Source organism: Equus caballus, chromosome 2 (genome assembly GCF_041296265.1).
Source record: "Equus caballus isolate H_3958 breed thoroughbred chromosome 2, TB-T2T, whole genome shotgun sequence".
Lineage (NCBI taxonomy): Eukaryota > Metazoa > Chordata > Mammalia > Perissodactyla > Equidae > Equus > Equus caballus.
Window position 1 is genome coordinate 4757804 of NC_091685.1, and position 279983 is coordinate 5037786.

General features: G+C 52.1%; 7 protein-coding genes and 2 long non-coding RNA genes across 25 annotated transcripts; 5 read left to right on the forward strand and 4 right to left on the reverse strand.

Annotated features, from left to right (window-relative positions):
• Positions 1-3033: 3033 nt before the first annotated feature.
• Positions 3034-36080, reverse strand: CIMAP2 (ciliary microtubule associated protein 2). Its single transcript, XM_023629222.2, has 10 exons — positions 35427-36080; positions 34509-34596; positions 33844-34008; positions 33552-33674; positions 28464-28601; positions 28164-28307; positions 26451-26612; positions 25254-25379; positions 23388-23521; positions 3034-4417 (listed from the first exon to the last, which is right to left on the reverse strand). The coding sequence occupies exons 1-10, from the start codon at positions 35474-35476 to the stop codon at positions 4345-4347; spliced, it is 1203 nt and encodes a 400-aa protein (XP_023484990.1). The 5' UTR covers positions 35477-36080; the 3' UTR covers positions 3034-4344.
• A 3984-nt stretch (positions 36081-40064) lies between these two features.
• Positions 40065-62004, forward strand: TTC22 (tetratricopeptide repeat domain 22). The gene is made up of 7 exons (XM_023629232.2): positions 40065-40876; positions 54271-54326; positions 54550-54665; positions 55353-55471; positions 56799-56960; positions 59588-59740; positions 60249-62004. Exons 1-7 carry the CDS (start codon positions 40310-40312, stop codon positions 60777-60779), a joined length of 1704 nt encoding a protein of 567 aa, XP_023485000.1. The 5' UTR covers positions 40065-40309; the 3' UTR covers positions 60780-62004.
• Positions 62005-73926: 11922 nt separating this feature from the next.
• On the forward strand, positions 73927-83247 carry PARS2 (prolyl-tRNA synthetase 2, mitochondrial). Of its 2 annotated transcripts, XM_005607007.4 has the most exons (2): positions 73927-74132; positions 78584-83247. In XM_005607007.4, the coding sequence occupies exon 2, from the start codon at positions 78613-78615 to the stop codon at positions 80029-80031; it is 1419 nt and encodes a 472-aa protein (XP_005607064.1). In that variant the 5' UTR covers positions 73927-74132; positions 78584-78612; the 3' UTR covers positions 80032-83247. The 2 variants fall into 2 exon arrangements, with proteins under 2 accessions (XP_005607064.1, NP_001244032.1); NM_001257103.1 differs by lacking the exon at positions 73927-74132 and having other exon boundaries at positions 78613-80031.
• Positions 83248-87667: 4420 nt separating this feature from the next.
• On the reverse strand, positions 87668-109709 carry TTC4 (tetratricopeptide repeat domain 4). 6 transcript variants are annotated; one of them, XM_014737438.3, is made up of 11 exons: positions 109273-109709; positions 108753-108870; positions 107702-107863; positions 104359-104436; positions 102780-102904; positions 96782-96868; positions 94718-94935; positions 94025-94106; positions 90987-91069; positions 88833-88926; positions 87668-88710 (listed from the first exon to the last, which is right to left on the reverse strand). In XM_014737438.3, exons 1-11 carry the CDS (start codon positions 109381-109383, stop codon positions 88675-88677), a joined length of 1194 nt encoding a protein of 397 aa, XP_014592924.2. In that variant the 5' UTR covers positions 109384-109709; the 3' UTR covers positions 87668-88674. The 6 variants fall into 6 exon arrangements, 5 of the variants coding, with proteins under 5 accessions (XP_014592924.2, XP_023485019.1, XP_070103957.1 ...); XM_023629251.2 differs by having other exon boundaries at positions 108701-108870; positions 109273-109495; XR_011431071.1 differs by lacking the exon at positions 94025-94106.
• Positions 94934-98902, forward strand: LOC138920233 (uncharacterized). Its single transcript, XR_011431073.1, has 2 exons — positions 94934-95237; positions 98544-98902. It is a non-coding gene; the product is annotated as an uncharacterized lncRNA (long non-coding RNA).
• Positions 109710-113558: 3849 nt separating the features above from the next.
• Positions 113559-161468, reverse strand: MROH7 (maestro heat like repeat family member 7). 7 transcript variants are annotated; one of them, XM_023629281.2, is made up of 24 exons: positions 161240-161468; positions 153200-153234; positions 151104-152409; positions 143400-143473; positions 141147-141230; positions 140154-140233; positions 139684-139813; positions 137723-137818; positions 137126-137230; positions 136779-136914; positions 134136-134248; positions 133546-133725; positions 133002-133156; positions 130640-130778; positions 129827-130017; positions 127499-127636; positions 125654-125768; positions 121587-121727; positions 120738-120917; positions 120030-120185; positions 119630-119752; positions 116568-116670; positions 114417-114479; positions 113559-113883 (listed from the first exon to the last, which is right to left on the reverse strand). In XM_023629281.2, exons 3-24 carry the CDS (start codon positions 152332-152334, stop codon positions 113639-113641), a joined length of 3978 nt encoding a protein of 1325 aa, XP_023485049.1. In that variant the 5' UTR covers positions 152335-152409; positions 153200-153234; positions 161240-161468; the 3' UTR covers positions 113559-113638. The 7 variants fall into 7 exon arrangements, with proteins under 7 accessions (XP_023485049.1, XP_070103898.1, XP_005607082.2 ...); XM_070247797.1 differs by having other exon boundaries at positions 141060-141230; positions 161240-161275; XM_005607025.4 differs by having other exon boundaries at positions 161148-161269.
• Positions 131551-143986, forward strand: LOC138920223 (uncharacterized). Its single transcript, XR_011431050.1, has 3 exons — positions 131551-132048; positions 141192-141374; positions 142608-143986. It is a non-coding gene; the product is annotated as an uncharacterized lncRNA (long non-coding RNA).
• FAM151A (family with sequence similarity 151 member A) lies at positions 161314-176711 on the forward strand. The gene is made up of 8 exons (XM_001488518.7): positions 161314-164038; positions 165122-165265; positions 170678-170830; positions 171893-172052; positions 173462-173686; positions 174441-174580; positions 175369-175512; positions 175951-176711. Exons 1-8 carry the CDS (start codon positions 163912-163914, stop codon positions 176622-176624), a joined length of 1767 nt encoding a protein of 588 aa, XP_001488568.4. The 5' UTR covers positions 161314-163911; the 3' UTR covers positions 176625-176711.
• ACOT11 (acyl-CoA thioesterase 11) lies at positions 170275-229591 on the reverse strand. 5 transcript variants are annotated; one of them, XM_070247814.1, is made up of 18 exons: positions 229328-229591; positions 199128-199254; positions 195345-195746; positions 194971-195181; positions 193989-194058; positions 190329-190389; positions 189649-189747; positions 189047-189182; positions 186934-187090; positions 185595-185714; positions 184140-184284; positions 182869-182924; positions 182028-182094; positions 181596-181679; positions 180806-180939; positions 178605-178736; positions 177791-177917; positions 170275-176935 (listed from the first exon to the last, which is right to left on the reverse strand). In XM_070247814.1, the coding sequence occupies exons 3-18, from the start codon at positions 195372-195374 to the stop codon at positions 176780-176782; spliced, it is 1785 nt and encodes a 594-aa protein (XP_070103915.1). In that variant the 5' UTR covers positions 195375-195746; positions 199128-199254; positions 229328-229591; the 3' UTR covers positions 170275-176779. The 5 variants fall into 5 exon arrangements, with proteins under 5 accessions (XP_070103915.1, XP_070103902.1, XP_023485105.1 ...); XM_070247801.1 differs by lacking the exons at positions 195345-195746; positions 199128-199254; positions 229328-229591 and adding exons at positions 222469-222666; positions 223852-224015; XM_023629337.2 differs by lacking the exons at positions 195345-195746; positions 199128-199254 and having other exon boundaries at positions 229328-229567.
• Between the last annotated feature and the right edge of the window lie 50392 nt (positions 229592-279983).

A 279983-nucleotide genomic window follows, 5' to 3' on the forward strand; every position in this document is an offset into this window, starting at 1 on the left:
CCGTCAGACCTTACCTTACCGTCAGAACCTGGGGCTTGGGAGGGAAGGTCTTGGGATGGCACCAGCCTCCGGTTCGTGTTCTGCTCCAGTAATATCTTGCCTGGAAAGTGGCAGCCTTCCAAGCATGGTGGGCCGAGTTACCGGCCTTTTCTTGTGGCTGGTCCCATCACTGTCCATCCACTTGGTGGTTTGGCTGGAGTTATGCATGGCACTAGGGTGGTGAGGGAGCAGCGTGTGTGCAAAGTGAAAGAGTAGGCCTCTTCCCCCTAGAGACCCGTTTCTTGGCTGTGTGGAGGTTTCCGTCAAATGAGGATTGTAGCCAGCTGCTTCGGCTGGAAGGATGCATAATTTAATTGGATCTTACTGAAAGGGAAGGGAGGGGTGGGGATAGGTGTGGCCGTGTATCCTGTGTGATTTTTATATTTTTCCTTGATCATGCGGACCAAGAGAAAGGCATGAGTGTCCGCTAGCAGGCTCTTATAGCCGCAGGCGTGCCTACTGTCCAGAACACTTCATGTCCCTTTGGCTGTGTGGCCACTACTTCTGTGAAAATAAAAGTGTGACCTGGAAACTAGCCTTTGTCATTTCTTGCTCTGGGGACCACAAAGTGAGGTCAGACCTGGCTCAAGTGCAGGCTGTGCCACTCACCGGCTCAGTTTCCCTCTCTGACCTGCACCCCCCGGGGCAGGCTGAGACAACATGGAGGAAGTGACAAGTTTCTTAGGGCGGTTGGGTTTGGGTGGTTTTCTTCCCTGGTTTTCGATCTGTCATTGTCACAATGTGATGTGGCATGGTGTTAATAGGATGCCCCATCTGCACGGTGGAGAACAGACTGCAGGGGAAGGTGGAGGCCACGAGGCCCGGGAGCAGAGTCCGAGTGAGAGGCCACGGCGGCTCAGACCAGGGTGGCGGCCGCGCTTTTTAAGGCACCAGACACGGTTGTCAGGAGCTCCAGGCTGCAGTCTCCGCCTCCTCACTTGGTTGTGACCTAACAAATAACGGCAAGTTAATGAATCCTGTTGAGACTACTTCACCTACCAACGGTGGAGACCGCAGCTGCCCACTAAAACTCCTTCCTCCAGCTGCAGCCCAGCGCCCTCCTGGACCACACTGCCCAGGCTCCCCTGCAGTCAGGCGCGTCCTCGTGTCGGAGTTGGGTTGTGAACAGAAGTGATAAGAAGCTCCCATGAGAGGCTCTGCTGGCTCTTCCCCTCCTGTTAGCTGGGCGCAAACGACAACCAGGCCACAGGCCGGGGCAGAGCCGCAGTGCGAGGGAGCCCACCTGAGCCCTGGCCTGGGCTGTGATGGAGCAGGAAGGGAGCCTTGACGGAAGCTGGGTCGCTGCGGATTTGGGACGATTGGTTGGAGCAGCTTAGCTCGCCCTGGTTGTTACAGAGTTGCCAGCTTAAAGGGGCAGAGATGCGCGAGCTGAGTTCAGTGCAGTGAAGTTTGATGAAAATGTGCAGTAGCCACAGTGGACATTTTCTTATTTTGTGTGACGTGGGGATCGCATCCTACAGTTATCTGAGAGAAGCCCTTTAGGAAATTCCTTTTCCTATTGTTCAGCTTCTCAGATCTGGATTTTGTGAATTCTCCTTAAAGGAGAAAAAATCTGTAATGTTCCATAGAACACATTTTGCAGTTTAAGCCTCAAATATCACCTTGCATTTGAGTAGCACACAACATAGAATATCTTATTTAGTCCTCACAGTCATGTAACCAAGGCAGGTCCCTTTGTATTCCCATTTTACAGATGAGGAAAGCGAAGCTCAAGAAAGGTCAAGTGAGTTCCCTGAGGGCACAGCGAAGCTCTCTCTGAGTTGAGCGGAGGCAGACGCATCTCTAGTCTACGGCACTATGTGCTCAAAGATCCTCTTAAGCAACCACAGAAATGCCAGAACCTGAGGTTACTTTCATAAGATTTAAATGCCAAAGGGCTCAACCCAGTCTTCTGCAGATTCTGGCAAGAGACTGAACTAGAATTGGTAGTGGTTAGACTCCCCACCACTGCCACTCCCCGGCCCCATGGAACTCTTTTTTTCCAAACAAAAGCTTTTAGGAAAAGTCCAACATATAAAAAACATGGAGCTACTGTGGTTCAAGCTGGGTGGGACCAGGAGCCCAGCCATTATGGCCAGCCCTCCTGACTTCCTTCCCTGAAGGTTGCTGGAGGCCTCAGCAGAGCCAAGTTAACCAACCTCGGGTCTCCATGTCCTCTCATGGCCCAACCCAGGCAAAAGGGCAAAGGTCACAAGGAGTCAGATTTCAGCTCAACATCCAAAGGATGCTTTTACAATCCTGGCTGCCCTGCCCTGGGAGGGGCCGGCGTGGGGGTGGGTGTGCAAGGAGAGGCTAGACAGACAGACGGAGTTACTGTCGTGGAGTAGAGCAGTGGTCTCAAAAGTGAGATGCCCAAACCAGGGGTCTGGCAAGGTGAACCACAGGGATGCTGGAGAAAATATTAGCGCTCGTTTTGATTTGGATTTCCCCAGAAGCAGACGCCGAGACAAGGATTTGAGCGCAAGGAGCTTATTTGGGAGGTGAAGAAAACACCAGTAGGAGGATGAAGAAGGGGTGACAGCATTATCAACAGGTCACCACTGTGGGCAAGTGGATTTCCTGCACTGCGAGACTCAAAGTGGTGTGGAACACACCCGTTGAAGTCGTACCCCACAAGGGGTGAGGCAGCTGGGTGTTTATACTCCAGCATCCCCGATTCAGAGCTTGAGGGTGGCTCCTGAGGGGTGTGAAGTCCGTGGCCCTTCCATGGCGGCCAGAGAAGCTGTCACTCCACTGTTGCCGGATGTCCCTTCTCAGCACTTGTGACTTTTGTAACACAGAGAAGTTCATTGGTACCTCATGGCAAAGTACTTACAAGAATTGCCTGATTTAAAGTTGTTACACAGGTTTGTCTTACAGAAAGGCCAGCATTCCAAATTTGCTGACCTTCTCTATGGTGACAGTGACTGTCAGAAATATGACAGCTAACATATATATTGGGGAAAAATGTACTTATTCTATAAGGCAAAGCGATCTTTTTAAAAAAGTTTTATTGCACGTAGTTTTTAACTTTCTATTTGGAATTAATTTTTGACTTACAGAAAAGTTGCAATGCTAGTACAGAGAGTTCCCTACTCCCCACCCCCAGCTTCCTCCAACATTAACATCTTCTACACAGCCACACTGAAATGATCAAAACCAAGAAATTAACATGGGCATAATAATATTGACTAAAACACAGACTTTACTTGAATTTCACCAATTTTAACACTATGTACAAAAAAATCTTACTGAATCCCCAGAAAAGCTGATGAATCAACTTTTGATTCTATTATAAAACGCACTTTAAATTTTCAATTTTTGATTGTTTATTGCTAGTATACAGAAAGAGTTGATGTTGATATATTGATCTTATTTCCTAAGACCTTGCTAAACTGACTTATTAGATCTAGTTTGCATCTAGTTTGGGTCATCAGCTTTTCTGAGGATTCAGTAAGATTTTTTGTACATAGATGCCGTCTGTGGATAAAGACAGTCCTATTTATCCCAAAGCCGTCATTTCGACGTGAGTGAGAAAGTAATGGCTTTCTGTAAGGCACTCATGCTCTGAAGAGCATTTGAAGTATTTTTTATCATTATGTGAGTTTTGTGACTGAGGCTGTGGGGTGCCAGTGTCCTTTTCTCTAGAGACAACAGACTCCTGCCAACCCACCCAATGTCTCACTGACAAAAACAGTGAGGGAAGGAGCTCAGGATCAGGTGACCACCCCCCACAGACCCGCTCTGGGCTAGACTGCATGCCCATGAGGCTGACCTGGGCGTGGAGTTGATTGTTCCCTATGGCCACACACTGCCTGGAGGTCAGCAGCCTCCTCATAGCATGAGACCCTGCCAAACTCCCAGAAGCATCCGGGACAGAGATGGAGTACTCCTGGAGGGGGCCTGCAGCTGCTAATGACATATGCGACACTCTCCTGCCCCTCTTTGGATTTTAATGAAAAGAGAGTCAAGCACTTTGGCTTTAGAATAGAAGGGTTCCAGGAGTGTCAACCACAGTCCACTCCTTTAGTGCATCATGTTCACGTCATTGGCCGATTTGAATTCTCAGGATGATTGATCTCTCATGTCAAAATACATCTGGTCCCAGCTGTCACAGCAGACATCATGACCCCCAGGCAGACGGCTCCAGCAAAAGTGATCCCGCCACATCTCCCCCCTCTTCCAGGCCTTCCCATGTGTCCTTTCTCCAAGATCCCCCATTCCCACTCCTACCCTCCCATCCCCAGATTTGTCTTCAGGCCTCTGGGCCCCCCGGTCACGGCATGCTGTCCTTCACGTGTGGCTTTAAGGAGTAGGATCTGAGTTGTAATCCACAGTTGGAGGGCACTTTCCCTTAGTAAAAGGCGTGATCCTTTCCCTGTAAAAAGACAGAAAGAAAGAGAAAATGGAACTAGTCCCTTGGAAGGGAGTGAGCCCCCATCCCTGGAGGGGCGCCCACAGGGGATCCTACATTGGGTGAGGCCAAAATTGATGACCTTCAGAGCATTTCCAATGAAACAGACTGGTTATAAGGAGGAGAATCCTCTACTTTGTACTTGGTCTAGCTCATCAGAGCCCCCAGGTTGGTTTGTAAGAACTTCACATACAAAACCCCAGCACTTGAAAGATCATCCAGCCCAACCCTGAAAGGGAGAGTGTGGGCCAGAACTCCAGCCCAGAGCCCCTGACCTCAGTCTAGTGTCCCCCCATTGCTCTGATTCTTTCTCAGAGTGGAACCCCTGAAGGCTCTGGTTGCCACTGGGGAGCCATTGGAAGATGGTGTTTCAATAAGAAGACTTTGCTTTGTGTGTCGAACACCATCAACCAGCCCTTACGTTACACACATTTATGCGTCTGTCTTCCCCACTGAGATGGAAACTCCATGAAGACAGGACTTCGATTTCCTTATTGCTATTTCCCCTCTGCCTAGACCATGCCCTGGTGCTCGGTAGGTGCTCCACAAACATTGGTCCAAGGAAGGGAAGTCGGAGGGAGGGAGGACTGGCCAGGACTTACTGCCATCCGGCAGGTCTCCACACCTCTGGCTCTTCACCCCTCCCCATCCACTGCCCATGTCCTGGCTCAGAGCCTTAGCTCTCACCTCACCATTAAGATGGCCTCCTTGTCCCTCCTCAACCCCAACTCCCCCACCCTACCATGCCACAGAGCATGCCTCTAAAACTCAAGTGTCACTTCCCATTAAAACCTTCTGAGTATCTGGGAGAAAATATTTGCAAAACATATATCTGATAAAGGATGTATGCTGAGAATATAAAAAGAACTCTCAAAACTTAATAGAAGAAAATGAACTACCATTTTTTTTTAAATGTGCAAAAGAAGATACATGGAGGAAGCACATGAAAAGATGCTCAACATCTTGTCATGGGAGAAATGCTGATTCAAGCCGGAAGGAAATACACCTATTAGGATGGCTAAAATAAGGAATTAGACTCCACCTGCATTGCTGGAGGGAATATGGAACAGCACAGTCACTTCAGAAAACAGTTTGGCAGTTTTTTATAAAGTTACACATACACTTACCAAGTGACATAGAAATTCTACTCTAGATATTTACCAAAGAGAAATAAAAACATATGTCTATACAAAGACTTGTACGAGACTGTTTATAGCAGCTTTATTCAAAATTGCTCAAACTGGAAGCAACTCAAATGTCCTTCACCTTGGAAATAAACAGTGGTCTGTCCATTCAACGGAGTACAACTCAGCATTAAACAGCAACAAACTACTCATATACACAATAGAACGGCTGAATCTCAAGAGTGTTATGGGAAAGAAAAGACACAAAATTCTATATATGGCATGATGTCATTCACAGGACATTCTGGAAAAGGCAAAGCTATAGGGATGGTGGGAAGAGTAGTTGCGAGGGGCTGGGGGAGGGGAGGAAACTGACTACAAATGGCACATGGGAACTTTTGGGGGCGATGGTACCATCCTATATTTTGCTTGTTTTGGTGATTACCTGACCACACGCATTTGTCAAAACTCATAGAACTGTATTCTTTCAAAGGGTGAATTTTACTGGACATGGTCATGCTCTTAGAGATCTGCTTAAGAAAAACCCTTCTGCGGCATCTCCCAGGCAGGATGAAGTCAAGGCAGCTTAGCTTTGTGTTCAGATTCTCCAAGGACTGACCCAGCCGGCGCCACCTGCCTTCCTCTCTGCTATTTATACATACACAAGATCCAAAATGAACCATCTAGTGTTTTCCAGACTTTTCCCGAGCTTTTTGCCCCCTTGCCTTTGCTTGTGCAGTTCCCTCTGTCCTAAATGTCTCCTCGCCCCTGGAAGAAGTGAACCCCACAGCTCGGAGCCTTCACACCAGGGAGGCAGCCCTGCTCTGCGACTGTAGTAGACACAAGGCAGAAATGGCCCAAGTCTCCCCTTCTCCTGGTCTCCGTGCCCCTAGCAATGTGACTCTGCAGCTTCTCCTGCCCCTTCCCCTCCCCTTGAATCTGAGCCGGCCTTGTAACTTGCTCTGGCCAATAGAATGTGTAGAAGTAACGGTGTGCCATTCTGAGCCTCGGCTGCAGAAGGCCTTGCACAATTCCTCTCTCAAACCTCTCCCTCCTCCATGAGAACAAGCCTGGGCTGGACTGCGGAAGGATGAGAGGCCATGTAGAAGAGTCTGGTTGTCCTACCCAAGACCATCCCAGACGAGCCAGACCCAAGCCAACCCACAGACTCGTGAATAATAAGAAATAGATACTGTTTTTTAAGCCACTGAGTTTGGGGGTGGTTTGTTACGCTGCAATAGCTAACTGACACAGTCAGTAACTCGCTGTGGTTCTGAGAAAATTACTCAACGTCCTCATCTGTATACTAAAGATAACAGTATAGGCCTCACAGGGCTTTGTGGGGCCCATAAAAGAAGATGTTTCTATAGAGTTGAGGACAGTGCCTGGCACATGTCAACCTTTGATTACATTTGTCATTGCCTTTTCAAACGCAACGCTTACCCAACTTTTGAGAGCCACCCGCTTCTTCCAAGCAGCCCTCCTGACTCTTGAAATTGGATATAATCTTTCCCTCCTCTGAATTTCCATAGCACTTTCTCTACCTTCCTCCAATGCACTATATCTTCAACTGTAAGCGCTCTGGAAACATAGCCACGGCCTTGAACACAGGTGTCCATCCAGTACCGACACAGACTCAGAGTCAGAGAAAGATTAAATGATTTGTACAGACCTGGGACAGGAAATCTGTTTTCCTGCCTCCCAGGCCACTGTTCCTGCCACCATTACACATAAGTTCTTTCAAGGGTGATCCCAGCATCCTTCCTTGCCTGTAGTTGGCACTCAGTAAACATATCCTTAATTGAATCGGCAGCAATGAAAACGTGCAGGGGCATTTGGAGGCTGTCACAAACACTGGGTGGCCACTGCTGGCAACCACTGGGCAGGTACGAGGGGTGCCACACATCCCACCATGGGCAGGAGTGTCTGGCTCTCTGAACAAGTGCCCTCCAAAGGCTGAGGGCGCCCTGCTGAGAAATGCTAGGCTGCAGGAAAGGAGGAGGGTGACAAGTCCTTCTTCTAAGGGGACCCCGTCCTGCGAGACAGACTCATTACCCCTATTCTGCAGCTGAGAAGAGAGAGGCCTGCTTAGGGGCCCAGGGTCACCAGGTAGGAGATGGCAGAGCAGTTTAACCTGCATCTTATCGCGCAGCCCACAGACTTGTCAGAGCCGCAAACAGGTCCCATCAGGTTGGGAAGTTAGGCTGCTCTGAACAAGGCCAGGGAGCAGAGTCCAGGCCACCCGCTGGGACAGGGGCTGTCAATGCTGAGGTCACATGGGGACACGCTGTGCCTCGGGAAGCTCAGGTGACTTGTCAAGGCACACAGCTTGTACGCACAGAGCCCCAGTCTCCTCCCCCAGGCAGGGCTCACATTTTCCGGTCTCCTGTAGAGTCGCATGACCCCCTAAGGGTTTCAGGCTTGAGCAAGTGGTAATTCAGACAAGAGGAGGCAAAGTCCAGTCCCACCCCGATGTTACATCTTCCACGTGGCCCTGCCAAAGATCAGCTGCACCCTGAGGAAAGCTTGTTGGCTACTTGATTTGCAGGTGTTTGTGTGCAAAAAGGCCAAACTCCTACATCAAGACTGCGACCCGCCCCCAACCCCCGCCGTGTGACTCTTCACCCCGCCAGCCTGGTCGTCTTGCTGCAACTCTTGCCACATCCTTTCCCATGCCCCACCCTCCAGACGCTCCGCCGCCCCCAAACAGCCGGGCTTGTTCCCCCCTCAGCACCCACGCTGGTCACTGGGACACCCTCCATCTCTCTGTGCCACCTTCCCAGGTAGACTCGGGCACTTCTCCCCCTGCGCTCCACACTCCGCAGCATCTTGCCGAGCCCTCTGTCAGGAACCTGATTCTAGATCAGTCCCTCCTGTCCGCCCCACTTGCCTGTGACCTTCTGCGCCAGGACCCCTGGCCCCAAGCCAATGTTGACTCAATTTAATTGAATCACCAAGCTTTCTGCCTCCCCCGCCCCCTGCCCTCATCCAAGGTCAATCTTTCTCTGTGCTGGGGTGACCACCCCTCCGGCCCATGGAAGGAGCAGGCTCCATCACCCCACAACTGAATCGCTTACTTCTTCCCTGCTGATCAGCCCAGAAATACGCTCAAGTCTCTATGTCCACCCACTCCCACCAGAAATAAAGGAAAGAAGACAGAAGAAAAGCAGGAAGGGAGGAGGGAAGGAAGGAAGGAAAGTAAAACCATGGCCTTCTCTCCACTCCATTTCCCTTGGAGCTGAGGCCCCATCCTTCCCGGGCACCATGTTGTCTCTACAGCAATCGCCAGGCTTCTGTGCTGCACAGTAAACAGCAGTGGGGGGTTGTAGGGAGAGGGGGACAGAACTTCCAGGGGTCCCCCTTTCCTGCCCAAACTTCCAAACCTCCCACCAAAGCAGCATGAACAAAAGCCCAGGAGGTAAAGGAAAGTGGACAGGTGAGGGCAGGTGGGGAGAGGATGGGGAGACAGCCGTGGGGAGGCGCTCTCTGCCTGAGCCTTCCCGGTTCAGAGAGCCTCCCTCCTGGCCCATCCTCCAGGAACCTGTGGGGAAGAGTGGGGAGGGCGTTCTGGACGCAGAGAGGTCCCGGGCCCCACTTGCCCTCATCCTTCTTCTCAGGCTACCCTGTAGCTGTAGATAGCGGGCGGGGGGGGGGGGGGCTTCCCCGTGAAGCGGGGGCCCTCTGGGGTAGAACTGCCGTCTGGTTCCCCGCAGCGATGTCCCCGCGGCCAGGATGTGCGTGGCACGTTCTAAGTGTTGGATGGACGTTTGAAGCCTGCACGCACGGCCGCCACTGACCAGCAGTGACTTCAGGAAATCACTTTTTCTGAATCTCAGTTGCCTCGACTGAAAAACATTGAGAGTAATATCTACCTTTTAAAGTTACTGCATACAGTAAATATATACAAAATCCCTTTGTACATTATAAATAAACTCCAAGAATATAAGAATTGATTATTATTATTATTACAAAGAACGGATGTTTATGATTTCAATTGCAGATTTCTAGACAAGGAATATGGCTTTAGTTTAAAATGCTAAAAAGGTGGTAGGCATACTGAAGTATAAGTATTTAGGAGGAAATGTATTGATGTCTGCCATTTGCTCTGAAATATATCAAATTATAAGATGAGCAATAGATGGATAGAAGGATGGATAGGTAGAAAATATGTCACAAAGTAAGAAGAGTAAAATATTAATGATATAATCTAAGTGCCGGGTATACTGGTATACACTTTCCATTTTTCTGTTAAGTTTGAAAATTTTCATAATAAAATGTCAGGCAAGAAAACTTAAAAGGAAAAATAAATTCCTGCCAAATCAGACTGGAAGTTCCCCACGTGCTCCTTTCCTGGAGGCACCCAGACATCAATTAATGCTCTGAGTCATCCTTTAACAAATATCCACTGAGCTTCGTCGATGCATGGCAACTGGCCACTGCAGCTGGAGAGTAGAGAAGGTCTCTTTAGTACGGACCAAGGGCACAGGAAAAAACAATCACAACGTGATGGGAAAAGGGCTTCAATGCGGGAACACACAGGAGGCTGAGAATAAAGAGACACTGTCTGGAAAAATCATGGAAGGCTTCCTATTTAAGTAGGGTGGTGGAGGCTGACTAGGAGTTTTCCAGACAGAAACTAGGAGAAGAATGTTCCAAGAACAGATCACAGCGTGGCCAAACGCCCAACGGACTAAAGAGCAAGAGATTGGTGCCAAGTGTGGCCTGGTTGGAACAGAGCGCTCATGTCCACACGGCCACAAGGTGGGCCAGATGGAGTAAAAAGACCTGGTAGAAAGAGCCATGAAGGAGGCCAGGTGGAAACCCTGGTCCGTTGGTCGGTCAACCGGATTTATGAAGCACCTGCTGCATATTCAGCTCTAAAGAATGAAAAGAAGGCTCCCTGCCCACGCAGGAGTTCAGTCTCAGGCTGCCTGACTGGAGGCCTAGGACACTGCAGCTTGGCAGGAAGAAGCAGGTGAGGCTTGGGGGTGAAAGGTGAGAAAGATTAGCTGTACCTAGACATTCCAGGAAGAGACTTCACAACACTGTCACGCACACTCTCCCTCACCTGGAACCAAAACAGCAACCTGTTCAAAGACCTGTTGTGTCCTGCCAGTCCTGGCCTCCTACACACCTGGCCGAGGAGGAGAGGCTGAAGCTCAGGGTGGGAGTCAGAGCTATGACTCCTAGTCCCTGCCCTGCCTCTGTTCGGCTGCGGGCCTCCGGGCCAGCGGCATCACCCAAGCTCTCCAAGCACGCTAACTCGTGTGTGGGACGGGGAAGACAGCCCCGGCAGCCGCCTTCCTGCAGCAGCTCCGCGGCACTCTCTGCGCTCTCACATCCCCAGGCACACTGGACCGTGACCGCTGCCCTGGGGCCAAAGGCAGGCAGTGACGACCGCACGTCCCCACCGAGGAGGTGAGAGGACCCACTGAGGACGCCTCTGTCTTTCCAGCCTCCACTCGTTTCCCTTAGTTCTTTATCCCCCTTTATTTTTAATGTTTTGATTTTGTCTAACTTCTAAAGTTGAACGATTGCTCTTTCGGTTTCAGTATTTCTTGTTTAATATTAAAAGCAGTTAAAGCTATGAATTTTGCTCTAACGGGCATCGACAATATTACATGGGTTTTAATATAGTGTTTTCACTGTAATTAATTTCTAAACAGTCTGTAATTTCAAACTTGATTCTCCCCTGAGTTATTTAGAAGAGCTTTCTGATTTCCAAGGACCTGGCTTGGGGGTTGTCCTTTTACTGTTCACGTCTTGTTTCATTGTACGATGTTTAGAAAAAGAGACCTAAAATTTTCTATGTAGGGAGTTTTTAATTTAGACATTTTCAATGAAATTTTCTTAGAGGATCAACTTTCGTAATGCTCCACGAGTATCTGAAATTAATGTGGAGTAAAATACACCTATTCAGGGGCTGGCCCAGTGGTGCAGCGGTTAAGTGTGCACGTTCTGCTTCAGCAGCCCCGGGTTTGCCAGTTCAGATCCCGGGTGCGGACATGGCACCGCTTGGCAAGCCATGCTGTGGTAGGCATCCCACATATAAAGTAGAGGAAGATGGGCATGGATGTTAGCTCAGGGCCAGTCTTCCTCAAAAAGAAAAAAAAATACACCTATTCAAATCCTCCAAATAATTACTCACATATTCTTATGTGTCAAATTTTCAGATGGGTCTATTAAGAATTCCATTATGATTCTGAGAGTTTGTCACTGTTACTTTGGGTGTGTAAGGGTTCATGGTTATTATAACTTCTTCACGGATTTTATTGTTTATCACAATTAAATACTCATCTTTGTCCCATTGAATATTTTTGCCTTGAATTCTACTTTTCTGGGCATCTGTAAACCGCTTTCTCTTTGTTATTGGTTACATTTATCTGGTATCTCATAGCCAGACATATTCTAACATACTATGTCTTCCCCCTTCTTGAGCTCTCCACACTAATTCATTTTTTATTTGATTGGAGTATATCCCCCAGTAGTATTTTCAGAAAAGATACATTTGTTATACATCTTGAATCCTTGCGATCTCTATTTGCCTTGCACATGAATGACAGGTAGGCTACATAGATAATTCTGCAGTCTTGCGTTTTTTTCTTCAGAATTCTATAAACAATGTTTTCTATCATTCATGTTTCAGAAGAGAAGGCCACAACATGTCTGATAGTCTTGTATTTAGATTAGAGGTTATTTGTCTTTTTAGATGTGATACTTGTAAGATTTTTGTTTTACCTTTGAAACTAGAGATTTCACCACACTTTTAGTGGATTGAATGCGTACATTAACCTCTCTCCCTCCCGAAATCCTACTGAAACAAGAGTAAAGGAATAAAAATCTAAAAGCACACGCCCAAGATGACAGAAAGAACAGAAGCAGCAGAAGTAAGAAGAAATATTTTGGAAGTCGGAAAGCAGAAGGAAGAATGGTAACGATCTTAGCAGACCCAAGAGAGCTAAACCCTAAGCCAACAGACGATAAAGCCAAGAATTTCTTCACTCCAAGAGACTGAGGAATTGGCAGCACCAGATACTTCTGGAAGATTGAAGGTAGAACCGAAAACGGGGATATTGACTGAAGGTCTCTGAAGTACCGGTTTCCCTCCCCGCTCTCTGAGCCAGGTGAGCACCCCTCACGACTGATGATTGAAGAGCTTATTCTCTGGAGATAGACAGGCTCTCCGTGCAGGGTGACACCAGGCACAGGTGACACCATGAGCACCATATTCAAACCAGGGAAGTAAACAGAAGTTCAGTCATGACATATCAAGACCTCCAGGCTCTTATCCTCCACTCAGAGCTCTGGCAGCCAGGCTTATATCTCCCAGAAGAGCTTTCTCAGCCAAGGCCAAGAGAAAAGTCTAACCACACTGACAGTGAAGTTCCCAGCCTGATGATCCTGTGGTGAAGTCTAGGATCAACAAGTGCCCCAGAGCCTTCAGGAGGATTTTGAATTGGACATGAGTGCACAGCCAAGGATCACCCAACACTGGAGAAAAACCTCTGATACAGAAGACTGAGGTCTCAACAAACATACAGAAAGAAAAGGGGTTTGATAAAAGGAGACAATGTCAGGCAAACTTGTCTTCATCAAAAATATCTTCAAAGGATGAGAAAGCATAGTATCTGTGAAATAAGAGCATGTGGTTACTAAGAAGAACACTCAGAAACCAAAAAATAACTCTTGAAATTAAAATATGAAACCAGAAATGAAAAACTCAGTGAGTGAACAAGAGAATATGTCTGGTCACCTGAAATCAGACGTCAGCTCAGAAGTGCCCAGGACAGAACCAGGCACAGAGTAGGCTTTTCAAATGCATCAGTCAACGAAAGAGCATCTAAGGGAATCCTTCTTCCCACCTTATGACCCACTTTCTGTGCCTTGTGGCACAGTCCTGATCTAAGAGTCCAAACGGGTCAGGGCTTGATGAGCAATGCCGAACCCGAGCCCCAGGGAGAATCATGCATCAGCCTGACGACCAGACACCCCGGGAGCCACTGGTTGGCTTCCATTCAGCAGCATTCACAAGCCTTAACTAAGCCTGACCACGTCTCTGTAGGGTGCAAATTATCCTCCTTTTACAGACGGGAAAACTGAGGTCTAGAAAACAAAAGGTGACTCTTGGCCGGAGATGGCTCTAAAAGGAGGACCATAACTTGTGTAGTCTACTCAAGAGCTCTTGTCCTTTTACTATTTATCCTTTTCCTGATTATAAAAATAATATATGTTTATTTTGAAAAATTCAAATATTTCAGAAATAAAACAAATAAGGTAGAAGGCAAAAGACCCTGGTGACCCTCCAGAGGCAACCATGGCAACAGATAGGGCCTGGTCCTCCACAGTGCGCTGTCCATGCACGTGGCAATGCATTTTCTCATGGGATCATTATTCTTCTATTTTTAAATATTTATATGCATTTACTCTTTTACATGAAGTTTATAATTAATTTATCCAGTTCCCCCTACCAATCCCCTCAGGATTTGATAAAAATGGCATTAAATGTGTACATCAATGGGGAGAAGTATTATTTTTCCAATATCAAGTATTTTCATCCATGAACACGGCATTTTCTCAAATTATTCAGGCCTTCTTTAGCACCTTTTAGGGGAGGTTTATACTTTTCTTCATTTATGTCTTCAATATACCTTATTAAGCTTATCCCAATGCATCTATCATTTGCGTTACTAGTAAGAATGAGATTCTTGTCTTTTTCTCAGTTTTCCATCGGTCGCAGCTGCAGCATCAGAGGAAACGCTTCATGTACACGCTTTACTGCACTGGCCTCCTTAGCTTTACAGCTTTCAAATGAACTCTCCTGGATTTTTTTTAGGTAAACACGTATCATCATAAATTGTAATGATTTTGCTCTTCTTTACCAATATTTATATTTATTATTGATTTTTCTCATCTTACTACATTTGCTAGGACCTCCAGGACAATGCTGAATAATGCCAGCGATACAAGCATTCCAGTCTTGCTCTTGCCTTCATGAGAAGCCTTTAGTATTTTACTGTCCTATTTGACGTTTTTGGCCTCCTCTTTCAAAGTCGCCCGTCCTCCAGGGCTCAAACACCCTCCTATTTCTCTCACTGTCTCTGTCAAATCTCCGTCTTAATAGAGGCTTTTTTTGGGTCTTTGACAACAGAGGGTGAGTTAAGCCGCTGTAGTTTCTTTCCCTGGATGACGTGCATTTTAAGCCTCTGTAAAGAACTTACCCATTATATTAAGATGCAGAAATCTGCTGAGGCAAAGCAGCTGCTAAGGGACAAGGACATATCCACAAGACCGCAGCCACAGGGCAGAGCACAATTACACGCATAATCTTCTGCAGTCCTCAGAGCAGATTCCACAGGTGGTTATTTTGTTTAATTTATCAGATGAAAGTCTGTCTCCAAGTACCTTGTCCCAGTCACACAGCTAAGTGGTGACACAGAATTCTAAGCCAGGTTACAGGGAACTCCTATAACTCTCAGAGGGCTGAGTGCTGGATGCCATAACAGTGGTAAAAGGAGAAGTTTGGACTCGAGGGGGAGGCAGATGCTCAGGGGGAGAAAACTGAGGGTCCAGTGGGCATGGGGCATCCTTTCCTCCCCAAGAGCCCTTTGCTGAGCAAATAGTATGTAAGATGCGGTTTCGATAAGACGGTGGCTGGGGAGGGTGGCCCTGCAGGAGTCAGGGTATGACACTCTTCCTAGCACACCCAAATCCTCACGTGGGCCCTGCCCTAGGAAGAGAAGGACTGGATTCTAGTCCCAGCTCTACCACTGACCAGCAGTGTGACTTTGGCAAGTTGCTCCCCTCTCTGGTCCTGTTTGAAGACCAGGAATAATAATAATAAAATAAGGCAAACCACCTCAGCGAGAAAGGGAAGAAAATGCTTTTGCACACTAAAAGTCTTCCATAGGACTTTCAACTGGACAAGGCAGATGAGTACAGGCGTTTATCTCTACTCCTTCTGCTCCCTCCTGCAATCCACTAAAAGAACTATAAAGGAATTTTTAAAATATAGACAAACGAAAAAGAGAGAGGAGCTATCAAGGGACAGGGGTGTTAACATGTTTTGGGGAAATGGAAAGTGCAGGAAGGCATTAGCAGAGCTGAGAGGGCCCAAGAGCAAGCCACCTGCAGTAGGGGAGCCAATGAGCTTGCCAACTCCTGCCACAAACCCCAGTGAGGTGCAGGAATTGGAGGCACCAGTATTTCACAAAAGCAGGTGCAAGACTGACAGCCGAAAACAACAGGAAAGTTAGACACACTCCCCTTAACTCTTCACTCACCCATATGGAGAGGCTCCAGAGAAGGGAGGCTGGCACAGTGGAAGGTAGCAGACAGGCACCATCATGAGAATAGAGAAGGTAGGTGGATCCATATACTGATTGAGACCCTCAGCCTCCTTCCCTAAATGCCAGCAAACACACTTGCCCCCAACCCAGGATGCAAGATCTTTTTCTTGAAAAGCCAAATCGTCCCAGAGAAAACACCCAGAAATACTAACATTGAGGGTCTCCCAGCAGAATGACCAGACCCCTATCCAATCCTCCCAGTGAAACCAATTGACAAGCCCCCCTCCCCCACAGACTCACAGCATTTTTAGTGCTTTCTTTCTATAAATATGAACAAGACAAGTGAAAGGAGAAAAGGAACTTGGAAGAAGTGGGATCACGCAGAGAGTGCAAAGAAACTGGAGGAAAACTGTCATCACTATCTTTAGACAAAAGAACATGCTACATACGTGACACAGATCTGGATGCTGGTAAAAACAAAAAAAAGAAGCATCCACAACACAGAGGGCTCTTGGAAGCTAGAAAAGGTGAGAAACAACATTTCAAAAGTCAATAGTTGCATTCAAAGGTGAGGACAAGGAGAATTTACCAGAGAGGAGGACAGCAAAGGCAGAGATGGGAAATAAGAAAAGAAGATAAAACCAGAGCATTAAGCCAGGACATCCAGCACTCATCAGAGAGAGAGGAGAGAAAACAGAGGGGAGGAAACCACCAAAGACAAAGATGCAAAAATCTTCCCAGAACAGAGGTGACATCAGCATCATGGCAAAGTGAGCTCTCCCCGTAAACTCTCCCCTCTGAGATACAATGAAAAGGACATTCCTATTCCAACAGAGGACATCCACACAACACAAAAGACATCTGAGAGACCCACACAGCCCACGTCAGAAGGTGGAGGTGCTAGAGCCCACCCCCCCCCCACCCCCCACCGCCGAGGAAGTGGAATGAGTTAGGAGAGTGCTTCTCTTCTTCCCAAAGGGCAGCGACCCAGGGACTGTGTGTGGCTCTAAGAGGAAAGTGGGGAGGGGCAGCCCTCCATGGGAACACTATTGCTTTCTGAGGTCCCTTACAGCCCGGGGCAAAGCCCCACACAGAGGTGAATGACTATTGCAGGAGTGTCTTCATCAAGCTAACACCCAGAGAGCAGATACTGAGGGCAGAGCAAGAAGCCCCCCAAGATTGTACATGAAAAAGAAAGCACCCCTCCCCCCTGCCCAGCATCCCAGTTCAGCAGGTCCAGAAAAGCAGTGGCTGGAGCTGAGCCGTAGATAATGGCAGGCTCTGAATACGCAGCTCCTGACCCCCACCCAGTGGCGGCAGGTGGAAGCAGCAATCAAATACTACCACTACGCAGAACCATACATCCATGCCATCAAGCAGTTTGAAAAAATTTATTAAATCTCCAGACCAGAAGGAAAAGGACAAGTATGCAGAAATCAGTCCTGAAGGCACAGAAATCTATAATCTAAATGACAGAGAATTCAAAATAACTATCATAAAGAAACTCAGAGTTACAAGAAAATGCAGATAGACAGGTCAAAGAATTCAGGAGCTTCTTCACAAAAGAGATTGAAACTATAAAGACAAGTCAATTAGAAATATTGCAGATGAAGAATGCAATGGATGAGATGAAGAAGAATATGTATTCTGAACAATAGAGCTGATATTATGGAGGAACAAATCAGCAATATTGAGGATAGAAATATAGAAATGCTTCAGATGGAGAAGAGAAGGACAAAGACTAAAAAGAAATGAAGAAACTCTATGAGAAACATCCAACTCAATTAGGAAATGCAACATAAGGATTATAAGTATTCCAGAGGGCGAAGAGAAGGAGAATGGAGCAGAAAGCTTGTTCAAAGAAATAATAACAGAGAACTTCCCAAACCTGAGGCAAGAGATGGACATGCAAGTGAATGAAGCCAATAGATCTCCTAACTATACCAATGTAAGAAGACCTCCAAGGCATATGGCATACAGTAATGAAGCCAACAAAAGTCAATGATAAAGAAAAAATATTAACGGCAGTAAGGCAGAAGAAAACAACTTACAAAGGAATGCCTTTCAGGCTTTCAGCAGATTTCTCAGCAGAAACCTTACAGGCTAGGAAAGAGTGGACTGATATATTCAAAACTCTGAAAGACAAAAACTTTAAGCCAAGCATACTCTATGCAGTGAAAATATCCTTCAGATATGATGCAGGAATAAAAACTTTCCCAGATAAACAAGAGCTAAGGGAGTTCATTGCCACAAGACCCTCCCCCCCACACAAGAAATGCTCAAGAAGGCCCTTTACCTGAAAAAAAAGAAAGAGATTACAAAGCCCTGAGTAAGGAGATAAATAGGTAGACAAAATCAGAAAATTGTAGCTATCCATCAGAACAGGTTAGCAAATACTAAAGTATAACATTAACGATAAAGGGAAGGAAAACACCAAAAATAAATATAATCTTGTCATTTTCACCACAAACTCACAACACAAGATGGAATAAGATGTGAAAAAAACAACTTAGGAGAGGAAGAGGGAAGAGATGGCATCAGCTTAGTCTAAGGAAATAAGAGGTTATTAGAAAATGGACTGTCTCATATATGAGATGTTTCATACAAACCAAAAGGTAACCACTAAACAAATAAGTAGAACAGAGACACAAGTAATGAATAAGGAGAAGACTAAGAAAACAAGCATAGAAAACTACCTAACCGAATTGGTAATCCAAAATACACGGGATGAGAAACAAAAGGAAATGTAGAAGAACCAGAAAAAAGTGATAAAATGGCATCATCAAGCCCTCCTATATCAATAATCACTCTAAATGTAAATGGATTGAATTCTCCAATCAAAAGACACGGAATGGAGGGATGGATTAAAAAACAAGACCCAACAATATACTGCCTCCAGGCAACACACCTCAGCTCCAACAACCAACACAGGCTCAGAGTGAACGGGATAGAAGACGATACTTCAAGCTAATGGCAAACAAAAGAAAGCAGGTGTTGCCATACTTATATCAGACAAAGTAGACATCAAGATAAAACAAGTAAAGAGAGACAATGTTAAAAGGGACATTCACCAAGAAGATGTTACACTTATAAATATCTAGGCATCCAACACAGGAGCACCAAAGTACATACAGCAACTACTAACAAACCTAAAAGGAAATATTAACAACACCACAATATCAGTAGGGGACCTCAACACTTCATTCACATCAATGGACAGATCATCCAGACAGAAAGTCAACAAGGAAACAGAGGAATAAATGAAAAACTAGACCAGATGGACTTAACAGGTATATATAGAACACTCCACCGAAAAACAGCAGAATACGCATTCCTCTTGAGTACACATGGAACATTCTCAAAAATAGACCATACGTTGGGAAACACGGCAAGACTCAATAAATTTAAGAAAATTGAAATAGCATCTTTTCCAACCATAATGCTATGAAACTAGAAATTATAAGAAAAAAGCTGAGAAAGGGACAAAGATGTGGAGATTAAACAACGTGCTATTGAACAAGCAATGGATAACTGAAGAAATTAAAGGAGAAATAAAAAAATATCTGGAGATAAATGAAAATGAAAATATACCCTACCAACTCATATGGGATGCAGCAAAAGCCATATAAGGAGGGACATTCATCACAATACAGGCACACCTTAACAAACAAGAAAAATCCCAAATAAGCAACCTCAAATTACACCTGACTGAATTAGAAAAAGAAGAACAAACAAAGGCCAAAGTCAGCAGAAGGACAGAAATAATAAAAATTAGAGCAGAAATGCTATTGAAACAAAAAAAGGCAGTAGAAAGGATCAATGAAACAAAAACCTGGTTCTTTGAGAAGATAAATAAAATTGACAACCCCCTAGCCAGACTTACAAAGAAGAAAAGAGAGAAAGCTCAGATAAACAAAATTAGAAATGAAAGAGGAGAAATAACAACGGATACCACAGAAATACAATGGATCATAAGAGAATACTACAAAAACTACATGCCAACAAAATGGATAATCTAGAGGAAATGGATAAATTCTTAGACTCTTACAACCTCCCTAAGCTGAATCAAGAAGAAACAGATCATCTGAATAGACCAACCACAAGGAAAGAGAGTGAAACAGTAATCAAAAGCATCCTAAAGAATAAAACCCCAGGATCAGATGGCTTTCCTGGGGAATTTTACCAAATTTCAGAGAGGATTTAATACCTATCCTTCTCAAGCTATTCCAAAAAATTAGGGAAGATGGAACATTTCCTAACACATTCTACAAAGCCAACATCCTGATACCAAAGCCTGACAAGGACAGTATGAAAAAGGAGAACTACAGGCCAATATCACTGATGAACACAGATGCAAAAATCCTCAACAAAATATTGGCAACCCAAATACAGCCACACATCAAAAGGATCATACATCATGATCACGTGGGATTCATACCAGGGACACAGGGGTGGTTCAACATCCGCAAATCAATCAATGTGATACACCACATCAACAAATTGAGGAATAAAAACCACATGATCATCTCAATAGATAAAGAGAAAGCATTTGACAAGATCCAACAGCTATTTATGATAAAAAAAAAAAAAAACTCAACAAAATGGGGATAGAAGGAAATTATCTCCACATAATAAAGGCCATATATGACAAACCCACAGCCAACACCATACTCAATGGGCAAAAACTGAATTCCATCCCTCTGAGAAAAGGAACAAGACAAGGATGCCCACTCTCACCACTCTTATTCAACATAGTACTGGAGGTTTTGTCCAGAGCAATTAGATAAGAGAAAGGAATGAAAGGAATCCAAACAGAGAGTGAAGAAGTGAAACTCTTGTTTTTTGAAGATGACATGGTCTTATATATAGAAAACCCTAAAGAATCAATTGGAAAACTATTAGAAATAATTAACAACTACAGTGAAGTTGCAGGGTATAAAATCAACTTATAAAAATCAGTTGCATTTCTATAGTCATGAGACTATAGAACTTACAGAAAGAGAATTCAAGAACACAATTCCACTTAACAATCGCAACTAAAAGAATAAAGTACCTAGGAATAAATTTAACCAGAGAGGTGAAGGACTTATACAATGAAAACTATAAGACATTACTGAAAGAAATCGATAATGACATAAAGAGATGCAAAGAGGTTCCAAGCACATGGATTGGAAGAGTAAACATAGTTAAAATGTCTGTACTACCCAAAGCAATCTACAGATTCCATGCAATCCCAATCAGAATCCCAATGACATTCTTCACAGAAACAGAACAAAGAATCCTAAAATTCATATGGGGCAATCAAAGACCCCGAATAGCTAACGCAATCCTGAGAAAAAACAACACAGCTGGAGGCATCACAATCCCTGACTTCAAAATGTACTACAAAGCTACAGTAATCAAAACAGCATGGTACTGGCACAAAAACAGGCGCACAGATCAATGGAACCGAACTGAAAGCCCAGAAATAAAACCACACCTCTACGGACAGCTAATCTTTGACAAAGGAGCCAAGAACATACAATGGAGAAAAGACAGTCTCTTCAATAAATGGTGTTGGGAAAACTAGACAGTCAGAATGAAAGTAGACCATTATCTCATGCCATACCCCAAAATAAACTCAAAATGGATCAAAGACTTGAAGATAAGTCCTGAAACCATAAAACTCCTGGAAGAGAATATAAGTAGTACACTCTTTGACATGAAACTTAAAAGGATCTTTTTGAACACCATGTCTTCTCTGCCAAGGGAAAGAAAAGAAAAAATAAACAAGTGGGAATTCATCAGACTAAAGAGCTTCTGCAAGGCAAAAGAAGCTAGGATCAAAACAAAGAGACACCCCACCAACTGGGAGAAAATATTGCAAATCATATATTTGACAAGGAGTTAATCTCCATAATATATAAAGCAGTCACACAACTGAACAATAAAAAAAAAAAAGCCTAATCAAAAATGGGCAGAGGATATGAACAGACGTTTTTCCAAAGAAGATATACAGATGGCCAATGAACACATGAAAAGATGTTCAACATCACTAATCATCAGGGAAATACAAATCAAAACTACACTAAGATACCACCTTACACATGTTAAAATGGCTATAACACCAAGACTAAAAACAACTGTTGGAGAGGGTGTGGAGAAAAGGAACCCTCATACACTGCTGGTGGGAATGCAAACTGGTGCAGCCACTATGGAAAGCAGTATGGAGATTCCTCAAAAAACTGAAAATAGAACTGCCACACGATCCAGCTATCCCACTACTGGGTATCCACCCAAACAACTTGAAATCAACAATCCAAAGTAACACGTGCAGCCCTATGTTCATTGCAGCACTATTCACAATAGCCAAGACATGGCAACAACCCAAGTGCCTATGGACTGATGACTGGATGAAGAAGATGTGATATATATATACAGTGGAATACTACTCAGCCATAAAAATGACAAATTCATCCCATTTGCAGCAACATGGATGGACCTGGAGGGAATTATGCTCAGCGAAATAAGCCAGACTGAGAAAGACAAACATCAGACGATTTCACGCATATGTGGAATTTAAACAAACACATGGACAAAGAAAACAGTTCAGTGGTTCCCAGGGGAAGGGGGCTTGGGGGTGGGCACAGGGGCTCAAGGGGAGCACTTATGTGGTGACAGTCAAGAAATAATGTACAACTGAAATTTCACATTGATGTAAACAATTATGAACTCGATTGAAAGAAATTTTTTTTCAGACATGCAGTCTATCAAAAATGTTACCCCCATTACCCTCTGTGAGGAAGCCACCGAAACAGGGAGTAAGTCAAGAAGGAGGAAGACACAACAGGATTACTTTGAGAAATATAAGCATTTAAAAGTTGGTTTTCTCTGAGCAATCTGATCCCCAGAATCTGGTCCTCACGCCCTCACCGCATTTTCTAATATCAACACAATGAGCTCTAAAGTGCATGTTTATCCACATTTTAACACTTCTGAAGTTCAGACTGCATTGCAACTGATGGCGTCTTAGGTCAATAAAATACGGCAGCGGCTAACATTTGCAGGCTGTTTTACAGTTAGCCAAGGTATTTCATGTACCCTTTTTCGTTAGGCTCCGCAATGACGTGCTGAGACAAGTTTTACCAACTGAGTCATGAACACAAGAAACCGAGGTTCTGCGTGGAGAGCCCCCAAGGCAGCGCCTCGACTGTGTGGCCGTGAGGAGGAGTTAGTGTTTATTGAGTTCCTTTTCCTTGTACCAGGAGCTCTAGAGAGAGCATCTCATTTGGGCTGCCACCGTCCTCTGCTTATCTGACAGCTGACAAGTGGGGCTCAGAGAGGTTAAGTGATGCGCCCCACCTCACACAGTCAGCAAGCAGCAGAGCCAGGATCTGAACTCTCTCCACTGCCATGGCTGTTTGGCTGGCACTAGGAGCAGCAACTGTGTTCCCACAGGAACCTTGCACAAGGGGGAAAGCCCCAGCCCCCCCACAGGAAGCCCCCGTGCCCTTGCCCCGCTGCTGGAGCTCCAGCGGCACTCACTGCAAGAGCCTGTCCCAGGCCGGGTTGGAGGGATAGCGCTTGGACCCACTCAGGTACAGGGACCGATAGCGCTGCCGTCGGTCCTTTGTCTCCATCAGCCAGGGGTTGAGGTAGCGGCCCACACCTACCGGGTTCTGCACAGGAGAGGACGGCAGGACATTAGCAAGCCAGACACCTGGCTTAGAGACCTGCTCTCAGGCGTCTCCCCTCCCCCAGGCTCCTCCCTACTCCATCTGTTATGGGTTGAATTGAGTCCCCAGAAGATACACAGAAGTCCTAACCCCAGTACATCAGAGTATGATCTTACTCGGAAATAGCTGCAGCTGCAATTAGTTAAGATGAGGCCACACTGGAGTAGGGTGGGCCCTGAATCCTATGTGACTGGTGTCTTAGAAGAGGCACGCGGGGGAAGACAGGCGCATGACGGAGGCAGAGACTGGAGTGATGCATTTACAAGCCGGGGAATCCCAAGGATTGCCGGCCACACCAGAAGCTGGAGAGAAGCCAGGAAGGACTCTCTCCTCCAGCTTTCAGAGGGAGCACGGCCCTACCCACACCCGGACTCCAGACTTCCAGACTCCAGACCGTGAAAGGATAAATTTCTGTTGTTTTAAAGCACCTAGTTTGTGGTACTTAGTTATGGCAGCTTTAGGAAATTAATACACGATGCCACCCAGAAACCAGGGTCATAGATACGAGAGGTGGCAGCAGACAAGTTCAGTGAGGAGATGCCGCCTGCACAGGGTGACTAGTGAGGGCAGGAGCACCACAGGACAGACACCCCACCTTCTGCCGAGAAGTGGAGCCAAGGGTGGGCAGCGAGAAGTTAGGAGTCAGACATTAGTTCAGGGTGAAGCAGGACTTGCTTCTGACCAGGGAAAGGGCAGTCTCATGGGGGCAGGCTCCCGGGCCAGGGGGTGCAGGCAGAGGGGCTTCCTGCCCTGGGGCAGGGTGAGCTCAACCTCTGGAAGCCTGACCTCACACCAGCCCCTCCCACGGTGGAGTGGCCGGCCACGGGGCAGCAGCATGGACATTTGGCTCTTGTCTAAAGATCTTATTTGAGGTCCCTGAGTGAAGACCCTCTTCCCTGCAGGGGGTGCGGGCTGGAGGTGAGACAAAAAAGGATGCTGGGGATGGAGAAGCTGGTCCTCACGAGGACCAGGCAGCGCAGGGGATGTGAGCACACTGGGGCCAAGCCATCACTGGGGAAGGTGGGGGGGGGGTGCAGGAGGGAGGGCTGAGGTGTGGGCTGCGGGATGGGGCAGTGGAAGCATAATGGGAAGGCAGGTAAGTTACAAGCAAGACGTTCCCAGGGACACCAGGAGAGAGATTAAAAATACACAGCTATTCATACCCAGGCAGAAGTAACCTGTGCTCCTGGAAGCCAGGACACGAGCTACCTGATGGGGAGGGAGGTGATGGGGGGTCCTGGGGTGCAGGAAACATGCTGTTCCTCGCCCTGGGGTGTGGTTACCCAGGTGAGTCTATTTTGTGACAAGTCATGGAGCTGTTCACTTAGGATTCATGCACCTTTCTATAAAATTATTAGACCCCAATAAAAGCGCGCCTAAAAACTGAAGGTCGGGAAGGAGGTTGAAGCCCAGCGCCATTTGTGTAAATCAAGAAGGCAGGCAAAACCCAAGAACACTGACCAAAAGAGAATGGAGGGAGCATTTCCCCAGAAAATGAGAGCATGGGATGGCTCTGAGGTGGTGTCCCTTAGTGCACTGGTTCTCAACGTGCGGTTTCTGGACCCGCAGCATCTGCCTCACCCGGGAACTTGTGGGAAATGCACATTCCCAGGCCTGCAGCGGCAGGGGAGGCTTCCCGCCCATCACCGTGTGCCCCCAACCCAGACCCACTCACCCAGCTTCCCACAAGCATCTGGTAGGCCTTCATGCCCATCCTCTTGGAGGACAGCAGGAACGGTGGCTGGTTGACCTGTCTGCACTCCTTCTCTGAAGGAAGCCACATCCCGGGACCAGACGTGGCCTAGGGGTAAGAAATGAAGGCTGAAAGCTGGAGAGGTCTGGGGTGCTCAGCCTGGGGCCAGGGCAGGTGAGGGCTCCTGGGGCTGACCTCACTCACCTGGCGGCCCTGGACCTTGAGCCCAGGATGGTGGGAGGTACCCAGCCACCTCCCAACTCACCAGGAGCCCATCTCTGGAGGTGAAGGGACCCTGCAGTGCCTCATGACCCATGCTACCCATGCTAACCCCCTCCCATGAGCCTGACACCTCTCTCCAGGTTCCCAAGGGTCCTCGTGGCCTGGCAGGGTCCATAGAGATGTTCCGGACCCCAGCCTGGGGAGCGAAGCTACACAGACTTTGGAGCTAGATGAGCTGGGTTCCAATCCCGGCTCCTTCTTGCCCTTGTTGGGGGAGCCTGAGCAAATCCCTTCCCATCTCTGGGCCTCAGTTTCCTTTTGTGAAATGCAAATGATGATCCCTCCCTGGGAGTGGAGGGGGCTGGCAGGTGCCTGGCCCAGAGCAGGCATTTGGGAAACGTTAGCACCCTTTTTCCTTCCTCCAGACTCCAGTCCTTCCAAAGCCCTCAGCTGTTCTCTCCCCCGGGGGGCAGGCTCTGCTTAGGGGGCCCCAGCTAGAATCCAGGCCTGTCCAGACCACTGGCTGCCGCCCCCCCAGGGAGAAGCCCACCTGTCCCTTGGACGGAGCAGGTGTGCAGTCCCTCTGTGGAGGTAGACCCCTTATTCACACACTGCCCTGCCCTAGGTTTTGCCCTATTCCCTCTGGGGGGAGTGGGTGGAGCTCAACACTGGCCGGCACTTCCTGGGGACAAGGCTCCATGCTGTGGGCTCTGGTCCGCAACTCCTGCAATTCGCACAGCCACCTGGTTACACTCAGGCGTGTGAACCGAGGCCCAGAGAATGAGGCAGACTGACCCCATGTGACTGGTAACTGCAAGACCAGGACTGGGAACCAGGCAAGTCTGATAGCCACGGCTGAGCTTTCCCCCTGAAACAGCCACCCCACCCCACCCCGGCCCGCACCGAGAGCCACCTTCCAAGAGAGGACGGAAGGAAGGCCACGGGGGGGACACTGACTAGTTTTCGGGGGCACTGGCTAAGGGTGGTCCAGTAAATTCTCTCTGGAGGGGTTTTTGGGTTGCGGGGAACTTTCGAAAAAACCCCACGCTTCTGATTGTGACGTGAGTTAAGTTCTTCCACAAAACTCTTGAAATTCATCAGTTCCCTGCAGGTTTTTCCCTAAGAAACAGAGAGGAAAAAAAAGATACCTGTTAAGCAAGGAAAATCAAGACCACCTTTCTGGACCCTCGCCAGCAATCAGAGAAAAGCAGGCAGCACACGATGTGGCCTTACTCCCCACCCTGCCTGCCCATGTCCCAAGACCAGGCCGACCCCGAGGCCCAGCCGGACCTGGGCAGTTCAGACACTGGCCCCCGCCAGGGCTGGGTTAGTCCGACTGAGCCTCCCGCACCCCCACCTCCGTGCCACACCCCACCCCCAGCTTGCATCTGTCCATTCCTCCCTCCCTCACTCATTTCATGGACCCTTACTGAGCCAGGCACTGTTGTAAGCACGAGCGACAGTCCAAATATTTAGAATCCAGTGTGATGGGGGAACACAGAGGGTCTTCAGAGCAGTTAAACCACTCTGTGTGATCCCATAACGGCGGACACTCATTACACGTTTGTCCAAACCCACAGAGTGCACAGCATCAAGAGTGAACCCTGATGAAACCATGGGCTTTGGGTGATAGCGATATGTCAATATAGCTTCATCAGCTATAACAAATGTACCCGTCTGGGAGGCATGCTGGCAGTGGGGGAGGCTGTGCGTGTAGCCGGGCACAGAGGGTACACAGGAACTCTGTGCTTTCTGTTCAGTTTTGCTATGAACCTAAAACTGCTCTAAAAAGTCAAGTCAAGTATTTTTTAGATAATAAAAAATACTATTATGTGGCCTGGGCACTGGCCAATCTGGATGGGCATTGGCTGTAGGGCCTGAGGAGGGTCACGAGGCCCCTGCTGTGCTGGGCAGGACCACCTTAGTTGCTGGTCATGGGGAGGTCTGGGGGCCCCAGCGAGGAGCCAGGTTGGAGGGTTCATTCAGTGGCTATTTACCAACTGGTCCAAAAGTATGTCGACATTTCACCACCACCACCCCCTTCCTAGCGCTCCCGATGCCCCTGGCACTCACCACCTGCCGACACTCTACATGGTTTGTATTAGACAAACACGTGAGTCCATTGCTATGAGCATGAAGAAAACAAAGCGCTACGGATCGCACAGCAGGAACTCGATGGTGCAGGAAAGGGGGGCGTCAAGCTACGGTTCTACCTCAGTTTCCCCTCCCGGCTGCCCAGTGCTCTGCCTTGTTAACACTGCCACTAACCCAGCCAGCCTAGCTGAGTCTGTGATGCCTGGGAAGTGTTTCCAAAACAGCAGGACACCCAGACCTTCACTGTCAAGGTCCCTCAGGCCTGTGGCCAGGCTCTCATCCAGCCCTGGCCTTTGTTCCTGCGCACCTCCCCTGCAGTTCACGCCAGCACAGAGGAAGGAGAACTCGGGGCGAAATGAGACAGACATACAGGGGTTCGATCCCCAGCTCTGCCCCTTACCAGCTGAGTGGCCAGCCTTGGTCTCCATATTTAACACAGCGAGCCCTCCCCTCCCTTGCTGTGATGGGGAGGTGAGCAGCTACAGGGAGGGCCCTGCGCAGCACCTGGCACACAGCGGGGTGTCCTGGTGTCGATACATTACTCGGGAATGCACCCCCACACCCCCGGCTACACACCTGCACAGAGTAATGTCCGTAAGGCTGGGGCTTGCTTCGGTCACCAGAGAAAGTGTCATAGGGGCCGCGGGTACCCATGGATTGCGCCAAGTATGTTTCGATGCCACTTTTGATGGTGTAGGTGCCCGGTGCCAAACCACTCCCCTAGAACAGAGCACTGGTGACAATCCCTGCAGGAGAGGTGCTGAAGCCAGCCCATGGTCCCTCCGGGGTCTCAGTTTCCCCATCTGCTCCAGGAGTCTCCCCCGGGACTGTGCAGGAAGGCAGGCAAGGCCCCCCCGCCTCCGGTGAGGGGAATACCTGATGGGCCAAGGGGGGTGGCTTGTTGGTCATCCTGCACATGAGGCCCTCTGAATGAGACCGGTTCCAGGAGCTCTCCTCCAGCTTCGTGTATGGGTTGCCCTTCTCCCCATAATTTCCAGGGCCTGGATAGTAGTTCTGTGGGGGGTGAGGGGGCATAAAGGCCATCAATCCCCCTCCTTGCACTGAGTGCATCTGAGGAAGAGACGCCCCCAGGAGGGGAACGGATGTTCAGGCCTCTGCGTGTTAGCTGCCCCCAGCGCACAACACTGTGGGCCTGGGAGCCTCCACCTCTGCTAGCCTTCGGTTCCAGCGCCCCACTGGCTTGTCCGACTCACCCCTTACCACTCGCATCCTACAGCCCACGCTTCAGCCCAAGGGGGCCCCTGCAGTCCCCAAACACATGCCATTCTGCCACCCTCCTGCCTTTGTGCTGTTAGCGCCACCTGAGATACCCTTCCTGCCTTCTTTGCCTTGGAAAATTGTACCAATCCTGCAAAGCCAGCTCAAAGGTCATCTCTTCGGGGAATGAAGCCTTCCTTTCCCTGGTACCCCAGACAGTTGCTTGCTTTGGTGGTCTCGGAAGTCCCACCCGTTACACCCCTGTGTCAAAGCCCTGCATTTGCATGAGTGCGCTTCTCACCGTGCTGTGAACAGCACTGTGACTCGGAAGGATGTAGAGTCCTGGGTTCAAGTCCTGCTTCTGCTGCCTCCTGGCTGAGGGGCCTTGGGCATACCACTCATCCTCTGAACCTCATGGTCCACATTTGTAACACGGGGATGGGAAGACTTTTTTCCAGGGTAACGGGGATGAAACTAAATAATGTCTACAAAGCCTCCTGCACAGTGACCAGCCCACCGTGGGCACCAACACATGATGAGTCAGGGTGGAGTGGCTGTCTTGGGGGGCAGAAGAAGGTAGGAGAGGTTGAGAATTGTGGCTAGAATGAGCATCTGGGGCCTCGATTGCCAGGGTCAGAAGTAGGGTCTTCGTAGGTGGAGCCAGGAGAGCCGCCCTGCTGGGGGGGGTCGATGGGGGAGGTGTCCGTGGGTCGAGACCTAGCAGGATGCTTGCTGCCGCTTTGCATCTTTTAGCCACGAGGGGTCACTGCTGCTCCACGGATGACTTAGCCCTGCCCACCTCTGGCCCCTGGAACTGGCCCCCAGGAGGCAGCCCAGAATGGGGCGGACAGGGCAGAGGAGGCAGGGAGCTCTGCTGGGGAAGCCAGGCTGCTGCGGACACCAGATGTGCTCGCCTTCAGGGGAAGCAGACTACCCACTGCCTCCTTCCAGAGCCCAGAGGTTCCAGGTGTGTTCAGGAGAAAGCCCCCAGGTAGGAGACTGGGTCCCTGCACCATGAGTTAGCTGCTTCTCAAGCCTAACATCATGGTCCTGGAGGTGACCCGATGAAATAAAATCAGTGCCATCCATGATTAACAGATGGGGAAACTGAGTCTCAGAGAGGCGAACCTCGTTTCCAAGGTCCCATCTCAGGGGCTGCACTACGGCTCCAACGCCAAAATCCACTATCCTTCGGAGCCTCTGCTGTTTGCCCAGCACACTGGGGGCACCGGGGTGGGCAGGCAATGAGCACCACAACGTCCCCAGGCCTCAGCAGGGAGGGTCAGGACAAGGGGCCCCAGCAGGTGGCTCCCGGAGCTCAGGACCACGCTGCGCTGCGGGCAGAGGCTCATCTCCTTCAAACCTTCGGGTTCAGGGTGTACGACACACCGGGGCTGATGTGAAAGATTGTGAGTTTATCTGGAATGTCACATTGTCAGTGCTTCTGGGACCCAGGCAAGAGTGATTAACTCTGGGGTTGGTGGCGGGGGTGGGGGAAATGCAGGAATCATAACTTAAGATTTTTTTAGCTGGACCTTGAAGAAGAAGAAGAACCCCAGAAGACAGTAGGGGAGGAGGCAGGTCCTCCAGGCGGGTCCCCCAGGCCGGTGGGCAAAGGCAAGGAGGCCAGTTGGGAGAGGTTTGCTGGGAAGAGGGTAGGTAGGGCCCTGCAGGCTGTGAGGTGTTGAGACCCGACCCTGAGGCGTGAGGCGCTTCAGAAGGGGCCTCTGGCCATGGCAGGAGACCAGGAACTCCATGGAGAGACCACAAGGGGATGCTGCGGGGTGGTGGCTGGGCCAGGGGCCATACCGTGGGGACGAGAAGAGGACCAGGCAAAGCACAGACCCCAGTGACTGCGGGGAATCAGGTGCCGCGGCTGGGTTTCCCGCTCTGGCGGCTGGGTGGCGCCATTCCTCCACAAGAGATGCTGAGTTGTGGGCGGGCGGAGGGTGCAGAGTTTGAAGTATCTGGGGGACCTGGGGGTGGGAATCTGCAGACATCACATGGAGCCCGCGGGGCGAGGGAGATCACCCCAAAGAGGAAGGTGGGGAGGGCAGGGGCTGGGAAAGCGGTGCCGGGGAGGGAGGCTGGCAGAGGAACTCCAGGGCTAGGGAGCCCAGTGTCCTCGAAACCAAGAGAGGGGAGGGTGCATTGAGGGAGGGGGCGGTGGGCCATGCCCAGGGCCGGTGGGGGATGGAGCTGGGAAACCAGAGGAAGCATCGCCTTTGTAGGGGCTGTGGTCAGACAGCCCCTGCCCTCTGGGGAAGGACTCAGGGGACCAAGGCAGGCACCCTGCACAGGTAGCGTTTGTAGACCTGCAGTAGTGCAGGGGCAAATGGAGGCAACAGAGACTAGTAAAGGCCATCAGGGTCCCAGCCCAGGTCTCATAGTGAGACGATGATGGAGAAAAGCAGGCCCTGGACGTGAGTCTCCCCCAGGGAGTGCCTTCTGCACCCACCGGGCACCATCACCTCCTTGAACTTATTGTCTAGCCCTGAGCCCAGGAGGGAGCCTGCGGGGCCCAGCCAAGGTTCCTGCAGAAGCAGATATGGGGACCGGGGGAGGAGAGGCAGCCAGAAAGGAGGGACAGGCCATGGCCCCTTTACCCTGTCCCGCCAGCACTCACAGATGCCCTGGTGCTGGGGGCTGGGGACACGGGACGGAAACAGACAGCATCAGCTTTGCTCCCCCACTGCTCTGCCATCAGCTGGCTGGGCTCTGACATGAGAGCCTGGGCTCCACAGACAGTCAAGGAACAAAACCCTCGTGAGAACGCCTACATGGAAAGCGCAGGTGACACGTGGACACCTTGGATTCCAATCCTGCCTCTGCCGCTTGGTAGCTTTGTGACCCTGGGCTCTGCACGCCCAGCACCTGCTTCACAGTATAGTGCCTACTTCTCAGGGTTGTTGTGAGGATTAAATTAATTAGCACACTCAGGGGCTCAGCACAGTGCCTGGCCCACGGTAAGTGCTGTGTTAAGTGTCAGCTATTATTACTTTACACTTGAAGGTAAGGACTCATTTTTTAATGCCTCGAGGCATCCCGTCTCCCTACGTTGCATTTACAGCTTCTGCACTTGAAGATGCACGTGCCCGTCCCCTGAACATGGCAGAGCAACTTCCAGTCTTCACAGAGGTTTCACAGTGGAGAGGTGTAGGGAGAGGCCCTGGCTCTGGGGGTGGACATGCCCCAGCTTGGTTCCCAGCTGCCTCACTTGCAGCTGTGCAGCCTGGAGCAAGTTGCTTACTCTCTCTGAGCCTCCAGGGCGTCATCAGGAATGACTATAAAACATTAGAATGTTTTAGAGCACAGGGTCCTTAGGAGGCAAGCATATACTTATTTAATCCATAAACACTTATTGCATGCCTACTATGTGCCAGGCACTGCTGGGACCAGGAAATTCTGCAGTGAACAAACTAGGCAGATGTGGTGCACCCTCAGGGGCTGATGTCCAGTGAGGCAGAGACACTAAATAAACAATCACAATAGGGACTTCTAGGAAAGTGAGATGTCACCTAGTGGGGGTCAGGTCAGACCTTGGAGCTGAGGGGTGAGGGGCGGCTGCAGGGAGAAGGGCATTGCTGGCAGAGGGAACAGCAGGAGCAAAGCCCCAGCTGAAAGAGCACGGTGCGCTTGAGGAGCTCGGAGGACAAGAGCGTCCAGCGCAGAGGGCGCCAGGGCCAGGGGAGGCCGGGCGCTTAGTGCCCAGCACCTGCTCGGCACGGCGCGGCTCTTGCTTCTCCCTCACAACTCTACTGAGCTTGAACCCCACTCAGTGTCCCCCCACAGGGATGATCACCCACCCACAGCGATGCCACTGCCACCCTCTTGTCACCCCACCTCTCACGGATGCCTGCTGCCACCCCACGAGTGGGGTTCGCCTCCAAAAACGTAAGTCAGGGCCCTCCCCCATCAAAACCCCCCACCGTCCTCCCACAGCACTTGGAAACAAACCCGAAACCCCCACCTTGCTGAAAGGTCCTCATGGCCTGGCCCTCACTCCTCTGTGCTCTTACCTCCTCCCGCCTTCACCCACTCCCTCCAGCCACACTGGCCTCCTGCCTGCCAGTCTAAATCGCCAAGCATGTCCCCATCCCAGGGCCTCTGCCTCTGCTGTTCCTGCTGCCTGGAAGGGTATTCTGTAGATACTGTGAGTCTCCATGGCTCACATCCTGCAGGTTTTGCTCAGATGTCACCTCCTCCCAGAGGTCTGCCCTGACTACCCTGTAAACTGCGCCTCCATCACTCTATCCTTTCCCTGTCTCATTTTTCCTCACAGGCTTGATTATATATGATTTGCTTCTTTGCACGGTTGTTTCTACTACAAGGACACCAGCGCCATGCGGGCAGGGACCTTGTCTTCATCATTGCTGGGTCCCCAGGGCCTAGAACGGTCCACGGCACTTTTTGGGGGCTCAATCATTATTTGCTGGCTGGCTGGCTAGATACCTAAATGGATGAGTTTGTTGAGCAGCTAACGTATGCCAGGATCTCTACTGGGGACTCAGAGATGAACCAGACCCGCCTCTGCCAGCAGGAACTCCCCACCTGGTGGGAGAGACAGGTGAGGAATGGATAGACGACAGCCGGTGGGCTCGAGGCTGTGGCACTGGAAAACAGAGGGGCTGTGGAGACCCATAGGAGAGCCTGGCCCAGCCTGGGGAGGAGACACGTGGGAGGAAGGGCACGTCCAGCACCTTCTGGGCTGCACGCTCTGCAGACAGAGAGCGGAAGGACACCTACCCCAATGAGTCCTCGGAAGCGAACCTCCCCGGAGCTGAGCAGCCCCCGCGTGCTGCACGGTTTCTGCTGCAGCTGTTCCAAGAAGTCTTTGAAGTTGTAGGAGCCAGGCCCCAGCTTTTCCTTCTGCCCCAAGAGAAGAGAGCAGAAGGTGAAAACTTTAAACTTGGGAATGCCCACATGGGAAGGAGCCCCGGGGGTAGAATGGGATGAGCTCTAAAGGATGAGCTCTACCCGGGCCTGGGGGACACTGAGGCCACCAGGCAGTGGGGAGCGGCGAGGCCCCGGGCCTCACCTGCAGCTTCTTCTCCCTCAGGATGGCCTGGTACTGGAAGTGGGGCAGCTGGGTGAGCCGGGTGGCTTCCTGGGCCTTTGCCCAGCCTGTGCCCACCTCCTTCTTTAGCTTCTTCTTGCTGAAGCAGGTCTCCTTGCTGCCATAGGTCCCAGGTCCTATGTGGGACTGAGGCAGCACACAGTCAGAGCCAGGCCAGCCACACCCAGCCAGTCCACCCACAGAGCAAGTCTTCACCAAGCCGCCACTCTGACCTGGGGGTGGCCAGGCAATGCCCCTCTGTGGCCCACACCCCCAGCACCGAGCCTGGTACCTGGGGCATGGCACTCAAGGGACAGTCAACACACTGGCCCCCACACTTTGGAGAAGTGCAGTGACTCGTTCAAGAGCCCACAGCCAGTCAAGGCAAGAGCTGGGCACGGAGCCCAGGGCTCTGCGCCCGCCCCCCCCCCCCCCCCCCCCCCCCCCCCCGTCTTCACTGCACCCCTGCGTTTATCAAACACGTCTGAGGCCCAGCTCTGAGCCAAGCTCTGCGCTGAGGTCTGAGGGCATGGAGAGGTGTAAGGCACAGCCCTCACACAGCTCAGCTCACCGGCCGGCCACGGCCGGGGACTCGGAGGGGCAGGGCCAGACCACGCAGGAGAGCCAGGGAAGCTGAGCAAACTCACCACGTCCACGGAATGCTGCCTGGAGTACGGGGCTTCCGTGAAGGTGCTGAGCTTCTTCTGGTTGGGATAAATGGCGGAGACGTCAAACCTAGGGAGGGACAGAGGCAGGGTGAGAGCCCAGTGCCTGGCACCCAGCCCTGGCAAGGGCAGTTCTGGGGGCTGGGGGAGTGGCCTCCCAGGGGAGGTGACTTTGGGGCTGGTTCATGAAGGATGAGCAGGGCTGCTCCCACCTCGGGGTCTTCCTCCTTCCTGGTTCCCTCTCCCTGGATACCATTCTTGCCTGGTCCCCGCACCCCTGTGGCGGTCTTTACTCAAAAGCACCTTCTCAGTGCAAGCCCCAGCCCATTCCTCAGCACTTGCCAGCTCCTTCTCCCAGCTCTCTTTTTCTCCATAGCCCTTATCACTATCCAACATTTTACATACTTTTCTGGTTTGTTTATTATCCTCTCCAACCACCCCTCCCCCGGAAGAATGCAAACTCTTTGAGTCCCGGGTTTTGCTATTTGTTCACTGCTGTATCCCCAGATGCTAGAACTGTGCCCGGCCCAGAGTAGGTGACAGATAGATATCACAGGTGACATATATATAGACAGATATCTCCTATGTAAATACGAATGAAAAAGACACCTGGGCTGAGATCCTGACCACGACTTTTGAGCTGATTGACCTACAATGGGCCAAGTCACTTGGCCTCTGTGAGCCTGGCACATGGTAGGTGCTCTTGAGATGGTTGTAAATGACTTAAGAAGGATGGTGAAAGGACTCTGGGCAGGGAAGCGCAGCAGGTATGAAGAGGAGAGAGACTACGGCCCCCTCCCCTCACTCCAGCCCCCTCCCCTCACTCCAGCCCCCCTCGTATCCCCCTCCCCCAGGCTCCAGAGCCCCAGGCCAAGTCGCCCCGCCCTGGCCCCGCAGCACCTGTGGCTCTGCACCCCGAAGGGCGCTCCGCTGAACCACTTGGTGGCCATGGCGCTGGCCTGCCCCCCGCAGTGAGGTCCTCAGAGACCCTCCGCGGGACCCTGCCGCTGGCTGGCCCCGCCGCTGCCACGGCAACCGGGCTTTGTGATTCGAGTCACCGAGGTCGGTGCGCGCGTCTTTGCCACGTGGCGCCCCGCCCCGCAGCCGCTGTGTCGCGGACTCTTTGATTCCGCTTCGCGCATTTTCACCGCTTCCCTGTCAGAGGTCCCTCCTTGAGCCCTGCAGATTTAATGGACTCTCCTGGTGGTTAATATGGATGCCATTTGGGCCACTTTAGAGTCATTTGTCGAGGAACTGGTTCTGATTTCTTGCTTTATCCCAGCGCCTGGCAGCGGGCCCGCTGGGGCGCGGCGTTCGCTGTGTGCTCATGGGACACCGAGGCCCACAGAGAGGGCCCGACCTGGGCAGAGAGGGCATCTCTGTTCCCTCCACTTTGGGAAGGGAAGGGAGGAGAAAGGGCGAACCAGCAAGGGGAGGCAGAGCTGAAGGGGGGGAGGAAGGATGCTGAGCTGGACGGAAGAGTTACAGAGATGGAGTCAGGACTCAACGTGCCCGGACACCCAACACCCACTCTGGGCAGGCACTGTGCAGGGTGCCTAGGACCCAGATGTGGTCTCTGCCTCAAGAGTCTAGTGGGGGAAACAGTGACCACACAATGTGCCCAGGCCTATATGAGAGGGAGGCCTCTGCCACAGTCTATGTGTGGGTAGGTCAGGGAAGACTTCCTGGAAGAGGAGAATTCCAAACTCAACATTGAAGTGTGTGTACGATCTGCTAGGTAAAGAAAGGAGTTGAGGGTATGTGCCCCAACAGGGCCTGGTCAGCTCTCTTCCCTCTGCCTCCTTTATCCCCCCCGCAGTGCGCCATGGTCAACCACGAGATTGTCTAACATGATCTCCCATGATCACCTTTGATCCTCCCAAGGCCCTAGGCTAAGGCAGGGCAAAGAGCCACATTCCGTTTGATGATGACAAGACTGAAGCCAGAGATAAACAGGACTTTCCCAGGGTCCTACATGCCGCCAGTGGTGGAATTGGCCTAAAGGGACAGTGGGTTTCCTTCCAGGCCCCAGCCAAAGCCCTTTTCACATCCCAGTGTAGCATTTAAATAGGAGGGTCTGACCTCGGCTCAGCCGGGAGCTGGACTCTCAGGCCAAGGCCGGGCAGGCATGTGGCCAGGGCTGCCTAGTTGGTGGTGAGAGTGTGCAGCCTCAGGAACACACAGCAGGCACCCCAGTCACACCAGCACAGTGCCACCTCTTCCCAACTGCGCAGCCTCCGGGATTCCCTGCCTTTTCTGATTCTCGACGTTCTTAACCATAACACGAAGCTAATAATCTATGTCGTCAGATGGCTGTGAGGATTAAATGAACCACTTTAGGTGCGCTCCTGGCACACAGCAGAAGCTCAATAGGAGGTCATTCTCAGCCCTTAGAAAGGGACCTTCTAGAAGGTCCAGGCAGAGACCACCTCATTCACTCCTGGGGCTGTACCTGGCCCACAGTAAATGCTCCGGAAACACTTGTGGAATGACAAGTGAACGGAAAAACGAGTCTAGTTCAATTCCCAGTAATGCATAAATCCTCGAAGAGACTCATGTTTGAATCCTGGCCCTCCTGCCTCTAGCTGGGGCCTCGGGCAAGTTACTCTGGCCAAACTTCAATTTCCTTGTCTGTGACATGGACACCTGACCACAGCCTCCTGGTGGCACTGTTTTGAGGTGTCGGTGCAGTGTGGCTGTGTGCACTGCCAAGGCCTGTGCACTGGGGGCCCTGCAGCCAGCCCTGGGTCGGCTCAGGTTCTCAGGGTGGCCCGGGCCTGCCTGGGGCTGGTTTGTTTCTTCTCTCCCAGCCTCAGCCCCTTTGCTCCTGGACTCATGGAGGAGTGGCCACAAGATATAGGCCAAGGTCCCCTGGGCTGGGAGTCCTGGCTGCCAGACAGGCCAGAGCAGGCCAGGTGAGTCAGCTGTCTGCAGCAAGGCACCTGCCCTAGTCAGCCCAAAGCCTCCCCATCACAGCCACTTACTGACCATAGCAACTAAGTCATTCTCCCCTGTAGGTACCGTTGCAAAAACCCTCCCACCCCCATTATACAGAAGAGGAAACTAAGGCTCAGACAGGGAGAGTAACTTGCCCTGGTCACATCCGCTGAGGTGTAGGGTCACACAGCAGATACTGGGCTCCTAGCTAGGTTTGGGAGCTCCCTGGCTGCAAGAGTTCTAACCCATCCAGACTCTGGAGTCATCTGTTGTGCCAATGGCATCAAGTCAAGCTTCTCAGGCAGGATTCAGGCCTCTACAATGGGGCTGTAGCCCCCGCCTTCGGTCCGCGCCCCTGCCATCTCTTCCCCATGCTCTGGAAGCTTCAGCCGCATGGGGCTGCTCTGTCCCCAGCACACCCTGCACAGCAAACCTCTGGCCTTCTCATATGCCTTTCCTGCTGCTGAAGTGCAGCCGTGACCTACCCTCCCCGTCCCACTCCTACTCATCTTCTCAGAGTCACATGGAAAGCCAGGCCCACCCAGGAGGATGGTCATTATAAGAACAAAACAAAAGAAAAAAGAACAAGTGTTGGTGAAGATGTAGAGACATTGGAACATTTGTGCATTGTTGGTGGGAATGTAAAATGGTGCCGCTCCTGTGGAAAACAGTATAGCAGTCCTTCAAAAAATTAAACATAGAATTACCATATCACCCAGCAATTCCACTTCTGGGTATATAAGAAAAGAATTGAGAGCAGGGACTCAAACAGATATTTGTACACCCATGTTCACAGCAGCATTGTTCCCAAGAGCCAAAAGGTGGGAACAACCCAAATATCCATTGATGGATGAATGGATAAAATATGGTGTATACATACAAGGAAGATCATTCGGCCTTAAAAAGCAAGGAAATGTTGACACAAGTTACAACATGGATGAATCTTGACATTGTGCTGAGTGAAATAAGCCAGACACAGAGGACAAATACTGTATGATCGCACTCATATGAGGCACCTGGAGTAGTCAGCTCATGGAGACAGAAAGCAGGGGGGTGGCTGCCGGTGCGGGGCAGGAGGGAAGGGCGGTTAGCATGCAATGGTGCAGAGTCTCAGTCCGGGTAGATGAAAGTTCTGGAGATGGATGGTGGTGACGGTTGCACAACAATGGGAATATACTTCATGCTACTGAACTGTACATTTAAAAATGAATAAAATGGTAAATTTTTTGTTAAGTGTATGTTACCACAATAAAAAGAAAAATAAAAGCCAGACACTCTGGGAATCCATCCCTGATCCTCCCAAGCCAGTCTGAGCCCACATTCCATCCCATGATCACCAGCAATTCATAGTCACAATTATTTATTAAAATTATTAAATGTTATATTATTACAGGTGAAGGGGCTGGCCTAGTGGCATAGTGGTTAAGTTCATGAGCTCTGCTTTGGCCGCCTGGGGTTCACCAGTCCAGAGCTCGGGCACAAACATACACACTGCACACCAAGCCATGCTGTGGTGGCGTCCCACATACAAAACAGAGGAAGATTGGCACAGATGTTAGCTCAGTGACAATCTTCCTCAGCAAAAAGAAGATTGGCAACAGATGTTAGCTCAGGGCCACTCTTTCTCACCAAAAAAAAAAAAAAGTTACAGGTGAAAAACAGTTGTTTTAATTTATCTTTTTATTGCTCAAGTAAATATTTTTTTCCAGGTTTACTAATTGGCTCTATTTCCTCTTTTGAAAATGCTGGTCTGTTTTTCAAGAAGATAAAGCACCAGGGTCCCAGGAGCCCAGCCCAGGTGGAATGAGGGGCAGGAAGGACTCGGAGTTCAGGCCTGCTACAAAAGCCAAGCCCTGGGGGACTAGCAGCCTTGCAGCAGAGAGCACACCCGGCCTTCTAGAGGGTAAGGGACCCACCAGACTGACAAGAGCAAGAAAATGGGGCCACAGGTGGAGCGCAGGACGGGATGGGAACCAAGGGGGACGAGTGGGAGCTGACAGTTATCCAGAGTGACGTGAGTGGCCAGGTTTACCCATGATATCCCCCTGCCCCTGGGGGAGGGAAAGTCACGTCACATCACAGATGAGAAAAGTCTGAAGTGTGAAATTAGGAAGGGACTCATTCAAGGACACACAGTATCGGGATGGAGCCCCATAATCTTTCCACAGGGGCCCACTGCAGGGCAGAGAGGAGGCAGAGAAATCCCAGCTGGGGAAGCCTGATAACTAATGGCCAAAGGAAGAGTGGAGAGAGGTGTCGGAGGAAGGAGAACACTGAAGAACTGGGGAGAGGATGGGACAGAGTGAGGGTGGCTTCTGCGCACAGCTGGAAGGGCCAGTCCTGACTCTCCCAGTCAGATAGCTCACGCAGAGAGGCTGGAGCAGCGCCCATGGAGGAAGGGCCTGAGTGGGGTTCAGCAAACTGGGTACCAGGTCTGCTTGGGCACGTCCCAGGTCTGTGAGCTGGGGAAGTCCTTTCCTCCTCTGAGCCTCAGTTCCCTCCTCTGCTGAGCAAAGAAGAGTAAAAACACGCCTTTTGCCTTGCACCAGTGTTTGCACATCCTGCATCTGACAATCACCTGTTTTTCTGGCACACCTGGTTGTGCAATGCGGGCGCCTAAAGGCTGCTGAGCAGCGAAAGCGGAAACACCCACAGGGCGCTCCCCAAGCCGACTCTCGGACCCACCCACCGGCGGGAGGCGCCCCGGCACCGGCAGGTGGCTGCGCCCTGAGCCTCCGCGCACCGACCCTCGCCTCTGGCGGCGGGCTCACTCGCGGGGAGCCCGCGTCCACTGCCCTTCGCAGCCTCCGGAGCAAGGGCGAGGCCCGGGGAGCAGCGGGACAGCCATGGCGGAGCCGGAGGCCGCGGCCGAGGACCTGGACGCCCTCATTGATGACCTGGACTACCTCCCGGGCCACTTCCACCTGGAGATGCAGCTGAACTTCGAGCCGCGCTCGCCGGCCTCGCTCCGTGCCCGGGACCTGAAGCTGCAGCGGGACGGCCTGCGGCAGGAGCTCGAGCTAGCGGCCGCCCCGCAGCGCCCCGCCGTCCACCACCTCCTGGGCGCCTTCGCCTTCTACCTGGAGGAGCTGGACGAGGCCCGCGAGCACTTCCTCAAGGTGGCCCAGGAGGACCCGGGCAACCTCAACGCCTGGGCCAATCTGGCGCACGTGTACGGCCGGCTGGGGCAGGAGGAAGAGGAGGAGGCGTGCGCCGGGCAGCTGGCCGGCCTGATGGGCCTGGCGACCGACCCCGAGGCCGCGGAGGGCCCCCAGCTCCGCGCCGCGCGCTGCCTGGCGGAGCAGGGCTACGCGCACGGCTTCGACGTGGGCTGCGCCAGCCCGGAGGAGCGCGCGCGGGTGCTGGCCGCTGGCATCGCGCTCTACGACAAGGCGCTGAGCTACGCGCAGCAGGTGGGTGACCCCTCCCCAGGCTGGGGCGTGGTGGGGGGGTAGGGGTTGTGGACCCTAACGTCATCAGGGATGCTCTGGCACCCCAGACTCTCCCAAAACCCTGGCCCTTTGGCTTTCAGAATACCCTTCCGGTGTGCCTCTCTTCCCCATGGGGCCCAGACCAGGCCTGTAGCTTTTCTCTGCTGGGCTAGGAGCGGGACCTGCTTCCTAACGGGACAGCCTGCCTAGGTCTCTCTTCCGGCCACACACAAACTCAACATGGCCAGCTCATCCCTCTTGCCTTGCTCCTCCCAGCGGGCACCTGTCCGTGTGCCTGTGCACACCCACCTAAGTAAAAGGTACAACCTGACATCCTGCCAGAAACTTGGCAGCATTCTTACTTCCTCTCTCCCCCTCACCCCACCATCCCCATCTGCTCAGACCCCAAATCCTGTCCGTTCTGCCGCCTCATATCTCTAAGGCCTATCCATGCCTCTCCGGCCTCCCATGCCAGCCCAGCCTTCATCCTTTCCTGCCTGGACCAGTGTAGTTGCCATCGTCCTGCCTGGGTTCCTGCCTCGTCCTCCACTCTGCTGCCAGTGTCGCGTTGCCCAATCTTACTGGCCGTGTCCCTCAGCTGCTCATATGCACCCCCACCTGTGACTCCCCCCCCCCCCCCGGAGATAAGTCCAAGGCTCTCGGGTGAGCACTGGAGACCCTCTGGGATCTTCCTCTCTGCCTCCCTCTGTCACGTTCCCCCTTCCAGCCAGGCTTTTGCCACTGTCTCCTTTTCCCCTTGTTCCCCCGTGGGCCAGGTCTCCGTACAGCCCGCCTTGCCACTCTCTCGGCCTCTTTCTGAGGTGTCCTTTGCTCCACCTTTGCCTGGAAGGTTCTCCTTAGTCTTGGGTTTGTCTCAGACATCCCCTCTGCTAGGAAGCCTCCACTGACCTCTCCAGGCTGGCCCCGCTGCCTCCCCTGGGCTCCCATGGCACTACTCGCACTGTCCGTTTAAAGTCTGAATCCCCAACTGAACCTTGAGGTCTTTGAAAGCGTGGACAACATCTGTCTGGTTTACCACCATAAAGCCAATACCTGGCACGATGCCTCGTACACAGTGGCACTTAATAAATCTATCTTGAATGAGTGTATGTGCAGCATAGGGCCTGGCACAAAATAGACAAATACTAGGTATGTTAGTTACCTATGGCTGCATAACAAATACCCGTTGAAATTTAGCAGCTTAAAACAACAAGCATTTATTATCTCGGAGGTTTTGTGGGTCAAGAATCTGGGCACAGCTTGGCTGAGTGCCTCTGGGCTGCAGTCTCATCTGAAGGCTCGCTCAGCGGAGCCGGATCTGCTTCTAGGCTCCCTCACTGGCTGTTGGCCAGAGGTCTCCCTCAGGTTCTCGCCACACGGGCCTCCCACTACTTTTGCTACGTTCTGTTCATCAGAAGGGAACCTCTAGCTCTAGCCCACAGGCAAGGGGAGAGGACCACACAAGGGTGCGAGCTCCAGGAGATCACTGGCCATCTCAGAGGCCACGAGCATTGGATGACAGACGAATGATGTAGAGCGCATTGTCCTCCTGTTATAGAAGAGGAAACCACAGTTCAGAGAGGTACCCTGACTCTCCCATGAAGGCACAGCACCGGCCAGGTTGCACTGATAATGATGACGTTTTATAATGGTTTAGACTTATGATCTATGAAGATTTATATCTGTGAAGCCATAATGCCTTCATGGGTAGCGTGGCTCCATTCACAAAGCCTCTGCATACCCCCTTGGAGCCTTTTCCACCAAAGCTTCCGTGAGAGGAAACAGGGAGTCCAGGCCTCAGCAAGCGCGGGGCAGAGGGCTCGGACTAGACTGAAGAGGAGCAGTGCAGGGCGGAGGTTAAGACTGTAGACTGAGACAGCCAGTCCAGGTCCGCGACCCAGCTCCCTCATGCTCTCTCACCTCCGGTCGGTCCTCAGCATCGCTGAGCTTCCATCGGCTTCTCTGTAAAATGGGGATGATAATGGTACTGATGACCTGGCCTCCTCACCTGCGAAACAGGGACATCCTCATTTGGCTGATGTCGTCACTAAGAGCTGACAGTTAGAGAGCGCCTAGCATAGAGCCTGCAGAGAGACAGCAGGATCCCGGGTGACTCCTGCCTCTCGGGCCTGGGAGAGTCACCTCCTCCCCAGGCTGGCTGTGGCTATACCCATGATGGGGCCAACAGGGACTCAGGTCTCCTGTTTTAAAGGCTGACCCGAGGCTCTGAACGCAGCGGCCCTCGGTAGAAGGCATGGCCTGTGTTGTGTGTGGCGACTGTAGTCGCAGCAGCAGAGTGGGCCCTAAAGGGCCCTGCACCGGGGCCGGGAGGCCTGCCATGGGTCTCCTCCTGTCCAGGCTGCAGTTTCCCCATCTGTGAAAGGGGGCAGGTACCGGGGACTGGATGGTCTCCAAGGTCCCTCCATGCTCTCGGGAGGGGGGCTTCCTGGGGGAGGGCTTCCTGGAGGAGGTGAGCAGTGAGGCAGAGGTTTGGGTGTGGAGATGCAACAGAGGCCGGCTCCTCCCTGTCTGCCGCCAGTCAGCCCAGCCATAGTGGGGGCCACCCGCCCAGCGAGTGACTGCCCAGAGGAGAGTGTCAGGCAGGGCCCTGCCCGGTGATCCAGGAAGAGAGCTCATTGCTGGGCAGGAGGTGGCCGCCAGGCTTTGTGCTGCGTCCTTGGACCTGGCCTCGGGGCTGCTCCCCACGTCTGCACAGAGTGGCTGTGGTCAGTGCCTCTGACAAACCCCAGGAGAAAGCGGGGGATTTGGAGCCCCCCATTTTGTCACCTGAGAATTAGAAGAGATCGTGCTTCTGAAGTACCTGGCACAGGGGAGGTGCTCAGGAAATAGTCACAGTCCAAATGACAGTGATGGCTCTGTACAGTTAGATCCCAGAGCCTTGGGTCCCAGCACCCAGCTCTCTTCTTCTTTTGCTGTGTGGCTTTGGACAAGTCACTTTTCATCTCTGGCCTCAGTGTCTGCTTCATAAACATTAAACAGTAGTGATCTCTGCCTCAGTTTGCTGTGGTTATCCAGTCAGCTCGTGGGGTGGCAGTGCCCGTAGGCAATAGATTCTGGCGTGTTGGGAGACACCGCTCAGCACCTTCACAGTCGGTGGGCGCCTGCTGTGAGCCCTGTCTGCGAGCCTGTGACACAGGCAGGACAAACGCTGGCTCCTTCGTCGACTGGTCTTCCCGAGCCTCTCTCCTGGCAGCGGGAGCCAGAGGATGAGTCAGAGAGGTGCCCACGACGGGCTGAGGTCACAGGCAGTCGTGACATGGCCCATGCCATGTGACAGTCATCTCTGAGTGCTGTACACCAGACACCATACTTTCTGAATCGAAAACAGGACCCCACAGGCTGACAGTGCAAGTGCACTTTGGGGACATCAGGACCAAATGTTGGAGTCAGCAGTGACCTGGAGCGTCTGGGTCCTGGAGAGAGAGTAGCAATAAGTGAGTTTCAGAGAAGGAACACTTGCTTTCAGCACAAGTGACTAAGGGAAGCTTCTGGACGAGGCGGGAGTAGACTGGCAGGAATGAGCTGAGGGCACTCCCAGCAGGGGTGTGGTGTGTGCAAAGGTCCTGGGGTGAGGCCTGCAGAGCCTGAGGGCTTTAGTGGCAGCGGACCTGGAGGAAGGGATGAGGCCTGGAGGGAGGAAGCCAGAAGCTTCAAGGGGATGAACACACGATGGCCCTAAAGACAGGCTGATGTGGTCTCTGTGATCTGGTGCCCACCCTCCTCTTTAGCCACAGTTCCTCTCACTGCCCAGCAGTTCTAAACTACTTGTACTTCCCCAGACACGCTGCATTGTTCCATCCCTCCCTGTGCAGGGACTCTCCCCTCTGCCTAGAAAGCAGACTCCATCCATCAAAACACAGTTCAAACAGCACCTCCCCCTTGAAGTCTTCCTTCCTACAGCACGCAGCCTCACACGATGATAGTCAGGGGTGTCTTCTCTGGGTGTCTTCCAGACTTTATCTCAGAGATCCTCACAAGAACCCTCTGATCCCATCTACAGATGTGGGAGCTGAGGTGTACCAAGGGTAAGTCACTTGCCCAAGCTCCCAGAACTAGTAAGTGGCAGCTGAATTCACTCCCGCCTGCCTGACTTCAGAGCCTTGGCTCTTTCTGGAGAGGTCAGAGAAGCAGGGGTGTGGTGTGTCGAGCCGATGGCTGGCGGGGTGGTGAGGGGAGACCCCTCACGGGCCGCCTCCTGGCAGTCTAGGGTGGAGGAAGTGTCCAGGGAGAGGAGGAGCGGAGAGAGGGTCGGGAAGGGTGAGGGCAGAGAGGAAGTCAGAGTCGGGGCCTGGGAAGGAGGGCGTGCGACAGTGGGGCAGTGGTTATGGGACCCCCAGTTGAGAGGGTCGCCGCCCACAGTAGCACAGCTGGTGGTCCGACCCACCCTGCTGCAGCCCCAAGAGCTTTCCATGCCATGGGCTGGGACTGTCCAGGCAGGGAGGAGGCACTGGAGCTCACGGGATAAAGAGCAGCTGAAGAACCAATGAACAGCTCTTCATCTGCTAACTAAAATTACAAGAGAAAACATTATAAAAGTTAATAATTCAGCCCATAATCCAAAAATAAGCCAAGTGTTTGGTGTGAGTGGGGGGGTGACTCCCTTTCTCACTCTGCGTTCTCTCCTGCCCTTCTTTCGCGAGTTACAAAAATATGATGACGCACATTGCTTTTGTCTGTCCTTCCTCCCCTCCTCCTGTCACCCGGTCCGCACACACTCACACAGTCACAGATGTGACAGATCTCTAGGTGGAGTGGTGCTGGGAGCATATGCTTCAGAGTCGGGCAGACCAGGTTAAAATTCTGCCTCCGTCACGGGTGGCCACACGCAAGACACTTCACTCCTCTGCATCTCTGCTTCCTCATCGGCAAAGTGGGGCTCTAACGTCCCTCTCCCGGGGTGCTGTGAGGACGCAGTGAGAGCACGAAAGGCCGCAGGCCGCTGCAGACCACCCCGGGCCCAGCCCTGCCCCGGCAGCCCTCTGCTCTTCCACAGACCCAGCCCTGCCCTGGCGTGTCTCCCGCTGACTTCTGTCTTGCTCCCTAGAGAGTGAGCCCTCTGTCCTGGGCCTCCGCCAACCCCACCACCAGCCAGCACTGGACACCCAAAAGGAGTTTGTAACTCTTGTTAAATTTAGTTTAGTTGAATAACTAGATTTTAAGTCTTAAAATCCCTATTTTTTTAAAAAATAAGGTGACTTGAACCTATATTTCTCAAAAAAATATGCCTGTCCCAAGCTAACTTAGTTATTTGAGTTTCTTCCATTTTCCCAGAATATTGGTGGCTTAACACACACAGGTCCACTCACATACATGCACACAGGCAGGTCCTTCACCCGAGCTCATGGCCCAGGCAGTCCCTGGGGGATACTGGGACACCCCCCACCCCATGGGTCCGCTGGTCCAGCCCGTGCAGGCCCCGAGCTCAGCACTTGCCATTCATCAGTGCGTCTGATTTTTATCCAGCCTCACAGACACACTGCCAGTTGGGTGCTGCGATTCCCCATCGCACTGAGGAAGAGCAGGCTCAGGGAGGCAGGTGGCTTGCCCAAGGTGACCCAGCGCACCACGGGGTGAAGGGGCGTCTGGATTTCACCGGCCAGCTGGGGCGGGCGGGGAGGGAGCCGGTCCTCGCAGGCCAGGCAGACAGCCTCACAGAGGTGTGGACATTCCGATCATTCACCACACCCAGTGGGGTGGGGACCTGGCAGGAGTGGCCGAGAGGGCACACTGGTCAGCAACCCCAGGGTCCCTGGTGCATGAATGTGCACACACATACACACACACAGAGCTCTGCCACCACAGGGGAGGCCAGCTCCAGGACCTGAGAACTGCTGGAGGAGCTGCCCTCTGACAGCCCTTCGGCCTCCCACGTGCCCCCTCTCCCTCCCTCAACCCTCCCTTCTCACTCTCCCCTGTTCCCCCAGCACCAGGGCTGCCCCGAGACCCTGGTGACTCCGGTGCACAGCGCAGGGCAGATGTGCTGGTGTGAGCACAGTCCGAGCGTCAGTGTGGGAATCTGCAGGGGGTCCCTCTCTGCTGGCCACCCCCGGGTGACCTGAGCAGACTGCCTAACCGCTCAGCGTCCGTGTCTCCCTCTGTGAAATGGGGACAGTGGCACCAGCCTGAGAGGGTGTGGGAGGAGTAACCGTGGTCACAGAGGGAAGCCACAGCCCCAGAGAGCACGGATGGACGCGGGCCTCTCATCCGCGTCCCCTGAGCGGACTCCAGGACCAAGGACATGAGGCAGCCCCGCCCTCCTCTCTGTTCCCCCCCGCCCTTCCTGCCGTCTCCCTCACCCAGCCCGGAACCAGCCTTGAGAAAAGAAGAGTGCCCCTGGGGGGGACCCCACTCAGAGCCAGGGCCAGGGTTTGGGGTCCCGCCCAGCCCTGCTGGGGCTCGCTGTGGGATAGTAGGCAAGGCACCTCCTCTCCCTGGGTCTTCGTTTCCTCCTGTCAAATGGTGTCTGGACTAAGGTGGCGGCCGGGGTGATTTCAGCGACAGGAGGGACTTTGAGAAGCAGAGAAGTGGGGGAAGGAATGAACCCCCCAGCAGAGGAAAATACATAAGCACACATCCGGGGGTGGGAAGACACAACTTGGGGAATGCGGGACAGTATCTTGAGGACCTAAGAGTTGATCTCCAACTTTTGAGATCACGGGCAGGGTTTCTCCTCCCATGGTGCTGGTGCACGCACGCACGCACGCGCGCGCACACACACACACACACACACATACACAACTCCACAAATCTGAGTGGTTTGATTTGGTTCAGCTAGAAAAGGAGATGAATGGTGCTGGATGGTGAGCTCAGTACCGTGTCCTCGTGTGCTTCTCATGGACTATCTCGCTTGACCCTCACAGAAATGCTGGGAAAGCAGAACTCGCATTAACCCCATTCTACAGATGGGGCAAACTGAGATTACAGGGGCAAACTGAGGCTCGGAGAGGTATAGTGACTTGCCCATGGGCACACAACCTTGAGTGGTTGGCAGGGACTGAACTCAGGTCTCTCAGACATAAAGCTCAGGCTGAGGGACAGCCTTCCTGGGCTCTGGCCCCAGCCTTCTGATGGCATTGGTGCCACTCACATTTGCATATCAGTGTCTTCTTCTGGCTTCTCTCCCTGCTTACCTGGGAAGTTAGGGAACTGGCTGCTCCCTCCTCACTGATTCAGGACCGCAGAGCCAAAGCTGCCTTTCGCATCATCTGGCCCAACCGCCTCTTTATCAGGAGAAAAGATCAAGTATGTTAAGGGTGCACAGGCACGGACCCCTGGGAGGAGCCGAGAAGAGTGAGGTGTCACTGTTAATCCTGCAGAGGGCTGGAGACTTCCCAGACCTGCTCAGCCTGACCCGTGCTGGAGCGGGGTTTGGGACCCAGGACCAGACAGGAGATGGCCCCTGTTCTGTAGGGACAGTGGAATAGAGAAGTGGCTCCATGCAGTCCTGCAAGTCTGGGGAACCGTGCAAGGCAAAGGGGACCCCCAGAGCCTGCGTCTGCACACAGACCTAGGACTAGAGAGGGGTGGCAGCGGGGAGGGGCAGTCCTCTGCTCACATCTCAGCATCCATGCAGAACCAAGACAGGGACGCAGAGGTGACTCACTTCCATGGCATTGCACCCACCCCACCAGCACGCCTGTGACCCAGGCAGGCCACGTGGGGTCATCCTCATATGTAGATGCAGAAGCTGAGACCCAGGCTGGGCTAGCAGCCTTTCCGGGATCCCTGGGGAGGTGGAGGCAGGGGTGGGGCTCCAGTCACATCCCTCTGTTTACTCCCCACCCCACAGGGGCAGGAGCTGGGTGGGGGAGGAGAAAGCCCTGCCCCTGCCCTTCTCTGCACACCCCACAGGTGGCAGGGCCCGGCCAGGGTTGGGGGGAGCAGGGTTCGGTGTGCAGAGCTGGGAGGGTGCTCTGTGTCATCACAGAGGACATTCCAGTTGTACAGGAAGAACATATTCCTGAGGCCTGCCCCCTTGTGACTTTCATTCCCGCAGCGTCAGCTGCACACGGTCGGCGTGATGACGGGGACAGAACCAGGGCGTTGGAGGGAGGCAGATCTGAACTTGATCCTGGCTCTTCTGCCCTGGGCTGTGGGCTGGGCCGCTGGCTTTCTTCTTGGCCTGTTTGCTCGCCCGTAGGAGGAGGAGCACACATCACACCTTCCGGGACGCTGTGGGAGTTCACTGAAGCGCCAGTGGAGGGTGGATGCTGGAGAAACGTTCATTTTCGTTTCCCCTCCTCATGCCTCCTCCCCGAAGAGAGAGTCAGTCAGCTCTGAGGAACCCACTCAGCTTTCAGGAAGTGCAGCGCACAGCCTCATCAAGAGCAAAGGTCACACTGCAAGGCAAATATTTTCCTTAAGATCCAATGAGGGCTCTGTGTATCCAATTCAGATGCATATAGATTCATAAGCCAGTGGAATATTCAAAGATCTTCGGTTGAAATCCTTTAAAACAGCCAAGCCCCCCAATGCTTCCTTCTTTGGGGGCACCTTGTGAATTGAATGGAATGGCTAGGACGCATCCTCGCACCGGCTGAGCCAGCACAAACTGGCCCTGTAACAGCTTGATCGAATCCTGCTGTTCTCGCCGCTTCTGCCAGGTTGCCCACCTGTGCCGCTGACCCGCTGGCTGTGGAAGCTCGCATCTCCAGGCTTCCCTGAGGATCACAATTTCTGATCCTGTTGCTCATTTACAAAAACCCGCCGGGCAGCCCGTTTTCACTGGACTCTCTGCGTGCGGGACAGCGGGGGCCTGGGGCAGCGGTTCTCCGACTTGGGGCCCATTAGAACACGGGTTGCTGGGCCCCAACCCCAGATTTTCTGATTCAGTGAGTCAAGAATTTGCATTTGTATCCAATTCCCAGGTGATGCGATGCTGCCGGTCCAAGGACCACGCTTTGAGGACCACTGGCATAGGGTAGTGAGGTGCAGGGCCTCTGGAGCTCAGCTGCTGGGCTCCCAGCTCTGCTGCCTTCTAGCTGTCCTGCTGGGGCCACAGGTGCCTCATTAGCAAAATCGGGACAATCATGGGCCCTCCCGCATAGGTCACCTCAGAGAGGGTCAGATGGGTTGCCACAGGCCAACTGTGCCTGGCAAGTGGCAAGTGCTCAGGGAAATTTGCTGCCCGTTCTGGGCTCCAGTGCAGGCTCTCACACGGGCCGTGTGACTTTGAGGACTCCATTTCCCCTCAGTTTTCCCGTCTGCACTGGGGGTAACGATAACACCTTTACCTTCTGCACAGGGAGCTCCGAGGACCGCTTGGACTCCCATGTGGGCGCACTTTGTAAACGGTCCGCACTGTAGAGTGTGGGGTACAGCAGGTGTGAGCACCCACCGCTGGGCATTGTGGGAAGAACCCGAACTTATGTCGGAGACACCTGCCCCAGAGTATCAGGTTGAGTAGGCAGTCTCTGCCTCTTTGAGCCTCGGTTTCCCCACCTCTAACAGGAAGAAATCAGAATGAGGGCCCCAGGGAGCTGGGAAATGTGTGAGGACCCCTGGCGGAGGCCCGGGCCTCACTCTCCCCTTCAGCTGGTCCCGGGTCTCAGGATTTCCCTCTGGGGTCAGCCCTAGTGCCTGGGTCTAGCCCCGTCCCCTCCCGCAGATCTGCCCAGAGCAGCAGCCTAATTTGAGACCCCTCCAGCTGGAAGCCTGGGCTGACCCGCGCCGGCCGGCGCCTCTCATCGACCTCGGAACCCCAGCTCAGGGGGTCGTGAGGAGGATTAAGCGAGAGAAAGGGTGGGCATCCTGCTCCGCAAACCTTCCTCTTCTGGCGGACGTCCTCTCAGCCCCTCCCAGGCTGCTCCAAACCCTGTGCCCCGGGAGCCCTTGGCTCTGGAAGTGAATTCCTTGCAGCCATAGAGGTTTCACAGCAACTTTCTTCTCTGGGGGGCCGTCGGAGGCCTGTTTAATTTAATTTAACGCACCGTGGCTTGCCAGGTTGCCCCTGGTAACAGCTTCAGCTGCTGCTTCAGCTACAAGCAGAAGGATTTTTAAAGAGACAGCCCGCTCTCGGGCCAGAACTGCACAGCTGTGAGCTTCGTCTCTGGATGGAGGACTAAAGCTGAGGCCCAGCCAGGCCTCAGACCAGATCTGCCTCTAACATCAACTCCATTCCATCTCTGCAACCATAAGCCCTCCTGCAAATGTCACTCTTAAGCGAGATCTGAGGAGGGGACTACGTTTAGGATTTGTCATACAGATGTCACACAGCTGCTACTTATCCGAAAATCCGTTTTCGTCTTCAAGTTGCAGGGGAAGGAGGAGAGCTACCTCATGGGAGTTGCCCCTGCAATTCAGGCATACCGCCACCAAGGGGCAGTACTGTCTGCTTGCTGCAAACCATAACCAGGCTCTTGAATCACTCAAGAATATCAGGGTGGTGGGAAACTGCTGGGTTTTAAGCCCTGATACTAACTAGTGTGTGACTGTGGGTGAGTTGCTTCACCTCTGTGGTCTCAGTGTCCGCAGAGATATAATGAGGGGATTGATCAAGATAACTGAGAGTTGGGGACAGGCCTGGGGCCAGGACGGTGAAGGCGTGAGTTCACATCCCAGCTCTGTCATGCACTCACTGTGTGTTTGGGGCACATAATTTAGTCTCTTGCAATCTGAATACCAAACAAGAGAGAGGCTATGAACCAGGGAGAGCCCTGAGGACACCACATTACTCTCCCACACCGGGGACCTGTGGAGGCCAGACAGGTGCCTGGGACCCCAAAGGGGATCTGCGGCCCTAGGAGCACCTCGGGGGGTGGACAAGGGGGTGAGGCGGGATGCCTCTGGACTCCAGGACCCGAGACCTTGTTGCCCCACAGGGAGCTGAAATAGGTCACAGTGGACAGAGCAGCCTCCAGGGTACTCCTAACCCCGCGCAGCGGTAACGCCAACTGGGAGAACAGGAGCCGAAGTCTCTGGAGCACGTCCTCCGGACCAGGCACTGCCCCACAATGCCCGCAAGGCCTATATTATGATCCCCCTCTGCAGATAAGGTCACGGCCTCCTAGGGGTAACATACACCCAGGGCTGGCCACCCGGGCCTCTGCTCTTGGCAGTACAACCCCCCCAAGTCCACTACAGCTGCTCTTGCTTGTGGCTACACCTCTGTGTCAGGAGCCTGAAAAGGGGAGCAGGTTCTGTTTCTCCCTGCTGTGACTCAATTTGGCCAACCTGAAAGTGGACATGGGGCCAGAGGTCACGAGATCACACCCGCAAGCAGCCATGGAGCCTGAGGCACACATGCCTTCTGTCTCCCCATGGTCAGGCGCTGACATCACGTCCAGGTCTTTGGCCAGCTTGGCCCACAGCAGTTGCCCCATGAATCCGAGGCCCTTTCCACGGCTCAGGTGCTGTGTAGGTAGAGCAGGGAGGGGTACCCGGCAGCTCATCCCAGCCTTTGCTTTGGACAGTGTTCCCCACTGAGCTCTCACAGATGCCCTTTAACCCTTGGGACCTGCCGCTCTTCACTCCAGATAGTCCTGTTCCCAGCTAAAGCCCCTATACACATATCCCCTCCAAAGTAACAGGATGTGCATCCCCTGCTGCTCATCCTCCCTCCCTTTATAACGGGTTCCAGCCACTTGGGCGGCGTGCGGCACCCACACACCACGCTCACTCATCTCTGAGCTTTTGCACATGAGGTCCCCTCCGTCTGATGCCTTCTCTCTTGGGATCCACCCGGGGGTTCCTTCTTGTCCTCGAGAACCCTGCTCCAGCTCATCCTCCTCTGGAAGCCCTGGGCATACTCCTGGGTTGTGTAGGATACCTCCTCCCACAGCTCGTGGGGCTTCTTCTCTGGCTGGCTCAGGCCCAGGTTCAAGACCCTGCCCCAGCAGGCAGTCCCACCGCTCAGTGGGATCTGACTCAGAGGGCCCAATCCTCTCCCCCTCCAGGCTCATCCCAGGCCTCCCCAGAGCGGCCGCAGCCCAACCTGCCGGTATGAGCTCCCCCGATGCCCCGTTCACACACACTGGGCTCCGTGCTCACCAGCCTGCCCGCAAGTCCAGGTTGAGCCCTCCATCCGGAAGGCCCTTGTCCCCATCCACCCTCTGGATTACCACCGCTATTCAAGACCCACCTTACAGCCCGTCCTCTGTGAGAGCTGCTCAGTCTTCTGGCTGAGAGTGGCGTCTCTATCCTGCTGCATTTGCCTGCATCCCTCTCATGGCCTTGACCAAACTTTGCCACGTGCTATAGTCATTGGCTACCTGGTGTGGTGAGGGGAGCATGGGCTTTGGAGCCTAACAAAGGGGGTTCGAATCCCAGCCCTGACAATCACATGCTCTGTGACCTTAGACAAGTCACTTTACCTCTCTGAGCTTCAATATGTTCCTCTGTAAAATGGGGATGACACCTACCTCATACGTTGCTGTGAGATGGAGATGATGGGTGTCAGGATCCTGGCATGGGCAGGCACTCAGTCAAGCCCTATTATTTACACCTGAGTCTGTTTCCTCAGCCAGGTTGTGAGCCCTTTTGGGCCAGGGTGCAGGTCCCATTCAGTGCCACATGCCTGTAGCACCCAACACCGGGCCTCACAGCATAGATGCCAGACATGCTGCCGGGACTGAATAAGAGTGTGTGTGTGTGTGTGTGTGTGTGTGTGTGTCCCCGGCTGCAGTGGGGTGTATGGATGATGGGAGTCCTGAGCTGAGGAGGCCGCGGGCGGAGGGGGGAGGGCAGTGCAGAATGGAGCCTGGAGATCAACACAGGAGATGAATGTGGAGGGAGGGGCTGGAGCCTGAAGCAGAGCCCTGATATGCACTGGGGGTTTTATTGGTTTTCATTAAAATTCCTTCCCGAGGCATGAGCAGCTTCTGCCATAAATAATGGCATAAATATTTTATCTGGTACACAAGTCGGTCTAAATGCACAGCAAGGTTGGCAAGAATAACAATGGGAAAACAGTTCAGGGGGGCCATGGGCTGCTGCTGAACTGCTCAACATGCCCAAAGGGGCTTTCTCAGGAGGGTGGAAGCTGAGGGACGGTGCCAAAGGGGAAACGGTGGCCAATGGAGTGTGTGCCCAGGATGGGGGATCCAGAGCCCAGGTGGGGGCTCCCGGGGGAGGGCAGCTTACCTTGGAAAGTCAGTGGGGATGGGGGAGTGTATCCCACACCTGCTCTGTGATGGGCACCTTACTTGGGGCATTCGCACAGCTTATCTCGTCCAATGCTCTGTGGTCAGAGAAGTGAAGCAACTTGCCCAAGGTCACCCAGCCAGCCAGTGGCAGAGCCAGGACTATGATCGGGGTGTACTTGTTGCTTCTACGGGTTCAGGGAAAGCATGGGAATCTATGAACAATGGCCTGAGTACCTCAACAACAGTAGCTCCGGCCATTCTTTGCTTCCCTAGATCCCGATGGAGGAGAAAAGGAGCTGGTACTTCACCATGGCAACGCTCTTCATCAGGTCAGGCTGGGGGGGTGGGGACGGGATGGTGGGGAGGGCCAGCGGGAGAGGTGTGGTCTGGAACCCTTGGGACTGAGAGGTGGCTGAGCCCATCTCCATGGCCAGCGCTCCCCAAGTTCCCCTCCCTGCCATTGGCCTGGGGAGGACTCACAGCACACTGTCAGCGGGTGGGGGGTTGGGGGGGGGGGCGAGCTGACCAGCTGCATCCCCTTCTGGGCCACAGGCTCGATGGCATCTTCCTGGAGCTGGGCAACGAGGAGCAAAAGAGGCTGCCCGCCTTCAACCGCACGCTGGCCCTGCTCCGGCAAGTCCTCAAGTCCTCAGACCCCCACCACCAAGGTAGGGGCCCGTGGGGATGGGTGGGAGAGCAGCCAGCCTCTGCCTGGCTTCCCCTGCACCTGTCACTAGTGCTGCCTGTCTTTGTCATTGTCCCCGCCTCTAGCACCGTCTGCCTTTTTGGGACCCATTTCTCTCTCCCTCCCCCTCTGCCCCATATATTCATTTCTTCATCTCGAGGAGCTCGCACCTGGCACAGGTGAACATGCCGACTGCCAATCACCATGATTGCATGTTTCCAGGTGTGTGTCCCATGACCTAGATGGGAAGAGACAGTTTGCCCCCAGTTCAGCCTCTCGTCTCCATCTTATGGTTGGGGGATGAGGGCTCTCTGGGAGAGGAATCGAGTCATATTTTCACAAGGCCACACGGCTAGGACGGGCGGAGAGCTACAGAGCTGGTGAGAGTGGAGTCAGAGGAGAGCTCTGCCCCTTCAGTGAGGTCCCCTGAGTGACATAGTAAACAGAATAAGCGCTGAAACCTGTCCATACTTTTCACTCACATATCCCCTCTCCCCACCTTGTTTCTCTAGGTCCCTGGGTGGTCCTCAGGGATCTCATCCACTGGCCCCTCTTGTCTTCCTCGGGGCTGCCACCTTGAGTGGAGCTGGCCCCCTCCCTCCTCAGGGCTCCCCTCCCTCTTTCCACATGCCTGCTTCCTGAAGACCCTTCTCCCACCCTTCACCCCCAGCTCTGGCCTGGTGCTACCTCGGGATGCTGCTGGAGAGGAAGGACACCTTCTCCACGACCCCCATGGGCATCCATGACTGCGGTTACTCGGGGACTCACCCCTTGGACTGCTTTGGCAAGGTGCGTGCCCCCAGCCACACGCTCTGCAAACTGGGCGGGAGCCTGAGGGCCTGGCCTGCTCTCCTGGAACCCCCGGCTTCTCTGGGGTTGTCCCCCTCCTCCACCCCCCACCGTGCGGCCCGCTCAGGAAGTGCCCTTTCCAGACCTTTCTCTCCATCCTCTCTCCATTCAAAACAAAAGTGCCCCTTGTCATCCATCGTCTTTGCCTGAGATTCAGACCCTCCCACGCCCAGTCTGGCCCTAGCTCATTTCTCCAGCCTTGTCTTCTGAGCTAGTCACCATTTCCCAGATGTGCACTCAGGCTTTTCCCCTTCAGCCCTTGGTTCTCACTGTCCCTTCTCACCCCAACGGCCTAGGAGAAAGACAGTGGGTTTGGCTGGGGTCTCGGTGCCAGCTCTGCCCATAGGCTGTGTGACCCTAAGGCAAGTCACTTCCATCTCTGAGCCTCCTCATCTGTTAATTATGTGATCTGTCCACCTTCTAGGTTATTGAGAGACTCAAAGGAGTCTGTTCATTATAAACTGTAAAGTGCTCTTCAAGCCTTATTCTTGGCACCTCACTTATGTGGCAGTTTCCACACTTGGCTCAGTTTTGAGTCTTTCCTGGAGGCCAGGGACCCCGCCGTGTGCATTCAGCACAGGGCCCTGCGTGGGGCTCACCCCTCACGTTTGCTGGTGGGTAGCTTCCTGAGTGATTTCTTGATGAGAGCTCTCAGAACAGAGCAGAGCATAAGCCCTGCGTCATGAGTGTTCTGAGTTGGGTCCTATTTACCAAATGCACTGCCCTCGCCTCTCCTTGAGCACCTACTCTGTGCCGAGGCCCAGAGGTGAACAGACACGGGTCCCCTGCCCCGTGGGAGTTCACCATCTCAGAGGCAGCCACGACACAGGACAGGCAGCATCAGTAAGGATACAGGGTTAAGTGCTGTGGCCCAGATAGAAACACTGCACTGTGTAAGTGTCGGGGAGGCAGAGGCTGCTTCTGGCCCCTCCTCCCACGTGGCCCGGGAGGTGGGGGAGCGTGCTCTGGCTGTGTCTGAGGAGGAGGGTTTGCCTGGGGTCTGGAGGGGTTAGCTGGACATGACCCATGAACGTGGCAGGGAGCATGGCAGTGAGTCGGCTCTCGGGAGCTGAGAGCCAGTGAGTTGTACCCCAGAGTGCTGGGCTCCACGATGTGGCTGAACTTACTGGCAGGTGGATATGGGGAATAAGAGCAGTGTGGTGCCATGGCTCTGTCAGAGACGGGCTTCCTGTAGGTTAGGGACCATTTAGCCAGTCTGGCAAACAACCAGACCAATGGTTTATTCTTTCTCTCCTCCCTTACCCAGGCCATCGAGATTTCCAAGGACCAACCCCCTATCCTGAATCGCCTGGCCAAAATCTTTCACTTCCTAGGAAAGCAGGATATGGCCATTGGCACCTGTAACATGGCCCTGGATGTCCTACGCGATCCGGAACTCAACTGGCAGGCGTACTGCACTAGGGCCAAGGTGAGTCGGCCTGCAGCTCCACCCCATCCTGCCGTGGGGAATCAGAGGACAAAGGCCAGGGACCAAAGGTCACAGAGCCTCCACGCACACAGCTTGTGTTCTGTAAGGTGGTTGTGTGAGCGGAGGAAGGAGGCTCCCCCCTTGCAGCATCCCTTCTACCACCCCAGTAAAGTCAGACTCCCTGGGTTGAAGTCCGGCCTCCCTAGTACCACTGTCGGACTTGGGGCAAGCCACTTACCCCTCCAAACCTCCGTTCCCAAATCCGGGAGAGCTAGATAAGAACACTATCCTAAAAGGTTGTCAGGAGACGAAGGGCAGCAGTAGCTGAAGCCCCGGGCCTGGAGTGCGGGGGGTGCTCATGAAAGGCAGCGGGGTCTGTGAGAGGGCTCTGATGTGGAGGATCGAATCCCACATCACCACTGACTTACACGCTAGGGGCCCGCAGACAACATGGTCTTGCCCAAACTCTGGGCCTCAGTTTCTTCATCTGTAGACTGGAGATGATAGTACCTGCCTCACCGAGTTGCTATGGGAGTTGAGGTTCTGTGTGCAGAACTCAGCACCAAGCACACAGTAAGAGCTCACAGTGCGTTATTCTTAGGTGTATTTTTAACTGAGCCACTGTCTCTTCAGGCGTCCACCACATCGTCACTCAGCTCTGCAGGTCACAAATGCAGCTGAAAGCTGCCTCCTGCTGGCTTCCCCCACTGGTCCCAGATCTGCCCTCTGCTTGGGGACAGAGACCTGGGCTCCCCGTTTGCCTCGCTGCAGACCTCCAGCCTACCCTCCCTTTTCCCCTCCCCCCTGACCTTTCACAGGACATGATAGCGAATCTGCTCCCTTTGTGTTGGTCTCAGTGACATAATCATATGTCAGCAGGTACTAGGCAGGAAATTCCTTCATCATAGTTGACGTGGTTGTTATCAATAGTAATGATATTAGTCATAATAGTGCCGAAAGGCAGTGAACTTGCCCGGGGTCCTGCCTTCAGTCAGTGGCAACTCAAGCCTTCCTCTCCTCACCCCATCATCTTAGGTCTTGTGTCTTACACTCTTGCCTCCTTGTAGCTGCAAAGGTCACGCTTAGTACTCAGATGACCAGACCAGCACCAGGATGGGGCAGGGGAGGGGAGGAGGGAGGAACAGAGGGAAGGGAACCCACATTATCCGTGTGAAAGCCGCCGTCCTGCTGTGACCCCTGATGCCTTACCTGGCCCATTACCTCGACCCACCTCCCTCTGCCCACCCCTCACTGAGCTCCCTTCCTCCCAGCCCACTGGTCTTTGCAGTTCCTGAGGCCCACCTTGCCCCAGGGTTCTGCCCAGAATGCTCTTCTCCCAGAGAGCTACCCGATTGGCTTCCTCCCTCACTTCCAGAAGGTCTAGAAGAACAGGCAGCTTCTAGCACCATCACACTGGACATGCCCACCCCTCACCAACACCATACGTCCTCCTTTCTTGGTTACCTTTTTTAGCACTTACCACTCCCTGTTTATCGTGCTTATTGTCTCTCCCCCACTACAGTACGAGCTCCGTGAGGGCAGGGGGTCTCGTTGCTTTGCTCTTCGCTGCCTCCTCAGTGCCTGGCATAGCACCTGACACAGCAGGCTCTTGAGGAGGTTGTTGAATGACTGAATGAACTGAGCACCTACCATATGCAAGGTCCTGGAGAGAATGTGTTCTCTTAATCGTCATGGTGACTCTCTAAGGAAGATGTTGGTGTGCTAATTTTTCATATGTGGAAAATGAGGCTCAAGGGGTCAAGCAACCTCCCCCAGCTCACATGCTAATAACGGAGAGGATGGGGAATTCAGCCAAGTCCAACTGGCTCTGAAGCCCAAGCTGCCCAACCCTCCCCGACTTCGTGATGCTGTCTTAGAACCAGAGCCCACCCGTGGCTACAAAGTATTAATACCCTCAACAACAATGACCCCCCTTTTCCTTACTTCCTCCTCTCACCCGTCCCCCACCCCTCCTGAACCTCAGGACTTTCTAAATGCTCCAAGTGTTGGGGAAAGGGAGGAAGTGGGGACGAAAGCAAGGGTCTGGAATCATTTGTAATTTGTTGCTTGTAAATTGGGGCCACCTGCCATTCTTCCCAAACTGCTTGCTTAGACTCTCACAACATTGGGGCTGCCATCCCATCTAAAATAAACCCCTCCACCAGGCCCCTCCATCCCATCTCCCTGTTTGTTTTGTAGCACTTAACAGCACTTGAAATGGTGCTGTTTACTTGTTGTTTACGATCGTCTCCCTATTAGAATGTTAGGTTCCACCAGGGCAGGGACCTCATCCGCCTGCTCACCACTGCACCCCCAGTACCTGGCATGCGGCCTGGCATATGATGGGCACTCAGTACATACTTGTTGAATGAATAAGTGAATGAATGAGGGGCTCCTACTTCATCTAACCCCCTCATTGTGCAACAGGGAAACTAAGGCAGAAACGGGAGCCCAGGTTGGCATAGGACTAGGACCTAGGACTCCTGGGTCCCTGGCTCAGGGGCTTTCTCCTGCGCCACAGAACCTCCCTGAGCTTCTGTGGAGAGAAAGACTGGCTTCATTTGGGGCAGGAGGGAGGGCTGGGTCCTTGCTCGGAGCATCTTCCCTGAGCTGACTCTCTGCGGCAGATCCACCTCAGAGCCTACCTCCGCGGCCTGGAGCGAGGCAAGATGGGGCTCGGCGGCGTGCCCGACAGGAGCCACCTGGCCCATGCCAAGGCCGACCTCGAGGAAGTGGTCAAGGTGTGCCCAGGCCTCAAGACCTACCTGGACATCGGCCAGGTAAGGCAGTCCCTTGGCTTGGGTGGCCAATGGCTTACTCTCTGCCCGGCCAGGCCTGGGCACGGGGAACAGCGGCCCCCTCTGCCTGAGAACAGTACCCACCGCCTACAGCCATGGGGAGGGTGAAACGAGATAACGCACGGCAGCATTACCTAGCTCTTGCTAAGCACTCAGCAGTGTGGACCATTATTCTTTATCCAGAAGCGCCTTCTGTGCTCAGGGAATGACTGCCCACCAAGAGGTGATGATATCATAATTTTACAACTGAGAAAACCTGAGGCCCAGAGCTTGCCTCGCTCAAGGTTGCATGGCCGAGAGTGGCGGAGCTGGAACTGGCATCGCAGTGCCAGCGCCGTCTCTCCTTTTGCAGGGGAGCAGCACCAGAGTTTTCGAAGGATAACTGTCAAAGGAGGGAGGGTGGGAACGAATGAATGGCGTTTTTAAAAACCAAGTGTGGGAGCGCCCCGGGCGGGGCGGGGCAGAGGCTGACCCCGCGCCCCGCTCCCAGGTCTACTACTACATGGGCGTGGACGCCGTGCAGGAGCTGCTGACGGTGGACGAGGAGGCGCTGAACCAGGCGCTGGTCTTCCTGGCCAAGGCCGGCGAGTCGGAGCTGGGCGCCACGCTGCCCGAGCTGCAGCTGCTGCGCGGCAAGTGCCTGCGCATCAAGGGCGAGGAGGCCAACGCGGCGGCCTGCTTCAAGCGCGCCGTGGAGCTGGACGACGCGGGCTCCAGCCACACCGAGGGCTTCGGCTGCCTGCTCGAGGCGCTGCTGGCGCAGTGGAGCCAGGCGCAGCTCAGCGACGGCGAGCTGGGCCGCGAGGTGGACGCGTGGCTGCGCCGCGCCCAGGGCAAGTACCCGGCGGCGCGGCTGCGCCAGGAGCTGCAGCGCGTGTGGCGCGGCCACACGGCCGAGGTGCTGGGGCTGGCGCGGGCCCTGGTGGCCCAGCGCCGCCCGGCGCTCGTGCGGCTGCTCTTCGAGACCATGGAGCGCGAGCGCGAGAGGGCGCCGCGGCTCCGCCGCGCCTTCACCTTATGAGGGCCGCCCGCCGCGGATTGGGCCAGGTCGGGGCGCTGGAAATAACTGGAAGGGGGACGTTGAGGCACTAGGGAGGTTTGACGTGCCCCCCAGGGCAGAACGGCCTGGTTAAGGAGAGCAAGGGAGGCTGGGGGCAGACGCGAGAGGCCACCGGGAAACTGCCAGATGAAGGACAGAATTGTGCAAAAATGTACAAAAAATGAGATGGCTGGGAGTCTCCTAAGAGATCCAGGAGACAGCTGCCTCCATTTGGCGGCCTAGTCTCTGTGCGCAACCCCAGGCCTGAGTGCCTGTCTCTGGATTCCCGTGAGCCACACTCTATCCTTATAATGAAGCCGCCTTGACTTCAGTTGGCTGGAGTGGGTCCTGCAGCCAGAAAAGCCAGGGCTAGAGCACAGGGCAAAGAAACCTGCACAGGGAGCAGGTGAGGGGCCGGCCGAGACTACGCCTGTGCTCGGGGCTCTGCCCCACCCGTCTAGCAGTCTTCCAGCAGGCCTCATCCTTGGTCAGCTTGGTCTGAAAGGCCCCGACTCCCTGAAATAAAGCCCATCAATAGAACCTTCGCTTGACTTCCCTGTTCTTGGGGGGAACCTAGGGACCCCACCCATCAAGAAGTGCCTCCTGTGCCCAATCTTGAAATTTCTACAAGAGAGTGAAGAAAATCTTGGAATTTTACACTCTTGGAATCCTAGTCATAGAATCTTAGATGTGGAATTTTATTGTCAAAGACTTAGACTCTGATTGCTGCCAAATCTTAGGATGGCCAAGCTGGATTCTTGTGGCCCCAGCTACAAGAGCTAACTTAATCTAAAATTCCAGATTAAGTTCTTGCCAGATTCCAGGAATGCTGGTTGGACATAACTGCAATGGCAAGACCCCATGATGGTTTGTGAGTTATTTTGCATTTTTCCTTTCTTTAAAGACTTATACTCACCGCTTTGCTCATGTCCCCGATCCTTAGACTTTACCAGGGACGGGCCAGCAGCCCTGCATTGCTTCTCATGTCTCCAGTGACAGATGGAGAACAGAGTGAGAACTGCAGTCCTTAGAGGTCACGCACCGCAGTCCTCTCATTGCACAAATGGGAAGATCGAGAGCCCTAGAAGAGAAGTGGCTTGCCCAGAGTCAGACTTCCTAGTCTGCGCCACCCCACCTACCCGTACTCAAATTTACATCCAGCATTTTTCAGGTTTGTAAAAATACTAATAAACTGATTAACACTAAAGCACTAAATGTTTTTGTGTTAAGGGTTTATGTGTCACCTGTCACAGTGGGGCACTCTGACATCCGTTGGGATAATACTCTAATACACTAACGGTGACATTCCAGGTACCTGTGAAATCTGGACAGAGAGGCGACCCTGAGGCCCCTGAATTCCAGCTCAGTGGCTCACCATGGCTCACCACTTTGGGTGGGGACCTCTCCCCCTCCTCCCTCCTTCCATTGCAGCAGCATCCAGGAGGTGACTCAACAGCGGGCAGCACCACAGCCCTGGCCACTTTTCCATCCACAACTGTGTCAACTTAAAAAGCACATTCACCTATTAGTTTATCCTCAAAACAAGTTTATTTGGGAATAGCCAAAAGAATTGAAATCTGGGATGTGCATGCTATGAGTAAGATAGGCAAAGGGGGAAAACAAAGGAGGGGAGCTGCTTTTTTAGGAAAAAGGGGGAGTAGAGAGAGACCGTTCTAAAGGAAAGCCCATTGCGGGAAGTAACAGTTCAGGGCTGCAGCAGCTTCTCATTGGCTGGGCTGTGGCATTTCTCATTGGCTGAGCTGTGGCATCTCTCATTGGCTGAGCTGTGGCATCTCTCATTGGCTGAGCTGCGGCATCTCTCATTGGCTGAGCTGCAGCATTTCTCATTGGCTGAGCTGCAGCGTCTCTCATTGGCTGAGCTGTGGCATTTCTCATTGGCTGAGCTGCAGCGTTTCTCATTGGCTGGGCTGTGGTGTTTCTCATTGGCTGGGCTGTTGCCAGGTGGGGAGAGAAATCTTCCTTCAGTAGTGAAGTAGTTGTACTTCCTGTTGAAATGCAGATATCAGTCTCTTCCTGTTTGGTGTAACTGATGATGTGTGACAGGGTGTGAGAGCTCCCCCTGCAGGCCGCCCCCCCTCCAATTTGGTTGAGGTTTCTTTATTTCCACTGTGACCTGCGACCTTCCCTAGGACGGGAACCCATCTCTTTCTTCCGCTTTCCCAAACAGACAAACTGAATTCAAGGCGGTCTGCTGGCAAAATTGGGAAGTTGGTGACGTTTGCTGCTTCCCCAGGCTTCCCAGTTTGTTTCCTGCCTTGCTTTTCCTGTCCCCAAGGTCATGTTTTTCCTCCTGCATTGCCTCCCCTTCCTGTCAAACCTTTTCAATGACCTTCCTTTCTGATAATCTCATTCACACTAATTGTATAAATGACTAATGAACACCCACCAGATCTTCTCTCAGAGGTGTCTGCATACCGTCCAAAAGCCAAAAAGAGAAAGGAAACCCCATTTCCAGGACTGCGTCCTATGTGCAAGACAGTTTCATAGGTGTGAACTCTGCATCCTCTCACCAGCCCTGAAGGGTAGGCATTATATCCTCGTTTTACAGATGAGGACACTGAGAGCTGAACGAAGGCTTGGATAAGGATGGGAAGAGCCAGGATTTGAACCCAAACTGCCTCGTTGTGCTGCCTCCTGGGAGATGTGTTGCCTGTGGTCTAGAGTTGGGCCTGTGATCACTAACACAACCTGTCACTTCACCTGCTCCCTGCCCCAGTGTACTAGCTCCCCTGCTCCTGGACTGCCTCACCTCTGTGCCTTTGTACATCCTGTTTGTCCACCAGCATTTTTCCTGTAGTTTCCATTCTGAGTGCTCAGCTCAAAGGTGCTTTCTCCAGGAGGTCTTGCCAAATCCTCCCAGCTCTTGTTGATCCTTCCATTTTATGCACAGATCCATCTCAGGGCATTGTGTCCCACTCCATTGCAATTATTCCCTTCTCCTTGGATGATGATCACTTCAACATGTCTGTTGCCCCCACTTGACTCTGGATTCATTACAGCAGGAACCACATCTGCTTTGGCCCCGTGGCCTCGCACTGAGCCTGGCACACACGACAGGCTCCATTTTGGTTGTTGAACTGAGTAAACTCACAGCGGAGGCATGACTACCTCAGTCCCAAACAGGAGACTCCATCACCAGGTCCCCGAGGGCTGAAGTTGGGGCCGGGTGCACAGCCCAAGGACATTTGAGGCCCAGAGCTCAACCAGAAAGCATGGGCTTCCTTTCCATCTCTTCTCCAGCTTCAGGCCAACTCCCCAATTCTGCAACTGGGAAACTGGGGCCCAGATTGGGAAACTGAGGCGAGACAGCAGGATGGGACCAAGGTCAAGCAACGACTTGAGCCTCACTTCCAGACTCACAGACCACAGCCTCTGCCCTCTCAGGGCTGCTGCCCGCACCAAGGTTACTCCTGTGAAGTCCAGGAGGACCGCAGGCTCTCCACACATCCACTCAACAAATTCTTACCGAGCACTGGCCGAGTGCCAGGTACAGTGCCACACTCTGGGCCACTGTGGAGAACAAAACAGACCCTGCCCTTGCCTTCAGGGAGCTCACAGGCTAGACCCCACAGAGCAGCTTGTGAGGGCCCTGGGGGCCACAGTGGGGACTCCGCAAGGCCAGTGGGAAGCTATCAAAGGTTTCAGCTGGCAGGGCTGGCTACCCTACCCCTCCATACAGGCCACACTCATGCCGTGTCAGTGGCCTTTCCAGCAGTGGGGAGGACAGGATGGCTGCCCCTGGGGCTCGGGACCTGGCCCTTGGCCGCCCCTCTTCAGAAGCCACTACTAAGGCCAGGGCTGGCAGTCCCCCGGGACTGTGGCTCCAGCTGGTTGGGGGAGGCGAGTGGGCAGGTGATCTCTGTTTGGTTTCAGCTCTGAGCCCCGCAGAACACCCCTGCCCACTGGGCGGCTGGGAGGACAACTGTCTGTCCCACAGCTGAGGCAGCAGGAGTTCTTAGGGGAACCTGCAGTCCAAGCCTCATGGCCCCAGAATCTGAGTAATGAGGGTGAATCACACCTCGTGCCCACTCTTCCCTCTGCGTCTAAGCACCAACATCAGACAGCTAGACACTCCTCTTTAGCCAGTGTGAGCAAGGCATGTTAAAGATCAAGAAAACAGGTGAGATTTTTCAGTTATAGGTTTCTAGAATCTCAGATTGGAAAGAACCTTAGTCATCACCTCTTCCAGCCTGTCCATCTAGACTGAACTCCTCTCAACAGTGAGTGTTCTGAAAGGAGTGTCTAAACCACTTGCATACCTCTGGAAGACAGGCAGCTCACTACCTATCGAAGGAATCAATCCGTTTTTCACCATGTCTAAGTCTTCTGAGTCTGTCCTTCTATTGACTTGAAATCTTCTTTTCTGTAGTTTCTATCTCCTAAGTCAAGTTCACCTTTGGGGGCCACACAGAACAGACCCTAAGAAGCAGGATGACCTTGAACAAGTCATTTCCCTCTGGCCCCCATTCTCGGTTTCTGTTGTGGCAGCTATTACAGTGTTTGAATTGTTCAGAAGGTGACTGTCTACTCCGCCAGTGGCCAGGCTGAGCTTGACCTGACCTCCCGCTGCCGAGAGCCTGCACAGAGCAGGTGCTGGCAGCTGAAAGCCGAACAGAACGGGGCTTCTCCCGGTCCCTAATCAGGCCCCAAGGGAGTACCCTGTGTGAATGATGGTGGCCGGATGCCAAATGAAGTGAAATATCTCCTTTTCTCAGGCTGTTAACTTTTTTTCTTGTTTAAGGAAGAGGAGGATAATGACATTTAGCACTTTACAGCTCAGCAGTAAAATGAGCAGATGGAAACAGGTCCCCAGCGTTGTGGGCGTGCTTCCAGGGGGAAACCCTCCCCGGCTCTGGTTCCAACTCTGTGGGGCCGAAGTCACTGGCAAGGTTTCCTGATGGGCCACAGCCAGCTCCCTCCTCCTGCCCCAGGTCCTCCCCACAGGAGCCGCTCCAGGCTGCGCACAGGAACGCGGCCCCCACTTCCCGCTCCTTGCCTCTGCTCACCCTGTCCCCCTGCCTGGAGCCCTTTCCCACCTCCCGGGGCTGGTGGGAATACAACCTCTCCAGTTGTGAGATGAGGAGGAGAGGAGGTGGGAGGTGTTCTTGGAGAGACGGTGGTGAGCAAAAACCCCTGGGGCGCTGTGGAAAAGCCCCAGCTGGCCTCTAGGTAGCCACAGAAGACCAGTTTGACTGAGCAGGGAGAGCTCCGCAGGGAAGTCAAAGGAAATCATCATCATCATCACTATCAAAACTCTGTACTGAGAACTCGCCTGGGCAGTCACTGCGGCGCACGCTTCACACGCCTCGTCTCCCTCAACCCTCACAAGCCCGCTAGCTATGTAAAGGCATTGTCTCCATTTTACACATGAGGAAACTGAGGCTCAGAGGTTGAATAACTTCCCTGAGGTCCCTGCTCACTGCCTTGAATGGCAGGCAGGCTAAAGAGTACTCATGAATGGCTTTTTAACCATTTGGGGTTTAGATTACCTTCTCTTCTATCACATACGTTGCTCTGTAAACCGAACACTTAAAAAATCAGAATGCATTTTTCATGTTTCTTTTTCCAAACCAGTCACCAGCTCTGTGGCGGGGCCTGCTCTACTCGAGCATGGAAATTCTTTCATTAACTGCAGCTCCTCTGAGTTTTTTCCTCCACGAAGTCAAAGAAACAAACACAAGAGCCCCTACTGTGGTGGGGCTCTTGTTCCACCTGCCCAGCACCCCTCTGTGCTGGGAACGCTCGCCTCTTCCTCCTAGGCCGCGGCCTGCCCCTTCCCCACCCTGAGTGGTGGGGGGGCTGCCAATCGTAACACCCCGCCCCTGACCACAGATGCAGACAGATGACCCACGTTCGGCCGCTCAGAGTCCTGCCCAGAGAGTTTTCCAAGTGGGGGAAAGGGCCAGAAAATACCCCACAACCCCCATCAGCTAGAACAGCTGTTAGAGACTGTCCCTTAGGGCAAGGCTCTGCCGTGGGCATCAAAGACGTGAAGCCCGTACCTTAGACGAGGCGGCGGGTAATTATCTTGCAAGCCCAGCTCAAGTACCACCTCAGTGCCCACCATGTGCCCTCTCCCCTCAGCCACCAGGTTCCCTAGCAAGCCCCTGCCACCCTCCACCTGACTGGGAGCACTGGGTAGTTGACCCCCCTGGAGCAGCCTGTCACCAATGGGCAATGGAAACTGGAAGACAAATACCCCAGCCTCATCAGGGGAAGGAGGAGATAGGGTAATTCGGAGGCACATTCCACACTCTTTCCCCAGGTCCCCTTGGGACTGAGGCCCAGGTGCCCAAGCAGTCACCAGCTCCTTCACTGTCATACCCTGTATCATTTCCAGCCCGTCCCTCTCTCGCTCCTACATCCCCTGCCGGTGCTTCCTGGGATCACCTCCCAGATAAACTGCTCGCCCTTGAGTCCGGGACCCAGGGTCTGCTTCTGGGGGAGCCCAGCTTTAGCACCTTTGAAGTCCTCTCTCATCCCAAGAAGAGGACTCTGCCACCTCAATACTCCCATGGCACTTTCTTTGTACCTCTCATAGAATGTATCGTGGCCTATCTTGTATTTATTAAGTATAAAACAGAAAGCAATATGCATTTATTGAGAACCAGCTGTGCATCAGGCACTATACCAGGTGTCTGGGGTTCATTCATTCATTTATTCACTAATTAGTTCATTTAACAAATATTTATTGAGCGTTTACAACATGCCGGGCAATGATCAAGGCCAGGGGTTGGCAAACTATGGTCCACAGGCCAAATTTGGCCCACCACCTGTTATTGTAAATAAAGTTTTATTGGAACTCAGCCATGCTCAATTGTTTACACATTTCTGTGGCTGCTTTCATGCTATAACATGAGTAGTTGTAACAGAGACCATATGGCCTGCAAAGCATAAAATATTTATTTTCTGGCCTTTTACAGAAGAAGTTTGGTGCCCCTTTGTCTGGGCAGCAGGGATGAACATGAACAAAGCAAACAAAAACCCCTAGCCTCTTGGATGGAGCTTACGTTCCGCTGGGGATGGGGCGGGGGAGGCAACGCGGACAAACCAAACGCTAGGTCAGGCGTTTACTGTGTTCAATGGTGATGAGCACTATGGAGAAAATAGAGCAGGGAGAGGACATGAGGAGCGCTGGCCGGGAGGGGTGAGGACTGCAGTGAAAAATCGGGTGACAGAGAGTCCTGACTGAGAAGCTGGCATTCAAGCAAAGACCTGAAGGAGGTGAGGGAGCAGGCCACGCGGACGTGGCAGGGAAGAGCGGCCGGGCAGAGCAGCAGATGAGGGCCGCGCTGGAGTAGTGACAGCAGGTAATCCCGTCTTGAGCACCAGGTGCCAGGCCCTTTCCGGTGCCTTCCATTCATCATCTTTTGTAATTACTTAAAAGTCATCATCTCATTACACACTTAATCTTACAAGAGAATGATCTGAATGTACTTCTATCACTAATATTTATACAGAACTTTCCGTTTACAAAGTTGTTTGCTTGCTCTTCGCAACATTTCAAGGAGATTCCTGCCCCCACTGGAGTAGAGCCAAGGACCAGAAAGGTCAAGTGCCTTCCACAAGTCACACAGCCAGTAAGCGCTGGGGCTGGAGAGCAAAACCAGGTCTGTTTGGATCAAGATGCATACTCCTCTCTCGAAGCCACCAGCTTTGGAGGCCATGAGCCCCACCTCTGTCCACAACACCTCATCCAGCCTGCACCAAGGAGAAAAGGCAAAGGCTTGTTAGAAGGAACTCAATTCCCATCAACCTGCCGAATGAGCATAACGAGAGAAACAGCTGAGCCACAGCCAGAACTCACAGGCATGCGATGGTGCCCTCCGCCCTGGGCACCTACAGTGCGCCCCAGACTTCTGGCTGTGCCCAGTGCTCTGCAGAGCTAACCCGGAGCAGGTGCTTGGAAAGGAGTTGTCGTTCAACAGGTTACTATTGCTGAGGTTTTGCTTTGTTGCATTTTTAGCAGGGCATTCTTAAGAATTGAGAGAATTATTTAGAAAGACATTAATTCAGCAAATAGGTGTTGTGATTTACTGTGTGCAAAATCTTTTTACATGGTAAACAGATTTACTGTGGTGGGGCTAGAGATGAGCAGGACCCGGGCCCTCCCCTCTGGGAGCTCCCAGTCTGTGGGGGTGAAGAGACAAACTCTGTGTGTGCTACATGCCCTACTGCGTGCCAGGCACTGTGCCAGCCAGGGCACTTTCATTGATAATAATAATCATCATAATAGTAAACCTTACTGAACCCTGACCATGTACCAGGCACTATGCTGAGCCCTTTCTGTGGGCATCCTCCGTGCATCTTCATCCAGGCCCCATGGGGGGGGTTTCACTACAATTTTAAGGATGAGGCATGTGAGCCTCAGGGAGGTGGAGCATCTCACCCCCAGGCACACAGTCAGTGGGTGACAGAGTGAGGACCCGCACTCAGGTCTGTTTGCCCACCACCCGGACACACTTAGCTGTAACACCCCTCAAACAGCAAACGGCCAGATGAGAGACTCGGACAAAATTCAGAGAGGAGTGGAATCCCCACCAATGGGAGCTTCAAGAAAGCATTCCTAATGAGGGGCCTCAGGAGTGGACCTGCAGAGAGCAGGGACCCAGCCAAACAGAAAGGGTCTCTTTGGGTGACTGCTCCCACATGTTTGATTACGGGTCAAGACACATTTGAGACAAATAAGTTGCCACCGGCGGCTGTGAGTGTGGGGATCAGGCTGTGCCCACAAGACCTGGAGACGAATCCTCTCTCCCGCTTCCACTGGTTGTGTTGAAAATGGACGAGCTCACCAACCTTTCCAAGCCCTGGTTGCCTCATCTGTAAGATGAGCATAACAGTGATATTTATACGTCACGGGGAAATTCTAAGGATTTAATCAGACAGGGATGTGAAGTGTCTAATATGGTCCCTGGCACATAGCGAGGGCTCACGCTACGAATGTGAACAATGATGATGATAATGATGTTTGGTGGCTACACTCTTCAATGCTGAGGAATCTTGAGAAGAAGAGAGGCCCATCTTCTGAGTCCCCTTCCATCTCTAATTATCCTAGACTTAGACACTGAACGAATGAACAGGTGGTGCGCTCTGTGACCAAGGAGGAGAAGCGCCTGAAGACGGAAGGGGACGGGCGTCCCACACGGCAGCGGGAGTGGGGAGTCCTTCAGAACCCGGGGTGGCAGCAGAATGACGGTTCTTTCCTTATGATGAGGGAGCCATGGGGTCCCAAGTCAGAATGGGTTGACGGATGAGCTGGATGCTTCAATTACATCTCTCACTGAATCTTCCCAACGCTCCTCCGTGCTGGTACTATGATTTCCGTGTTGCTGATGAAGAAATGCGGGAGCAACCGGCCCGAGGTCACACAGCTGGGAAGCAGCCAGGCAGGACTCCACATCAAGGCGGCCCTCCCACCTCCAGTCCAGCCTGTCTGGGCCAATCTGGGCCAACGGGGCCGGAGGCGGGGGAGGGACGGGCTCAGGAGTCCATCGGGTGGACTGTCCCCATGGCTTTCCGGATCTGTCCCCTCCTCTCCCACCCTCTGCCCCAGTCTGGGCCATTGCAGGTGCCCCCTATCTGGCCTCTCTCCTCAATTCTGCCTCCAATCTGAGTTCACACCTCACTCAGGCAAAGAAACACAGTGGACCCTGTTCTTCCCTGGCATAAAACCCTTCTGTTGCCCACAGGCCTGCTCCCCACACTGGTCAGTGTCCTCAGCAGAGGAGGACGCTGTCTTCCTGGAGCGATAATTATACTTTTTTTCAAATTATAACAATTACGCGCTGCAGAGTGGAATGCAAAATGTCCAGGGATTTTTTCAGAAACGGAGTTGTTTTGGGCTAAGCCTCAGAATGGATGTGTGCGTTTTGGGGCGGGGAGGGAGTATCATTCTTCATGGGAAATGTTTCACTGGCCTCAACAATGAAGAGAAACTCGCAGCCTGGGTGTGCGCTGTGCTCCAGCCAGAACTATCTTGATGCCCTCTTCTTTACATTGCGCCTGCCTGCCCCTCTTTCAGCCTGGGAAGCTCCTAGTAATCCTTTAAGGCTCAATTCCACGTCCCCTCCTCCAAGAAGCCCTCCGTGATCCCACCGCCATGTCCTTGCAGTGCTGCTCCCTCGGCGTCTTGCTCTCCCTCTTCACAGCTTCTCAACACATGCTGCTGGGACCGCCACTTTAAGAGGCAGCCTCTCCAGGAGCCTATGAGCGACTTGAGGTCAGGGAGTTCACCATGAACGCTGCCTTCACTTGTTCATTCAACACACACCCGGAGCCCCTCTCTGTGCCAGGCCATGGGCTCTGGATTCAGGGATGACTCAGTGTGTCCTCAGAGGAGCTCCAGCCTGAGGTGGGACAAACCATCCATTCATTTATTGCTTGATATATTAAAACAAACAAAAGCAAAACCCTTTGCTGATCCCCAACTGGGCCAGGCTCTCCGCTCAGGACTCAGGATATGAAAAAGAGCAAAACCTGTGCCTGCCCCCAAGGGCCTCCCAGTCTGGCCAGTGGCCAGTGGCCACCACTAAGTGCATGCTGTGTCCCCAAGGCTGTGGGGCACCAAGGCTGGCCCGGGGTTCTTTTCTTTTGATTTGTTTTTGAGGACAATGAAAGAATGAATGAATGGATTTTTTCTGGGTTTTTTTTTTTTCTGTCTTAGGGAACTTGTGGGGTTTTAAGCATGAATGAACTCTGTAAATCAAGGCAACCAAAAAATGGCTGATCAACTGATTGACTGAAATGTCACACAGGAAGTTGCTAGCAGGACAGGGCTAGATTCTGGGACTCCCCCACCCTGGACTCTCTCACTGGGGAGCCAGTCCACTCTGACCACGGCTGAGAGAGAGCCTGCTCAAGCCAGCTCCAGGCTGTAGAGCCTCCTGCAAACCCGCAGTAAAACACAGCCGCGGCTGGGCCTGCCTCCCAAGGGGGCCGTGAGCATTAATTAGTTGCCATTGGTAAAGTGCTTTGACGATATGGGGGTGTATAAACACGGCAAGTCATTAGGCCTCTCCACACCACGATGCTCTACAGCCTGGGAACTGCTAATTGAGAAATAATTAACACCTCAGGGTGCAGAGGCCCGACGCCTGGCTTTTCCGGGATTGGACGGGATGTAATAACGTGCATGGGGAGCAGGGAGAAATATAAGGCTACTTTGGATCCCGAAATATACTGAAGATTATTCACCTCCGGCCGCCAGAGAGGAGCTCCAGTAAACCTTCCATCCTGCGCACCTTGGGGAAAGCCCCACCGCGGGCCTGGACTGCAGAGGCCCGGGGGCACTCAGGGCAGAGAGCTCAGGTCCAGCCCAGCTCTGCTCGGCCTCCTAGCTGGTGGGCACATGCCCATCGTGGGGTCCACCCAAGCTGTATTTTCCTCAACTGTAAGATGATGACATGGGTCTCCGCCCCGCCCCGCCCCCCCGCCCCTGCCCGGTTGTCTGATGCCTGTCCTCTAGCCCAGCCAATCTATCTCAGGCTGCGCATTAGGATCATCTGGGGGATTCTGGAGTAGGTGCGCAGGCCCACCCCAGATTGCTGACGAGCACCTCCAGGCTGGAGCTGGGGCACACATGATTCCAGCACAGTCAAGGTTGAGAACCACTGCTTTGGCCTGTGTGTCAGCCCTGTGTTGGGAGCAGTGGGAAATGAAGACGCAAATCCTACCACACTCCAGGTTTCCCTCACTCCTCACACCCGCTCATCATTTCCTGATTCTGTGCCTGTGAGTGTCCTGGTCCCTCAGCCTGGACATTCCACTCCTCTTGCACTGCCATCCTTGTCCTGGCAAACCCCACTTGTTCTTCAGGCTCCACACAAAACTCACCTCCTCAGTGAAGCCTTCCTTTCCAAGTGCTCCCACGGGACTTTCTCAGCCCCGTCACACTGCTGATCACAGCGCGTTGTTCCCGGCAGATCTTGGCGGGCTGAGAGCTTTCTGGAGCCAGTGTCAGAAGCACCAGTGTCTTGCATCAGGTCTGGTACATTTTAGGCCCTCAGTAAACTACAGCTGTTATTAGTGGGGTAGCGTTACATGATACGCAGCTCCCGCCTCAGGGCTTTCGCACTCGTTGTTCCCTGTGTCTGGAACATTGTACCTCCAGATATCTGCAAGGCTCTCTCAGTCTCCTTCAGGTCTTTGCCAAGATGTCACCTTCTCGATGAGGCTTTCCCTGATTGTCCTATATTAAATAGCAACCTCTCAATCTCCAACCATTCCCTTCCCTGATTAATTTTCCTCCATAGTGTTTAACACCATCTAACTGATGGATACCGTTTTTATTTAAAACGTTGACATTTTGTTCATCGCGTATTTTTTTTGCATTTTTTAAAAACTTAATTGCATCATTAAAATACTACCTATCCTGATTACTGGGTTCTTTGCCCCCACCCCTTAAGTTTCACTGTATTGGTTTATTCACTGTCTCTTCTCACTAGAATGCAAGCTACATTGAAAGCAGAGAATTTCGTTTGTTTTGTTCACTGTTCCCAGTTTTTACAACAGTGACTGGTACATGGCTACTGTTCAAAAAATATTTTGTGGGGCTGGGCTGGTGGCGCAGCGGTTAAGTGTGCACATTCTGCTTTCGTAGCCCAGGGTGCGCCGGTTCGGATCATGGGTGCGGACATGGCACCGCTTGGCACATCATGCTGAGGTAGGCGTCCCACATATAAAGTAGAGGAAGATGGGCACAGATGTTAGCTCAGGGCCAGTCTTCCTCAGCAAAAAGAAGAAGATTGGCAGCAGTTAGCTCATGGCTAATCTTCCCCCCCCTCCAAAAAACATTTGTGAATCAAAGTTTGCTTTAGTATCTTAAAGACTGTCTTAGGCTTTGTAATATAGGTGCCTTTTTCCAACTATTTAAAGTCATTAAAATCGAAACCCTATAAAATATGGTAGATTGGATACTGCATTGCCCACTGTTGCCATGGTTACACATCTCCCGCCGCGCGCCTGCAGAGAGTGGGGCGGGCTCTGGCAGCCCGTGTAACGCCAGGCTGAGAACCTCGTCTTTGACCATAGAGTTACGCCTCCGCGAATCCTAGAGGGCACTTCCGGAACGGCGCTCTCCTCGTCGCCGCCCAGGCCAATCTACGGTCCTGCGGGGAGCGGGCTCCCTCTCTTCCGCCGAGCTTCCGGAAAGCCTCTCGCGTGCGGCTGGAGCGGGGCGGGGCCGGCCCCCGCGAGCGCGGCCTTGTGATTGGCGAGAAGGGCAGGGGGCGGGCTCGGCCCTGGCGCAGGCGCGCTGGCCTGGCGCGGCGGTCCCGGGGGTCTCTTGGGCTGGTGCTGCGGGGACTGCGCCTGGTGAGCGTGGGTGACGGCGAGGGCGGAGGAACGGGCGGGGGACGGGGAGTGAGGAGAGGGCTGGCCTCTGGGCGCGGAGACCTAGGACCTTGGCTTCCGCTTTCCCACGTGCATCCTGTCCTTGGATCGGGGCGGGGTCACAGTCGCAGAAACTCTTGGCTAACAGTTTCGTCCGTGGTAAAACGAGGGGGGACTGCCTTGTCTACCTCGGGTCGTTGTGAGTGTCACGGTGTTCCTGGAAGGGCCAGCCCTGGAAAGGCCTTCGGGGATCACCTGGTGACTGAGCCAACCTTCCCATTTTACGTATGGGAAAACTGAGGTCGGGAAAGAGGAGTCAAATATTTGACCAGGGTCGCCCACCCAGTGAAGGCGGAGCCAGTTCTCAGAACCAGGTCTGGGTTTGCACAGCTGTTTTATGCAGCACGGCCCTTGATGGAAACTTCGTGGGAATTGGAGGCGGGGCCCTTGCCTTGCAGGTGTGGCCCTGCGTTCATCCCTGCTGTGTCGTTTGTGTCAAGTGCCCCCATGTCTCTGAGCCTCCCTCTTCTGTAAGTTGGGCATGATGATGACGATAATCGCAAACACTTGTGGACTTACTGTACCAGGCATGTTGTGAGCACTGCAGGCTCAGCTCTCCTGATTGGTTTACGGCCATTGTGAGTCAGAACCTTGAAAAGGGCCTGTGCTGGAAGGAGAGTGGGTGCTCTGTAAAAATTTATTGAATGATTGGGTGACTCAGAGGCTCTTTGCCAGAGCCTGAGGTGCAGGACACGTTAGTTACTGTATTGCTTTCAAGGTGTTGTCTCAATAACCTGGAACAACTGAGATAATAGTACTTATTCTCTAGTGTGTAAACTGACGGGTCTGGGGTCGGGCACACATTGGGAACTGGGGCAGAGGGCCTAAGGCTCTTATTTGAATTATCCAGATAGTTATCCCATTGCACCCCTCCACTTTGCTCTTTATTTCCTAATATATTTGATCAACAAACGTTACTAATAATAGCCTCAATATTAGACATTGTGCTGGGCCCTGGAATCTAAAAATATAGGAAACCTCATGAACTCCTAGCTTTATGGAGGAACACGACATCAGACATCATTCACTCCCAATGCCTGGCCGCAGCAGTTTCTCAAAAACATTTTTGAAAATTAGTCCCCAGTGCAGTAAACTATAAAGGGGTGTGTGCAGGGGGAGCACAGAGAAGGAAGTGACCGTCTCTGTCAGGGTTGGAGGCAGCTTCTTGCAGTACGTGAGCCTTGAGTGGTGAATTGGAGTTCCTGTGGGGAATGTGGCCTATTCTGGGAATGATGAGCAATTTGGGGCACATTCTGGGAGTGGTAGGATAAGAAGCTGGAAGAGGTGTGTTGGGATCAAAATATGAAGAGGCTTTAGTACCATTTTGAGAAAATTATGATGAGGAGCCATTAATGGGTTATAAGCAGGGGAGCAATTGATTCAACTATCTTTTTAATTGTAATATGAAGACTGGACAGACAGGGGTCAAGAGTCATTCAGGTCATTCATTGATAGACATTTATTCAGTGTCCGTTGTGTCCAGGCACCATGATGGATGCTGTGGATATAACCTGGAATAAAAGAGACATAGTTACTGCCCACCTGGACTTTACAGTCTAAATCAGAGTGAACAGTTAGCTCCCACAGTGGTTTTCCCAGTGTGGTCCCTGTGTGGACCAGCAGCATTGGCATCAGCTGGGAACTTGTTAGAAATACAAGTTCTTTGCCCACGCTCCAGACCTACTGAATCAAACTCTGGGAGTGAGGCCCCACAATCAGTGTTTTAACAAGCCCTCCAGGTGATTCAGGTGCTCGCTTAAATTTCAGAACCCCTGGGCTACTGTAATGTGGTGGGCAGTACTTAGGGGCCAACCCAAGGTTGAGGCAGTAAAGGCCAGAAAGGAGAGGGTGGGCTTGAGAGAAATCTTGGAGACAGAGTCATTTGCGTTAGGGAGAGTCAAGGATGGAGTTTCAGGCTTGGGCCACTGGCCTGAGGAGGGACCTCAAGTGATGGAGCCAGGTGTGAACCCCATGTGCCTGGCCTCCAGGACTGTACTTTTCTGTGCAGTCACACTAGGGCCCTGTGGCAGTGCCTGCCAAGCTTTTTCAGGTTGTAGGCCACGTGGGAAATGATAATATTTGTACAGTGCAGGGGGTAATGGATGCAGCCATGTGAGGTTGGAGGGGCCCAGCTGGAGGACTTGAGGCTGCAGAGAGCTGGAGTCACCACCTGGGGGAGCCCAGCTTCCCAGAGCTGGGAGGAGTCAGTAACCCGCTCTCGGCTGCTGCGGGGGAGCTTTGCAGAAGAGTAGAGGCGCTCACTAAATTTGGCAATATAAGTCAAGAACCTTGAAAGAGTTCATACCCTTTGACTCGATAATTCCATTCCTGAAAATCTCTCCCAAATATATAACCAAAAAAAAAGAAAAAGAAAGGAAAAAAGCCTTCTGTTCATTATAGATTATGTATAAAGAGAAAACTGACTATTCTCTGGTAGTAGAAGAATCGTTTTTGATATAGTCAGTCCATCAGTGGAAAGCTGTACTGCCCTCAGGAATGTGTGACTTTCATAAATTCGTAGAGAAACACACGTGCTCATTCACTAGACAGTGCCTGGCAGGCCCCTGCCATGTGCTGAGTGGAGAGCGGGTTACACATGGTCCTGGCCTGCACCAAGCTGACTGCGTGGGGAAGACAGGCCGCCACGTGGGCAGTGACTCCAAAGAGCGACTGGTGTTTGATAGGGCCTCAGCGGGCTGCTGCAGGAGAAGCTGGTCTCAGGGGATGGAAGTGGGACGAGGAAGCCATTCTAGAGGACGGGATGGTAATCCTGAGGCCTGGGGAGGAACTGATGTTGGTACGCAAAAGGGACAGCGTGTTTAAGAGTGAGTGTGGCACACAGGAGGGCGATTGGTGAGACAGGACCAGAGGGGGCTGGCAGCCAGCTCACCTAAGGTGGTGTGCACCATGAAGGAGAAAAACTTAGACCTGATTCTAAGGGTAGCAGGAAGCTTTTAGAGGACTTTAGGCAAGAAAAACTGTTACTGTACAAGTTTTGGAAGTGTCCCCTGTGGCTGCAGCGTGGAGAATGGATTGGAGGAGGCTAGGGATGGAAGCTGGGAGCCTAGTGAGGAGGCTGTTGGAATAGCCCAGGTGAGCGTGCTGGTGGCCTGGAGCCGGGCGGAAGCTGTGGAGGGGGGAGAGGGGACAGAATGAACAGCACATGAAGCGGGAATGACAGACAGGGCCCAGAGGGTTGTGAATGTGGGCAGAGTGGGTGAAGCCGGGTTTCTGCTTTGGGCCAAGGGTGGCTGGCAGTCCCTTGCCGAGGGATCCCAGCCCCAGAGGGGGAGCGGGTTTGCAGGGAAGATGCTGAGTTCCTCCTGGGGTGCCGAGTTGGAATTCCGTGCAGTGTGTTCTCCAGGAGGCAGCTGCAGAGGCAGGTCTGAAGCTCGAGAGACACGTACAGACTGGAGATGTTGATTCCAAGTCATCAGCACGGGGCCTGACCAGGGAGCGTGTGCTGTGAGGAGGGAAGAGGCGCAGGACATTTAAGGCGGGATGTGGGCAAAGGACAGGGCTGGCCAAAGAGACAGCAGCGGTTGTCTCCAGCCAAGGAATTATAGTTGATTTCCTTTTCTTTTCTTTCTTCCTTCTTCTCTTTTTTTTTTTTTTTTTTTTGCTGAAGGAGATTTGCCCTGAGCTAACGTCTGTTGCCAATATTCCTCTTTTTGCTTGAGGAAGATTCGCCCCGAGCTAACATCTGTGCCAACCTTCTTCTGTTTTGTATGTATGTGGGATGCCTCCACAGCTTGACTGATGAATGGTGCAGGTCTGTGCCCAGCATCCAAACCCATGAACCCAGGCTGCCAAAACGGAGCATGCCAAACTTAACCACTAGGCAGTGGGGCCAGCCCCTGATTTCCTTTTCTTTTTTGTTTCTGTTTTTTCCAGTTTTCTATAACAATAGCGAACATTGATTGAGCTCATAGAATGGGCCAGGTACTGTTCTAATAACTTTTTATAACTCTTCTAACTTCCTACAATAAACCTACAAAGGAGGTCCTGTGGTGTTACCATCGTGCAGATGAAGAAACCAAGCACACGTGCTGAGCTCCACGGGGTCAGTCAGCAGGAGGCCCACCTGGAATCCTGGCTGCCCGGTTCCAGAGTCTGAGCAGTCACCATGTGCAGCGTCCCCCGCAGTGTGCTGTTATGTTTGTATAAATGGGGAAATAGTGATTTGTTTTTTAATGGCAGTAAGAGCTAAGAGAAGTAATCCTTTGATCTGCTGGGATATTAGAAATGAGAGGATTTGCGTCTGCAAAACCAGGGGCTGTCTTAGAAGCTTGTTGGAGACCAGACCAAGCTGGCTGCCTCCTGGTTTCGGAACACAGTTAACACTTATTTCCGCACGACTCATTTCTCTCCAGGCACCAGCGTGTCCCTGTGCCAGGGTGTCATGGAAGGGCTGCTGACAAGATGCAGAGCACTGGCCGCCTGCAGCCGCCAGCTCTCTGGGTCCATTCCCCGCAGGTTTCACCACTGTGCCCCAGGGAGAGGGAAGCGCTTGGTGCTCTCCCGCATGTTCCAGCCACAGAACCTTCGAGAAGACCAGGTGCCCTCCCTGGAGGGTGGATCTGGCGACCTGACCTGTAAGAGCCAGCGGCTCATGCTGCAGGTGGGCCTCATCCACCCAGCAAGCCCCGGCTGTTACCACCTCCTGCCGTACACTGTCCGTGCCCTGGAGAAGCTTGTGCGAGTGATAGACCAGGAGATGCGGGCCATCGGGGGCCAGAAGGTCAGCATGCCTAGCCTCAGCCCGGCAGAGCTCTGGCGAGCCACCAACCGCTGGGACTTGATGGGCAAGGAGCTGCTGAGACTTAGGGACAGACACGGCAAGGAATACTGCTTAGGACCAACTCACGAGGAAGCCGTTACAGCCCTGGTCGCCTCCCAGAAGACACTGTCCTACAAGCAGCTTCCCTTCCTGCTGTACCAGGTGACGAGGAAGTTTCGGGATGAGCCCAGGCCCCGCTTTGGTCTTCTCCGCGGACGAGAGTTCTACATGAAAGACATGTACACCTTCGACTCCTCCCCAGAGGCCGCCCGGCAGACCTACGGCCTGGTGTGTGATGCCTACAGCAGCCTGTTTGCCAGGCTGGGGCTGCCGTGTGTCAAAGTCCAGGCCGGCGTGGGCAGCATCGGGGGCACGATGTCGCACGAGTTCCAGCTGCCAGCGGATGTTGGAGAGGACCAGTTTGCAGTCTGCCCCAGCTGCAGCTTCTCGGCCAACGTGGAGACACTAAACTTGTCACAGACAAACTGCCCTGCTTGCCAGGGACCGCTGACGGAAACCAAAGGCATTGAGGTGGGGCACACGTTTTACCTGGGCACCAAGTACTCTTCCGTTTTCAATGCCCAGTTTACCAACGTCCACGGCAAGCCATCCCTGGCTGAAATGGGGTGCTATGGCTTGGGTGTGACCCGGATCTTGGCTGCTGCCATTGAAGTTCTCTCTACAGAATACTGCCTTCGCTGGCCCGGCCTCCTGGCCCCTTACCAAGTCTGCCTCATCCCCCCCAAGAAGGGCAGTAAGGAGGAGGTGGCCACAGAGCTCGCGGGGCACCTGTACGACCACATCACAGAGGCGGTGCCGCAGCTTCGCGGGGAGGTCCTGCTGGACGACAGGACTCATCTGACCATTGGAAACAGACTGAAAGACGCCAACAAATTTGGCTACCCCTTCGTGATCATCGCTGGCAAGAGGGCCCTGGAGGCCCCTGCACATTATGAGGTTTGGTGCCAGAACACTGGAGAGGTGGTCTTCCTCACCAAAGAAGGGGTCGTGGGATTGCTGAGCCAAGTGCAGGTTGTCTGAACCCGGGCCTGTCTCACAGCCGTGCCGTCCATTCCAACACCGTCTCTTCCTGCACTCCTTTCCCGGGCTGGTCTCCCCAGAAATGGGGCGGCCCAGGGAAGGTGAGACCGTGTTATGTTTATGTTTATATTCCATTGTGGAAGCTGCTTTTAGGAGGCAGAGAGGCAAGAAGGAGCCGAGTTCTCATCGTGGCCCTTAGGCAAGTTGCCTTTCTCGTCTCAGTTGAGTCCTGGCTGATGGCCGAGGCCCTCCGGCTCTGGCTATTCAGCCATGCGCCTCTTGCTGCATTCGGTCTGGAGAGCAGGCCCACCAGCCCTCCTTCACTTGGTCATGTCCTGCCCCTGCTGGGGCCTCAGTTTCCCCATCTGTGATGTGGGAAAATGGAACTAGATCTATAAAGTTTAATGGCTGTCACTGGCGGGTTCCACAAGAGGTTGGTGGCTGGCAGACCTGGTTCCTCTGCTCCTCCATAGTCTAAGCTACACAGAAGGTTAGTATAATTAGCTAATGGCCCAGAAACACCTCTGGACACCTGGCTCTGTTGAGGCAGCCGAGCACTGAGACTGGTCTGTGGATTGAGTAGAGTCGGCCTATGGGGTGAGCCTTGCACGTCTGATTGTAACGTGGTGCCAGCCGCCGTTTCAGCAGTGCGGCAGCTTCCCACCTTGAGACTTTTTTCTTCGGTTTCTACACTCAAAAAAAAAAAAAATTGGGTGGCTGGGAAAATGTTTTAAACCATTTCTTCTCACAAATATCAGGGATAGCAGGCTTCACGTGCCACTGTGACCTTGTCCCAGGGGCAGAGCTGGATCCTGGAGCCACAACAGGGGTGCATATTAAGGTCTTTGCCTGAATTCTCTGGAAGATGGAGCAGACCCGAGCTGCCCCGGCAGTGCCACCCGCTTTCGTTGCTCCTGCTCACCAGCTCACCCGCTCGGTGTCTCGGCACGCCCGAATCTAACAGGAATCTGTCAAGGCCAAGCTCAAGGCCGGTGCCTGCTGAAGACATGCTGGTGGCCCCTGGAAGTGGTTTTCCCTCTGCCCCAGCACTTCGGTCCAGCACTGACAGCATCCTTGCTGGGTGCACACCGCTCACCGTTAGCGACCAGCCTCTTGTAGTTGGTGGTCAGCTCCCTGAGGCCAGGGTCCTGGCTGGTTCCTAGCCCACTGCAGTTCTCTCGTCTTGGCCACTTGTTCCACCTGCCAGCTTCCCAGCAGCCTGTTAGTGCTAGAGGGCCCTCACCCCCACGCTCACACATGAGGTTACCAAGTGAATGTGCGTGACCAGGCCTTAGTGGCTCCAGGCCTGCCATTGGAGCTCTTGGCCCAGCATCCAGGCCAGAAGATGTGGATTCTGAGAGCCGACCCAAGAAGGAGAGATTGTAAAGCAGGGGGTCGTACCCTTGGCTGCACATTGGAATCCCCTGGGTCCCACCAGAGGTTGTGCTCTGGGCTGTGGCCTGGGCGTTGGGCACAGTGAAGCTCCCCGGGGGATCCTAACGCACAGAGTGGATCGAGAGCTCCCGGTGGACAGGGAGCGCCTTCTCTGAGGCCACTTTGTAGCTGAGCGTTTCTCTGGGTAATTTCGGTTGTACATTATCAGACGGATATGAGCTCTCTGCTTGTAATGGCCTCGCCGTCATCTGTTGAGGACTGCCCTGTGCCACTGTGCCGTGAGGCACTTTTATGTACCGTTTTCAGACCTTAAAACCGCAAGGTAGGTGCACCTATTCTCATGTTACAGCTGAGGAAACCTGAAGCTCCGTTGAAGCAACTTACCCAAGCCGTAGGTGTCAGAGCTGGAATCCAACTGTTGACCAAAACCTGTGCCCTTCCCACTGCACGGCACGGCCCCTGCCTGGGCAAAAGTGATTGCAGTAAATAAAACTGAGTTAGTTTGTCTGTCTCATCAAATTAGCCTACAGTAGGTGAGAAATTAGAGTTTGTGTGGATGACTGCTTTAAGTTGTTTTTTTTTTATTTTAAATTTGTGCTCCATAAGCTTCCTTACTTTTGGAAGGCTAGCCTAATGTAAGCACTTTAAAAAGCCAGATTCCAGGAATAGAGAACCAATTAATTTTAAACTCTTCGTAAATGTGTGAGTTATAGAATGATTGAGGACGTTGTGGAATCGTGGAACTTAGATCAGAGGAGAACTCGGAGCCCGCCTGTCCAGCCCTCCTTTCACACGTGGGAAGCGGGCCTGGAGTGGGAATTAACCTGCCGCATACCATCTGATTGGCAAAAGGCCTGACTGCAGGCCAGGTGCCACGTCCCCTAAATCGGGCCACCTCCCGTCGATCTTGTTGCGTTGAGAGGTCTGGCTGGATCAGCCTTTGAGCTACAAAGCCTTATAGGTGTGAAGCAGGTACCCATCCTCTTTTTTGCAATAAATAGACAAATACAGGGAGTACAGTGATTTGCCCAAGGTCAAGCTGAACTGCAACCAAGGTGTCCCAGCTGCTAAGCCAATGTTTCTTCTAGAAGCCGAGGGCGCTGTGATTCAGTGGAGGATCAGAACCGTGAAGAGACATAATCCTAGATCCACCACTTACCAGGGATGTGACCTTAGACAAATTACTTGCCCTTTGTGTGTCTCAGATTCTTCATCTCTACGATGCACACGTGGCAATGGCACCACCTCCCATCCTTGTCCTGGGGTCGCTGAGCCTGCTTATATGAAGCGCTTAACCTTAGTGTGCTCTCAGGAATCACCTCCTTCATGCCAGACGGCTTAGGAAGTGCGCCCATCGGAGCTCAGGTTCTGCTGGTAACTTGATCTCCAGACTCGGATCTTCTGTTCTCAATATGGTGCTTTTACCTTCCTGGGGAATGCCATCAGCAAGAAGTAAGTAACGCCTGTGGGATGGCTCCACCTCCTTAGGGAGAGACAGAAATATTCGAACTGCGTACCTTACTCTTTCCTTCCTAACTTGCCAATGTTACCTCTTGCCATAAATTGATGAAATGGGGATGCTGGCAAAATAACAGGTACAAGCAGGTACAGGCTGTATTATCATTGCTCATTCCTTGGGGAGGTCTGGAACCAACCAGCTGGGAAATATTTAGCAGAATAAATACTTGGGGACAAAGGCTGCTGCATAACAAAACCATTGTGTAAATCTCACTTAGAATGTAAATTGAGGGCTCCATTAATATTCTGTGTTTTAATGGAAGAAACACCTGCTGGGCCATCAATAAAGGAGCTTTGCAGAGATCTGTTGAAATTGTCATTTCCTTAACTGCTTGAGTGCCAGGCCTGCTCGCAGAGTTCCCACCATCCACTTCTGCAGAGACGCCAGAGTGCTTTCTAGAATGGACTGCTGTGCATCCGAGGGCACGTAAGGCTTTGTGTTAGAGTTAGGAAAAGTTTTTATAATGTGGAAAGTTTTCTGTAATTTGGAAAATGGGAAAATATTTTTATGATGTTATTGCAAACTGAAGGAATATTTGAAAAACGTCAAGGTACTTCACTTATTTTAGAATAATGACTTACATCATAGTGACGCAGGCTGCAGACTCCAGAGTCAGACTGCCTGGGCCACTCCGTAGCTGTGTGACCTTATGCCAGACACTTCCTCCTTCCTGCCCTTCCTGTCAGAAGGAGGGCAGCAGTGCCTGGCGCCCAGCAGGTGCTCAGTGAGTGAGCCACCCTTACATTAGGCCAGGTAGCCCTTTGCACCCAGTAGGTGGTGGATGGTGTGTGGGGCCAGCAGAATGGGGTGGCACCTTTAGGCTCACCTCCTTCAGGCACCACCACCTCAGTGCAGGGATGGTGGCCACTCCTATAAGCCAGCAGCTCCGAAAGCTGCTAATGAGCTTCCGTGGTTAAAGGTCTGTTGCCCTTGACTAATGAAAACTGTAGGGCCAAGAGAGTGGCGAGGAGGCCCTGACTAGTTAATGGTAACTGAAGATGCCCCGTTTGCAAGGGTGGAATTTGTTACCCAGCCTCACGCAGAAACCTTGTGGCTGGCAGGAGCCCTGTTGGCAGGGTGTCAGGTGCTGTGGGGATTCGGCTGGGGACCCTGGGAGGGCTTTCTGCAGACTCTGGGTTCTTCTGCCCAGGTGGACAGGTTGGGGACCCTGCATGACAGTGAATGCCAGACTTTGCCATGACCTTGGAGTGAGCAGGCCAGGGCCGCTGGGTCTACTGCCAGCTTCTCGACGGCGGGGCCCAGTCTTGTTACTATTAATAGCTCCTGAAGGGCTTAGGGGCATCCCGAATTCAACTTGTGGCTACTTTTCACTAGCTAACTGACTTTAGGCGAGTTACTTACCCTCTCTGTGCTGCTTTTCTTATCAGTAAAAGGGTGTTGGAAAACTGCTTGCCTCCTAGAGGTGCTGGAGGATTAAGTGAGCCAGTCCCCATGGAACACCTGGAATGCAGCCTGGTTTATCCGACGTGCTCGGTAGATGGCAGCTGCCATTCCCGAGCCAGGCCAGCATTGTACTGCCCCTGACTATGTCCTTCCAGGCTCCTGGCCTTTGCTTAAAGGCCCTTCCACCTCACCCCTCCCCTAATTCCTTCTTCAGCTCCATGGCCCACAGCCATCACACGTGGGGACTTCTACTCCGATCTGATCAGAATTCATCACTCCTTCCTCTGTGTCATCGGTCAGTAATTATTTGTTGTCCACCGCCTCTGTGTTAAGCAGGTGCTGTGCTAGAGTAAAAAGTACCCGGTTCAGGGTCCTGACTCAGTTTACAGAGAAGTGGGAGGAACCATCCAGTAAGCAGACAATTATAATGCAGTGTGGTAAGCAGTGATCGTGCAGGTGTGATGGGACATGGGATAAGGGGCCAGGAGGGCTTCCTGGAGGGGGCAGCCAGGCGTGATTGAAAACTAGGTGTTAAATAGTAAAGGGAGGAACAGTTGGGAGTGTAGGGTGGGGAACAAGTGGGAGTGAGACTGTTCCAGGCAGAGGGAACAATGTGCAAAGGCCCAAAGCTAAGAGCATGGCAAGATTAGAGAATAATGTGTCATAGATTGAACACTTAGTATGAGGTAAGCTCTGTCCCATGTGCTTCACAGAGATTAATTCCTTTAATCCTCACAGCATCTGCATGAGGTAGGTGCCATTGTCCTCGTGTTGCAGATGAGGAAACGGAGGCACAATGTCTAAGCAAAGCGCCCAAGGCCGTACAGCTGGTGAGTTGTGGGCTGGAATTGGAAGGCAGGCCGCCTGGCTCCAGAGCCAGTCCTCAAAGCACTGCCCCTCCTGCCCTATGGCTGAGCCGGTCCAGGATCCTGGGCTCCGGAGGTCAGGGAGAGGAAGCTGCAGGAGTGCCAGGGCCAGACCCTGAAGGTCCTTGAATGTCACCTGAGAGTGTTGATGAGGGAACAGGGAGCCACTGAGGGCTTGGGGCCAGGGCGTGGATAGACTTGCTCGTGGCTGTGTCTCCCCTCATTGGAGGAGGTCCCAGCCCAGGGTCAGACTTACGACGTCCACTCGTCCACTCGACAGCGTGACCTTGAAGGCAGATGCTGCCTGGTGCACTTTGCCCTAAGCCCTGCCCTTGGTTGGTGCCGGTTCAGTGTGCAAAGCAGAACACGGGGACAGGGATGAGGCGGCAGGTGGGCTCTGGGGCAAGGTGCTTAGGTTCAAATCCTGCCTCTGACACTCCCGTGGAGACTGTGTGCCCCCAGCTCCTTGTTTATAAAATTGGGATCACAGCCCTGAGAGGCTGGCTGCTGGGATCAAAGGAGAGAATTCAGGTACATGGTTTGCACAGTGTCAGAACTCAGGATGCTGGGGCCTTGGCCTTGCCCTGCCTCCTCTCTGGGCCTCAGTTTCCTCATCTGTAAAGTGGGGCAGAGAAGGGTTGAGTCCGTAAGGGAGCTCTGACTCAGCTCTGCTGGAGTCCCAGGAATGGGCAGGTGGCCAGGGAGGTACCCAGAGAAAGCCAGGCCCACATGCCCTGCTGGATGCTTCTGGTTCGCAGGCCACCTGTCCTCAGCCCTGCCCTGAGGAGGGGAGTGCCCGGGGCCCTTTCCCCACACTCCCCACTTGGCTCAGCCCGCCTGCCCAATGCAGCAGCGGGGCCATGAGCTCTCAGTAAGTGGGGCAGGGTGAACCACCTGGAGCCTCAAGCCGGCTGGGAAATGCCGACTGAGCCAGGAACCATTGAGGGGTAGGGGCGGGGCTGGGGGGCATGTGCGGCCTTCAGGGACCCCTGCTCCCCGCCCCAGCCAAATTCTAGTCCTAACCTCCACAGGCCCGCTCGGAAGTCTGTGCCTGTTCCACTCTCCCGGCAACTAAAGAGGATGGCAGAGGTCAGAGGCAGCGGAAGCAGGGGAGGCCTGGAGCCTTCCTGGAGGAGGTGTAAGCCAGCCACGTTAAGCTTAAGCCTGGGAATGCGGTTGCTGATGCTTGTGTGCCTGCAAGTGAGGCTTTGGAACAGGACTGGTTTATTGTTTTTCACTCATTAGTTCCTTCATTCGTTCATTCATCCGTCCACTCGGCATGCTCACACTCAGCTCCCACGGGGTCAGGCCTGGGCACTCAGACAAATCCCCTGGCGCCTGCGCACTGAGAGCCTGCCACCTGGAAGGTCTAGTGCAGCGTTTCTCAAGCTCAGCATTTTCGACAGTTTGAGCAGGTAACTCTGTTGGGGCTGTCCTGTGCACTGTAGATGTGTAGCAGCATCTCTGGCCTCTACCCACTAGATGCCAGTAGCACCCCACCGTGTTCTGACAGCCAGAAATGTCTCTAGACATTGACAGGTGTCCCCTGGGTGCACCGTTGCCCCTGGTTGAGAATCACTGGTCTAGTGCTACTGGTCTGCAGAGATGTGCCCCTGGGGATAGTTCACCGGAGTTAAGAGCTAGTCACTGAGTAATTATGTGCCAGGCACTGGACTGAGCGCTTGGCATACAGCATGTGCACAGAGGTGCCCTGGAGGAGCCTATGAGGGGGTACAGTGAATCACTGTCCAGATGGAAGAGGCTCCAAGCAGCAGGCTCTTACTCAGGCACAGCAAGTCAGCGGCCACCAGGCCCCACTCTGGTCTAACAGTCTAAGTCTCTCTTCTCGCCTTCCCACTTCTGCCCCACCCTAGCTAGAGGGAGGAGCAGGGACTGCAGGGAAGGTGGAGCGGAAGCTGGTGGATGACCCAGCCTGCCTGCCAGGAGCCTTCTGAGGGCTGTGTGATGAGGAGGAAGGTCATTTAACGACCCTTGTCAGGTGTGCATATTTCGAATGTACAACTCACTCTCATGTGATATCTCACCCCAGCCTCAGTGTCCAGGAAGGGGGCAGGGAATGAGTCTGTGTCACAGATGAGTCCGGTGGCACTCTGGAACCTGCTTTGCCCTGTGACAGTGAGGTTGGCTGCTCCAGGGAACCCTGCAGTGTGTGCTAGGGTTGTTGTAACGAGACGTCAGGCCTCTTACACAAAGTGCTGAGTTCTTACAAAGAGATCCAAGCGAGGAGTCTAGCTGGGGAGTGAGAGAGAGTGGCCTCAGTATGGCCTAAGCCAGGCTTAGGATGGAGGCTGGACTTCTGTTTGCTGCCACAAGCCACAGGCAGGGACCTGCAGCTGGAAGGACAGCTGCATGGTTTGTATAAATATTCCACAGCAAATTGTCCTTCAAAGACAATGAAGCACACAGCACAAAACCCCAAATGAGTCCATCGTAAGGACAGCAGCTGGTTTCAGTTTAATGATGTATTAGTTAGCTTTGCTATAGTAACCAGCTCCAAATCTCAGTGCTTATTACTACAACAAACACTTATTTCTCATTCATGTTACAATCAATGGCTGCAGGCCAGCCGCATCAGCTCTGCTCCGCGTGTCTTACCATTCTGGCACAGAGGCTGAAGGAACAGCCCCTATCTGGGAAGTAGGTTCTCATGGCAGAGGGGAAAGAGCACTCTGGCCCCTCGAGCTTCTGTGTGGACACGTCTGCTCACGCCCCCTGTCAGGAGCAGGGAAGTGCGTTCCTCCCTGGGGAACGCACTGCCAGGAGTCCTTTGGCTCCAGGTAAGGAGACATAAAGTCCTCTAGGAAGGAGGGGCAAACAGCTGCAGACAAAAATAGAACCTACAACAATGACAGCATGCAAAAAGATTTTCCAGTTTAAAAGGCACAAAATCCTAAAATGTGAAAACTGGAGAGGCACTCAGAGTCCACTGTCCACGTCTGTCACGGTTCTCCATACTGCAGAGATCAAGAAAACTGGCAAACTGTTTAGGGGTTCTGGAAGATCCCAGTTTGTAGGCTTTATGGCTGCAGAGCCAGGACTCGGCTCTCCTCACCCCAAGGCACCTGCGGCATCCCCACGGAGCACCCTCTGTGCTCGTGGAGTGCCTGGAGGCCGGGGGCTCTTCAGTGCCCTAAAATGACACGTGTGGTTTGCGGGCATGTGCGGCTGGAGGGGCAGCTTCTCGAAGGCCTCTAACTCCACAAAGGTTCAGAACCGTGTCACTGGACCCTGCCTCTGGCCACAGGCCAGTGAGTCCCTCGGGTCAGGTGCTGCGGAACTGCAGCAGACGGTCCCTTCGGAGATGGAGGCTCGTGGTTAACACAGCTCACAGTGAGTCCCAGGATGTCATGACCGAGAAACGGAGTTTTGTATCAGAGGAGGAGAGTGAAGACCAGCTGGACTCAGCACTTTGACCCGAAGGGCGGCAGTTCAGGGAAGTCAGCAGCTCCTGCCCAACCACGATGCGAGGAAGGACTGTCCCCAGGGTGACAGAAATAAGAGTCTGTCCAGCTGATTTATGCTGGATTCCAGGCAGAGGAGGGTGAGGGAGGAGATCCAGGGGGCCTGGCTCCCACAGCCTGGCTCCGTCACTTTACCTGGTGTACCTTTCTCCCCTGGAGATAATTCCTACAGAAAGGAGAGGATCCTACGCAGACCAAAAATGCCGGGGTCAGGGCTTTTACAAAGTACCTGAAGTGAATACAACAAAGAGAGGGATTAACTGAATTGCAATCTTAATCATCCATGGACCTTCCCAACAACACTCAAGGTGAAGCTTTGGATGCGAGTCAACATTAAAAGGCAAGTTTGGCACATTTATTTGGTTGATTGTTTATAAATCTGGCAGATTAGCATGACCCTCTCCCCCTTACAACCTAGCCAGAACCTTTGGGACAGTCCCCCAGCATCACATGCATCCATGGCTAAACATGAAATAAAACTACAAGAACATGCTGTTATTCACTTATTCAACAATGAGTGTCCACAGTAAGACAGGCCCTGTGCTGAAAGCAGAGATTAAAAACAAACAAAAACCACTGTCCCTGCTCTCATGTCTTGGGGGAGGGAGATAAATAATCGATTAATGATAGCAAGGCACAACTGTAGAAGCATTTGTGTGGCACAGTGTTAGTCCAAGGGGCATGCTTCTCTCTAAGGGAAAGGCTTCCTGGAAGATGCCATGTCTGAGCTTGACTTTAATTTGGAAAGGGGCAGTGAAGGGGCATGGGGAGCAAAAGCCACAAGGTGCAGGTCACCAGGGCGTTTGCTGCTGTTGGGGAATAAAGCAAACAGAGAGGGGTAGCCTGGAGAGGTGGGCAAGGCCTTGGCCTCCCAGGTTGAGGGGTGTCAGCATTACCCAGGGGACTTGGACCTGGACAGGGGCCTGTAATTTGGCTCCACCCAGTTCAGGATCTGAAGCTGCCAGAACCCTGTCCTGGGTAGCCTCTTGCCGTGCTAGTCATTTAAAACATAATCACTCCCAACAGCATTTGCATTTTCTGAGAAGCATGAAATTGTTTTTCCTCCACAGGTCAATCTGCTTTCTGTTTAGATTTCTCCCCCATCTTTCTGGAGATGGGGAAGAGTGGACCTCAGGCCCTTCAAGAATTCTGGGTAATTTGCCAACAATGAGAAAATGAACAGCTACAACTCTGTCTATAAACTAGAAGGGAGATTTGGGGCCAGAAAAAAACACTGCCAAGAGAAGTCATTGATCATATCTGAAGAAATCTTCACCTCCAACCTGCCAGGCCAAAGCAGAAGCCTCTAGACCAGCTGGACACCCTCACCGAGTCAGTCACCACATCACCAATTCCCCTCCAGTCTGCCTCCTAAACCACTCTCCAATCGATCCCCCACTTCAGGCCTCACCATCAAATAGTACACTTAAAATCTGTACATTACTTGTAAATTTTACCTAAATGAACACCCTCTGTGGCTCCACACACCACCATCAGGAGCGAGTTCACATCCTCAGCAGGGCATTCGAGGCCTTCACGCATGGCCCTAACTTAGCTCTCCAGCCTCATGCCCATCACACCCAGCACCCTCGGTCCCCTAACACACTGGGCTCTTAGCCGACATACAGAGCATCTGCTTTGCTCAAAGCTTAGGGAAAAGCTGTCCAAGACTCAACTTATAAATTTACTGAGGGCACTCCCTTATAGTCCAGGACACCTCAAAGCTGAAGAAAGAGACCACGACCAAATCTACTGACTGCCACCACTACTAACAAAGATGCCCTCTTACAGGAGGTCAGCCCTTCACGGTTTACAAGAGCACTTCAACTTCTCTCTCATTGGCACTCAAATACCTGAGAAGTATGTAGGCAAGAGCTATTAGTCCCACTCTAGAGGTGAGGAAACAGCCCCAGGGAGGGAGTATGTGCTTGGAGTCACACAGCCAGTAAAGGATGGTGTCTGACTTCAAGAACCAGTGCTCTTTCCACATAATATTGGGGACACAAGCATAGGAGGGCAATCCCAGCTGTCTTCAGGTACAAAAGTCAGGCAGCTTTTCCCTTCTCAGCCCAGCCCTGTCCAGTTCTCCCAGTCTGAGGGTGTCATGGCTGCAGTGCAAACACTGCAACCTGTTTGGCTAACCGCCCGGGCGAATCTCCATGGCTGCCGTCTCACTCAGTTTTGTGTCCAGGGCAGAGGGAGGGGCAACCAATCAGCAGTGGCATGAGAAGCTGGCTGTATCCCTGAGATGGTGCCTGCGCATCACTCAGCCCCAGGAAGGTGACTCACCTGGGGTGCTGCAGCACTCGCAGCAAGGTGCTCTTGGGAGGCACCCGGTACAGTTCTGCCCTGTCCTCATCCTCAAAGTAGACCTGCAAGATGAACAGAGGAGCAGGAGTCAGATATAAATACGGGGCTTCGGTAGCACTAGGCACATTGAGGCCAAGTCTAGGGAGAAGTTAAAGAGAGGCAACTGTTATTAGTCGAATGCCTCCTTACAGAGCTGTGCAGTATAAAGCACTCAGTCCTCCCCATGACACTAAGAAAGATATTACAGCTCCATTTTCCAAAGATAGAACCAAGGCTCAGAGAAAGGAAATAACTCACCAAAAAAGCCCCACTAGTAAACAAGAGGAGCCAAGACTCAAGCCCAGGCCTATGAGCTTTTCCACCCCTAACAGTTTGGTCCTAGAGCCATTAGGTGTGGGGGAAGAAATCCAGGATGGCCCAGAGCAGGGGAAGAATCCGACCAGGGTGAGAAGGATGTCCAGGCAGGGGACAGCCCTGTGCAGGTGTCCAAGCCCAAGCAGGGTGAGGAAGATGTCTGCACAAGAGGGCTGCAGGGGGGTGAGTTGTGTCAGAGCCCGGCCAGTGGAGGAGGGTATCCTCATGGGGGCCGGCCAGTCTAAGCAGGGTGAGAAGGGCTCCCTTGTAAGATAGCTGTCCAGGGCGGGTATGTGAGCCCATGTGGGGTGAGGAGGGTGTCCATGCTTGCGGACAGCTGATAGGGGGTGTCGGGGCCCAACCAGGGTGAGGAGGGCAACCACTCATGGCAGGGCGTGGCCTGTTGGGGAGTGAGAACCCAAGCAGGATGAGGAGGATGTTCAGGCAGGGTGGTTGAGCAATGTGGGGTGTCAGAGTGTGCATAGGATGAGGACGGAACCCATGCTGGGGCAGGAGCCTGATGTGAGAGTCAAGAGGCCAAGTAGGGTGAGGACGGTTCCCTGTGGGAGACGGGACAGTGGTGTTGACAGGAGGAGAATTAAATATAGGGGGAGTGATCAAACTAACAAATATATGAAGAATAGAAGCCACTGTTACAAATAGAAAAAGGGAGAAAATAGATCCTGTGGTGTTGGATTAGAATTGGAAATGTCAGTGAGACCTCATGTTTTCTCTCTCTTTCTCTCTCTCTCTCTCACACTCACTCACACGCACACACACACACACACGGCACTGGAGCAGTGAGCACCCCCCCCCCCGCCCCTATACTTATGAATACACCTATTGCACAGATCTTGGTTCTAAATACCATTTTCCATGAGAAAGAACCAGGACTCCTTGGGAAAAAATAGCTGATTCCAGAGCTGGGGCAAGGGAAGCACAATTTGCCAGAAAGCAAGGAAGTGCGTAAAAAATGAAGACAAGTCAAAAGGACACAGAAACAAATTTGAAGGGATTTCCATTGGCCAAAGCTGGGCTAATCTGAGCATAACATAATCATAGTAATAGATTATAACTCAATGAATCAAACAGGAAACCATAAATCCACTGATATAGATATAAATAAATGATTATGTTGAAGGCCTGATGAACAATGGGACATTTATATCATTTCAAAGCAGCTCCCTATAAAATACTAATTACAAAGGGGCAGAGAGTAACTTTACAGTAGAGAAGCCTGGCAGACCCCACCTCAATCAGGTGATCAAAGTGAACATTGTCAGTTATGGGACAGATTGAAATCATGCACCTGATAGGCTGCAACAAGAACGCAGCATTACTTCTGTGATGTTCCAGTCAAATATGCATAATCCAGATCTAGTCATGAGGAAACACAAGACAAACCCGCACTGATGGACTTTACACAAAATAACTCGTCTGTAGACCACCAGCTCTGGGGGGCTCACAGTTAAGACTGGGCACTCTCACCACCGGGGCCCACGTTCACTTCTGGTCAGGGAACCACACCACCGGTCTGTCTGCTGTCAACTGTGGCGGCTACGTCTTGTGATGCTGAGAGCTGTGCTACAAACACCAGCAGGGTCACCCATGGTGGGTGGCTTTCAGCAGAGCTTCCAGACTAAGGCAGATTAGGAAGAAGGACCTGGCCACCCACTGCCAAAAAATTGGCCATGAAAACCCTATGAAGAGCAGTGGAGTGCTGTCTGATATAACACTAGAAGGGGAGAGGATGGTGCAAAAAGACCAGGCTGGGTTCTGCTCTGCCGTACACAGGGGCGCCAGGAGTCAGCATCAACCTGATGGCACTAACAAAATCTTCAAAAATGTTGAGATCAAGAAAGTCGAGGAAAGACTTAAGAAACTCTTCCATCACCTGAAGGAGACTAAAGGGACATGACCAACAAGTACAAAACAAAGTAGGATTCTCGACAGGTCGCCTTGCCATAAAGAGCATTCCTGGGACAATTTGTGAAACGGAATGAAGTCTGAGGATTAGATGGTACTTAGTGTATCAACATTAATTTCCTAATTCTGATGGTCGACTGGGATTGTGAAGGAAAATGTCCTCGTTTGTAGGAAACAGACAGTAAAGTATTCAAGGGTGATGGGGCATCAGCTGGCATCATACTCTCAAATGGTTAGAAGACAAATTCTTTGCACTGTGAGTTGTGATTATTTTCTTTTAAATCCCAACAATAGAATATTATTCAGCCTTAAAAAGGAAGGATTTCCTGACACGTTACAACATGGATGAACCTCGAAGACCTTTTGCTAAGTGAAATAACCTAGACACAAAAGGACAAATACTGTATGATGCCACTTAGATGAGGTACCTAGAGTAGTCAGATTCACAGAGACACAAAGAGTGTTGGTTGCCGGGGCAGGGAGAGGGGAAATGGGGAGTTAGTTTAATGGGTATAGAGTTTCGGTTTGAGATGATGAAATGGAGAGGGATGGTGCTGATGGATGCACAACAATGTGAACGTACTTAATGTTACTGAACTGTGACTTTAAAAATGGTTAAAATGTAAATGTAAAATTTATGTTCTGTATATTTTACCACAATTTTTTTTTAAAGGCAGTGAAACCTTGCCCCCCAACCAAAAAAATCCCATAGAGGAACACAATAAAACTTCTCTTACCTCTAAATTATCAGGGCAATATTTTTGCTCTAAGTCCCAACAGGGCGTTTCACCAAACATCACCATTAGATGATCAATAAACCTATAGATATAACATGTACTTTCTGGGTATCAATAACTCATGATCGCTCTATTTTCCCACATCACAGTCCCCAGACACGAATTCACAGAGACATCAAGAATGTATAAAACATGAAATGCAGGCTTAAGCCATTTTGGCAACAGTGCCCAAAATGTATGTTATCACTTGTCCTATTAGGGCATAATACTTTTTTCTAAGCTGACACAGGCTTAACAACATTCCTTACATTTAGCCACATTTTAAGCATTAACTCTATGAAATCAGACATTAAAATTGCTGGTTATATTTTTTCTAATATACACTTCGGTACTTTGCATGTACTACCTGCATGATTTCCTATCTCTCAGAGCTGTGTACCAGTGCTGGACAAACCCTGGACTGTGGTGTTTACTGACTAGCCCAGTCAGCATGATGGTGAGACTTGTGTCCGTCACTGCAGAGCTAGTCAGTAAAGGGAGCAATCAGCTGCCCAACAGATTATACCAACCAGACTGTGAAACCCTCCAAACCGTTCTCTTCCCTCCTCAACCAAAAGTCCACCTGTCCCTCCTGCCAAGACAGCAGAGAAAGAGCATGCAAGCAAGAGCAGAGGGCTCTTGGGAAGTAAGTACCTGGAGTCCTCGTGAAAAGCTGAGATGAAGTCCGACTGGGCGTACTCTGGGTACAGAAAAAGCACAGGCCAGCTCAATCTGCCCTGGTCATCTACACTCAGCCTGGCTCCACAGGGGTTCCCAGAGCTAAGCCCATCCAGGAAAAGCTCACCAGGACACTCTGAGGCCGAATCTTCATCCTCACCGGCAGCTTCCGAGACTAACTTGATGTTCCTAGCCTGGGTTAAAGACAGAAACGCACACACAGCCCCTTACTGTGTGGAAGGATGCAAACCCATTTCACCAAAACAGGGAAACTCTAACTCAGCCAGCTCCCTGAGGGCCAGCTCTACACGTGATGCACCTGCGACGACCCTGAGGCCTGGCACACCGCTGGTGTCGCTCTGGTTTAACCAACCTTCACCAAACATCTATCACGTGCTAGACTGTGTCACAGAGACGAGCGAGATGTGGTTCCTGCCCTCAAGCCCCTGCTCGTGGTCTAGTGGGGAGACAGCTCTGGAAATAAGTACCACATAAGGTAAGAAGTGGAGCTGTGGAACTGCGGACGATGAATAGTGAATTTAGCCTTGGGGCTGCAGGCCAACCAGGGCATGCCAGGCCTTGAACAACTTTGAAAGGCAGAGAAATAAAGGTGTGGGGAGGGTGGAAGGGCATTCCACCCCAAGGAACAGCATGTGCAAAGGCATTGAAAAGATCAAGAGGGTGGTGTGTACAAAAATGGCAAATGTTTCAGTTTAGCTAGGACATGGAATATTAAAAATAATGCACACTGACTTAATCTTGACTGCCTCGTAAAAATAAGGATAAATCAAAGGTCTGAATAGTAGTCACCTCTTATGTGTGTGGAGGTTCCTAAGCTAGCAAATGAGGGGAAAGTTACATGCAATCAAAATTACCGCTGACTGCGATCTCCTAAATCAGGGGTTGGCAAACTTCTCCTTTAAGGGTCAGGTAAGAAATATTTTAGGCTTTGTGAGCCAAATGGTCTCTGTTGAAATCAACTACTCAACTCTGCCATTGTAGTGTGAAAACGGCCACAGGTAACAGCGAAGCCAACAGGCAGGGCTGTGATCCACTGGCTGCAGTTTGCTGACCCTTGCTTTTATATTTTCACCAGCGGTAAAATATAGTAGGTGTGGCTTTGTGTAGACTATGGAGAGTGATTCTTATGTACACTGAAGCTTGAGATATTAGACTGAAGGAGAAAACAAAAATAAGGTCTGTATGCAAATGTCTGGGCAATCCAATATTGTACATTTTAGAAAATGGCCAAATCCCTCACTGTGAATGAGGATTCGATGGAGAATCTAGTGTATTCCATTCTGTTTAATCTGTTAATATGTGTTAACAGATTGCTCGTTGTGGGGAGGACTAGTGGAGAGCATCTTAGTACTGCAAAGTTCTCAGTCAACAAGGAACTTAAATGGGTGCATAAGTTAGCTCCACAGAGACTGAAACCAAGAAGCTACCCCACAATCCCCTGGCAGGTGCTAGCTCCCTTGTGAGGACCAAGCAAGCCAGGCTCAACAGGAGACTTGCTGGGTACTTAGGTAAAAGCAAGACTTGGATCAGACTGCACTCATTTAGAATGCAGAGACGAGAGGGAAGGGGAGGTAGAATTTCGTTGCTGTTGTTATAGGTAGAGAAGCAACATCCTAAAACGTCAGACTTCCTCAGGATGCAGCATGACAGTGGCTAGGAACAAGGGCCTGGCTCTGACACACATTAGCTCTGAGAGGTTTCTTCGCCTGTCTGAGACTTCGTCACCATCCAGCAAAACACGAGCAAGAAGACCTACCTGCCTCAGAAGGCGACTGTGAGATTAAGTGATGCCTGACCGTACCAAGTATTCAGCGTAGGTTCCCTGAGACCAACACATGCACACCCGTGGGAGAGCTGACTGAACCCAGGGGTCCGGCTCCAGAGCCCCTTCTTCATACCGCTTCACCGAAGCAGACGAACAAATTCATTCAGGTAAAGCAGCCCAAGAAAGGTTCCCAAGAGGCTTCAGGACTAGTGGATTTAACAAGAACTGTGAGGGCCTACGGTCTGAGAACTCACCTTGACAGCCTGGAGTAAAGCCTCATTCTGATTCTGCTCCTTCTTTTCTTTCACTTTTGCTTTCCTTATATCCCTCTGTTCAGTTCGCTGGAAATGAAGTTCAGGTGCATCAGCTCTAGAGAACCTGCTTCCTATTCCGTTACACCAGCCTGTGCCTAAAAGACCATCTCCGGTCTCCATCCAACCCAGCCTCCCGCGTCAAGGGATACCAGGGGCCGGATTCAGTTCAATAAATACTTACTTAAAAAGCGCATGTCTGGGCGCCAGGACCGGTGGCAGCAGAAATTTAAAAATCTATAGATCCTGTACCCAAGGAGCTCAGTCTACCGAGGGGGACAGACAAGTAAAAGGTCACGTGTTACCCAGGTGGTGAGAACCGAGAGGTATAAAACAGCGGAGGGAACAACTGATTCTGCCCCTCTGAGGAGGGGCTTTAGCTAGACAAGGAAGATTCCACCGGATGAAGGAGAAAGGACATTCTCAGTAGAGGGACTGACATCAGGGCCCATGGGGCATTTCAACTTCTCTGGTGTGGCTGGGGTACAGAAAAATACACTGGAAAAACCCAGCGCAAGACCTTCTCAGAGGCTCTGCCTTTTGCACAATGAAAATCCATGAGAGAAAAGTACCATCAGTCTCCTGAGCCTGGCAGAAATGTAATGGAGATTTCCTTTTCCTGCTAATCTCCTCAAAAGCAGCTGATCCTGCTCTTACCCTCAGGACTGTGGACTAAAGGGGTCAGCAAACTTTTTCTGTAAAGGGCCAGATAGTAAATATTTTAGGCCTTGCAGACCATATATGGTCTCTGTTGCATATTATCTGGTTTTGTTTGTTGTTTATAACCCTTTAAAAAGGGGGAAAACTTTCTTAGTTCACAGAACATGCAAAAACAGGCCACAAGCTGGATTTGGCCTGTGGGTCAGTTTGCTGACACCTGCCCCAAAATATAGCACCAACCACTCCTCATTCTTCCCATGAAAGCCCCAAAAAGGCTAACACAGATTTTTTTCCCTTGTGAACCAAGTCCATCCTTTCAGGGAAACAATGACTGATAATCCTTGGCCATTCTTTCTCCATTCCAGTCTGCCAAGAGCTGCAAAACCCCTTCCCGCCGTCAGGACGTTTGACTGCTCTCTCAAGAGCATGCCACCCAACGGACACTGCTAGACTATGTCCAATTCTGCCTTCACAGTTGAGCTGCGCCCAATCAGTGCCTGGTCCACACTAGAAAACGATTAAGATGGATGATTAAGGATGACTTGGGCTCTGTCCCAAGTTGCTTTCACTGATTTACAGGATGCAAGTGGGTGGATGTGGCTTCCTGCTTACCTGAAGTTTGGGGTCTTGGCAGCCCACATAAAGTGGAATAAAGGCAGGAGGATCCCTGAACTGTGGAGTTTGCTGCCCTTTTTTCCAAAAATCATCAACTTTGTTGAAGTATAATTTACAGATTTTAAGTGGACAGTTCAATGAGTTTTGGCACACGTGTACCGAGTACCCAGCACTCCAACCAAGACAGAGAACACTTCTACCCCCTCGACTGTCGCCACACGCCCCTTTGCAGTCAACCCTCCTCCCAACCCATCACTGATGAGTTTTTCTTTTTGTTGCCAAGTAATATTCCATCATATGAATATACCACATTTTTGCTTATCTTTTTTCCTATTGTTGGATACAAGGGCTTTTCTGGGTTATTATGAATAAATAGGCTATGAACATTCTTATACACGTTCTTTTATAAACGTGTTTTCATTTTTCTTAGGTAAATACCTAGGAGTGAAATTGCTGGGTCACAGGACAGCTGTATGAAATTGTCAAATTGACTTCCAAAGTGGCTGTACCATTTTCCATCCCGCTGGTAATGTATGAGAGTTCCAGTTGCTCCACATCTTCGCCAATATTTGGTCTTGACAGTCTTGTGAACTGGGATCCTGATGAGGTTTATCTGCATTTCCCTGAAGTCTAACAATAATGTGCATAATTTTATGTGCTTATTGTAAATCTTCTTTTGAGAACTGTCTGTTCACTTCTGCCACATTAAAATTTTTTCATATTGAATAGATTTATGTATTCTGGATACAAATCCTGTTAGATATATGTATTAAAAATATTTTCCCATTCCGTGGCTTGCTTTTTAATCTTAGCGATGTCTTTTATAGAATAGAAATTGTTTAGTTTTGACTAAGTCCTATTTATCAATAATTTTGTCTTTTAGGATTAGTATATATTTTACTTTTTTTAATTAAAGTGAAATTCACATGACATAAAATTAACCATTTTAAAGTATACAATTCAGTGGCATTTAGTACATTCACTATATTGTACAACTATCGCCTCTATCTAGTTCCAAGGCTTTTCAACGCCCTAAAAGGAAACCCCAAGCCCATTAAGCAGTCACTCCACATTTCCCCATTTCCCCAGCCCCTGGCAACCACTAATGTGTTTTCTGACTCCATAGATTTACCTATTTTGGCTGTTTCATATATATAGGATCATACAATAAGTGATCTTTTATATCTGTCTTCTTTCACTTAGCATAGGGTTTTTGAGGTTCATCTACATTATAACATGTATCAGTATTTCATTCCTTTTTATGGCTGAATAATATTCCGTTGCATGGATTTCCCACATTTTATCTATCATCAGTTGACAGACATTTTGATATTTTTCCCACTTCTTGGCCATTATGAACAGTGTTAACATGAACAATCATGTGTAAGTATTTGTTTACATACTTGTTTTCTTTTGGGTATATACCTGGGAGTCAAAGTGCTAGGTCATATGATAATTCTATGGTTAATTTTTTGAGGAATTGTCAAACTGTTTTCCATAGTGGCTGCGCCATTTTACATTCCCACCAGCAACATATGAGGGTTTCATCATTTCAATCACATCGTCATGAACATTTGTTATTTTCCTTTTTAAAAAAATTACAGCCATCCTAGTGAGTGTAAAATAGTATCTCATTGTGGTTTTGATTTACATTTCCCTAATGACTAATGATGTTAACCACCTTTCATGTGTTTGTTGGTCATTTGTGTATCATCTTTGAAGAAATGTCTATTCAGATCCTTTGCCCATTTAAAAAATTAGGTTGTCTTTTAATTACTGAGATGTTAAGAGTTCTTTATATATCCTAGATAAAAGTACCTTAACAGATAGATGATTTACAAGTATTTTCTCCTATTCTGTGGGTTCTCTTTTCACTTTCTCAATGGTGTCCTTTGAAGCATAAAAGTTTTTACTGTCGATGACGTCCAGTTTATCTTTTTCCTTTTTTTTCTTTTTGAGGAAGATTAGCCCTGAGCTAACTACTGCCAATCCTCCTCCTTTTGCTGAGGAAGACTGGCCCTGAGCTAACATCCATGCCCATCTTCCTCTACTTTATACATTGGATGCCTGCCACAGCATGGCTTTTTGCCAAATGGTGCCATGTCCACACCCGGGACCCGAACCAGCAAACCCCGGGCCGCTGAGAAGCGGAACGTGCACACTTAACCACTGCGCCACTGGGCCAGCCCCCTACTTTTTCTTTTGTTGTTTGTGCTTTTTGTGTCATAGCTAAGAAACCATTGCCCAATCCAAGGTCATGAAGATTTATGCCGATGTTTTCTTCTAAGAGTTTTATAGTTTTACCTCTTACACTTAGGTCTTTGATCCATTTTGAGGTAACTTTTGTATATAGTATGAGGTAGGTGTCCAAGTTCATTCTTTTGCATATGGGATGCAGTTGTCCCAGAATCATTTGTTTAAGACTATTCCTTCACCATTGACCCTTGATGAGAATCAATCATCTGTAAATGTGAGAGTTTGTTTCTGAGCTCTCAATTCTATTAACACTTATCTATATGTCTATTCTTATGTCAGTACCATGTCTTGACTGCTATGGCTTTGTAGTAAGATGTGAAAGTGGGAAGTGTGAGTCCTCTTTTTGTTTTTCAGGATTATTTTGGCTATTCTGAGTCCCTTGAATTTTCATATGAATATTAGAATCAGCTTGCCAATATTTCTACAAAGAATCCAGTTGGAATTTTGATGCAGATTGTGTTGAATCTGTACATCAATTTGGGGAGTACTGTCATCTTAACAATATTAAGATCTGATCCATAAACGTGGGATATCTTCCCATTTATTTAGGTTTAATTTCTTTCAACAATGTTTGGTATTTTCAGAGTAAAGTTTTATGCTACTTGTGTTAAATTTATTCCTAAGTATTTTATTCTTTTTGATGCTATTGTAAATAGAATTATTTTCTTAATTTCACATTTGGAATATTCATTAAGTATCTATGGGAGACAACTGATTTTTTTACACTGATGTATCCCACCAGCCTGCTGAACTAATTTATTAGTTCCAGTAGTTTTTCGTGGCTTCCTTAGGATTTTCTATATACAAGATCATATCATTTGCCAATGGAGAGTTTTACTTCTTCCTCTACTTCAGTTTTTGAAGAAGAGGTTTGCTGGACATAGAATTCTTGGTTGACAGTCCTTTTGTTTCAGCACTGAATTTCTTTCATCCACTGCCTTTTGGCTCCCATGTTTTCTGATGAGGACTCAGCTGTTAATTCATCAAGGATCTCTTATATGTGAAGAGTCACTTCTCTCTTGATGTTTTTAAGATTCTCTTCTGTGTCTCTGACTTTCAACAGTTATGATGATGATGTGTCTGGGTGTAGATTTAAGTATACCCTACTTAGAGTTTTATTAAGCTTCTTGGAAGAGTAGATTACTGTTTTTCATCAAGTCTGGGAAGCCTTTGACTGTCGTTTCTTCAAGTGTTCTTTTGCCCCTTTCTCACTCTCCTCTCCTGAGACTCCCATTATGCTTATGATGATATGCTTGATGGCATCCCACAGGTCTCTCGGTCTCTCTTCATCTTTCTTTATTCTTTTTTCTTTCTGTTCCTCAGACTGGGTAATCATAACTGACCTATCTTCAGAGTTCTGCTGTTGAGCCCTTCAGTGAATTTTTCATTTCAGTTATTGTACTTTTCGACTACAGAATTTTTTTTTTTTTGAGGAAGATTAGCCCTGAGCTAACTGCTGCCAATCCTCCTCTTTTCGCTGAGGAAGACTGGCCCTGAGCTAACATCTGTGCCCATCTTCCTCTACTTTATATGTGGGATGCCTGCCACAGCATGGCTTGACAGGAGGTGCCATGTTCGCACCCAGGATCCGAACAAGCGAACCCCGGGCCGCCAAAGCAGAATGTGTGCACTTGGCTGTGCCACCGGGCCGGCTCCCAGAATTTCTATTTAGTTCCTTTTTACAATTTTTCTTCAGTGATATTCCCTACTTGATGAGACATCATTCTCATATATATGTATTTTTTTAGTTCTTTAGACATTGTTTCCTTTTGTTCGTAGAACAGATTTAAAGCAGGTAGTTTAAAGTCTTTGTCTTGTAAATCCCATGTCTGCAGTCCCTCAGGGACAGTTTCTGTTGATTTTTTTTCCCTGTGTATGGGCCATAGTTTCTTGTTTTTTTGCATGCCTTGTAATTTTTTGTTGAAAACTGTTGTTGAGGTATGCATATGTTCACTAATTTCAAAGAGGGGACTGAGTTTCAGAAACATCAGGAAGTTGCTCAAAATTATACAGTTCTGCTTTCTCCTGTCTGGAATGTTCCTCTCCTCACCTCCATCCCCCGCCTGAACTGAGTAAACTCCTGCTGAGTCTTCAAGGGATTAGACTCAGGCATCACCTCTTTCCCCAAAGCTTCTCTGCCACCCCAGCTCTGCCCTGCTCTTAGCCAGGGCAGTGTCGGATAGCACTACTACACACACTATATTCTTGCTTGCCTCTGTCACATTATAACTATTTATTTACATGTTTGTTTACCTGTCCTTGTCTCCGGAGTTCCAAGGGTAGGGACTGGTTTGGGTTTTGTTTTTAAAGAAGAAAAAATTTACAGTGACCCAAAAGACACAATCTGGGGAATGCTAATTAATTAATGCTAATTAACAAATGCCAACTGGCTACTATTTCTGTCACCAACCTTCAACTTGTCTGCTTTAGCCCTCATTTCCAGAAGCTTCTTCTCTTTGGCATCTATCTGCAGCCCCTCATCGCACCAGTTCACAGCCTCGGCAAAGTTTTTCAGTTCCAGATGGCATAAGGCACCTGCAGAACCCAGAACCCTTAGAATCCACGGACAACAGGCATGAAAAGAACCCTACGTGAGCAGGAGCCCCACTCCTACCAACTACCAGGCAGCACCCTGAAGGAAAAACAGATGATACAGCCCCTTGTGCTGCATTCCCCAGACAAGAAGAATACTTTTTGTATCTTAGATCCAAAAGCTCTCTAGGGCCCATTCAGCTCAAAACTCCTGTAAGCCTCCCTGGCATTAAGGACTCTTAAAGTACGGAAGGCTACAGCTTAATGGCACAGTACAGGCTCGGGAATCAGACAGATCTGGGCTGGAAATCTGGCTCTGTCATTTACTAACGAGACATTAGACAAAGAACTGAGCATCTCTGAGCTTCAGGTTCCTCATCTGCAAACAAGAAGAAAAAAGCCCATCTCAGATAATTTTTTTAAATGAGAAGAAAAGGCAGAATTTTCCTCAGGCATTCCTCAAACAGTGGCAAGAGCAAAGACGTCGGGTCTCTCCTAGAATCAATCTGATGGTTCCAGGGTTGAGCTGCCTCTCCTTTAATCATGTTCATTTTTTCTCCAGTTAGCCTCTTTAGGTTTTCCACAGAAATTCAAAATATCAGAACTGCATGAGCTTAGATGTCAACAGAATCCAACCTCAGAGATGAGCAAACTGATACAGAGAGTGGGTGTCTCGCCAAGGTCACAGGGTAAGGTAAAACTGACTATTCAGTTAAGGATTACATACTTCCAGCCTGCGGCCAAATCCATCGGACTACACTCAATTTACTTGCCAATCTCTGTTCAGTATCTTCTTTCCCTATAGCGGAGGGACTGGGCTCTACTTACCCACCCCAACCATGAGTACCTAAAGAAGCCGAACTTTTATAAAGCATTTTAAGTTGGTCCATGGGGATACAGGAAAGATTAATATGTGATGAATAAATTAAAGTTCGCGAAGCACCTTAGAGCTTCCCAAAGAAAAGGTGAAGGATAAAAGTAATAAAAGTACTATTATTACATCGAAAGGTCACACTACAAAACAAAAAATAATCTGGGAACATCTCAGCATCAGAGTTATCAGCAAAGGTCCCATGACTTATCTGTTAATTAACATTAACATGGCATTTGACGATCTTGCCTTCCAATCAGCTAATCTGGAAAAAAAATTAGAATGTGGCTTTTCGAACTGCTTTATTTTAATTAACTTTATTCTTTATTAATTTAAAACGAGGAGTTTAAATTTCTCTACAAATTCTTAAAACACAAAGGGTTAGATTATTCTCCAGAGAATTCTTTTAAAAATGGCATATCGCTGTTGATAAGGACCAAGAACTTAATACCAAGACTGCAAAACTAAGGTGACTTCATTAGTATCTCAGCACCTTAATATCAAAGCTTAAAAGGTCTCCACTTGTGGTGCAGCGAGTGCCAACTTCTCCATAATGACAATCATACTGTAGTTCTACAAGACTTACCTCTTACTATGGCTTTGAGGTGGCAGGGTTTGAGCTTTCTGGCAGCAGTCACATCATTGAGAGCAGAACGCAAATTGCCTAACAAAACACCATTTAGTAAAAGAGAGAAGAGTGTGGAGTCAGAATATTTCCAAAATTTTGTGTGTAAACACAAAGACACTCTTGTACAGTCTTGGAGAAATATAAATCAGAGCAACAGTTTTTAGAAAAAAATATAACTGTACTCAAGAGCCTTAGAAATGTTTATAACATCAGGCAACCCACAGAACAACTATAAATGGCTAGCACATGAAAGATGCTTGGCATCACTAATAATAAGAGAAATTAACACGAAACTGGTAAAAATTAAAGACAGATAATATCCAGCATTGGTGAAGATATGGAAAAAGGGCACTCTAAGGGTAAATTAAGAGAGCAAATTAGCATGCACTTTGTGCACACACTTTGACCCAAGAATATTCTTCTAAAAATTTATCCTTAAAAAAACTTGCACAGGGGCTGGCCCCGTGGCCGAGTGGTTAAGTTCGCGCGCTCCGCTGCAGGCGGCCCAGTGTTTCATTGGTTCGAATCCTGGGCTCGGACATGACACTGCTCATCAAACCACACTGAGGCAGCGTCCCACGTGCCACAACTAGAAGGACCCACAACGAAGAATGTACAACTATGTACCAGGGGGCTTTGGGGAGAAAAAGGAAAAAATAAAAAAAAAAGTCTTTAAAAAAAAAAAAAACTTGCACAAATTTGCAGGAATAAATGTAACAGCATATTAATGGCAGCATGACTTTTAACTGTGAAAAGCTGGAGGTAACCGAAATATCCTCAATTTAGTAATGATTAAATAAATGATGGTAAATCCATACTATTGAATACTATGCAGCCATTAAAAAGAGTAAGACAGATCTGCATGTAAAAGGCTTGACAGAATGTCTTTGCTATACTGTTTGCACTGGTGGTTCAATATGTATAGAAGCCTATTTTTCTAAAACAAACCAATCTAAATATACAGACACATATGTGGGTGTAGGTGCATTTTAAAAAGGGTGCATTCATACACACTGGTTATCCAAACTAGAAGGGCGTCAGGTAGACTGTCACTTTCTAGTTTATACTGTAAATATTACTTAACAGTTTGGTATTTACCCATTCATTTCACTTCTAAAACTCTAGCCCAGGAGTCAGCAAAATTTTTCTGTAAATGGCCCTATAGTAAATATTTTAGGCTTTACAGGACACATATGATCTGTTACACATTCTTCTTTGTTAGTTTTACAATCCTTTAAAAATGTAAAAAGCATTTTTAGATCACAGGAGGCCAGGGATCCAGATGTGGCCTATGAGCCAGTTTGTTAAATCTGCTTTAGCCTAAGAATAATCAGAATTATTAGGACAACATTATCACTAACTTTGTTTATTTTGCCTAAACAAACCTAAAAGCAGCTATTTACTCAACAATGTATAGAATGCTAAAGCAAATAGTGTAAACACTGGTATGTCCATATAATGCAATTTTATGTAGCTACTAAAACAGTATTCACAATTTGAATGACAAGTGAAATTATTTGTTATAAAATTAAGTGAAAAGAACTGAATACAAAATTGGATGAACAGCATTATCTTAACTACGGGAAAAAATGCACATAAAAGAGATCCAAAGACTTCTAGTTAAAGGTGACAGACTGAACACATGCATTTAACTCAACCCCCACCACATTCATCCTTCCCCCCAAAAAAAGCCATAAACCTAGAGACAAGAAGAATGACAACATAGAACACATTTTAAAGCCGGAAAACAAAAGGACAAAGGCTAACTGACTAATCAGGCTTGAGAAAACTGAATTCTCAGCCAGCAGAGGAAAAGCCCCAAAGCTACCAAGCTGTACTGCAGACCCTACAAAGTACTCAGGACTAAGGAACTGCCAGCACCAAGGACCTCTGGAAATGTGGGGACAGGCGTCTCCCATGCAGTGCACTTTGAATCAAACCTGATTCTGCATCCTAATCCTAGCACTGTGCACCCTCAATTCATTTTACTAGATTTACTACATTTGACTAGTTTCTTACTCTGCTGACTAGGGATAAAGCTATGAGGTCAGGAGGAATATCAAATGTGAAAGTGCTTTTTAAGTCAAACCAGTGACTCATCATTTAAGGAATGGCTCTGATTATGATGCATCTCCTCCTCTGGTATCGCACACACACGGTTTTTTCTTGCAAGGTGCTTTTGGTCTTAGGAGCCCTATACGTGACATTCTCTAAGTTCCCCAAGGAAAGGAACTACGTAGCTCTTGTTCACAGTACAGTGCCCAGCACAGAACAAGACCTCCGTCTGTCTGCTGAATGAAGAAAGCATATTCCTCCAGAAGTTGGAGGGCTGGGTTTCTAGTCCAGGTTCTGGCACTAAGCAAAGGGTCCCTGTCTGGGCCTATGTAAGATGAGGGGCTTGGTCAGCCCAAACAATCTCTGAAGTTCCATCCTACTTTTCCCTTTTAGAACTTTGCAATGAAACAGACTAAAGGAGAAAACAGTTGAAGCAGACTATGGTTGAAGAGAAACTCTGCTCAAATGGTGACGAGTCCCAAGAGACTCATCCCAGCGAGACCACAGGGCAGGGCTATTCTCTACCAGCCCCTCAGAAATGCTTGAGGCCATTCGCAGGTCCTCTCTAACCCCTGTGATAAGAAACAAGGGTCTAACATGACCAAGACTAGTCACCAGTAATGCCACCAAAGAACCAGTGTTTCCCAAAGTCACATCTGCAGAACAGTCCTGCACGTTAAGAAGTGTTGCTTGAAGAGGAGGCTTACAAAACTTGAGAATCACAGGGTCAAGTCCTTCGCTGTGGGTTTGCTCAGCATCCTGACCATACTAATGTGCACTGCAAATCTGCAACAAAAAGCCGCACTCTCCAAGCTTACTCGTCCCAAGAATATCTTTTACTTCAAGGGTCACACAGACTACTCTTGGAGAAATTCTCCCTTAGATTAATATAGTTTCTCTCACACAAAGATCTCAAACCCTTCTAGCATCCTTGGGAAGAGGGTAAAGAGTCCAGAAAAAAAAAATTTGAGAGAGCAGAAGCATTTGGGCTCAAAAATCCCAGATCATACCAACTCATGTATTAAGATATTTGATGTCACTCATTTGGTTCAGATAGAATTCTACCATGTATCTGGTTTCCCTTTTCACCAAGTCTACCTGGAAGATCAGAGTTCAATTAAACTATCCTAGGTTCTGGGATCAGCAGGTCCTCCTCCTCTGACACTCTCAAAGCCTCCACTAGCCATCATAAAGGCTTTCATCACAAATTAATTCTTTACAAAGCACAAAGTAATGGCATAATTACCCAGGTAGTACTGTGCTGCTGCCCGGTTGGTATAAAGGACAGCATTCAAATCAGGGTCTGCACATTTCTTCTTTAATCCTTCAGTGTATGAAATCACAGCTTTTTTATAGTCTTTTTCTTTAAAGTAATCATTGCCCTCATCTTTATAGGTCTTGGCCTGTTCTGCAAAGAAGAGAAGAAACAATCACTATTTTCTGTTTTTTAAAAGGCTCATTAAAAATATTCTAAATCAGGGGCCGGGCTGTGGCTGAGTGGTTAAGTTTCCCCACTCCCCGGCTGGGTCCCAGGGTTTTGCTGGTTCGGATCCTGGGCACAGACATGGCACCACTCAAGAGGTCACTCTGGGGCAGCATCCCACATGCCACAACTAGAAAGATCCACAACTAGAATGTGCAACTATGTACTGGGGGGATCTGGGGAGAAAAAGCAGGAAAAAAAATATTCTAAGTCATGCAATAATGTAATATATGATAAACCAATTAGAAGAAACCAGTAGGGACGGAAAACTCAAAAAATTAATGCTATAAAACTGGGCATCAACGTGGAGAAACAAAGTCACGCGTACTTAATGCTACAATCAATTCCAAATATCTTACAAGGTAAATTATTAAGTGATTACAAAAAAAAAAAAAGGCATAAAGGAAAAATACATTTATCCTAGCTCTTAAGGAAAGGACTTTTTTTTTTAGTTACTGAAAAAATAGGGCGAAATTATACTTCTTCTGCTTCTGTTATTCTATTCCCTGGAATGCAAATTCCCGTCCTCCCCCAGTAAAAACCTACAGATTGTTAAGATTCAGTTCCAACGCCCGTCCACCGCGAGCCCACTCCCGCCCGCCTGGCGCCGGCCCTCGTCACCCGCGTCTGTCCGGTGCTCTGGAGGGCAGTCTTGGCCACCCCTCCCAGGGCCTGGCATTAGACACCCCAAGGCGCGCACGCGGCCGCCGCGACCCGAGCCCAGGCGAACTTCTTGTTACCAACGAGAATCTTGCGACTCACTCGACCTCAATCCAGTGGAGACAGAAACGAACGCGGGAGTCGCGGAAGGTACCTTCTGGAGATCGCTCCTCATCGAAAATAATGGACTGGAGGCAGGCCAGGTCAGGGTTCTCCCGCGGGTCAACCTCCGACGGCGCTTGCTTCATGAAGAGCGGGATCTTTGCAAATTCCTGCACGTTAAGAGAATGAACTAGACCCACAGGATTGTCCGTTCCATAGGCCCAGCTCCGTGTCTCCACCAAAGCTTCCCGGCAACTCCTCACGACCGGCTCTCTCCCCGGCCAGGCCTCCGTGTCCCGCCCGTCGGCGGAGAGCGACCTCTCAGAGGCCGTCGGTCCCCGCGTTCCCACAAGAACGGCCCACCCACCAGGCCCCGAGCGCTCTCCGTTCCCGGCCCGCGACCCGCCCCCTCGGTCGCCGCCCCGGCGCTGCTGCCGCGAGGGCCACTCCGCAAGCGGGGACGCGCTCCGAGGAGCCCCGGGTCAGAGCCGGCGGTGGGGGGACGCGGCCCGTCCGACTCCACAGCCCACGCTCGCAGGCGCGGCGGCCGCGCTGGCGGACCCGGCGCCCACCTCCTCCCACTGGTCCTCGCGGAAGCCGCCGCGGTAAGGCTGGCTGCGGAACTTCTCCAGGAATGCGTCCATGGCTTCGTCGCCGGCGGCGTCCGGCGCTGGCTGCTCCATGGAGCCCCTCGACCCTCCGGCCACGGCCCCGGCGCCGAGAACAGCGCGGCAACTTCCGGCGGCGCGGGCGCGCCTCGCTCAACCCTCCGGGCGGCGCAGGCGCGCGCGCCTCGAGTTCCGCGCTGCCGGAGACCAGGCCGGCCGGGTTCCGCCGCGCCCCGCCCCCACGCCTCTGGGCTGGGTGAACCCCGCGCCCCGCAGGGCCCCGCCGTCGCTTGCTTCTCTCTTCCGTCCCGCTCGCCGTCCCGCGTTTCCTGAGCTCCGGCCGCGGCGGCCGGGCGCACTGTGCCGGGCGAGCTGCCAGGGCTGGTCAGGCAGCGGCGGGAGCCGGGGCGAAAGGTGCACAGCGATGGCGCAGGCGTCCCAGCAAAGGAGGAGCCGGCTCGGCGGGGTGGCGGGAGCAGCGGCCCGGGGACGGGCGGGCTGGGGCCGGGAGAGGCGAGCGGAAAGCAAGGGCCGGGGTGGTGGCCGCGCGCGACCCTGAGGACGTGGGGCTCGCAGATCGCCCGGGAGCGTTCGGGCCTGGGGGACAGGAGTGCTGTGATCCGACGTGCCTGGTTCTGGGGTCAGCCGGCCCCGACCCCCACCGCTGAGAGGAAGCAAGGTCCCGGGGCCCGTGTGCCTTCCTGCAGCCACTGGGTTACCCAGCAAGTGGCCGTGGGGCCCTGCATTGGGGGCTACAGCCTTGGGGAGCCCACAGTCCGTCCTAGAAGAAAAGACGGGCCGCAGACCAGTCTAAACCGGGCTGGTCACAGTCCCACAGTGGAGGCCCGGAGGAGCGGGTGTTCTCTGGGGGTTCAGAGAGGTTTCACAGAGGAGGGGATGCCGAGCTGACGGCAGAGATGAGGAGGGCCTCTGCAGATGGATCAGCTGAGGGGTGCTGGGCGTTTGGGGGCGGGGGGGTGGGGGGAGCCTGTGTGCAGAGAGGCATGGAGGTGTGCACCAGCCCACACGTCGGGACTGCAGTAGTTAAGAGGGAAGGCCAGCAAGGCCGGTGGGGCCAGAGGGCCTGCCTGCCCCTTGCCCGTTATCTGGGGCCACTGATAGACCTAAGGGCACATTTGTCTTAGGGAGGCCGGGTTGCCGCTGAAGGCTTGATGTGGGGAGGCTGGGTTAAGAGATTGACAAGGAGGCTGCTGCTGAGCCATGTGAGAGTGAGGGGAGAGACGCCTGACAGTGGAGCTGGCAGGCCTGGTCATCATTTCATATGGGCATGAGGAAGACCGCAGGGCTGACGGTGACACATGAGGGGCTGTGAGCCCCCCGGGGCCAGGACTCTCTTTTCCCTTCTAACTTGCCCACACCCAGCAGAAAACCTAGTCCAGTGCTCCCTTTCCTCCAAATCCAGACCTCCCCTTCCACACTTCCTCCCCCAGCTGCTCCCAGTCTTGTGCTCCTCTTCCTTATCTTTCCCCCGTCTTGAGCAGGGCCTGCAAAACAAGGCCTTTGATTCCAGTTTTTCATCTGATTCCTATAAAACCCTGTGAGCTGAGAACCCATTTTACAGGTGATGACGGGGGAGACTCAGAGCAGGGAAGTGACTTGCCCAGTGCTCTTTGACCCTTCCCACTCAAGCCTGTCGGGGGCCTTAGCCAATAGCTCAGCCTATCAGCCTCTGTTGTGCTACGAGGCCACCGAGACCCAGAATATGGCAGCTGCAGTGTGTCAAGGCCGCCCCAGACCTGGGTTCTGGATGGTGAAAGCAGTGGTGTCTCGGCATGGAGAGGGCTCAGGCCTGGGAGCTGGGAGAGCTCTGGGACCCAGACTTCTGCTGATTCCTGGCATGACCATGGACAAGGCCCGGCTGTCTTTGAGCCCTCGTCTGTAGAAGGTGGGCAGTGAAGCCAGTCCGCCTTCCCCATAACTCCGTATGGATACTGTAAGATTCAAAGGAGGCACTGCTTGTGAACATTCTTGGCAATGGAAAAGCCTTGTGGAAGAACCATCCCCAGTTCCTACTCTCTCTCAGGCCCAGAATCCCGATGGCCTTGGCCTACCATCTACTGGAGGATGATCGTGTGGTCAGCTCCATGGGCTCCTCATCCCCAGTGGGAGCTCGAATGTAGCTGCTCCTCAGGCTTATGTCTCTTCCCACTCTACACACTTGCCCGGGGGTCTCACCTCACCCCCGGACACAGATGAATCCCCAGTCTGTTTCCGTGTTAGACTCCTCTGCTGAGCTCCACCCCTGTGAGCCAGCCACCTGGGGGGTGTCTCCATGAGCATGGCTTGCAAGCCCCTCAAGCTCACCACATCCAGACTGAACTGTCCCTCTCCAAACCCACTCCTGGTCCCGAGGGCCCACTCAGTGGGGACCCTGTTGACCCGATCATCCACCCAGAAACCTGGGCGCCGTCCTGTTGTCTCTCTCTCTCTCTCTCCTTCATCCTGACAACCACCAGGTTCTGAAAATTCTGCCTTAATCTCCCCCAGGTCTGGTCACCCTCTCCATCCTGCACTGCAGCCCAGGCCCCTGTTCCTCTCTGAAGACTCCAGCCAGGTGTCCCTGTCTGTGCTCTTGTCCACCTGCCCCTGACCCCCGCCACTGCCAGCTCTTTCACTCCACTACAGAGTAAGCTCTCTTCCACTCCCTTTTTTCATTCACTCCCTTTTATGCCCCAGAGCCCTCCCTCCTACCCTCTCCCACCACTCTAATGTGTTTTCAGGTTATAAGTGTTCTTGCAAAATGTGAATTCTTTTTGATACACTTTTCTACTCAGCGCTAGGTTTGGTCCCATCCGTGGCGCTGCATGTACCCCACTGCCTCTAACTGCTGCCTGGGGCTCCATGGCACCCATCCCCCTATCCCCGAGGAGGCATACTAAGGCTGCCTGTTCTCCCAGGCACCACAAATAACGCTGTGATAGACTTCCTCCTACATGTCTCTTTACAGACCTGTGGGAAGATTTCCCCAAGAGGAGTGCCCACAAGTGGAACTGCTGGGTCATGGGTATGCGTGAACTTAATATGACTGAATAGTGGCAGATTCCTGCCCAGAATGGCTGCACCCCTCAACCCTCCCACCAGCAGTGCCTGGGCGTTCCTGTATCCCCATGAGGAGGGAGCTTTCTAAACAGACATCTGCCCACATCTCTCCCTGCGTAGCACCCCACCATGTCTTCCCGCTGCTCTCTGGATGAGGTTCCCCCTTAACACAGCCTCCAAGGCCATAGAGACCTGGCCCTGGCCCGCCACTCCCCGCCGGCCCCCGCCCTCACCGCTAGGCTCCCTTGCACTTATGTATCTGCCATTGGGCCTTGGTCCCATGTGCTCCGCTCTGCAGACACGCCCACCACGTGGTCATCTCTCCAAAGCCCCTGGAGGGGGTCTCGTCCCTGGGAAGCCTTCCCTGACACCCCACCTTCACCTCCTCTGGACTTCACAGCCCCCATGCTTCCCCTGCATCGCCGCGCTGACCTGCTGGGCTCTTGGTGTCTACATGTCTCTGACACTTCCATCTGACCAAAGGTTCTCAACCTAGCACTTTTCACACTTTGGGATGGGTAATTCTTCACCGTGGGGGCTGTCCTGGGCATTGAAGAATGTTTAGAAGCATTTCTGGCTTCTACCCACTAGATGCCAATAGCATCTCCTTCCCCAAGTTGTAACAACAAAAAACGTCTCCAGACATTGCCAGATATTCCCTCAAGGTCGAAAGCAGCCCCGGTTGAGAGCCACTGCGTCAGACCATGAGCTGCCCAGGGCCTGGGGCTGGGTCTCGTTCCTGTCTGTGTCTCCGGCACCCAGAGCAGGCCTGGCCCTGGTCAGGTGCTATATAAATGTTGCCCGAATCAGTGGCGGCCAATCTGGGCGAGGACTCGAGGGTGGGATTCAGACCAGGGTTCTGGGATGTGCACGATGTCATGGGGCAGAGGAGTCTCTTCTTTTCCTCCCCCAAAGCCCACCCAAATCATCATCTCCTTTGTTCTTGACTCTCCCTGTCGGGGAGGGGAAACTGAGACATCCAGCAGACTTACTGTGTGACCTTGAGCAAGCTACTTCACCTCTCTGAGCCTCAGCTTCCCCACTCATAACATGTGGACAAACAGCCTATATGAGTCTGTAAATGCTGACTGAGTCAACAGTGAAGGCCGTGCTCATCTCACAGGTTTGTCACACAGAGCAATGGCTGCTCCAGACCCCAGGGCATCTCCCACAAAGAAACACTCAGCAGGAAGAGGTAAGCCACATGGCATTTACAGTGAGCATGGCTGGGACCGTGGCCACCCTGAGGAGGGCTGGGGGCTTGGGGACATCACTGCTTCAAGGATATCTTCCAGGAGCCCAGTGCCTGCATGATCCAGGAGCGCCGCTGGTGGGAAGTGGGCAGGTTCTCACAGCTAGGGCTCCAGCGGTGGGTGGTGGCCGGGTCACACACCCACGTGTCCCCGTGCGGCAGTGGCCAGGAGTTCCTCCAGCAGCTGGCCAGGATCTGGGCCTGGGCCTGGGCCGCATAGATGCAAACTGATGCTTCTGGATCGTGTCTCAGGTTTTCCAGAGCTGGGTTATGGGGAGGGAAGAGGCCACTTATTAAGACCAGGTCCCCACATGTGTCCCACATCCCCTCCTTTCTTCTCACTTCCATGCCTTGGCTTAGGCACCCTCTGATCATCATCCTCTCATCTCAACTTCCTCCCAGCTCTTCAAATTGTTCACATCTTTCAAAACCTGCCTCCTCCAGGAAGCCTTCTTGGACTGCCCCAGCCTACCTTCAGGTTCCCATCAGCTTCCCCAGTTACAAAATTAACCTGCTCGCTTAAGAGTCTGAACTACTTGCCCTGCACTCAGTGGTTTTTGGTCTTATTTTCTGAGCCTGTTTCCTGGATTGTGAGCTCCCCAAGGTGGGGCTGTGTGTTCTGTGTTGGTAACCCGACGGTACCTAACGTGTACTCGCCTGGATGAAGACTAGCACAGCTGGGCTGAGCTGGAGTCCCTTGCCCTGGCCCACATCCCTCCCCTTTCCTATTACCCCCTGCGAGCTTCCTCATCCACTGACTGGCTCTGAAACCTCACCAACGCGGGCCATGACTTACTGGCTTTAACTTCGTTCAGACGATCTTCCGTCATTAAGCTCTCCATGCAGGGGACCAGCGACCCTTGGGCATAATCCAAGAGGTGAGTGCCTCCACCTCCTGACTCCGACCCCACCCGTATCCCACCCTGGTACCAGACCTCCTCAGGGAAGCTCTCCCCACCCCCCTCCAGCCCCACAGATAAGGCCCTGGGATAGATTCCACAGGAGTAGTCCTGGAGAGGTGGCAGGTCCAGCAGGCAGGGATGGCACCAGGACAGGCAGGATCTGGGCTGCAGCCCACTCTGACAGTGTGGCCCTATGTGGTCCCTCGCCCAGGCTGGCCCTTAACGTCCTCATCTGAGCTCTGGGAAGGTGTGTGTCTGCTGCCCCTTTTGCAGGGAGTCTGAGCAGCAATAACATGAAGGACACTGAGCGCTTTAGGATCTTCCAGGCAAGCAGTTGGCAGGGCCCCTGGAGGGCTGAGACCCAGGTGCTCAACCACATTGCTCAGCCCTCCCTCCCAGCCGGAGTGCCTGGCTCCCCAAGTACCTGCAGATGCTTGATTAGGCCCAACCTCCCAAAGGCCCTTCCCACACTTCTGTGCCTGGCTCGTTCCCTGTTTATCCCTGAGTTTTCAGCCTAACATGGTCGCTGCTCCAGGAACTCCTTCCTACTCTACCCCCAAGCTGGGTGAGGCGCCTCTCTGGGTTCCCAGAGCATCTGTGAGTTTCTCTCTATCTGTATATTCTGTGTTGTATTTCACTTGTGATTCTGCATCTCTCCCACCAGACCAGGGGTCTCTTTAACTTAGATCTGCTGGGAGCAAGGGAGTGGCAGGGGCAATCTCTGAGGATCTTTAAGTCACATTGCACAACTGCATGTGTGTGTGCATTTTTCTAGAGAAAATGTTCATAACTTTCTTCAGGGACTCACAAAAGATCCATAACCCAGAAGCGGTTAGGAATCAGTGCACTGCGCTGGGGCGTCTGCAGGCAGACGAGGGTGCTGCTTGGCTTCGTGTCCCCAGCACAGGCCTGGCACATAGAGGACTCCCAGGGTGATAAACACCAGTGTTTTTAGGAGTGGTTAATTTGAAGCAAGATTTAGAGAAATGAGCATCTAGAAAATGATGGCACTCCGTGTGAGGAGCCACCTCTGAGCAGGCCCCACATTCTGGGGGTGCCCCCAGGCCTGGGCATTGCTCCTCTGTCCTGGAACTGAGCACATTAGCAGCTACTCCCTACTTCCTGCAGCATCATCCTGAAGCTTTGTTTCTCTGCTCTGAGCACAGCGGCTGACAGAGAGGAGGACCAACCCATGTTTGCTACACAAACCAGTGAAGGGCACACGGGGGGCTGGAGGAGTGAGAAACTGCCAATGAATCAGGAAAAGGTGCCAAAGGATACACTGCTCTATGAGCTGGGGGCCGGGCGCCCTCCTCTCCAGTCCTCTTGGCAGCAGGGTGCCTGGGCCTTGGTAAAGAGTGTGGTGGTTTGGGGAGAGGAGGGAAGTAGCTGGGAGGAGACACCCAGCATGCTGACAGATGGGCCCTGTGAGTGGGGGTGGGGGCATCCTGGGGGAGGGGAACGTGCTACTTGTTTTCTCCCTAGAAAGGTGGAGGTTGGGATTGTGGGAAATAAGGAAGGTGATTGACATTGACTGAGCGTCTTGACAGGCCAGGCATCACCTCTTAAAAAATATTCTCATGCAGTCTGTGAAGCCGTTGATCCCCATCTTACAGATGAGGAAGCTGTGGCTCAGTGGGAGGAAATCACTCAGTTGGGGTCACACAGGAAGGGGGTCATGTCACTGAGATTGCGCTTTGCCACTCGGCCCCTCCTGCCGCAGTCAGTGGCAGGCTCCTGCTAGGCCTGGACCCATGCCATAGATCTGGGGGCGCGGGGCAGCACTTCTGCTGCATACAGTGGCCAAGGTTGTGCCCTGCACAAGGACTCTGGGCTAAATCCAGCCTGTGGCCCACTTCCCAAGCTATGATCTTAGAGGAGGGAAGACTTTCTGATCTGTACCATGGCCATCTGCTGGCCAAGCCTTCACCCAGGGGGAGGCATCCACCCAGTGCTGGAAGGGCCGGCAGCTTCCTTCCAAGGGGAGGAAACACTCTGGAGAGCAGGCAGCCCTGGCACAGGGCCTGCTGTGCGAGGCAGGTTACCTATGAACATGATGGAGGACTTCCGCAGGGAGGCCCGGGGGCTCCTGGCATACTCCAGGCTCTGGCTGAGGAACATGAAGGCGCTGTCTCGGTGGGTACTCACCTGGGACAGACAGAAACCCTGGGAGTGCTGTGCCCTCAAAGGGACTAGCCTCCCCTCCCGAGTCCTGGCCCCTTGCCTCTGAAACATCTCTGCTCCCCAACCGAGCCTCTGCCCCAGCTCCCCAGAGGCCAGCCTCATCTTCTCTTAGCTGATTACAGCAATAGCTTCAGTGGGCTTTCTGCCTTCGGTGTCTCCTCTTCCAAACCACCCCCTACTGCAGCTAGAGGGAAAGTTCTAAATCCCAGCCAGAGGGGAGAGTGGACATAGCATGAGGAGGACATGATGGATAAGAAGACAGGTTGGACCAGGGTGAAGGATTCAAGTTACAGACCAGTGGCAATAAACTGGAGAGTTAGGAGGGTCTTAAAAACCCCTAAAAGCCAGACAGTAATAGAGCTTAGTTGTACATTAGAAAATAGGAAGCCAGCATTCATTCTTGATATGGCAATGACAAAGCAATGTTTTGGGCAAAATAGTCTGACTGTGGTGTTCAGGATGAGTTTGATCAAGTAGAAATCAGAGGGCCGCCATCCCACTAAAAGGCTATTAAAGGAGATGAGGAAAAATCTGATCTGATCACTCCCCTCTCGACCACCCCTGCAAGTCAGGGAGTCAACTCCTGGGCCTGGCACACAAAGCCTTCATGTTCATGTCCCTTCTCAGCCTCAGCTCCCACCACTGCCCCCACCTGCCACGCACACTATGCTCCAGATTCAGGATGCAGCCCAGCTCTCCCCAGATCTGTGCCTGGTACAAGCGATTGCTCCTGACTGGAGTGCCCCTCCCTCTCTTCCTCACCTGATGAATTCCCTCTCATCCTTTGAGGCTGAGCTCCTCCTCCCTGAAGATTTCCACAACCCTCAGGCAGAGCTGCTCCCACCACCCTTGATGTTTCTGCAACACGTTGCACAGCCTTTGTCATGGCACATGTGACGTTGTGCTGTAATTATTTATACCCATCTCCCCCATTGGATCCAGAGCTCCCCCAAGAGAAGGGGCCCTCTCGCTCAGCTCAGAGTCCTCAGCACCCTAGACAGAGCTTGGCGTGGCAAAGGTGCCCAGAAATTGTTGGGTGATTAACAGAATGAATGAATGAAGAGGTCACCAACCCCTTCTTAAAGCTAAGGCTACCAGTTGACCTTCATACAAGCAATGCTGTTGACACCTGGAGAGCAAAGAAGAATCCAGAGGGGTCTAATGCAGAGGTCACAAGCCTGCAGCCCACGAGCCACAAGTTGCCAGCAGAACAGTGGCCAGCAAGTGTTTTAAACAAGCTAAATTGGTTGCTAAGTAACGTCTTATAAATATCTGAGTTTCTAGCTTCTCCTGTGAAACCAGACGACCTGGCAAGAGGGGCCTGCACGGTGAGCTGGAGCACTCCACTCGTGCTTTCAAGAGGGCCTGAGCCCTCCAGGTTGCCAGGGGCCCCACCACTTCCGTGCCACTCATGATCATCGTCTGCCCAGACACCGGTCACTGTAGGTGTCTGCTGGCCAAACACTTCCTCCAGGCCTCTTTTTCCATCTGTTAAATGATGGTAATGATAAGACCCTGGATTGCAGAGGTTTGAGCATTATTGATAGTGGCAGTGTCAAGACCTTCTCTCAATCCTAGCAACAATCTGTTACTTGGTATGTTTTGGTTAGCCTGATGTGGGGGATGCTGGCATGCCCCTTCAGATATAAAGGATTTATTCCCCCAGCTGTGCAGATTGCCTCAGCTGGAGAGGACTGCTGGCCCAAGGCTACGCCCCTTTCCAGGGTGCCTGGCATCCAGTGACCGGTGGACACGGGTGTAAAGAGCTGAGCCCTGGCCCTGGAGTTGGCACTCTCACCGTAGTCTTGGCTGAGACCTCCCCTGAAGCTGCGTTGCAGCTCGACTTGTTCCCCTGCCACTCATGCCCCCTTCCCTCCCCCGATAGGAGTTGATCCCAAGGGCGCTCCCTCATAAACGTCCTGCGTGATAATCTCTGACCCAGAGTCTGGAACCAGGCCCATGACAAGAGGGAGGGCAGATGGGACGAGAGGACAAACTTCCCAAATGCCATGCAGGGGGCCTGGGCTGTCCTGCTGCGCAGTGTGTCACCATGTGTCTGTGGCTCACTCCTACGTCAGGATGTTCCCAGGGGTTACCTAGAAAGGGGGTGCTGTGGCTAAATAAGTTTGGGAAACCAGGAATTAGACAACCATGTCTCCTTTCCTCAGCACAGAACATCTCAGCGCCTTCAACACGCTGGTGGCATGGCACACCTCCAGGAGGAAGACGGCGACACAGTATTTCCCAAACCTGTTTGTCTTGGAACTCCCTTGCTCCCCTGTGGGGCAGATCTCATAGCACTGGTGTCGCAGAGAATATACACGGGGAATGACTGCTGTGGAAAAGGGAGCCAAAGATGGCCTTCGAGCAGGAAGATCATACAGACACACTTGTGTTTTAACAAGACCACTCTGGTGCCCTGAGTGGGGAATGGATTGGAAGGGACGAGATTAAAGACTGGGAAACCCACTGGATGGCTGGACCCGTGGCCCAGTTGAGAGACATCCATGACCTGATGGGCAATGACAGTGGGGATGGGAAGGGAAAAACATATTCAGAGTTATTTAGGATATTTAAGGTTGATCAAGTGTGGACAGTGAGGGAAATACAGTGTCTAGGATGATTCTAGGTTTCAGCTTTGGGGATCTAGATGAACAGAGCAGAGTTGACACAGGGAGGCTGTCAGTTCAGAAGAGAAATGAAGTGCCTGTGGTCAGCCATGGCAGATGCCCAGTAAGCCAATGGAGAGGGAACCCTAGATGGGGAGAAGTCAGAGACGGAGATGGATATTCAGAAGTGACCACCTGTAGGTGGGAGTGGAGTCACCAGTCAGGATGCTGTGTGAAAAGAAGGAAGACAAGGGAAAGGAGTGCCCACCCCCAACGTGCTCATAAGGAGCCACTGTTGTCTGGGAAGCACTCACAAGGTACTTGCAAATTTTGGCCACCGTCTGCTGCTGGCTGTCCCAGGGCTTCTGGTTATAAGCTCTTTTTGGCAATTCCCAAGCCATGAAGCAAGAACAGCGGAACAGGGTCTTCACACATTTCTGGGGACAACAGCAGGAGAACACTAGAGCTGAGGAATTCCAGGACAGCCGGACGTATTCCAGAAAGAAACTGAGTGAAACTGGGTTTTGGAAAATCAATTCCTAGGTGAAATGTACAAGGGAAGTTGGCTGTTTGGAGAGGAGTCCTGACATGGGTGCCCTGGGGAAACGGCCGTGGCTGGACGTAAATGACTGCCGACTACGGATGTTACTGATTCTGATTTGGTTTCCACAAAGGGAGGTGCACCCACAGAGCTCGGAACCCGCGTGCACTCACCTGGGCCACCTTGGTGTTGCCCTCTTGCATGGTCAGCAGCAGGGGCACCAAGGTGCTGATCAGCTGCTCCTCCAAGGCCGGGGTGCGAGGCGACCGCAGCTTCTGGACCATCTTGCCGTACAGGCTGATGCAGGAGGAGCGCACCTCCTCTCGCGACTGGGGCAGAACCCGGAGGCTCAGGTGTGCTCCCTCCTCCAGGAGGTACCTGGGCCTCTGTGCCCCACCTGGAAGCACCACAGCCTCCCTTCCACTCATTCTGAGGAGCCCTCCAGGCACAAGAGGCACCCAGTGAAGCTGCTCTGGGGCCAGTGCCCCCCTCACTGGAACCTAGATCCTAGCTCTGCCCACTCTTCCCAGCCAGGACCCCCACTAACTTACCATCAAGTGGAAAAATGCCCGCTCTGCTGGGACCAATCAAAAAACTGTGCCCCCTCTAGGTGGACCAATGGAAAGGAAGTCACCTTCCCTGGGAGCCTTGATTACAGAAGAAGAGCCCCTCTGTGAGAACCAGTTAGAAAAAGAACTTTCTCTGGGGGAACCAACTACAGAAAGACCAGCTGGAATGAGGTGCCCCTCCTCTGGGCTGACCGGGCCCTGCCCAGGTCCCAGAGGGGTGTGAGAGCTACTGCAGCCCCCAGGGTAGTACGGAACCTCCCTGCATGTGCAACCCCCCAATCCGTCCCACCCCCACCCTGCGGGCGTCCTTACATCACTGAAGTGTGGCAGCAGGACCTGCAGCATCTCCACATAGACCGAGCTGTCCATCAGCTTCCGGTCCTGCGCCTTGAAGATGGTCTTGAGGTTGTGGACTGCCTCCACCACCAGCAGCCCCTCCATGCTCTTCAGGCCCTTCACCATGGCGGGCAGGAGGGCCTGCACCTTGGCAGCCTGTCGGGCAGGAACACTGGGATGGGGACTCCTACCTGGGCTAACAGGCGGGAGACCCAGCCTCTGATTCACTGAGATGAACGAGGAGAAGCAAGTCCCACTGCCAGGCCTTTGCTGTGCCATGCCACCTGCCTGCAGTGCCCTCGCTCAAGCCCTTGCTGTCCCGGGAGCCCTCGCTGACTCCTCCTGGCCCGATACCCGAGCCTCTGTTGTGAACTCCCTTCCTCCCACTGGGTGGATGATACCCTGCATTGTTAGCTAGTTTTCTGAGTCCACATCCTGTCCCTGCGTCCTGGCCACATCATGAGCTGCAACAGTGCCTGGCAGAGAAAAACAAAGCACTTCTTACAGTGCTAATGAGGCACCAACAACCTGGCCTCAGTTTTCTAATCTGTAAAATAGGAGTAATTCCTGCCATCCCCAACTCCTCGTACATACACTGCCTTTAGGCTCATTGTGAAAAATCTGCATTAGAAACTATCTCAAAAAGAATGAAGTATATAGGGAATTATTAAAGGATATTCATTTTACAGATGGGGCAACTGAGGCAGGGGCAGAAATGAGCTCCGATTCTAGCCACTAGGATCTGAAAGTCGGTGATGGCCAAGCTCCATCCTTCCACCAGCCGGGGGTGGCGCTGAGCCGGGCTCTCTTCCGCCCTGCACTCACCTTCTCAGACCTGCGGGCCAGGATGACCAGGCCTCGGATGGACAGCACCTTCATGATGGGGTCCTGGTGGCTCAGGCCTTCTGCCATCCGCCCCAGAGAGTACTCCTCAGGGATCCGTCGTACCTGCTCCATCTGGAGGAGCTGAAGAAGGAATGGGGATTACTCGCTGGGCCCAGGGGCGGGGCAGCCCCCCGTGTCTCCGCGCCCTGGAAGTGCCCGAGGATGACCAGCGATGAGTGTGGGGCATGAACGACTGCTGTCTGGTCAGTGCTATCCAACGCGAGCTACATGCATACATTTAAATTTTCTAGCAGCCACATTGAAAAAGTAAAAAGAAATAGGTGAAATTAATAATACATCTTATTTAACCCAATATATCCAAAATATTATCATTTCAACATGTAATCAATATAAAAATTATTGATATATTTTATACTCTTTAAAAAAAAAATTTTGTACCAAATCTGAAACCTGGTGTGAATTTTATGCTTATGACACATTTCGATTCAGACTGCTGCATTTCAAGGGCTGAACAGGCCCTGGGCGGCTCATGGCTATCGTGCTGGACAGCATGGGTCTAGTCAGTCCGCGCCCCTGGCTCCTTAGCTCCACCTGGCCTCAGTGCTGGGACCCTGAGCCCTGTCCTCTCTGCCCTGCTGCCCACTCTCCTTGGCGAGCACCCGCTCTCAGGATCTTACCTGCTTCCTTACGCAAATGACTCCCAAGCCTCCGTCTCCAGTCCCAGCCCTGTCCAGAGTTCCCTGGACACCTCCACCCGACATCCATCAGCACCTCATGGCAAAGCCGAATGTGCCACTCTCTAGCTCAGAACCCCTGGGGCCCCCACTGCCTGTCGCCATTGGCCCTGCTTGCTTGCCTCTGGGCCTCATTCACACCATGCCCACCCTCCAGCCCACTATCTTACCACCAGCCTGCTTCTCCCCAAGCTGCCTCACCTAGGCTGACTGCCCCCTTCTCTGGGCCCCTGGGAGCCCTGAACATGGAAACCTTCGTGCCCCCATCTGCTTTTGCATGTCCCACAGGGGGCTTCCTTGAGGACACAAACAGCCATTCCTCCTTGGGTCCCTGTCAGCGAACACAAGCTCTGGTGCGGAGTATGTGCTTAGGGAACGCTTGTTGCACAAATCATGAAATTTGGTTCCTTTTCTCCTTAGAATTGCCCTTCCTCCTGTGTCCCCCATTGCAGGGTGAGCACCACCAGCCCCCCTTGTCCCCGCCCCAAACCTGGCATCAGCCCCATCTCCCTCCTCTCCCTCCCTGCCCTCCCCACCGGCTGCAGCCACCCCGCCTTCCATTCTGGCCTAGTCGTCCTCGTAAACGTTTCTCCCATCTGTTCCCTTGCCTTCATCCACTATGGCTTTCGAGACCATGCGTCTGTATGATGAGACGAGAGAGCTAGGGAGATGGGGCAGGATGGGAGTGGGGGCCAGGAAAGGCTCCCTCCACCCACCCAGGTGACGGAAACTCAGCCTGCTGTGCACCAGGTTCTGAACAGGGCACCAGAGACACAGAAAGGAGTAATGATAATGGTAATAGCAACACAACTGACTCGCAGAGAGCACTTCCTCTGTGCCAGGCATGGTCCTAAGTGCTTCACGTGAACTCAATTAATCCTCCTCAAAACCCTAGGAGGCGGGCATTTCACAGGTAGGCTCAGTGACTCGCCCAAGGTCACGCAGCTCCCTTGAGGAGTTCACCGCCATTGGGAGAAGCAAGCACACACACAGACCATCACAGCAGAGGGGACTGGGGAGCCGGCGGGGTGGGGGTCATCTGAGGCTATGTCAAAGCATCCCTATGAATGTGGTGGCCTGGCTCTGGCCAGGAGCAGGCCACCTCCTCTGAGGAGTGCGAGAATGACTGGACCTGGTAAGGACCCTGGCCCCAGGGAGGGAGGGCCACTGCTCAGGCTCCAGGGCAATGTTGCGGAAGGTTAAGCCTAGAGTCCCTGGCCTTGTGGTGGACGTGGGAGCACCCCTGAGGTCTGGCACCGTCCACCGTCCACCCCTCCCCCAGAATCCGTGTGGCAGCCACTGACAGACTGAGAGGGCAGCGCCTGTCCCTCGAGGCTGACGAGGAAAGAGGAGCCAGGCAGGCAGAGCTGGTCTGAATCCCTCTGGACTCCCGGAGCTCTGTGACCTTGAAAAATGCCCTTTCCTCACCGAAACGCGAGCATCTCGAGCCTCACAGGCCCTCTGTGCAGCTGCGCCGTGCAAACAGCGTGCAACGTGAACGAGGTCAGCGCAGCACTGGGCACATAGCGGACCCTTGAGAAGTGGCACCTTCCCTTCCCTCCCCAGAGCTGGCGGAACCCGGGACACTGACCCTGACCCAGGCTTGTCCTCCTGAAGGGGACACATTCTGCTGGTGCCTGGAGAGCCAGGCCAAGTGTTCCTCCAGGTGCTTGCTCATCCGCTCAGCCCCCCTCCTGGACCTCTCAGGGCTGGGTGTGAGGATGCCACACAAACATGACGTGGCTCCCGCTCCCTGACTCACAGTCCAGCTGGAATCATAGAAAAGACACAAGAAGTGCCTGGGACGCCGTGCTGCCTCCTGTCCTTCTGGCCAACCTTACTCACCTGCCAAGGCCCAGCTCAAATGGCACCTCCTCCAGGAAGCCTTCCTTAACCTTCCACTATCCAAGCAGACAGTGAGCCTCCTGCCTCTGAGCCCCACTGTACAGCCCCGGGTGCTAGCCCGGACCCCATGCATGACAGCCGGCGGGCCACAGGAGGCAGGCAAGGGTGGTGGTGAAGAGGGCATGTTTTACAAGTCCATTGACAGATGAATGGAGAAACAAAATTGGTATATACGCACCAAAGAAGGTGATTCAGCCTTCAAAGAATGAAATTCTGACCCTGCTACAAGATGGGTGAAACTTGAGGTCATTGTGCTAAGTGAAATAAGCCAGACACCAAAGAGCAAACATGGTACGGTTCCACTCATCCAAGGCGCCCAGAACAGGTAGATCCGTGGAGACAGAAAGCAGGGTGGTGGGGCCAGGGCCTGGGGGGGGGGGGGGGGGGGGGAGTCGCTGTTAAGTGGATGCAGAGTTTCACTTTGGGAAGGAAGATGAAAAAGTTCTAAAGATGCATGGTGGCAATGGCTGCACAACGATGTCAATGTACTTGACGCCACTGAACGGCACGCTTAAAAATTAAAACGGTAACTTTTATGTTATATATATTATGCCACGATTTTTAAAAAAACTTAAAAAAGAGAGAGAGAAGGGGTTTCAGAGCCCAGATATCTGGGTTTGAATCCTGAATCTGCTGCTTACGAGCTGCGTGGCCTTGGGAAAGTTACCCAGATATGTGCCTCAGTTTCCACCTCTAAAATAGGGGACGGAGTAGCGTCTCTGCCGTAGGATCATTGTGAGGGAGGAAGGAATCAATGTGCCTGAAGCTCTCAGTACACGCCCGGAAAACAGTGATGGTAGCTATTGTCATTGGTGAGTCTCCTCGTCTGGGTCTGACCCCACCAACTTTCTCCTGGCTCATCTCTCCCCAGCACTGCCCACCCCCAAGTAACCCCCACTCCCCACTCCCTCAGCTTAGATGTCACTTCCTCCAGGAAGCCCTCCCTGATCCCCCTGCTCAAGTATTCTCCCACCACAGCCTGGACTGCCCCCATCATAGCACGAGTCACCCTATGGCACCCCACGTTATAATTGGGATATCCTCTGTCTCCCCTGCCACACCAAGAATCCCTTGAAGGCAGGGGGGAGTCAAATTCATATTTGTGTCTCCAATCTCGTATCTCCATTCCAGTGCCTGGCACACAGTGGTGCCCAGCAAAGGTTGATGGTTGCCTGGGGCACTGGGGGTATCTGGGAGGAGCAGAACAGGGTGCAGAGGTGGAGAGAGGAGGAGAGAAGGAGGGAGGGAGACCCACGAAGTCTTCATATTCAAGAGGAATCATGCTCAGGAAAGACTGTAAACCATTAAGTGCTGTTTGCACAGGACAGACGACCAGTAATGTGAACTGAGGCCACGCTCAGGGAAGGCTGGCGAGGAGCACCCACCCCCGCCCAGCCCCATCGGTACCTCCACGAAGAAGGCGGTGGCGGTGATCTTGTGCTTCTCGTCGCCTCGCTCCAGGAGCGGGATGAGCAGGTAGAGGATGCGACACAGCTCCTGGCAGGAGTAGTGCACCATGGCCCTGGGGGGAGGGGCAGGCCCCTTAGGCTCTCCAGCCCTGGGGGCACCTGCTGGGTGGGGGTCTGGCCGTGACACTCCAAACTCCAGGCAATCCAGGGTCACCTGGGTTCCTGCGTTCCCAGGATTTCCCACCTGGACAGGATCTCAGAGGACATCTAGTTTAACTGCTTCGTTTTATAGAAGGGGAAACCGAGGCCCAGAGTAGGAAAGCAACTTGTCCGAAAGCACAGAGCAAATCAGTGAGTGAGACAGGCTTAAGACCCCTGACCACACAGGACCACTTCGGGAGGAAGCGCCAGGGGCCAGGCAGCCACCGCCACTTTCACGTCGTTAGTGCATTTGATACCCCCATCGCCCTTCGAGGCAGACTGCCGTTATTATCCCATTTCATAGATGAGGAAACAGAGGCTCAGACCATGAACTGCCCGAGGTCACAGAGCTGGACCCCTGTCCCAGGGCTCCCCACCCCAGCTGCCTCATTCTTTCCACGAAGCCAGTGGTCCTCAGAGTGTTGGCCCTGGGCCAGCAGCATCAGCATCACCTGGGAACTTGCTAGAAATGCACATTCTTGGGCCCCATCCAGATGGACTGAACCAGAAACTCTGTTGGCGGACCCAGCAGCGTTTGAACAAGCCCCGTGGATAATTCTGATGCTCTCTCAAGGCTGAGGACCACCGCACTGCATTCCATCAATCAGTGAATCCAGGGAAGTGTGGCAGCCATGCAGAGTCTGGAATAAGGCAGCCTGGTTCAAATTCTGGTTCGACCACTAGCTGTGTGACTTTGGGCAAGTCACTTAACTTCTCTGGGCCTCAGTTCCTCATGAGTAACACTGGAATAACCATAGTGCCACCTCACAGGTCATGGTGAGGATTACATGGAATAATCCACATACATACAGCGCTCTGCACAGTGCCCAGAGCGTAGTAAGTGCTCCATAAATGTTGTATCCTGAGGGCCCTGGGAGAGCCCCGTCCTGGGCACGCTGGTGCAGGGCTAAGAGCAGGCTGTGCCCACAGGAGTCACATCACCAGAGTCAGGGCGCCCCTCCCAACCCCGTGGGAGGCCGTGTGTGGCTGCGGGGAAGAGGCCTGGTCTGGGTCAGCAGGTCGTTTCCCAGCTTTGCCACTTCCTGGCCGTGTGGCCTTCACAGCTGTCCCTCTCTGGACCTTGGCATCCTCCTCTGCAAAATGTGCCTGAGTGATCCCTGTTCCACGTCACCATGACCATAGTGGAAGCTGGCCCGTGTGGAGTCTGCCACGTGCCAGGGGCTGTTCAAAGTACTTCATTTCACTCTCACCCCAAACCTCCGAGGTGGGTCCTATCATCATTTCCATACTATTGAAAGGAAAACTAAGACACAGAGAGGGGAGGTAACTTGCCCCGGCTCACACAGCTGGGAAGTAGCAAGCTGGAATTCCCCAAAGCCACCCTCTTAACTACTCAGCTATCCCACCATCTCTGTATTCGTGTGGGAACTAAAGTCACAGTGCGGGGAGACAGGCGCTCTGCAATCGTCAGGTGCTGGTGTAGCCACAGCTGGCCTCCGCAGAGCGGTGCCATCTCTCACAGTGGGACTGTCCACCTGCCGAGGTCGACAATACTCCCCCGGGTGTAGAGGAAGAGATGGACTGAGTGAAGGCCCTTGCCCAGAGAGATGCAGACCCCAGCTGTCTGCGGATGCCGAGGTCTCTCCCCGCTCTCTGGCCTGCCGGGCGGTCCCCGCCTCACCTTGCCAGCAGGGACACTCCGCGGTGGTGGTTCTCTGCCTGCACCATGAGCTCCCAGCCGCCCTGGTCCTCCAGGAAGGTGGCCTCGTACGAGCAGCCCATCTTCAGCAGCAGGGTTTTCACCACTTTGACCACCCAGCTGCCAAGACAAGGGGGCTAAGACCTCATGTCACACACAGGGCCTCCCTCCCGCGGGGCCTCTCCCACCGTGGGCTCCCATGTGGCCAGACGAGCTTGTCTCCGCCATGTTTATTGTTAGATAGTCAGGGTCAGTGGATCCACAAAAGGTGGCTCTAAAAATAATGACTAGCTTTGAGAACGACAGCGCCAACAGAAGCCACGCTCCCCTCCCTCGGGGACAGGGCTCTCCCCGCCTCGCTCCCGAGCCTCCCTTCCCGGAGTGCGGGCCGGAGGGGCCTCCAGTCCCGGTCCTGTCACACTCTGGCCCTCAGCTTCCCCACAGCTGGGCAGTGCCCTGCGGGACCGTCCTCTCTGCTCACTGGGACAGTCTCCTGTCCAGGCCCGAGTCCTCCACCCCCTCGGACACTGAAGGGGTGACTCCAGACCTGGAGGCACAGCAGAAGCCCCCGGGGACGTAGACCACCTGTGGACTGACCGCTGGGCCTCAGGCCTTTGTGCTTCTGCAGCTCCCAGTGAGCCAAGAAGCCCTGCCGTGAGGGAGCAGGCGGGCACGGCCGTGTGTGCACATCCCACTGTGCACCTGGCCCAGCCTAGGTCCTCACAGACGTGACAAACTCACACACACAAACCTTCATTAAAGTAGACCCGACAACGTGTGGAATGAAGTTGACAGTTAAACAAAGCTTTCCAGAAAGCTAGACGCTCACTTTAAGAGATTATGACACACCTGACCCCTCACCCCTTTCATAAGCAAGGCATCCAAGCTGCCCCGCAGTCCCATTAGTTTACCAAAGTACAGAGCACTAAGCTACAGAGCCAGGACTCAACCCGACACACTCTCACTTCAAGCCCGGCTGCTCCACTGCCTGCTCCTTGCCCTCAAAGCACACTTTCTGAGCATAACACACCAGAGGCCAAGAAGGAAAAGACCAAGAAACTTGACTACATAAAAAGTGTAAAATTTCTGAATGGTAAAAGACCATAAAGTAGTTGCATGTTAAGTGACAAGCTGGAATACAAATGACAAACAGTTAATTTCCTTAATATACAAAGAGTCCTTACAAATTAATAAGAAAAAATTCCAACAGTCCTACTTAAAATTGGGCAAAGAACAGGTTGCTCACAGAAAAGGAAACACAAATAGCATTTAAACCTCAACCTCACTCATAATAAGAGAAACACAAACTAAAATTTCCAACTTTTAGATTGGCAAAGATAAAAATGTTTCATGATGCCTTGTGCTGGCCAAGGCATGGGGAAATGGACACTCATACACTACTGGAGGTGGTGCCCTCTATGGGTAGGTGCTTTAGGAGGTCTTCCTTTTCCCTTCCATCACTCAAAGGTCAAGAACTTTTTCCAACACATATTCCTGATCCACCTCAATATATAAACACAGAACCCTTTGATGCATGCATTCCACTCTCCGGATTTCATTGCACATATCCAATCGCACGTGTGCATAAAGACACACGAACAAGCGAACGCCCCACAGCATTGTTTGTAATCGCAAAGGGCTGCAAAGCACCTCAGTCAAGAGGATCCTGGTTAAATAAATGATAGTACATTGGAATTCTATACACAGGAATATTACGCAGCTGTTATTAAAAATACAAGGCAGCTCTATATGTAGAGATCTCTGAGATACAGACTATGATAAAAGAAAAACGTGTCACTGTGCGAGGTACACTGTCATCAGTGTGAAAATCTAGAATGTAAGCACATGTGCTTATGGCTGCATAAACCACCTCTGCAAGGGCATGAATGAACCAGTAATTTGGGGCAGATAACTGGGGTAAAGAGAGGAAAGAAGGAGGCTCACTTTCAACGTCTTTTGAGATTTTTGCCACGTGCATAAATTACCTATTCCGGTTAGTAGTTAAAAATAAAGTGGTTGGGCCCTGGATACAAACCCAATACAATAAGATCTCTGGGGAGGAGGAAGCAAGATGGAAGGGTGAGCTCCCCAGGGAGGCCTGGTCTTCCCTGTGGTCCAGCCCGGAGCAGAGGCCGACACACACGGCAGTGCTCAGAAACGGTCTCGAACAAATTATCAGCTCTCATGAAAGTGTGCTTCTGTTTTCTCTTCTAATCCCAAAGCTAATTTCTGTGGTTCGATTGCCCTAGAAGCTTTGGGAAGGGCCCTTGCTGGGTGGCCCTCCCCCTGCCAGGGACAGCAGGAGCATACCGCACAGGCACGAAGATAGAGGGCTGTGCGTCCTTCTTGGCGTCCTTGCGGGAAGCCACGTGGCCGGGCAGGTTGAGGCCGATGTGGTAATGGACCTGAATGAGCAGGGCCAGGAGCAGCTGCGGGTAGATGCGCCTCACGCGGCCCACGCAGCTGTTGACGGACAGGAGCTCACACAGGCCGCTGGCTGCCTGGGGGTGGAAGGGAGGCTGGTGAGATGTCCTGGCCCATCATCCCAGTACCCCTGGCAGGCGCCTGGACTGCTTCTCTAGGAGGCTGGACCTGGACTTTTGCTCGTCTCTGGCCGAGCCTGGGAAAGCCCAGATCCCTCACCAGCACCACTCCCTGATTCCCTGCTCTCTGGGAGAGCCCCGCCCCAGAGCGATAACAGCAACCAGCCTCTCCCGTGCTGACACAGCCCTGGAAGAATCGTGGTGGAGGGATCCCCTCCCACATTTGTGAGGTAGAGTCTGGATCCCACTGGCAGTTGGGGACACAAGCTCAGAGGAGTGAAGGGACTTGCCCGAGGTCACCCAGCCCCTTGGGACAGAGCTGGGACTTGAACCTAGGTTTTCAGATATGGACTGTGGCGTGCCCTGCCTCTTCCTCATTCCTAACATGGGCACAGTTATCTGCCCCAAATAACCCAGGCCGCTGCCGTCACCTTCGGTTGCTGGACTGTTATCGCCCAGTGGACCACAAACAAGAGCCCAAGACAGACTGCCCAAGGCCACAGCTGTTTGTGCAGCGCGGGCACGAGAAGCTGGGTGTGCCGAGCCCAGCGGGCAGGGAGGCCGTGATGGGGGTGCTCACCGCCAGGGGCACGATGGAGGCCCGGCCCTTCTTGGTGACAGGCTTCTCCTTCAGGCTGGTCAGGAGCAGGTCCAGGAGGTCGCGGACATCACAGCTGGGTTTGCGCAGGATCAGCTGCCTCCACATCTCTGCTCCATTGCTGGGAGGTCGGGTGGGCATGGTTAGGGGGACCAGGGCTGTGGGACCCACCCTGCCTCCCAGCGGTTTGAGGCAGGAGAAGGGAAGATGCCATCGAAGTGGCATCCATGGGCACACCAGCAAAGAATGGTCCAGGAAACACTCCCGAAGAGGTAAGGGGCTAACAATCACTGAAAACCCTGTTTCCCAGGTGTCATGCCAGGTGCTTCCTATACCATTTATTACTTCAGCAAATACTGAGCATCTTCTGTACACCAGGCACTAGGCGAATCTCGGGGCATACAGACGTGAACAAGATATCCAAGACATTCAAGGTCACTGGATCCTCACAAAGACCCTCAAGGTGGGTTGTTATTCCCATTTTACAGATGCAGAGTTGAGGCTCAGAGAGGTGAAATCATCAGTCCGAGACCACACAGCTAGTGAGCTGCTGTCAAGAAGTGACCAGATCTGATGCCTCCGGAGCCTGTGCTCATTCCTCTATGCCAAGGAGCCCTTTGAGGCTGGATCCTGCATTTGTCACATAATATCATGGAGTGCCCGCTCCTGTCCCTTAGAAGGCAGTGCGCCAGGCAGGGGAAAGCGTCTATGCCAGCAAGCCTGCAGGCACTCCTTTTGTGGGGGGTTGACAGCACTGACAGACCAGTGACTAACAGGTTAACAATACCCTTTTCCCCTTCTGCATGAGGTTTGAACCTTCCGTTAACTTTCTGGCTCCGTTCCCCTGGAAACCTGATAAAGATAGTATGTCAACTATGTTGCTAAGCAACAGTGCTTATGGTAAAAATGCCCCAATTGGTAAATTGCATCTGGGCTGGGAGGAACCATAAATTAACTAAAAGAACCGGTGGGGACACTGCAGCATTGAGCTTCCCAGGCTGCGGCCACTTCTGTCACCGGGTTTGTCCCTGTGGGGACCCTGGAAGCAACATTTGTAGTTATTGTGAGAGACACTAGTTTCCGTAAGACCTGAGCCACGTCGGCCAGAGCAGCCGCTGCACCCCCCAGGGTCTCAGCCCCTCGTTCTGGGAGGCCCAGAACCCGACTCTTGGACTCAGGGCCAAGACAGGTGAGGAGAGTGAGGCATCCGGGGCACAAACTTCAGAAGGCTGCCGCGCTCAGGCTCCCGCAGGAGCAGGCTGGCACTGAGAGCGAGGCCCTCACATTTCGTGCCAGCTCTGTCTGGCTGCTGCTGGCCTCCTGCAAAGAAGAGCCTGGCACTGTCCTGTCCTACGCCCTGAGCCACCCTGACGCCAGCATGGCCCCCTCTGGTGAGTCTGAACGTTTAGGGGCTCCATGAAGAAAACCCCGTGGTGGACACTGCAGCCAGAAAGGGTTAAAGTTTTCCAGGTGGGAGGACGGGATGTCCCTCTGGCCCCCGCCATCCCGACTGATCCCCTTGGCTTCTGTGAACGACACCAGCTGTGCTTGCTAGAAGCGTGCCCCATTTTCACGGCTCTGCACAATACTTTTGCATCCGCTTTCAACCCTCCTAAGGTGTGGCTCACACACTCACTGCCTTGTTTTATTCATTCAGAGGTGTGGGAGTGTTTCTTGGTCTGGGAGGCTGGAGCAGTCGGGCTGGTCCCTCCTGCCCATGAGCTCACCGCCTGGCTACAGTCCCTCTGCTCATCAGACCACGAGCTCCCTGAAGGCTGAGAGCATGGAGCACCATCCCAGGCCCAGGCAGGCACTCAGCACAGCGGGCTGCATTACTTGTCACACCATCCATCTGGGGTGGGAATGCAGAGATTATTTCTTCCTTTTGCCTATGGGGCATAACTGAAGCCCAGAGAGGGCAAGCAATGAGAGGCAAGCACACAGCGGTCAGAGGCAGAGTCAGGGCCAACACTCAGGCCTGCTTTCTATGGCATCATTACAGAGCTCTGGGCTTGGAGTTGGTCAGGTCTGGGTTTAGGTCCTCGTTCTGTTGCTTGCTCATGGGTGCCTAGTGCAAGAAACTTCCCCGAGCCTCAGTTTCTTCATCTGTAGAATGGGATTGTTTTCATTGTTGTACTAATGAAAGAATGTATTAATGCTCAGCACTGATGCCGGCAGTGCTCGGGAAGTGCTTAATGATCGTCATAAAGACCACGGATCACAGAAGAGAGGCCACCTGAGAGGGCAAGGGGCTTCTCTGGGTAGAAGGAGGGGCTCCCAGCCCAGGATGGGGGCTGCTTCAACCCTCTGAGATGTGGGGGCTGGGACCCTGCTCACTTGGTACCTGTCCAGCGGGAGGGGACACATGAGCAGGGCCACGACGACCTCAGTCATGAAGGAGCTGGCCAGGAGAGAGATGGGCAGCAGGGCCACCTCACGGGCCCGTGGCTCCTGGATATGGCTCAGCTGCACGTAGATGGCCTGCATGATCTCTGGGATCTGGGGCACAGTTGGGGTGTGAGCAGTCAGAGGGCCAATGGGAGAAGGCAAGGGGGGATGTGGGGAGAGGGAGACGGAGAAGGAAGGAATGGGTGACAGGGTAGCGTGTGGGCGGGAGGGGAGAGAGGGCAGAGGAGGGTACACGGGAGAGACATGGGGAGAGAGAGGCTGGCAGAGGCCTGCTCCTTCCCTGGGCATGAGCCGATCTGTCTTGGCCACCCTTCTCCCTCCCCGTCCAGCCAGTTGAGTTCTCAGCCACCACTACCCCTACCCCACCCTAGTGCTTAGGGTTCCTGTACCCTCACCCTGCCCATGGCAGGGCTGGCCGTCCCAGGGGATGAGCAGGCCTGGTGGGGTCTCCCAGCGCAGCCCTTCCCAGGGGGCCTTACCACCTCCAGCGCCCTGTGGCGGTACCACTCCAGCACCGAGCTGAGCGTGACCTCTGAGGCCAGCTGCATCATCTCCCCCGAGTCCTTCCCCCGAGCCTCCTCCGAGCCACCTTTCAGCCCTTCCAGGGCTGCCAGCAGCAGATCCTTGACCTGCTGGGGCCCCAGGAAGTCTCCAAATTCCTGAAACAGAGGCCCAGAGATGCTGACACACACTGACAGCCCTCGAGCGAGCCATGCACAGCCGCACAAGCACCGCCAGGCACACGCAAAGGTGGGCAGGGCAGGCCATGCAGATACGGTGAATCTGTGAGTGTCCCTTTGGGGAGGAGCTAAGAATAAAGGGGAGAAATGGCCCCTCCCCCCAGAACTGGGTGACATGCTTCCGGGAGAAGGAAGTCATGGCCCACGGGCTGTGGCACAGTCTGGAGAGAAGGGGCGTTCCAGATGGGCCCATGTGGTTGGGGAGGCTTCTTGGAAGGGGACTAGAGCTGGCCTGAAAGATAGAGGGGCAGAGGGTGTTGGGGTGGCTGGCGCTGCCCCTCTCTCCCCAGTTCCCGGGAGGCCAGGGCTGGTGGGCAATGGGCGGTCACCGCGATCACACGCAGAATGTTCTGGCATGGGCTGACAGGGTTGTAGGGCCCCAGAAAACGCTTGTTGGTCTCATACAGCTCCTTCTTGTTAGTTTCTTCCTTATCTCTGGCTCCTGCAAGAAGAGAACTTTCTCAGTGAGGCCAGAGCGCCCTACTTTTTAAAAGTTTTTGTTAAACATAGATGTAGGAAGTGCACGAATCCTAAGTGACCCGCTTGATAAATTTCCACATAGTGAACCTATCCATGTAACTGGCACCCAGGTCAAGAAGCAGAGCATGATCAGCACCCCAGAAGCCCTTCTTATGCCCATTTCAGTCCACCATCCCCCTCCCCCACCAGGGTAACTACTATTCTGACTTCTAAACCCACTGATTAGATTTCCTCGCTGTTGGACCTGACATAAATGGACTCATACAGTATGTTACCCCTTGTGTCCGGCTTTCACTCAATATTACGTGAGATTCATCCACGCTGTTGCAGGTGGCCTTAGTTCATGCGTTCTCAGAGCTGCCTAATTTTCCACAGCATGAAGATACTGCCACTTATTTATCTGTGCTACCTCTGAGGGACATGTGGGTTGTGTCCAGCTATTATGCCCAGCACTATGAACATTCTGGTGTGTCTGGTCGTGCCTTTTGGTGTCTACATGCACCCATCTGTAGGTCCACAGCCGGGAGAGGGATCGCTGCGTCCCAAGGTGGGCATGGTTTCATCATCAGGGGATGCTGCGGCTTTCTGCAGCAGGGACCAATTCCACTCCTGCAGCGTAGAGAGTGCCAGAGGCTCCACGTCTCACCAGCACGTGGCACTGTCTGTTTCATTTTTGCAGTTCTCCAGGGAGTGGCAATACCTCTTTTCAATTGCAATCCCCTGCCCCTGACATTCCCAATCCAACTTCTCTGCTTTTTTCCTGAGTGCTTATCATCCCCTGACTTACACTCTGTATATCGTTGTTTGTTCTGTTCATTGTCTGCCTCCCGACAAAAAGAAGACCAGCTCAAGAGGGAGGGCTATTGAATCATAAACCTCTTTCTTCAATACTGTGTCCCCAGTGCCTACAATAGTGCCTGGCGCATGGTGGCTCCATATTTTCTGCTGAAGGAAACACCTTTCAGGCACATTTCCTGCGCCCTTGCTGTGGCCTGGCCTGGGTGCTACCTGGGTCGTACGCCTATGGGCATAAGGAAGGGACACCAAGGCAGCGTGACTGTGGACCAAGTGTGCGGGTTGTTTGTGAAGGGAAGGAGCTTGAAACCTGGAATCAGGCAGATCCGGGTCCAAGTCTCCGGTCTGCTGCGCCCTGCGGTCAGGGGCATGGACCACCACTTCACCCTTCAACACTCTAACCGTGCGTTCGGCCTGGGGTTGCCAGATAGAATACAAGACACCCAGTTCAATTTGAATTTCAGATAAACAAGTAATCTTTAGTCAAAGTTTGTCTCTAATATACCAAAAATTATTCATTGTTTATCTGGAATTTGACTATAACCGGGTATCCTGTATTTTGTTTGCCGAATCAGGAAATACTGATTTGGTCTACACTATTCCTGCCTGCAAGGCTAACTATTAACATGCTTATCCCACCTCACCCATCACTCAGGAGGTACGAGTGGCTCCCAGACAGAGGGGGAAATCTGCCAGGGGCCAAATCTTTACCCCAAGCACCAGAGATCAAGAAGAGCAGGGACACCAGACAGATCCCAAAGGGCTGAAACTAATCAGATAGTCCTGGTCGGGAAGGAAAAAAAGGAAACTGTATTTGACAAGCGGCTGTAATGTGTGGCACTGAGTTGGCCGCTTTATATATGATCTCATTTAATCTTTCAAAAACTGTGAGTTATACGCTATTGTACCCTCCTTTACAGATGAGGAAATCTAGACCTGGACAGGAAAAGTGCTTGTCTGAGGTCACACGGCTGGGAAGGGCTAGGGCCAGGTCTTGTACCCAGGTTACTCTGCCTCCAGAGCCAGGAAAGTTTGAACATTATGTCAAGGTCCCTTGGCTTGGGGCAGAGTTGGGACTCTAGAGAAAGGAAGGAGGCAAGTAACAGCTGATACTGCCCACCTCTAGTGCAGGCCAGCTGGTCCCTGCCCCGGCCCATACCGCATCACTAGCGCCCTGGAGCCGAATCCAGGGATGTTCTCCCAGCTGCAGGTTTTAGCCACTCCAGATGCTAAGATAGGACCCATTCTTTGTCCATTCATTCAGTAAATATTCACTGAGTACCCACCATGTGTCAGGCCCAGGGCTAGACCTGGGGAATGCAGTAGTGAACAGGACACAGCCTTGTCCTGCCCTCAAACGGGGTTATAGTCTGGTACGGAAGACAGACCACAGAACAAGACCTTTAGGGCTATCCTGCCTGGGTGTACATGGTGCCATGGGAATGTGAAAACGAAAGTCACAAGTGAAACTTGGGAGGAAGAGGAAAGGCTTATAAAGAATTGCTTACATCAAAGTAGGCTCATTTGTACCTTTGTCCCCCAGTTTTGGGGGGACTAAGCCTTCACCCCAGTCCCCACTGGACCCTGTGCTGGTCGCCCCTATTTCCCACCAGTGCCTTGGTGCCAAGGCTCCAGTCAATTCCGGGACGGAGCACCCGCTCAGAAACCTTGCTTCAGACGCACTCCAAAGGGCTTACGTTTTTGGAGCTCCAGGATGGTGTAGAGGATGGTGATGCCGTCCAGGGCCTCCCGGCCAATCTCCTCATCAGGATCCCCAATGCGAAGGATGAGCCTCCCCAGCAGAAGCCCCAGTGCCGGGAACCCAGAGGACATCTGTTTGTGTTGCAACCTTAAGAATCGAGTCTCATAGGTTCAATAATGCTAGACAGTAAATAGTAACCAGAGCTAGATGGTCTGGCCCCAATAGCAGAGCCCTCTAAAGATGGCAAAGGCCACTGGGGAAGCTCTGGACGGATGCACAGGCTCCCTCAGAGCTGGGGAGATTCTCCGTAGCAGTGCTCCCCTCCCCCCAGAAGCCACTCACAAAGAAAGGCAGGGTCAGAAGCGTGTGGTTCAACACAGAGACATTGCTGTTCACAGCCCGTGCTCGCTCATGGGCCTTCCCAGAGTTCATCCAGGGCCCCAGGGGCTGTGAGGACAAGGGCAACTCTCAGAGCTACAGGCTGGATGCCAGCCCCTGCTGCCTGGGGTGCAGGCCAGCCTGCGCCAATCAGCAAGAAGCTTCTGGGGAGGGCATAAAGGCAACTTGCCATAGCCCTCTCCTCTTCTTGGAGCACAGGGTCCAGAAGCTGAGAATAGGGCTGAAAGACCAGAAGGAAGATGAAGACCAGCGAGGAGAGAGATGGAAGATGAAGAGTCATGAGGAGAGAAGAGAAAGACAAGGACAAGAACGGAGAGAGCAAAGATATGGCGGCAGCTGTAGCAGGAGTCGGCGGATAGGGAGAGAGCCAAGGGGCAGGCGTCTGTGACAGGGCTTCTCAGGACAGGGAGGCAGAAGACTGGCACAAGATGACATCCTAAAGTCAAATCCCTCCTTCTGGGTCCAGCGCCCCCGCCTCCCCCAGCTCCTAAGCCAGTTCTCCTTTCCCCTCCATCCTTCCTCTCCTCCCTGCCCCCACACCTCCAAAATGCTTTTCAGCCCAGCAGGAGTGGGGTCCTCAACAAAGAGGGCGTTGAGCAGTGTCTGCAGGGCATCCAAGGTCTGACGGTAAAGCGTCTGTGGACAGGAGGAGGACCAAGCCACTAGGGGGCCTCTGGAGCAGAGCTCAGCCCCGGACAACCCCTGGCGTGGTCAGGGGAGGAGGGGCTCTGGGACTCAGGGAGCGGCCTTCCGGGCCCACCTCTGAGACTAAGTTGATGCGTGATATGGGACAAATACTTCCCCTGCATGGGTTACAGTTTCCTGGTCGACACATCGGTGATCGTTATCCCTGCACTTCCCACCGCCAGGGGAGGAAGCAGAGCCAGCAGTCTCGAGAATCTACGGACCAGGGGAGTGCCTGGTGATTTGCACAACCATCTTTGTCCTCTAAGTGTTTTTATCATTTAACAAATGAGGAGACTCGTCCAAAGTCACACAAGGAAGTTTCAAGTCAGGAGGGACAAACGAGAGAATGGGTGGGAAAATGTTCTAGAACCGTAAGAGTCAGATAAATTTTTACCGTTGTCTCTGGGTAAGTGCTCTGATTCTTTTTTTAATTGCTACTCCTAGACCCAAACAGATTTCCCAAGCTGCCCCTTCAGGGAGCCATCTGTCCCCTGCCCAAGGTCCTCCTCCCTTGGCCACTCCGTAGTCCTGGAATTATCCTGGGCATCACATAGGTGCAGGCATTACACATACACAAGGCTGAGCAGTGGATTTGAGCCACTCTGGGAAGACCCCTCTCCCTGCCTCCCCTCCTGCCAGCTCTCCACGTCTGTCTCCCAGGTTGTCGCTGTCCAGACTTCCTGAGTCTGTGCACACCAGGGTTACACCACAACCACCAAGAAAGCCCCACTCACCAACTGCTTCCTCCTTCCCGCCCATCTGCAGCCCATCGCTGCGCAGCACTCACCTCTGCTGGCCAGGCCTGGTACTACAAGAGGGCTGCTTCCTCTCTCTTCCCACCCAGCAGAGATTCCCCAACTTTCCTTAGGGTCTTAGCGCAGCACCTCCAGGACACAGCGTCCTCCTGCTGCCAGGGCGGTTTGGCGCTGCTCTCTAGCCTCGCTTCGCAGCACTCTCACCTCGCCCTCTGGGCTCCAGCCACACTGCTGCTTGTCATCCTTGCAGTCACCAAGGTCTCCCATCATCAGGCCGCCTCGCATGCAGGCTGTTCCCTCTGCCTGTCATGCTCTTCCTTCTGCTATCCCCAGCCCCTTCAGCTAATTAGCTCTTCTTTAACCTCTCGGCTCCAACACTACGACCCCTGACCCCCATCCAGGCCGGGTGCCCCCGTTCGGGGCTCTTTATAGTTTTGCGTTAACTGCATGATTCTTGGGTAATGCCCACCTCTCCCCTGCCCCCGCCCCCACTGTGTCTCGCCCCCTTAGTTGGGGAGTAGCACTCAGTTATCTTTGCTGAATGGAAGGATGAATGAATGTGCCTCACTCTGAGCTGAAACCCAGCTCCGTTAACCTTCCCCACGGACCCTGCGTCCTACAGTAGGGGTCGCCTCTGCCCGCCTCTCCTGGGTCAGCGCTGCGGAGGCTGAAGATGCCCACACAAACCCATTGAGGCTCTTCTCCTCCAGGCCTCAGCCCCAACTCGCCCGGTCCTCAGCCCCCCTCCTCCTCCCAATCGTGGCCACTTCCTCTGGCCGAGCCAACATGTGTCCACATCCCCCCATAGGGCAGGGCCCAGAAGTGGACAGAGCATTCCAGATGAGAGACCCCTTATTCCAAAGATTCATTCATTCACCAAATACGAATGGAGTGCCTACTCAGGCCAAGAGAGGTGAGGTAAAGTGCCCCCCGGCCGCACAGCTTGAGATCCTTATCGACCCCCGGAACACCCTTTCTCTCCCTGCTGGGAGTCCAGAAACGTGACTCCCCTGAGAACCCCGGGCAGCCCTGAGGACCCGCCGGGGAGCGCCCCCTCACCTGTATGGCCTCAGCCTTGGCCTCGTCTTTCTCCTGCATGGCCTGCACAGACGGCAGGGAGAACACACTCTTCACACACGTGTTCACCAGCTCTGATCTTTCCCGCACACCCAGGACAGGCCGCGTGTGACTGGCAAAGAGACAGACAGCAAAGGCAAGAAGTGAGGGGGTCCCTGGTGCTGGAGGCAGGACGCTGAGGCTGTAGGACTGGGATGAGGGTGCCTCGCTGGGGGCTCCCAGGGACTTCCCGGGGCTCGGGGCTCGGCCTGACATTCAGATGGACAAAAGGGCACAATGAGGTGGAGGGGGAGGGAAGTGGGTGTAGAGGGCAGACGGCCCTGGCAGGGACTGGGCAAGGGGAGAGGAAACGGCACAGGAGTGGCGTGGGGCACAGGGAGGGGCCCCAGAAGAGACAGGCGGAGCCCATGGGAAGAGGGAAGGGGCTGGGCCCGGGGAGGGGCCGTGGACACCTCAGCTGGGTCAGGGTCTCCATGGCCTGCTGGCGGACGGAGCTCGAGAGGGAATCCAGTGGCTCCTCCTGGATCTGCCTCTGGACAGGGGACCACAGAGGGGCCAGTGAGGGGACAGGCCGCCGCTGCAGGCCACCAGGCCCCTCCTCGAGGGAGCAGGCGGGCAGCCCCACAGCCTGGGCAGAGCTCCCCCACCGCTCCAGCCCTGCCCGGCCTCCAGTTGGGGGGCCAGCCCACTGCTCAAACCCCGTCCTGAGCCCTCAGTTCAAGGCCGCCAGAAACACCCCGCACCCTAAGCGGCTGCACCCCACACAGTGCTCAGCAGGAGGGCCTTCAGAAGCCTCATTCTGGGCCTGTGTTCAACCACGGACTTTTGCCCAAAGCCAAAACCCTTGAAAGAGGTCCCATTGACTTCCTTTAAAAGGTCCTTCTCATGACTTCTCACTTTTGATCTGGCACCTACACGTGATAGGCATGCAGTTAATATTAGTTAAATGAAGGTATCAAGGGCAAGGATTTTTTCCTTTCTTTAAGGGATCCAAGCTAAATACGATTTTGGAAATGTTGTTGGTTATCCCTGCCCAATGCAGCCTGGTGGAGACCTGAGAAGTGATTGTGTTCAGCAAAATGATAAGGAAACTCTCAGAAGTTTCCCAGCAGGAGGAACGTCTGGCGTTGGCAACAGTAACTGCTCCCCGGTGCTTTACAGTGAGCCACCTGTGGGGCTGGGTCCTCCCAGGAAGCACCCATGCACGCGATATCATCACAGTCGTTTGCCAGGATGAGAAGAGTGAGGCTCAGAGGACAGTGGTGACCCACCCGAGCCCCTCGAGGGGTAGGGGCAGTCAGAGGGGGCGCTGAGACTCAAGTCCAAGCGCCCCGCCTCCTCCTCTGTCCTCAGCCCACCTTGACCCCGTGTCTCATCAGCAGGTGGACTCAGGACTTCTGCCCTGTCCCCACCCAATGCCACAGAACCGTGTGGGCCTCTTTCACCATCATCTTCTTCATCACGCTCTTCTTCTCTCCTTCCACTTCCAGCGTATCCCGGCTCTTCTGCACGGTGATGACATTCTCGACCTCGGGACCGCAGGGGGCAAAGCCATGGGGTGAGAGCCACACTGAGCCAGCCCTCAGGGCCTGCCCCAACACCCCTGTTAGCCACCCGCCACCTGCAGGCAAGCCAGCCTGCTCGTCCCCGCTGCCCACCCCCGGCCCGGAGAGGTGAGAAACCACAAAGGGAACGGGGAGGGTGAAGATTTGAGGAGATGGTAGTGGCAGCGGTCGGGGGAGGCAGCAGATGATCCCGAAGGCCAGCTTTTAGAGGACAGGCAGGCATCAAGGGCTGCAAAGCACCCCCCTCCAACAGTCAACTAAGGGAGAAGAGGCCGGATGACAGGACAGAAAGGGTCCCCACACCTCAAGCTGAAGTCCCACCAATAGTGATACTTCTTAAGAGCCTTCCAGAATTTACCCTTCTTAAGAGTACATCCTACTCAGGTTAAGGCGTTTTGCCATCTGAGAGAGGGAATAGATTAACCAATGTTCAATTAATCTGTTAGTTCTTATTATCAACGCGGAAGAAGAAAAAGACATGAAATAGATAACTTCATACAGTAAAGAAAGCAAAGCCGGTGACTCTGAAGGGCAGTGTGGTAGTTAGAGGTGTCACAAGTTCCCTCCCACTCCTCCTACCAAGAAAGACTGCCCCTGACCCCGGACTCATCTCGCCACATGCTCGGGCCCATAGAATGCTGGGGAAGCGAGGCTACGCGGCTCCCGGACTAGCCCCTAAGGGAACCGGCAGCTTCCACTGTTTCCCTCTGGAACCAGCCGCCAGCCTGTAAGGGAGCCCAGGCTGGACCGCGGAACAATGACACTAGTGGAGAGAGACCCTGGAAGAGGAGGGTCGTCTTGGATGTTCTGGTCCCCCTCCCACAGCCCCCCCCCCCCCGAGCAAGCTCAATCTGCACCATGCGGATCAGAAGAACCCCACTAAGCCCAGTCAAACTTCAGACTCGTGAGAAATTGGGCCCCTCCCATCCTTACGCCCCCAGCAGCCAGACTGAACTTTTAAACCACCAAGCGTGGGGGTCGTTTGTTAAACAGCAATTGATAACTCCACCTGCAAAAGTGATGCAGAGGGATTGCTGGTTTAGACCGAACGGTCAGGGAAGGCCTCTCGCAGGAGACGATATTTGGTCCGAGTCTTGCAAGACCAGAAAGAGGGAGCCATGTGAAGAGCCAGGGGGAAGTTCTGCCTGTCTCCCCAGAGTGAGTGGCGGTTCACTGTTGTATCTCTAGTGCCTGCAACAGTGCCTGGCACATAGGAGGAGCTCAGTGAAATTTGTTAAATGACCACATTAACAAACCCTTTTGTTGCAGGCACCATGCTCGGGCTGTGCATACATTATCTAACATAGGCCTCACTTCAACTTTATGGTGCCCATTTTATAGATGAGAAGAACCTTCCTGGTGGAAGAAACAAGCGCGAAGGCCCCGAGGCAGAAATGAGTTTGGCGTGTTGAGAAACAGAGTGGCCAGTGTGGCAAGAGCACGGTGGAAAACCGGAGAAATACCCAGGATGAGGACAGATGCTCCCAAAGTGCAAGGCCTCTTTGAGCGCTTCACCCTCTCCCGCCCCGACTCTGCACTCCCACCTCGGGGCTGGAGCTTCCTCTGAAGCAGGCTGAGGGAGGGCCTCCCTCCTGCACGTCCTGGCCTCAGCGGATCCCCTGCCTCCTGACTGTCCACCCACCAGTCTCACCCACACTCCGTGTGCCACACTCATGTCCACAGCCTGTCCAGTCTGCCCCCCGGCCCTCACCAGGTCCTGAGGTGCTGGCTGTCTCTGGCCTCCTGAGGCCTGCTACAGAGCCAAGACCTAGGTTGGGCCTGTGTCCTGAAAAAGAACATTTCCAGCTTTTCTTCCCCTTTTAGAGGCCCTCTCACAATTCACTGAGTTGTTTAAAAAACGGTTATTGAGCACCTGTGGTGTGCCAGGCCCTGCTCTGGATGCTGGGGATACAGCCGTGAATAAGACAGACAAAATCCCTGAGCCATGGAGGGTAGCTCCCTTGTGAGAGACTACCCGGAAATAATGGGACCTCATAAAGCATATTGCGCATCAGATGGTGATGAGAACCACGGAGAAAAGAAGAGCGGGACAGAGAAACCAGGAATGCTGGGGCAGGGCAGTGGGGGCGCAGCGTCCCAGGAAAGGCAGGTGGGGTTGGGCGGGAAGCATACCGGAGCCGTTCTGTTGCCTTCCTCTCTCTTCCCTGGCACCTTCACCAGGCATGAGGCCACTTCATCGAAGGCTCCTGCAAGTCACAGTTTCAATGAGACAGAAAAGGGAGGGTAAAGATATGGTCCCATAGTCCTGTCTCCCGTTCCTCGCTGGGCTCCTTCAGTCCTTACTCCTCCAGCTGCCAGACTGAGCTCCCCTCCGTAAAGCCCCTCAGTGACACCCCCTTTCACTGGGCATAAAGCTAGCACCCTTGTTAGTGCCTTCAAGGCCCTTCCAGGTCAGCCTTCCCCTGCCAACCTCCCCAGCCTTCTGCCATTGCTCTCCCCTCTCACCATGCTGGCCACAATGGCCCCCTTCTAGGTCCTGGGCAAGCTTCCCCCTCAGGGCCTTTGCACAGGTGGTTTCCTCTACCTGGGCCTCTCTGCTGCCACATCCCCTTGCCCAGCTAGGGCTCCCCTCCTTCAGGCCTCTGCTCGTCTGCCACTCCTTCAGGCTAAAGGAAGGCCCAGTGCGATCATCTCAGCATCATCTTATTCTCTTCTTTCAGTTGTATCACAATGTATGATTAAACACTTCTCTGGTACAGTAGACGTCTAGTGTTTTGTCGGCCCCAGATTTCCTCATCTTTCTTTGGTGAGAGAGCCCTTGTCATCCCTGCAGCCCACCTATTCCATGCAGCTGGGTGAGGCTGAATTCTGCAAGTCCCACCTATTACCCCCTCTCCAATGAGGGGTGGGCCTGGAAGACAAGCTTGGCCAATGAGAGAGTCCCGGGCCCCCAGCCACAGTGATTGTCCAGGGAGGGACTCTTGGCTGAGCAGGGCCAAACGAGCCCTTTAATAACGGGGCTGAGGGGAACCCCAAGGAGAGCAGGTCTCCCTCCTTCCAAGATCAACATCACTAGGGGCCTGTAACGGCCTGGAACTTCGGGAGCATCTTGGCTGCCAGAGGCTGCTGGAGGGTGGAGCCAATAGGGAGAAGCAGAGACACCCCAATTGTAGTGAACACAGCTAGCACCAACATCTTGACTTCGAAGTACCATTCTCCAGTAAAGGGAACAAGGCTTTCGGAGAAAAGCCTGATTCTACGACTTGGGCAGGGAAGGTACGGGATGAGCCCGGAATATCTTGTACCAGAACACAAGGAAGAGAGCTCATGGAATGATGGGGATAGGTCAAAGGGTCCCAAACCTTGCTCAAAGGGGATTCCACTGATCAGACTAGGGAAAGTTTTGAGCATCACAATAAATGATGGTAGCACTATATTACAGCCCATTGAATAGATTAGGAAACCACGAGTCCACACTAATATAAACAAACGAATAAATTCAAAGTTTGATGACGAATGGGATATTTACACAGTTTCAAACACTGTCTGCATAGTTTCAAAGTACGTCCCCACATCCTATTTATTACAAAGGGGTAAATAGAGACTACTGTGGAGAACCTTGGCAGCAGCCCTCTTACTGAAGCGAACATCATCAGTAAGGGAACAAACCAAAATCATGAGCCACCAGACAGGACACAGCGAGAAAACCCAGCATCACTTCTGCGCTCTTCCTGCCAAAGATGCGCGACACGGGTCTGATCATGAGGAAACACCAGACAAACCCAAACTCAGGCACGTCTCACAAAGTAGCTGGCCTGCAACCTTCAAGTGTATCAAAGACATGAAAGTCAAGATAAAGCTGAGGACTAGAGGAAGAGAAACAGACTGGACGAAAAGTGCGAGAGACTCTGAGCTGGATCCTTTTTCTATAGGGAACATTCCTGGGACAATTGGTGACATTTGAATGGGGCCGGGGGATTAGATGGTAACAGTGTATCAGTATTAATGTCCTGATTTTGATGGTTACTTTTTGTCTTTTTTTGTAAGAAATACACACTAAAATTCAAGAGTGATGCTGGCATCATTTGACAATCATTTGACAACTTACACTCAAATGATTCAGAAAAAAATATTTTTATACGGTACTTTCAACTTTTCTGCAAGTTTTTATTGTTTTAAATTTTTAAAAAGAATGAAGGAGAAATAGGGGCATTTTCAGACAAAAATGGGAAGAGTTTTGCATCAGCAGAATCCACTAAAGGAAATTCTAACGGATGTTCTTCAGGCAGAAGGAAATCAGTCCCAGATGGAAGGTCTGAGCTGCAAGGAGCGAGGAAGTAAAGGAAAGAGGGTCACATCCGGGTAAATGTAAGGACATCAACCATAGGAAATAATAATAATGTCTACAGCGTCGAGGAAAAGACAGAGTTAATAAACACTACCAGGACAGCATATAAACGGAGTTGAAGTGTTCTGGAGCCTTAAACTGCATTGATTAATGCAGAGTTTGATTAGTTAAATATGATATTGCAGCTTCTAGAGAATCACTAAAAGGCTTAAAACAGTGTGTAAGTTCTACACAAGCAGGGGAGGAAAAGAGAAAACCCCAACACCAGAAAAGGAGAAAAAAAGAAACAGAACAAGCGGAACAAAGAACACAGACATAGACGATAGATATCAAATTATCCATAATTGCTTTAAATATAAATGGACTATGATGTAAAAACATAGTATTATAAAGAAGACAATGCTACCTAAATTGATCCTAGTTTCAATGAAATGCCAATGAAAATGCCACAGATTTTTATTTTCTTTTATGGAAATCAACAAGCTATTTCTAGAATCTATATGGAAGAGTAAAACACTTAGAATAGACAACCTTGAGAAAGAACCAAGTTGGAGGCCTTACACTAATAGACATCAAATCTTACTCTAACCACAGCAACTAAGACAATGGTTAAGGACAGACGAATTGCCACAGGAGCAGAGAGAGTCCAGAGCTAAACTTGCACAGACACAGTTACTTGATTGACCTCAAAGGTGACAGTGCAATTCAGAGGGGAAAGGGCAGTCTTTTCAATAAGTGGTCTGGAGCAGTGATCCTGGGGTGGGGGGAATGAACCGTAAGGCCCTCTGTCATACGGTTTTCCAAAATTAACACAAGATGTATTATCAATTTAATGTGAAAGACAAAACAATAAAGCTTCTGGAAGAAAATATGAGACAATTTTCACAACCTTTGGGTATGCAAAGATTTCTTAAACAGGAGACAAAAACCAATAGCCAAAAAAATTGGGAAATTGGGTTCTTTAAAATTAAGAACTTCTGTTGACCAAAAGGCTTCAGCAAGCCACAGACTTGGAGAAGATAGTTGCAATTCATATATCTGACAAAGAACGCATATCTAGATTACATGAAGAATTCCCACATATCAATAAGAAAAAGACAACCCAATTATTTTAAAATGAGCAAAAGACTTGAACAGGCACTTTATAAAAGAGGATATACAAACTGCCAATAATCATTTGAAAGATGCTTAATATCAGTAGTCATCAAGAAATGCAAATTAAAACCACAATGAAATTTCACTAGACACCCACCAGAATGGCTAAAATTTTTTAAACTGATAACACCAAATGTTGGTGAGAATATGGAGCAATTGAAAGTCGCACATGTGGGAGGGTAAATTCATTCAACCACTTTGAAAAACTGTTCAGGACATCTACGAAAGCTAAACACGCTTATGCTATGACCCAGAAATTCCACTTCTAGATAAATAAATGTATCTGTGCACCAAAGACATGTACAAAAATGTTCAAAGTAGCTTTATTCATAATATTCAAAAAATAGAAACAATCCTAATGTCCATCAGCAGAAGAGTGGATAAACAGATTGTGGTGTGTTCGTAGGATGGAATACTGCAGAGCAATAGAAAAGAATGGACTGCTGAACATGCAATCATGTGGATGAATCTGACAGACGTAACGTTGGGCTAAAGAAGCCAGAGTCAGAACATACAGCATTATCCTATTGATAAGAAGCTCAAAAACATTGAAACAAAAAAACAACCCACTAACTGGGAAAAAATATTTGCAAGGCATATATCTGACAAAGGCTTAATATCCACAATATATAAAGAACTCTCACAACTCAACAACAAAAAATCAAACAACCCAATCAAAAAATGGGCTGGAGACATGAACAGACATTTCTCCGAAGAAGATATACGGATGGCCAATAGGCACATGAAAAGATGCTCAACTTCATTAGTCACTAGGGAAATGCAAATCAAAACCACAGTGAGATACCCCTTCACACCCTTTAGGATGGCTACTATAAAAATTTTTTTTAACCAGAATATAAGTGTTGACAAGGACATGGAGAAATTGGAACCTCTGTACATTGCTGGTGGGAATGTAAAATGGTGCAGCAGCTATGGAAAACGGATTGACAGTTCCTCAAAAAGCTAAACATAGAACAACTGTGTGATCCAACAATTCCACTCCTAGGTATATATCTGAAGGCACAGAAAGCAAGGATTCAAACACATGCTTGTATGTCAGTGTTTATGGTAGTGTTATTCACCAAAAGCCAAAAAGTGAAACCAAGCCAGTGCCCATCCATGGATGAACGGGTAAAGACAATGTGGTACGTACAGACATTGGAATATTGCTCAACCGTAAAGAACAATGAAGCGCTGACACTGGCTGCAACATGGATGACTCCTGAAGACATTGCGCTAAGGGAGACAAGCCAGACACAGAAGGACAAATATCGTATAATCCCACTTAAATGAGCCGCCTTGAATAGGCAAATTCATAGGGACAGAAAGCAGATTATTGCTTACCAGGGACTAAGAGGGAAAGGAATGAAGAGGTATTGCTTTATGGTTAGAGTTTCTGTTTGGGGTGATGAAAAAATTTTGGAAATAGTGGTAATGATTGCACAATATTGAGTGTGACAATGCCACTGAATTGTACGCCTAAAATAGTCAAACTGGCAAATTTATGTTGTATATATTCTACCCCAATTTTTTAAAAATTAATGTAATATACCAAAAACCACTGAGTTGTACACTTTATATGGGTGAATTGTATGATATGTGAATTATATCACAATAATAACTGGACTTCCACATGCAAAAGAGTGAAGTTGGACCCCAATTTCACACCATATACAAAAATTAACTCAAAATGGATCAAAGGCCTAAATGTAAGAACTCAAGTTGTAAAACTCTTAGAAGAAAACAGGCATAAATCTTCATGATCTTGGATCAGGTAATGACTTCTTAAATACGGCACCAAAAGAAAGAAAAAATAGATAAATTGGACATCGTCAAAATGAAAAACTTTTGTGTTTCAAAGGACACCATCAAAACAGTGAAAAGACACCCCAGAGGTTGGGAGAGAATATTAACAAATCACATACCTGATAAGGGACTTTTATCTAGAATATATAAAGAACTCTTACAACTCAATAATAAAAAGATACGTAAGGCAATTTTTAAAATGGGCAAGGATTTGAATTGACATCTCCAAAGAAGATACACAAGTGGCCCATAAGCGAATGAAAAGATGTTCAACATCATTATCCATCAAGGAAACACAAATCAAAACCACAGTGAGATATTTCTTCACACCCGTGAGAACGGCTGTAATCAAAAAGACAGGTAGTAACAGGTGCTGGAGAGGATGTGCAGAAACTGGGAGCCACGTACACGCTGGTGGGAGTGTGAAATGGTTCAGCTACTTTGGAAAACAGTCTGGCAGTTCCTCAAATGATTAAACATAAAGTTACCGTACGATCCAGCAATTCTGTTCCCAGCTTTATACCAAAGAGAAACAAAAACATATCCATGCAAAAACGTGTACACGAAGGTTCAGCACAGCATTATTCACAACAGCCGAAAGGTAGAAACAACCCAGATGCTCAGGAACTGAGGAATGGATGCACAAAATGTGGTCTATCCATATAGTGGAATATTATTCAGCCACAAAAAGGAATGGAGGGGGCCGGCCTGATGGTGTAGTAGTTAAGTTTGTGCGCTCCACTTTGGCAGCCCGGGGTTCACAGGTTCAGATCCTAGGTGTGGACCCAGCACCACTCATTAAGCCATGCTGTGACAGCATCCCACATAAAATAGAGTAAGATTGGCACAGATGTTAGCTCAGCAACAATCTTCCTCAAGTAAAAAGAGGAAGATCAGATTGGCATCAGATGTTAGCTCTAGGCCAATCTTCTTCACAAGAAAAAAAAAAGGAATGAAGTACATGATACATGCTACAACATGAATGAATCTTGAAAACATTATGCTAAGCGAAAGAAGCCAATCACAAAGGACTACATATTGCATGATTCCGCTTATAGGAAATGTCCAAAACAGGGAAATCCATGGAGACAGAAAGTAGATTAGTGGTTTCCTAGGCTGGGGGGCACGGGTTAGGGGTGATATCTAAGGGGCTTGGGATTTCTTTTTGGGGTGATGAAAATGATCTAAAATTTATTGTGGTGGTGTTTGCACAACTTTGCGTATTTTTTAAAACCATTAAATTTCACAGTTTATTAAGTGGGTGAATTTTATGGAATGTAAATTATATCTTGATAAAGCTGTTTAAAAAAAAATCAACTTGCAAAAACAGAGTCCCTCTATACCATCAGCATCACCAGTACCAAACAGGAATTGTATTAGAAAATACGAGATGATTCACGATGGCAACAAAAGCTATCAATAAAAAGTACCTACAAATTTACTTTCAAAAAATGCTCTAGACATTTACAGAGAATTTTTAAAATTCTAGTAAAGGATATATCCTATATAAAAGGAGAACTTGAATAAATGGATAAACATTCCAACGAAAATACCAGAAGGATTTTTTGAGGACCTAGACAAATGTGTTCTAAAACGTGTACAGAAGAATGAGGGTCTGCTAGTGGCCTCCAGGGCGTGTCGTGGATGCTGCTGTCCTCAGAACAATTTTGAGAAGAACTCTAAAAGAGGGCTTCTCATCCCATCAGTTGTGAATACATATTTACAAAGCCATGGTGATTTTTTTTTTAAAGATTGGCACCTGAGCTAACAACTGTTGCCAATCTTCTTTTTTTTTTTTCCTTCCTGCTTTTTCTCCCCAAATCCCCCCAGTTGTATATTTTAGTTGTGGATCCTTCTAGTTGTGGCACGTGGGACGCCGCCTCAACGTGGCCTGACCAGTAGTGCCATGTCCGTGCCCAGGATCCAAACCAGCAAAACCATGGGCCGCCGAAGCGGAGCCCACGAACTTAACCACTCGGCCACGAGACCAGTCCCCATGGTAATTCTTTAAAAATCTCAATATGGTGTTGGTGCATGAACAAACAAAAACATTTGGAGACATAAACAATTGGAAGAAGTTCTTCACAACATCAAACCGACTGGGGATTACTTTACAGAACTCCTGCATATGAGAAGTGAGGCGCAGGCTCCAGACGGGACCTCAAGGCTTCGCCCAAGTGGGGACCTCAGACACTCCACAGAGGTGAGCTGAGCCCAGAGCCTGCCTGCCAGCTTCGGCACTGGCCCAACTTTGACTTGAGAACCCAGGTGTGGAATTTATCAAGAGAGGGGCATACATTTTGAAAGGAAGGTATAGTTAGCTGACTTGTAATTTGAACGTAATAAAAGTATTATTATACGGAGATATTACAGCTTGGGGAATTGAAGCTCAGAGAGATTAAGTAGCTTGTCCCAAGTCACACAGGAAGCCGAGGCTGAGCGCTAGATCTCATGCAATGTTATCCATTGCATGCTTTTCAGTTCCTCTCCCCTCCCTGCCCAAGTCTGAACACAGAACTCTTTCAGGTCAGTGTCCTCTCTGGGGCTGTCACCCTTGCCTTACTCACCCTCAGGGATGCTTTGGAAGGCCATGGTGTCCTTGTCCATGGTGTCGCAGGTAGAGAATCCCAGCGGGAAACGGCCCGGCTCGACACCAGCCGTCTTGCTCCAGCCCCCGAGACTGTCCTCCAGGGGCATGGTGTGGATGCTGTTGTCCTCGGAATAATCCTGCTGGCTGCTCAGCGTCAGGGTGGAGGTGTCGCTGAAGATGAGGCTGGAGCCCAGGCTCAAGGTCTCATTGGAGCCCAGGATCAGGGTCATGCAGGAAGGTGGAGACAGAGTGGGGTTGGGTCCACGGGTGCTGGAGTGCAGGCTGACACTGTCACTGGAGCCAGGAATCAGGGTGAAGCAGGAGGCCTGAGTGACAGTCAAGTTCAAATCAGACCTGGGATTGCCATTTGAAGCCACATTGATGGCTCCCTGGGAACTCGTGTTCCAGGTCTCACTCAAGGCTCCTTTCGAAACAGACCCAGAGATGTTACGTGAAATCAGAGTGATGGTCTTGCTGGTGTCTGGGATTGAGGTCGTGCATGACCCTGGAGCTGCATTCAGGTCCAGCTCGGAGGTGTTTCCCGAGCCCACGCGGAGCAGCTGATTAGAGCTGGGATCTGGAGAAGAGTTTGAGGCTGGAATAAGGAGCGCTTTTGAGCTCGGCGTGGAGATGCAGTGGCCTAGAACCAGGGCTTCTCTTGCATAGGGGCTTACAAATGGGTTTGACTCAGGCCTGGAAGGATTGGAGTTACTCTGACCCAAATCGGAAATCTTGCTTGAGAGGGAGTTGAAGACCTCCTCGGAATTCGGCCCAGAGTGGTTCCCAGAGCTCAGACCCTGGGGCTCCGTCGGGCCAGGGCTCAGAAGAAGGTTTGAGGTTGGACATCCGGGCCCCTGTGAGTTAGGCCCTGAGATGGGATTCGACTCCAGGCCCGGGGTTTCAGCAGCGTGGGAAGCGGCGGTGTGGAGGCAGGCGGGAGCCATGGCCCTGCTGTCCTCAGATCTGGGGGTGTTATCAGATGCTCCGGTAGGGACCTCCTCTGAGACAAGGTTCAGCGTTGGATTAAGGTCTGGAACAAGAGCTGAGCCAGGACTCAGGGGTAGATGCAAGATGGAAACAATGTCCATAACTGGGTTGGGCCCAGAGATGGCGCCAGAGTCTAAATCTGGGGCCCCAGAGGAGTTGAGACTGGGTATCATCTTTGAGTCTTCACAGAGGACCAGACTAGCCCCTGGACTCAGGGCCATGCCTGGTCTGGAGGTCTCTCAATGCCACTGCCCCCTTCTCTCCAATAGCCAACTGTTGAGCTCCCTGCGGTGCTCCTGAGAGAGAGAAAAGGCAGATTCAGCCAGGCCTCACCTGTTAAAACCACCCCCTGGCTCCTCACTATCCTCAGGATGAAGGCCCCTGCATGACTACAAGGTCCTCCATGACCACGCCCAGCCCGCCTTTCCAGCCCCATCCTACATGCTCTCCCCCTTGCTCTCTCAGTTCCGGCCGTATCCTCTGTGCTTCCCTGCTTGGACTAGAGCCTGCCCCTCTCAGCTCACGGCCCTTTACAAATGCGATCCCCTTGGCTTGGAACCTCCTCCTACCGTCCTTTCCCAATCCCACTCCTCCTAGCAAAATACTCATCATACTTTATTCCAACGACTTATTTAGTGGTCTAGCCCCTGCTAGAGATGAGCTCTACACAGACAAGAACTGTGTATCTTAGTCCCTGGGACATCCCCAGCTTCTAGCACAGGGCTGGGTACACAGTAGGAAGTCCGCAATCACTAGACAAATGAGGAGCCTCTCTCGTCTTAGGTAGAAAAAGGGAAGGAAGAGCCGCCTTATTGATTATGCTACTTCCAGCCAACCCCTAAGTTGCTAGAACTACTCTGCAAATGGCTGTGGCACTAGTTCCCAAAGGAGCCTTGGTAGAGTTGCCCACTGCCCTTAACAGTTTGCTTGTTCTGGGTGAGGCAGGCTACGTGGAGGAGAACCTGGGGCCATCATCAACAACAGCCTGCCTCAACCCAACCATCTGACTGCTGGGTGAACCCCCCAACCCCCCACCCCACCCCACACCTGGGCCCCCTCCCTGCGGGAACTGTAGGGATCGCTCACCTGCATGCATGGTGTTCTTAAGCAAGAGTGGGCCCCTGGGAGGAGATGCAGAAGGAGACCAAGTCAGGCATAGAATGGCTTTTTCAATACTTACTGAGAAAAGTCTACAGACCAGGCATGACATCTCCTAACCAAATCCCCCCTAAACACACACACACACACACACAGCCCTGTAAGTTAGAAATTATTGCTCCGTTACATACTTAAGAAACAGAGGTCAAGGAGAGGAAGGTCACCCATCCTACTGGCCCTCAGGGCAGCCAAGACCATCCCTTCATGCCACCCATCTGCCTAACCCCCTCCGGGGCTTCCTGTTGTCTTCAGGACAGCATCTCCAATCCTTAGCAGGACCTGAAAGGCCCTTCTGTGTCTGGCCCCAACTCCCTTTTCCCCCTTCTTGCCCCTCCTTCCTCCTTTCCCCCTCCATTTCACCATCCCTCAACTCCTTTGAGTTTCCAAAGAGCCAGGCTCCTGGGTTAGGGCTGGGCCTTCTACAGGTCAGGCACCCTCTTCTCCAGCCTCCTTCCCTGACTAACACCGACAGCTTCACCCTGTCAGATTTCAGCTCAAATGTTAAGACCCTTCCAGGTCCCCCAGACAGGTGAGGTCCACTTGTAGGTTCCCAGGGTCTCTTGTCCATTTCCCCTTTCTTGGCACATAGTATCTGGTTTCCCTCTAGACAGTAAGATCCATAGGAGTCCAGCATGGCACCTGGCACACAGTAAGCGTTCAGTGAATGAGCTTGTTATTTCATCTTTTTATCTCTTCTTCATTCACTCATCCATTCTTTCACTAGCTCATTTCATCACTTACTCATTCATGCACTAACTCATTCACTAAATCATTTATTCACTCCACAAATTTTGCCGTGCATCTTTATAGCTTGGCTTTGGAAAGACCATAGATTTGGAGTCATGCGGTCCTGGGTTCAAATCCCAGCTCATCCTCTTCCTAGTGTTAGTAAACTTGGGCAAGAGTCTTTCCCTTCTGGCTCTCGTCCTCCCTGTCTCTAATACAGGGAGCATAAAGGCTGCACCAAGGGTGGCTGTAGGTTCAGTGTCTGGCACAGAGCACACAGCCCACCAAAGACCTTCTCTAAATGATAGCTACCTGCTCCATGACTCTCCGCCAGGCCCTGAGGGCAGAGAGGCGTGAGGTGCTCAGAGCCCAGTGGGGGCCACCTTCCTTCCAAGTGAGCAGTTCAAGCACAGCTTTGCGTCCTGCCTCAGAAGCAGGAAGTGTCCACTTACCATCAGCACCAGAGGTGATTTTACATGGAAGCTAGTGAAATTTAAAATTTCAGGGCTCCTTGCTTGCACAGTCCCTTTGGAAAGGGACTGTACTTAATTTTGTGTTCACAGTTTTGTCTTCTTTTACTTAAAGAGGAGCCTCAAAATTATAAAAAGCTTTGGGCTCCAAAAAACCCTAAACCATCCCTTGATCACCTCTCCCACCTGTGTGCGTGCTCCCACGCATGCACACACATGCACACAAACACACACACCGCAACGTTATCAAAGGGAGTTATTTTCAACCTGCCAAAATAGGGGTTGGGTACAGCCTATGAAGCAGTGAGTAGGATTTTGGAAGGGCTAACTGGTTTGGGCTGTAGAAGAGAATACTCTCTACCCCTCTGACACAGCAGATGTGCAATGCTAGTCACTCGGCGGAGAGCCGCAGGTCTCAACCCTGGCTTTCCCTCCCTCTTCCCTAAGAAAAGAGCAGACCATCCGCACTCGCTCTTGTCCCCTCAATCCTCCTCCTTCATCCTGCAGCAGACAGGCAAGGCTTCAGAGCTGCCTGACAGCGACTGGGCAGCCTGCGTCTTACCCTCCACCCAAAGGCCGCTGTGCATGGGGAAGAGTAGTGGCTATTGAGGGGCTTGGGTGGGACCCAAGGGAACCAAAAGAGCTCACTACTGACTCAACAGCCACAAGCTGCCTATTGGCCTTTGCCCCCAAGCCCTGGGGCCCCAAATGGGGAGGGCAGAGGATGGCCATAAAACAGCTAATCCTGTCCAAGACTGAGAGAATCATTGACTGATTTCCACCCTCTCTCCTCCACCCCAGTGAAGCCTTCCAGGCCCTGGACAAGGGGACAAGGGCCGGTGGAGCTCTCGAGGGGTGGAACCATCAGTGGATCTTCCAGTTCCTCACTGAAAACACTGTTATCAGCTGTATGGGCCTGGAATGTGTTAGGCACTCGTGAGCGTGCATGCACACACTCACATGGGCACACGCACACGTCTGCCAGTGGGGCACCTCAGACCTAGAGAATCCAAAACAGAGCTTGCCATCTTTCCCACAAATCAGACCCTCTCATTCTCTTCTGTTGCAAGGAGCCGGCACCACTATCCAAGCCAGAAATAGTATCATTCTTGACTACTCTCTTTCTCACTTTCTGCATCCCATTTTGGCCAAGTTCTGCTAATTCTGGCTCTAGAAAAGCTCCCAAATACCTCCACATATCACCATCGCCACTGCCAGACCCTAGTGCAGCTCCTATTGCCTGGGGCCTGGGTCTTAGACTCTCTCAACGGAGTCCCTATGTCTAGTGACAGCTCCCAACAAACCATTTTCCAATTGAGTCATAAAGATCTTCCTTTAAGATTGCACTCAGCAATGTGATACTGACATAAGGATGGACATATAGACCAATGGAGTAGAATTGAGAGTCCAGAAATAAGTCCATGCATCTACAGTCAGTTGATTTTGACAAGGATGCTAACTCTATTCAATGGGGTAAGAATAGTCTCTTCAACAAGTGGTGGGGGGACAGCTGGATGCCAACGTGCAGAAGAGTGAAGTTGGACCCCTACTTCACACTATATACAAAAATTAACCCAAAAAGGGTTAAAGACCTAAAGAGGTAAAATTGTAAAACTCTTAAAAAGAAAGCATAGGGGCAAATCTTTATGCCCTTGGGTTTGACAATGGTTTCTTAGATATGACACCAAAAGCACAAGCAGCAAAAGGGAAAAAAAGATAAATTGGACGTCATCAAAATAAAAAACTTGTGCATCAAGAAATATGATCCAGAAGCGTAAAGACAACCTATAGAATGAGAGAAAATATTTGTAAATCATATATCTGATAAGAGTTGAGTATCCAGAATATATAAAGAACTCTTACAACTCAACAACAAAAAGATAAACAATCCAACTTAAAAATGGACAAATGACTTAAATATGACACTTCTCCAAAGAAGAAATACAAATAGCCAATAAGCACACAAAAATATGCTTAAGGGCATTAGTCATTAGGGAAACGCAAATCAAAACCAACATAAGATATCACTTCACACCCACTAGAACAGTTATAATTTTTAAAAATGGAAAATAACAATTGTCGGCAAGGATGTAGGGAAATTGGAACACTTAAACTGCTGGTAGGAATGTAAAAAGGTGTAGCCTCTATAAAAACCAACTTGATGGTTCCTCAAGAAGGTAGAGAGTATTACCATAAGATCTAGCAATCCCACTCCTAGGATATACCAAAAAGAATTGAAAATTGGTCTTCTGGCGAAAACTTGTACACAAATGTTCATAGCAGCATTATTCACAAGAGGCAAAGGTGGAAACAACCCCAATGTCCACCAAGTGGTGAGTGAATAAATAAAATGTGGTATATCCATAAAATGGAATATTATTCAGCCATAAAAAAGAATTAAGTACTGATAAATGCTAAACATGGATAAACTTTGAAAATATTATGCTAAGTGAAAGAAGTCAGACACAAAAGGTCACATATTGTATGATTTCATTTATGTGAAATATCTAGAATAATCAAACCTATAGAGACTAAAGGCAGATTAAAGCAGACAGAAAGAGGTTGCCAGGGACTGGGGAAAGGAAAGGCTAGGAAGCGACTGCTTACTGGATACAGCGTTTCCTTTTGGAGTGACAAAAATGTTCTCTTGGGGGTGGCCCCGTGGCCGAGTGGTTAAGTTCGCAAGCCCCGCTGCAGGCGGCCCAGTGTTTCGTTGGTTCGAATCCTGGGCGCGGACATGGCACTGCTCATCAGACCACGCTGAGGCAGCGTCCCACATTCACAACTAGAAGGACCCACAACGAAGAATATACAATTATGTACTGGGGGGCTTTGGGGAGAAAAAGGAAAAAATGAAATCTTTAACAAAAATGTTCTGAAACTACATAGTGGTGATGGTTGCACAGCATTATGAAGATATTAAATGTCTCTACTAGTAAGTTTTATGCTACGTGTATTGTACCACAATTTTTTTAATGCATGTAATAGACAAGAGGGCATAGACTCACCTTGTCCCTGCTCTTCTCTCCTAAATACAACGAAATATCCTGGAAATAATTCAACAGGCAACCATAAAAGGACTCTGAAAGCTAGAAAGAGGCAGCAGACCGCTAGGGACCTCAAGACTGGAGGGATGACACTGTGGTGAGTTCTCCAGGTTTCTCTTTTTATCTCCCACATACCGAAGACTGGGCACCAGAGAACCCTGCAGCACAGATCTGCCAAGAGCATATATACACACACCAAAAAGGAAAAGAAAAGCCTACTCTTCTTGGCCAAAGGAGCAGAAAAGGGAAAGCCCAACAGACAGGGAGCCCCATTGGGGAGCCACAATCCGCACTCCATACCCGGAGCAGTGGCAGGCCAATCCATCTACAGGGACACTGTCAGCAGAGCCATGCATCTCTGGCCCTTCCACTCAGTGGCAGAGAGCTCACCAGGTCCCACAGCTCCTGGGCCCCCAATCACAGCAGGTGGCCCAGGGAAGTACCTTCCGCCCTTGCAGGCAGCACCAGCAGGAATGAACAGGAGCCCCAGCAGTGCCAGAAGAACAAAGCAGACCACGGCTCTGAAAACTATCATTGGAACTACAGTCCATAAAATAGGCCAGAACTGACACTGTCTTAACAGGTGGGCTGCCTGCTGAAATAGAAGACTTCAGGATCAAGAGTCTTTTAACATAATGTCCAAAATGTCAAGGATACAAAATGTCAAGTGATAACTCACCATACCAAAAACTAGGAAAATCTCATCTTGAGCAAAGATAATCAACTGACGCTAACACTGAGATGAATCAGATGTCAGAATTTGTGATAATGATTTTAAAGCAGTCGCTACAAAAATGCTTCAACAGGTAATTACCAATCCTCTTGAAACAGATGAAAAAATAGAAAATCTCAACACAGAAATAGAAGTTATAAGAAAATACAATAAGAAATTAAAATAGAAGTTATTTTATTTATTTTTTTTTTTTTTGAGGAAGATTATCCCTGAGCTAACATCTGCTGCCAATCCTCCTCTTTTTGCTGAGGAAGACTGGCCCTGAGGTAACATCCATGACCATCTTCTTCTGCTTTATATGTGGGACGCCTACCACAGCATGGCTTGCCAAGCGATGCCATGTCTGCACACGGGATCTGAACTAGTGACCCCAGGCTGCCAAAGCGGAACATGCGAACTTAACTGCTGCGCCACTGGGCCGGCCCCAGAAGTTATTTTAAAAGTACAACAGCTGAAATTTTTTTAAAACTTGCTGGATGAGCTCAATAGTAGAGTGGCAATGACAGAGGATAGAATCAGTGAGCTTGAGGACAGATCGATAAAATTTGCTTAATTTCAGCAACAAAGAGAAAATGGACTGAAAAACATGAACAGAGCCTCAGGAATTTGTGGGGAAAAAAGAAAATAATGTTCTCATCATCAGAGTTCCAGAAGGAGAAGAGAAAGAGTACTGAAAAAATATTCAAAGAAGCAATGGCTGAAAACTTCCCCAAATTAGTGAAAGACATAAACATACAGATTCAGGAAGCTTACGGGATAAGCATCCAAATGAGATAAACTCAAAGAAATCCGTGCCAAAACACGTCACGATTAAACTTCTGAAAGCTAAAAACAGTGAAGAAGACTCCTAAAAGCACGAGAGAGCGTTAGCTACAGGTGAGCATCCACTTAAATGACAGATTTCTCACGTGAAACCATGGAGGCCGGAGAGGAACGGTACACATTTTGCAAGCGCTGAAAGAAAAGTACTGTCAACCTTGAATTCTGTACCTGTCAAGACTTTCCTTCAGGAATGAAGGAGAAATAAAGATATTCTCAGACAAAGGAAGAATGTACGCAAATCCAACAACGCCAGTCCCCTCTTAGAAGGCCTCTGTGACTTCATGGGTTTCCAGACTCTGGGGTGTACGTAAAGCTTGTATTTTTTAAAAGACACATTCCTGGGCCTCGCCCTCAGAAGCTCCACTTTGTAGGCCTAGGTGGGCCCAGCAATCAGTCTTTTTATCAAGCTCATCCCCAAAGTGATTATCACACAGCTGGTGGACAGGCCTCTGGTGGGGGCATCCTGACCTGCAGTCCAATGTCTGTGTTTCTCATACGACCCTCAGCCCACAGGCCCAGCCCATCTACCTCTCCAGCTATATCCATCCCCTCCCCAGCCCCATAGTTGAGCCGCTCTCAACCAAGTTGCACCCAATACTCGAACTATTCTCAACTTCTCCCAGGGCCTCAGGTGTGTCGGCCTCCCTCTTGACTTGGGGCCTTTGCAAATACTCTTTCCTGTTCCTATAAACTTCCCCAAGTCTACCCACCTAAACCTCCATCACTTTCCCTGGCTAATAGCCAGTCGCATTTCAGACGCCAGCTTACGTGTCCCTTCCTCCAGGAAGTCTTCCTGGGACCCTCAAGTGTGGGTGAGGCGCCCTTCTCATGTGATCACCCTGTATCAGAGGATCGCTTTGTCTACTTGTATTTCTTCACTCTAGAAAATGAGCTTGGTGAGTGTCTGGCTGTCTGGCTGTCTTGTTACCCCCGTTTTCCCAGCATATGGCACAGTCCCAGCACACAGGGGAGAGTCAGAAAACATTCATGGAGTAAGGGAAAGAATGAAGGAGTGAACAAATAGCAACTCTTCACGATGGGTGTCCTTATTTACCGGGATGTTAATTCAGACCACTCGGGGATCTACAGTGATTTTTGCAAAGCCTCCAGCAAGTGGCAGAGGTGGGATTGAAACCTCAGGTTGCTGAGGCATGGATCGCTCTGTGAAGCCACATCTTCCCATTTCTCATTCCTCACTCCCTCTGCCGCTCTTAGGCCTCTATCCTGGAGGAAAAGTCTAATGAAAACAGCACACGTAAGGGGCTGGCCCGGTAGCACAGCGGTTAAGTGTGCATGTTCCGATTCAGCGGCCCCGGGTTCACCTCTTCTGATCCCGGGTGCGGACATGCCACCGCTTGGCACATCATGCTGTGGTCGGCGTCCCACATATAAAGTAGAGGAAGATGGGCACAGATGTCAGCTCAGGGCCAGTCTTCCTCAGCAAAAAGAGGCGGATTGGCAGCACATGTTAGCTCAGGGCTAATCTTCCTCAAAAAAAACCCAAAAAACAGTGCACATCTCCAGATGCCCAGCTATAATGCACAGATCAAGGCCTTTGGGGTCAGCTAGACCTGAATTTGAAACCTGCCGTGTCTCTCACCAGTGGTGTGAGCCTGGGCAGGTAACTACGCTGAGCGTCAATCTTAACACTATCCACAAGATTAGTGCGGGGAGTAAAATGGGATAACGCACGTAGTTGTGATCCCAGCGCCCAGCCCCCAGTGGGCGCTCAACAAACATTCATCCCCACCAGCCCTTCCTCCCCGTGGGGGGGTGGGAGAGACCTGAGAAAGAGACCAACCTGGCATCCAGGTTGTCTGCCTTCTCTTCCCCCAGTCTATGGTACTCCTTCCTGGGCCTTCCCACTCTCCTGCTCCCCTGTTCCCTCCGCCTCCTACGCCCCATGCTCTCAGAAGTTGACGGCCTAAACTCTTTCTCCACGAGCCTTGAGCTGCTGACATAAAGTTCAATGTGTTACCTCCACCGGGGGCATCCACATGGTAACAGAAAATTCAGCTTTGAGCCCAACGTGTAAAGCTCTAACTGTGGAATTACAGCCAGAGGGGGGAGACTTTTACCTAAGGGGGTGGGGTCAAGGTGGTAACTGCCTTCTGGAGGCTGTGGAGGCTGCGCCCACCCCTGGGGCTTCCCCAGAGCCACCTCAGCTTACCTCGGCTCCCCCCCAGCCCAGGCCAGTGTCACGGTCTTTGTGAGGTCACCACCACTCAGGAGTTCCAGGCCAATGAGGGCCCTCTCCTGCCTACACAGCAGGGAGACGCAGGGAGGTGGTCTTCCAGAGAAGGGTCTGTCTTCAGACCCTCCACCACTGCCTGGAAATGCCCTCACCCCAGTGGAGACCGAACTCCCTTCCCGGCCCTTGGGCTCCCCGTCAAAGCCCCTCGGAACATGACCTCGTGCCTCCACTTATCTTGGGGTGACAGTGTGGTTCTGAGGAACACTGTAGGTTTGGGGGACAGCAGACCTGAGATGGAGCCCTGAGGGTAGCGTGGTGTGTGCAAAGGGCTCTGGAATCAGGTGGTCTGTGACGAGGAAACTGAGACCCACGAGGGAAAAGATGGGCCCAAGGTCAGAGCCAGGACACTGCCAGTGTCGCTTATCTCTTCCTACACCGGCGGCACAGATAACAGTGGAGCAGCGCGCACAAGGGCTGGGCCAGGAGAACCAGACAGTGAAGCCTAGATTCTGTGATAAGGAAATGGAGACACCGCTGTCTTTCCGGAGGAAAGCTTTTTAACGATGAGCAATGACAAAGCTGGTCAAGATTACCAGTGTCTAGATAGAAAGACTTCAAAACGACAGTGGAACTGTCCATTAAGCTGTATTCCCGTCTCCTCAGGCCGATCTCAGGATAGGCTGTGTGCATCACGTGACCTTCTGAGCTGTGAGGCCCAGAAATTGGCTTCATCAGACACAGCCCCCACCCCTGGGGGCCCACAGCGCTGGACAGTGGATCCCCTGCCAGCCCCCTCAGATCTGCCTTCCCTTCTCCTGCCCTGCGCCCTCAGCTCCCTCAGGGGCCTGACCCCGGGTTCTTCCTCCACTCGCTTCTTCCCCACGGCCTGCCAACTTGGTCATGTTCTCTCTCTCAGCAAAAATTCTCCCTTCAAACTTGCTGCTTCTCACCCAGCCCCTCACTCACTCTGCCTCTCCAAGAGCCCCTTTCCACTTCTCCCTCCCTCCCCTGGCCTCATTCACCCAATTAACCACCAAGTCCTTCCAATTTTGCCTCCAAATCCGTCCTGTCCCTCCAACCCCACACCCTTCGTCCTGGCTTGGGTCCTCGTCTTCGGAGGCCCAGGTTCTGGCCAGTCTTCTCAACAAGGTCCCACAGGGCAGGCTCTCCCCTCTGCTAGCCACCTCCATCGTTCACCTCCCACCGCCTGCACGGTCATGGTCACGGCCACACCCCTTGGTCTGGCATTGAGGCCGCCTCACCACCTGCCCCTGCCTGCCTGTCCACCTTCTTCCTGCTCCCTTTTCAATTTTTAAAATTTGTGCTGAAGCATCATATACATATAGAAAACTGCAGGAATCATGTCAATTTTGGTGAATTTTCATGGCGTGAGTGCACCCATGTAACCGGCACCCAGATCCAGAAATGGAACCTCACAGGACACCAGGCCTTCCAGTCACTGTCCCCTCACCAAGGGCAGCCCCTCCCCTGCCTTCCATCACCGTCCTTTGGATCTGCCTGTTTTTCTACTTTATGGAAATGGAATATACACCAACACTCTACGGCGTTTGGCTTCTGTGGTTCAATGTTAGGTTTGTGAGATTTTACATTTTTTTGCACCTGGTTCCTTCCACATGTCGGCTCCCCGCTAGGCTCCCCGTGCTGCTGATCTCTTTCCACAGCCTGCAGACCTTTGTTTGGGTCCAGAGTTCACAGTGTTATCCCCAGGGCGCCCGCCCAGCAGGGGCTCCTTTGCGTATCAGGAGTGGAATCTCTCCTCTTTCACGTCTTCTTCCTCCTCTCTCGCCTTCTTTAGGAGTGCAGAATTCACCTGCCTTCCCCAACTCCTTTTTCGCCCTTTTCTGTTTGTTTGGAACCTACATACTCTATATCTATTTTTCGGGGTTACGCTTGTCGTCTTGACACGCACGCCTCACATAGCAAAGTCTGAAATGGAGTAGTGCTGCTGTCCACCTTCAGAAAAGCAAAAGCCAAACACACAAGGACCTTGGAAGAGATCAACCCCAGTCAGCCACCTCCCAACTGACACACTATTGTTACCCTTTATTCCGGTCCAGTTCTGTTCTAAACCCTACCAATGAGACATTCTTGTTTCATGGGGTCAGTGTTTGTTTAGATTCAGTAAGTACCTTATGAACATCTTGGCTGACCATTTTTTAAATTGAATCTCAGAGCCTTTACCTGGGATCAATTTTCTTCTGCCTGAAGAATAACAGCCTTTAGCATTTCCTTAATAAGAGTTTGTTACTGGTAAACTCTTTCAGTTTTTGTTTGCCAAAAAAATTCTTTATTTTATCCTCACTCTTGAGGATTCTAGATGTCCAGGCGCTCAGTCCGACATACTCTGCTGCCTCCTCACGCGCTCAGGGGTCACTTAGGGGGTGGCAAGATTTTCTGCTTGACCTGTTAAGATCCCCGGAGGGTGAGGGAAGAGGAGGAGGGCAGGGAGGAAGGAGGGCCCGGGGAGCTGTCTCCACACTGGGACGTCCCGGCCTGCAGGGGCTGGCCTGGCCAGGGGAGAAGTGGGTGCCACTGGGGGCTCCTGCCTCCCACCAGATCCCAGCTGCAGGGAGCCTCCGAGAACTCTGGGCAGTGAAGAACTGGGGGAGCTCCCAGAGAAGGGCATCATGGCCTGCAGGAAGAGCTGTGCAGACAGTCAGACCAGGTGGGCCCTCGCTGGCAGTGCCAGCATGGCTCTGGTGTTCGCCATCGGGATGGTCCTGGGCTTCACGCTGCAGCAGCAGACTCGGCCAGGTAGGGGCCTCCCCATCACGCCATCTGGTTGGCTTCCCCCTTCGCTCACTCCTTGTGCCCACCAAGCCTCTGTCCCCATTGACAGCTGTGATGCCTTCCTCTCCCGTCCCACATACCCACCAAAATTTCATCCCCAGCAGAAGGTTCCATTAACTTTCTTTCCCTTCCTCCTCCACAAGGCTTCAGCTGCCCGAAGACCACCAAAACTCAGTCTTCCGCCCAAACCTCCCTCTGGGCCCCCAGTAGACGTTCCTTCTTGGGGGGTCACGCGGGCATCTCAAACTCAGCAGACGGAGCTGAACTCATCCCCTCCCCCGGATGCCTGCTCGTCCCAGTGCCTCTGCTCCCACGGGGACCTGGGACGAGCCTCCATGCCCCCTCTGCCTCAGCCTGCAGCCTCAGTCCCTGCGCCCTAAGGGTTCTGCCTTCGGACCCTCCACCCTCCATCCCCGCCGGCCCTGCCCTCCCCCCCCAGGCCTCCGTCTCCTCCTGGACCCTGCAGCGGCCTTCCGCTTCCCTCACAGTCCCTGTCTCCCGCCTGCTCTCGCCAGCCCAGGTCGCTCTGCAGTCAGAGAGATCTTTCTAAAGAAACCTTGCTCGCTGCCCTCAGCGCACACCCAACTCCTTTGCTGTCATTCAAGGCCATTTACAACCTGATCACGGCCCTCTTTCCAGGCTTGCCCTGTTCCGCTCCTCAGCATCTGTCCGTAACAGGCCAATGGCCATTCCTTTAGGCAGCCACTCTCTTTTCTACAGCCAAGCCTTTGCTTATACTGTTCTCTCTGTCCAGAGCAACCTAGTCCCCCTTTTCCGTCAAATTCACACCATCCGTCAAGGTCCCCCTTAAATGTGCCCTTCTCTGTAAACCTGACGGCCCCAGGCTGCTTCGGGACCTCCTTGTGCCCAGAAGCCTAGTATTTCCCTCTCTCACAGCACTGATGAACTCCGGGGTCCCACTGTCTCTCTGTCAGATGGCATGCTGAACACACCTGGGAGCCCACGGAGGGGTAGTGGGGTGAATGGGTGGGAGTCTTGGGCTGGAGCAGAAACCGATGCTCACAGCCCCCTCGGCCTTCATTCCAGGCTGTGAGCAGGCGGCCTGCCGCCCAGATGCTGACATGCTGGACTACCTGCTGAGCCAGGGCCAGATCAGCCAACGGGACGGCCTGCTGGTCACCTGGTACCACGCTGCCAACAGCCAGGAAGAGATGGGGGCTGCCCTGAGTGGTAAGTCCAGCTGTGAGGACTGGGACAGGCCGGGGTGGGGGGAGGAGCAGGAGATGGAGGGAGGGCAGAAGTGGGGATGAGACAACATGACCTATGAGGTGGGTTGTGATGGCTATCGACACATGCTCGTCATATTCCACACGAGGAAGCGGGGCTCAGAGAGGTTAAGTGACTGGCTCAGCTTGTGCAGCTGATAAGCTCTGAGCCGAGGATTTGAACCAGATGTCTGATTCCAAAGTCATCGTGTACCGCCCTCCCTCCCACGACCTGTCAGGTGACAGCTGTCCCTCCTAAGGAGGCCTTTGCCCTCAAAGCCTGAGGAGGCCAGAAAATGTGAGTCTCAGGCCCAGTGCTACCAAAACGAGCTGTAAAAACCTGAGCAAACTGTGTAACACCTCTGAGTCTCCAATGCAGAGTGATTATGGCAACCAGTCAGCGATTGCTCACCATGGGGCACACACACACCTTCCACAGGGGTTCTCCTAAGATTACGGGCAACTTGTTTCGTGGGTACCATGTGACAGAAGGAAAACGAAGGCTCAGAAAAGTTGGGTAATTTACCCAACGCCACACTATTTGCAAGTGGCTAAGCCAACACAGGAACCCCGAGCGGTCGGCCCCCACGCTCTGAACCGCTGCATAACGCCTGACCCGGTTCAGCAGAGAAGACAAGCTCTCCTTCAGGGCTGTTGGGAAGCTCAGTAGACAATGTTCATGAACGTGCTCCTAAACTCCAAAGTAGTAACCCGACAAGGCGGAAGCCGGCCCTGGTGGGCTAGTGATTATGGTTCGGCGGTCTCAACGCCCACTTCAGGTTCCTTCCTGATCAGGGCACCACACCACCCATCTGTCGGTTGCCATAGTGTGGTGGCTGTGTGTTGCTGTGATGCTGAAAGCTCTGCCACCAGTATTTCAAATACCAGCAGAGTCACCCATGCTGGACAGGTTTCAGCAGAGCTTCCAGACTCAGACAGACCAGGAAGAAGGACCTGGCCACCTACTGCCAAAAAAAATCAGCCATGAAAACCCCACAAACAGCAGGGGAACATTGTCTGGTACAGCATCAGCAGGTGAGAGGATGGTGCAAAAAGACCGGGCAGGGTTCCGCTCTGTTGTACACAGGTGGCTAGGAGTTGGAATCAACTTGACAGAGCTAACAACAAAAATACAAGATGAAGGGCCAGTCCTGGTGGCCTAGTGGTTAAGTTCTGTGTGATCCGCTTTGGCAGCCCAGGTTCAGTGCCCGAGCGCAGACCTACACCACTCATCTGTCAGTGGCCATGCTGTGGCAGTGGCTCACATACAAAAAGAGGAAGATTGGCAGCAGACGTCAGCTCTGGGCAAATCCTCCTCAGAAAAAAACAAATACAAGATGGAAAGAAAGGCCCCCAAATTTGAGCATGCTTCAGAAGGAACAGACTGCCAGCCCACCCCCAGAGTTTCTGATTCAGTGGTTCTGGGGCCAAGAATTTGCATTTCTAATAAGTTCCCAGATGACACTGATGCTCCCGGTCCTAGGACCACACTTCGAGAACCACTGCTCAGCCCAAATCCCTCAATTTCAGATGAAGAAAGTGGGGTCCAGAGTGGAAGAGAGTCTCATCCGAGGTCACACAGCAGGTCTGAAGCAGAACAAGATAGGCGCCAGGCCTCTCGCTCTTATTCCTGCAGAGTCACCACACCAGAGGGCCTGGGAGTAAGTGCCTGGTAAAGGCTTGCTGAAAGAAAGAATAAATGAGTCCCTAGGGAGGACTTCCTGGAAGAGGCAGGCTTGGTGGTCAGCAGAGGAGAGGCCATCACAGGCTGGATGGAGCCAGTTTGCTGCTGCTTCAGAGGTCTCCTCTGAATGGGAGGCTGATGGCCAGATCTTGGTGATAAGGAGGACGGAGAACTCTCCCCTGATGAGGGGACCAGGCCAGAGTGAGAGGACTCTTATCTGGGAGGTGAGGCCTAAAGGGAGACAAAGAGGACCCATCCCCTCACCCCACCACCGGCTCATCCTGGGGCAGCAGACAAGGGATCTGGCCCCACGAGCCAGGACCTTGGCCAAGAAGCAAGCCAAGAGCCCCCACCAGGCCGCACCCAGCAGACGGAGCATGGAGAGGCACCCTTAGCAGAGCTTCAGGGGTCCAGAGAGGACCCCAGCCCAGTTCTCTCCCTGAGGGTCCTGCCAGGTCCTGGGGTAGGTCTCTGGGAAGAGGGTGGCACCACAACCAGGGTGGGGCCCCTAAGCGTGAGCCAGTGGTGGGGCTAGTTTGGGAAGTCATCTTGGACATGACTGGCCATCCACGTAGAGACGCCAGGCCAGAGCGAAGGCCCGGGAGGCAGACAGAACTGGGTTCAGATTTTACCTCCGCCACTGACCAGAGGAGGGATTTGGGACAAGAGACTTCACCTGTCTGCGGCTCCCTTTTCCCCGCCGTAAAATGTGCGTTGGTAGGACGACGGTGTCATTTATTGTCCAAACCAAGGCACTTTTGACTGTGAAAGAGATCATTCATAATTATGCTGAGACAGCAGAAACACACCGAACTAGCCCAGGTAAATGGGGACGTCTGGTCACCCTAGTTAAATGAGCTACTCCATGCAGATAATAATTAACAGTGAACGCCTAGCCAAGGATATTTTATTATTTAATTCTAGCAAATGAGGAAAAGGAGGCACAGAGAGGTCAAGGAACCTGCTCAAGTTCACGCAGCTTGCAAGTGTTCGGGCTGGGCCTGGAAGATAGCAGTCTGTCCAGGGTCTGCACCTTGGCCTGGCGCTCTCCTGCCTGCATGAGAAGTGCACAGCTCCTGGCCTGTGGGGGTGAGGGGAGGGCGGGCCTGCTAACTTCCTGTCTGCTCTCTCTGGAGAGCAGCACTCCTTCCCAGCTGGCCGTGCCCCCTGAGGACCAGGGCTCCTGCTGTGGCCACGGGAACCTGATCTTGCCCTCATCCTGTTCCTTCTTCACACGCCCACCCAAGCAAGTCGGCCCCAAGATGCAGCATCGACAAGGCAAGTAGCAGCTTTTAATGACAAGGGAGAAGGCTTTCCCAGAAAGAAGCTGGATCCAGGTGGAGGCAAGGTCCAGGATGTACTTTCCATCAGTCTCTAATCCAGTTCACCAAGCCTTTGCTGGGCCCCTGCTCTGGGCCAAGCTCAGGAGGAAGGTTCAGAAATGACTAAGATGTGACCCTGTCTTCAAGGGGCTCACGGTGTCTCAAGGGAGGCAGCTGGTGCAAATCAAGTGAGGCTGCAGCAGCAGAGGGTCAGAGGGACTCAGAGACCTGGCTCCCAGCCCTGACCCCCTCCCAATGCACCCTCACCTCCCCAACAATGAACTGGCCCCTGTTAGATGGGGAAGGAGACCCCTCAGCATCCATTCTCTTGAGCTACCCTCTCATCTGCCCAGCTGTCCCCCTTGGGCCTGGCTACTCTGGGCCTCGCTGGGTCCAACCCTTTGGACCCCTCTCTCTGCAGTCCCACGGAACCGAAAGTTAAGACAAGAAAGGACTGTGTTCAAGCCATAAAAATAAAGGCCACCCGCATAAAGCCCCTCCCGGCTTATAGCACGCTTTTATGTCCATGTCCTGCGGTCGCAGCCCAGGGAAGCTCGTCTCCATCCTGCGCCTGAGGAACCCGGAGTCCGCACTCTGAGAGGGATGTTGAACACAAGCATGAAATGGGGCGGTGCGAGTGCCTGGCGCAGCGGGGGGACCGCCTGGCACTCAGCTTCCTGCCCCTCCTGGAAATCCAGACACCTCGACTTCAGAGAGATCTGTAAAAGTTCTCTGTGACTTTGGGCAAGCTCTTTCACCTTTCTGGACCGGGCTCATTGATCTGGACATTTCTGTCATTCATTCATTCAGCCGTTCATCATTCAACAACCATTCCGGAAGCTCCCCTTTAGGCCTGGTACCGTCGAGGCCCTGGAAATCCAAGTGATGGTCAGGGCAGCCCGAGAGCCTGCTCCCCGGCGCTTACACTCAGGGAGGCTGAGTGCGCCTTACACGGGGGCTGAGCCCTCAAAGGAGAAGCAAGAGGCAGGCGACCTGACTTCCATCAGGCGTGGGGCTTGAGGATGAGCTATTTTAAGCCAACACCGATAGATGAGCAGGAGGCCGCCTGGTAAAGCTGTAGAGGAAAGAGTGCTGTCAAGGTAACAGCCACATGTAAGAGCCCAGAGATGGGAGGACAAGACAAACTCGAGCCTCGATACTCAAAGTGTGGTCCACGGACCAGCAGCGTGGGCGTCACCGGGGAGCTTGTTAGCAACGCAGCATCTCGGGCCCCGCCCAGACCTACTTGCGTCTTAACTGCTCCTGGGTGACTTGTGTGCACATTATGTTGGAGAAGCTGCAGTGGCTGGAACCTAGAGGTTGAGGGAAGAAGGACTCTAGGTGAGACTGGAAAGCTTGCCAGGGCTTGGGCACACGGGACCGCAAAGACGAGGGGAAGGAATTTGGATTCGATTCTCAGGGCAACGGTGGGGCGCTTGTGTTTGTTTTTTGACAGACGTGACACAATCGGGCATGTGTTTAGAACACTCATTCTAGTGGCTGTGTAGAGAACGGACTTGGAGGAGAGCGGTGCTGGAGGTGAGAGGACGGGTCAGGAGGCTGAGGGTAACCGGGGAGAAAAGGCCCCTCTGAGGCCAACATTCTGTGAAGTTACGGGAGCTGAAAGCGACCCCTCCCGCCCCCACGACACCCCCCAGGCCCAGAGGGCTCCTCGCAGGGTCTCCGAGCATCTGCTTCCCACTGGAAAGGCCCCACTCCCTCCGAGACTGGCTCTCGAGGGCAGGGTCACCCGACAGCCACCGACAGCCACCTGACTGAGTTAAAATAACGATTTCCTCGGGCTGTCAGGATGCAGCGAGACGGGCAAGCTCACGCACTTCTGGCAGGAACATGAACCAGAGCCATTTTTCTGGACGGTAGTTTGATAATATGGGCTTTCAAAAGGTCCCTGTGTTGCCTTGACTCAAATTCCACAAGTTGGGATCAGAAATAATCCAAACAGCAGAATAAAAGATGCAGCATTATTTATTAGTAGCAAAAACTGAGAAACGACCGACCCGTCTCAGGACTAGGGAGTGGTGAAGCGAACCACGCGAGCGCCCTCAGGCAGGGCATCAGCTCTTTTTTTTAACGAGTCATAGAAAAGACTGTGAAAATGTGTTGTAACATTGAAAGAAAAGATTAAAAATTATAAATGCAGGGAGGTCTCAAGTGTGTAAAAACTATACACAGACAAAAATGGAAGAAAATACATCCAAAAGTGAACTGTGATGGAAATGTGGACGACGGTTTCTCTTCTTCCTGCTTTTCTGTATTTTCCAAATATTCTATTAAAAACATGTAGTACTGTGCCGGTGAGAAAAATTGTGTTTTAGAGAAAGGAGCTGATCTCGTTCTGCCTGTTGCACAGGCAACGCCATGGTCCTGGAGGCAGACGTCACAGTGGAGGGACTCAATACAGCCAACGAGACAGGGGTCCCCGTCATGGCGCACCCCCCGGCCGTCTACAGCGACAATACCCTGCAGCACTGGCTGGAGGCTGTGCTCGCCTCTTCTCAGAAGGGTAGGAACCTGGCCCCGGGCCCCCCCACCCTCTGGGCCTCAGGCCGAATGTGCAGGGACCCCTCCACTGGGAGGCAGGTCCAAGCCCACCATGTGTGGCTCCTGGGCTCGGCTTTCCAGCCCCACCCCCGTTTCCAAGGCCCCGGCTCAGGCAGAGCAGGTGAGCTGGGGTGTGGAAGCACAGGGTAAACTGCAGAGTGCCCGCATCCACAGAACAGATCTGCAGCATTCAAAGTCTAACTCCACCCTCCCCTGCACAGCCCCGGCCAGTCGCCTGATGCCTCCCTCTCCCTCACCCCCACCCCCACTCAGCAGCTGCACCTCCCAATTCTAACCCCTAACCCAGCCCCTGATCCAGATCCAGCCACATGACCTCTCCTGGACCTCCTACCTCCACACTCAGCCCCACCTCCACACTCAGCCCCACCTCCACACTCAGCCCTACCTCAGTGAGCTTGCCAAAACGCTGATCGTCATGTCACTTCCCTGCTTTAACTCTCCACGGCTCCCCATTGTCCTCAGGACGAAGTGTGATCTCCTTGGCGTGGTTTCCAACAGCCCCCTCTAACTTCCCAGCCTCAGCTCCTGCCCCCTCTTCATCCCGGTTCTTCACAACCCTCAGTAGAATGGGTCCACGCTGGGTCCTCCTCCTACCGCATGGCCCTCCCCTACTCAAACGCCCCTTCCCAACAGCCGAATGGCCTCCCCACAGGCTTGGTGGCCCAGGACCCCCTCCCTGAGCCTGCCCTGTCTGAGAATCACAGTCCCTTTTTGTCAGATGCTTGACAACCCCGGCTCCAGCCCCAAGTCCCAAGCTCTTAGCTGGCCTCTGCTTGCTTCCCCCGGGGGCCAGGAGCTCACTCCTGCAGAGGGAGGTCCTTTCTTGGTAGGTTACCTCTCTGCCTCTTTGAAAGCCCTCTTCACACGCAGTGGGACCCTGGCCCCTGTCTTCCTGCCTCCCCCGCACACCGTACTTGCTCTCTGCCCCAAGAAGCCACGTCTTCCAGTTCCTCCTTCCTTTGAGAAGGGGCCAGTTCTCCAAGCCCACGCCCCCTCCCCACAGGCATCAAACTGGACTTCAAGAGCCTCAAGGCCGTGGGCCCCTCCCTGGACCTCCTGCGGCGGCTGACAGAGGACGGGAGAGTCCGGAGGCCTGTGTGGATCAACGCCGACATCCTGAGGGGCCCCAATGTGCCCATCTCAGTCGAGGTCAATGCCACGCGGTGAGCGTTCACCTCTCCGCCCCAGCTGTGTGCAGCTCTCTTCTTTCCACATCTGGCACAGGAAGTGCTCAGGGGACCTTTGCTGAGTTTGCTTCAAGCCACACCACGTAATCTAACCTCTGAGCCTTTGCACATGCTGTTCCCTCTGCCTCGAATGCCTTTCTCCCATTTCCTGGTGAACCCTCGCCCTGTCATTACCTCCTCCAGAAACCTCCCTGACACCCCAGGCTGCTGAGGGACTTCCTCTGGGGCCCTCAGTACCGACACCTCCTTCTAACAGCCCTGATTTCATTGGGTTGTCATTGTCGGAGTACAGGTCTGTCATGCCTACTACACTGGGAATTCCCGGACAGCAGACGGGCCCAGTGACCAGGGCAGGGCTGGGCCTGCTAGAAGAGTCTAAAGCGCTGAGCCTTCCCCAGCCTCTCTGAAACCCAGCACCGCCACTAGCAGCCCTCACACACACCCACCGCATGGTGCTTGACAGTTTGCAAAGAAGGGCCACGTAACAGAGAGAATGTGTCTGATTGGATCCTTACATGGCAACACCAGGTTAGAAGTGCCTGCCCCCATTTTGCAGCTGAGAAAACTGACAACTGAGGCTCAGTCTGTTGAATGTTTATCGCGCGTCCCAGGCACCGTCTTGCACACTTTAGTTGTAGAATACCACTAACTCTTACGATGAGCATGAGGTGGGTACTATTACCTTCATACTTCTAATACGGGAACTATCTCATCAAAGTTGAATGACCCACCCAAGTCTAATAATCGGCAGAGCAAAGATTCAAAGCCAGGCCTCTCCGATTCTAAGCCCCACGCTCTTTACCATCCATCCATCTGTCCAGCCAACCAGCCGACAGTGCAGCCAGCCAATATTTGTTGTGATTCTCAAATTGAGGGGCATTTGGAGAGCAGCAGTGTGAAAAATGTAGTCAGTGGCCCAAGATAAATATGGTTTGTCTTCTTGGACTACTGATTTCACCCAACAGTTTGGGGACGAGGAGAGGGTAACATCATTTGCCTACTAAAATTTGCATGAAATTTAAAAATAAAACCTGAAGCTTCAGAGGCTCGCAGCTGGCAAGGCCCAGACCCCACCCCTGGCCCTGGCTTGCGTCTCCTCTGCCCATAGGGGGATGTTTAAGAAGCGCTGTCCTGCTGGAAGGGATCTTTGAGAATCAGAGGTTGAAGGGCTGCCAGGGTCACAGTCAGGACCTGAACCCAGGCCTCCCCGACTCCAAGTCCGTGCCCTATTTGTGGGACCTTGAACAAGCCACTTCTGCTCTTTAGGTCTCTGCTTATATCACATTCAACAGGCCCTGCCACTTCCCAGCACTGTGATGGGGACCCAGGAGGTGAGGGAGGGGCCAGCGAGCCTCTCAGAGTCCAGCGTCTCTGATTCTCTGCAGGTTCCTGGCCTTGGTTCAGGAGAAGTATCCTGAGGCCACCCTGTCTCCGGGCTGGACCACTCTCTACGAGCCCCTGCTCCCAAGCGGGACATACACCCGAGCCATGGTGGAGGAGATGCAGGGGCTGGTGGGAGTGCTGCCGCAGAGGGTCACCTTCCCCGTGCGGGCTGTCATGGCGCGGGCTGCCTGGCCCCACTTCAGCTGGCTGCTGGGCCAATCTGAGAGGTGAAAACGCCCAGGCCCCTGCCACTGACCCTGCTCCCTCCAAACCCACTTCCAGGCACTAATGCCCCTGGGAGGACCTCAGATGCTCACAGCTGGGAGGGGCTTAAAGATCACCTGGTCCGACCCCCTTTAGTGCTCACATCAGCTACAATGTCCCTGCTTTCTGCCTGTATGCCTCTAGTGGCGGGCAGCTCACTACCACCTGAGGTAGCCCATCCATTGGTGGCTGACTCCCTGCCTGTTGGAAAGTGTTTGTACTGAGACACAATTTGCCTCCCCATGGCTTCCTCCCATGGGAGCCAGCTGTGCCCCTGGGGCTACATAGATTGCACCTGCAGCCCCGCCCCAGGATGGCTCTGTAGGGGCTGAGGAACCCCCGTCCCAGGCCTGCAGTCTGCCCATCACCACTTCCTCAGCCTCCCCACAGGAGTCCAGAGGCTGCCCCTTCCCCTCTTCATACTTGACATCTACCCCACCGCGTGCCCATCCCTTCTGTCCTTGTCACTTTCCTAAGTCAGGACCCTGAATTAGATCCCAGTGAGGAGGCAGGGCACGCCATCCTCCCTCCCTCTCAGCCTCTGCTTGCAGTCAGCCTCCTGAAGCCCCTGTGGCTTCTTCCGCCCTCAGGAAGGGGGCAGTGCTCAGGGAGAAGGGCCTCCGCCCCTGCCCAGCTAGGGTCCAGTTCTGAGCACAGGGTGGGGCTGAGGGCTTTGCTGGGCCCTGGCAAGTGCTGAGCTGTCTCTCTGGGTCCCAGGTACAGCCTGACACTGTGGCAGGGTGCCTCGGACCCCGTGTCAGTGGACGATCTCCTCTACATCCGGGACAACAGCGCCACCCACCAAGTCTATTATGACCTCTTCGAGCCTGTCCTGTCGCAGTTCAAGCAGCTCGCGGGTAGGGAGGGATCTGGGAAGGGTGGAGAAGGGCAGTGGGCTGGATTCTGCAAGGGCAGCACTTGGACACGAGCAGAGCTGGCAGGGCGGGGCATCGGGAGGTGAAAATGCTGGGTGGAATAGGAGGAAGGAGCCATTTTAAGCACCTATTGTGTGCCAGACCCTGGTACGGTATGCTACCCAGCTTCATAAATCCACGAAACAGGGATTCGATTTTATATATATATATAGGGGATATATTCAGGGATAGGGAAAGTGAGGTCCAGAACAGTTAAGTGTTTATACAAAGCCATTCAGCTCGTGTGCGACACAGCTCACGCTGGAACCCAGCCAGTTCCAAAGCCCGTCCACTGCCCCTCGCAGTGCGTTCCTCTGCGGTTTGCTCAGAGAGCGGCCCCAACACCGCACCTGCTAATCCACGCTGCAGACGCTCCCTGCTCCCTGCCCAAAGCCCTCATTCCCTTGTCTGCAAACCTAGGAGGCCTGCAGTTAAGCCGCCTCAAAGGGGATGCGTCAGACTCCGCGCTCCTGCCTTGGGAGCCATCTAGGTGAGGGGAGGAACACCAGCTTTGGGACCGAGGGACCCGGCTCCATCAGGTTCCAATCCCAGCAACTCTGCTTATTGGCTGTAGGACCTTGGGCGGGTCACTTCTTATAGCCTATGACGCGGGAGTTAGAGCTACCTGGCAGCTTGCTGTGAGGCTTAGAAAGAATGCATGGAGAGCCGTGCACACAGACGGCGCCCCATGAATGGGGACCACTTCATCCTGGCACTTTGGGGGCCCACAGTGAACACCACAAGGAAGAGAAGCTACTACACCGGGGGCAGCCTGGTCCCTCTGCTCCAGCTTCCCAGGGGGGATGGTCTGAGCGTGGAGTGGCTGGTTCCTGAAGTCCAGGGCAAGGGAAGAACGGCAACAGTTCAAGTCCCAGGTAAGGTCTGCCTGCAGCCCCGGGGCTCCAGGCTAAACTGCAGGGCTTCCTTTGCTCGGGTCTCTGTTACCACGGGAACAGGCTGGCCACGAGGAAGGGGAGGACAAAGCGTCAAGAGCATGGGGCTCCCGGCCTTCGCCCTGGAGTCCTCAGCCATATGGTGCTGCAGGAGTGGGGGCACAGGCCCCAGGGCTCAATCACAGGCAAGGCCAAGAGCTGAGCTAGCGGCTTATCATGGAGTGTGATGAGTCCCAGGCACATTTATAAAGCAGCCTTCTATGTGGAGCCCAGACCCAGTTGACAGATCCCAGACAGACCTTGCCCCAGCTCCTCCCCCTTGGCTGCTCCCATCACCATGCCACCTTCTCTGGAACAAGGGCCTCTGACACCCCCATGCTCACCTGAACCTGACACTGTTGCCTCCACTCCCTCTTCCAGACAGAGAAGGCATGATCCTGCTGAACATTGGCCTCCGGGGGCCTGCAGCTGGGGACCCTGTGCCTATCGTACGTGTTCCAGGTGGCCCTGCCCTGACACTGGAGTCCTGCCTGCTGCAGCTTGCCACACACCCTGGACGCTGGGGCATCCATTTGCACATAGCAGAACCCACAGCCCTCCGGCCATCCCTGGCCATGCTGGCCCACCTCTCCACCCTTGGCCACCTGCCTTGGCCTGTGTGGGTTGGGGCCACAGTCTCCCACGGGAGTTTTGTTGTCCCTGGTCACGTGGCTGGCAGGGAGTTGCTTACAGCTGTGGCCGAGGTTTTCCCCCACGTGACAGTGGCCCCAGGCTGGCCTGAGGAGGTGCTGGGCAGTGGCTACAGGGAACAGCTGCTCACGGATATGCTGGAGTTGTGCCAGGGCCTCTGGCAACCTGTGTCCTTCCAGCTGCAGGCTGGGCCGCTGGGCTGGAGCAGGGCTGCAGCTGTGGCCAGGCTGCTGGCAGCCTCCGCCCGGGCCACCGTAACGGTGGAGCACAGCCCTGCAGGGGGCAACTATGCATCTGTGCGGGCAGTGCTGCTGGCAGCCAGGGCTGTGGACAGGACCCGCGTCTACTACAGGCTGCCCCAGAGCTACCGTGAAGACCTGCTGGCAGATGTTGGCAGAAACTGACCACCTTGTGGTGCTGAGCTGGCGGACCCCTGGGTCAAGGCTTCCCACGGGGAGGCAGGAAGGAATAAATGCCTCTATCTTCCTCAATGCACTGCACATGTGTCCTTGGGGGCAGGATGGAGTGGGAGTGGGCGTGAGGTGGCCACTGAGGGTGCCTAGAGGGTCTGGAGGCTGGGGGCCAGATCGTTCCGGTTGTCCAAGAGGAACTGCTCACAAGCCTTGAAGGTGGTGTAGAACTCCGAGGAGAGGCCGGCCACGTTGGTGGTCACGTAGTTGAGAAAGCCCGGGGTGGCCTGGTTGTAGTAGGACACCTGCAGGAGACGAAGCCACGCTCAGGGGCGGGGCGTGCTGAGTGGGCACCTGCTGGGAGGCAGCAAGCGCGAGCCAGCACTGGGGCCTTCGAAGGCTGCATGCCTGGCAGGCTGACCTCCTCCAGCAGCTTTCCTGACCCCTCCTCCTCTGGGTGCTGACAGCCTGGCTTCCATCTGTCACCACACACTGTACTGTCATCGTGCGTCTCTCCTGCCAGCTGGGAGGCCCTGTAGGACAGGGACTGGGTCCCCAGAGCTCAGCATGGAATCCCATTTAAATGAAGGGACTCTAGGGCCATAGAAACAAGTTAGAAATAAGCCCAGGGGTCGTTCTGAGAAGCTCATCTGTTTATGCATTAAAGTTGTCAAATGCAGGCTGAGCACCCCGCTTGGGGAGGCGCAGGGCCCTGAGGGCAGCCGGGCAGCGAATGGGGAGCTGCAGCACCCCCCAACCCCCGCTCACTCTCAGCTTCCTCCCCATGTTTGCAATGAACACTGACTGCCCCGCTGAGTTTTATGGGCCCTGGAAGCCATCTTAAGCCTTCCTAGACAGAAGTTTATATCCATAAATAAACAAGGAGGCGAATTTTAGATCAGAACCCAGGCCCTCTGCCTTCAGCATCCAGAGCTTCTTCCCAGACCGCAGTGGCCTCAGACTTCTCTCTGCACAGATTAGACCCTAAGGAAGGTTCATTTCAGCCCCTGACACTCTTAGGCGCTCCCAAGCTGGAAGAGGGAGCCAGCTGGTGGGTGGGGGGCCCAGGTCTGGAATTGTCTGAGCCGTACAGCTCTGGACACACGCGTGGCCTTGGGGCGGATCCAGGTGGAAGCGGGAGAGGAGACACTGGGCCTCACCTTGGTCAACTGGTCCCCCTCTCTCCAGAAGCAGAAGCCCGAGCAGATGGTCTCCCCACGCCTGTACTCCGGGGTCTCACGGTGCGTGGGCAGCGTGACTGACCTCAGAGCGATGACATAGGGGTCCCTGGAGAGGAGGAAGGGCAGGGAGGGGGCACAGAAAGAGAAAGTGAGGCCTATTTGACACTGACCCAGGCTCTGGAGCCCCCCTGGCACTGAGGCCCTCGCCAGAGTCTAGGACACACAAACTCAAAGGCTCCCGGCCGGCTGGAGAGAGGAGGCGCCTGTGGGTTAGCGGCACTGAATGAGCCAAGAACCAGCGTGACTTCACTGCAGGTTTTCTGGAAAAGCCCCTCTACTGCCGACGCCCAGGGAGGAGCCGTGTGCTTTGGGATGTTCGTGCTTCATCTTTCTGTGCCTGTCTCTGGAGGAAGTGATGCCATCCGTGCTGGCATCCTCACCATGGCACAGCGGGCAGACTTGCCACCCTCCAGTCAACACGGGGCTTCCAAAGGATGGAGGCCAAGGAGGTAGCCATGTGAGCAACAGCCTGTTCACAGCCGGGGGTGAGGCAGCCTCGCCACCACAGGACAGAGACCATCCTGCCTTAGAGCACGGTGACCTTAGAGCACAGTGACCAGAGGGGAGGTGTGTCCCCTTGCCCCCCATTTTACCACAGCAGCCCAGAAAGGCCAAGTGGGGCCTGGGGTCCCATGGCCAACAGGAAGCAGACTTCTAACGCTAGGCTGATGTCCCCTCCTTGGGGAGGAAGGTGAGCCCTGCCCGCCTCCCACTCTAGCAGGCAGGCACCTACCCATTGTCACAAGGCTTCCGCCGAGAGGCCAGGACCACAAAGTCCTGGGGCTTGGTGTCACCACCGAGGGCGGGGCTAATGATGTGGTAGATGGCATCGTCCTCGTCCACCTGCTGCACCAGCTCCACGCTCCTGTGGGGAGGCCCAGAGCTCAGAGCCCAAGTTCTGGTTCTCTGCGCTGGTTCTCCGGTATAAGAACCGGTCTGGCCCAGGCCCACCCACGCTTCGGCCTCCCTGAGCAGATGCTTGGGGGACGCCTCACCCCTACACTGCCCTGCAGGGACCACGGGAAGGCCTGGCCAAGACAGACACACACACACACAGGAGCACACATAAACACATACACAGGCAAATGCACACCCCCCCCCCAACACACACATCAGGGAACACACACACATATACACAAACAAATGCATGCACACACAGACACAAGAACAGACAGACACGTAAGGACACCTGCACACCTGTGGGCATACATGCACACAGGCACAGACACATGGAAGGACACCCACCAGTGTACACACAGATCCATGCCTATCTGTCCATGTCTGTGCTGGTGCACACGCCCCACGCACATGTGTGATTTAGTGTCATACTTGATACTTAGTGAGCACCTGCCATGTGCCAGGCGCTGTTCTAAGAGTCCACGTGTACTCTCACTTAATCCCACAAGAGCCCCTGCCGTAGGTACTCTGGGTATCCCCACGCCATAGATGAAGGGCTGAGACTCAGGGACATGCCCTGCCCATGGCCACAGAGCTAATAAGGAAGCAGGGCCGGGAGGCGCTCTGGCTGTCAGGTGCCAGAGCTCTGCCCCCTAGGCCCGGGCGGGAACACACACAGAGGCTTACACCAAAACACGTGTACACACAAGCGCCCCTCACAGAGACACGCATGACCATGTCCAGCCTGCTAGCCTCTCCTCACTCTCCTGCCCACCCTCGGGGCCGCCTCAGGAACAGGGCAGCTGTGGACAGGGTCGGGGGAAGAAGCTAGGGGCGCCGCTTTTCCTCAGGACACTCCCCCCAACCCATCAAGTATCAAGATCTGATCTAGCCTTCAAGGCCCACACCAGCCTGCCTCCTCCATGAAGCCTTCCTATCATACGCCCATCCCCTCCCCACAACATCGACCACTGAGTCACCTCTGGAAAAGCCCCTCTAGAACAGCACTGTCTGGGGTCACCTAGACCAGGGATCTTTAAAGAAACACAGCCCTTTTTGCAGAGAAACTCAGCAGAAAGCCCATGAGGAAATAGCTGCAAGCAGGCCTGCTCTGGTGGAGATAGATGGGGGTAGGGCGGGCAAGGCCAATTTGTCAAATGACCAGCTCGCTGGATTTCCAAATGCACAGCCACTCCTCATGCATATACTCAGGAATCCTAATAAGCCATCGGAGAAACCATCACAGAACCACCCCCTCAAAGCAGGGTGTCGGCATAACAGAAAATGACTTCAAAGAAAGAATTTGAAAAAACACCAGTTTCAACTTTAACATTTCCATGTTAAACACTGACATTTTGGCTATTTTCCTAAGAATGTACTTATCTTCCTCGACTAAATGTAAGAAGAAAATATTCACATGAAGAACCAGTAAATTGAGGGAACAAATGTATTTATAGGAATAACATATTTATATTCAGCAACTCAGTACATTAAAAAATAACAGATTCGTGTACACATCCCTAAGAAGACCCAGCAAACTCGGTAAAAGCAGCAAACTGGCCGTTCTCTGTTACCCTGAACCCGGGAGCAGGCCCAGCGCCCGTCGGCCTTGCCACACCGCTGCGGTCCCCAAGCCCACTCCGGGAACACAGAACTCCACAGAACACGGTCTGGACATCACTGATCTATCCCTGGGTGCAAATCCATGACCCACACCTCAAGTACCCATTTTAAGAGAAGGGAAACTGAGGCCTGGAAAGGAAGTGACTTGCTCAAGGTCACACAGTTAGTTGGGCCAGAAACAGGACTTAAACGCAGGCCTCCAACTCCAACCTGAGCCTCAGTCCCCTTCCTGGGGGCTCAGAACACCCTTGGCTCTGACCCCTCCTGACACATAACACAGCGCCCCCCACACCCAGGGAAAGGCCAGCAGGGCTGAGCACGATGGGGGATGGCTCAACAGGAGGAGACAGCTGAGGGCCCGCCCTACCCACCGGGCCTGAGCAGCGAGTGTACCTCGCAGGCGCCCCGCCTCACCGGCAGTGCTTGTCCCACTCAGGCCTCCGACACAGGTCCGACAGCAGCAGGAAGGCCTGGGTTGCGTCCACATGCACCAACATCTCCAAGTGGAAGGCGAGGAACTTGTCTTCCTCCAGAGTGTACAGGCGGATCTACATGGACACAGGGCAGCCGTGCTCCTGCACCCCCTCCCCAGACTGTGCGGGGTGGTGGGGTGGGCTGACTGAGGTGCTAGCGGCCGGGGCTGGAAGCTCAGGGCTGCCACTGACTTGCTGTGTGACTGTGAAAAAAGGACCCAACCTCTCTGAGCCTCGGTCGCATCCCCTGGAAAATGAGCTGTTGAGAGAATTCAGCCCAAGTGGACAGGAAGGTGTCTTAAGAAGCAGTGACTGAGGCAACAATGGAATGGATCCTCAGAGCCAGGAGTCCATTCAACTCCACAATGTCACAGGTGGGGAAGCGACTGGTCCCAGGGCACAGGCCAGACTGGCAGAGCTCAAGTCTTTCCTGGCCTCATCCCTGCAGTGGAGGAGGAAGGGCAGACGGGAGGAAGCAGCTGGGCTGAGAGCAGCAGCGAGGAGACCCTGGGCATGAAGGCGGGCCAGCAGGGAAGGAGGACGGGGTCCTCCACTCCGCGCCCGGTGGGGCAGGTATGCTGCTATCACTGGGCTGGTTTCATGATCTCATCAGATTCCTTTTAAGAAAGCCCCTTTGACGGGAGTGGTTTGAGAGAGTTTCTGCTGCTTGCAATCAGCCGCCTCTGGCTGCTCAGGGGAGAAAGGAAGCCTGGATGAGTGGGGCCAGCTACCTGGTTGGTCTCCGAGGACAGCACCCAGTCGTCCTTGGCCACCAGCATCTTCAGGGAGGAGACGTTGTTGTAGCTCAGGTACACCTGCACGGAGCGCACCGCAGACTCAGCTTCCTGCTCGGGCTCCGGCCGAGCCACGCTGGGGCGGGGAGAGGAGCGCGGACCGTGCAGGGCAGTGGCGCTATGGAAAGAGTCCCGGGCTGTGGGCAGGAGGCCCAGGCCTGACCAGGCTCATGGTGTGACCCTGCACAAGTCCTCTCTCCTCTCAGGGCCTCGGCTCCCTCTTGACACACAGGGACACGGGAAGGCCCTCGCCAACTGGCCCCGTCCTGAGGCACGGCATTGCATCCTGTCCCCTTCAGGCCGACTTCCAGACCCACTCAGACAGGAGGGGAGGCCCGAGGACTGTCCCCTTGAAGCAGAGGGCCTTACCTGATTGCTCGGGTCCCAGGGGACAGACAGGGGCATTTCAGCCTGCTTACAGGACACGATGTACTTCCTGGGAAGGAGGGAAGATGACAACCGTGGTACCTTGGAAGCCCATCTCTTTCGACAGACTTTACTCAGGCCTGCTGTGTGCCAGGCCCTGTGCTGAGCCCAGTGGGTGGGAGACCGATGGGCTCACCAAAAACAGCGGTGAGAAAAGACAAATACCGTCAGAGGCGGGGACAGCACGGAGGAAAGGGGCCGGTGAAGGCTCAGCGCCCCACCCCTGCTGAGCTGTCAACTCTGGCTACAGCAGCCTCACCCTGTGCCTCAGTGTCCTCATATGCAAAACGGGATCGGTGGTCACACCGCCTCACAGGGCTGTCACAGGGCACCCGGGAAATGCACACTTTCTCTCACTAACAGCGCTGGTGTCCCCGGCGCGTTGGCAGCATGGTCAAGCCCATGGAGAGCTTTCGCAGCGGCGGCGTTCACACCTGGCTTTGCGTCTCCTCTGAGGGCCTTTCTCTCTGCATCTACCAAGCGGGCATCAGAGTCGATGGAAGGCATAAGGTTTGCAACCGGCCAGACCTGGCCAGGTTCAAATGCTCAGTCTGCCGACCATTCCTATCTGCATGCCCGTGGATGCCTAATCCCTCTGTCCTCAGTGTCCTGGCCAGGACAGGGGGCCAGTAAGACCTCTGTGTGATGCAGCTGCATGGATGCAAAGGGCCCAGCCCAACGCCCAGCACAGGGGCGGCACTGAAGAAACGCAAGTCCCTGGGACCCGGGGAGCAGGGCGACAGCCCCGAGCCTGTGTCCACTCCCACTGCCCAGCCCCGCTTGCCTGTCCAGGCGGATCTTCTTCCTGGCACTGGCCTCTCGGTACCGCCGCTCGCCATCCTGCAGTGAGAAGCAGAGACAGACTGTGTTGCAGGAGGGACAACCAGTTTGCCCCCTGCCCCGCTTCCTGTCTGCCCCGCAAGGGCCCAAGGAGGCCCTGCAGCCCTAAAGGGGCGTTCAGGTCTCACTGGGGCAGCCGTGATGAAGGCAAGATGGACGGGAAAGTGCCAGGAACTGAGCTCCAGCCTGGCTTCCCCCAGACTGTCCGAGTGACTCTGGGAACACCACCTGGACTTCGGCTTCCTCCTCTGTGAAAGGGGATCCCCAAAGGGCACTTATGATGCTAGTAAGAGCCACATTCATTGGCCACTGCTCTGCCCAGGCACTCAACTGAAATGCTGTCCGTGTGCAACTTCATCGAAGCCTTACAACAACCCTCTGAGGCGGGTACTCATGTTGTCCCCATTTCAGAGGAGGAAACTGAGGCACAGAGAGGTTAAGGGGCTTGCCCACGGTCTCAGGGGTAAGGAGGAGAGTCAGGAACAGAACCAACAACCAAGTAGTGCCTCGGAGCCGCCCTCTTAACCGCTACTTCTAATGTCGCCGCCCTCGTGAGCATTAAATGGTGAAGGCCTGAAGGCACCTTGTGCACTGTGCACTGTACCCCTGTCTGCCAGGCTCCCCGCTCCTCCACCCACCGCCCACCCTTGACCGTCCGACACCCAGCTACAGGGCGAGAGGTTTGCACAGCCTATGCAGGCAGGGCGGGGACCTTCACAGAGAGAGGGCGACCTCTGCAAGGTCACTCCCTGGCCCCCAGAAGGCACAAGGGAGCATCTCCTGAGACAGCCTTTGAACCCAGGCCCGCCTCTCATGCCTGTGCTATTTGCTCTCCTGTCACCATCATCATGACACTCACCACAGACCCCACAGCCCCGAGAGGCAGGGACCGCAGACACGACCACTTTAGAGATGGGATGGAAGCTGGCAGAGGGCACGTGCTAGCGCATGGCAGAGGTGGGTTCCAGCCCACCTGCTTCCAACTCTGCAGGTTCAGAGCCCCTGCTACACCCAACTACGGGCCCGGCCCACACGCACTGACTGAGCTCTTACAGGCAGAACGAGGGGCCTGCCTGGCCCGAGGGGCATCTCCGGGGTCCACAGCAGGGCACTCAGAGCTGGCTGGGCCCCAGCAGAGGGGCAGGGCGGGGCCTCCCACCCCTGGGCGGGGAGGAGAGGGAGCTGGCAGTGAGACAGAGTGCTGCCCCCACTCACCCCCGGCTGTGGCCGAATCCAGGGCAGCGTCTGAGGCTGGTCGTCTGCGTCCAGGACGACAAAGGTCATGAAGGCGCTGTTGATGTGTCGCCGGTGGGTCTCAGCCTCTTGGCGGTAGGCCTCCACGCACACGCCCACCTCCATGCTGAGGGGACGACGGGGGTGGCTCTCATCGGGACAGACCTTCCCAGGCCACGCCCCCTCCCTAACACACACACACACACACACGAATGTGCACACACACACGTGCACACACACACACTCCTGTGGTTCCAGCAGCCCAGATCACTGGCAGGAAGGAACCCAGAACTGTCCCTGTCCTCAATGTTTAGAGAGACCTATGCGTGCCTGGCCCTGTGCTCACCACTGGGGCACAGAATGAATAAACCCCCTGGTCCACGCCCCCGTGGGCTGCAGCTGGGAGGCGGCGCCACCAGCACGTACAGGAAATCTGCAAGGGTGAACTGCAGAGGGCTGTGGAGGGAGAGGCGCCAGGAGGTGGAGTGCAGGCCCCATTAGAAAGACGCCCCGTACACATGCACCTCCAAGCGAGCGCGACAGCAGCGCTGACAGCACCCAGCAAGAACATCAACAACGGCGAGACTGAGACCCAGCACAGGGCAATGACTGCCCCAGGCCGCACATGGGCAGGAGGAGAATCCGGACTAGAAACCGGGCCTCACGCTCCCAGTGCAGGGCCTTTCCCTGCACGGCGGCAGACTATGCTGGCCAGACCTTGAATAATGATAATCACAACAATAACAGCAGGCAGCAATGGTGCATCACTAGACGTCTCCTCTGGCATTCCACAGCAACACCTCACTGAATCCTCACAACTCTGAGGGAGTTGTAGCGAGTCCCCTTTTACAGGTGAAAGAACTGAGACTCAGAGAGGGTAAGTAACTTGCCCAAAGTCACACAGCTTGTTAAGCATTGAGCCAAACTTGAACCCAGGCAGCCTGGCTCCAGATCCCTCACTCTAATGACTACACCATCATTGAAAATCACCAAATATTTGAAATCACCAAAAAAGCTACATATTTAAAGTCAGCTTTCATGGAGGTATCAGGATTCATTCCAAGGGTCAGGGCTCTGGGGACTGTTTGTTTTAGGGAAAGGGTGGGAAAGGGTTTGATAAATGACAGCACCGGCAGGAGGTGGCACTGTGATGTGAGCACTCATAGTTCGGAGGCCAGAGGCAGAGCCAGGGAGAGAGATGAGACACGCTGAGCACGCAGTACCATCCGAGACAACGGGAGACCCAGGCAGGGGGCCCAGAAGAGGGGACACCCGAGTGGAATCTTGGTGCCAGTGAAGCAACCCAGCAGCCAGCAGGGTTCAGACCTCGTCTGCAGGGCAACGGGGTCCTGGCAGGATTGCAGCCAGGTCCCTTCTAGGGTCAGAGAGAGCCCTCGGCCCCAGGGGGCCCCAGCCCCACCCATCCCGGCCCCTCACCTATGCTTGAAGGTGTTGTTCACGATGGCCTTGAGCACCAGGCGGTCCCCAACCTGGGATGGGCCCCGGAAGTGGAACATCTCGATGGCCTTCAGTGTAGGGTGGGCACGGCACAGCCGGCTGGAGGAGGCCAGGGGTCGGGGGGACAGGAAATGCCCCCAGTGCTTCAGTCACAGACTTGGGCCAGCCTCCAACCCCTGCCCCATCCCGAGACCCAGCCTGAAACCACATCCACTGCCCTCTGGCCCACTCACTCCCACCCAACCCAGCGACAGGTCAGCCCAGAGGAACAGAACTAAAGCCCATCTCACAGCTTAGAATACTAAGGCCTGTGGAAAACAGCTGAGCCTGAGGTGACAGAAGAAAGCCTAGGGCAGGGCTTGGGGTAAACCCCTTCCCCATTTTCCTTCCAACCTTTACACCCTACCACCTGCTGTTCCTGCTACCTGGAAGCCCGCCCCTTACCCAAGGCTATTTGTCATTCAAGGCCCAGCTAAAGTGTTCCTCCTCCAGGAAGACTTCCCTGACTACCCGGGCTCTGACCCTTCTCTGAGGTCTTATCACACTCATAGCCCAGGCTGCCCAAAATGGCATTGCTTACGCACTGTGTCCCCATCTAAACACAGAGGAGGGGAGGAGGGGCCGTGTAAGGCGGGCTCTAAAGGGTGAGGAAGAAATTGCCTGGCCAAGGAGGGCGTGGGGGTGGGAAGGGCACTCCTGGCAGAGGGAACGGCAAGTACAAAGTCACAAGGGTATAAGAGTGTCAGTGAATGTCAGTTATCATAACCATAAAAATACCCCAATAATTAGGGTAGAACCAGCCTTGGGCAGGCACAGAAGTTACAGGAGAAGTTATAGGGATTAGTGTCACCTCTAGGAAGAAGGGAAGAGTCAGAGTGACTTCATGGAGGAGTGGGCAGGATCTTAGCAGAGAAAGAAGAGCGGGGTCGCATGGCGGAGGTCACACTAGGAATAGGTGCAGGAGCTGGGGACGTGCAGGATGGGAAGGGGAGCACAACCAGCTCGATCTGCAGGGAGCAGAAGATTCAGGAAGAGAGCAGGCAGGGCCGGGCCAAGGGGAGGCCTTAGTGCCAGGCCCAGGGCCTTGGCACTTCCCATGCAGGCAATGGCAACTAGGAGGGCTCTTGAAGTCGAGGAAGGAATGGCCAGCTCATAGAAGATCACTCCTCTCTGGTTCTCTGGGTTACCCACAACACAACAGCCAAGCTTCTGAAGCCTTGGAGGCCAACACCAAGCTGGGTTTCTCCCCCAGACGGAGATGGTCACGAGGAAGAGGGGAGAAGGTAGGGCAGGCAGGGGCCGCGCGCTCTCCCCTCACCTGGCTGCGATGGTGGCCACGTTCTCCATCCAGGCCATGATCTGGCCCCCGAAGGTGTTGCCCTGGTGGTTGGCGTGGGGGGGCAGGACCAGCTCCACGCTCTCTACCCGGGTCTTCTCGGCCGGCACCGTGTGGCTGCAGTCTCTGCTCTCCAGATCTAGCCAGGGAGGGGCAGAGGGAGGGAGGTGGCAAGGTGATAAGGTTCCCAAGGGCAGAGCCTCCCCACAAGCAGCCCGGACCCCCACCACCACCCCTGCCCCCACCCAGATTGTCTTATTTACTCAACCCCTCGTGTGCATGAGGCGTGGGCTGGCCCTGGATGAGGGACGGGAGGAGATGGGATGAGGGAGACGGGGCTCCTACAGAGCAGTGCACAGAGCACCAGCCTGGAGACAACACACAGCTGGGTCTGAACCTCAGCTCCACCCCACACAGCCTGTACGACGTTGGGCAAGTCAAGCAACCTCTCTGAACCTCAATTTCCTCCTCTCTGAAGGGCAGAGGTCAAACCTGACCCATTAGGACTGTGAAGATGAAATGCAATCGCAATTCTAGAGTGCGTGGTCCCCGGCTCAGTAAACACTCTCAGGAGGATCATTCTTCCCTCCCTGTGCCCTGACATGCCCTGTCCCTCGGAGGCAATGGCATTAGGCTATCCTCAGCAGCAGAGGCCAGAGGGTGGGCAGGGCCTTGGGGATGAAGGGAGCAGAGGCTGACATGCCCCACCCAAGCCAAGGAGATGCCATGCATCTCCCATCATGCAGGGACAAAGGTCTCGCCAGGGAGGCCCATCAAAGAGGCCACATTTCACCTGGTTTGCAGGCTGCTGGGAGACGCCACAGGCAGGGAGGAGGGGAGGTTGAGGGTGGCCTGAGCAAGGTCTGGAGAAACGACAGGAAGGACAGTCGCAGGGAGCAACACGGCCTTTGGCTCAGCTGGAGCAGAGGGCAAGAAATGCACAGACCAGAGGAGGCCGAGCGGTCAGCCCAGGGCCTAGATGCTAGGCAAAGGCATTTGGACTGACCCTTGAGTAGAAGGGCTGTCAGAACAGGAGGGACCTAGGAGGGCTGTGGTGGGATGGATGGTTCCGGGGTGCCTCAACGATGGTAGGAAGAGCCAGGCCCGCCCAGCCATGGCTCAGGCCGCATGTAAATAGGGCACGGAATTCAGAGCACAGCTCACCACTCTCACAGGGTCAGCTCCTTCCACCTGCTGTCTCCCCGCTTTGGGCAGCTGAACAACCTTCGAGTTGTCCTAAAATTGCCTCCCTTATGTTTCAAGGAAGACTCTGCATTCTGGAGATCAGTGTCCAAACCCAAGTCCCCCCCACGGGGCTGTGCCCAGCCTGCGGCCTCCGTCAGGGAGACCACCCGGGCCTGCACCCAGCCTGCACCCTCCGTCAGGGAGACCACGCCTCCTCTCCCCACCCATCAACAACCCAGCAGCCCACAGCAGATCCCCGTGTGCTGGTACAGGACATGCTCCATGATACACTTTTAAGGGGAAAAAAACAACATACAGAGCAGTGTGTATGATCCCTTTTTGGAAAAAGAGGGAGCTAAATAATACATAGTGTGCTTGAATATGCAGGGGTACTTCTGGAAAGATGCCCAGCGAGGAACAGTCGTACCTCTGGAGGAAGCCTGGGTTCCAGGGTAGGAGAGAGTCTTGCTTTTCATTCTGTCATCTCTATCTCTATCTCCATCCCCATATCTATCTATCTATCTATCTATCTATCTATCTATCTATCTATCATCTGCCTACCTACCAACCTATCCATATTCTTTTTAAAAAATCAATCTTCAAGGCCAAGCTCAATACTACCTTTTTAAACACCTTGAATCCTAGAGACTCAAATGCATTTGGTGGACAACAACGGATTTTCCATATGTCCTAACTCCACCTTCACGGCTCCTGAAAGCTGGGCAAGAGGCCCCAACACTCTCCTTTCCCTGAAGGAGACCTTGAGGCAAGAGGGCCAGCCAGGCCTGAGGCCACCAGTGGGTGGACCCAAGTCCCAAGGAAACTCCCTTCTTTCCTCTGCCCAGGGCGGGCCCAGGGCAAAGGGGGGCAAGCAGGATGCCAGCTGTCCTCCCCACCCATGGCCACTCACCGTCCTGAATGACACAGTTGGCCAGGAGGTCCTTGATGGTGTCCGCGTAGACCAGCCGCATGCGCCGGCGCTCGGCCGCCACGCTGTGCTCGGTCTTCTCCTCCTCCGTCCGGGGCGTGATCGGCTTCAGCTTCACCTGTGGGCAAGGGGTGAGGTGGAAGGTGCTCAGGCCAAGTTCCCTGAAATAGCACGAGGGTCTGTCCCCCAGCCACCACCTCACGCCTAGGGCTCTTGGTCACAAGCTTTCCCCTCTTTGACCCCATCTTCCTGTCTCCATGTTGACTGACACATGTTATTCACCCTCCAACTGTCCCCATTCTTCTTGGGCAAAGGCACAGTGGATGGCGGGCAGGGGGTGTCGCTGCAGGACACGAAAGGGAATGGTGAGATCTGAAGAATCCTCCCATGAGATGCACAGGGAGAGGGGGAAGCAGAGCGAGAAGGAGAGCGGGAAGGCGCCTGGGCTTCCATGGCAGTGGGATTCCCGCAGCCCCCACCTCCATGCCTCCACCAACCCCCAGAATCACCGCCCTGGTCCAGCCCTTCCATGACAGGTACCCAGGTGGCCCAGCAGCATTGAGCGGCCAGGTGTGGCCACCTACCCTGGAGAGCTCCCGGTGAGCCACAAAGGTGGCCAAGGCCTTGCACACGCTCCACTGCTTCTCAGAGCACAGGTCCTCGGAAGCCACCTGGATGCCCACCTGCAGGGGAAGAGTAAGGTAGAGGAGGGAAGAAATAGGGCTCACCAACCCAAGGCCCCACCGCGCAACGAGACAGCGGGTCCTGCCCAGGCCTGGCCTCTGGCACTCCTGTAGCACCCACCAAATCTAGGAAGACAGAGAGCTGGGGTGGGTTCTGGCTCTCCCCCTGGCTCCCTGGGAAACTTTGGGCAAGTCACTTCCCTTCTCTGGGCCTCGGTTTTCTCATTTGTAAAGTGAAATGATCATACCTCCCTCACAGCGTTATCGAGAAGGTTAAAAACAGACTGTTGATGAAAGGGGTTGAAGCAAGTAAGGTGCTCGCTAAACTAAAAGGACAGACACCTGGTGACCTGGTGACCTGGTGACCCGGGGCAAGTCCCTTCCTGGCCTCAGCTCTCCCTTCTGTGTTCTGGGTGCTGGACAGTTAGATCCAAGGGACTCTTGCAACCCCGCCAGCTGTCTCAGAACCTGCTGCCTCAGCCTGGGCTCCGTGCGTGTGCACACCCGGCTGGGGGCTGGGGGCTGAGAGCCCAGAGGAGGTGGAAACCCCGCCCGCCCACCCCACGGTGCTGCCCACACACCTCCATGCTGGAGTTGAAGGCCCGGTTCACCTTGGCCTTGATATTCACCACCTGGCCAACACTGAGGAGAGAGAGCAGGCGTGAGCCTTCCAGAGGGGAGGAGGGAGGGAACAGGGGCCTCAGACGCTGGCAGGGCGTCTGCTGAGGGGAAGTGGACGGAGAACATCACGGCTTAGAGAGCCACTCACATCTGTGATGTCACCGAGGCCTCAGAGCAGACAGCCTCGGCCCCACTTCACAGGCGGGAAAGCCGAGGCCGAGAGGAGGGGCGCGACTTCATTCACCTCCCCCGCTCCCCGCTCCCCCTTCCCATGAGTGCTCGAGTCTCCCTGTGATCTCAGCTCCACAGCCCCCTCCTCAGGGAAGCCCTCCCTGCCCTCTCGTGCCCCATAAGGTTCACCCTCCCGACACTTCTTCCAACAGACTGACCACTGTCTCCACACAATCCTTAAGCTCCACTGGGGCAAGGGGCACGTCTGTTTTGCTCACCGCTGACTCTTCAAGGCCTAGCACATGGCACAGGGTCGGTTCTCCATAAGAGTGGCCTACCGAATTAACGAATACCACACTTACTGAATGCCTACTAAGTGCAGGGGGCTATGAATAGAGGGTGGGAAGGGAAATGAAGACATTTAAAGAATGCCTACTATGTGCCAGGAACTGCACACTACCTCATCTGAGCCTCCAAACAAGCTTGGCAGGTAGTATAGGGGGACTGAGCATCAGAGAGGGTAGCCACTTGCCCATGGTCACCCAGCTAAAAAGTGACAGAGCCAGGATTCTGGACCGATTCTGTTGACTCCACTGGCCCCACTCTTTGCAGTCGCAGCCTGTCCCTCTGGAACGATGCCCACATCCAGGTGAACACTCAGAATCCCCGGGGAGCCACCTCGCCTGCCCTGTGTTGACTTCGCTTCCGTTCATGTTTTTAGCAGTTCTAACAGCCACGGAGGGGCCTGTCATTTCTAGGAGATGCATGCTGGTGTGTGGAGGGATGAGGTATTGTGACGTCTGCAAATTACTTTCAATGGAGAGAAAAGCATGTGCATTTGTTTATCCATATGTAGATAAAGCAAATTTAGGAAAACGCTAATTATTAAATCCAGTGGTGACGATCATTGCACTATTCAACTTTTCTATAATTTTGAAAGTTATCATGATAAAAACTTAGAAAAAAAACTTCCATGATCCTCCAAACAAAAATGAAAGTCTATTTCCTGTGGTGCTAAAAAAATGAAAGAAAATTGTGACCCTTTCCGCTCTAACTTCCCCCAAAGCCAAGCAGACACCGGCTTGGACCCCTGAGCTGCTCTTCCTTCCTCACTGCCCTCCATCCCTCAGCTCAGGCCAAAACTGGCTCCTTCCCCAGGGTCACTGCCAGCCTCCTGGGGTCCCCTGAGCCCCAAGCGCCCCAGCACCCCTCCAGGTGTTCTCCACATCGCAGAGAGGCAGCTCCCATGAACAAGCCTGGCCCCTGCTCAGCCCCTTCCCCAGGACCAGTTTACTCTCAGGGGACAGAGGAGCATGTTAAATGACACCACAGTGATGCTAACAGCAAAACTCAAATGAGGGAGAACTCTGGAGGGCAAAATGCCCAGGTTTGCTCAACAAAGAAGTTTCAAGGAAAAAGAGAGTAAGAGAGATGGGGGTGGGGGGAGGATGCTGGGGGAGGTGTAGCATCTGCAGATTTAAAAAAAGACAAGAGACAGCAAGCAGTTGCAAGCTTATTTGCATCCTGACTTGAACAACAAAAATAACTATAAAGAAAAAGGAAATAAAAACGAATTCATGAGTCAGTGGGGCAACGAACGCTGACAGGATATTTAGTGAGAGATTATTGCTAATTTTGTTGAGGTGTGATAAGAGCATTGAGGTTATGTTTAAAAAGAGTTCTTACCCGTTAGGGATACATTTTGAAATATTTTTAAATGATGAGAGCAAAAACAAACAAAAAACCTTCCCCAGCTGGCCCTCCCTCCCAGGACCCTCTGGGCGTCCCCTTCCACCCACCCCCTCCTCTGCCCAGACGCACCTTCACTCTGCTGGGTCCCACGGCCGGTCCGTCCATCACACACACACACACACCCCACCCCAGCCCCGGCTAACCCTAGCTCCTCCAAGTGCCAGAACCTGTGTTGGCAGCAGAGACCCAGAGCTGGCCCAGACACAGCTCCACTGCCCTTCGAAGTGTCACTACATACAGTGCCCACAATACTGGAGCCAGCTCAAACACCTCCTCCAGGAAGCCCCCTTGACTACCCTCTGTGCCACTACACCCACCCCTAGACACACAGGCAATGGAGACCAGCAGTTAAGAGCAAGAGCTCTGGGGCCACACTGCCTGGCTGGTGGTACAGCCTGGCTCCTCCACTAGCTGTACAGCCCTAGGCAAGTTACTTCACTTCTCTGGGCCTCAGTCTTCTCCACTGTAAAATGAAGACACTAATGGCCAGGACCTCAGAGGGTGTTCTGAGGATTAAAAAAGTTTATGTATTAAAAAGGCCCTACAAATAATGTATCAGTATCAGTTCATTAACTGCAACACAGTACCGTACAGTACCGTACGAATGTAAGCTGTTTATAACAGGAGATCTGGCAGTGGGGTATGTGGGAACTCTCTGTACTACCTACAAAGTTTTGGTAAATCAAAAAACTATTTTAAAATAAAAGATATTTAGAGAAAGTATTACAAAGCACCCATATGTCAGAGATCATTCTTAGCCTGGAACTTACCCCTCTGAACTGAAATGTTTCTACATCTGTCGCCCTGCAGCCTGGGAGCTCCTGGGCACCGTGCTCCAGGTGACCTTGTGCATCCCACACCCAGTGCGGGCCCTTGTCTGGAAATGGTGCGAGTAGTGATGAATGACTGAATCCACGGACACTGGGACCAGCCAGACTTTTCCTTAACCACGAGACACCGGGCACCCAGGAAGTCCTGAATAGGCCCTTGGCACTTGATGTCCTAGACACTGACAGCAAGTTTAGGAGCAGGCCTGGAGGCAAGAGCACTGTGTGCAGCCCCTGAAGCCTGTCCTGGGCTGAGGTCTCAGCACGCTCCTTGGGTCCCAGCAAAGCTATGCTGAGATAAAGCTCAGCACAGCATAACAAAGAGCTTTCTAACCAGGACAGATATTAAACAAAACAAAACAGAACAAAAACTTGGAGGTAGTGAGCTCCTCATCCCTGGAGGTATGTGAGCAGAGGTTGAATGGCCCAAGCTTCTGACTCAGGCTTTGCAAAGGCACCTTGTCTGGGGACCTCCCTACAGGCCAGTGACCAATGACCCACAGAGAAGGTCCAAACTCTAAAAGGTATTCAGTGATGAAGTCTAATCCCTTCCATTTTGCAGATAATAAAACTGAGGCCCAGAGAAAGAGAGTGACTTCCCCAAAATCACACAGCACCCCATGATGTTGCTCAGCAACGTCCACCTCCAAACCTGACGCAACTTCCTTGGCCCCACCCTGGCCGAGGGAACCCAGCCCTAGCCCACAGCTGTCTGAGACCTGCAGACGGGTCACCGCATCTGTAAAGGCCCTCGGTCAGCAGAGTCAGGTTTCAGGCAGCACACAGGCTGACCAGGTGGGAGGTGGGAGAGGGGGCCCTGGGGTTGCAGCAGGGTGACCAGAAGGACCGAGCAGCACGGGGGCCACTTACCTAATGGTGTGCTCAAAATAGATGTCGTCCATGGAGGCCGTGACGCAGGGGCAGCCAGCGTGCCTCTCCGCTGGCATCGGGAGAAGAAAGCCGTGTGTCAGCAGCCGCCCTGGCACGCAGGCCTCTGCCCGCACCCCACCCCCTCCCCTCTCTCCACCAGTCACCACACCCTGGCCCCACTGCACATCAGGGTTTCGTCTGTCTGGTGTCTCCCCTTCTGCTAGACTGCAAGTTACTCCAGGGCAAGGCTTTTTGCCTGTCTCCTTCATGGCTGTGCCCCAGTGCTGGACAGTGCCTGGTGCTCAGTAGGCACTCAGCTACTCAGTAAGTAGCTGTTGAATGAATGAACGATCATGCCATGGTCCTCTATGTCGTGGCCTTGTCAGGTACAGGGCCTCTGCCGGTCAACCTCGCCCTCCTTTGTTTCCTTGTCTGAGTCACTCTTACCCTCAGACTTGCTCACGTGCCTTAGTCCCTCTGGAATCCCTTCTCTGTCCCCAGGGCGGGGTCAGGGCTTCTGGCCCATTCTCCCACAGCCCCACTTCCACCTCCCTTTCCCAGCCCCCTCAAACAGTGCTGGGGGGCAGTCAGTCACCTGTCTGTGCCCCACCAGACTGCGAGCTCCCTGTGGGCTGGGGAACACTGGGCCACCGGAACACAGCAATGAGCTTGGTCAGCTCCACTCCGCGGAGGGAGCACTCCAGGGCAGACAGCGGGCTGCGCTCATAGCACCCTCAGGACAGCCTGGGGGTAGCCACCACCAGGGCCCTGCTGTGTTGACAGGGACACGCTGGTACAGGACCAATGCACACAGCTGTGCGGGTTTCAGGAGGGAGGGTCGGCCTGAGCTGAACCCTGAGAAATCAGAGAGGGCACCTCAGGCAGGGGGAGCAGTACGTGCAAAGGCCGGGCCGAGGGCCAGGTGTGGCACTGGGGGGACAGTGACCAGCCCTGGAGGGAGGCCGGCCACCGGGTGGCTCACCGGACAGGCAGGCGGCAGTGTCGATCCACTTGAGCAGCTGGCCGACGCTCAGCTCGCCGCGCTGGTTGGTGTGGCAGGGCAGCACCAGCTGGCTCATCTGCACCTCCGTGGGGTTCCGGTAGCCCTCGCCGGCCGCCATGGCGCCGCCGTCCTTGTCGGCGCGGGAGGCCGACTTCCGGGCCGAGCGGCTGGAGAACACGGAGGAGAGGCCCTGGGCCGGGCAGGGACGAGGAGGTCAGCTCGCTGCCCGTGTGCCCGTCCCGGAGACCTGAGGGCCGCGCCCCAGGGCCACCTCCCACCACGCCCCCCTCCCAGAGCGGCCGCCACCCTCCAGCGCAGGGTCTCAGCCCAGGGGATCCCTGGAAGCCACTTACGCCCAGTTTCCTCTTGGCCAACGACTTCATGTTAACACAACCTCGGACTCAAGGACGGGAGGGGAGGGGAACCGTGCAGAGATTCAGCCCTCCTCCCTTCAGCTTGTGGGCCAGCTTTTTAAAGTTTCACCTCTGCTTTACCCTCACCCTAGAAAGATTGTCCCTCTGGGCAGGGAGGCCTGGTGAGCCCTCTAGCAGTGGCTCTGGGGACTCATTGGACAGTGTCTCAAGAAGCAGCTCCTATTTCACCCCGCGAGGGCCCCTTCCTTCTTCAGATGACATTAGCAGCAGCGCCTCCGGGGGTGCCCATCTCTCTCGAGCACTTGGCTCCCCTGCCCGGGAGGGCCCTGGGCGGTCACTGACCAGCTGGCTGACCCCGGGCAGGGCTGCAGCAGCTGCCAGCTGGAGAACAGCAGAAAAAATTCTCAAACTCATGTACGCAAACTGAAACCAGGCCGAGTTTCAGCTCAGGGCCCAGCCTGTCTCACCCCCGGGCAGCAGGGGTGGGGGGCTGGCAGCCCCTTGGGAGGGGTGGGGTGGGGGCAAGGAGCCGACCTGCCATGCCGTCTCTCTGGCCTGTTCCCCCTGCTAAGACTGTGAACAGAGCTGGGTGCACCTGCATGCGTGGGACAAATGACAGGAGGGGCAGGCACATGGGTTCCAGCTCTCATGGCAGTGCCAACTGTGGTGATGACAGTCGCTGCTAGCTTTTCTCCAGCACTTATTAAGTATCAACAGTCTTCTAAGCACATTACATGGACTAATTCACTTCTATCCACATAACAAACCCCTGAGGTAGGTTCATTATTAATTTCATTTAACAGATGAGGAAACCGAGGCCCAAGTAAGTGGCAAAGCCCAGCTGCGACCCCAGAGGTCTGGCTGCCGAGTCTGAGGTCCCACCCGCCACACTACACTGCCTGCAGGGGCTCCTGGGCCCAGGCCTGCACTCAGCAGCAAAGAGCGCCACGACCAGTCCTGACCCCGCCACAGCTGCAGGATGGGGCAGTGACGCGCAGGGCAGCGACAGCTCTCATGCTGGGGTCTGTCCCCCCTGAATAATTCCTCCCATGAGGCTCCCGGAGATCATTCAATAAATTCAAAACATGCTACAGGTGACCTGTTCAAGGTCACTGACCCCTGAGTGGTAGGACTGGGATTTGAACAAGGCCTATCTGACCCAGAACAGCTTGTGGGTTCCCAGAGAGACAGCTCACTCCTAAGAGCCCCTGGGTGCCAGGCCCAGCATGAGCACCAAGGGGAGAGATGAGGGCAGCGGCCCCAGGAGCTCTTGGCCAGGGTGGAGACCTGCAGGCTGCCAGGCTACCAGGCTTGCAGGCTCTGGCAGGCAGCTCACAGGCCGCTGCGGTCCAAGCAGCAGGACCCGTCACCATGGTAACCACTGCCACCGCATTTCCAGCCTGGTGTGCATGGGGGCCTGTGTGGATGTGGGTTGGGTGGCTGGCTTTCTGGATGTGGGAGACTGTAGAGGGAGGAGGCGGGCAGACGCTGTTCACCCACACTCTTCTCAAACCCCGGCCACAGCCAGGGGTTCTGCACAGAACATTCCAGAAAGGAGCGCTGGAGAAAGCTAGGGAAATGGGGGAGACAAGATGCAGAGGGAATGTGGGCAGAAGAAAGGGAGCAGACGTGCGGGGTTTCTGGGTAGTTCTGGATGTGCAGGCAGGGAGGCCCCACACACGGCGTCCCAGCTTTACAAGTGATTTTCACATCCACCGCCTCACCAGTCCTCACAAGGGAGGCAGAGGGGGAGGGCTGCTGACCCCGTTTTACAGATCAGGGAAGTGAGGAGCAAAAAGCTCCGCCCCCGGCCAGCAGTCAAGACACTGAGTTCTAACCCTCTCTCTGCTTCTTACCTGGTCAATCCCCACGCCCACCAGCCTCCTATTTCCTGTTCTGTGAAAAGGAGCCCCACTTTCCTCATGGAGACAACATGCCTGGAGGCAGGATCTTTGCCTTGTTCATTCATTCACTCACTCGTTCGTTCATTCAGGAGCACCTCTTCTGTCCTGGGCCCTGGGTCAAACACTGAGAACACAAAGAAAACTGGGCCCATCCCTGTGAGAAGCTCCTACTCTAGTGCTCATGCTCAGAAGGACCTGGCACACAGTAGGACCTCATCAAATGTTTGTGGAGGGACCACAAGAGACAGCCTTGAGTTCAAATCCTAGCTTTCCCTCAGGTGCTACCTGATCCTGAGGAAGGCTGTTCCCTCCTGAGCCTCAGCTGGCACTCACTAGGCAGGGGCAGAGGGAGACTGACAATCCCCAAGTTACCCCTGCCCTGGCTCTGAGGTTTCCAGTGAGGAAGACAAGGAGCCTGTCACCCTGTCAGAGAGGAAATACTGAGCCCCTCCGAGCAGGGCTGTGCTCCTACCCCCCCGGGCAAACGGAGGGACAAGCCCCACTGTGGCTGCCCCTCCATTCCCCTCAAAGACAGGGGCACGGGGCCCCTGGGCCAGAGCACAGGGAGGGCGGCAGAGCAGCACAGGTGGTCCGAGGCACAGCCTCTCAGACTCCAGCTCCTTCCCTGGCTCCAAGGAGATCTGCCCAAGTCCGGGCAGCCAGGCCAGGCCTCCTAGTCCCAAGGTGGGCAGGCAGCCAGCCCGGGGGCCAGGGGTGTGTGCGGCCCAGGCAGGGTTTGGCCAATGGGGCCCCAGAGCCAGGCCACTCCTCCCAGGACCAGTCACGTGGAGAGCAGGGGCCCTGGACAGAGTCAGGCTGAACCAAGATAGCTGACGGGGAGAGCAGAGCCCGCTACGAAGGTGAGGAGGGCATCTGGGGGTCAGCGATGTGCCCTCTCAGCTGGCAGCCATGCCAGGCGCTGGCCCCAGGCCATAGCAGACCTGCCAGATTTGATAATCCCAGGCTAGGCCTCAGCTGGCCACACCATGGCCTCTGTGTCCTTCTTCCAGGGCCAGAGCCATGTCATAGACCTGCTGGGTCAGAGCAGGAGGGGCCACTTCTCCCAGTCCCTTCACAGCTGGGGAGACTGAGGCACACAGAGGGACAGGCTGGTCCGGGGCACACAGCTGGGAGCCAGGATGAGCCCTCCTGGGCCAGGGCTCCTTCCAGGCAATTTGACAACAGCGCCATCCACAGACTTCAGCCGGGTCTCCTCCCTCCCCCAGGAGCCAAGTCCCCGTGATCCCACCCCCTGCAACTCCCAGTCCACACCCGGCCGGGACGCGCTCAGGCCCGGCCCCACCAGTCCACTGGACGTCTCCACGGCCTGTCCACAAGCCTCCAGGCTCTCCCCCTCCTTCTGACCTCCATGCAGCACCAGGGGGCACTTTCCCAAATCAAACCCACCAACTCAGCAACCACCGCTTACTGCATCCTGCTTCTCAGGGAGACCAGGGCCAGTCCTCATGACCCCTCTCATCACGGGACTTTGCTCTGTCCCTTAGGACTACACAGACCTTCTGAAGGGCAAGCTTGACCAGGCACCTCCCCTGCTCAAGACTCCTCGATGGCTCCCGTCCACTCTCGGGATCTAGGCCCTACTCTAGCTACTACCACTCTAGCTACTACCTAGCTCCTGCCACTACCCCCCGCAGCTGCCCTCCCAGCTCCAGGCCACACACAGTTCCTCAGAGCACCACTCTCGTGCCTGTCTGTTCCTCTGTGGCCCGGATGCTGCTTCTGCCTAGATCCCTTTACCTGCCCTGTCTGCCAGGTGAGTCCTCCCTTCTCCCTCTTTAAACCCCTATCCCAGCTCTTCCCAGGGTGGGTTAGGGCCGCCCTGCCCCGGCGGCCTTGCCTGTCTCCATGACAGCATTGACCAAGCTGCGTGGTCACTGTGTCATGGCCACCTCCTGCAGCAGACATGCTTCCCACAGGACAGGGACGGACTCAGGCCTGCCATGGAGCAGGTGCCGAATAAATGCCTACAGAAGACAAAAAGAAAGCAAATGGCTAGTGACAGGGGCAGCCTTGGAGCTGAGACCTGAAAACAAGGATGGTCTGGGGTGCAGAGGACTGGAAGCCGGCAGGGCACAGAGAAGCAGGTTGGACAGCTCTAGGTACCTGTGCGGGTGGAAACACCGGGAGGGGTGCCACGCAAGACTCGGAGGGGCGTGGCCTACAGCAACTGGCCGGGAAAGGAGCCCAAGAGCCCACCTTTGGGAACAGCAGGCCTAGAGCAGGGGAGGCCCCCACCCTGGCGGGAGCAGCAGGCTTCAGGGACCTCTCAACTAACCCGCCGTGGCCAGCTGTGCACAGGCCCTAGGGTTGGCCAGGCCTGGGAACAAGTCCGGCTCCAAACTAACTTGTTAGCTGCTCAACTTTAGTGGGCCTCAGTTTCCTCGTCCGTAAAAATGGGATTGTAATACTTACCTCCAAGGGTCACCGTGGGATGAAATTAAACAAGATCAAGTGTTAAAGCCACTAGCACACGCCTTCCATATGACTAACACTCACAGGGCTCTTACTGTTAGCATGATAAAGCTGAGTGTGGGCTTCCTGCAGAGATACAGCTGGGAGAAACCCAACACAGTTCACATGAGCTGTTTACACAGCCCTCGCTCGCCGTGAGTTCACCACAACCTCGCGGTGAAGGGCCAGACCAGTAGCCGGTTCGAGAGGGTCTGAGACTGCAAAAGGCCAGTGAGAGTGGAGCAGAGATGCAAGCCCAGGGTGAGACTGCAGAGGCCACGTTCCCTCCTCTCTCCCACCCCACTCCACCGCCTCTCCCCCGGGGAATGGGGCCTGGTTGTCAGGGGTAGGCCCCTCCGAGCAGCGTGAGGGAGCTGCCTACACTGGATGCCCCATCCTCACAAGGGTGGCTCCGGACTCTCAGAGAGACCAGGACAGGCTCCGGTGGTTTCCCCACCAGCAAGGCAGGAGAATCTGTCAACATCCTAAACTCCCCTTCAGGCCCATCCCCTCCCTCCCTCCCAGAAAAGGCTCGGAGGCAGCCTGCACAAACACAAGGACACACACAGACCACACGTGCACTGGGAGCCAAAATGCAAACGGAGCTAAGGAACCAAATAAGGAAGGAGAGGATTATATTAGGAATCCAGTAGCACAAAGATGCTGCCATAGAGAACTGCATTTGGCCTTGAGATTCTCAGCAGACAAGGCAAAAAAGGGTAGCAGTAGGTACCAAACTCTTTGGCAAAAAGAGGGAGCACTCGACCATGAAGCCAGTGTGAGGGCTGGGAGAAGGACACCAGCAGGCTGTTCCATAGGCTTCTGATTGTCACACAACATCAAATCACATCTTCATTCTAGAAGATGAATAATGGTCCCCAGCGCCCTGTACGAACATCCTCATTTTACTTCTAGCTACAGGATGTGCTAGCACTTAACGTTTTTCAAGATTTTGGAGTGAGAAAGGTAGAAAATTAACCCAGTGTTTTTTATTAAGCACCTCCCGTATGCCATTCATTTGGCTGTCATTTATTGAACACCTACTCTGTATCAAGGCCCATGCCAGGAGCTTTCACACGTATCATCTCAGTAACTCTCATATCTACCCTGTGAGGCATTGTTATTCTACCCATTTTACTGATGAGCAAACCAAGGCTGAGAGCCGGTACATTGCTTCCAAGCACCTGGGAAGTGGTGGAGTTTAAGACAATCCCAGACCCACCAGCCAAAGTCCGTGTTTATATCACTATAGCACTTCCATAGGCCTTGAAGATGGGGAAAATGGAAGAAATTCTTCCCATCCTAGACTCAGAGAGGGGAAGCAAACTACCCCAAGTCACACAGCCAGCCAGTGACAGAGGAGAGAACAGACACCAGGACCCTGAGTCCCAGTCCAGAGCCCACGGCCTGGTGCAGGCTGGCGAGGCAGTGGGCATTCCAGCCTAGCTCTTGTGCGCTCCCAGTACAGAGAGGGGGATGGGAGGGCCTCCAACCTTCTAATCCTGCCCCGCGCTGCAAATCCGGTGAGTAAGGGAGGCGGGGTAGGGGACATAACTGAAATTCCGAGCTAAGGATGAGCCTTCTTGAGTCCGGCCCCATCTCCCCTCTGGAAGCAGAGCTTCATGGGGCGTTTCAGTCCCGTGCCTTCCTGTAAAGCTGAATATAAATGGGACTGCTATCAGATCATCATCCCCAGGGGACCTTGGACAAGTTACTTTACCTCTCTATGCCTCAGTTTCCCCATCTGTCAAATGGGGACAAGGAAAGAACCTGGGGTTATAGGGAGGGTTATAAAAGATAATCAACCCACCAGGATGGCTGTAATCACGGAAAAGGACAAGTGTCAGCGAGGACGTGAGACAAAGGAGCCTCGTGCACTGCTGGTGGGAGTGCAAAACGCTTGAGCCACTGTGAAAATAGTTTGACGGTTCCTCAAAAAGGTGAGCACAGAACTACCACATGACTCCGAAGCCCACTCCTAGGTGCCCACCCAAGAGAACTGAAAACAGGGACTCCAACAAGTACCTGTGCACACATGCTCACAGCAGCCACAACAGCCAGACGGTCGAGACAGCCCGAATATCCATTAGCAGATCAATGGATACACGGATTGGAACGTCAGTCAGACATAAAAAGGAACACAGTGTTGACACATGCTAAAACATGGAGGAACTTCAAAACCATTACGCCAGGTGAAATACGCCAGACACCAAAGGTCACAGATTGCAGGGTTCCATTCACATGAAATGTCCAGAACAGATACGTCCACAGAGACAGGAAGCAGAGTAGTGGCTGCAGGGGCCGGGAGAGGAGCTTAACAGGTGAGGGGTCATACTTGGGAGTGACAGAAATGTTTGGGAGCTAGACAGAGGTGCTGGCTGCACAACACTGTGAATGTACCAAATGCCACTGAGTTGTTCACTGTAAAGTGGTGAATTGTACCTTATGTGAATTTCACCTTGAAAAATCATCTTTTTTAATCTTGAGAAAGAACATTTTAGACAAATATCAGGTAAGTCTGCTAATTTAAATCAAATTAAAAGTAAAATGCCAACTACATTTAAAAAAATGTTGGAAGCAGAGTATTTAGCACAGTCCCTGGCACATGGTAAAAACAGTAGGTTTTCTCATTAGCTGTCTAGGCCTCAGCTTCCCCATCTGTCAAACGGGGCATTTAACTAGATAATCTCCAAGACTCTTTCCAACCCTGAAAGGGTTTGGCTTATGGGAGGAAGTCCTTAACGAGGTCCACCAGGCCCCGAGCAGACACCCTGCCACCCTCGTCTTGCTCACCCCACATGCCCAGCCTCATGGCTTCCCCAGACTCCTCAGGCCCGCTCCCCTCCCACTGCCAGGCCTTGTCTCATGCCACCCCTCTGCCTAGAACACTCCTCCCTCTCCTCTGTAAGGCCTACCCATCCCTCAACTCCATCGTCTCTTGCCCATCCTCGTGCTCCTGGCACTGTGCCCCTTCCCTCTGACTGAATGACAACGTTCATTTAGTTGTGGGAGGATTTGGAGACACCAGGCAGGAGCTCTCTCTCTCCTCCTGGTCTCTACGGGCCCAACACAGAGCCTGGCTCGTTGGGGACCAGATGAATCAGTTCATTCAGTGGGTCCCCATTCCCACTAGTGTCACCCCGGTAGGCAGGGGGAACGCAGGCCATGAGGTCAAGCCAGGTTCCCCTCTAGAGGCGCTGTTCCCACCCAGCCCCCTCACCCCACTCTAGAACAGAGCGCCCAAAAGTCACCTGCCTGCCTCCACCCCCGGGGTAAAAATAACCTTGTCTGAAATCTGACACTTGCCCTCCGCTGGGGCATCAGGAGAGCTGCCCCTGACCCACTGAGGAGCCTGCCAGGGGCCAGAGGGGGTGGGGAGGCATTTCCTGAGTGCTTTCCCATAATGTCCCATCTGACCCATGGCATGTATTTGAGGTCTTGTCACTGGCAAGGTACACAGGGCACCTGAGGCCAGAGACAGCCCACGTCCTATCCAAGGTCCCCCTGCTCTGAACCACAGAGCTGGTCTGAAGCACAGGCTTCCTGCCTCCGTCCACACTGCAGCCCTCTCACCTACCATAAGAGTGATTACAACTGACTGCCAGGAGGTGTGGAGCAACTGAGGCACAGGGGCTTTCTGTCCAAGGTCTTAAGCGAAAGGGCCTAGAGTCAGACAGACCTTGGGTAAGTTATGGGGAAGCTGAGGACAAACACCCCCACCCCATCTCCGTCCACGAGCAGTATGAGGATTAAAGGAGATCCCAAAACTGGCTCCCGGCCAACTGTGAAGGGCTATGCACATGTGAGGGAGCCTCGCTTCAAGGGAGCAGTTGGCTGGACGGGGACCTGTCTTTCCTAAACCACCAGACTCCAGTGGCCTTGGTTTCCCCCTGTTGGGAGGTGGAAATGTGGAGAAGGGAGGCGGTGCGGGACAGTGGGTTCTGGCTTCAGGTGGGCTGAGTGGGGACCCAGACCTACCCCCAGAAGCGCAGGGCCTTGGGCGACTTGCTTCCCCCCTCGCGGTCACCCACGGTTCAGCAACAGCTGAGCACCCCCCATGGACCGTTTCCTCCTCTGCAACGTGAGACTAGTAAGCACTTGGCAGAGTGGTCCTGAAAAGCACAGGAGGGAGCCGCGGGAGGTGCTCTGTAAACCGCAGTGGGTCGGCCCTCCTTCCGCCCCAGCGAGAGTCTGAGCAGGGCTTGCCAGCGACAAGCCTGAGCGGGCCACGCCCTCGCAGAGCCAAGGTCTAGGTGGGAAGACAGACCTGAGAGAGGGGCTACAGGAGATGCTGTTACACCAGCAGAGGCCGGGCCAGTGGGAGCAGGTGCGAACCTGCAGGAAGAGGACTGGCTGTGTGGGCCGGGGGCTTCAGTCACCCTCAGCTGACACCCCCTCCCACCTGTCTGTACTGTCCGTACCTGGCTGTCCCTGCCGGCCCCCCAGAACCAACGACCGATGTGAGAGGAGCAAGTGTTTTAATGTCTCTGGCCTCAGCTTCCTCGTTCATAAGACCGGAAGGGTGGGCTGCAGGGAGATTGAGAGGAACCGTTCTCCCTCGCTTAAGGATTTAACGTGTGCCAGGCACTGTGTGGAGTATTTTCTACACATTCTCTCTTTCAAACTCTTTCAATCAACAGCCCTAATAGGTGAACGTTGTTATTAGTCCTATTTTACAGACGGGAAACAGAGGCTCTGAGAGGGTGAGTAACTTGCACATTCACACACGCACAATCGCACAGCCAGTGAAGGGCAGGGTTGGGACTTGAACCAAGTCTGTTTAACTCAAAGGCTGAGGCTGCTCGGCCACTTTGCTGTCACTGCCTCCCTCGTCTGATGCGCAGGAGGTTACCGCTGTCTCCCAGGCATCTGTTCAGGCACAGGCCCCCCTCACCACATGCCAGGCTGGGACCCACAGGGAAGCTCCCCTCCCTGGCTGGCCTCACGTCCTCTGCCAGAAACAGTACCTCCTCCCAGCATACTCCAGGGCCAGGGCACTTGTCCTACTGGGTGCTCAAAGCCCAGAATACTGGGAGGCGGCAAGGTGGCCGCCCCCAGTAAGGAAGCTACAAGCTCTCTGGTCTGAACACCGTACTTTGTAAATCCTTAGCTCTCACGCATACAAAGAAACCTCAAAATCAGCTAGATATGCCCCTCTCAGGTGCTGGAATCTCAGCCACCACACTCCCTTCAGCGACTGTCCATCATGAGCTTGCTTGCTGCCAGAGACAGGTGGCTCACTCCCTTCTGATATAGATCCTTGCACTGAGGAGCAGGGCTGCTTGTCAGTCCTTCCATTTACCATCCCACCTACGCCAGCTGACAGCTGCCTCCCTGTGGCCTCCTCCCTTGGGGCTGTTTGCCACCCCCCACCCCCTCCTCCAGCAGACCCCATAAAGAGGCAGGAGGGATCTGACACAGGCAGTCTGCCCTCAAGTGCAATTCACCCCACTATATGGCCCCTCAAGGGAGCCCCTCTGATAGCATCTAGCCCGGAACCCACCTTCACAGGCAGCACCCCCATGTGCTGGAGCTCCTGGCAGTGGGGTGGGCTCTTCAGGAAGTATGAAGAACAGGCCCAGCCTCTCTCCTCATCATGTCCTCCCTGCCAGACAGCCAGGGCCGCTGCCTGACGCTGCCTCTGGGTCACCATGGCAACGGGCACCAGGCAAGGGGCCAGGCCTGGCCATCCTGCCAGCAACCCCGTTTACCTTGGAGCTGGGCACACCAGCTGTAGGCTTCACCAGTCCCCTCCAGGAGGGCAAGGGAAGAGGGAGAGAGAACGAGAAGAGGGAAGGGGGGAGGAGAGAGGTTACAGAGAGGGGGAGAGAAGAAAAAGAGAGGGAGGGAAAAGACAGAGAGACTAGAAAAACCATGAGGTCAAAGAATGGAGGCTGGTAGAACAGAGCAAGAAGAGAGGACACACTCTCTCCCTCTCTCTCTCTCTCTCTCTCTCTCTCTCTCTCTCTCAGCAGAGAGAGGAATGAGGCAGGAAAGGGCCCCCTCCAGGCTCCCGGCTGCACACATTCCTCAGGCCAGAGTCCTCTCAGCCTGGGGATCCTGGCCGCAGCAGGGACTTCCTGCCCCAGGAAGCTGGCAGCCCGGGGGCCCCTTTGAGGCCCCAGCTGCTTCTCCAGCCCCTGCAGGCCCCTCCTGCTGAGGATGGTGCCCTGCCCTCGCAAGCAGCTAGGGCCCCTTCCCTCAGCCCCTCAGGCAGCCCCTCCTTTCTTGTCCCCTGCACCCCCCGGCCCCAGACGCCCCAGTTCTCCTGCTGCCCAGGCCCGCAGACCTCTCGTCTTCTTTCCCACCTCACCCAGCTTCCCCTCGCACAGCACACGGACTTTTTCTCTCCTAAAGTGTTGAAGGAACCTTTCCCAAGCCAGGAGAGAGGTGAGAGCAGGAATTGTGGCTCCATCCACGGAACACATTCCCTCACACTGCACGTGAAGTGGACAGGCCTCAGAACGAGGCCTAGTGAGGGGACACCAACTCTAGAGGGGCTGCGTCCAAGGTCCCAAGTTGCCAGGTCTAAGGGTGAGACCCAGAGCTGGGCCCGGCCTGGTCTGGCAGGGGCTGCTGAGCTGAGCAGGTGCACCAGCAGCTCCCCGCCCCAGCACTCACCACGCTCTGGTGCTGCCCTCAGCCTCAAGCTCTCTGTGCAGGATCCCCGTCCTAATCGGCACAGCCCACCTCCGCATGCCCCACACTGCCTCGGAGGAACCAGAGTCCACCTTGAGGAAGGTTTGTCAAAGAAATGATAAGCAGAGCAGAGAGAGAAAAAGGGGAAAAAACAGGAAGGCACAAGGGCTGGCAGGAAGGTGGCAACAAGGCCCAGTGGAAACAGGCTGCACTGGAATCCTGGCCCCACCTCTATCTCCCTGGATAACTTTAAGCCATTTACTTAAGCCTCACTTTCCACATCTGTAAAATGGGAATAACAATGTCATAGAGGGGATCCAATGAGATTCTATGTACAAGGTGCTTAGAACAAGATTTGACCCATTAAAAGTGCTCGAAAAGTGTCAGCTCTTCATCTTGTTAAAAGCGAGGCATTGTTGAACAACACAGGAAATCATCCTTGCCAGAAGGGCCTGCACAGGTCCCTGGGGGTAATCGATGTCTGCCATGACGGGCCAGGCGGCCTTTGCAGAGCCCACGCCAAGCTTGAGGACGAAGACCCCCATTCAGGTGGACAGAGAGCTGCAGAGAAGCTCCCAGCAGCGGCAGGGGTCAGACCGGCCCCGTTTTAGCCTGTTCTGTGACCAGCACTGGGAACATGCAATCTGCCTCCCAGCAGGGCTCCAGATCCACCACGAATCAAGATGCTGAACAGGACGGAGTCTGTGGCGCTCCATGGAGCCCCCTCACAGATGTCCACACACAATCTAAGAAGATTCGACAAGCGCTGGGCCCCTGAAAGGCTGAAGACCCCTCACAAAGGAAAGGGCTTCTTGGAATAGAAGGTGGCGATCACTGGCAATCAGCTCGGGTTCACTGGGGACAAGGCATTCCAGGCACAAGGGACGCATCAGTGGGGCAGGAATAGACATATTTTGCATGTTTTGCATCTGCACAGACCCAGAACATTGTGAGCGCTCAGTGAACGGGTGTCTAATGGAACCTGGGAGGTGTCTCCAGCAGGGTATCACGTTTGTCTGCTCTGTTCAACGTTTAATCAAACGGCGTGAATGAAGACACGTGTGGTCACAGGAGGCCACCTGAAACACTGTAACATGTAAACATACAAGCAAGCAGATGAAAATCAACCAGATTCACAGGATCCGCCTGCATTCAAGTTTCTGTAGCTGTTGCTCTGCTTTAAGTTGTCTGTACGCTGGGGCGGCTCCAGCCTAACGCTTGTTTATGCAAAAACAGCCTCATGATTTCAGCTGTCCACAAGCTCAACAGTGACAACTTCTCTGTAACCCAACGGGCACCCTGCGGCTGCTCAGGGCTCCTGCTGTGAGAAGGGGCGGGCGTGTTTAGGGCGGGGACGATTCAGTGGCAGGGAGGAGAAAGCCTCCAGTTGGGGTATGGCAGGCAGTGTGAGGCCCAGCCCTGAGAGCTGGAACAGAGGGGAGAGGGAGTGGCACGGGATGGACACCACACCAGGGGGTCAGTGAGGGGGTCAGTGTGCATGTGGCCTGGGTGACAGGCTTCCGGCAGCAAATCCGAGGGCTGCCTGGGTCCAAGGACAGGAAGCATCCTATTAAGGCGTGAAAACAAGACCAGACAGAGCAGACAAGGTTAGAATGAGGCCAGTTCTGGCTAGGGATCAACATCAATCTTTTTTAAAACTCCCATTCATTCCTTTAAGGTGCTGGGAAGCCAGAACTGAATCAGACACAGACTCTTGGGGCTGGCCTCGTAGCCAAGTGGTTAAGTTCATGCGCTCCACTTCGGTGGCCCAGGGTTTCACCGGTTCAAATCCTGGGCGCGGACATGGCACCGCTCATCAGGCCATGCTAAGGTGGCATCCCACATGCCACAACCAGAAGAACCCGCAATTAGAATATACAACTATGTACGGGGCAGATTTGGGGAGAAGAAGAAAAAAAAAAGAAAAGATTGGCAACAGATGTTACCTCAGGTGCCAATCTTAAAAACAAGCAAACAAACAAAAAGACACAGACTGTTCTCTGACAATGAACAAAGGAACGAGCCCCTTTCAGAGAGTGAAAGAGCTAGAGGAAGGAAGGAACAGCAAACTGAGAAAGAGAGAAGGTGGGGGCGGGGAGGAGCCGATTCAGGTTGGGCAATCAAGGAGGCTTCAAGGCCAAGATCTGAGTCAATGACAAGAAGGAGCAATTGTGCAAGACTTGGGGGTGCAGGGTTCCAGGCAGGGAACAGAGCCTGCAAAGATCCCAAGGAGGGACAGGGACAAGCTTGGCTGCCAGAGGGAAAGCAGGGCAGCCAGGTGGCCAGCGCAGCGTGAGGGAGGGGCACGCCACGGTAGGAAATGCAGTCAGGGAACAGACAGGGCCCACGTCACCCAAGGCCCTAGAAAGTCCCAGTAGAGTTTGGATTTTTCTCCAGTGTGATGGGAAGAACTGGAGGCCATAAGTGGGGAGGCAGGTGACTTGCCCTACATTTTAAGATCACCACGCTGCTGGGTGGGGTGGGGTTCAGGGTGAGAAGAGGCAGGGAGACTCCTCCACGGGCCCCTGCAGGCCGAGGAGAGATGATGGAGCTTGGGCTGCACTAGTAACAATGCAGGCACAGACGATGGACCAGGGACCATCTGGGAGGTGGAGCCGGCGCGACTTGCTCACAGATTCCATGTGTGAGAGTGAGAGAAAGTGAGGATGCAGGCTGGACCCAGGCTGTGGACACACGGCTGGTGGATGGTGGTGTTGGTGATCCAGTTAGGGGAGACCAGGGGAGAAAGGGGCGGAATTAAGAATTTTTGAGATCCGGTATGGTGACGGATAAAAACTGGACTGTTGGTGGTGAACACAATGCAGTCTGTACAGAAACTGAAACATAGTGATGTACACCTGAAATTTACACAATGTTATGAGCCAATATGACCTCAATAAAATAATTTTTTTTTTGAGGAAGATTAGGCCTGAACTAACATCTGCTGCCAATCCTCCTCTTTTTGCTGAGGAAGACTGGTCCTGAGCTAACATCCCTGCCCATCTTCCTCTAATTTATATGTGGGATGCCTACCACAGCATGGCTTTTGCCAAGCAGTGTCATGTCCACACCCGGGATCCGAACTGGCGAACCCCGGGCCACCGAAGCAGAATGTGCGAACTTATCCACTGCGCCACTGGGCCAGCCCCTAAAATAATTTTTTTTTAAAAGAATTTTTGAGATCCTATTAAACTCTTAAAGAGAGATGTCAAGGAGGCAATTGAATGCTCAAGTTTACAGCTCACTGGAGAAGAGGCTGCACCAGGAGGAATTTTAAGATCCACAGAATGCTGCGACCTTGTGGTCAAAGAGGCTGCCGATTCTTTGCTCTTCTTCCCTATGACAGGCCAAGTCTAATCCCCTCTCCTTGAATCTGGGTCACCCGGAGTAACATTTCAACTGGTATCTTCTGAGACTAGGTCACGAGAAGCCTGGCAGCTCCTACCCAGGCCTCTTGGAACTCACGCTGTGGTGGAAGCAGCTGCCAGGTGGGAAGTCTGACCAGGCGGAGACCATCGTATGGAAAAGGCTCGGCATGACAGCACCAGCTAGGCCCAACCTGCCAGCCATTCCTGCCAATGGCCCAGATACCAGTGAAGCCTTCTTGGATGCCCTAGTCCAGCCCATCCGCCAGCTGGGTACCACCAAGTAACTTCCATCGACACCACATAGAGCAGAAGAGTCACTTAGCCAAGCCCTGCCTAAGTTCCAGACCCACAAAATCTCAAGATATAATAAAATGGTTCTTGTTTGAAGCCACTAAGTTTGGGGGTAGGTTGTCACTCAGCCACAGTAACTAGAACAGACCTCATCCAAGGAGAGAGTGAAGACAGAACTATTGAGAGGCCGGGTGGGAAGGAGGAGCCTGCAAAGGAGCCCGAGAAGGAGCTCGGGCAGGTGAGGTGGACGGAGCACCAGGGGGGGCGGATCTCCAGGAGGAGGGGCACCTGCTCGTCCAGGGGTGCTGAGCGGTCGAGGAAGATGGGGAGCGAAGCAAGGAGGAACGGGAGGGAGGAGTCCAGTTAGACTGATGCAGGGAAAGGATGAGAGGTAAGACGTGGAAGCAGGACCGCAGAAAACTCTCCCAGAGATTGTTGTGGGAAAGGGGAGCAAAGAAACGGGGAACAGGTGGAAGGGGACATGGGGACAGGGGACGGGTTTTGTTCACCTAGAGGCCGGGAGAGATTAGAGATCATCTGTGTGCTAATGGAACCAGTAGGAGAGGGGTCCCCCTGAGCCAGTGAGCTGCCTACAGGACAGCGGCCACCCAAGAACGGACCTCAAAGACGCTCAAAGAGCCCTTTCTAGAAACCTATGGCTCAACAACAACAAACACACACATAGATACAGAGATGAGATTGGTGGTTACCAGAGGGGAAAGCGGGAGGGAGGAGAGTGAAGGGGGTGACTAGACACATTTGTCCGGTGAGAGGTGGTAATCAGTCTTTGGGTGGTGAACATGATGTAGTCTATGCAGAAATCGAAATATAATGACGAACGCCTGAAATTTATATAATGTTATAAACCAATGTTACCGCGATAAAAAAATAAACAAAAGTCACAAAAAAGAAATCTATGGCTGCCAAGTATTGTGCACCTGCTGTGTGCCAGGCCTAGTCCTTGGGGGTCCCTTGATTCTCAACTCCACTCTGAAGCAGGAGTCCTCATTTTGCAGTTGAGGAAAAAGAAACTCCAACAGGGAACATGGAAAGACCCACCCAAGGACACACGGCCAGTAAAAGGCAGAGGGGAGCTTGGATATAGGGTCTTCTGACTCTAGAGTCTGGCAGGGGTACTGCAGGGGGCGCCAGCCCTGGAGGGACATCAGCTCGCAAGCCCATAGGACTTCTGAGACAGAGCCTGGCACTTCGCTGACCCTCCATCAGTTGCCTCCTGCTCCTGCCTTCCAGCTGACATGGAGAAAGAGCTGGAGAGGGGTGGACTCAGACTGGTCCATGCCACCTGGGCTGCGGTGATCTCAGCACCCCAACCACCCCATCATCCCACGCGGCCCAGCCACAGGGCGGAGCAGGACCAGAAGGGCCTCCCAGCCTCCTGTCAGCCCAGCTGAGAACCGGTTTGCACAGTGAGACCCACCTTCTCCGAGCAGCAGCCCTACCTTTTTCTTCAAACCAAGGGAGGGTGGGACCGGGTAAACGGGAGTCACAGAAGGCCCTCAGGGGATGGGGTAAACCCGAGTCACAGGAGGCCCGCAGGGTGGGGTGGGGGTGGAGGGCTGCCGGGAAGCCTTGGCCCTCCCCTCGCCCTCCCCTCGCCTCTCCCCTTAAATGACAAAGTCATTTAACCCTTGGCCCCTTGCTCTCTCCCAGCACGACACTGCTCTCCAAGCCCGTAGGCACGCCATTCAATGTCGTCAAACTCGTCTTCTCTATCTAACCACCAGCATGGCGCTACCGTGCTCAAGTGACAGGGACCATCACTACCCCCACGTCCCCATGTTACAGATGAAGAAATTGAGGCTGGGAAAGGGTAGCCACTAGCCCAGAACCAGCCAGGGTCTTCTGACTGCAGACCTCCCGTCTGTCCCTCCCACAGCTCATTGGGGGCAGTAGCCCTGAGAAGGAGAGGAGCCAGGTCTCCCCACCCCCCTCGAAGGAATCAAATGGAAACTGACACCCACCTGGTTCGCTCAGCTCTGGCGTGTGCTGGAAACCTGAGGCTGCTTTAGGAAGGCCTAAGGGCCACCTTCCTGACCTCTGACCGGTTCAGACCTGTGAGCGGGGCCACGCCTGGCCGGGCCACGCCCCCCAGGGCAGATCACAGCCTGTTCCAGAGGTCACAAATAAGACCAATACACAGAGTGGAGGGGCCCAGAGTTCCACACAGCCACCCAGCAGCGAGCATCCAATCTCAAGTGATGAGTGACGGGTCACTCGAGGCCACAGCAGAGGCGCTGCAGCCAGCATGTCAACTTGCTGGGCTTCTGAACAACCAGACACAGGAAAGTAGGCACAGCGCTTCCTAGACTGTGAAGTGGTGTACACATGAGGGGATAGGAAACTCCTGGAGGACAGGGACCAGGTCCCACATCTCTCCAGAGTCCCAGTATCTCACACCATTTTGTTCCAGTATACTGAGATATGACTGACAATAACTGCATATATGTAGGTTGCACAATGTCATGTTTTGGTCTACTTACACAGGGTGGAATGATTACCACGATCAAGCTAATTAATACATCGTCACCTTACAGGTACCCTGTGAGGGGGGTGAGAACACTTGAGATCTACTCTCTTAGCAAATTTCAAGTATGCAATTCATCACTAACTGTAGTCACCATGCTGTACACTAGGTCTCCAAAACTTATTCATCTTATAGCTGGAAGTTGGCACCCTCTGGCCAGCATCTCCCCTTTTTTCTCACCCTCCGGTGTAATTTTTTGAGCACCTACCATGCTCCAGGCCTTTGTCTACGTTACACAATGGTTTTGCGTCCCTAACGTCATGAATCTGCACTAAAGCCCTGTGAGGACAATCATCCCTCTTGCACAGAAAGGGAGACCCAGCCCCGGACTATTAGGAGGAGCCACCTGAGGCACTCTGCTGCCCGTGCGGGAGCTGGGCCTTTGCTCTTTCCACAACCAAAGCTCTCTCTACCCATTGGGCTTCCTCTCCAAAAGAGATGCTTAATACTGAATGTCTACTGACATTAGTCAATTAACGTCTGATTTGCTGAGGGCAAATTATTACTGTTAAAGAAACCACAGGCAGGCTGGGTGGAGCTCCAGCAGCCGGCTCTGCAGCCCGGGGGGGGGGGGGGGGGGGGGGTGGGGGGATGGGGGGAAGCTCCGGAGTTCCGCCCGGGCAGCAGACAAAGTCTCTGCCTGCCATTAGCGGAGAGGCCCTGCCCAGCATCCACAACTCCAGGAGGCACCCAGAGAGAATCCCAAATGGGGCGGCGGCCTGCCAGCTGCCACCGCCAGACCCACTAACTGCAGCTATTGCGGCTTGGGGTTCAGGGCTAACAGAGATCTCCTGGGAGAGGACTGGGGCTGGGTGGAGCTCCAGCGACCGGCTCCACGGCCTGAGGGGGCTACTCCAGAGTTCCACCCCGGCAGCAGGCAGAGTCTCTACCTGCCATTAGCGGAGAGGCCCTTCCCAGCATCCACAACACCGGGAGGGTCCCGGAGAGGAGAATCCCATGCAGGGCAGCAGCCGGCCAGCTGCCACTGAACTCAAGGTCTCCGGCTATCCCCCAGACAAGGCAAGGGGCTCCCCGAGATCCTGGGGGAGAGGACTGGGGCTGGGTGGAGTTCCAGCGACCCGGCTCCGTGGCCCAGGGGGAAACCCTACAGTCTCACAGCAGCCTCAGGGAAAGCCTCTGCACAGCACTAGTAGAGAGCACCCATCCGGCAGCCACAAGGCTGGAAGACCCTGGGACAAAAGTAGCATAGCTAGGTGAGCTAACCACAGACTGCAGAAGATGCCCATAGCTCTGATGTGACCCATAGTGGACAAGCGAGATTTTGCGGGTGCCGACAGTGACGGAGCTGCAAATATAAGTGATCCTGCCCCTGGCCGCTGGAAAAGCCCAAAACACCGCTGCAGACCCTAAGGAGGGAGCACGTCTAGGTGGTCTGCAACAGTAGGCACCAGCAGCCTGAGGTCCCCCTGTGACGGCCCCCACAGCTGAAGAGGGAACCCACAGGATCACTGTGACTACGAGTAGGGGGCCAGGCCCAGTTAGCAACAGCTGATAGGATTCCTGGTAGGCGCAGTATAAACAGCTGTTCCCCCACCACACCAGTAGAAACAAGTGGAAGCAGTAACTAAACTCTATCTCTATGCGGAGGCACAAATCTACACCATCAAGCAACATGAAAAAATATATTAAATCTCCAGAACAGAAGGAAAATAACAAATACACAGAAAACAATCCCAAAGAAAATGAGATATATAACCTAAATGACGATGACTTCAAAACAGCCATCATTAAAAACCTCAATGAGTTAAAAGAGAATTCAGATAGACAACTCAACAAGTTTAGGAGCTATGTCACAAAAGAGTTTGATACTATAAAGAAGAACCAAACAGAAATACTGGAAATGAAGAACACAATAGAGGAGATTAAGAAAAATCTAGATGCACTGAACAGTAGGGCCGATAATATGGAGGAAAGAATTAGCAATTTGGAAGATAGGAATACAGAAATGCTGCAGGCAGAGGAGGAGAGAGAAGTAAGACTAAAAAGAAATGAAGAAACTCTCCGAGAATTATCAGACGCAATTAGGAGATGCAACCTAAGGATTATAGGTATACCAGAGGGAGAAGAGAGGGAGAAGGCGGCAGAAAGCCTATTCAAAGAAATAATGGCTGAGAACTTCCCAAACCTGGTGAGAGAGATGGAACTTTATGTGACAGAAGCCAATAGACCTCCAAACTTTATCAATGCAAGAAGACCAACCCCACGGCATATAGTAGTGAAGCTAGCAAAAGTCAACGACAAGGAGAAAATACTAGGGCAGCCAGGCAGAAGAAATTAACCTACAAAGGAACCCCCATCAGGCTATCCGCAGATTTTTCAGCAGAAACTTTACAGGCTAGAAGAGAGTGGAATGATATATTCAAAAATCTGAAGGACAAAAACCTACAGCCGAGAATTCTCTACCCAGTGAAAATATCCTTCAAATACGATGGAGAAATAAAAACTTTCCCAGATAAACAAAAACTAAGGGAGTTCATTGCCACAAAACCTCCTCTTCAGGAAATGCTCAGGAAAACCCTCATTCCTGAAAAATAAAAAAAAGGAAAGGGGCTACAAAACCAAGAGCAGAGGAGATAAGTAGAAGGACAACAACAGAGAGTAGCAGCTCTCCATCAGAACAGACTAAACCATGGGACGAGAAACAAAGGAAATTGAAGAAAACCGGAAAACAAGACATAAAATGGCAGCGGTAGGCCCCCACATTTCAATAATCACTCTAAATGTAAATGGATTGAACTCTCCAATCAAAAGACACAGAGTGGCAGGATGGATCAAAGAACAAGACCCAACAATATGCTGCCTCCAGGAAACACACCTCAGCCCCAAAGACAAACACAGACTCAGAGTGAAGGAATGGAGGACAATACTCCAAGCTAATAATGAACAAAAGAAAGCAGGCGTCGCTATACTAATATCAGACAAAGTAGACTTCAAAGCAAAACAGATAAAGAAAGACAAAGAGGGGCAGTTTATAATGATAAAAGGGACTCTCCACCAAGAAGACATAACACTTATAAATATATACGCACCCAACACAGGAGCACCAAAATTTGTAAAGCAACTCTTAACAGAACTAAAAGAAGACATCAACAACAATACAATAATAGCAGGGGACCTCAACACACCATTAACACCAATGGACAGAACATCCAGACAGAAAATCAACAAGGAAATTATAGAATTAAATGAAAAATTAGACCAGATGGACTTAATAGATATATACAGAACACTTCATCCAAAAACAGCAGGTTACACATTCTTCTCAAGTGTGCATGGAACATTCTCAAGGATAGACCATATTTTGGGAAACAAAGCAAGCATCAATAAATACAAGAGAGTTGAAATAATATCAAGCATCTTTTCTGATCATAATGCTATGAAACTAGAAATCAACTACAAGAATAAAGCAGAGAAAGGAGCAAAAATGTGGAGACTAAACAACACGCTTCTGAACAAACAACAGATTATTGAAGAAATTAAAAAAGAAATCAAATATTATCTGGAGACAAATGAAAATGAGAACACAACATACCAAATCATTTGGGACGCAGCAAAAGCAGTCCTAAGAGGGAAATTCATTGCAATACAGGCTCACCTCACTAAACAAGAAAAAGCTCACATAAGCAACCTCAAATGACACCTAACAGAATTAGAAAAAGAAGAACAAACAAAGCCCAGAGTCAGTAGAAGGAGGGAAATAATAAAAATAAGAGCAGAAATAAACGATATTGAAACAAAAAAGACAGTAGAAAGGATCAATGAAACAAAGAGTTGGTTCTTCGAAAAAATTAACAAAATCGACAAACCCTTAGCCAGGCTCACCAAGAAAAGAAGAGAGAAATCTCAAATAAATAAAATTAGGAATGAGAGAGGAGAAATCACAACAGATACCAATGAAATACAAGGGATCATAAGAGAATACTATGAAAAACTATATGCCAACAAATTGAACAACCTAGAAGAAATGGACAAATTCCTAGACTCCTACAACCTCCCCAAACTGAATCAGGAAGAAATGGAGAATCTGAATAGGCCAATCAAAAGCAAAGAAATAGAAACAGTAATCAAAAACCTCCCCAAAAATAAGAGTCCAGGACCAGACGGCTTCTCTGGAGAATTCTACCAAACATTCAAAGAAGATTTAATACCTATCCTGCTCAAACTATTCCAGAAAATTGAGGAAGATGGAGCACTCCCTAACACATTCTATGAAGCCACCATCACCCTGATCCCCAAACCTGACAAGGACAACACAAAGAAGGAGAACTACAGGCTGATATCACTGATGAACATAGATGCAAAAGTCCTCAACAAAATTCTGGCAAACCGAATACAGCAATACATCAAAAAGATTATACACCATGATCAAGTGGGATTTATACCAGGGACACAGGGATGGTTCAACATCCGCAAGTCAATCAACGTGATTCACTACATTAACAAAATGAGAAACAAAAACCACATGATCATCTCAATAGATGCAGAGAAAGCATTCGACAAGATCCAACACCCATTTATGATAAAAACCCTCAATAAAATGGGTATAGAAGGAAAGTACTTCAACATAATAAAGGCCATATATGACAGACCGACAGCCAACATCATACTCAATGGACAAAAACTGAAAGCCATCCCTCTGAGGACAGGAACAAGACAAGGGTGCCCACTTTCACCACTCCTATTCAACATAGTACTGGAGGTGTTGGCCAGAGCAATTCGGCAGGAAAAAGAAATAAAAGGAATCCAAATAGGTAATGAAGAAGTAAAACTCTCACTGTTTGCAGACGACATGATCTTATATATAGAAAACCCCAAAGAATCCATAGGAAAACTATTAGAAATAATCAACAACTACAGCAAAGTAGCAGGGTATAAAATCAACATACATAAATCAGTAGCATTTCTATACACTAACAACGAACTAACAGAAAAAGAACTCAAGAACTCAATCCCATTCACAATCGCAATGAAAAGAATAAAATACCTTGGGATAAATTTAACCAAGGAAGTGAAGGATTTATACAATGAAAACTACAAGACTTTCTTGAAAGAAATTGACGACAACATAAAGAGATGGAAAGACATTCCATGCACATGGATTGGAAGAATAAACATAGTTAAAATGTCCATACTACCTAAAGCAATCTACAGATTCAATGCTATCCCAATCAGAATCCCAAGGACATTCTTTACAGAAATTGAACAAAGAATCCTAAAATTCATATGGGGCAACAAAAGACCCCAAATTGCTAAAGCAATCCTGAGTAAGAAAAACAAAGCCAGAGGCATCACAATCCCCGATTTCAAAACATACTACAAAGCTACAGTGATCAAAACAGCATGGTACTGGTACAAAAACAGGTCCACAGATCAATGGAACAGAATTGAAAGCCCAGAGATAAAACCACACATCTATGGACAGCTAATCTTTGACGAAGGAGCGGAGGGCCTACATTGGAGAAAAGAAAGTCTCTTTAACAAATGGTGCTGGGAAAACTGGACAGCCACATGCAAAAGATTGAAAATTGACCATTCTTTTTCACCACACACCAAAATAAACTCAAAATGGATCAAAGACCTAAAGATTAGGCCTGAAACAATAAGTCTTCTAGAAGAGAATGTAGGCAGTACACTCTTTGACATCAGTTTCAAAAGAATCTTTTTGGACACTATAACTCCTCAGTTGAGGGAAACAATAGAAAGAATAAACAAATGGGACTTCATCAGACTAAAGAGCTTCTTCAAGGCAAGGGAAAACAGGATTGAAACAAAAAAACAGCCCACTAATTGGGAAAAAATATTTACAAGCCACTTATCCAACAAAGGGTTAATCTCCATAATATACAAAGAACTCACACAGCTTAACAACAAAAAAACAAACAACCCGATCAAAAAATGGGCAGAGGACATGAACAGACATTTCTCCAAAGAAGATATAAGTATGGCCAATAGACACATGAAAAGATGTTCATCATCGCTAATCATCAGGGAAATGCAAATCAAAACTACACTAAGATATCACCTTACACCCGTTAGATTGGCAAAAACATCCAAAACCAAGAGCGACAAATCTTGGAGAGGTTGTGGGAAAAAGGAACCCTCATACACTGTTGGTGGGAATGCAAACTACTGCAGCCACTATGGAAAACAGTATGGAGATTTCTCAAAAAGTTAAAAATAGAAATGCCTTATGACCCAGCCATCCCACTACTGGGTATCTATCCTAAGGACCTGAAATCAGAAATCCCAACAGTCCCTTGCACCTCTATGTTCATTGCAGCATTATTTACAATAGCCAAGACGTGGAACCAACCTAAATGCCCAGAAACTGATGATTGGATAAAGAAGATATGGTATATACACACAATGGAATACTACTCAGCCATAAAAAAGGAGAAAATTGTTCCATTCGCATCGACATGGATGGACCTCGAGGGTATTCTGTTAAGCGAAATAAGCCAGACAGAGAAAGACGAACTCTATATGACTCCACTCATAGGTGGAAGTTAACATATAGACAAGGAGAACTGATTGGTGGTTACCAGGGAAAAGGGGGGGTGGGCGGAGGGCACAAAGGGGGAAGTAGTGTACCCACAACATGACCAACAATAATGTACAACTGAAATCTCACAAGGTTGTAATCTATCATAATCTTAATAAAAAAAAAAAGAAAGAAAGAAACGCCAGGTGGGACATCCAATTACACGGACAAGGGGGCCAGGGAGGGGCTCCTGAAGGGGTCACTGTGGAATTCTCTCCTCATTCCTCATGGAACAGGCTCCTTCCCACATCTCATGCACGGTGCATCCACCGGGACCAGCCTTCCTAACGGGAAAAGCTTCCAAGGTCCAGCTAACCCATCACCCCCTCCAGGGAGCCTGCCCTGGCCCCTAGGCTGGTGAGGGGCCACCTCTGGGCTTCCTCCTGTCACAGCCTGGCCAGACAGTGCTGCCATCATTGGTCTGTACCTCTTCTGTCTCCCCATCAGCCTGGGGGCACCTGAGGATAGGTCCCAAAGTGCCAGTCTCTGATCCTTTCTGTCACTGCCCTGATGCCCCCTCCTACCCACAAGGAGGCTGCTCCTGGGGAAGGACAGGCGCATGCAGATCCACAGCCAGGGAGCTGGCAGAGGACTGGCCGGCAGCACCATCTGTCGCTGGAGCCACAGGACAGAGCATGCACGAGGCAGAGGTGTCAGTTGCCGGCTCAGCCAGGTCGGCCCAGGACAAGGAGAGCCGCAGCACCAGAGCCCCTGCCCAGCTGCGGCCTGGGGTCAGACAAGACTTTGGATTCTCTAACCAGCTCAAACGGACTCAACAGCAGAGCCTCGGTTTTCTCATCTGTAAAGCCAGACGAACACCAGCCCCTTGCAGAGCTGTTGAGAAGTTTAAATATGCCTGACGCTTAGTAGGTATTCGACAAAAAGCTAGCTTTCGCCATCTCATCTGACCAACCCTGTCACTGACCACTGAGGAAACTGAGGGAAGCACTTACATGGCATTTACTCTTATTATTATTGCTCTTCACAGCACCTAGCACAGAGTGTCATCGGGTATTTATCTGACCACCTTTTCACCATTTCTCCCCAGCAGCTGTCAGCTCCACACAATAGCCCGGGTTCCTCACCATGTACTCAGGCCCTGACACAAACTAATCGCAGCAGAGAGAACAAGTAAAGTCAGTACAACATCCCAAGGAAATGCCATTAATTCCGGGAGCAGATGGGATGGACATCTGAAGGGGAAATGATGGCTAAGCTGGGTTTTGAAGGATGAAGACGAGTCCTCCAGACAGACTAAGAACTCTAAGGGTGTCTGCCCATGGCTGAGATTGGGGTTCACACATGGACCCTGAGCAGGCTGAAGCCTGGTGTCTAAGGCTCACCTCTTCCTCCAGGAAGCCCTCTGCGACCACTTCAGCCCCCTTCTGAGCTCCCATGGTCACTCATTCATCCAAAAGTCTTTGTGCTCCTTCTATATGACAGGTATGTCATTGTAAGTCTGCAAGTCTCCCCTCCTGGGCCACACAGCAGGGTCTCAAGGGAGCTGGGCCCCTGCCTTTCACTGTCAGGATCAACCTCAAGGTGGTATACAAACCCTTCACAAATGAGCCCCGGGATGTCAGTGCTGGCGTGGACCCCAGAGAACACCCGGCGGGGAGCGGAGCACGGGTCCGAGGCAACATGTGACTAACTGGGTGAAGATAAGATTCCAATCCAGGGGTGGCCAGCGCTGGGCCCTAACCCTGCCCGCAGTCTGGGCCAGGCCCCAGTGGGGGTCTGGGGTGAGGGGGAGCCCTCCACTGTCCTGGGCTCGTGGGGGAGCAGTGGGCTCACCGCGGGGGGCAGGAGCAGTGCAGGGCTGCAGAGGTGAAAACACGTGCAGAGATGGCCATGGCCGTTCCTGATCGTCCACTGCCCTGTGGGCAGCACCACCGGGCGCAGGCCTCTCAGAAGACCTGGGACACACAGCCCATCACCATTTCCAAAGTAAATAAGAGTCCAGGCCCCACCGGGAGCTGACCCGGACCGGGCTAGAACTCAGGCTGAGCAGAGGCTCCCAGCCACAGCCTCCCACCAGTGTGCCGGCAGGTCCTGCCAGCCCAGGAGTGCGGACTCAGTGCCTGGTACAGACGCCACCTTGGATGGGGAAGGAGAAGGGTCTGAGAGAGGCAAGGACAGAGGCAAGATGGGGACCTTTCCAGCACCACCGGACAGGCACTCAGCGCCCCTCCAGCACCCGCCCTCCCCGGCCTGGCACCACCGAGCACCTCACTCACTCCTTCATCCCTCGGCATGTACTGGGTACCCCGCGGTGGGCAAGAGACAGAACCGCCGACTCCAGAACACTCACTGTCTGCAGCACCGCAGGACACCGACCAGGCCCGAACCCTACCAAGCGGGGCTTGTGGGTTATCTGAGGCCCTCTCTGTCCCCGGTTTAACTTGATTTTTTTTGTCCCCAGTGAAGGCAGCTTGGTGAGTTTTTTTAGCTTGCTTGCTTTCCATCAAAAACCACTTCGGTAACAGCCCAGTAAATGGTCCCCACCCTCCTGTATCCCTGGGGACCTCAGGGAATTCAGGAGGAAACAAGGGAGGCAAGGAGATCTGCCATGCAGGCAGTGGCCCAAAGGTGGCAGTCAAGGCCAGGGTGGTCAAGGCATGAGGTCACCATGTCACCTTGGGGCCCAACTTCCAGGCCCCACACCCACCTCCACTCCCAGCCTCGGGTGAGAGGCCACAGCATGAGGAAGCAGAATGCTGCTGGGATCTGAGTCAGGCTGTGTGGGCTGGAATCCCACTGCGGGCTTTCACTGGGCTGAGCCTCAGGTCCCCTAAGGGCTCAAACTCAGAAGCCAGGCTGCCCAAGTTCAAATCCCAGCTTGGCCACTTCCAACCGTGTGATCCTGGGCAAGTCCTCAACCTCGCTGAGCCTCAGTTTCCTGATCTGGAATTTGGGGACGATAGCTGCACCTACCTCTCAGAGTTAAGACATACAAAGCTGCAGGCATGAGCCTAGCACCAGTCAGTCCTACATAAGGATTCGCTACTATTGTTATCGCTGTAAAATGATGCCAACGATGCATCCCTCCCCCGCCACCATCCCTCCCCCACCACCGTCTCCCTAATTACCGATGAGGGCAGATGGGAAAAGAGTCACAAAGGGTTAAAGATGACAGGGCACAAGAGAAGACACAGCCCCACCTACAAGATGCTCTCCACCCTGCGCTCACACTCAGGGGCCGGGAGCAAGAGGCCCTCTGCTCAGACCCCACCTGGGCCCATTCATTCACGAGGCATCCCCAGGGCTCTGGCCACACCCAACCCTGCGCCGGGCATACCAACAGCAGCCTCGGGGAACTCACTGGCTGGTGGGAGAGACGGATGTGCAAGTCCAGCACACCACCCAGTGTGAGAAGGGCTAACACAGAGGCTGGCTGTGCTTGAAAAATCAGGGAAGCTCTTCCAGAGGAGGCAGCGTCTGAGCTGAGATCTGAGGGCTCAGGAGGAGGAGGAACTTTCCAGGGGGCGTGAGCACAGGGCGCAGCCGGCTGGGGGTCACTCTAGGAGGAAGCAGAATATGTACGACAGCACGGAGGAGAGAACAAAGGTGGTCACTGAGGCAGCGGCAGGCAGCTCAGCGTGGCTGCCACACTGAACACACAGTGGTGGGCAGGTGGAAGGGGGAGGGACAGGTGGGCGGCAGCAGACCACCAGGGTCCTGTTGTCTCAGCTGAGGAGCCGGAACGTTATCCTGAAGGCAGCCCTCTGAACAGCTGAGAGGGAGTCGCGTTTGCCCTTGAGTAGCACCCACGCCATGAAGGGGGGCCGGAGGGGGGTGAACGTGGGGCAGGGAAGCAGGGAGGAGAAGGTACCCTGGGCCCGGTGAGGGGCCAAGGTCAGAGCCGAGGGGGGGTCATGCAGACAGAGGGAGGGCACGGATAAGAGATTGCTTTATTTGTCCTGGCCCCCTTTTAAAAAGTCTTTTCCCAAAAACATCCCCAGAGGACACCCACTCTACACAGAGCACAGCCTCTGCCAGTCTGTCCTGAGCCCTTCTCCGTTCACCAGATCAAAGGCCCCCTGCCTGGTCCCTCTGAGCCCTTGGGTCTGTCTCGTGCCTCAGCATCTAATCTCTGCTCCAAAGTCCCTGTTAAGAGGTTCCAGGGAAAAGCTCTCTGCAAGGTCACCTTGTGGGACACCTTCCCAACAGCCCTCACTCGGTCCTGTACTTGCTCTTCCAAAGAGGTTATTGTCCCCAGGCAACCCCGGCTTCACCTCACCACACTCACTCACTCGCACGCACACCCCCAGCCCTGTAACTTCTCTCAGCTCCGTGGCCATCCAGCCCGGAACTGTGAGAGTTGAACTCCAAGAGTTAAACACCAGGAGCGGTGGAGTTCAGACGGCCGGCAGAAACACGCGCAGAACTCAGCAGGGACACACAGACATCCCAGAATAGAATTCCAGACGCAAAGAACTTGCCGCCGATGATTCCACTCAACACCGCCAGCCCTTGGGGGAGCCAACGGTCCCTGGGGCTTGTTTGGGGGTTGTCGCTTATAATAACCCAGCCCAAGGGTTCTTCGAATTCTCCTTCCAAAGAGAAGGGCAAAATGGCCCGTGGAAAATGAGAGAGAAGATGTAGAGCTTCTGACTTAAAATGGAAACTTCAATCCTCTTTCAGGATCCCCAGCCTCCAGCCCCCACCGTTTGCCTCCAATCTGCCCCTAGCCCACCCTCCATACCCTTCGCAGGTGATTTCCGACATTCTGGATCATCGCTGCGCTGCCGCTGCCGAGACTCCACTAGCTGGCCACACTGATGGCAGTGCCCTCCGAGCCGCTGGTCACCTGAGCAACAGCCTGGCTCCAGCTCCAAATGAAGCCTGCTCTCCTGCTCCTCCCCTGAGCTCCCGCCCCTCCGGAGCCCAGCTGTTACCACCAAATCCGGCCTCTGCTCAAACTGCCCTCTGCCCCCCTTCTCCTGGAGCCCCCGCACGGCATGCTTCTGCGCCCGCCTGGTGGAGAGGGAGGAGAAAGGCTGCCAGCTGGGCCATGGCCACGTCAGGGGGCTCGGTGCCTGCCCACTGGGCACCTAGCCGGGCTTTCACTTTGTTTCCAGTCAAAGCAAACTTAGTTACCCCCACTTCCAGCCCCTGACATCCTCCCCAGGGGGCATGTTGGCTCTGAGGACACTCCCAGAGGCTAGGAGTCTCCAATTCCCTGGCCCCGGCTAGTCAGACTGGCAAACAGGGCACCAGGTTTCCATCCATCCACAAGGGGTCAGGCCAGAAGGTGGTGGGGGGCCAGGGAGCTGCCGGCAGCCTCCCAGAGAAATACCAGACACACCTGCTAGGACTCTTCACTCTTGGGAGCGGTGCCTGCTGGCCCCACCGTGCCAGGCCGCCTGCATCCAGCAGCTGCTGGCCAGGACAGAGCACACTCCTACACTTAAATAGGAGGCATCACTCTTCTAAAAGGGACACCTGCCAAATCACACCCCATTGGCTCCACAGGGTTCAGCCCCCTGGGCACCCACCCCAGCCCCTCTGTAGCCACCACTGACTGAGACCACCAGGATTTTCCCTTCCCCCTCTCACTTCTGCAAGAGGCTGAGTGCGGAGGCCTTGACTCGCATGCTGGACTTCCCATGACAGGCTGACAAAATAAAGTGCTTGGTGGCCAAGGGAAGAAGGCCAGGGGAGGTCCAGGCAGGGGAGCTGGGACGGAAAGTGGATGGGAATAACAACAAGCACCTCACAATACCCAAGCACCTACTGTGTGCCAGGCCTCCTGCTGGTCCTTATTCTAACCCCATGGGAAGGGCCCTGGGGGAGGGCAGGTGATGTGCCCCAGGTGGCACAGCTGTCGATTGCAGAGCTGGGCTAGAACAGAGGTCAGCCCGACTCTGAGGCCTCTGCCCTTTCCTCTGCCCCTCACTGCCTCTAGTTCACTACCTAATAATGTCTTCTCTTGGGCTTAAGACACCTGGGTTCTGGTTCTTTCATTAAAGGTCACTGTGTGACTTTGGGCAAGTTTCACCCTCTCCCTGGGCTGCCCCACACTACGAGTCAAGGACTCTAATGTCCAGCCCTGTGAGCTCAGGCCGTCCCCTCAAAGAGCTTATGGCTGTCAGCAGTTCAGTGTCTACAAACGAGAAATTAAAGTCACACCTTAAAGAATGCCAGATGACCTAAGGATGGTACTGAGTGTTGGAGCAATCTGGGAGGCTTCCTGGAAGAGGCAGTGCGAGAGTTGGCCTGAAGATGGAATGAGTTTGGATAGGCTGAGAAGAGGGATGAGGTGGAAGGCCTAACAGGAACAGAACAGGACGGAGTTATAGAAGTGAGGACCCCCATCTTGCAGATAAAAGCTGGGAACCTGTCGAGGAGGGCCTCGAATGCCAAGCAACAGGGTTTAGGCATCAAGAAGCCTCTGAGGGGTCGGCCCAGTGGCACAGAGGTTAAGTGCGCACGTTCCGCTTTGGCAGCCTGGGGTTCGCCAGTTCAGATCCCAGGTGTGGACATGGCACCACTTGGCACGCCATGCTGTGGCAGGCGTCCCACATATAAAGTGGAGGAAGATGGGCACACATGTTAGCTCAGGGCCAGTCTTCCTCAGCAAAAAGAAGAGGATTGGCAGCAGATGTTAGCTCAGGGCTAATCTTCCTTAAAAAAAAATAAAAAAGAAGAAGCCTCTAAGAACGAAGAGTGTGCTCGACACGATAAAAGCCACGCAAAGCGAACAGGACAGTTGTCATGAGGAAACCAGCCCAGAGAGGGGACAGCTTGTCTCTCTGGGTCCCTAATCTCACTGGATCCAGACAGGTGGCCAGGACAATTTCAGGGTCTTCACCACGCAGATGAGGGAATGGAAACCCAGAGACCTTCTGGTCCCCACCCCTACCCTCGCTCCAGAGGTCCATAATGTCTCAGACTCACTGGATTCAGTCTAGTCCCATTTGACAGATGGATACACTGAGGCCCAAGAATGAGAGGGGGGCCACCCAAAGTCACACAGTGAGGAAGTTGTCTAGAACCTCCACTCCTAACCTCCAACCTGGAACCCCGCCCACCCCACCCCACCACAAGGCATAAAAACACGAGAGCCTTCAGTTAGACTTAAGAGAGGATTTCCAGCAAGGCTGAATCAACATTACCATGAGGAACAAGCAACACAGGGCTAGATCTTTCTGCAGAGGCCCCCCCAGCCCACAAAGTTCTCTCTCCTCTGCTATCTACAACAGAACTGACTGTGCATCTCTTCAGCAGTTCTGTTTGGTCTGTCACTCCAAGGAGTATTTCCACGGATATCCGCCTTCCCTTTCCAACTCACCTGGGAGCCCCCGAGGGCTGAGACCACATCTTACTCATCTCTGTGCCCCCTCCCCAACAGCCCTGAGACCACGGCCCTAATGCAGGAAACATGACACACGCCTGGGTGAATCACAGTCCTCGAAAGACGATCAAGACGAGGTCTTAAGTGATAGCCAGGTCAGTGGTTCTCAAACTTCAGCCTGCATCAGAATCACCCAGAGGGCTTGTTAAAATACAGATTGCTAGAGCGCAGCTCCAGCAGAGCCCAAGAATTTGCACTTCTAACAAGATCCCAAGCGATGCTGATGCTGCTGGTCGAGGGATCACATTCTGGGACCGGTGAGTTGGGTCAGCCTTCCATTTTACAGCTGGGAAGAATGAGGCCCAGAGATTCTAAAGGTACCTCTTGACAGGCTATCACCGTCATCATCATCATCACTGTCATTCTCATTACAGCCCTGTCACTACAGCTCTTCTCACGTGCCCAGCACTGTACGTGCATTATCACCTTGGGCCTCACCCTAAGAGAAAGGTGCTATGATTTTTATTCCCCTCCAGAAGGAAAAGCAGAAGCAAAGAGTCAATTGTCCAAAATCACACAGTCGCTAAGAGTTAGCACCAGGATTTGAACCCTAATCTAAATCCGGAGCCCACAAGTGTAACCCCACTCAGCATAACCTGCTCAGAGGTTACAAAAACCAAGGAATTTTTGAGAGGTTCTTGAATCCAGTAGGTGTGGGGTGAGCTCGTGATGCCCTCAGCCCGAAGGCCTGGTCCTCAAGTGGGCCTCTGGGGAGCCCTGTGTCTGCAGAAAGCCTGCCCCTCAAACACTGTGAACCGGGAGTATTTTCTCCTGCGAACATTTCTTTTCCTACATTACATCCTTCATCTGTCCCCGCGGATGGAGCCTTCCTGGCTGGAGGACAAACATCTGTGTTAATTCTGCAGGTCCATATGCCACCTCTACCTCTCCACTCAGTGATAAACACAATTAAGTGATCTCCGTTTACACACCACAGTGACACTGGGTTGTCACTGTCAGGTATGGGTCTGTCTCCCCCATCAGACGGGGACCTCATCTAAGCCATCTGATCCTCAGCACAGGGTCTGCCCGGAGCAAGGGCTTAGTGACCAAATGAAGCAGGAAGAAGTGCACGGCTAGGAGCAAATGAGGGAATGAAAGAGTGAATAGATAACTAAGTTCCCAGGAATTCCCTCTGCCAGGTCCTTTAGCCTTCCCAGATAGGACCACAGACTCTCTGGGTAGGAGGGGACCTCGGACATCATCCACTCCAACTCCCACTTTCAACACTGTCCTAGCTGAACCCCTCCATGGGCCAGAACCTACAGCTCTCCTCCCCACATACACACCTACTATCCCAGGCTCCACTTACATACCTCCAAGATTGAAGAGCTCACTCCATCTCAGCTGCCTATACAATTAAAGAGCTCTAAGAGCCACAAGGGTCTTGATGGTGGCTCTGGATCACCCAGAACAATGCTGCTTCCCTGGCCTGTGACAGCTGGCCAGAGCTTCCCACTGTTCCCTCACACACCTGGGGCTTCCTTGTTCCTGCTGTTCCCTCCACCCTGATGCCCTCTAACAACTCTCTATCCAAACGCTACCCTCTACCCCCACATCAAGGCCGGGTTCAAACGGCACCACCTCCAGGAAGCCTTCTGGGTCCCTCCAAAATGGAAATTACATCCTCTTCCTCTGTATCCTCTGTCCCCCACACACAAACACACACAAATACACACACACTTCACAGACTATCTCTCTCACACACTGCTTCTTCTCTTAAATTGGGCTGATTTGTGCTAATTTCTCCTTCTTGACCTTGAACAAGCCCGCAGCAGGAATGGAGCCTCCTGCCCTCCCCTCACCAAACACCTGAGGCCTTGCACAGAGTAGCTGCTCAGTGAGTGTCCAGAGACGGCGGAACGAGCAAGTGAACAGGAAAGAACAAGGATGGTGTGAGCGAATGGAGGTGCATACACGTGCAAAGGAATGATCAGAGGGACAAATGAACGCAAGAGGGTCGCTGTCCTCTCCTGCCCTCCAAGCTGAACTTTCAGTCCTTCTAGGGGCGCCTTGGGCTTGGCATGGCAGAAGAAAGGAAACTGTGGGATAAATGGTGAGCGGGACAGAAGGGAGGAATGAAGGAAGCGGGTAGTGATACCAGCAAGAGCGGAAGTAGAGGTGACCTCAACGCTGCTTCAAGGCCAGGCCCCCTCAGATCCACAGCCCTTTATGGAGAACCGGGGGAGGAGAGCAGTGAGGAGCCTGTTCAGTGGTCCAGGGGAGAGAAGACACAGCTTGGAGGGGATGGAGAGGAGGGAATGCCAACGAGTCATGGAGGCCAGATTCAGGATGCACGAACAGAGCTGTCCAGCCAGCCAGGAACTCCACCCTGCCTAGCAGACCAAACCCACCCACCCTCCCCATCTCTCACCACCTCCTCTAGGGTGTGTGGGCCAGAACACCCTCCTTGGCCCAAATGCTGGGGGTCTAGACCCAGCCTGACTTCCTGGTTTGGGCCCTTGCCACAGAGTTGCTCACAACACACGCTAGCGCTCCCCTGCCCCACCCCATAGCCAAGTGAGTCACCGCTGGCTGCACCCTCTGGACTGTCTTGTGCCCCTAGGCTCTCCCCAGGGCCAGCCTCCCCCATCCTAGTGACAGACCCGCCCATCCCAGTTCAAATCCCAAAATGTTTCATGCCCCAGCCTGCCCCAGCCGGAGTGCACCAGGCACCACCTGGCTTGTCTGGAGCCCGGTCCCGGGTAGAGGGAGGTCTGCCTAGGGAGGGTGTTGGGGCCGGGGAGGAGCCAGCTGCAGGGGTATCCCAGGGAACGCGGCCCTTCCCAGGCAGGGAGATGGGGGAGGGGCTGAGGGCTCTTACCCAAGTGGTGGGACAATCTAGACCCAACAGCTTACAGGGTCAGGCCAGGGAGCCTGCTGGGGACGTCGGAGAAGCGGATCCGCAGGGAGAAGCTCAAAAAACGGGCATCTGAGGTCCCAGAGCGGAGCCTGATGGGGGAGGCTGCGGGGGGGCTGAGGGAGGCGCAGGGAGAGGCGGGGCAGAGGCGGGGCAGAGGCACAGAGGCAGCGGCCGGGTTTCTGGACGAGTCTGTGTCGTCCCCCCCCCCCCCCCCGCTCCACCACCACCCCCCCCCCCCCCCCCCCCGCTCCCCTCTCCAGCACGGATCACAAAGGGCCAGGGCACCCGGGACGGGGCCAGACGCCCTGCCCCGCGAGGCAGCGCCAATCCTGGGCGCCGGGCAGAGGCGGAAATGCCGGTGACCGGACCGGTAGGATCCACGTGGAGCGGGGCATGCGCTTCCCTGTGATGGCTGAACCAGCCGCTCACAGACTCGAAAAGTAACGCTTGCTATTCGTTCACACCTTTCTTGACCACCTACTGTGTGCTAAACACTGAGCTGGGCGCTGGGAGGAGGTTCTGAGCAGGACACACTGTTCTTGCCTTTATGGGTATTGATAGAAAAAAATAAAAATGGACAGTTGAGAAAAGAACAAAGAAAATGAATACGACTCACAATCCCTTCACTTGGAGAGAATCACTGTTAATATTCTGGGCTATAAGCTTCCAGCTAGACCAGAGCTGGAAGACGTAACCTGAAAGGGAGCGATGGAGACCCCTTCCTGCCCCACTGTGAGTAAATACACATTACCTTATGTAACATGATAGGTTATGAAATATATGCTAGATGAGAGGATGATAGGCATGAAGGAGCCATCCGGAAAAATCTCCATCAGTGCTCATGTTTGGGATACAGGCTCATCTGGCAAACTCAAAAGGGACCTGACAAAGGATGATGGTGTTCCCTGAAAGAGTGTGCAAGGCAGGTGGACTATGGCAGTAGGGGTGCATTCCACACCAGGATGGGGAGGCTGGGGGATTGGTCCTCCAGACATCTCAGGAGGCTGGTACTTGAACTCACCCTGCCCCAGCCCCTCTGGAGAGGAAAAGACAGTCTGTACACAGAGACCCTGCTGAGTTCCCCACACCTTAGGGCCCAAGCAACCTCCTGTGGGGTCCTCTGGCTGGACAATAAGCTGAGGCACTTCCCCTTGTCCCCTTGCTTCAGCCATGCTCTTGGAGCACCCTAAGGGTGGGAGGTCAGGGCAGGAATGATGGGCGCCCCCTGCATGGGGCCTTGGCACAGCCTGGGCAGTAAAGGGGCCTGCCTCTGGCTCAGCCAGCTGCACGGAAGCAGGAACCTCAGCTCGGCAGGGCCCCAGCTGTCAGCAACGTAAATGACGTCTGAATGCAGGTGGGGCACACGCAGGGACACCCAGAGACATACGGGACAGGTGGGCTTTGCAGGGAAGGGAATTCCCACGCAGACACGGTGGCTCTGGGCTGCCATAAACTATGGTCTAATTTTAATGTGACACTATTTGTAATCACACAGTGAATCCTGGAGATACTCAGCTTACCTGAAAAAAGTGACCATATGGATTTACTCTTTTGCAATCTGGTTTTTCTCTCAACAATTATCATAAATTCCTTTTCATAATTTTCATTGCTACATGGTATTTCTCCTTATAGATCCACTCGAATTTATTTACCTGATCTCTTTCTTTTTGTTTATAGCTTTTTTGAGATATCACTACATACAATAAGTTGCACATATTTCAAGTATACAATTTGATGATTTTTGACATATATGTGTGTATGTATATTTTTGACATATGTGTGTGTGTGTGTCCATGAAAACACCACCACACAATCAAGGTAATGAACATATTCATCACCCCCAAAGTTTCCTATGACTCTTCGTAATCTCTCCTTTCTGCCCCACACTGCCCCCTCCCTCCAACCCTAGTAAACAATAATCTGCCTTTTGTCACTCGACTAGTTAGCATTTTCTAGGATTTTATATAAATAGAATCATACAGTATGTATTCTTTTTTGTCTAGCTTCATTCACTCAGCGTAATTACTTTGCAATTCATATACATCGTTGCACATAGCAATAACCGTTCCTTTTTATAGACTTATTTATTATTATTATATTGTTTTACTTCTTATTATTTTATTTAATATTATTTTATTTATTTATATAGAACGCCATCAGAAGGATATACCACAATTCGGTTATTCATTCACTTATTGGCGGGCTTTGGGTTGTTTCTAGTTACTGGCTATTATACAAATAAAGCTGATATGAACATTCATGTGCAAATCTATGTGTGGACATATCCTTTCATTTCTCTTAGATATACCTACGAGTGGAACCTTCGGTCATATGATAGATGTACGTTTAACATTTTTTAAACTCTCAAAGTCTTTACAACATGGCGGTATCACTTCACACTCCCAGCAGCAGCGTGTGGGGATCCCAGTTCCTCCACATCCTCACCAGCACTTGGTCCGGTCGGTCAGTGTATTCTTGGTCCTTTTAGTGGACTCCTAATGGCATATGAGTGGGTTTGATTTATATTTTCGTATTCATTAATGTTGTTAAGCATCTTTTTGTTTACTTATTTGCTATGATCTGTGCATCTTCTTTGATAAAATGTCCTCAAATCTCTCCCCATTTTTCAAATCGGATTGTCTTCTTATTATTTGAGTCATAAGAGTTCTTTATATAGCTAAAAGAATTGAAAACAGGCTCTCTGAGAGATATTTGTACACCCGTGTTCACAGCAGCATACGTTACAATAGGCAAAAGGTGGAAGCAACCCAATGTCCACCAACTGATGAATGGATAAGCAAAATGTGGTCTGTATTCCATACAGCGGAATATTATTCAGCCTTAAAAAGGAAGGAAAATCTGATACGTGCTACAACATGGATGAACCTTGAAGACATTATGCTAAATGAAATAAGTCTATCGCAGAAGGACAAATACTGTGTGATTCCGTGATAGGAGTACCTAGGGTAGTCAAATTCATAGAAACAGAAAGTGGAATGGGGGGTGCCAGGGGCTGGGGGCAGGGGGAAATGAGGAGTTGTTTAGTGAACATAGAGTTTAAGTTTTGCAAGAAGAAAAATTTCTGGAGATTGGTTGAACAACAATATGAATATGCTTACCACTGAATTGTACACTTAAAAATGGTTAATATGGTAAATTTTATGTTGTGCATATTTCACCACAATTTAACATTTTTAAAAATAAAAGAGTTCTTTACGTATCTAAATACAAGTCGTTTGTTGCATATATGTTTTGCAAATATTTTCTTCAAGTCTGTGTCTCATCTTTTCATTTTCATAATAGCGTCTTTTGAAGAACAAATTTTTAATTATGATGAAGTCCAATTTATCAATTTTTTCTTTACCGCATTGGTTCTTTGTGTTCTATTTAAGAAATCTTTGCCAAATCCAAAATCACTACGATTTTCTTTCATGTGTTCTTCTAGAAATTTTATAGTTTGAGCTTTTACCTTTAGGCTACAATCTATTTCAAGTTAATTTTTATATTTGGTGTGAGGTAAAGATAGAGGTTCATTTGTTTACATATGGCTATCCAGTTGTTCCAGCACCACTTGTTGAAAAGAGTATCATTTTCCCCATTGAATTGCCTTGGCATCCTTATCAAAAGTTGACTGACTACGTATGTGTCGGTCTATTTTTGGACTCTACTTTTTCTACTGATCTCTATGTCTGTCTTAAGCCAAGACTACATTTCCTGACTCCTGTAACGTATAATAAATCTTGAAATCAAGTAGTGTAAGTCCTCCTACTTTGTTCTTCTTTTTCAAAATTGTTTTGGCTATTCTGAGTCGTTTGCATTTCCATTTAAATTTTAGAATCATCTTGTCAATTTCTAAAAAAAAAGATAATAATAATAAAACCTTCTTGTATTTTTATTCGGATCGTGTCGAATCTATCAATTTGGAACGAACTGACAATAATATTGAGTCTTTTGACCTGTGAACATGGTGTATCTCTCCATCTATTTAGGTTTTCTTTAATTTCTCTCTGCAATGTTTTTTAGTTTTCAGCTACAAGTCTTGCATATCTTGTCAGATGTATTACTATTTCATATATTTATTTATTATAACTGTACTTTTAAAATTTCAATTTCAATCAGAAAATTGCTAGTATGTAGAAATACAATTGTTTTTTGTATGTTAAGGATATATCTTGAAACTTACTAAACACACAGTTTTAGTGGCGTTTTGTAGATTCCTTAGAATTTTCTTCATAGATGATCATGTTGTTTGCAAATAAAGACAGTTTTACCTTTTCGTTTCCAATCTGTATGCCTTTTATTTCTCTGTCTTGCCTGATTGCCCCGACCAGAAGCCCCAGCACAACATTACATGGAAATGGTAAGACCCCAACATCTTCGCTTGCTCTTGATCTTAGGGAGAGGACCTTGGCTCCTTCATCCTTCAGTACGACGTTGGGGGCAGGTTCTTCACAGAGGCCCTGTATCGGGTCGAAGAAGTTCGCTTTCTTCTCTCCCTGGTTTCCTGCAAGTTTTTATGGATATTGGATTTCATCAAATGCTTTTTCTGCATCTATCGAGAGGATCGTACAGTTTATCCTTTTTAATTTGTTAATAAAGCGAATGACAGTGCTTACCTTTCAAATGCTAACCCAATTGTTCATCCCTAGGATAATATACTCTTATATATTGTTGGGTTTGAGTTGTTAAAATGTTGTTAAGAATCTGCATCTAGGTTCATTATGGATATTCTCCTACAGATGTCTTTCCTTGTAATGTCTTCATCTAGTTTTGCTATCAGGGTAGTGCCGGCCCCACAGAAGGGGTTGGGAAGTGTTCCCGCCTCTTTAATTCTCCAGATGAGTTTGTAGATTGATATTATTTCTTCCTTAAGTGTTTGGTAGAATTTATCAGTGAAGCCATCAGTATGTAAAGTTACCCTTGTGGGAAGCTTTTTAACTACACATAAAAGAGCTATTTAACTTATCTATTTCTTCCTGAATGAGCTTTGGTACTTTCTATCTTTCTCCATTTCATCAAAAAAAATTTTAATTGACTGGCATAAAGTTATGTGTAGCATTCCGTTATTATCTAGTTGATGTCTGTTGAGTGTGTAGTGATATTCCCTCTACCATTTCTGAGACTGGTAACTTATGTCTTCTCTCTCTTTCCTGATCAGGCTGGCTAGAGGTTGATCAATTTCACTAATCTTCTCAAAGTACCAGATTTTTGTTTCACTTATTTTTCCTATTGTTTTCCTGCTTTTTATTTATTAATTTCTGCCCTTATCTTTTTTATATCCTATCTTCTGCTTACTTCAGTTCAGTTTGCTTTCATTTTCTGGTTTCATAAAGGTGGAAGTTTAGATAATTTATTTCCTTTGTTCTAACATAAATGTTTAATGCTATATATTTCCCTCAAGCACTGCTTTAGCTGCATCCTCAAAATTTTAATATTGTATTTTCATTTCATTCAGGTCAAAATAGTTTCTAATCTCTCTTGTGGTTTCTTTAGAAGTGTATTTTTTGGTCGTAAAATATGTGGAAATTTTCAGGTATCTTTCTGTTATTGATTTCTAATTTAATTCTATGTGATTAAAACTCTTTAAAAATATCAAACTTGTTTTATTGCACAAATATGGTCTTTGGTAATATTTCATGTGCACTTGGAAGGAATGCATATTCTGCTCTTGTTGGGTAGAGTATTCTGTAAATGTCAGGTTAAGTTGGTTGAGTGTTGTTCAAATCTTCTATATTCATAGTGATTTTTTTGTCTAGGTGTTCTATCAAATATTGAGAGGAGGTATTGAAATCTTTTGTTACAATTTCTTTCTATTAAGTTTTGTTTCTGTATTTTGACACTCTGTTATTAAGTGCATAGCCACATAGAATTGTTATGGCTGATTAATGAATTGGCCCTCTTTGTTCCTAGTAATATTCTTTGCTCCTAAATCCACTTTCTTTGGATTACTGTTAACATAATACATCTTTTTCTGTACTTTTACTTTTAACATATTTGTGTTTTTATATTTCAAGTACATTTCATATAAATAGTATATATTTAAGTCTTGCTCTTTTAATCCAACCTTATAATCTCTGCCCTTTAGTTGGAGTGTTTAAGCTGTTTCCACGTAATGTGACTATTTGTACGGTTAGCTTAAGTCTACCATCTTGCTGTGGTTTTATTTATTTATTTGGGGGGGGGGTGTCTCATCTGCCCTTGTTCCTCTTTTCCTGCTTTCTTTTGAATTACTTGAGCATTTATTATTATTTCATTCCAACACTAGGATGACTAACAACAACCTAACTCTACGCAGAAATGACTGAGAACCACATAAACATATCCCACTGAACCCATACTAAACGTATTTCTGACACAACTTTCCTTTAGTCACATTACAAAAGCCCACAGCCATTTCAACACCACCCAACACAAATGGAAGTATTATGAAGGGGAAGTCAAAGTGGAAAGAGACAGCAATCTCAACTGATTGTGGTTAAAATAGCTTACTTTATCAAATTTTACACGATCACATGATCATGTGATCACACTGTGTTATAAGGATTGGTTGAACTGTCTGCCCTCCTGCACTGGACTGTATGCAGCTATGAACGGTGTAAGGACTGACTCATCTCAGCCCTAGCACCTGACATCACAGCCAGCCCAAAGTATGTGCTCAACAAATGTTTGTTGAATGGCAGTGTAAGCAAGTGAAATGAACCCTAGACTGAAAGTCAAAGAATCTGTGTTTGAATCCAGCTTTGCCTCTAATAAACTCTATGACCTTGAGAACGTCACTTAATGTCCTTGATCTTCAGTTTCTTCATTTGTTTGTAAAACCTCTTTCAAAAACATAATTGTATTTTAATGATTTTTTTACCTAAGAAATATATGCATATAGTTTAAAAATTAAATAATACTGAAAGATTTATAATGGAAAACAATTGTACTCTACCCCTCTCCTCCTAAGCGTCAGTCCTGCTCCCAAGAGGCAACCACTTTTTAACTTTTTTAGCTATTTCTTCTAGTTATCTACATTTTTATAAATAATGTGCTTATACAGCAATTTCTTGCTTTATCAGTTTTAAACATTATCTATAAATGTCCTTCCATGATAGGTGATGAATTAACATATACCACTGCCATAACTCTTCTCTCCCCTCACCTCAACAGTGTTCCGTCAATGTTTTTAACTCCTCTACGGTTCTCTTTGTAAAGTTAAGTAATACACATACACTTTTTCCATTGTTTCAGAATCTATAGACAGTAGTACTTGACTCCTCACTTCGTAAAATGAAGATATTAGGGAATTTACTTTCCCCTTTAGCTCTCCTCTCCCTCTTCCACCTCTCAGCTTCCCTGTCTGAATTTTTAAATTGCTGAGGTTGTTAACTTTAAATTCCATTCTGTAACCATAATTAAGTCTTCAAAGATTTTAGATTGATTCTAATACACAGTGTTTACATTATTATCAGGTAGGAGAATGTTAGTTATTTCAGAGCCAACTGAGTACCATCACATTTGCTTTCTTATGGAGCTGTTTGTTTTTCCTGGAGTTTGCAGTTACTTTTCTTTTTTCTTGTACTGTTTTCCTTCATTTATTCTCACTCATCACATCTGGACAGGCACACCTCTCTGTGCTCTTAAGACACTTGTGGCTGTCCCTTTCACTGCTCCATCATTTCAGATGATCTATCAGATCCACTTTTTCTCTTCACAGAGCCTTCCACCCTCCTGTTTCAGTTTAGTCTGCTTGCTCTTTAGGCTTACTGGTATGATGGTCGTTAGTGTCATTCACAAATATTCTGGTTCTCCATCTAGACGTATAGCAGAATTACATGTTCCTAATCCCTTCGAAGATGGGCCATGTGACTTGCTTTGGCCAAGTTACATATTTTCTTTTAGTTGGAAGTTTTAAGAGTGAGTGCATGATTTACCTCTTCTCTTTATCTCTCCCATGGTGATGGGCAACATTCAATATGGTGGCTGCGCTAACAGCCGTGGTCCTAGAATAAGAACATGGAGCAGAGTCCCTAGCTGGCCTATGATGGACACATTGGCATGAGTGAGAAATAAACCTTTGTTGTGTTAAATCAATGAGACTGTGGGGATGTTTGTTATCCCTTCATAATCTAGTCTCTCTCAACTGACCTGGAAATTGGTACCAGAAGTGGAATGCTGCTATAACGAAATCTATAATATGTGATATTGACTTGGTATTCTATCCCCCTGTTTCAATTTAGTCTGCTTGCTCTTTAGGCTTACTGGTATGATGGTCATTAGTGCTGGGAAGAGCAAATAAATCATTATTGGAAGCAGTGGTGAAAGATTTGGTAAAATAAGTGGGAGGGCAGATCATGGACCTAATAAACTTGCAGTTCAATGAAAGAGGTTGGGAATAGGCCATCAGTAGTGTGTATTGGTTGCTGTTGGCTGTAATTGGCAAGAAACTCCAAGAAAGATATGATTGAAGAAAAGAGTTGGCCAATTTGCAAGTAAGAATGAAATAGAATAGAAAGAGTCAAGTCATTCAGAGACCTGCAGGATTGCTTCTCAACCCCACTCTATAAAGGGTGAAACCCTGAGAAGAATTTTGAGTGAAAAGGCTAAGTGAGAAGAGAAGCATTGCCATCACCTCCTCGTTAAAACCTCTATTATGGCATCTCACAGTAAAGGTCCAGTCAAGGGCGTGGAACCCAGTAAATCTTTACTGGACAAAACAACCCAGTAAAAGGGAACTAGAGATGTGGCTCTACTCTATCAGGTCCAGTTAGAAAATCAGAAACCACACTAGGAGTCTCAGACAGAGGGGATGGGGGTTTCATTTAGGAAATTAGCGTTATGTGGTGCCGGAAGTCTGAAATAACAAAAAGAAGATGCTGATGTAACTCAGATATTAGTAAGTACAAGAAGCAGCTACCACTCCCAGGGCTGAGATAATCAGATACTAGTAATTGCCAAAGGCAGCTCTCATCTTTAGGACTGAGGAATAAAAAGGAAGGGGGTGGTTACCAGACCTGAGTGTTTTGAGGGGAGCCCCATATGACTGCTACTCAGATCTCTGAGGAGGTACCACATGACTTGTGTGTGGACATCTCAGGGAGACACCAACTAGCTGGTGATGGGACCTCTGGGGGACTGGTCTTCACACCAGTAAGAGACCAGCTGGTACTGAAACTTCTGAGGGGACGTGAGGTAGCTGGTGCTGAAAGTGCTGAAAGAAGCTGGAGCTAAAGCCCAGTTGTCCTCTGCCCCTGGAGGGATGCTGGGAAGTGCTGAAATTAGGAAGGAAGGCCCGCTTCCCCCTCTGCTACCTTCCCATCTCCTGCCAATTCCTTCCATTGAAAGAACACAACAGGAAGCCAACAGGCAATGACACCTGGGGAACGGTGGCTTGCTGAGTTCCAGTCAACACAGACCAAAACGTACAAGGGGGAGCTTGGAGCTCAATGGGAAAACAACCAGCACACCCAACAAAGCATGCTGGCCCAAGACCCACATTTAAATCAAGGAGGTATGGGGTGAGAAAACAAAGAAATATAGCAAATCGGTATGTTCTCTGTCTAGAAAAGAAGTGTGGGGGTGGCTTATTGGCATATGGAACTGACCAGAAACAAACAGATGAGAAGTCAGCTAAGATTTCAAGAGAATTCTAGTCTCAAAAGAACTACCAGCTTGATCTAATAGACCGTAACTCTTCAAGTAATAAAATGGCCCTTGGGTCCCTAGCCATCTATGGGCAGAAAGTCCACTGAGAAAATGATTCAGTCCCCACTTTGGGTATATTCCCCAACATACTTTCGAGATGTGGCCAAGGAGGATGATGGAAGAGGACGTCCTACAGAGCCCTGGAGAGGACGCAGAGAACAATGCATAAAAGAGCAGTTCCCAGGGAAGAGAAGCTGGACCCACCCAAAGAATATTTTCCATCTCCATGGAAGGCAGCCTAAAAATGTCTGCTCAATGGAATTTCAGAATTGCTAGGGACCACTGTATTCTGCTGTGTGTCTCCCATTCCTTCCCTTTCTAAATAAGAGTGTTTCTTATAATTACCACATTCCAGTTCCACCATTTATATTGGGGTTGAGGGAGCAGCAGGTACCATGTCATCATTTCTCTATCTCATTTCTTCAGGCTAAGATGAGCCACATCTGGGGCCAGCCCTAGTGGTTAAGTTTGGCATGCTCCACTTCAGCGTCCTGGGTTCGCTGCCCGGGCGCAGACCTACACCACTCATCTGTCAGTGACCATGCTGTGGTGGCGGCTCACATACAAAAAAAGAGGAAGATTGGCAGCAGTTGTTCACTCAGGATGAATGTTCCTCAGCAAGAAAACAAGATGAGCCACCTCTGGACCTGACTTAGAGAACTCCATGCATCACCAGAAACCTTGGGCTTGAACTTGATGCTACAGTTGAAAAGGACTTAGGAGTTATCTGCCTCAGGGAGGATATGCTGTATTTTGTGTGCTGGGGCAATTGAGATGGATTTTGGAGACCAGAAGGGTGGCCTGTGGTTGTTTTTATAACTACTCCCAATTATTTCACAAAAACTTCCAGATACACGAATGGACTGCACGTCTCTACCCACTTCAAAGTTGAGTGGAACCATGTCATTTGCTTTAACCAATAAAATGAAAATGATATGTGCCTTCCCTCATTTCATTTTAACCCAATAATTTTATTTTTCTATTTGGACAATCATATTTTTATCTTTCAAGGACACTTTCTTTTTGTTGTTGCTGTTTAGTTTGTTCCTTTTCCAAAGTGGCCTATTCTTGTTTTATGACTCCAATATGGCTTTGAGTCTGAGGACACTGACTAGAGCATTTTAAAGTTCTCTTCTGCGCCCTGAATGACCTCTGTTCTCCTCTAGGACTGTTTCTGATCTGTGCCACATGCAGACTTTCCTCAAAGGTCTGCTGATGAGTGGTCACTTCACATCTAAGAACGAGACAATGGGTTGGGTGTGAACCTGGGTGGGGTTTAGTGATAGACAGACTTCAGGATTCTGGACAGGGACAAGCCATGATGCTGTGCCTAGGTGCAGATCGAGACCCCAGATACCTATTTGCAAAGATCTTTTTTCTGGGGCCATCCAACTTGAAGAGTCTTCCCATGGTTTCCCTGTACAGTAGATGCCTAGCTTCTGGACATTCTGAGGCAGCAAGGATTTTCATGAAATCCCTCATTTTCCACCCATGTCCTATGCCCACCTTCAGTCGTACCTGGCACTTCTGAACTGTGGACTCTGCTGGGCTCTGCGAGACATACAGGCTTCCCTCCTGGCTATGTCCCCCTCCATGGTGCACAAGGCAACACCTCTTCCTCCACCTGTTTTATGTCTTTTTATATCATCAATTGTCTTTTATATTGGTTGATGGCGAAAATTTCGTAGGTGCTGATGCCTCTCCCTTCCAGCCTCTTCATTATTGTGCGTTTGTACTTTTTAAATTTCCTTTACTGTTGTTTTAATGGACTCTTATTAAGGAGGGAACATTTTTAAAATAAATAAAAATGGTGAGTCCACCATGTCAAACCCAAAGTTAGTAATAATATTATCAAAACAGCCTAAGATTATGTTTTTGTTGTCTTTAAAAAAAAAACAAAACATTACACTGCTGTTTCCCTCTGAGCTTCCAGCCAGTGGAAATTCCGAAAACCAGCCTTCTCTGCGCCCCTGTTCATCTCCGCGTTCTGCTTGTGCAGTTGACAGTGGGCACAAACTGGAGGACTTTATTTAGTTTCATTGCTTTGGATTTGTCTGGGTTCTAGTCCAGGAATCTATTTGTCTTTGATTTACTTGCTTGTTTTTTTTAATAACTCTCAGATACACAGAACTGGATTATGAAAATCCTTGGCTCAAGACATCCACAGCTATCTTTTATATTTATTTGTTATTCACTTACTCTTCATTTGTTTATCCACTTATTTGTTTTTTAATATGAGACTACTTTTTTGAGCAGTTTTAGATTTACAGGAAAAACTACGTGAGAAGGAGAAAGAGTTCCCATGTGCCCCCTCACTCCTCTCCCTCAGTTTCCCCTGTTATTAACATCTTCCATTAGTAGGGCAAGATGATGAACTAATACTAATACATTATTATTAACCAAATCCCATCGTTTATGTGAGGGCTCACTCTTTGTGTTGTACATTCTACTGGTTTTGACAGACATCCATTGATTGATTTATTTACTTATTTATCTATTTTAAGACTTTTTTTAGAGTAGTTTTAGGTTTACAACAAAATTGAGAGGGAAGTACAGAGATTTCTCTGCCCCCACACATGCCTAGCCCCGCCATGGTCAAGATCACTCACCAATGGTACATTTTTCACCAAGGATGAGCCTACACTGACACATCATAACCACCCAAAGTCCACAGTTCACCTTACATTGTTCGTATCTGCAACTAAGTCATCCACTGCCATGTAATGAGTAGCCCCTTCTTCCCCACTGGGGAAACCAAGGCCAGAGAGATCCAACAACTTTCCCAAGATCACACAGCTAGTAAGTGTCAATGCCAGGACTCAAGCCAGGCAGTCTGCCTCCAGAACCTGCCGTCACTTTAACTGCCTGCTAGAGTGCCTTTTGCTTCTGTCACATCAATTAAAGGCAGAGGTCTATGTTAGGCTCTCAATTCTGTTCCACTGGTCATTCTGTCCATTCCTGTGCCAACCCCTATTTTAACTATTAGTGTTTTATAATAAATACTGACATCTGGTAGGGCAAGTCTACCCACCCTATTCATCTTCAGAAGTTGTTTAGCTAATTTTTGGATATTTATTCTTATACATACATTTCAGAATCAGTATGTCAAATTCCAGGATGTCAGCATAGTGGCAGAGTGAGTTGTTCCCTTTGTTTCTCCCAAGTGACAGCTAAAAGAGCATTCATACCAGCAGAGGATTCCCTGCACAGCAGGACATCTGAGAGATTCATACAGCCATGCATCTGAAAGTGGGCAGATTGGATCCCAGGGGGCAATGGAACTAGGTGAGCACACCCCTCCCCCTCCCTGGCGGGAGCAAGCTAGGTTATGAATCCTCACACAGTGGCCAGCACTACAGTAAGAGGAGGCAGGGGAAGCCTGGCCCATGCTAATGCTTTCAGAGTTGTAGCCCAGCCTGCAGGATCACCCACTGTGCCGTGGCAGCCCTGCTGGTAGGAATACTCTATATCAAGTTGTGGCAGCTCAGCCCCCACAAAGGTGCCCACTGACAGCATGGCACAGGCAGAAAGTGCCCTGCCCACTCAGAAGATGCCTGGTCTGCAGAACACAGCAATCCATGGGACCCACCAAATGGTGGCTCAGCCCCCACGTAGGCACCCCTCCTGCCTAGCACAGCAACTCAGCTGGTCCCCTGCTGAGAGCAGCAGCCACACCCACATGACAGTGACCCATCCACTGAGCACAGAGGCCCTGCCTACAGTGCACAACCTGCCCACCCAGTGCAGAGGCCCTGCCATGGGAGCACAACCTGTAGAGCGGCTGCAGCCAGGTCATGCAAACACAAAGCAGCCTCACCCACCCAACTGCCAGCAGATGGGGCAGGATCGGAAAACACAGCTCCTGCCCACCCCCCAGCAGTGGCAGGTAGCATCTGTGACCTGGTACTACCACAACTCTGCCAGCAAAGGATCAGTTCATCAAACACCATGAAGAACTACAGAGACACTTCAGAGCAGAAGGAAAATGACAAGTCTCCAGAAACAATCCTGAACTCACAGAAATTTACAATCTAAATGACAGAGAATTCAAAATATTGTTGTAAAGAAACTCAATGAGTTACAAGAAAACTCAGAAAGACAGTTCAATGAGCTCAGGAACAAAATTAATGAGCAGAAGGAATGCTTCACTGAAGAGATTGAAACTCTGAAAAAAAACAAAGAGAAATTCTGGATATGAAGAACACAATTAATGAGATAAAAAATAATTGAGAAATCATAAAAAAGAGAGCTGATGTTATAGAGCACAGAATTAGTGAATCAGAGGACAGAAATACAGAAATGTTTCAGGTAGAGGAGGAAAGAGAACTAAGATTTTTTTCTTTTTTTTTTTAAGATCGGCACCTGAGCTAACAACTGCTGCCAATCTTTTCTTTTTTTTGCTTTTTTCTCCCCAAATCCCCCCAGTAGATAGTTGTATATTTTAGTTGTGGGTCCTTCTAGTTGTGGCATGTGGAATGCTGCCTCAGCATGGCCTGATGAGCAGTGCCATGTCCGCACCCAGGATCCAAACCAGTGAAACCCTGGGCCTCCAAAGCGGAGCATGTGAACTTAACCACTCGGCCATGGGGCCAGCCCCTAAGATTTTTTAAAAATAGAGAAATTCTTCAAGAAATATCTGACCCAATTAGGAAAAGGATTATAAGGATTATAGGTATTCCAGAGGAAGAAGAGAGGGTGAGAGGAGCAGAGAGCTTGTTCAAAGAAATAATAGCTAAGAACTTCCCAAATCTGGGTAAGAAAGTGGCTTACAAGTACATGAAGCCAATAGAACTCCTAATTACATCAATGAAAAAAGACCTCCTCCAAGGCATATAACAGTAAAACTGGCAAAACTCAATGACAAAGAGAGCTAGCCCTGATGGTCTAGTGGTTAAAGTTCAGTGCTCTCACTGCTTTGGCAGCCTGGGTTCACTTCCCAGTCACAGACCACAGCATCTGCCTACCAGTTGCCATGCTGTGGTGGTGGCTCACATAGAAGAACTAGAAGGACTTACAACCATGCACTGGGTATTTGGGCAGAAAAAAAAAGTGGAAGATTGGCAACAGATGCTAGCTCAGGGCGAATCCTTCCCTGCAAGAAAAAAAAAAAAGTCAATGACAAAGAAAAAATATTATGGGCAGCAAGGCAGAAGAAAATAACCTACAAGGAACTCCTATCAGGCATTCAGCAGATTTCTCAGCAGAAATCTTACATTCTAGGAGAGAATGGAATGATATATTCAAAATAGTGATAGAAAAGCTTTCAGCCAAGAATACCCTAACCAGCAAAACTATCCTTTGGACATGATGAAGGAAAAAAGCTTTCCCAGATAAACAAAAGCTGAGGGAGTTCATCACCACAAGACCTCCCTTCAAGAAATGATGAGGGAAGCCCTCCTACCTACAACAAAAAGGCAAAGGTTTACAAAGCTTTGAGTAAGGAGATAAACAGACAGATAAAATCAGAAAATTGCAGTTCTCTATCAGAACAAGTTAGCAAACACTTAATTATAACATACAAGATAAAGGGAAGGAAAGCATCAAAAATAATTGTAAACACTTCGGTTTAGTCACAAACTCACAATACAAAAAAAGAATAATTTTGGACAACAGTAATTCAGAAGGAGAAGAGGAAAGGGATGGAACCTGCTTAGGCTAATGGAGATAAGAGGCTATCAGAAAAGGACTGTCTCATCTATGAGATCTTTTATACAAACTTCATGGTAACCACCAAACAAAAAATCAGAGCAGAGCCACAAATCATAAATAAAGAGAAAACTGAGGGGCCAGTCCCATAGCCGAGTGGTGAAGTTCACACACTCTGCTTTGGCGGTCTATGGATTTGCCAGTTCAGATCCTGGGTGCAGACATGGCACCGCTTGTCAAGCCATGCTGAGGCAGCATCCCACATGCCACAACTAGAAAGACCCACAACTAAAAATACACAACTATGTTCTGGAGGGCTTTGGGGAGAAAAAGGAAAAATAAAATCCTTTAAAAATAAAAAAGTGGACAGAAAACTGAGAAAACCACCAAACTGAAATGGCAGTCAGAAATACAGGAAAAAGAAACACTAGAAATATAGAACATCTGGAAAACAAGAGATAAAATGACAGTATTAAGCCCTCATATATCAATAATCACTCTAAATGTAAAGGAATTGAATTCTCCAATCAAAAGACAGAGTGGCTGGATGGATTAAAAAACAAGACCCAACAATATGCTGCCTCCAGGAAAATGACAAACATAGGCTCAGAGTGAAAGGATGGAAGATAATACTCCAAGCAAAAGGCAAGCAAAAGAAAGCAGATGTTGACATACTTATATCAGACAAAGCATACTTCAAAATGAAAAAGAGAGAGACAAAGAGGGGCAGTATATAATGATAAAAGGGACATTCCACCAAGGGCATAACAGTTATGTCTATATATGCACCTAACACAGGAGCACCAAAATATATAAAGCAAGTAATAACAGATCCAAAGGGAGAAATTGACAGCAACACAATAATAGTAGGGAACCTCAACACCCCATTTACATCAATGGATAGATCAGCCAGACAGAAAGTCAACAAGAAATCAGTGGCCTTAAATGAAACACTAGAGGAGGTGTACTTAATAGATCTTTAGAGAACATTCTATCCCAAAACAGCAGAATACACATTCTTCTCAAGTGCACGTGGAACATTCTCAAAGATAGACCATATGTTGAGAAACAAGGCAAGCCTCAATAAATTTAAGAAGACTGAAACCATATGAAGCATCTTTTATGACTAGAATGCTATGAAACTAGAAATCAACCACAAGAAAAAAGCTGGGAAAGTCACAAATACGTAGAAATTAAACAACATGCTACTGAACAACTATTGGATCAATGAAGAAATCAAAGGAGAAATCAAAAAATACCTGGAGACAAATGAAAATGAAAACATAACATACCAACTCTTATGGGAATCAGCAAAAGTGGTGCTAAGAGAGAAATTCATAACAATACAGACCCACCTCAAGAAACAAGAAAAATCTCAAATAAATAATCTCAAACTACACCTAACAGAACTAGAAAAAGAAGAACAAACAAAGTCAGCAGAAGGAGGGAAATAATAAAAATTAAAGCAGGAATAAATGAAATAGAGACTAAAGAAACAATAGAAAGCATCAATGAAACTAAGATCTAGTTCTTTGAGAAAATAAAATTGATAAACCCTCAGCCAAACTCACTAAGAAAAGAAGAGAGAAGGTGCAAAAATAAAATTAAAAATGAAAGAGGAGAAGCTACAATGGATACCACAGAAATCTAAAGGATTATAAGAGAATACTATGAAAAACTATATGCCGGGGCCGGCCCCGTGGCTGAGTGGTTAAGTTCACGCGCTCTGCTGCAGCGGCCCAGGGTTTCGCTGGTTCGAATCCTGGGTGTGGACATGGCGCTGCTGATCAAGCCATGCTGAGGTGGCATCCCACATGCCACAACTAGAAGGACCCACAACTAAAAATACACAACTATGTACCAGGGAGCTTTGGGAGGAAAAATAAAAGCTTTAAAAAAAAAAAGAAAGAAAGAAAAGCTATACACCAACAAATTGGATAACCTAGAAGAAATGGATAAATCCTTAGACTCACACAACTTCCCAAAACTGAATCAAGAAGAAATAGAGAATCTGAATAGACCAATCACAAGTAAAGAGATAGAAACAGCAATCGAAAACCTCCCAAAAATCAAAAGTCCAAGACCAGATGGCATCTCTGGAGAATTCTACCAAACATTCAAAGAAGAGTTAATATCTATCCTTCTCAAACTATTCCAAAAAAGTGAAGAAGACAAAATGCTTCCTAACTCATTCCATGAGGTCAATATTATCCTGATACCAAAACCAGACAAGGACAACACAAAGAAGGAAAACTACAGGTCAATATTGTTGATGAATATAGATACAAAAATCCTCAACAAAATATTGGCAAACAAAACACAGCAATACATTAAAAGGATCATACATCATGACCAAGTGGGATTTATACCAGGAATGCAGGGATGGTTCAACATCTGCAAATCAATCAATGTGATACACCACATTAACAAAATGAGGAATAAAAATCACATGATCATTTCAACAGATATAATAGATGCGGAGAAAGCATTTGACAAGATCCAACATCCATTTATAATAAAAACCCTCAATAAAATGAGCATAGAAAGAAAGTACCTCAACATAATAAAGGCCAAATATGACAAACCATAGCCAACATCATACTAAATAGTGAAAAACTGAAAGCCATCCCTCTGAGAACAGGAACAAGACAAGGGTGCCCACTCTCACCACTCTTATTCAACATAGTACTGAAATAACAAAGCTGGAGGCATCACAATCCCTGACTTCAAAACATACTACAAAGCTACAGTAATCAAAACAGCATGGTACTGGTACAAAACCAGGTGCACAGATCAATGGAACAGAATTGAAAGCCCAGAAATAAAACCACACATCTATGGACAGCTAATCTTTGACAAAGGAGCTGACGGCATACAATGGAGCAAAGAAAGTCTCTTCAACAAATGGTGCTGGGAACTGAACAGCCACATGTAAAAGACTGAAAATTGACCATTTTTTTTCACCATTCACAAAAATAAACTCAAAATGGATCAAAGACCTAAAGATTAGACCTGAAACCATAAGGTTTCTAGAAGAAAATATAGCCAGTACACTCTTTGACATCAGTATCAAAAGGATCTTTTTGGACACCATGTCTTCTCAGACAAGGGAAACAATAGAAAGAATAAACAAATGGGACTTCATCAGAGTAAAGAGCTTCTTCAAGGCAAGGGAAAACAGGATTGAAACAAAAAACAACCCACTAATTGGGAAAAAATATTTACAAGTCATATATCTGACAATGGGTTAACCTCCATGATATATAAAGAACTCACACAGCTCAACAACAAAAAATCAAACAACCCAATCAAAAAATGGGCAGGGGACATGAACAGACATTTCTCCAAAGAAGATATAAGTATGGCCAATAGACACATGAAAAGATGTTCATCATCGCTAATCATCAGGGAAATGCAAATCAAAACTACACTGAGATATCACCTTACACCTGTTAGAATGGCAAAAATAACCAAAACAAAAAGTGACAAATGTTGGAGAGGTTGTAGAGAAAAAGGAACCCTCATACACTGTTGGTGGGAATGCAAACTGGTGCAGCCACTATGGAAAACAGTATGGAGATTTCTCAAAAAATTAAAAATAGAAATACCATATAACCCAGCCATCCCACTACTGGGTATCTATCCAAAGAACTTGAAATCAGCAATTCCAAAAGTCCCATGCACCCCTATGTTCATTGCAGCATTATTTACAATAGCCAAGACATGGAAGCAACCTAAGTGCCCATTAGCTGATGATTGGATAAAGAAGATATGGTGTATATATATATATATATATATACACAGTGGAATACTACTCAGCCATAAAAAAGGATAAAATAGTCCCATTCACAACAACATGGATGGACCCTGAGGGTATTATGTTAAGTGAAATAAGCCAGATAGAGAAAGACGAATGCTGCATGACTCCACTCATAGGTAGAAGTTAAACATGTAGACAAAGAGAACTGATTGGTGGTTACCAGGGGAAAGGGGGGATGGGCAGTGGGCACAAAGGGTGAAGTGGGCCACCAACAACAAGACTGACAATAATGTACAACTGAAATTTCACAAGGTTGTAAACTATCATAATCTTAATAAAAAGTAAATATGTATATATCATACAACACCAAAAGAAAAAAATCAGTTGCATTTCCATACACTGATAACAAACTAGCAGAAAGAGAAGTCAAGAATACAATCCCATTTACAATCACAACAAAAAGAATAAAATATCTGGGAATAAATTTAACCAAGAAAGTGAAAGCCCTATACAATGAAAACTATAAGACATTATTGAAAGAAATCAAAGAAGACATAAAGAAATGGAAAGATATTCCATACTCATGGATTGGAATAATAAACATAGTTAAAATGTCCATATTACCTAAAGCAATCTACAGATTCAATACGATCAGAATCCCAATGACATTCTTCACAGAAATAGAACAAAGAATCCTAAAATTTATATGGAACATAAAAGACCCCGAATAGCCAAAGCAATCCGAGAAAAAAGAACAAAGCTAGAGGCATCACAATCCCTAATTTCAAAATATACTACTAAGCTACAGTAATCAAAACAGCATTGTACTAGCACAAAAACAGATACACAGATCAGCGGAACAGAATTGAGAACCCAGAAATAAACCCACACATCTATGGACAGCTAATTTATGACAAAGGAGCCAAGAACATACAAGGGAGAAAGGAAAGTCTCTTCAACAAATGGTGTTGGGAAAACTGGACAGCCACATGGAAAAGAATGAAAGTAGACCATTATCTTACACCATACACAAAAATTAACTCAAAATGAATTAAAGACTTGAATGTAAGACCTGAAACCATAAAACTCCTAGAAGAAAATACAGGCAGTACACTCTTTGACATGATATCTTTCAAATACCATGTCTACTCAGGCATGGGAAACAATAGAAAAAATAAACAAATGTGACTACATCAGACTAAAAAGCTTCTGCAAGGCAAAGGAAATCACAAACAAAATGAAAAGACAACTCACCAACAGGAAGAAAATACTTGCAAATCATATATCCAACAAGGGGTTAATTTCCAAAGAATATAAAGAACTCACACAACTCTGGGCCAGCCCTGGTGGCCTAGTGGTTAAGTTTGGCACACTCCGCTTCAGCACCCCGAGTTCAGTTCCTGGGCGTGGACCTACACCACTCATCTGTTGGTGGCCATGCTGTGGTGGCGGCTCACATACAAAAAGAGGAAGATTGGCAACAGAAGCTAGTTCAGGGTGAATCTGCCTCAACCAAAAAATAAAAAGAACTCATACAACTCAACAACAATAAAACAAACAACCCAATCAAAAAATGGGCAGAAGATATGAACAGACATTTTTCCAAAAAAGACATACAGATGGCCATCAGGCCCATGAAAAGATATTCAACATCACTAATTATTAGAGAAATGAAATCAAAACCCAATGAGATATCACCTTACACCTGTCAGAATGGCTATAATTAACAAGTCAAAATATAACAAGTGTTGGAGAGGGTGTGGAGAAAAAGGAACCCTCATACACTGCTGGTGGGAATGCAAACTGGAGCAGCCACTATGAAAAACAGTATGGAGATTTCTCAAAAAATTAAAAATAGAAATACCATAGGATCCAGCCATCCCACTACTGGGTATTTATCCAAAGAAGATGAAATCAACAATACAAAGAGATTTATTCACACTATGTTCACTGCAGCATTATTCACAACAGGCAAGACATGGAAGCAACCCAAGTGCCCATCAACTGATGAATGCATAAGAAGATGTGGTGTATATACACAATAGAAGACTACTCAGCCATAAAAAAAGACAAAAATCCTGCCATTTGCAACAACGTGAATGGACCTTGAGGGTATTATGTTAAGTGAAATAAGCCAGACAGAGAAAGACAAACACCACATGATTTCACTCATATGTGGAAGATAAACACATGGATAAAGAGAACAGATTAGTGGTTACCAGAGAGGAAGGGGGTGGGGGGTTGGCAAAAGGGGTAAAGGGGCAGTTACATATGGTGACAGATAAAAACTACACTATTGGTGGTGAGCACCATGTAGTCTTACAGAAACCGATATATAATAATGTACACCTGAAATTTACACAATGTTATAAGCCAATATGACCTCAATAAAATAATTTTTTTAAATTTGTCAAATTCCAAAGAAATCTCCATTGGAATACTAGATTGGAATTGCATTAAATATATTTATATATTAATATAGTACTAATTTAGGGAGAATTGACAGCTTTAGCAGTGTTAGTCTTTCCATTTATTTAAGCCTTCTTTAATTTTTTTAAGCCCTTGGCTAAGGGCTAAATGTTTTCCACTCTAGTCTCGCACTTTTTTGATTCCTCAGGCGCTTTATCCCTTAGAGACTTCTTCTGCTGCTAGGGTCTTTCTTACTCCATTTTCCTGACCTGGGCTCCGTGGTTACCAAGGCCTCCGTGGCTGGGCGCCAGGAGCTCTGGGAAACTTCTGAAGCTGCATGGGCACTTTGTGGAAGTACAGAACTTCCATCGGATTCCCGAATAACCACTGCTCACAGTATTAATGCTTCCCACGTGCCAGGCACGCCCCTGAACACTTTACAGCCCCACAACCACCCTGGGAAATAGAGGCAGTTCTTCCCGCCACTTTATGGATGAGGACACCAGTGCTCAGAGAGATTAAGTACTTCGCCTGAAGTTACACAGCTAAGAAATTAACAGCCAGCATTCAAATCCAGGCTGTCTGACCCCAAAGCTACACACTGAACTTCTGTAATCTGTAACCTCCAAAGAGGCCGAGGACCCCTGCTCCAGGCCAGGGCATGTGGCCTCCCGGGGCTCCTGTTTGCTCATCTGTAAAGTGGGTAGATGAGGATTACTGCTCCCCCTACCTCCCCGGGCTGTCTGGAGAAGCACCTGGGGCCGTGGATGGGAAGGAGGCTCTGTAAATGCAAGGGCAGCCCCTGAGGCAGCAGGGGGAGAGGGGAGGCAGGCGCTCAGGCAGCCTCCCCACCCCTCCCACCTCCACTGCCAGCTTCCCAGGCAGCCTCTTCCCAGGAGACAGAGGACATCCAGGCTGAGCTGGGGAGGGGCTGTCCTGCCTGAGCACCCACTCTGCACCAGGCCCCATGTCGAAGTGGGGACACAGAGTCAGACACCGGCCCGTGTAGGAAAGCCCACATCTGCATGATGACCACTGGGTGAAAGTGCCATGGCAGAGTTAGGCCTGGGGATGCCATAGTCACGGAGAGGTGCCTGGTCCAGCCAGGGGAGCCAGTGATAGCTTTCTGGTAGAGGTGACCATGAACTCTCCTTGCACCACCCTGGCCAGGACCCCTCCCCAAAAGACATCTCCGCTCCACTCTCCTCTTAGTGCCTCCTCCACTCCCTGCTGCACAGTGGGGCAGCCATGTCAGCTTCTGAAGATGCACCTTCGCTACGCCGCGCCTCTGCCTAGATCCCCTCAGGGTCCTCCGCTGCTCTTACCGCATGGCCTCTTGTCAGGCCCCGCCCTCACCCCTTGCCTCTCCCCACACTCTTCACAGCCCAAACCCATGGTGAGCTGTACTCACCAGCTCTTCCCACCTTCTGGCCTCAGTACCTGGAGCTCCCTTCCCCACTCTCTCCCTGGAGGGCCCCTTCTCATCCCGTGGGTTCCAGCTTAAATGACACCACCCCAGCTACAGGTCTCCCCTGGGCTCCCGTTCTCTGTCTCAGCCCCTTGTGGCTTTCTTTCATAGCTCTTGTTGTGATTTCAGACTTATTCTTCTTTGCTCTTCTCTCCACCCTCCCACCTACCCTTCCCACCATGAGGGCAGGGGTCACGTCTGCCTCTTCTCAACAGCGTCCTCAGTGCCCAGTCACCACAGGCACTCAATAAATATTTGCTGGATGAATGAAGGAATTAGTGAATGAATAAATGAATGAACCTGATCTTAAAGGATCTAGAGCTGCGCTGTCCAACACAACCACCACTAGCCACATGTGGCTATTTAAATTTAAATAAATTTAAAGTAAATAAATTTAAAATCCAGTCCCTCAGTTGCACTAGTCACATTTCAAGTGCTCAACGTCTGCACGTGGCTAGTGGCTTCCATACGGGACGGCACGGATATAGAATATTTCCACCATTGCAGAAAGTTCTTTGGGACCACACTGCCCTGGACAATCTTAAAGGCAGAGAAGATGGACAAGGGACATTTGGGGCAGAGGGCAAAATGTACCAAAGCCTACAGGTGTGGGAGAGCATGGTGACGCTGTGCTCTGGAATGAAGAAGGGGGGCTCATCACCCCGTCTTTACACAGCCCCATTTATTGTTGGAAAGTTTGCCTTAGGTAAGGAAGAATGTCAGAGCTGGGAGAGTCCTAAGAGCTGGGATGAGACCAGCTGGTCCCATTCACCCCTCTTAGAAGTGAAGACTGCAGCCCAGAGAGGGGAAGAGAATGACCCAAGGTCACAGAGAAAGTCACATGAATGGGGCGAGAACCCAGGCCTCCTGACTCCCCGTGTGATAGGAGCCAGCATCCCCCTACCAGGCTCATCGGCACCTCTTCCCTCCTTCCCGGCTCCTCTTTCCCACAGCCAGGCTATGGAGCTGGCAGACCCCCCAGGCTGGTCCTCAGCACTCACACTGGCCACTCTTCTTTACTCTTCTTTACCCCAAGCATCTGACCCCTAAAAATTTTAGACATCCCAAGGAGAATAGCTGTTTATAACCATTTGCTAATTACACGTATGGATGTCAATTAATTCATTTAGCTAATTAACCACTCGATGAGCGCCACGCACCAAAGAACTGTAAAAGACAGGCATATGGCAGGAGATGGGGTGGCCGGGTGCTCGGGCAGCATGCAGGGCCAGGGAGGGAGGGCGCGCGGCCGCAGCTCCTCCCACCCCCAGGAGTGAGGGAGGCAGCTCAGTGGCTGGGGGACGGAGTGGCGGCTGCTGCGGCCATAAAGCATAATTATGGCTTTCCACTAATAGTGCTGGAAAAACACACACGTGCACACAGACAAGCATGCGTAGCACATTCACATTTCTGCTCGCACACACTCACGTGCTCACAAACAGAGCACACACATACCCATGAGCACAGTGCACATGCACACACGTGGACACATGAGGTCATGTGGAATTAATCCACAGAAATGTTCTCAATCAAGGCCTACCTTCAGTGGAGACTGGAGGAAGGGAGTTCTCTTTTATTGCATGCAACTTTGTGCCAAGCACTGTGTTCAGCCCTTCCGCATACGTCATTTCATTTAATCTTCACATAACCCCACAAAGAATGAATTATCTTCACTCTACAGCTGAAGAGAAGCCAAGACACTTGCCCAAGGCCACACAGCTGCTAAGGGGCAAAGGTGGGGCGAATCCACACAGCAACATGACCACACGCTGCAGGGGGCAGGGGAAGGGAAGCAGGGTTTTCTTGCACTGGTGGGCTTTTGGGAAATTAACCTCTTTGATGAGGGACCAACTGCTTAAGGAGTGAAAATGGGCTGCTCACAGGCTTTGTGCCACAGAGACAAGAAGACAAGTTGAAGACTGACGAGAAGAGGACCTACAGGAGGAGCGGGGGACACGCTTGGGGCTCTACACAAATCATCCTTCTCAAGGACAGGATCCGTCAGCCTCTGCTCCACACCTGGGCCACCCTCCTGGCACCTCTGTGCCAGGCCCGGCACTCGGCACGCAGGGTGGACCAGGTCTGAGCTCATGGCCAGGGGAGGCAGGCAGAGCAACACAGGCTGTCACCAGAAACACAAGCATCGGAGCCGGCTGTCCGGATGGAGAGCCCACCTTCCCCCGCGTTCCACGCCCCCTCCTCCTCCCTGCTCTGGAGGGGCTGGGCTCAGACGCCTACGGCGACCCGCCTGAGCTCGCTGAGCGACTCCCACTTCCTCCTGCAGGCCCTCCTGGCCCTCCTGGCCCTCCTGGGGCCCCCCTGGCCCTTCACACCCTTCCCCATCGCCAGAATGACAGCAGGGTTTGGCCTCCCCCACAAGACAAGAATGAAAGTTTCTCCGATTATAGGGAAAAAAAGACAAAACTCTCCAACACTCCTCTTCAGCCTCTCCTTTGACCTCCCCTCACGTCCAACATCAAAGTGGTGCTAGGGCACACAGTGAGGTAACTCATCTATCCACCTATTCAACAAACACTCCAGAGCACTCCTCTGGTCCAGGACTGGATGCTCTCATTCTTCTAAGCAAAAAAAAAAAAAAAACAATCGCAGCTCACAGGTGCTCACATCAACATGACGCCCAGTACTCCCAACAGTCAAACCCCTTCTGTTGCAGGTGACGGAAAATCCAACACAGACCAGTTTCAGCAGAGGGAATGCCTTGGCTCACACAACTGAGAGGTCAGGGGTCCTGTGCAGCTGCAGACACAGCTGGACTCAGGGGCTCGGCAGTCACCAGGACCTGCCTCTCGCGCGCGTTCTTTCTCTCTCTCCTGTGTGGTGGCTTCGCTAGATGACCAGCTTCCCTTCTCTCAGACTCAAGTCTGCCAGGAAAGAGGAGCTTTCCCAAGAGCCCCTGCAGAAGCTCTGGGATCCACTCTGATTGGATAGGCTCAGGGCACATGCCCACCTCTGAACCAATCACGTGGCCAGGGGAATGCCACGCTCGGATTGGCTGGATCCAGGGTGGTCCCACGCAGCCCTCTTGGACGGAGCATAGGGGTAGGTGGGTCCCCAAATGTTATCAGAAGAAGGGCAAATGGACAGAGGGCTGGAGGACAAGCTGCCAACGCCCACAACAACGTTCTTCTAAGCGTTCAAGGTAGGCAAGGTAGGACGTATCAGCCCCATTTTGCAGTTAAGGAAACTGATGCTGAGAAAGGAGATAAATCTAATAAAAAGTGTATACTGAGTAAGGGACTGAGTCAGGGTTTGAACCAATTCTTCTCCACTCCCACCTTATGCCCTCCCGGCCCTACAGCAAGCATGCGGCATCACGCTCTAGGCATCCAGTCTAGAACTAACCACCAACCACAGGTTCTGCTGTCCACCAGCCAGAAGTCGGGGCCAGCAGGGCCTCCTGACCGCCTGGGAAAGGCCTCCAAGGCTGGGGACCCAGGAGAGCCCCGCCCATGTCCTTTGTGCTCACTGCAGGACAAGCTGAGGGCCTGCAGCTCAGCTCTCCCCGGCTTCTCTCTGCCTAGGCCAGTGGGGAGACAGCCCAGGAGGGCCCAGGAGCAGCCCCAGCCTCGGCCAATGGGAGCTGGAAGATCAGTGCTGGCTTCCTGGCCCCAGGGTGGCGAGACAAGGTGGGCCTGTTCTCCCCAGTGGCCTGAGTTGCCCACAGTAGTAACTGACCTAAGACCACACCCTTTCCTGCTGCCCTGCCCAGTCTCACCGCCCCCTCCTTTCTCTGCTTCCTGAGGTCACCTCTCAAACAGGCTTGCCTTTGAATCCTTGTGTCAGGATCTGCTTATGGGAAAATACAACTTAAGGGTCCGTCCCCCCCCAAACGTTGTTCCATAAAATACGGGCACAGGAAGCCCGAAGGGGTTTACTAGATCAATGATTCTCAAGTATTTTTCTAGTAAAATGCCTTTTTTTTTTTTTGAGGAAGATTAGCCCTGAGCTAACTGCTGCCAATCCTCCTCTTTTTGCTGAGGAAGACTGGCCCTGAGCTAACATCCGTGCCCATCTTCCTGTACTTTATATATGGAATGCCTACCACAGCATGGCATGCCAAGCGGTGCCATGTCCGCACGTGGGATCCAAACAGGCGAACCCTGGGCCATCGAAGTGGAACGTGCACACCTAACCGCTGCACCTCCGGGCCGGCCCCCTAGTAAAATGCTTTTTTCAAATGCTTTTCTTCTCTATCTAGCTTTCAACCCCCTCCCCCTCCTGAGGCCTCTTCCCTCCCTCCCTCCTCTGCCCCATTGTGTCCCACAACCCCTTTCGAATCTCGTGAAGGCCTCAGTCCTGGCATCTTCAAAGTCAAAGGCACCTTCTCCTGGGCCAAGTTGTGTGCTGGGGAGGTGGAGACTCTGCATCCCCTGGCGAGGGACGGGGGAGGTCAGTGGAAGTGGCGGCAGTTCACTCCCCCGCCCCGACCCCCAGCTCTAAAAACGAGAGACATTCCACACCGGCAGAGCTGGTTTCCTGCTGGAGACCCTCATGGAGGCTGCGTGTTCTTCCTCATGTGACACAGATGTAACTGCCTGATTGCGCTGCAGCACTCCTGGCCCGCTCTCACCGCAGGAAACTTTACTGAACCCCTGACCTTAACCAGCAGTGGGGAGTCCTGGGTGTCTCCCCAGCTCCAGGAGGGGGTGTGAGACTCTGCCGTCCTTCCGTCTCCTTTCATCTGCCCCCCACCTTCTCCCTCTCAGGGACCATCTTCCTGGGCAGTATCTGGAGGTAGGAGGAATCAGTCATCAAATGCTGTGTAACAAATTACACCAAAACGTAGCAACCCCACACGATGCTCATTATCCACACAAATTCCACGGGTGAGGATTTCCCAAGGTTGCCGTCAGATGCTGGCCTGGGCTGCAGTCATCTGAAGGCTGGACCAGGCCCAGGGACCCACCCCTGAGGTGACCCCTCACATGGCTGGCAGGCAGGTACTAGCTGCTGGCCAAGGGCCTCAGCTCCTCCCCACATGGGCCTCTCCACGGGGCTGCCACAGTATTCTCATGACATGACAGCTGGCTCCCCCAGAGCAAGAAAGCCAAGAATCCAAGCAGAAGGGGCCAGCCCAGTGGCATAATGGTTAAGTTTGTGCACTCTGCTTCGGTGGCCTAGAGTTTGCAGGTTCCCATCCAGGGCACAGACCTGCACACCACGCATCAAGCCATGCTGTGGCAGCGTCCTACATCCAAAATAGAGGAGGATTGCCACAGATGTTAGCTCATGGCGAATCTTCCCCCAAAAAAAAGAAAGAAAAGAAAGGGGAAAAAATGATAAAAGAAAGAAAAGAATGCCAGCCGAAGCTGCAGTGCCTTCTGTGATCAGGCTTGAGAGCGCCATCATCACCTCCATTTTGTTCTTTTGCTCCACAAGGCCAGCCCTGAGTCAGCGTTGGAGAGAACTGCCCGAGGAGGTATGCGTCATGGGGCCATCTTGGAGGCTGTCCACCTCAGGAAGCTCAATTGGACCCTTCTCCACCTCCAGGCGGTCCACACTGCCTGCCTCCTCAGGCCTCAGAGGGGTGTGTTCCTGTCCACCCCAACACACCCCTCTTCCCTCACTCGCCGTAAATCCCCAACACGAGAGAGACTGTGGTGTGTGGTAGAGCGTCCCAAGAGTTCAGGGCAGCGGAGGCACGGGGCCCGAGCATGAAATGTCCCCAAAGCCCTTGTCAGGTGTCCTGTGGTGAAGCTCAGCAGCCATGCCCTTCGGTGTCCCTCTCTCAGGCCACACTCCTCTCACCAGCTCACAGGACTGGGGCAGGGCGGGAAGCCCGCCATCGCTGCCGTCCTGTGGACACCAGAAACCCCAGGAGGGTCAGAGCGAAGCAGCTTTATTACTGGCGAGGCCAGACTGGGGAATGGGGTGGGGAGCCTTCCACGTACCCCCAGTTGTTGGCAGATACCGTAGGACGACAGCCTCCACCCCAACAACCACCACCAAAAAAGACAGACTCTGCCCCCGAGGCCGCCTGCACTCCACCTGTGGAGACCCTGAACAAGGACTGCCCGGCCAGAAGTTCCCGAGGCTGTGATCCACAGAAGCTGTGAGCAGAATACAGGGTTGTCTCATGCCACTTAGTTTGCAGACAATTTGCCATGCAGCATTAAGTAACCAGATACCCTCTCTCCCCAAATACATCACTTTTTTTTTTTTTTTTTTTTTTGGTGAGGAAGATTAGCCCTTTGCTAACATCTCTGCCAGTCTTCCTCTACTTTGTATGTGGGATGCCTCCATATAGCATGGCTGATGAGTGGAGCAGGTCCACAACCAGGATCTGAACCCACGAACTCACGAACCCTGCCACCAAAGCAGATCGCAGGGAACTTTAACCACTCCTCCGTGGGGCCGGCCCCCCAAATACGTCACATTTTAAATCGGCAATTCTGCCCAGGCTAACCTGGCTCAAGGATATCAGGCTCCCTGCAATTTTATCAATCAAATGGATTACTCCTCTCCTCCTACATGGAACACGCAAGAGGAGTGAAGAGAGGCCGAGAGTGTTCATTCCGACACATCCTCAACTTCAGCCCGAGGGGAAATGCAGACGGGGCGAGACCTTGCAGGCCACACCCACAGCCCTGTGCCCACCCTGCCCTGCACGGCCCCTCAATTCCTGCTGCCTTCTCCAGCACTTAAGCTCTTCCTCCTCTCCCCTCCACCCCCCAGGCCTTGAGCCAGCATCTGTAAATGCTTAGGGCCTGGCTAAATAGAGCCTTCGAGTCCAGCCTCTGCTTTGGGCAACACAAAGAACCAGCAGAGGCTGGGACATTCCAGCTTGTTCCCCAGCTCACTGGATGAAGTGGCAGGCGACCCTAGGAACCAGCCCCGGGGCGTGGCCGGGGGGGGGGCGGGGGGCGCAGGTTGGAGGAGGGGGTAGGAATTTCATCTTTCTTGAGTTCGACCACACTTGGAAGGAAAGCATCAAACTATTTCTAAGCAAAACAGGGGATTTCTTGGGAGGTCACGAGGATAGCCGACAGAACAGGAAGAATCTCGGCAGGAACCTGGGTGGGGCTCCAGGAGCCTCCGGAGCTGGAACGTAAACCAAACTTCTAACTATGATCACATCCAGGGAATGGAATCATGGAAGAGATGCTTCCTCCACACTGTTTGGTTTTCTTTCTCAATAATCATGTATAAGCCACAATAAGAAAATTTCCATTTAGAGAGAGAAAAGAGGTTTGAAGCGAGGAGAGGGAAGCCTGGAGCCCCATAGCCTGTGCCCCCCGGCCCAGCCCCCACCTCAGAGCACCGCCATTGCATGATTCACAAGATCTTCCAGCTCAAACCTTTTGTCAAACGCTACAGAGTCTGGACCTGATCAGAGGCCGGGCCCAGCCTCACCTGCCTTGACCGGCCCAGGATGGCTGCCAGCCCCTCGGAGCCCACCAGCACCCCACGTGCCCACCTGAGCCCCCACTGCTGCTCTTCCACCAAGTGACGAATGATCCCGCCTTCCCCAGAGCCGTGACTCTGGGCCCATCCGTCAGTCGCCCAGCCGGTGCGAGCAGAGTTTAATGATGTCATGACAGGCGTGATTACGATTGTTAATTACCTTCCAGCCATGAGCAGCTTCTGCAGGCCCTCAGCCATGTGGCAGCTGCCACGGCCACCCTGTGCCTGCACATACCTCTCCTGGCTTCATGGACCGTCCTGCTGTGCTCCCAAAGGCTCTGGGATATGGGGCATTTTGGTGGGGATTTCAAGGCACCAGTGTGTCCCCCAGGCCCTGGCACTCTGAAGGCCTGAGTCCTTTCCCCCCAGTTTAACTTATAGAACCCATGCTGTCAGAGGCCTGAAGGGAAGCACTGACCACACCACCATCTGCTCAGTCAGTGGCAAGCCCCTCTGCCAGCACAAAGTCCAGACCCCGTAGCTCGGCGTTTAAATGGTCCAGGGAGAAAGGTTCCTGCCTTCCCCCAGTTCCATCTCCCATGATGCAACTCCACACGCCCTGCTGAGAGAATGGCCTGCCATCCCCAGCCCTGCCTCATACTTTCCCAACTCCATGCTTTGCCCATGCCATCCCCTCCACCTGGAAAGCCCTTCACTCACAGCTCCACGCATTCAACTCCCACCTGTTCTTCCAGGCCTGCATCAGGCTAGCCCTGCAGAATAGGGCTCAGATCCTCTCTCCCACCCCACGCCTCACCCCTAAGTAATTGTGGCCACCTAGGATCTCCCGAAGCACTTCATCTGACCCTGACTTCTCACACATCACTTCCCCGGATTGACTGAGGGACGAGTCCATGTCCTGACTCTCCCACAGCAGTGAGCGTCTAAGGGCAGGGCCTGCATGAAGGAAGTGCTCAGAAGCAAAGGATGAGTCTTAGAGCTGACCCCATTGGGAGGAAATAAAACCAGCCTAGGGAAGAGGGCGGAGCGGGCCATAGCTTCCTCTCAGGGGGTCCTGTGCCCTGGTCCAGGCCCTCACTGCCTTACGCGGCTGGCTGTCATAGCCCCCTGACCGGTCTCCCCACAGCCCACCTCCACCCTCAGGCAGCCCAAAGCAAGCCCTGAAAGCCTCCAGTGGGACTCAGCTGCTCCTTGACCTAAAGCCCTCATCCCCTCGAGGATAGTTCCTCGATGGTTGAGCGTTCAAGGCTCTTCGTGACCACAGCAGGCACTTTTAGTGCTGCCTGCATGGCTCACGACCACCCCCACACCTCGGCCCAGGCCATAACAGCCATGTTTGTACCTCACACCCCCTCCCCCGGTCGCAGGTACCTGGGCCTCAGCTGGACCTAACTGGCCCAAGCTCAGTCGGTTAGATTCTCTCTCTCCCCCTGGGAACTGGGCTTCCCAGATGTGGAACAGAAGGTGTATAAGGGCTCTGGAGCCACGGGAGGTCATCGTCCACTTGGAGCCCAGAGAGGACAAATAAAAGGGACGAGGGTGAGGAAGGGAAAGAAGGAGGCACAGAGAGACAAAAGGTCCCAGGCAGCTTCATACGCCAGCCTGTCCCTTGCCCAGGCCCAGTTCCATCGGCTTCCAGGAGAGGCTCCCATCTCCTTAAACAGTGTCCTTTTTCTTACCTTTGTTTCTGTTAAATGTGTAAAAGGTGGAGGAAACCTTACTGATTCAAACACGTACAGTTTGGAAGAAACATCACAAGTGTTTGGAAGAAATACTCTGAAAAGCCACTTGGGGTGCAGTGCGGATGTGGGGGTTCCAAGAGCTGGTCCACATTCCACAAGGTGGTGGGGAAGCTGCCCTCTGAGAGACAGGCGAGAGCATCACGCTGGTTCTAGAAGCAGCCACAATTACTTAGGGGTGAGGCGTGGGGTGGGAGAGAGGACCTAGGCCCTATTCTGCAGGGCTAGCATGAGGCAGGCCTGGACGAACGGGGGTGAGAGTTCTGGAAAACCAACCATCTCAGTTTCAGCCCCAGCCCTGCCACCTGGACTGTAAGGGCTCCAGTGTCCTCATCTGTAAAACGGGCTTGCTGACAATAACAGGACCACCTCAAGGGCTGCTGTGAGGCGTGAGTGAGGTAACCCACAGAAAGCACTCAGTAGCGCCTGCTACTGGCAAACACCAACAGGTGTTAGCACAAGTGGGAGAAGTGGATGCCGCGTCGAAAGTCCCTGGAGGCCTGAGGCGAATTCAGTCTGCAAATGTGAAGGCAGGAGCTGGGGCACAGGCGAAGTGGAGAAGAAAGGAAATTAAGGTGGACTCTTCACCAACACGTTCCTGGGGGTGTTCTGGGCACGAGGCAGCCCGAGTGCCTGCTCTCACAGAGCCTCAGTTGCAGAGGGGGACAGGCAATAAACAAGCTCCCTTCAGATGATGAGGCAAGGACAACAGAAGCCGGGAAGGTGATGGGGTGGCGGGAGGGCCTCTCTGAGAGGTGACGGAGAGAGGACTAAACGCTCCCAGGCGCCAGCCGTGTGGAGGGAGGTCATCAAGGAGGGAACAGCCTGTGCGAAGGCTGCCAAAGGTGAGGGAAGGGAGATGCCACCACGGCGGGGAGCAGTGTGTGAGAGGGCAGGACGGGAACCCCCACAGGCTGCCGAGGAGGGGCCTGGGGGAGCAGAACATCCAGCCCGATTCGCTTAGAGTCTTTGCCATAAAGCATAACAGAAACGGCCTGGTCCTTCTCCGCTTTAGCCTTCAGTCCATCCCACTTGCTCGTTAATGCTTTTGGGTGGCTCAGTTCTCCCGGGGGTGGGGGCTTCAGGGAGGTTCCGAATTCAGCTAGGAACAAAAACCAAGACAACAGGTGCAGGTGCCCAGCAGGGTCCTGGGCAGGCCCTTCCAAGGCTCTTTTCCTCCAAACTTAGCCCTTCCTAAAGAGGGTCCAGGAACTTCCCTATTCACCCAGATCCCAAGGCTGATGAGCCCACTGCAAGGAAGAAGCTGAGAGAAGTCACCTTTGTCCTGAGGACCTGCTGGAGACCAGGAGGAGCCCTCGGTGACCTCCAGAGAGGAAAGGAGGGAGCACTGGTTTAGGAGTCCAGCAGACTGGGTTTCAGTCTTTGCTCTGCCACATGTGTCCCAGACACCTGGGCAGGTCACACACCCACCGTGCTCTGTAAAATGGGATCACGGTTCCTGGGAAGGCAGCAGGCCATGCAGACCATGCCACGGGGGACTGATCAAAAGAGATCTTCCCTCCTGGGGAATGGGGTCAGTGGGACAGCGTCGTCTCCAGCGTGAAGAGCACTGATCGCTGCCCCTTGATGACGGCCTTCTGGGTGCCAGGCACGTGCTAAAGAAAAAGGAGGCAATAAAGACTCAAACACAAAGTACGAGCACCATGTGGAACCGTTTACTACTGAGCATGCCACCCAATCCGGCACAGAATCCAGGCTCTGGGGGATGCAAGTTTGCTGAGGAAAAACTGAATTCAGTTTTTTAAAGCCAAAACACCAAGTACCATCTGCCCCGTGTGAGGAAAGCCTCTAAACAGGCCGGCAATACCCAGCCTTGTCAGCAGACAAGTGCAGGGCCTGCCAGAGGTAACCGCCGCTGTGCGGGGCCCTCCCAGGGTGGGGGGGCCAGGCGCCTCTGCCTTGCACGTGGTGGGCGGGCCGGAGTTCTGAGGCGCTGTAGGTCTGCCCAGCGTCAGCAGGCCAGGGGTCAAGGCCGGCTTATCACTCTGGGCAGAGCTCTCCATGCATTATCACTGATCCTCACAATAGCCCCCCAAGGTATGGCTTCTTATGCCCATTTTAAAATGGGAAACTGAAGGCCAGAGAGGTCAGGGATTTCCCGCCTCCAGGTCACAGAGTAAGAAGGCAGCTGGGCTGAGATTTGAACCTACATCTGTCTGGCTGCAAAGGACATAACTTCCCATCAAGCCACAGAAATGCCAGCTCTGGGGGTAACACGCAGGCAGTAGGCAGGCTGAGCTCAGAATTCTCAGAAGTTTGGAGGGAGGGCCAAGCAGGCAGGGAGGAACCGGGCCAGAAGGCTGGGGCAGGGTTCCCTCCCAGGCCCCTGGGGTTGTTGGAGGCTGGGCCAGGATGGCACAGGGAGAAATGTGCGATCGCTCCCAGGCTGCACTTCTATCAGCAGCCTCCCAGACCTCGCTGCCGACCAGGGGGTGATTTTTCAACCCAGACTTTCCAACCTCACCCCTCCCTGGGCAGCCAGACACCCGGCCCCCTACAGACCGCCCGCCAGCCAGCCCTGCCTCCCTCCTGGAGCGGCCGGAAGCCCGCAGTCGCTCTGCAGACACCCCCTGGTGGAAACAGCTCATTACGGGATGGGGAAAATGTGCTAGAACATTAGCTTAATAAATCAAGTGCTCCCGGAGCCCCGCAGCCGCCACCGCTGCTCAGCGAGGCAGCCGTGGCGCCCGCCCCCGCTGGGCCCGGGGCGGGAGCCCAGAACAACCGTGGTCCCCCGCCCGCCCCCTCCTGCAAGCAAGCCAGGCTTGCACCCCACCCCACAGGCCTGGCTTACATCCCCCACATGGCCACCTCTCCCACAGAGACCAGAAGGCTGTGGCTGGAGAGGGCTTGCGATCCAGGGCCACTTGGGGTTTGAATCCAGCTGCTGCTGCTTGCCAGCCACGACCCAGAATGAGGGCCTCCTCAGAGCCTGTGTCTTCAGCTCTCCACTGAGGCAATAAAAGACGCTATTGATGGAGGGCCCACACAAGCCCGTGCCCTCCATAACTCACCACAGCCCCGGGAGATCTGGGAGGCCATCCCATTTTTCAGAATGTGAGATTTAGAGCATGTGGCTGGGTTCTTTCCAGCCCTGCTAACCCTCTGCCCAAAGTCACTACCAAACCCATGGCCCAGCCTCTGACCTGCCGGGCAGCCAGGTCCTGCAGAGGGGCTGGGCCTACAGAGCAGCAGGCTCACCTCCTGGGGACCCAGCAGGCTGGCCACCCTACCAACACCACCCCCTCCCAGCCAAGGAAACCCCAACCAACGGTAAGGGACTGACTCCTGCCAGGGACCCAGGAGCCACAGGTTTCCTGCCGCCTGCCACCACTTTGTCCCTGCTACACACAAACCCTCCCCAGCCCCTACTCCCGCCTTCCAGCAGCAGTGCAAGGGCTGGCCCCGTGGGCCTTCCCCTATGGTCCTGGCTCGGGTGCTAACCCACTTAGCACCTGCAGCAGGTCCTGCCCCTCCCTGGGCCTCAGTTTCCTCCTCTGTACAAGGCTTAGCCTAGAGGATGCTAAGAAGGCCTCTGCTTGCCACCCTACCCCCCCAACCCCAGCCCCCCCAACGCCCCCCCCCTGCCGTCACTGGTCTAGGCAGGGAGGGGAGGAAACACCAGAGCTCCTTAGCAGGGAAAACCACGTCTAGAGAGCTAATTCCTCCTGCTCTCTGGGGGGTGGAGAGAGGGCTAGAGAAAAAAAATTCAATTACCAGACCATCTATTTGTCAACTCCTCCCTCCCCATTGACTTAATTTTCTCCCAGACCCAGAGTCAGAGGAGGCAGGAGGAGTGAGCCCGCAGGCCCAGAGAGCAAGGGAGCAAAAAGAGCTGGAACAGGGAGAGGGAAGAGGGACCCCCAGAAGGGACACACCCCAAGCCAGGAAGCCTCATTTGGGCCACGAACAAACAAGCAGCACCTGGAGATGAGAAACAGCTATTCCTGCATGTCCAGCCCTGTCTAGGGCCTCAGAGCAGCACCACTTCCCCCAGGAAGCCTGCCCAGATCTCCCAGGCTGGGTTGGGAGCCTCCTCTGGGCTCCCACAACCCCTTTGGTTCCCCAAGCACCATGTTGATACTGTCTGTTAACTTTCATTCATTCATACAACAAACATCCGTGGAGCACAGGACCTTCTAGGCTAAGTGCTAGGAACAGAGCTGAAAACAAAAACTAACTAGAGTCTACCAAGGAAGACTGACAATAAAGGACAACCTGTCTGGATTATCTACTGCTATGTAACAAATCACATCAAACCGTCATGGCTCAGGGCCGGCCCAGTGGCGCAGCGGTTAAGTTCGCACGTTCCGCTTCTCTGAGGCCCGAGGTTCGCTGGTTCAGATCCCGGGTGCAGACATGGCACTGCTAGGCAAAAAGCCATGCTGAGGTAGGTGTCCCACGTATAAAGTAAGTAGAAGATGGGCATGGATGTTAGCTCAGGGCCAGTCTTCCTCGGCAAAAAAGAGGAAGATTGGCAGTAGTTAGCTCAGGGCTAATCTTCCTCAAAAAAAAAAACACCTTCATGGCTCAACATAACAACAACCATATTCTTCCCCCCATGATTTCTGGGGGTGAGGAATTTGGCAGCTGGGCAGTTCTGGTGCAGGGGCCTCTGTGTGTGGCAGTCAGACGGCTGCTGGAGATGGAAGCGCACAGGGCTGAGCCGTTGGGGACAGCTGAGCACCCTTGCTCCCTTTACCTCAGGACTCTCCTTTATCACATGATCTCTCTGTGTGAATGAGTCTGCACTTCCTCACAGCATGGCCGTGTGAGGGCAGCCACCGCAGCTGGCATCCACCACAATGAATTCCCCAAGAGAACAGAGCAGACACAGCTGGCATTTGTGTGACCCAGCCTTAGTTAAGAGAGTAGTGTCACTTCACACACTCAGTTGGTCAAGGCAGCTATAAAGGTCCACCTAGCTTCAAAGAGAGGACACATAGACCCCATCTCTTGATTTGATGGGAGGGCGTCAAGTCACATTGAAAGAGGAGCATATAGGATGGGAGAATTATTGTGACCATTTTTGGAAAATACAATCTGCTACAAAACTCACTCGGATTTAAGTAAGATGGCCTCAGACCCTCCATTCACCCCTGGGAGTCAACCCCTCCACACTGCACATTTCTGCAAACTCCCCAGGGCTAACTTACACTTCCAGGATCACCTCTGATTCCAAATTCCTGCTTCTGCCCTATTTGATCAATGTTTGGACTATCTCACTGGCCTATGCTTGCTAACTTTGTCCTAATCTGTGAGGCTTCAACAGAAACTCAACCCCTGCCTCAGTTTCCACAAAACACTCACCTAAGGCAAATGAGGACGAGGTGGGCTTTGCCAAGGATTTAAGGAGACAGAGGAGCAACTCTGGTGACTCGAAACTGAATATCAGACAGCCCCACTTGTAACTGAGGTTTACGCCCGGGCCTCTTCCCTCTACATACCTCACTCTTCTATCTCCTCTCTCCCCTCTTCCACCCTCCTCTCTCTTCCTCACCCCTTCCTCGCAACTCCGCCCCCACCCAAATGTTTGTCAGCTCAGCTAAGCAGTTCTCCAGGATCCCTTGCCCTAAACCTGGCCCCCAGGCATCCTTTTGGAGGCTCAAATGAAGGGCCTTCCAAGTTCAGAGGTTGCATGGATTCCTTGATGCAGCAACGGAATTTTCCTCCATTCCCAAGCCAGAACCATCAAGTGGGACGCGTTCTAATGGGGAAGACTATCACGTGTCATCTCTGTCTTTGGAATAACTCTATTCTGTCCAGTCTGCCTCCTTCACTGCACAACGAGTCTTTAGAAACAGGAGCAGCCTGGGTTGTGTGTGTCCTTGGAGTCCACACGGGGTGAGCACTCACGAAAAGTTTATGAAATGACAGCAATTCAAATGGCACCAGGACCTAGGGGAGCTGTTTGCCATAGCTCAGGCCCTTCAAGCCAGGCTGACCACCCCACCCCAGAGGACAGATCTGCTCTGAGGAAGGTGCTGCAGGCTGCCCTCAGTGCGGACTACGGAGCACCCAACAGGAAGACAGACCAGGAAACTGGGCAGAAAAATGTGCAAAGGACAAAAGCAGTTCACAGAAGGAGAAGCCCAGATGGCTGACGAGTGCATGAAGAGCTGCTTATACTAGTAACCCAAGAAACACAACTAATGTGCTGGCACTTTAAATTCACTATATTGGCAAAAATTAGAACGGTGGATAGTACCAAGTGCTGACAGGCACGCCCAGAGGTAGGAGCTCTCATGTACTGCTGGTGGGGTGCAAAGTGGTTCAGTCATTCTAGAAAGCAATCTACCAATATTTAGTAAAATCAAGTAAGCGTATGTCCCATAATGTAGCAATTGCACTTCTGGATATCGCAGGGAAATTCTCACACAGGTCCACAAGGGGACACAGCCATCATGTGTACAAGAGTGTTTTCCCAGGAATTATTTGTGAGAGGAAGGAACTCAAGGCAACAGGGAAGCCCATCACCAGCAGAATGGATGAGTAAAATGTGGCGGATGTTTGCTTAGAAAACTACGCAGCCACTGGAAGCAGAGAGAAAGAGATCCTCGAACACGTAGTGTTGAGCGGGGGTAAAAATGAAAGATGCAGAATGAGACCTCCAGCACCCAAAACAACGCTACGTATTTTACAAAGATAACTGCATATTTAGGGTCATCTATGGAATTCACTGGAGTGGGTGCTCACAGAAAGAAGAGACAGAGAAGTGACTATGAATGGGGCGCTAAGGGACTAAGAAGGAGGCAAAAAAACCAGCACATATTACGTATTTACTAAGAGCCAGGCATAGTATTCACAGCTTTGTATGCATCATCTCACTTAATCTTTGGAATATTCTGTGAGGCAGGTACTATTAACATCTCCCGTTTTTCAGATGAGAAAACTGAGGCTTAGAGAGGTCGTTGTGTTACCTAAGGTCATGCCGCTGTGGAAGCGAATGGGAGCATCAGGTTTCCACCCCAGGCCTCGCTGTGGTTTACCACCTCACTGCCCTGCCTGACTTCACCCCAGTCGCAGCTCTGCCGAACTCCGTGAGCCTGGCCTTGCTCCTCCACAGCTCCCGTGGTACTGTGGCCTTAGGGTGTCTACTAGGCCGCTGGCATTTGAACCCCAGCTTCCTCTTGAGACTACCCTTCTCCTGTATGTCTCCATGCTCTGGGATTCCCCCCTACCCCCAGCTCTGGCCCCTCCAAATTCAGCCTCACACTAGCCAGCAACCAGCACCCCTCAGCCACCCCCCAGAATGGATTCTTCCAAGAGAAGCTGGGGTCAGTGCTCTCAAGGGGTCGATGGCTCCCACCGCCTGTACACCAAGCGCAGCTCTATCCGCGTCACAGCCCTCCACAGTCAGACCCAGCTGATCTGGGTAGCCTCCTCTTCATCCTTCCCGACACGCCTCTGATGCTGGGACTCCATCAGCCCGAGCTTCTGGCTTTGACCTGCCGTGGACGCTCACACCCACCTTGGAGGCCTTCTCACAGCCCTTCTCTGTCGGTGGGACTCCGGCAATCTTTAAGGACCACCCGCTCTCAGGAAGCTTGTTGGGGCCCTCCAGAGGGCTTAGTGGACTAGAGTGATGTCGCACCAACAAGGGCTTAGAGACGAGGTACATGGGTCAACTTCCGGCCCTGCCTCTCGCCAGCGGTGCCTTCTCTTTTTTTCTTTTGTCATAACAAAAAACTATTTCTCAGGGTTTTTTCAGACATAAGTATTATGTGCTATGGTAGTTTCTTGCCTGCTTTTTTACTTTTAAAAATTGAGGTGAAATTTACATGTGCAGATCTTAACTTTGAGGAATTCAATGAGTTTCGACAAACAGCTTTGTCACTTTGATAGTAACCTCCCCTCTCTGAGTCAGTTTTCTCCCATAAAATGGGATAATGTCAACCTTGTAGGGTTGTTGTCAGAGAGGAAAGTAATATGACAAATGGCTAGCACCGTGCCTGGCACTCAGCAGGCAGGCAGTAAACGCGTCACTGTTATCCTTCACAGGCAGCGGGCACACAGTCTTCAACAACAAGAACTTGACTGAGCATCTGCTCTGTGGCCGGCACGCAGGACCTGCAGGAATCCCAGGGGTACAGAGGGAGAGAGGCCGCCTGTCTCCCACAGATGATGAAACTACGCTGGGATGGGCGGTGCGATCAAAGAAAGCACAGGCACAATGGGAGCCCGGAGGAGAAAGGCAGCCCAGCTTCAGGGATCTGGGAGGGCTTCCTGGAGGGAGTGATGCCTGAGGGCATCTCAAAAGAGCCAACAGTTGAATGAAGAAAAGGCAAGGAGCACGGGCACTGGGGAAGAGGACTCCAGCCCCGGCACAGATCTCTGGTGTACTGAGGGAACTGCAAATCACTCAATTGGCTGGAGTAAAGGGAGTGTGAAGGGCAGGCTGAGATGAGGTGGAGAGGCCAGCAGGGAAGACCACGAGAGCCTTGAATGCCACACAAAGGAGAGGGACTTGCCCCTGAGGGTACCAGGGAGCCTCGGAGGAGTTTAAAGGAGGGATTAACAGGGCCGCTAGGTGTGTATTTTGGGAAGTTCTCTCCGCTTTCTTCCCTCTGCCTTGACCCAGTTCATTCTTTATCTACCACTGTCTACGAGCTCCTTGAAGGCAAGAAACATATGTGATTTTTCTTTAGATCCTTTCATGTCCTTTATGGAAGGAGGCAGGGAATAAGAAGGTGGACTGGGTAAATAAAAACAGTCATTTCTGCATGCCCGGGGCCTGGTTGCAAGAGAGGGTGTTCCTGACAAGCACCCCAGCCAGCACTCAGAAGCCTGCTGTGGCTCCCCACGGCCCGCACAAAGAGATTCGGGCTCCTCAGGCCAGCACACAAGGACCACCTGGCACTGGCTCCCTCTCCAGCTACATGTCTCCCCTGTCCTCTCCCCTTACATTTCAGCTACACTGCCCCTAAGAGTCATCCTCTTTCCTGACGAGCTGTGCCTGCCCACGCTGATGCCTGCTCCTGTCATTCCCTCTCCTTGCACAGTCTCTGGGTATCTGACCAATTCCTACTCCTCCCTTGGGACTCAGCACAAGCATCACCTCCTTCAGGGAGCCTTCCCTGATTTCCCCCCAGGCTGGGTGAGGGTCCTCTTAAGATCCCATTCTGCCAACAATCATTATATGACCATGCAGGCTGTCTCCGCCATGGTCTGTGAGTTCTCTGCAGGGAGAGGTGGTCTCGATCCCCTCAGTATCCTCAAGGCCTGGAAGGACCTGACAGTGACGACGTGTGTGAGCCCAGGGAGCAGGGCAGGCTCTGGAAGTCACATGCATGTCACTAGGACACAAAGGATGTATCAGAGAGAGGCCCAAAATGAGGCTGGAGAGGCGGGCAGGCTCAGGTCACAGAGGGTCTCAACAGACACTCGGGGCAGCCTGGGGTTGATTCCAGAGCAACAGAAGGAAGGCGCGGCAGGGACTGAAGCAGGGAAGGACTCGCTCTGGGACTCAGAAAGCTCCGCGCAGGGCAGTGTGAGGAAGGCTCAGAGGGGCCTGTTTAGAGCTCCCCCGGGGAGGGGGGGGTACAAGCAGTCCTGCAGATTAGGGTGCTGGCTGAGGAATGGGGAGAAGGGAACGACTGGAGAGATATGTAAGGGGGAAAAGGACCAGACTTTGTGCCTGATTGTTCGTGGGCGGCAAGGGGAGGGAGGAGCCGAAACAACTCCCAGTGCAGCTCCCCTGTCTCTAGGGAGAAAGGAAGGAGGCTAGCAGCCAGCTCGGACATCGTTACCTTGGACACACATAACCCCCAGGGACCCTGCCCCCTCCAGCGCGAGCTGCACCCTCTGACGGCGGCAGCCTCCCCACCCCGTTTTCCCAAGGGGTTGACTTGACGCTCCGCTGGCTCCTCGCCCACCGCTCCCTCCTGCAGTCAGCTCCGCGTCTGCCAGCAGGGCAGGGGAGGGGCGGCCGCAGAAGCCCTGCAGGGAGGGAGGAAGGGCGGGGGGACGGACGAAACGGCCCAGCAGACCCCAACCGGGGAGCAGGAGGGAACAGAAGAGAGGGCACGACAGACGCAAGAGGAGGAGCAGTACAGTGTCACCAAGCACTGGAGATGCAAGATGCCTGCCTGAGCCTCTTACCCATCCCCCACTGTAGAGCCGGGGAAACTGAGGCCCACAGACGGCAGCAGTTTAGGGACCCAGAGCCAAAGTTTCAGCAGATCACACCCTTCTTTTGGGCTCCCTCAGCCTGGAGCAGCCACCTCCACCCTGGCTGGCAGGGACGGGCGTAGAGCCCCCTTGGGACCCAGAGTGGAAGGGCCAGCTACCACAGCCCACGGTTCAAGGCCCCGGAGGGAGGGCTGAAACACAGAGGACTTGAGTTCTCACTCTGCTGTGTGACTGAGCAAATCAAGACTTATCTGATTCTCATTTGTAAACTGCCTGACAAGGAGCCACTCAGGTCAGGGGTGAAGGAGGACTTGGGGAACCCAAAAGCCACAGGACCCCAGGAAGATTGGGCTCAAACCTCACGTCCTTGCCCTGAGCAAGACTTTCCCCTCTCTGGGCCTCACTTTCCCCACATGCACACTGAGGAAACTAGATCCACTGATCTTAAAGGTCCAGTCCATCACCGGGAGCCTGCTGTCTGCCCAAGTTTTAAATTCTAGAGCAAGCATACGAACCCCACCACACACACGTCCCCCCAACCCCCAGATCTGGCGCTTGCAAGCCGTCCTCTGGCCCGTCACTGGTCCGCCGGGTAACACTGCAGCCCCTGCCCAGGTACTCCAGGTGGGCTCCAGGACCAGACCCACACCTCCACGCCCCTCCCGCCCGGGCTACAGACCTCCGGCGGCGGCCCCTAGGGGGCAGTGTTGCCCCGAACTTGGGCCGCCGCCGCCGCAGCCCCCGCCCCAGCGGGCGCCGGCAGCTCCTCGAGTTCTGGGAATGTTTGACACCCCCGCCCCCGGCCCCCGCCGCCGGCCGACCCCGCGGCTCCCGCACCGCGCGCGGCCCGCCCGAGGCGGACTCGCTGCTGGCTCCCGCACCTCGCCCGGCCGAGCGCACTTCGCGGGGACCGGGCTTTTGTTTTTGTTTTTGCAGGAGTGGGGGGCAGGTATCGGGCTCCGGCTGCTCGCGCGGTCTGGGATACCTGCTCAGAGATCCGAGGGAGAAATGTGAGGGGCGAGGGGGCTTGTTTTTCCAAGAACGTGTCAGCTGCTTCCCCCGTCACCCCCTTATTCCTTTGACTCCCCCCCCCCACGTTTGGCCGGCATCCACCCCGCACCTCCTCCCCAGATCCATCTCTAGGGAGCCCCCAACACTGCCAAGAAGATACCGAGACGGGGGGGTGGGAGCTGCAGGGTCCGGCGTCCCCGACCCCACCACCAGCCTCACCTTCCCCAGCTCCAGCCCAGGCCCGGGGGCCGGGACACGGCTGGGATTTGAGGGGCTGGGTTTGGGGTACGACTCCTCCTGCGAAGCACCCACACCCACCCCACCCCACCCCCACTCCCTAACTATGAGGAGCAAAGTCAGGGGCTGAATTCAGTGAAGACGGTAAAGGGAAAACCCCATTCAGGTTTGGTCCAACGGTTTAAAGCGGGGGGCGGGGGGGGGGAGGAGATTTAAAAGCCCCGAACCCACAAAGCAGACTTTAAAATATTATAATTGAAAACATCTCGAAGTAAGGGCCGCCAGCAGCGGGCCAGCTCCCCGGCCCCCGCCCCCGCCCCGCTCCCTCGAGTCCGATGAAGTCATGATAACTGGGCTGCAAAAGAAAAGTGGGGGGTGGGCTGGGGGGCCTCGGGGCATGGGGTCCCGGGCTGGGGCCCCGCGCGGACACAGTTTGGATACTATGGTTACGCGATCCGACCCAAACAGCGAAGGCGGACAACAATAGCGGCCGCCAGAGGAGGAAATTCCTTCCGGGGTGGACGGCGGGGGGAGGGGCGCCTGGCTGGAACGCCGAGGCGGCGGCTCGGCCAATCAGCGCGCGGCCGCCGGCGGTTTCAAGGTGCCCCGCGCCGCGCGCCCCCACCCCCCGCGCGCTCCGCTCGGGCGCTGGAATTGCTGAGACGTTTCCCTGCACGCGCCCGGGTAACCCTGCGGGGGCTGCTGCCTGGGCCGCCCCCGCCCCAGCCCTCTCCCCGCCCTCCTCCCGGAGCCCACCGCCCCAGGAAGGCCGAGCGTTCGGCTGCATGAGTTGCTTGCGCTTGAAGGAGGTGGGGGAGCAAATCTCTCCAAACCACCCCTTTCTATGGGGTTGGTTCCTGCACAAGCCTGTTTTCTATTTGAAAGCATGTCTCAGGGAAAAAGAGAGAAGAGCGAAGGTCCACCCCGACTGAAGAAGCCTGGGAGGCTCTGACCCCTGCGCGCCTGGCCTCAGGGGCTGTTACATAATAAGTTGAGTTATTGATATTGGCAGTCCTGGCCGGGCATCTGGTCCAAGGGTAGAGCTGGCATTTAGAACCCCCTCGTCCCCGGCCTCCCCCCGCCCCCTCCCCCTCCCAGTTAATGCTACCTGCCTTGTAATGGACCCGAGAAACCAGGGGCTCCTATCGGCCAGCGTCTGGGTTATTCATGTGGTACCCATGGGGTGACTGTGCCCGCTTCTCCCCCACCTACCCGGGATTCTGTGCCCAAGACCCCCTCCTCTAGGAACCCCGGACAGGCTCCCAAGCCTCTTTCCCTGCGGCCAGGCACTCCACCCACCGTCCCTCCTGCTCTCCTGCCAACTGCCCAAAGCCATCTTGCTGGGCACCGTGAGCACTGAGTTGGTCCGGTTCCTTTTTTAAGCTCCTGAACCAGGTTTTGCTTTCTGATGCCTCCTGGGCATGGAGCACCACTTCGGAGAAGAGTAGATGCCTCTTTATTCATTGCATATTCAAAGATTCACTTCTCTGGAAGAATCTAATGTTCAAAAAGTATTTGCCTGTGTCTCCCACTGTTCTCTCTTCATAGATAATGGGGATAGCCCTAATTCTCCAGTTCCTCGTGTCTCTTTATAAATAAATAATGAGATTTTATTAATTATGCACGTACAGTATCTGCAAGCAGATTGCTATGTCTCTCGATGCTTAATAAAAAGAAAAAAAAAAAAAGGAAAAACCCTGCACACTGAAGCTGGGTTTGCTTTTTTTTTTTTCCCTGCAAGCAAACAAAAACTTCAAGGGGCCATATGTCCTCCAAAGGGGGGCAGGAAGGCAGAGTCGGGGCGAGCATGGGGTAGGAAGGGCGGGATTAAAAGGGGTTCCCCTGCAGATTTCCGAGGCAGCTGAAGGCGAATTTCGAGTTGCCTGCTTCGCGTTTGTGATAGAGCGGCGGGTCTGTAACAGAGCACGGTTTGCTTGGGCGGTTGTACACTGAGCGGGATGGGCAGCTGTTAAATAGTAAACAGGAAACCAGTCCCTCTCTCAATTCACTGCCCCTCCTCAGAGCCCCTGAACCCCCGAGCTCTCAAAACACACTAGTTTCTGGGCATTTGTGCCTCAACTATTTCCTGACTACCCCACACAATTCCCGCGCATGGTAAGGGCTCAACAAATATTCAAACGTTCAATGAATGGAGCATGGGGCGGGGTGGGGGATAGTTACAAAAGTGGCCAGGGGCTAGGTGTTGGGGCGCCATGCCTTGGGGATGCAAGAGTTGGGGCTTTAGCCCTCAGATGATGGGGGAGGGGCTCACCCCTCAAGTTTTCTGGCTGAGGAAATGACAGAGCAGAGCTTTGAAAACTAATCTGGATGAGGGAGCCCAGAGAGGTGTGGTGACACAGGCAACATTCAGCCGAGTCCACAGCTAGAGGGAAAAGGCCACAAGAGACAGAGGGGGCGGGGGGGGGGGGGGGGGGGGGCGGGGTGATGCCTGGAACCTTTAGCACATGGAGATGAGGGAGTGGAAGGCTCACCAGGAGGTGAGCATTGATTCAGAACATTCTGGTTCTGGTTTGAATAGCAAGTCTGTATGGAAACAGGGACTTGAGGGCCACAGAGACTGGATGCAGGGACTCCCACAGAACACGCACCTTAGGCTGAAATTGTAAAAGCAGATAAAAGTAGAGAGCCCAGAGGAGGCACAGACGATTGTCCATAGAGCTGTCTGTCCAGGGAGTTGTCATTTGAGGCTCAGAAGTCCCAAGAGGATCAGGGGCCAGTTGGGGTCCCACAGCAAGACAGGCCCAGCGGGCACACCGCCCCCACGTTTTTGCCTCCTTCTCATCTAAGTTGCACTACACCGGCCTCCCGGGGGGGGGGGGGCGGACAGTTTTCCCACCCTGCCCGGGGGCTGCCCAAGCATGCGACAAAGGGGTTAATTAAATTGGGCGGGTGTTGCGCAAGTTTAAAAATAATTTTTTTTTAAGGGAGAAGTTCTGGATGCCATTTCTCCTGCCTATGAGAGGTCTATATATCACCGAGGAGTTAAAACGTAAAAATAAAATTGTGCTGGCTGAGGTTACCACAAAGCTGTCAAGCTGGGTCTTGTTGCTGGAGCCCTGGCATCTGCTGTGTAATTTGGGGAGCCCTTTGTCTCCCAACCGTGGGTGGGGGCGGCCGTCTGACTTCTCTCTTTGTATGCTCCTAATTAAAAAAGACCAGGATCCCTTTCCACGTGTTACCGAACATCTCTTGTGCTGCGGAAAGGCAAGGAGATGCAGATGCTACTGGCTTTTGGGATTTGGGGATTTGGGTCCTGGGATCCAGCACGAGCCCACCTCTCTGAGAAGTCGTGGCCACTGTGTGATCTTGGGCAAGGCCTTCAGTTTTCCCACAAATCAAGTTGGGGAGGAAGGGAGGCTGGTTGAAGATCAAGGATCCTTCTTGCTCTCTAGTTCTAGGCTAGGAATCCACTAAGACCTCAGGTCTGCCTTCCCTCCCGGTCTGTTGGGATGGAGCCTCTGCCCTCAGGCAGCCGTCATGCCTGCATCCTGCCCCAGTTCTGGTTGTGAGCCAAGGTCCCAAAACGCAAACCACCTTTAGACCACAGAGGTCCCCAAATGGCAGACGTGTTCAAGCTCCAGTGGACAGTGTCTCACACACACTTGCGGCAAAACTCTAGAGTCAGACACCATCCATGCTGAGAGGTCACCAGGCCAGCTCCCCTGGGATGTGCGGAAGCCCTCTACCACACCCCAGGCTAGTGTTTGTGCAGCCCCTGCTCAAATGCCACATGTGACAGGGAGCTCACCATAACTTATGAACTCCAGCACAGTATAGCCTAACCACTTGCTGCTCCTGTCCACCAAGACGTCCTGCTAATATTTCAAAGCCAGCAGGTACCAGGACTGAACTCTCGTTGTCCTCAACAGACCTGCTCCTCCTCCTCTTCTTCCCGTGTGTCCTACTCAGAAAACTGGCACTGCAACCTGGAAACTGGGGAGTTATTCTTGACGTCCCGCCCCCTCCAGCCGGCCAGTCTCCACACCCTGGCCTTCTCACCGTCTCTGCGGTCGGTCTGGCCTCCATCCCCACTGCCTCAGCATCACTCACCTGTATGGTGGCTTCAGCTTCCTAGCTGGCCCCCTGCCTCCTGACTAGTCCCATCCAAATCATCGCCATGCTGTCTACCAGAGGGCTCATCTAAAGCCTTACCCTGAATATGACACTGTGCTTAGCAACAAACGATGAGCTGAGCTGCCCACATAACTAAAATCCAAATTCCTTAGCACATTATTCGAGGCCTTTCTTGATCTGGCTGCAGACACACAGGCCATCCCACTTCCCCTCCTCCCAGCTGATTTTCCTTTGGCCGCAGCCACGCCAAACGGCTGCTGTTCCTGGAAAATACTTTGTTCTTTACGCCTGTGTCTCTGTCCATGCTGTGCTCTCTACCTAGGACATGCCTTCGGAGCTGAAGAAAGAGATGAAAATACAGGGTCCCTGCCCTAGAGGGACCCGCATTCTAGAGCTGCATTGTCCACGACGGTGACCACTCACCACACGAACCGAATGAGCCCACGAAATGCAGCTAATCCAGACTGAGGCATGCTGTGAGTGCAAAATGCACGCCGGATTCCACAGATTTAGTAGGAAAAAAGTAAATTAGCTCATAATTCACTTGTTTATATTGATTACATGTTTATAATATTTTGAATCTATTGGGTTTAATAAAATAGATTGTCAAGAGTAATTTCATCTGTTTCTTTTTACTTTTTAAAACGTGGCTATGGGGCCGGCCCAGTGGCGCAGCAGTTAAATTCGCATGTCGGCTTCGGCGGCCCAGGATTCGCGGGCTTGGATCCTGGGTGCGGACATGGCACCGCTTGTCAAGCCATGCTGTGGTAGGCGTCCCACATATAAAGTAGAGGAAGATGGGCATGGATGTTAGCTCAGGGCCAGTCTTCCTCAGCAAAAAGAGGAGGATTGGCAGCAGATGTTAGCTCAGGGCTAATCTTCCTCAAACAAAAACAAAAATAAAAACGTGGCCACTAAAGAATTTAAAATTACAGCAGTGCCTCACATTTGTGACTTACACGATCTGTCTATGGGACAGTGCTGCAAGGAACTGAGACGTGAAAACAAGCGGTTCTGATGATAACAGGGTGGAGTCCTGAGGGTGGGAAACACAGGTGCTCGAGGCCCAGGTTAGGGCAGCGACCCCCCGAGAGCAGTCAGTTCCAGCGTGCCAGCACAGCCGCGTGCCTCCACCAGCACCCGGGTCCAGCTGGCCGGCAGTGACAGTGCTGGTTGAAGTTAGGTGCATAAAGAGGGTGAGAGACACACTCAGGTCTCCACTCAGCTCTCATCCAGTCACTTTCTCTGGGAAGCCCTCTCTGACCACCCTGTCCCCTGCCCAGTCTGGGTTAGGTCCTTCTGGGGGCTCCCACAGGCCCCTCTGCTTCGCTGTCACAGCCATGATCAGTCTGCCTTGTCGTGGCCTTTCGTGGGTGCGACCACCTGCTGACCCTCCCCCAGACTCTGGGCCTGAGGGCAGTGCCTCGCTTCCTAGTTGGGCACAGGGGGATGCTCAGTGAGTGTTTGTTGAAAGTTGAATGAATTCCTTCGTTCAACAAACATTCATTGACCCTGAGCGACCTCTCCAACTACATCCTTCCACAACCCCACACATCCGCAGACGTGCCTTCCACCAAGCAGCCGTCTGTGTCCATGTTACTGCCGGTGCCGCTGAGCACACGGTACTTGCGCACGCAGGCTGTCCTGTTTCATGTTCCCCGTAATCTGTGAGATAGGTTCCACATATCCCCATTTTTGTACAGACAAGGAAGGGGAAGCTCAGAGAGGTGAAGTGACTTGCCCAAGGCCCAAGGTCACACAGTAGGTCTGGATGGAACTTCACAAATCCGCCCTCCAATTCCCAGGCCTCTGGACTAAGATAGGGCTCCTCCAGGGCCTTCCTGGGACCATCCCAGCTGACCACTCTCCATTCTCTCCCCTTCACTGGCTTCCTCGTCCTTCTCCTCCTGTCATCTCCAGCCTGTGGGAAGCTGTTTAACTCAGACCCCAGCAGCAGGGAGGGCCCCTACCCCACACCCTGTGCAGGGGAAGTGCCTCCCCCCATGGCTGCCTAGGGCTGAGCACCCGCCCCAGCTGCGGAGGGAGGAGGGAGGGAAGGAGAAACCCACTGGGGGCCTCTGGGGCACAGGCCTGGAGGAGCCCCGGTGTTTGGTTTCAATTAGGAGAACAAATTCCAGGAAGCCAGGCCAGTGCTGGGGGGTGGGGGCGCAGAGCAGGGCTCCGAATGAGAGGGCTCCTGGAATCTGGCCTCGGGAAGAGGCTCCGTAGGGTAGGGCCAAGGGGCCGCTGAGGAAGAAACGGGCCCCCAGCGCGCCTGGTGAGTTCCGACGCATGGTCACCTCCTTACAGTGTGCTGGCAGGGCGGTGGGGGACGCAGTCAGCTGCCCGGCACCCTGCAGGTTCCCAGGGCTCAGTAATGGTGGGCAGCATGGCTCCCACTGCTCTCTAAGTTCCAGCACGGGGGTGGGGGCCTGGAGGTCAACAACGAAACCTACTTCATATGAAGCTGAGGGCTAGGCCCTGGGGCCCCAAGATGAGCCAAGCTGAGAACTCTGCTCTGCCGTGTGGTCCGCGTGAGAGCAGCACCCAGAGCTGGGCTCTGGGAGGCTCGGAGGGGAACAGCAGATCCAAGAGAGAAGGAACCTCCTCTGTCCTGCTCCTGCTCAGCCCCCAGCATCAAGCCTGGCGCAGAGCAAGCACTCAGTAGATATTTGTAAAACTAATGGGCGATAACCTTTTCTGGGAAATATCAGGGAAAGTGACTTATAAGAGGGGTACATCTAAGCAGGGTTTTAAGAAAGGAGTCAAAGTTTGGAGACCAAGAAAGGAAGAAAGAGCATTCCAAGCAAAAGGAAGAGCTGATGCAGAGATGAGGCAGCACAGAGAACGTGGCAAAGTCTTCGCTGATTCACTCATTTGACAAATATTGACGGCGTGCCCGTGATGCTCTAGCACTGTGCTCAGCAGATGGCTGTGGCCGGACTGGAGGAAAATGAGCCGGAGGGGGAGACGGGCCAGAACATGGGGGTGGGAGTTGGAGGTGGTCTTGGGTGTCTTGGAAGGGAG

What these genes read in the sequence shown, in the direction of transcription:
- CIMAP2 (XM_023629222.2), bottom strand. Translation starts at nt 35,476, where the DNA reads ATGGCCACCAAGTGGTTCAGCGGAGCGCCCTTCGGGGTGCAGAGCCAC. An exon ending in GGCAGCATTCCGTGGACGTG is followed by an intron (nt 34,009 to 34,508) that starts GTGAGTTTGCTC and finishes GTGCTGCCTCAG; the next exon opens with TCCCACATAGGACCTGGGAC. An exon ending in AGATGCTTGTGGGAAGCTGG is followed by an intron (nt 23,522 to 25,253) that starts GTGAGTGGGTCT and finishes TCTCCTGTGCAG; the next exon opens with AACCCGGTAGGTGTGGGCCG.
- TTC22 (XM_023629232.2), top strand. Translation starts at nt 40,310, where the DNA reads ATGGCGGAGCCGGAGGCCGCGGCCGAGGACCTGGACGCCCTCATTGAT. An exon ending in CTCAGACCCCCACCACCAAG is followed by an intron (nt 54,666 to 55,352) that starts GTAGGGGCCCGT and finishes CTTCACCCCCAG; the next exon opens with CTCTGGCCTGGTGCTACCTC. An exon ending in CCTTGGACTGCTTTGGCAAG is followed by an intron (nt 55,472 to 56,798) that starts GTGCGTGCCCCC and finishes TCCCTTACCCAG; the next exon opens with GCCATCGAGATTTCCAAGGA.
- PARS2 (XM_005607007.4), top strand. Translation starts at nt 78,613, where the DNA reads ATGGAAGGGCTGCTGACAAGATGCAGAGCACTGGCCGCCTGCAGCCGC.
- TTC4 (XM_014737438.3), bottom strand. Translation starts at nt 109,383, where the DNA reads ATGGAGCAGCCAGCGCCGGACGCCGCCGGCGACGAAGCCATGGACGCA. An exon ending in CTTTACTCCAGGCTGTCAAG is followed by an intron (nt 94,936 to 96,781) that starts GTGAGTTCTCAG and finishes TCTTTAACCCAG; the next exon opens with GCTAGGAACATCAAGTTAGT. An exon ending in AGGGGAGAAAGGTACACCAG is followed by an intron (nt 88,711 to 88,832) that starts GTAAAGTGACGG and finishes CCCTGGGGACAG; the next exon opens with TCCTTCCTCGCATCGTGGTT.
- MROH7 (XM_023629281.2), bottom strand. Translation starts at nt 152,334, where the DNA reads ATGGCCCTGAGTCCAGGGGCTAGTCTGGTCCTCTGTGAAGACTCAAAG. An exon ending in CCTCCATCGTGCCCCTGGCG is followed by an intron (nt 130,018 to 130,639) that starts GTGAGCACCCCC and finishes TTCCACCCCCAG; the next exon opens with GCAGCCAGCGGCCTGTGTGA. An exon ending in CCAAAATTTGCAAGTACCTT is followed by an intron (nt 116,671 to 119,629) that starts GTGAGTGCTTCC and finishes TGTCTGTCCCAG; the next exon opens with GTGAGTACCCACCGAGACAG.
- FAM151A (XM_001488518.7), top strand. Translation starts at nt 163,912, where the DNA reads ATGGCCTGCAGGAAGAGCTGTGCAGACAGTCAGACCAGGTGGGCCCTC. An exon ending in GCAGCAGCAGACTCGGCCAG is followed by an intron (nt 164,039 to 165,121) that starts GTAGGGGCCTCC and finishes CCTTCATTCCAG; the next exon opens with GCTGTGAGCAGGCGGCCTGC. An exon ending in GGCAACAGTTCAAGTCCCAG is followed by an intron (nt 175,513 to 175,950) that starts GTAAGGTCTGCC and finishes TCCCTCTTCCAG; the next exon opens with ACAGAGAAGGCATGATCCTG.
- ACOT11 (XM_070247801.1), bottom strand. Translation starts at nt 223,884, where the DNA reads ATGATCCAGAATGTCGGAAATCACCTGCGAAGG. An exon ending in TCCGTCTCTCCCACCAGCCA is followed by an intron (nt 195,182 to 222,468) that starts GTGAGTTCCCCG and finishes TGCCCGGCCCAG; the next exon opens with GGCCTCTCCTCCGTGTTCTC. An exon ending in GGATTCGGCCACAGCCGGGG is followed by an intron (nt 182,925 to 184,139) that starts GTGAGTGGGGGC and finishes TTCTCACTGCAG; the next exon opens with GATGGCGAGCGGCGGTACCG.